Genomic DNA, 280694 nt, shown 5'->3' with positions numbered 1-280694 from the left:
TGTCCTCAGTTACACTCAATTCAAGCACAAGCACTGTCTGTCAAGTTTTTGAGCCTTTATTTTGGCATGTAGTGGCTAACTCTCAGGCAATGTACTATATACAGTACAAGCAGGGTGCTGTAAAAACAGACAGGAAGGACTAAGTATGGGTGAATTTATAGTTGATGTTTTATTGGAGTTAAGCTTGATTTTGATCACTAAGAGGCATTTTTCAAAGCAGATATTTTGGCAAGTCATAGCAGCGAAAGCATGAGTGTAATTAATAACACTAATTAGCTTAAATGGAACAGAGCAATCATTAATGTTATTGGTGACAGTCGTGCTTTATTTCCTATTAAGTCAACAATGTCTGAGGGGGGAAATGTATATTAAGCACCAGGAGCCAACATGATGCTGTATATTTCTGGTAAAGTTGATATTGGTGCTGTCACATATTTCCAATAAGAGCTGACATTTAGTTTCCTTGATTACAGCCGGATGTCTTACAGTGTCCCACCAAAGATCTAAATCACTGCATTCATGAAGCTATACTGGCAAACTCTGGCATCCTAATTGAACTGTTAATTAGTTGATTATGACAAAAAATTTCTATCTATCTATCTATCTATCTATCTATCTATCTATCTATCTATCTATGTAGGTCACTGCAGTTCTGTCTGGCTGCAGTTGCAGTCTTTGACCTCAAGGGGGTAGTATGTACATATTGTTGATATGGATGAAGCAGCTTTCTGTTCCACACTTACGAAAAGATTGATATTTTCAATATATGAGGTTTACAATGACGCTTGACAGGAGGGAAAATGGCCTTGTTGAAGAGCGCAACAATAATAAATACCATAAGCAGTGTGAATAAATAACAGGTGCACGGTTTGCAACACTGCTATGCCAATAATTCACTGTGTGGATGCATAGTGCATCGTGTTAATTCAATGTTTATGGTTAGAACGCCAAGTGTGCATCTGTTTTGTGCATGTGCAAAAAGTAGTAGGAGTCAGCCTGTGTGTGGAACCATTAATTTGCTGGTTTTCTTTGAGATATTCAACAAAAGACAGCTTAATTGTACGTTGTAACTGCACCCGCATGAAGTGACATAAGTGTTTCTTTTCAGTTTCTGCAAGTCTACTGTAGAGCTCGATCTAGCATGAATTAAATCAATATGCTTTTTTAATGTTGTTTACCAGTGAAAACAGTGTAAGAATAGGAGGAAATACTGAACATGGCCATCATGTCTCTCTTTTGTGAATCCTCCAGTGCTTTTCAAATATATTCATTCGAACCCCTTCTTAATTCTATATGCAGCAAACACCCCAAGGACAAATTTGATTAATTAAACAAGTTCAAAGAAATGAGAGCAACATGGAGAGACATAAAGCAAAAAGTCAGTGAGTTTAGATGGTCGGTCATTTGTATTAAACACAGATTTATATTTCTCCTTCAATGGCAGTCAGGAGTAGATGGACCTTTAAGATATCATGCACCCTTGCAATAGCCAAGCAGCCGGGGTGCAGCTCCTCTCCTCAAGCACTTTTTCCACCCCCATCCCCCTACTCACAGCAGAGGAATTAAAGACTTTCATAATGGAAATCATCTCTCGGTGGCCTTGGTCCACTGTGGATAATGTGTTTTCTGCTCAGAGCCTAATAAGCTCCCCCTAAGCCGGATGGCAAGTGAGTTCACCTGCTTGTGCCCTGGGCTGTGAGAACACATCTTCAGCATCATATAGAATATGATTCATACGCTGCTGCAGCTTAAAAAACAGCTCACACTTCATGTGATGCAGGCAGAGCACCTCCAGGGTGGAAGGTGGGATAGGTCAGTAGTTGAAAACTCCACCAACATCTGGCAGTGAGAAAGTTGGAACTGTAACCTGGCTCCATAAAACTTCTACCTATAACCATCTCTTCAGGGGAGGGGGCAGTAAAGGCTGGATTAAAGTGCAGTGTAGCAGGTGGGTCGGTCAGTGGAGAGTGTGGAATTTCTCCTGGTATCATCTTACAGCGAGAAGCTCTCCATCCAGGAAGCTGCACCAGGCTCTGGAACATTTCCAATCCAGAGCTTAGCCTGCAGATCTGTAGTCTCAGTACTAGCCCACGCCTGCCCTGTCAGATCTAATCTCTTGGCTGCATGCCGTGAAATGGGGCTTATTAAGAGTTTAACTGAGATCAGCCCAACCCCCGATCTGAGGCGTGCAAAGGAAAGGGGAAATCACTCACCTGAAAAATCTCAGAATCACAAGAACTGGGTGGCATAAGGGGTTGATATCAGTCACCAAAGGCTTTGCTGTACATCACTACGCGCTCTCTCCCTTCTGTCTCCGGGATGCATCATCTGTTAACTGCTAATTAGAAACCAAAGAGAGAAGATGGATTTGAAGTTTCAATTGGAACTGGTCCCAGTATGATATCTCACAGGGCTTAAAGGGACAGACTTCTGAGCCACATGCTCCCCAAACTCTTGTCTCCTCTCATTATTCTCACACTGTCTGTTTGCATTTAAGCAGTGAGATTCATGACTGCGTCCTCAGTGCAAATTATGAATTTAAAACACTGCATTACAACCATTACCACAGCTCCATTGATGATGTCCACAGCTCATCCTCCGATTGTTTTCATTCCTTAAAAAACACCTTTAAAAAATAGAATTTGTTGTAACTGCAGCAGTGGAGGGTTGGGCCTGACATTTTTCCTCCTGCAATTACTTTACTTTGTCTGTCTCCAGACTCTATATACAACCTGAATTCACAAACTGTTGAATGAAATGAGCCAAATGGAGCGAATTACACTGCAAAGAAAAGTAATGTTGCCTGAATTATGCTTTTTAGCCATGCTAGCGGCATGGCTCTCAGGATGGGATGAAGTCTCTTGTAATGCATTGGCCTGTCAGTCAGTCCACCACTTGGTCCAGATTGAAATATCTCTGCAGCTACTGGATGGATTGCCATGAAATTTGGTGTTTGACTCGCTTTTCCTCTTGCACAACCACAAGGCGTGGTTTAAGTGAAATTTGTCAACAACTAATGGATGGACTGCTGTGAAATTTGCTACACACATTCATGCCACCCCTCAGGACATTTGTCCAATACTTTGGTTAATAACCAGATACCAGCAAAACATTCCCATCACTACTTTGTATGTAGTGCTGATTCACAATATGACATGTTAACATGTTAGACAAAGATGATTAAGATGGCAAACATAATACCAGCGAGCAGTTGCTACCTGCAGCATGTTAGTCCTTGTGAGGAAGGTAGCATGGTGATGTTAGCATTTAGCTCAGAGCTGCTAGCATGCCTGTAACTTTTGAGATCAGCATAATGAAGAAAGGTTTTTTCTGGCAAGCTACTATACTGAATGTAGCCTACCTACCTACTAACATCCACTGACAACACGTTTAATTTGTTTTTCTTAGCACAAAGACAAACTTGTAGTGGAGGGAGAATTTCAGCAGGCCCTTTTCAAGACAGACATCTTTACTTGTCAGAGCAGGAAAAGTAGAAGTGTAACCAGTAACATTAACATTAATGGGTCCATTCCATTAAATGTCCCAGTAAGCCAGCCGAAAAGGGCCTATGTCCTGCTGTTTGTACGCCCACTATCCCTAAATAACATAGCACTTCATTCACTGGAGAAATGTTGCCTGTACCCACATTTCCCAACAAAATGGAACTGGAGAAACAAATCAGTAATAAATAACATAATTTCAAGGAAACTGGATTGTGCAGACATATGCAGCTCTAATATGTGCAGTTCATGCTACAGCAATAATAAAGACACACTATACATATCCCATTCAGAGATCAAGACCCCATCTCACCCAGACACACCCATCATCCAGTCTCCCCGCCCCTACCCCAGGGATCCATCTCCAAACGGACCTTTGGTTTGTGTTTACCAACCTTGGGATGAGGTACACACGTGCGTCCCCCAACGGGAAACCTCAGGAAAAAAGTGGTCGATGCATTGTGATGGTGACGGGAATGCTGATTGCGGAAAGGTTTTGAGTCAGAGGCAGAACTGACATTGAGAGGCATGTGTCAAGACAATTGGTGATGATGAGTTTGGATTTTTTTTCTCAGTCTAATTTGATTTGAATGTGACATGTGCACAGCATGATGGAAAGATAGTAGTTTTAAATTTCAGGAAAAGGGAGAATGAGGAGCAAATGGGCACATTTATTACTTTGAATCAGAACATATATTAATTATATTATATTATATTATATTATATTATATTATATTATATTATATTATATCATATTATATTATATTATATATTTGTTCATCTTTTGAAAATATGCAGTTTTTCAGGGCTTTTTTTCAACCTGGCACTAACCTCCTGCTGCACACTTGAACATTAAAACCTTCAGATAAAATTCAAGCAAAACATTCTTCTCTTAGAAAAAATGATGCCACATCTTGCCTTATTAGGATGGAAAGTAAAACACTGAACAATTGTGCTCCACTTACACAAAGCACAATGTGTTTTCAAACTTGAGATGTACTAACTTCTTTCCCATTTGTTCAAAGATTGTATTGCATTTTAGAGCAATCCCTTTCTTTCACAAGAACACGATCACGCACGGCCGTATGCACCGTGCACAAGGGTTTTTCTATGTAATTGAAAATGGGTTTGCGTTCGGTGGATGAAATTCCATCTTCCTACCTTCAGTTCCATCACCAGGATGAAGCAGATTCCGCTGTGGCTGCCATGTAAAATACATCATGACTGCCTAGAGACGGAGGCTTATTGATAACAGAACATGTTTCTTATACTTAGTATTTATGAAACACCTCCCCGAGGTTATTTCTAAGGCAGAATCTCCCCTCAGGGGTGAGGCATAACAGGAAAGACAGGACACAGACAGGCACACATGTGACAGATAGTGTCATAGATGTCATGAACTCATTATGCTGTTTGCAAATAAAATTGCACTCCATGGACAGCTCGGGCCCGAGAATGTCACTTTTTCTTCCCCTTAAGTGTACATGCATGAGCCTGAATGCACTCTGGAGAAAGATGAGACTGGGGGAGAGAGGGTATTTTAGGGATGGAGTGCTGTGTGTTAAATCCAGTGCATGCTCAGGGTACGCACCTGGTGCAAAACCATGGGACATTAAAGCACAACAGCCATGAAAGAGATGACCAGTCATTTTTTTATATGCAGCTTTTCTGTCCTCTCCAGCCAGCTGAGCCACTCAGGCGCAGAGTTTGATCAGTATGTGAAGCCTGACACGGACAAGGCACCATGCAATGAACATGAAAGGCTCAGCAAACACCCAGGCCCTGGCGCACACACACTTACTCATGCAAACATACATCCACACATATTTTTTCTTTCATGTGTCAGTCCCTCACAGCCTCTCATTCCTCTGTTTTGGTCAAAAAGGCTCAAAAACACAAAACCAGCAATTCACACACTTCAGGCCCCCCGCCGCCCTGCACTCGCTCTCAGAATCCCATTCATCTCAATAATGGAGAAGAGGAAAGTGCCAGTGCAAGATTGTCTGTGGCACCTCCACTACCTTGCATTTTTGAAGGTGCCAACCAATCTGTCTGTCTGACAAAATTCATGAAGGTGCCCCCTTTAAAGAGGAGGAGGTAGAAAGGTCATGTTTGAATAATGAATCTGTGCGGGGAATGAACTACAGCCTCGCTGTCTGTCTGAGTTTTTGCAAATTTTCCTCAGGTAGGTGAGGCAGTGACCACGGGTTCACTGTCTGTTAGAGGCACTTGAGGAAAGACAAGCTAAACTTTCTACCTGAGGGAGTGAATTGCTCAAACGAGGAACAATGGAAAGAGTCCAAAAGAAAAATCAAACACACTACAAACTTATTAAAATATCATTTATGGCTTCCTGTGCTTTACATATACTGTGTGCCAAGCAAAAGAAAAAGAGTGAGATGGTGATTATGATGATGATGATAACTGTGGTATTATGGCATTGTTCTCTGGTATTAGCAGAAGGTCAGACTCTGTCCTGACAAAAAAAGCCATTATCTTGAAGGGTGAGATGGTCCACTGGGGCTCAGGCCTCATCAGTGTAAAGGACAGAGAGGGGAGGCTGCAGACGACAGATACAGTAGACAGGCCGAGGCATCCCAAGTTGGCAATAATAACCCGTGCAGGTGGAGATAGGTGTCATTAGGAATGGGCAGGGATGTCTGGCTTCGTCCTTTCTGGCACAGACAGAGACAATCCGATTAATTCAGGGCTGTGTCAGAGGTTGTTCCTTAAAATCTTGGGTTAAAGCTGCAGTGAGATGAAAAATCTGATTCCTCTGAATTTATGGTCACATACAGGGGCGTAGCACCAAATTCTGGGCCCTGTACACTCTCAATGTCAGTGGGCCCCTATCCATGCCAGTGCACGAGGCGCGTGGGCAAAAAAAAAAAAAAAAGAAGAAAAAGACAAAAAGAGGGTATTTATTTAAAATTTAAAAAAGCATAAATAGGGTTTTAAGCTACAGCCAGATCAGATTATATTGATGAGTGGTTCTTTCATTCACCACCTGAATTGATGCATTTGGTCTACTTCTGCTCAAATACCTAAAACATTAGGCTACATCTGGTTTCTGTACTAACATTTTGATCCATGACACTCTTGCAAATTTTGATTTAAAAACATTTATTCTTGAACAGGAGAACAGGAGACAACTGCACACTCAGGATCAAATCAAATAAGCTGCATTACTTTTGTAAAGAGATGGTACAGTATAAATGAACAGAAAAATATTAAGGTTCAATGTGAAAAAAAGAAGCTGTGACTGGTTTCTGCTTTTTACATTAAAGGCCTATGTCATTTTATCAACAGAGCCTGCGATAGTACAAAATGTTGACTGTCAAATTGTTCTTCAGCTTGCAGAAAAAGAAATAAAGCCTTGCTGACATGAGATGTAAAGTGACAACTAACGTTATCTAAAGCTGCAAAAAGCTGCAAGCAGCCTGGTTGGAAACTAGCAAAGCTAAAGACTTCACATGAGCATACAACATCAGCAGCAGCTGTCTGTAGTGGACTACGTTAACTTTAATTGGATTTTGCATAACAAGCAAACTCGGTTCACCTTTTGGAAAGAAAGCAGTCAACAGCTGCCTCCCTTCATTCTGCCTTTTTTCTTTTGCCTTCCGCTCTTTCTTCTTTTGATACCCCGATTTTTGCTTTTTGGGTAGCATGCTGTCTAACCCCCAGGTCATTCAATCTGGGCTCGCTGACGTTACACTTGTAGCCGGTCGCTGTCGGGCGGACTAAACCATTTTGCGCGTCCAAGAGGGGGGGGGGGGCCCAGAATGTCCAATATGTTGGGAGGACTGTGACATAAAGTTCATTCTCTCAGTTGATGTTATAAATATATTTGAAATAAATTATGACACCAATTAATTGGAGGGCCCAATTCATTCGAAATAAAAACATCACAAAAAAAAAAAAAAAATTCAGGATTGTCATGGGCCCCTCTCCCTACTCGGGCCCTGGGTAGTCAGGTCCACTTTTCCCCCCACTACCACGCCCATGGTCACATATGTGGCCTTCTCTACCAAAATATGTACACGGTAGTTTTAAATGACAGATCTAGTTTGTTGACTTAATGAAGAGACTCTAGTCTACTAGGCAGTAGTGACTGCTTCCATTCCTCAGTTATTTAATGTTTCATTAATATTTGTTCCCAAATAAAAACAGGTTTGTGGTGGATAAAGCCTTCGAGCTGCACTCATAGATTTTTTTGGCCACCTGGAGGCAGTGCAACAAGCTATATACAAAATTCTGTAGTAGAAATCTGTTAGCAAACAACAGCTATTTACACATGCAGCAGCCATATAAAACAAAAAAAGTGGCTCTCCTGAGGAAAATGTATGGCTCTTAACCAGCTAAATGCTCCACTATGCTCACCAGCTAACCGCAAGATTAGCCTGTCGTAGCGTACATTGTGTTTATCAGAGCTTTGTGCAGTGTTGGGAAATGAGCTCAAAGACACCAATGAGCTTGATAGAAGTGAGTGGAACTGCAGAACTGGGTGGTAACACTGAGGGTCTGTCACCAAGAGTGACACCTTTTACATTACAGGTAGTCATTTGATTCATTGTTAATATAAAAATTTGGATTAGTGCAGCTTTAAAGTCACTCTGCTCCAGAAGCTTAATCTGAACTGGATGTAAAAAACCTTTGATTTAAGGCCGGGATCCTGCAAGGTAATGAAATTTCTAGGTTACACCTTTAAATCTACTAAGAGGTGCCACAGCATGGACACCCGCAGTTTTAAAAAAAAAAAATTACTTTAGATGGATGACTATTAGAAAAACTGTGGCAAGTTTTTGCACTGGCTATTTGAGCTGCTGATATCCAGTATTTCTGAATGAACTATATTTGAACTTACATCAACACTAAATTACATTACAAATATATTAAAAACCTGCAAGACAGATCCTTTCCACCACCCTCACACTGTGCTCTTGATTCAGCACTGGAACACGTCATCCATGAGTCACACAGGTCCCACGATGCCTCTAAGTTAACTATTTATCATAGCAATATGTTGGAGTTTAATAAACAGAGCACACTTGAGGGGCTAAAGTATGAAAATGGTTTAATCAGCAGTAAGCAGAGTGGTTGGCCTCCAGTGGACAAACGCGTCTGCTGAAGAGGGAGTGATTAGCTCCGTGTAAACCCACGAATTTTTAGACAGAGACAAGGGGAATGTGCATCTGTGATGATGCCTTCAGGCTCAGCCCACGACATCATCACTGTCACGCTCACTGAAGTTACATATTGTGTGCTGTCTCAGTGTTGTGTTTGATCGAGCTGAGGCACTTCTGCAGGTGAAAATAACTGCTCCCAACATGCTGCACATGCACAGTGTCCATGAAGTAGCAGGTGAAATCGCCAGCTATTTGACTCTCACTGCTTGTCTTTGCATGATCCTGTACAGAGCTATCAGGGTAATCAAGTGGAATGATGCAATTTTATGTGCAAACCTCCCCCTGCAGGAATATGAAGTGAAGGCAGGATGAAGTTCTGCTTTTAAGGCTTGACCCTGCTCCCTGGTGATACTGCATTCAGCAAGACAGGAGTACAGCTCATCCTAATTATTTCTAACTGATGGGCCAATCCATCAAGAGAGACAGTCTAAAAGAGGCAAGGGAGGAGGCGGAGGTGGAGAGAAACAGACTCAACCACTCTTCCTCTGAAGCATCTCTCCTTTCTGTGATTTTTATTCCCTGTTGTTTTTTCTTTTTTATCTTCTACCCTTTCACGTCTCTTAATGCTTTTCCTTCCTCACTTTCCTAGAGTCGTCCTGTGCTCTCCACACGCGAACGTGCCCTCTTTTGTGTTGTGCATTTGTGCAGGGGACATCGATAGCACAAATACACAGGGTTGTTGTCGTCATAGTTCATAATGCAGCAGCGAGCGATCTTCTGTCCGAATGAGTCGATGTGAATTCAGAGAACCTATTTAGCTTTATTCCTCATATGAGGATTCCATGACAAATGTCCACAGTCCAGGGACATCGGGTCATTAAATTCAGATTTACAAGATTGATATCAATACTTATCAAAACACTAACGCCCCCTTATGCCATCAATGGCCCCAGGCGCCTATTCTTCCCTCATGAAGAGAGAGACGGATAGACCTAGAGGATGGACAGGAGCGAGAGAAAGAGAAAGGGGTAGATAGAGAGAAAAAATGTCCTCAGTCACAGCAGCTGAGTGCGATTCAGCATCACGGCATTAGCTGACGTCTCCTGATAACAATGGTAAGGGATTAATCAGTATTCTGTGCGTAGCTTAGGGCTGCACTAGTCCTTTATCACAGCGGCAACTGCAGTCTTCCTCTAAAGGTAAGGTTAAAATGGAGATTACGCTTTGTTCCTGCTCACCCCCTCTAATGAACCTTATCTCCCCTCAGTACCCATCTCTTCATTCTGTCTCGCTCACACAGAATAACACACCTTCTGCCCTCTTTTCCCCTCTCTGGAGAAAAACAAAGACGAGCTCTCTGTTTTCTGTGTCTCCTTTTAAGGGCAATGGGCCAGTCACCTTGTTGTCTCCTTCATTTCCGCTTTGAGTCATTCACATTGAAGCATGGACACTTCTCTGCTGCTTAAAGGCTGTCCCGTCTGATCTCTAAACAATTTGTCAAAATCCTTAACCGTGGATCCGTTGGCTCATAACACTTTAGAATTGCTTACTGCTTTCATCCAAAAGGAAAAGTAAAAGTCACATCTGCAAACCTGAAAACAATAATGTCTGCACTTGAGAAGAAAATCAATTTAGTCAGACTAATTAAAACATCTTGTTGCAAGTCCAATACAATCCATCTCACATGCAAAGCAACAGCCAATTCACATAAGTACTGCAGCAGTTAGATATTATAGGACATTACACAGGGAAGAGGTAATGCTCTCACATTTGAATGCAAGCTGACAGTTAAACCTTAAAGCTGTTAGAAAGTATTTACACCCAGTAACCATCACTGCTGTGTATGTATATATATTCATATATATATACATATTAACGTCCCTGCTATTTAACGTCCCTGCTATTGTATCTATTTACACTGAAGAGTAAATGAGGTCATGGTCGACATATCTAACTGTTGATCAAAATGCTGTTTAATATTGATGCAATCTGTGCAGACTACATTTAACAAAAGCAACACAAGGTCTCCAATTAAAAAGGCATTATGCTAATAACGTCAGGTTTAATGGCTTCATACTGTAGTGTCAGTTGTGTAGTGTAATTGGATATTCTCACTCATTCCAAACTGCAAACTAGCAAATGGAAACACAGAATTCTCCGTGCAAACATTAGAAATAAAACAGACTCATATGTTTACAAAGAATCATAAATGAACTACATCACTTTTTGAAAGTTGTGCTACAGTTTGTGACACATCTGTGGTTCACATCCTGATTTTTTTTTATTGGATAGCACTGCAGATATTCAGTAACAACTAATTTACACATCACTACCTTTCAGAAAAGTATTATCTGAGTTTGATAGTGCAGCCAAATCTGGTAAGACACTGGAAACTGAAACTACCTAATGTTACAAACAGTGGAAGCACTTTACATGCAAAATTATAGATGGATTTTTTCTAAGATCTGATTAAGCTTTATTGTCATTGAAGTACAAGTACTGAGATACACTTTAGCATCTAACCAGAGGTGCAAAAAGCAGTAATGTGCAGAGTAATTTGTACATGTACAATGGTGTATAGAATAAGTAGAATAAAAAGTAAAGGGTATGATGAATATGCTGATATGTATACAGTATGAACAGTATTAACAGTATGAAAGATATATAAAGAGGGTTTAAGTACAAGTAATGGCAATAGTAAGACATAGAAGAAGCTGGAGGTATGATATGAATACAGTGTGTACACTATAGGCCACACAGTATAGACAGTAGTATAGATACAAACACACTGTATACCACAATTACAACCCAGTCTAGCTCTGATACATGCAAAACTAATCTGTTCACTGTCCGACTTGGTCACACAAAGACAATTCAAAATGTATAACATCACCTTTGCTCATTTGTTCCCTCTTGTCGTCACTTGGAGCTGAATCACGCGGTGCTGAGAGAACAGCAACCTTTACGCCTGAGCAGGAGGCAGAAATATGGTGATGGCACATCATGCCATTCAACCAGAAGAGCTTCAGAGTGCTGTTTGTACATGAAGGTGGCATCTTTCAGCACAGCGACTCTGCGATCCTCTCAACCATCAACAAAGAGGAACTGCAGTGAATCACACTGAATCTGCCTTTTTAGGGTTCCCTTTGAGAGGAAAAGTGGCAAAGTGAATAAGCAGAGGCACCAACATATATACAGATAAAACCACACCGCTGTATGTTAATGTGTTGTCCTTTAGTATTCTGAGATATGTAAATGCCCTCTTTCAGAACACATTATACATGTGTACTTACTGTTATTATGTGATTAGAGTGGTTTTCAAAACTACTTTGTGTTTGTATCTCTGCAGAGTGATGGACCTGGGCGAAAACACATCCACCACACCAATTTGCTATCTTGATGAGGCACTATTCAACCTGGCAAGTCAAAGGAAGAGACGTAAGAGGGGTAATTTGACAAAGTGTCCTCAAATATTAGAGAATGTTGTCATTTCCCAAATTTCTATCATTGAGCTCCACAATACAAAAACACTTTCTCGCCTTTTTGGAGGCCTTTTACAACCTTTTCATTTCTCCAAATGAGACTGCCGGTGAGGGCCGACTTAATGAATGATGTGGCAGTTTGGGACAATTTGAGCTTTTACCTGTCTGCTCTCAGAAGGCAATGGTTTCCCTTGCAAGAGTTTCATGCAGGTGTATTCATTGTTTTTCCATTCGACTGAGGAATTCTCCCCATCAGCCTGTAAACCACGTTCATGCATCTCGTGTGACAATATCAGCTGTGATGTGAATAAAGTGTGGCGGCTGAAAAGAAAGGAGAAACTAGAAGAACCGGGAGGTGAAACAGCATATATTTCTTTCTGTTTGCTTTCCCTGTGCGCTTTATAACACCAGCCGCTCATGTTACATTTACTGAACCATGTCAGCAACAATAGTGCTGTTCCAGGTGTCAACATTTTTACCTCCACCAAAAAGACTACGTTTCACTTAGGTTTGTTTGGCTGTTTGTTAGCAGGATTATGGAAAAACTACTGGCCTGAAATCTTGGTGGATGGGTGCAGCATGGGCAAAGGAAGACCCATTAACTTCTGGTATGGCCCAATGGATGACCGTTTGTCCTGTTCTCGTCAGTGCGGTATCTCATCTGGCACAAATATGAATTTGGACTTGAGGATGAACTGATTAGATATTGGTGGTCAAAGGTCAGAGGTCATGTGTGACCACACAAACGCATATTCGGCCATAATGCAAGAGTTCATATGTTGATTCTGATTAATGCTCTTAAAAACAAAATCAAAAATACTTCTCTTGCCATTATTCAACACCATAACTCAAAAGACGGGGAGATTGTGATCATATTTCACATTCTGTCTAATGCTGAATTGATGATGCTAATCTTTGGTGTCCACCTTGACACTGTGGTGGTTGTGCGGATCTTATGTGCTGCTGGGCTGCGTTTTATAATCGCTTCTTTACAGCAACGTCCTTATTTGAAGCGCTGTAGTTCACCACAGGCTCATTGGTTTAGTTGATATTGATCTTCAGGTGATTGTCTTTGCACCATGTGATGAAGCTCTCTGTCAGTCCTCTGCACTCCTCTCTAAAAATAGTCTCTAAGTGACGACCGCATGTTTCTCACTGGAAAATATTAACTGTAATCATACATGTGAAAATAGTGATAACCAATAATCCAAATGGCCAAAAAATACACTTCGTATATTTTATTAAATTAATTCAAGGTCTTCACTACATATATTTTATGAGTCTGGACAGACATTGATGTAAACTGAGCTTGAATAGGTGGGGAGAGGCAGTAATTCTAGTTTCTCAAACTAAAGTGTAGCTATGGAAACAGACAAATGTATGTCAAGTATGTGAAATACCTCCAATTTTGACGTGAATGCACAGCTGGAATGATGAGGCCTCAGCTAGGCACAACTACATTTTGACATAATTCTAATAGTTTTGGAAACTCAGTATATCCAGACATTCATATATTTAGCAGGACTTTTAACCCTAACCCAAAACAGTCTTTTAAGGCCCCTGCATGTTTGGCTGCATAAAACAATCTCATACAAAGTTATAGATGTTATAGAAATCAAAGTATCGGCCTGTGAAGGACCTCTATGTCACCACTATGTGTGAGGAACCAAAGGAAAGGTCAAAGCCTAATTTATTTATTACTTGACAAAACAGACTTTTTATAAATCGCTGAGGTCTTCTGCTAAATTCAGTGTCATGTTTCACTCAGCAGATTTAATAAAAATGAGTAAACTGCATCATTTAAGCAAATGAGGGCTATCAGGGAAAAATTGCCTTTAATAACGTTACAGCTAAAATTAACACAGAATTATTTAAAATGTTCACTTAACGAGTTAGTGTCTGTTCATGAGTCATAAAAAATCAGAAATTAGCTTTCACTGGTAAATGTTCACTGTCAGCTTGGCTCCGTTAAACGTAACAATTTGTTAACGGAGCAAAGCAAGCTAATCGCTAACGTGCCCTGAATCCACTTTGATCTCTGAGTTATGCTTTCATTACGTTTAGTCCTGAACGGGAATTAACATATATATAAATGTTACTGAATCCATCAGCATACATAATTTATATTTGCCTTTTGCAGACACTTCATGATGGTGTGTCTTCAGGTGTCTTTTCAAATTGGTCATGTTTTTTTTAAGCTCATAGTTCATCTAAGACATGTATAGAGCAGAAAAAAAATTAGCAGTAATATGTTGGTGGTAAATCTCAGAGGACGTGTCACGATGAGCGGCTTTCTCATTACACTTGGTCATTTGATAGCCTGTGCTCCTGCACTGAGTTTGATTCTTTTCTTACTCTGGCCAATCAGGAGTCTGGGGGAATACTCTTTTAAGCAACGCTCATAGCCTCTTAAGAACTCATTGGAAGCTGAAGCAGCTAAATGTCCAGTTTGGAAATCTGTAGTAGCACGGTATGTTCCCCCAGCTCCTTCTGCTCTGCTGTTGCAGTCACTGTTTATACCGACGTTAGTCTGCCATCATGATCTGCCATTTACTGTTTCAGTTGCCAACCTTTTTGTCTGTCTTCACAGGGTGTGAACGCAGTTTCCCTTTGTGCGGCTGTAGATCTCAGCCTCCCATTTGCATAAAAAAACGGCAAAAAAAAAAGTGTTACTTCAGCTTCGAGGGGCATATCTTTTGTACATGCAGCATTGTTCGCACTGAATCTCTGCAGAAATGCTCAAGCCATTTCTCTGCATGAATGCCCTTTCTAAACCAACAGGCTTTAGATGAATTCTAAATCACTCAATGTGCTTCACTCTCCACTTTCTCTCTCAGACCACTCAGATCCAGAGCTGGCATGATAAATCTGTATGCACATCTGCCAAACCATCCCTGTCTCCTCTCCACCTTCTCCCCCCCCCTGCTCTGACTCCCCCCACATCCCTCCATCTCTCAGTCCCAGACTCATTTGATTTGGGGTGTAATTGCAGGTGCGGATCTGTGGCAGGGTGTGGAGAGGAGCGATTGCTGTGCTCCACTGAGTGCTGAGGATGAGATAGAAGAGAACAGTGCCCAGGAGACTCCATGCTGCTATAGCTGGTTACCTAGACTCAAACCTAGCTCCAAGCGCACTAAGGTGCCAACGGGAAGCCGAGCTTGGCTTTGCCAGTTTAAGTCTCTCCGTCTTTGCTTCCCTCTGTCTTGTTCTGTGTCTTTCGCACTTGACTCTCTCCCTTGTGGTCGCTTCTTATTCTCTATTCACCTGTCTCTCTCATTTTCTCTCCTATTTTTTGCTTCTCTTCATCTTCTTTCAGCCTCTATTTTACAATATCTATCTATCTATCTATCTATCTATCGTATAGGTCAGAGTAAACCTAAAATACAATATTCCTCTCTGTCTTTCTCTTCCACACTCTTTCCACAAGCATGCATTTTCAATTCGATGTGGACTTAGTTCCTGCAGATTTATTCTTGCTAGGACTCGAGTTACCAATTACCACGCCAGGTGCTTTCACATTTTCGATTTCACATTCACTTGCCTAGAAAAGTAAACCCAAATATGTGTGAATGCATATTGCAGACGAGCGGCTGGGATGATTCTTTTTGTGCGCAGCCTTTGTGCACAGCCCATCAGGGGAGCAGTCGACCTCGAACGCAGGAAACAGTTTGCAGGTTTACTTAGAAAAGCAGACATGTTTTTTTTTTTTTTTTTTTTAGCGATCAGCTGCGCGGCTTCTTTCTGCTACACAAGCTGTGATGTTTGCTGTCATGATATTTTATTTTACGACAGTGGCTGGCCTCAAAACTGTAACAATCTCTGCGGTGCAAGGTAGTAATCAAGTCCCTCAAACTGCATAATTACACCAACAGCCGACTGTTTAAACCCATCGGCCTCCCGTGGTTCCATGCCAACGTATTAAACAGAGGTATAGCCTGTAATTACAGTGAAGACACAGTATAAAGAGAAGTGCCTATGGACAGAGGAAAATATTAAGCTGGTTCCCCTGTGAGTTAAGACACTAGCAATTAAGTTCCAACATGCTACAGTGTATAGCAATCAGATAGACTCGGTTATAAGGCTTAATTGCATGGCATTGACAGGCAAAGCCTTCACCAAATTGGCTCCCATAAGAAATTAACTGATGCTATGTGTGATAAAAATTCTGAGTGAGTCTATTTTGGTAGAGTGAATATACAAACTCAGCTTATCGTTCTCTGTCACGGCCTTGAGATCCACACGGAAGAGAATCAGGAGGGAGAAGATTTTAAGTCTGGGAGCAGTAGCTCTGCAGGACACTCCAGGCCTTCACAGGAAATGATTTATTCAGGAAGTAAGAGTAGCAGTGGGCCACGGGGCCTCCCCTGCCATCATTTAGGTGCATGTGCCTGCTTCATTTATCCTCCCCCTTTTATTGATTAATTCATGGCCCTGATTAAATTTTCACAAGTTGCCAATTGTCCTTCACAACGTCTGACTCCCCTGTCGATCCGGAGCCAGTGGGGACGACTGCCCTCCTGGTAATGGGAGAAAAAGACGCCGCTCCTGTGGAACATTTACTCCCTCATCACAGATGGAGCTGGTCTAAGAGTTCCCTTTTCCCTCTCTGAATATTTTACAAATTTCAGCCCATTATAATCTTTCTTTTTTGGTTACCCAGTGAGCGATTACTTAAATATTGATGATATGGTAATTCATCAATAATTGTGAGCTGCTGGGATAACAACCCACATATGGGCAAAGGAGAGTATCAATTAAGCAGTCAATCATTTTGCAGTGCACAGTGATTCTGTACTAGCTGAAGGTGTTTGGCAGCAAGTTGGGCATTAAACAAAGTGCTATATGGCAAAATGTCAGATATCCAATCTGCATAGCACTGAGATTTATCTCATTACTTGTAAGGCCTTGAAGAAGCTCTGGGAGGAAAAAATATTTGAAGGTAGATGCAAACGGCAAGATTTCTTAAACTAATTATGCAGCTAGCAGCCATATTTCCTAGCTGAGGATACAGCACGAACCTTTAAGAAAAGCTGTGATTTAAGATGAAAATTAGAGTTGGGTGGCAGCGTGTCCTTAACACACTTAATGACCATGTTCAGGACGAAAATATTGCAGAAATGTTACACGTTTGACAAAAAGTATGTTACTAACAAGGCGGAGAGAAAAAGATGAGCATTGTAAGTTAACAAAGTTTCCCCAAAGTAACAGCTGAATTATCGTTGGCGCTTTGGTTCCGTCTGCTGAACTCCTGCTATTTTTCCTTTCATGTTCCACTTTTCTCAAGGCTATGACACATAAAGCAAGAAAACCCTTCTGACTATGAGAAATCACTTTCATTTCTTTGCAATAATAGAGTCAAACCCCACAATTATTCCCACACTTCTCTACCTGATTACCTGATACGCAGCAGTGCGCATGCACACACGCGCACACACACACACATACACACGCACACACACACACAAAGAAAAGAGAGCAGCTACGCTAACTTCGCTACTGGGATAGAATTTGTATCTCTAAAGCAATAGATCAAGCTCATTCCCATAACAAGATGACACAACTCTGTGCTGCAGTATGCCCATGCGTGAGTAGAGACTGTGCACATCTCTCTCTCTTTCACTATCTGTGTGTGTGTGTGTGTGTGTGTGTGTGTGTGTGTGTGTGTGTTGAAATTATTGGGAGACCATGCTACAATAATTCTCAATATCTGGCAGTTAAACATACATAAAAGAGATTATGTTGGTAGCATTATTCAATACGTTTGATTGAAATAGACAAGATAATACATGATAAGCCGAATTCCACAAAAGGAATTGAAACACTGTTAAAAAAAAAACAACCTCACCAAAAGGTCCACTGAGTAGCTGCTCTGGAGCTTTTGATCGAATCGCCAGATATTCCTCAACAGACGGAGATGCCCAGTTGTCATGGAAACATAAATTTACATTTTTCCAAGCACTTGGAAGACTTTTCACTAACGTCAACATCGACTTGAAGTTCTACTGTGACCCTGGACAAAACAAACAAAGGCTCCATGGCAGCTGCTGGACCTTGGGGTGAGACAGACCTTGTCACCTGCTGTGTGTAAGGTGAAGAAAGACTGCCATCTTAAACCCATCTCACGACCACAGGCATCCTGGAACTCGGCCTTCATTTTGATCTCAACCAAATATCTTGACTGCATCGTGCAACGTTGTGACACTACTGCATTGACAAAAACTGTCCATCCGTCCATTTGCAACAATAGGTGTCTCCAGGACCACATTTTACCATTTTTGGCCACTTCAGGGCAAGTAACTAGCTGTAAACGGTGACATATCATCACAGTCTAAAGTTTATTTGGGAAAGATGCTAGCAAACAGCTCTCTGTTTACACCCACAGCAGATATAGAACAATATTAGCGTCCATTTAGACTCTGAGGTCCAATATTCTCATCTTTTTTAGATGTTGTGGTTGCCATGACTCGAGCTGCTTGACGCTTCACTATGTTCACTTGCTGCTGGCTGAGTTTGCTGCTGTCAGGTGCTGGGCAGGTAGCATACAGGGTGTTTTTTTTGTTTTTTTTTAAAAGCATTTTAACTTAAAAAGACCACCTGCTGAGGCTGCAAACAAAGCTGATGAAAGCCGACTGGTGGACCAGAAAACCAAAACGATATCCAAAATAGACTAAAAAGCCATGTGGAGCTGGGGGTAGTTGTAGAGTTGGGTGATACCTCTCTGCGTGTTTGCCACCATGAGTGACCCCTTTTACATTATGATCGCCATTTAAAACAGTGTTCATTCAAATCATATTGCTTAGTGCAGCTTTAATGTTGTCTTATGCATTCCTTTAGATGTGAATCTCAGTGAGATCACACGGCAAAAAACGAACAAATAAACCATCTGTGCCAATTGTAAACTCACATAGAGGAATTATGTCACCTAAACTCCAGGCAGCGGATGTTAAACATCCCCTCTCCTGTTCAGAGAAGGTACAGCATGGAAGCTGTCGGACGGGTGTTTTATAACTGAAGTGTTATCCAAACCGCAACCCTAAAATTAGTCACCACGTTCAGTTGCCATGGAGAGTATCAGACAGGGCTTTGTCTGTGTGTCAGGGAGAAGCATAAATCCCACAGCCCTGTGATAAAAGCCGCAAGATTAGAAACATGGGAATGTGCTGAATGCATCTTTTCTATCTCTATCTCTCCTTTGTTCTCTGCTCACTTTGCTGTTATGTCCTTTCTCACTCCTCTCACTGCAATTTCTTCCCTCTGACTACCTGTCTAAAGGGAGAAATCGACTCTTCTCACTGTCATTCTCATATCAGCCTGTTTTTCTGTGCCATAGTGTCCTCATGTATGAGCATTATATCAACAAACACACTTGCCTTTCCTCACTGCTCTGCCTCTCATTGCCTCTATTACACGTGCTCGCATACTTTCTTTCGTTCCTTCATTTTCCTCCCCTCCCCTTTCCATCCCTCTCAGATTAAGGGTTACATGGCGTTGCCCCTCTTGCAGGCACCATCCCACTGTAAACGAATGAGTCTGTCACAGCGCAAACAATCTGCATTCATCATGTCTTATCTGCCTGGGCCTCCATGGCAGCAGTCATGATACCCGGGCAGAGCGAGAGTGTTTGGGCCCGTGGCGCCCAGGGTCAAGGTCTACGGCTCAGGGAAATATCGCATGGGCTCAAGGCTTATTTGGCGAGCTGGCGCTGGATTTAAGCATCAGGCTGTGGAGGAGGGGGACAGGCGGTTTGCCTTATCCTTGATCCAGGATAACGTTCATTCTCTCTCTCTTTTTTTTATTTGTCCAGGGATGGTTTGCTGACCATGCATGCCCTTTTCTAGAAATGCCGACTTCAGATTCAGCTGCAGCGCACACACTAACATCTGGCAGGATAATAGAAGAACCAGAGTCTTAAACCTAAACATAAACAGGTTTAAGTGCCTTGCTTGAATGCTTATCATAATTAATTGTTGAGATGAGCGAGGAGAGAGTGCTGCTTAATCACTTTCCCCACCCTGAACTTCTCTTCCAGCTGAAGCATTCACACTGGATATGACTCACAATTCCAAGGCGAAACATTATTCCAGTGAGGCATAAGTCAAACAACACTTATATGTGGGGACTTATTGCCAGTTATCATAGTCATTACCACAGACAGAAACATGCAGGCTATTTTTGTAAACAAAAGCAGCACCATGGAGCTTGTGTTAATGGCTTCTATGATGAACATATGTTTAGACTGTCAAAAACGCCCGTCAATATCAGCGGGGTAGCTGATGGAGCTTCAGTGGAGTTAAATGCATTCAATAAAGTGTCGGGAGCTGATGTGAATCTGGAGTTCACAGCTCATGCTCTGCCTTAATGGTGCACGGTGGCCAAGAGAGAACCAACAAAATAACAGAATCACATGAAAAACACAGAGAGCAGAGACATTTTTCTCACCTTTTAATCTACAATTCATCCAGATTCAGTTTCTGGAGCTGCTCTGGCGTTAAACTCATGACTGCTTTTTGGCATCTAGCTGGCACTGATGTAAAAACACTGATGACGACTTAAAAAAGTGTTTGAGCGCAATGTTTGGAAGAGAGATTGAATGATAGCACTGGTTTGAAGGTCAGAGCTGCAGCGCTGACCGCTGACCGAGCAACAGAGTCACTGACTCCACCTGCTGCCTGGCAGACCTCTGGGCTACCCATCATTCACCCACCCGGCGGACGGCCGCACCCTGGGTGACTGGACTACACCTCCCAGCTAGCCACTCTATCACTGCAGACAGGGCTCATGGGAGCGTGGGCAGAGGGCACATTGGAGGTCGTAGTCAAGTGCACGGCCCAACTGTTCCATCTGGGGGCGACTGCGTGAGGAGAGCAGAGAGGTCAAGGGTCACATGGACATTTCGATGGACTGCCTGGATGCCCGATGCGACTCTGCAGTGATAATAAAGATGTAACATGGCAGAAAGAGCACATGACACGTGATATCTGTTGGTGTAACCATTAGAAATTGTGTGATGGATGTCTACAGCTGACCATGAACAACATGCACCAACACATATGTTTCTGTTTATGTAATTTAACCTTGAGCAGCAGTTGTGGCTGCATGCTTTCTCATTAAAATCCCATCTCTGTGCTCCTCCTTTCAGTCACCCATCACTCAAACAAAAAGGCAGATGTGTGTTGGGGAGCAGAGAAAATAAATCTCTCCATTATAGAACATCCCGCAAATCAATTTTTCATTTTTCCCCTCTTTTGCTTCTGAGTAAATTATATATAATATCCTTGAAGTGCCAAGCAGGAGTTAATTTAAGTGCACTGATTGTGCTGTGATTATTTCTTTTGTTGTGAATGTGTGTGTGTGTGTGTGTGTTTCTTTTTCATAATTCAAATTGCTGAAGGGAGGGTCATGCAACACCACACCGGGAGACTCTGGTTCCCCAGCTTGCGAGGATACGCACAAGTTAATGAGCACCTTGAACAACGTTCTTCTAAACAAATTGAGTTAACCTGCATTTTAATTAAATTTGGCCTTTGATTGACTTGTTAGTGCTGCGTTTTCATCCTGCTGCATATGCATACCTATGAGAGAGGTAGAGCTTGAAAATGCATCCTTGTGTATTTGGGCTCATTCTGCTCCCTGCTGCGACGTGAATGGATTCACTGATGGATGCAACATGAATAACAATTAATCCAGATAATAGTAATGACCACTAGAGTAACTCCCTGCACTTACAGTGGCATTTGAGTGTTTTGTATTTGCTCATTGCATTAGCATTTGTAATTAGGAAAAGCACTATGACGGACAATATCTAAAAGCAGTGGCCTTTCAACCGATTTTCATTTCCCCCTAAACAAGCTCCATCCTAAATACCATGTGCACCGTCTGTGGCTGTCGGCAGTGAAATACACTATTCTTGACTGATAGGGACACTGCTCCGCTAATGCATATTTAATTGTGTGAGCCATTACGATGCTGGAATATTTCAATTACATACATGCATTATACTTTCCTTGGAGGAACAGCTCTGTGTTTAATTTGATTCTGTATAATTACTGTAAAATGAATTTTAATTGTTATATCCAATCCTAAAATAAATTGCCATATATTTTCTGCTCCCTGCAGTGAGGTGCCTTTTCATTTGGATTTGAAACATTGCAATCAGACTTTATTTGGCTAAATTAAGAAAATGGAGTTCATCTGTGTAACTTTGTTTAAGCAAAAGCATGAAGACATAAGACTTCTATTAACCTACTTTGCAGCAGAACGTAGCCCAGTGGATGTCTAATCACTGAGGGCTGAACTCCCTCTAAACTGAGTGGGTTTGAATGTAAATATGGGACTCATAACCTTTTTTGTTTTACCAAACAAAAAAGACAGCAGTTTCAGACAAATCCTAATTGGCCATGTTGTTTCTTCATTCAGACCTTGTCAGGAGCATTATGGGTGTCACAGACGCCTGAACATCTGCCACATTTATTACAGTTGACTGCCTATTTCTCTTTTAACGCAACACTGGCACCTGGGTCTGTGCTGCTCACTATGAAATTTTTCACTATTAGAAGATGAAATATATGCACCCCTATCTCTCTCTCTCTCTCTCTGTCTCTTTCTCTATCGATAGCTTCTGCTGTCCGAGTGAATCCAGCAGGTTCCGCTGGGTAGAGATGAGCTTCCCCTATTCGAAAATCAGCAGACACAGCCGCCTCATAATTAGATTTGCTTTCTGTGTGGCGCCAGTCCCTTCAATCTAATCTATTTATGCATTCCCTCTTTCAGGCCTCATTGAGATTCTATCGCCTTGTATTTGTACCCCGCCTGTCAAAATGGCCTTCTTTTCTTCACAATTTTGGGCTCATTTCACTGGCGGAGATGGGCGATGATTGCCCGCTGGTCTCATCGCAAATGCAATGTTCTGGAACTTAAGAGGCTTCTCTTCTCTCTTTAAAAGGCTGGAGTGTGTGCGTGTGTGCGAGTGTGCATGTTTGTTTAGCAGGATGAGACATATGCTTGGCTGTGGGATGTGTTTGTGCGCTTGTGTATATGTGCTCATGTCCTTCTGTCTCTATAGTATTGATGTGGGCATCAATAAATAGTCTGTACGTGAGTGTGTGTGGCAGAGTGGGGTTGTAGTGGCGACTGGGAGGAGAATGAGAAGGTGGAGTGTTAAAGTAAGATTAACTTTATTGATCCCTGGGAAGGGAGGATTGGTTATTGTAGGAGCAAACAATAGGCTAAGGACGAAAATGCAATAAACTGAACATGAAGATGTGTGCTTCATACCAAAATAGATGTCCTCTTGGTTTAAACTAACTCTCGAATCACAGATTCGTGTAGTTCTCACAATGGTAACACTTAATGTGCAGTTTTCCACCCAAACATGTCCCCATTTTTAGCCCTGATTGCCAATGATGAACTCTAACGACTATCTAGCAAGTCTTTTCACTTCATTGTGTTATCTCAAATGAAAGCGAGACAATTGAACTTCAGCTACAAGTGACAAATAAAGGATAATGCAGAAAGCTAAACACTGTGTAGGCTATCGGTAGCACAAATACAGAGGTAAATTCGTAAAGTCAACAAACTTGATCAGCAATGTCTATCTAAGCTTAGTCTCATTTTAAGCTAACTTTTTAGTTACACAGGTGACACTGCTTTGTCTGTAAATAGTGAGTGATTTGATCACTTTGTCAAATGACAAGAACAATAGTGCATTCTTATATAGTGGCATTATCTGATTTACAGGTGGAAATAGCAGAGTTTGTGTGTGTATGTGTGTGTGTGTGTGTGGGAAGGGGGGCATGTATTACTCATGTTGTGGGGACATTAATCTGTTTACACAGCCACGTTGTGGGGGCTCGTCTTCCTTATGGGGACAAAACACAAGTCCTCATAGTAAAGGTAAGGGTTTAACAAGTATTGGTTAAAATATGATTGAAACACGACTGTGTGTGCGTGTGTGTCTCTGTGTGCCTTTTGTGCGGCTGTGTGCTTGAGTTGCTACGTACATGTCATTTGTTCACATTAAAAGGAGAGAGCCTCAAAGTAAATAGGATCCAGGAGACTTGAGGCGGTTTCGGCTGTCTCAAGTGTTTCACTCCGTGTCTGTCAGCAATGAAACCTGTCGCAGTTTGTTGCCAATCCTATCAGTGTGAATGGCAATGTCCCCAGAAGGGCATGGCAAAGCTTCAGTACATCCGAACAATAAATTACCCCGATAACAACAATGAATGCTTTTCCTGACAAGTCGCTTGCTATTTTATCATTGTCCAGCTGACACCATCTCCGGTGCCAAGCTGACATTGGTCCACATTCAAACCAAATCAGGCTTTGTGGTGAAGCCATCTGCACTGAAGGACAGGAAGAAAGAAAGAAACTGTGACTGAAGGTTATGGAATGACTACAGTGATCCACTCAACGTCTTGGGGTTTTTTTTGTTTTTGATCTTACAGATATAAAATGCTGCAAAGGTTCAACAATGCTTGTACAGGTGTATGTGTCAAACCCTCCACATTTCTTATATAAGATCATCTTAAAAAAAACAACAACAACATACTTTAGTCACTATGTGTAGGATCTGAACATTTCCAACCTTGATCTCCCTCAGTGGTAGTATCAGAAAAAAAGACAGTAATGCATACCAAGAAATAGTGACAGAATGTAACTTGCAAGCATATTTTTGGACAGAGCCAAGCCAGCTGTTGACCTCCCCCTGCTTACACTCTTTGTGCTAAGCTAAGCTAATCACCTCCTGGCTTTAGCTAGTTACTTACTGCTGCACACGTATGAGAGCTGTGTCAGTCTCTTTAAAGGGAATAAGAGTATTTCCAAAAACATTTAACTGTTCCCTTAAAGCAGACAATATGGGTTTGACTTAAAGGTTTTGTGACAAAGCTACTTGGGTCACTGTGCAAAAACTAAATGTGAGGTTTTAGCACTCAGAACTTGATGGCTACACCTTTCAGGTCATTTTAAAGATTAACTCAAATGCTTTCTGGGATACTTTAGAAAAGGAAAATTAATTAGTGACACATTTACCCCCAAAAACCCCACCAGCTAATATCAGTCTACCTTTAAATGAGGCACATATCCTCAGGAGAGCACAGGCAGTCACTGGAGAGCAGCACAAGGCTGCAGCTCAAGTGCAAAAACACATTTCTAAATGGGAAAAAAACTGTCTGAAATTGAAGTCAGGTGTTACAGCAAATGTTCACTCAACATTCCCTGTTGGTGAAAAAAAGTCCTATAGCAGCTATGCTAATTGACTGTGTTGAGTAAAAGCTAGTAAGTATGACAGCCTGTTTCTGTGATGCTTGTTTCCTGTGTGCATTCAGATCTCTTGGGCATGTAATGCAGCCACGCTTCCTGAGAGCTGCAAGCAGCAGCACTGTTCAGCTGGTGACACCATTACAGTGAGTGATGGTCTGTCTGACAGGGGCTTCTGTCACCACTTGCAGGAGGAGTCAACGAACTGAACAGTCTCACAGCGACTGAGGAGCTCTGCTTGTTGCCGGAGGGATAAACACTGTCACTGGTTGCTTTTAATTTTACTCTGTCTAGCTGAGCATTTGTCAGCTGAACCACTTGATTGTGGTCTCTGAAGCATTTTAGTCCACTATTTGACAAGCATTCACTTCCTGTTATCTAACTGTGAGGGCTTTTGTGGTGATTTCCTGGCTTCTACCTCACCCGTGCCATTATAGCTGGATGCCATGTGCTGTTCAGTTCTCACCTCCAATAAATATATGATCTCATCTGACAGTTAAATTGCGTTTGCAGACATGTTCGTGCGGGTGTGTAGCTTGTGAGTTTGCATGTCTTACTGCTGCGACAAACCCAAAGTTCATGGGAGCACCTTGAACTTACACCTCACAATACTTTGCAAATAAGATTAGAGCAATTTAATTAGGTAGAAAGGCGAAGTAATAAAGCCATTAAATTAGTCGCTGGCGCAGGGCAAGAGTGGCAAGGAATCCCACTAATTAACCTGTGTGTCTTAGACTGTTGCAGTCGAGTTGTCATAACGACGCAGGCTTGATGCTGCAATGACCCAAATGTCCTGACCTTGTCCAAAGCACTTAAATTCTCATTTAGTTGCAAAATCGGCATTAGTGTAAACATAGAAAGTGTGCAAAATCCTCTTGTTTTTTTTCCAGCTAACTTGAACGTTTGATGGGTGTAAATGGTTAAAGCAGCTCACAGGAATGATCACAGGCTCAGCTCAGCTCAGCGGATCATTTTTGCTTTCATTTTAATACTGGACTCATCAACATTTCTTTAAGTGGAAACCTCATTTAATTTGAGGTTTACAATTCTATCTGGTGTAGGGGCACAAATAATCATGGACTTGCGTGTTTATTTCACAAAGTTCTCCTTTTTTCTGCATCTCACAACCTTATAGAAAAAAAAAACCTACTTTGCTCTTTGATGCAGAATAGAAGCAAAGTTTCCTTTATTTAGTGAAGTCGCCCGTGGATCAAGCAGCCGTCATTCTTCTGAATCAGTTTCTAGTACTTGACCCACAGCCATGCCCAAAGCAGCGCGAGCAGAGTCATAAAGATGAGAGTGTAAAAATAAATACAGACACTAAATCAAAGCTGTGCCCGAAATAAAAGAAAAAAATAACATCCTGTGGCTCATCACCTCGTGAAACCTCATCTACATCTTTTCAAACAGAGAAACACTTGAAAGTCTTTTTTTTCATTCATGATGTGGCTTTGGTAAAACATAAAATGGTATTAATTACTTTACCTGTCCACATTTCCCTAATACTGCAGCTAGAGGGCAAGCTAGCATAGAAAACCACTTTACTGTATGTGCAGAGGGATGAGGGTTAAACTGGGCTACTTTCAGTGGTGCTGAAAGCCTGTATGTGAACATATCATCTTCATATGAAGGGCTTTCAGCATGCTTGCAGGGTCATAATGCACTGCACCTCGCTTCGTTGTGTATTACTTCATGGCAAGCAGAGGAGCAAAAGACGATATTTTCCTCTATTTTTAAATGATGAGAGGTGCACCCTTCAGATGATTTGACAACCCGTCCTGACGTCTTATCTTTGAGGCTTACATTCACAGACATCCACTTACACACAAAGCCCCAGCAAGAGTCAGCAAGACATAAAACATGACATCTTAAAGATTTAACACGAAGGTCTGAGCAGCACTAGATGTTTCTGTTGGTCTTTGACACGGTATCCGTTTTGGGTGGGTAGTGCTTCTGGCACGCGTTGGCTGACTGCAGCACCCATGGGACTTTGCCTAGCCCCTGGCATTGTCATTCTTCATTGATCAGAGGGGAGAGGCTAACAAGGTCTCCAGGCTACATGCTGCTCTCTGCCTGCTGTTAGAAACCTGCTCTTACTCCTCAATCTGGGCTGGGCTTTAGTGCTTTCTCACTCGAGACAACAGGCCATCTTAGATTTCCTGAAGGGAAATTACAGTTAATGACAATTTGGTTATTATTTTCATAGTTATAGTGATCTATTCTATCAGTTTTGATAACATACTCACAAAATTAATTGTGAGGGAACGCAGCAAAAAGAAGTCTGATAGGGCAAGAAACAAGAGCTGCCATGGCTCAGGGAAGCCGGCCTCATTTGGAGAACACAAAGACAAACTTTCCACAACTGTCCATTCTAAACTTTCATCACAGTACTTGTTTACAAAGATTTACTGAGCAATGAGGGACCACAGCTCAGTTTCACTGCCAAATAAAGTGGTTTAGATGATCTAGCCAAACTGTAGGCTGGTTTAAAACCTGATCACCTGATCATATGCCAACGTTGTGTTCACAGCATTATGCGCTGAAAGAGATTGTTTAGAGTGAAGGTGACGAGCGAGGCTCATTCGCCCTATCCTTTTCAGTACCGCACATTTAGCAAAGCCATTCCCATTGCAAACCGTGATCCCTTTTCTCTGTCACAGTGACAGAAACAACATAAATACAGCACAAACACTCCTATATTCAGGGAACAGACAGGGTGGACCTTGGCACTGCTTGTACTGTGCTTGCATGGCAGTAGGACCTTATTCAGTAATTAGACAAGATGAAATATGAGTTACCTGGAAACCAAAACCTACGCTTTAGGTATCTATGGGGGTAACTACTGTTAACCCTCCTGCGTTAAATACAATCCCAATTTAAGTCATTTCAGTTTCTTGCTCCGTTTCAGTCTTAACTCCAGCAAAGTGATCCCTTCTGAAGTAAAATGACCATTAGCAGAGGTACATTGCCATCATGCATTTAACCGAAGTTATGTACAGAGCATAGCTCATTAGATTGTCTCCTCACCATCAAATCCAGTGCAGTGATCTTGGCCCTCTTACCTGCAACCTGCATAGCAATCATCCCTCCCTCTGACCTACTCCGCCGACCCGCCGCTTGCCCTCTCTCTGCCTGCTTCCTCATTAGTCGCTGGCTCTCAATGAGGAAAATCCATTAGTAATCCTACTATCTCACACAGCATGAATCTGGATTTTTCCACTTTATTTTGTTTGCATTCGCTCAGTCAGTCTCTGCTTTTCTCTCTAATTTGCATGCACACAAACATAAGCACGAGGCCCACTTTTCACGCTGGTATGTTTTAATTTTTGCTGCCACTATTCTTACTCCTGGCATTCTGTTTGTGTCTCTCTGAGGCTTCATGCCATTATTCCCTCTCTTCCTCCACATGCCTGCGAAATACCCAGAGAGCACACATACACGCTCCCTCCCACGCACACCTCCTCTGGCATACCGTGCATCTGAGCCGGGTGAAATCGTGGTCAGAAGATGTCTCTGCTGCTTGGATCTAAATTGGCCAGTCCTGAACTCTGAGCTTCAGAGGATGGCCTGTGGTAACAAGCAGGAACAGGTGAAGCCCCAACAATACGCAGCGCCAATCATTCATTAAGTTTGCAGGGGAACTTTGCTGCTCACAGGATGAGGAGGAGGACTGTATAATCAGGCGAGTCGTGAATATTCAAATGTACATATGTCTCACGTGAATATTTATGTCATCCATCTAGGAAACGAGTAGAATGATTGCAGTATCAGAGTACACAGATGGCTGAGAGGCATGACTTTGGGAAGCCTCGTAATAAATTAGAACATTTTCGGCACGAGGAAAACAGACTGATTGTAAAAAATGCACTAAAAATGTAGATAAAATGAGAATTTGCAGCCTGAAGTCACCATATACATTCACTACTGGGACAGGAAACATATCACAAAGAAATGTTGCCAACTCCAATGAATGGAACCAGATGGGGTAATCATACAATTAATCTATTTGTTACCTGCATCACCCTGAAGCTACGTGATACAAACCAGACTAAATTACACCAATTAGGTTGCTGTGATAGATCTAGGTGCTCTTCATCTTCCTTCCCTAATTAGTTATTTTTGTGGTGCAATTTATCCTAATTGAAAACGTCAGGAAAATGCATTTAGCACAAACAAAGCGTAGCTAATTGTGGTACGGAACAATGGCAGGGGTGATAAATGAATTAGCTTGGATGACATGTATAGTACAGAATGTGTAAGTACGCATGTATTGTGTGTTTCCACATGCAGGACGAGTGAGGAGTGGCCTGTTGGAAATGCAACGCCATCGACTGGAACTGACCGGTTCTGCTTTTAAAGGTTTTCTTAGGTAATTCTGCACTGTATGCCCATTAATTATATTGGTGTATACTTCACATTACTGCTGACCCATTCTCTAAAGCATGCCATTGATTTTTAGATTGATTTCCAATCTTCCAGCCACTGGTTCCCATACTATATTCTTCAGTACACTATGAAACCGAAGTATTCACTGAGACTCAGACTGCAGCTTCTATGTCGACTGAAAATGACATTGCAGGGTGGATATGTCAGTTGCAACAGACTGGTTAGAGCAGTACAAAACAAACAAGAAATCAGCTAACATGCACACAATGTCTGGTTAAATGGAAACAAATGAGCAGTTCAGTCTGACTATCAGGCTAATGGTGACTGTGGTCTCCAGTGTCAACTTCAGATGGTTTTCACCACGGAATGTCAATATTTTAGCGCATAATGAGTCAGAGGATATTATAAAATGAGTCAGGAGATATTACAACCATATCCGAGCAGAGTGTACTGTCCTCACACTAACAAAGGCCAGATAAGGCTGCACAGAGGTTCATTCCAGCTGTCACTTCAGCTGTGCTAACATATCGACTATGCCTCGACCTAACCTTGTCATTCCGCCGAATGCACCCACCACAGTTGGCCCCTCTCCCATTTTACACTCTCAGGGGTTAAATGCACGTAGCCTTTATTCAATCTAGCTCTTGATCATGCAGATAATGACTTTAGGGAGCTAGTTAGGCCGAGGGACATGAGGAGGCTCTGTACACATGACAGCCAGCAGACGGGATAAAGAGACCGTTGGCCTTGCCAGGATGACAAGCTGAAGGCGTTCATATTCAGCATGCAGCCTCTTACAATATAATGTGTACCCGGCTCCAGTTCAAAGAATACGTGGATAGGATAAGACTGTGTGTTTGCACTTATGTGGATTTACAGTGAAGCAGCATGTGTTAAAAATACATGTGCTGCAGGGAGGAGATTCTTGCTGAACTCTAATTATGTCATGTGTAATATTCACAAATGCAACCACGAGCAAGGTCAACCGTCCTTTTAATGTCATAAAAAGGCAGAAATATTCAGTCATACTGTAATGTACAGCAGGGCTGCAGCTGTCCTGGAATCTGCAAACTGTACTTGTGTACAGTAGATTTAGCGCATGAATAGTAATGGAGGTCATCTCCTATAAAGTCACAACCAGGCAGAATTGTTCTGACACTCACTTGTGTTAACTCCAAAATGTCAGAGCAAATTTACTCGTTCTCTCTGTCTCCCTTTATTTCATGCCCTCTTTCTATCCAGTCCTCTCTTTCTTGCTTGCACAGGAAATTTAGCGGGATGCTCATTCTCCAGAGACAACACAATTTCCTTCTTCTTGCACTTGAGTCCCCCAGTCAACATCTCTCATTCGAAATTATAGCGAGGTAATGTCACACCTCACCCTCATTACCTGCTGTAATCATGGAGGGAGAGAAGGGGCTATAGCGTATGCATATGGCGAGAAAGTGGCTGCCAAGATGGGTGCAACACATGCAAATTAAGGCCTCGCTTTTTTTAGCTGAGTCCGAAGCCGTTTGAGGCCGCACTCTTTTCTTTACGCCGAATCTGAAATTAAGTGGAGAGCCACTTAGGTTAGAACTTGAATAGAAATGAAAGTTATGATCTCATCTTTGTATATCCTCTCTCTATGCTGTTTTTTATGTAGCAGAACCACTCAACATCAGAGCTTTTACTGCCACTTTTACATCCACTTCTGCTCCTCTACTCTCAGATTAAATGATAAGGCTGGTGATGTTCTATATTTCGCTTATTGTCAACAATGCTCCTAACAAGTATTGCTATCCTATTTGTTCCTACTGCTGATTCCTAGCAACAAATGGGCTTTGGACTGACTGCTACAGACAGGGCGGGTAAGTCGAAAAGTACCGAGACACAGATTAACACATCACTGGTTTTGGACTTTAAGGGATTTGTTGACGAGAGCAAGAATATAAAATAACCTCAGAAGAAGTTTGTTGTCACTTTGTACCTGAGGGACTCACTCGTGTATTTAATCCAAGACACAAGATGTGGTCATGCATGGTTGACATAGATACGCCACGTTCTGTGTGGGCCTGGAGAGCACAGTGACTTGTTCCCAGGGAGAAGCCCAGTTTGCTGTGCAGATGGCCACAGCTGTGACACATTGGCATACACTCTGTTCTGCTCTGGGTGACCCTCCCCTGTGCCGGCCCGGGTAAACGCTGCAGCTGTGGCGAACCGCTGCCACACACTCTCACTCTCTGATGCTCTCTCCTTCACATACACACAAGCAAACAAGCTCTTAGTCTCTAGGGAGGTAGATCTTCATCTGTGAATTCAGAGAAAAACAAACCGCCATCAGAAACTAACATATGGCCCACTTCTAATGGAACACATCTCCTGGCTCTAGCTGATACAGTAAGACAAAGGGCCCAGTTTGCGCCGTCGTTTCAGCTTTGGGTGGAATTATTTGCAGAATACAACGAGTGAGACTTTCTCACAATTTTCAGTTTTGCGCTGTTGTTTTCTCTTCTGAGAATGATATGGCGCTTGTCTGTGTCAGGTTTGAATCCCAAGGACGATTGGAAGATGAATTCAGCAGCGTAGAGAATCACAAAACTCCTTTATTTATGCATGTAGGTCGGTGAAGAACAAATTCTTATTTACAAGCATAACCTTGGAGGAGGGAATTTTCCTCCTGAGTGGGAAGGGGAGGAGATAAAAAGTGACGTTCAGGCAAACAAAAACACTCTACACTGAGGGACAATATGAGACAGTGATAAACAACAGCATAAATATCGAAATAAACACAGACTGGCAGTGAAACATGGCGGCAAAATATGAAAGCAGAAAGAATAATGAAAAGGGATTAGGCAATAAATAACAGTAAGCATGAAGAGAGGCAACACACACACACACACACACATACACACACGCACACACACACAGAACAGCAGGACACTACAATCATGAGAAACCTGTTATAGGTAAGCTTGGAAAAACACTGCCAAAGCCATGAGACCAATAGATTTTGTGTTGCAGTGCACTCAATAAAATGTGCAAATGAAGACACAGCATGATATTTAAAACCCCATTCAATATTTTTAATTATTTTTCCCTAGTCTACAAACACCACTGTTGTCAAATACTCACAGCTGAGACAGACCTCAGGCTTTGGACACTGATGCTGCCCACACCTTGTGGACCTGATCTGCTCCACATTTACAGAAAGGTGAACCAAATATCTGTCTTCTGTTGAGCTCTAAAAAAAAGTTAGAGGTGATGCAGATGAGTGTCTTGTAAAGCACATGCTGGAAACTCACATTACTGCAGGGATTTGGTCCCACTTAGCCACAAAAGCATTAGTCAGATCACTGGCATTGGGCGATTAAGGCCTGGTTCACGGTTGACAGTCCAATTCATTCCAAAGGTGCTGGAAGGGGTTGAGGTCGGGGCTCTGCAGGCCAGAGCCAAGCACCAAATGAAACTATACATTAGTGACCTGCTCTTAAAGATTTAGGTCTTCAGGAGGCACAAATAGGTTTGGGGCTGAGAGCCACTTACCGGACCGAAAGTAATGAAAGACAGACTACACAGAATAATGCCAACAGTATCATTCAAACGAGAGGAGTCACTAGCTTTCACGGACATCAGGCACACAAAAATAGCATTGAATAACACTGAGAAGTGGCTGCACCCCAACCACAAAAAAACAGTCCTATGAACTCCACTCATTAATGGTGGATTTGACACCTCATGATTTTTATTTATTTATTTATTTATTTATTTATTTTTTCATTTTTTTCACTACAATACATATCAAAGCACAGCTCATACATGAAACACCCTGGCTTTCTGTCTGGTATAGCATGCTACACAGCTGCCAGTTCACAGCTCAAATCACTGACTTCAGTCTCTCCTTAAAATGTCTCCCACTTTAAAGGACTCTGCAGAAAAAAACTCAAACAATGAATCCAAACAAAAAAAGGTTTTTAACACTGAGGTGTGAGAAAGGACATGATCCCAATTAAAAAAAAAAGTGTAAACAGTGTATTTTTTGTCATGGAAACAAGCTGATGTTCTGTACTTTTTTTTTCCAAGTAGTGGCGCTAGCATTACTGTTTTAGCAGCGCTGGTTCAACAGTGCGGTATGTAGCCTACATACTGCGTTTCATCTGGTATGAAAAATTTAGAACATGTGTTATATCACCATCAGACCCACAGAGACATAAATATCAAAGCACATTCTCTTGGTTTTGTTTCATAACACCCGTACGATTCTCTTTCTACCTCTCCCTCACTACTCTGATGCAACATATGAATGTGTCTACTGTACATGAACGTTGCAGGTCCATAGAAAACAAAGAACGATCAATGTTGAAACAATGGCGTCAGACTAAACCAGCAGTCACCCCTCCTCTTCTCCTCTTCTCCTCTCTGCCTCCTTCCGTCAACTCCTTCCACCTCCCAAATGAACAGAGATGCCTCCTAATAGATTCTGCTAACTCAAAGACCATCTCTGGTGTAGCCAAGACAACACAGCTTATGATATATTCCCTCTTGATATTAAAAACAAGTGGGATGAGCAGAGGGATTGTCTGGGCTCTCTTATCTGACTTCTGAGAGCCTTCATCTATTCCCCCTTCTTCCTCCCACCTGCCTCCCCCTGCGCTCCCTCTTGCCTCCTCTCTTCCTCCTCCCGCTCTCCTGATCGTCACAGCGATAACACGGAGTGATGAAGGGGGAGGCATGCATACTGGAAGGATAATGATGCGGGCTAACTTCAACTGCCGCCTCCCCTCTCTCCATATTCACCAAATCCCCCTGATGCTGTTCTTAGATCAGCCTATTTGTTATACACTGGGTTTTTTTTTTCTCACGTGCAAGAGATGCTCAGAGAGACAAACTCATTGTTTGACTAGTGCCAGTGTCTCTTTTCGCCACTGACAGTCCATGGGGGTACATGTGTTTGTGTGATGGCCTACATTAAGTGCAGCCAGCCTCACTGTCTGCTGCGATGTGCGTGTTTACACTGAATGTATGTGCAAATTGGCAAATTCTGCTTTTCGTTTCTTGTGAGTGAACTCCATTTGCTTCTCTGAAGGCTGAAACAACAATCAACAGCTATGTGTTAACATTTAGCGACAGCAGGGGGAGAGGGGACTTACATACATTGATGTGCAGAGGTGGGTTATGGGACAATTTGTGCCCTGCCCTGCTCTTTTGTCCTCGGTACGCCGGTGTCAGCAATGGCCATTATTGGAAACATTCTTTGCCTCTCTGCTTGCTTGGGAATATGACTGGTCTGAAGCCACATGACTGTCATACAACAAAAGGTGCCCAAGCCTGCATAGACAAACATAACAAACAAAAGCAGTGCGAGTGAAAGAACAAATATAGGACACCTCCATGCATGTAAAATAATGTCAAACCAAATAAGAGCACATTCCTGCTCCTCAGACATTACAGCTATAAAGTATAACACAGACATCTGAGACACAGACTGAGCCTTTAACACATCAAACATTAAGCGTCTTCCTACGCTCTTGGTCGGCATTTAACACAAACTGAGCTGGGTGAAACACTTTGGCTGTAAACAGGTACTGAATTTGTCATAGAAAACAAATCAGGATATTCTCCAGACATTTTAAGGAAAAGCCTATATGTATAGATTGTGATATAATGAGCCACAAAACAAACCGACATTTCATTTTCAACCTCTCCCAGATCTCACCAGCCACACTTTCTGCTCTCCTCTGGAAGTGGAAGCGTTCAGATTCCACCACCAAAGGCAAGATACCATACACCCAGCACATCTATGTGTGGGTGCTCTATTGGCTGATATGTATATGTTTTTGACCTCTTTCGTCCTTGGAACCCCCCCAGGTTAGAACAGAAAGCTAAAGACCATAAACAGGCATTACTCACACAAAGCACGTGCACATGTACAACAATAATTTGACTGAGTCAATAATGCATATGAAACAGAGCCCATGTCAACACCATTCTCTGATTGTATTAATTACATTTTGCTCTTAATCTATCATCATAATTGCATTAAAATATGCACAGGGCTTGGATTTTAATTCCATTAGTATATGTGTACACTTTTGCATGATATCTGGAGGCAGAGGGGAGCTGAATCCCAGAATGTTACTCACAACTCTGATTTGGTTTCTTTTAATTCTGAATTCCACCTGTTGTTTCATGTGTAATTTGTAGTTTTAGGCATGAGGCCCACATTTTTAACCCCTTCAACCAGATAAATCATCATTTTTGTCAAAGCTCACACTCATTCTCAGATCCATGTTTGCGTGGTGATACACACTTACTCTTTCTGGAGGTGGCGGTATCTTCAATATCCATTGCAGATAACAGATGACTTTTCATGGTGCAGATTCTCTAAAATGTAAATAAATACAGGCTAAAACGTGACTAAAAGTATGGAATAGCCCACAGCTAACTCTCTGTCTACATGAAGACATGCTACTTCCTGGTGCATCCCTTAAAGGATTATGGGAACTGTAGTTCCAAATCTCAGATCACATCTCTCTCAGGGGTGAGGAAATCCATGACTAAGTGTCTTTTATGTGCCACATTAAGGCTCAGACTTTTGAGGCCCTGTGTGCCGCTGCTTGTTTTTGGACAATGAGCTCTGACCACAACACTGCCTGTCTTAGCTGATGTCCATGCATCAGTAACAGTACTAATCACAAAAAAAAAAAAAAAAAAAATACAGTACTACACTTTGTCAAAAAGCAGCAAGAAATGATTTTTGATATTAAATGATCTAAAATGACATTTGGTCAAAGAAACACACTATTTTGAACTAGCTTCAGTCATGTGATGTTATGTTTTATAGCAAGACTTAGAAAAGCTTTTCCATGACGCGCTTCTGCTTAAATTTCAACATTGCAGGCCAAACCTGCTCTCTGTCTCCAAATAAAGCACGCACTGGACCGTATGGACTAAAAAGCTACAGACAAGAGAAGCCTTCACCACTTAACAGCATGCATGCACTTACCCTCACACACACATACACTCACATCCCAGCAGCCAGTTGTTGCTTGCTTTGCATAAACCAATAATGTAATGGAGAGAAAGCCATTCCCTGATGAACACTGTTATGAATAATTTAAAATAATACAGCTGAAAAGCCTCTCAAACTTTTAAACTCATTCCAATCACACATTCAAAAAGTCCATAAAGGAATGTAATGGCAGTCAATAGATGTAATGTTGCAGAATCATTGTACAAATAAGATAAGTTGCTTGCATTTACATGCAGTTGAATTCAATAAAAGCCAAGTCTGAGTCGGTTTGATTTTTGCTGTAATGGATTGCAGGCGAGCCTGGTAACCAGCGCAGTGGGCTCACGGCTCTGCTCTGAATGATAGGTAGTAACAGCAGAGCTAGCTTTGTTTATGCTGTTTAACTTCCCTTCACGCCTCAGGGTTGAGGTGACCGCTACAACCAAATGGGAAGGAGATCAAATAATTTTATCTTTGTACTGTGGACATCTGTGTGCTGCAAGCGCACGTAGAAAAAGATGTAGGGGAATAACTCACTGTGGTGCTGCTAAAAACAGCCAAGGCTGCTATCAAAGATGCCTCAGGGAGCTCGCAGTCAGCACTATCAAGTCGTAGGTGTGGTCTATGCCTGACCCACTGGCCACTGTTAAACGATGATGCTCTCACAAGAGCCATTGTTGAAAGAGAGACTGCAAACAGAGATATGTTGTACAGATGTTAAACAAACCAAGCCTTTTTTAATCCACATTTCAGAAGAGATTTATCCATTTTACAAACACCAGTTTTTGTGAGTGCCTCCTCTTGCAGCGCTCTGCTGATAACGACAGACATAACTATGCTACACAATATTGCTAGCTGCCATGCATAAATTATGGGTGCATCAGCATCAGCCAGAATGAAAGCTGTGCACTTTTTGAAATGAAATAAAGTGGTATCACGATCTGTCAGAAATAAAATGGGATAATGTGGGAAATCTCTGCCGTGTACCACAGAGGAATGGAAGGGTGACCTGAAGAAGGAGCCTCAGACATCAGTAACAAACTGAGTCAGCTTAGTGTTAGAGTTTGTGCCACAAAGTTCAGGAATAAATTGTGCTGTTCACCAATAATCAAGCCAAACTACATTTGTGGCTTAAACAATTAACTGAAAACAAGAAGGGCTACTCACATAAGCAATGAGAATCCCAAACGAACATGGCTAAGCTTAAAAACACCACCCAAAATGCTCTATGTATGCTCTTTTCTCTCTGCTGACAAGAAGCCACCACAGGGAAACTGTCATCCTCCTTAGTGCCTGGGCTTTGAGAGGCCACCAGAGAAGAGATGAAGCATTCCCTCAGGACGGATGACAACACTGTCAGGAGGACTACAGGTATGTTTCCAGGTGTAGGAAGAGGAATACAGTATTGTTGCCGTTTACTTTTACAGCTTTCTGCACAGTTAAAAAAAAATGAGGCAATTTAGAATCGGTAACGCTTCATTATAAGAGTACAAAACACATGATTAAGTAATGTAAAACTAATGCATGGCTCATGATGATTTAATAGGCATTCGTTTAGGATGTATGATGAATGCCTGTTGGTTACATTAATAAATAATTGTGTCACTATCAGTTTATGTGCTTCGTTAATGCTTCCTGGATCATCAATTAATGAATGTTAGCTCACAGCTAGTTCACACATGAATACCTATGCCACCAAACGGAGTGTTACTCATAAATATACTGGTGAGGTGTGTAAGTAGGAGAGAAGTCAGTGCGAGTGAAAATATAGTGAGATGAGTGTTGGCTAGTGCAGCAGACCAAGCACAGGAAAAAGGCTGAGGTGGAAAGGGAGGGCCCACCAGAGGCGGACTCCCAGCTCCATCTACAGCTCCCAGTATCTGTTACAGAGGCAGCAGAGCCCAGGGGCTGCTCACCAGTATCATAACCAATTTTCACTTGGTTTAACCTTTGCCATACCAGAAAGATTTTGACCACAACATGTTTGTCTGTTCGTATCCGCTGTGGCTGTGTTCTAGCATGAAAATAGGTTGGACAGAGTGAGAGTGTGAGACTGAAGGTGAGAGCGTGTGTCACACACTGGAAGCATGAGAGGTGGCAAGCCTGTTTGATCTGAGTCTGAAAACAGAACAGCACCTGGTCCCGTAGATGTACGAAGCCGCTTTTATCAGGCAGGAACATGTGCATGATTGTACCTGACTATCATCTACATCTGATAAGAAAAAAAAAAAAAAAACAGCTTCATTTGTGTGTGAGACCAGGTCATGATCAAATGCATGAGCCTGAAATGAACTTTTTCACTGAAAAAAAGGGAGAAGATGCATCAAATATACAGTCAGTGTACACTGTGTAATCTTGAGAGTAAAGTGAGAATCGGCTCAACAGCAGCTAAGGACACTGACACACTGCGCCATTTTCTCTCACGTCAGAGGATTTGTGGTGGCCCTCCAGAGCTTTCTACACAGTGAAGGGAATTGACAGCAGAGGACAGCAGTAGAAATAATATGTTTTCCAATGTTAACATTCGATTTTTTAAATAGATTTCTCCTAAAGAGAGGACAGAGAGGCCAAACACAAGAGAGCATTACGGCCCCCAGAGACAAAAACAGCACTTGACCAGGATGCTGAGAGGCACAGGACACAGTAACACCTGTACTGCACAGTGAGTCTGATATATTAAGGATTAACATTTTAAGATTTCATGTTTCATATCTTGTTAAGCTCTAAAAACATCAGCAGTTATGGAAACCACATAGAATAACTGCCATTGTGTTTGGGCCCTAAAACTACCCTCTGAAGTCCACCTTTAGAGCACTCCAGCAGCTTGTCATGGAGCTGCAAAGCAACTCACTGTCCAGGATCAGTGTGCTGTTATCAATGTGTAATGGTGAGGCAGACGGGATGCAGTTTTCCCTGTTCGCCATCTTGGACTATGAAGATGATTGCTCCCTCCATTGCACTCATCATGGACTCAGTGTATGATGCATTCTAAAAGCTTTGCACATGCACTTGGACTGTGTTTTGCATGTTATCTGCCTCCTGCTTTTTAAGTGTTCCTCTTAGCTTCTAACCTCACTGCAAAAAGCAAAATCTAGCAAGATAAAGTATCTTCAATCATGGCTTGTCATTTGTCCGACAAGACATATTTTCGAGCATAGTTAGAGCAATTCACTTGTTTCAAGCTTTTTTGCCCTTAATTAACTTGGTAAGATACTATCACCGCTTACTGAGATTTTGTTGGTGGTTCTGAGTAACTTAATGCTTGAAACTAGAACATCCAGAGTTCTGAAGCTGTTTGATCAACAGTACAAAACCGCTTTGTCGAGGTCAAAATGTCTTTGTAACTAGACAAATGCACTTGTTTTTAGTCTGCCTGCTCTGCTTTTAAGATAACTGTGGGTTCTTTGAGACTAGATACTTTGACTTGTTTTAAAAATGTTGGTAAGTGAAAATTTCCTGTTTGGTTGGCAGGTGATTATGCATATTTTAAGTATTATTTCTGCCATTTTAGTGCTTTTTTTCCTTGTTTTTGAGAGCTTGGTGAGTGCTCATTTTACTCTCCTGATATTGTCCTGCTTTTGACACATTTTATATCAAGAGCCTGTTATAAAATTTCAATGTGTTTATTGAGGGCTCTTACAAGGACAAACATTGAACAGTCCAGTGACATGATAAAATGATGGGAAATAAGCTGTATTTGCACTACATATATATACTACTACTTGAATTCAGGCTCTGAGTGAAGTTAAACAGTTTTCTTTGGCCAAATGCTCGTTATTATAGTGCAAGAAATGTGTTTTTTGCTTATTGCCATTCTTTCAAAAATGTTGAGTAGTAAATGTTGTCCTTGAAAATTTAACAATGATGGTCAAAACACTTCAGAAATTAGGTTCTAGAAATTATTATGTAGAATTAGAATTGTCATGTTATTTTAACAATTGAATATTCTGCTCATAAAAAATCTTAAAGCAGATGTGAAAAGTCCTGTTAGTTAAGAAATAAGAGTTAAGTATATTAAACAGCAAACAGCAAACATGATTTCAATTTGTGCAACTATGTGACTGGACTCTAGCTCAAATAATGGAACATAAATTCATGTATGAACTAACTGTGAGTTAACATTCATTCATTATGCCAGCATTCATGATTAAGGGCTGCCAGCTGACCAATGACGAGGTCACTCACATGGCAGATTGCTCACACCCACGCTCATGTCGCGTCAACAACATGCCTGAAGGTGTTTGGGATTCTGTCTCAAACAGTGCCAATAAATTTAGTCCTAAATAAATGCTTGGTCCCAGATAAAAAAAAACTCCATATCTGTGCTGGAAAAACAGGTGAGTTGATCTCATATAAAAAGACAAAGTATGTCTCTAGAGACGGTGTTCGGTTTGTCCTTTCTGAGCTTCTGTAGAATCATGGTCGTGCAACATATCAGACTCTGTGGAAGAAGACCTGTATGTATTTGATTGGTGTGACAATGTCCTCTTTGACTGCATTAAAATGCAAATGTTCCTCCTGTTTTATTTTGCTCCTGCTTTATTTTACCTCATTTCTTAGAGTGGACAGGATTGATTGAAATGTCTTTTTACTGTAAGTGCTGCAACACAGGCGCATTTGTGGGAAAGGGTCGTTGGTTAGCACTGCTAGGCCGTGTACAGGAAAGATGTTAAATAAATATGAATAAAGAAATCACTGGCTACAATTGTTTGTGTTTTTAAGTTGCGACTGCCAAAGGAAAATCACTGATGACGTGAATGTTCACCTCTGGTATTTGACGTTTCATTGATGTAGACTTTATTGCCTACTGGCTCAGCATGCTTGCCTGTGGACAGAATTTTGTTTGAAATGGAGGGAAAAATATCCATTTTCAAAAGTATCTGTATACATGTAGACTGTATGCCAAACTTTCAGGAAAATTCAAGAAGTGATGAAGTGACTGTCTCTCATTTGTGGATTTCAAATAAAACTTACACAGTTTTTATAAGTTTGGTAGGACGATGCCTTGTTTTACTTGAGGTAAGTAATGGAAAGGTAATCACGAAGCAATAAAAGATTAATTAGAAATGTAATTAAAAACGGAGCAGTTGGTGAAGTGGTCAATATGTCGATTGGTGGATATCAGAGAACTAATCCATCCATTCCATTCACACCCGCTTATCCGGGGCCGGGTCGCGGGGGCAGCAGTCTGAGCAGGGACGCCCAAACTTCCCTCTCCCCGGACACTTCCTCCAGCTCCTCCGGGGGGACCCCGAGGCGTTCCCAGGCCAGCCGAGCGACATAGTCACTCCAGCGTGTCCTGGGTCTTCCCCGGGGCCTCCTCCCGGTGGGGCATGCCTGGAACACCTCCCTAGGGAGGCGTCCAGGAGGCATCCGGAACAGATGCCCGAGCCACCTCAGCTGACTCCTCTCGATGTGGAGGAGCAGCGACTCTACTCTGAGCTCCTCCCGGGTGACAGAGCTCCTCACCCTATCTCTAAGGGAGTGCCCCGCCACCCTGCGGAGGAAACTCATTTCAGCCGCTTGTATCCGGGACCTCGTTCTTTCGGTCATGACCCAAAGTTCATGACCATAGGTGAGGGTAGGAACGTAGATTGACCGGTAAATCGAGAGCTTCGCCTTTCGGCTCAGCTCCTTCTTCACCACGACGGACCGATACAGCGACCGCATTACTGCTGCCGCTGCACCGATCCGCCTGTCAATCTCACGCTCCATTCTACCCTCACTCGTGAACAAGATCCCAAGATACTTAAACTCCTCCACTTGAGGCAGGATCTCTCCCCCAACCCGGAGGGAGCAAGCCACCTTTTTCCGGTCGAGAACCATGGCCTCGGACTTGGAGGTGCTGACTCTCATCCCAGCTGCTTCACACTCGGCTGCGAACCGTCCCAGTGCACGCTGAAGGTCCTGGCTCGATGGAGCCAACAAGACAACATCATCCGCAAAAAGCAGAGACGAAATCTGCCGGCTCCCGAACCGAACCCCCTCCGGTCCCTGGCTGCGCCTAGAAATTCTGTCCATAAAAATAATGAACAGAACCGGTGACAAAGGGCAGCCCTGGCGGAGTCCAACATGCACCGGGAACAGGTCCGACTTACTGCCGGCAATGCGGACCAAGCTCCTGCTCCGGTTGTACAGGGACTGCACAGCCCTCAACAGAGGGCCTGCAACCCCATACTCTCGGAGCACCTCCCACAGAATGACGCGAGGGACACGGTCGAATGCCTTCTCCAAGTCCACAAAACACATGTGGACTGGTTGGGCAAACTCCCATGAACCCTCAAGCACCCTGTGGAGGGTATAGAGCTGGTCCAGTGTTCCACGGCCGGGACGAAAACCGCATTGTTCCTCCTGAATCCGAGGTTCGACTATCGGCCGGATTCTCCTCTCCAGTACCCTGGAATAGACTTTCCCAGGGAGGCTGAGGAGTGTGATCCCCCGATAGTTGGAACACACCCTCCGGTCCCCCTTTTTAAACAGAGGGACCACCACCCCGGTCTGCCAGTCCAAAGGCACCGTCCCCGACTGCCATGCGATGTTGCAGAGGCGTGTCAACCAGGACAGCCCTGCAACATCCAGTGACTTGAGGTACTCAGGGCGGATCTCGTCCACCCCCGGAGCTTTGCCACCGAGGAGCTTGCAGACTACCTCAGTGACTTCAGCCCGGGTGATGGACGAATCGACCTCCAAGTCCCCAGTCTCTGCTTCCTCTGCAGAAGACATGACAGTGGGATTGAGGAGATCCTCGAAGTATTCCTTCCACCGCCCGACAATATCCCCAGTCGAGGTCAGCAGCTCCCCACCTCCACTGTAAACAGTATTAGTGGAGAGCTGCTTCCCCCTCCTGAGGCGCCGAACGGTTTGCCAGAATTTCCTCGAGGCCGACCGGTAGTCCTCCTCCATGGCCTCCCCGAACTCCTCCCAGACCCGAGTTTTTGCTTCTACAACCGCCCGAGCTGCTGCCCGCTTAGCCTGCCGGTACCCGTCAGCTGCCTCAGGAGTCCTATGAACCTAGCCCTTGAACCGCCACCTTATCGTGGTGGAGGAGTTTGAGTACCCGAATGATCCTAGAGGCTATGTTGTCCGGGGCTTAATGCCCCTGGTAGGGTCTCCCAAGGCAAACAGGTTCTAGGTGACGGGTCAGACTAAGAGCGGTTCAAAAAGCCCCTACGGATAGAAATAAAACAAGGACGTTCACGTCGCCCGGATTGGCGTTACCGGGGCCCCACCCTGGAGCCAGGCCTGGGGTTGGGGCTCGCAGGCGAGCGCCTGGTGGCCGGGTCTTTGCCCACGGGACCCGGCCGGGCTCAGCCCGAAGGAGCGACGTGGGCCCGCCTTCCCGTAGGCCCACCACCCGCAGGAAGGACCAGAAGGGGCCGGTGCTTTGTGTTTTGGGTGGCAGTCGTGGGCGGGGGCCCCGACGACCCAAACCCTGGACAACGACTCTGGCTATGGGGACATGGAATGTCACCTCGCTGGGGGGGAAGGAGCCGGAGCTAGTGCGGGAGGTTGAGCGGTACCGACTAGAGATAGTCGGACTCACCTCCACGCACAGTTCGGGCTCTGGAACCCAACTCCTTGAGAGAGGCTGGACTCTCTTCTACTCTGGAGTTGCCCGCGGTGAGAGGCGGCGAGCTGGTGTGGGCTTGCTTATAGCCCCCCAGCTCAGCCGTCATGTGTTGGAGTTCTCCCCGCTGAGCGAGAGGGTCGCTTCCCTGCGCCTTCGGGTTGGGGATAGGTCTCTCACTGTTGTTTCGGCCTATGGGCCAAACAGCAGTGCAGAGTACCCGGCCTTCTTGGAGTCCTTGGGAGGGGTACTGGAAAGTGCTCCAACCGGGGACTCCATCGTTCTGCTGGGGGACTTCAATGCCCACGTGGGTAGCGACAGTGATACCTGGAGGGGCGTGATTGGGAGGAACGGCCTCCCCGATCTGAACCCGAGTGGTGTTCTGTTGTTAGACTTCTGTGCTAGTCATAGTTTGTCAATAACGAACACCATGTTCAAGCATAAGGGTGTCCATCAGTGCACGTGGCACCAGGACACCCTAGGTCGGAGGTCAATGATCGACTTTGTAGTCGTATCATCTGACCTTCGGCGGTATGTCTTGGACACTCGGGTGAAGAGAGGGGCTGAGCTGTCAACTGATCACCACCTGGTGGTGAGTTGGATCCGCTGGCAGGGGAGGAAGCGGGACAGACTTGGCAGACCCAAACGTATTGTGAGGGTCTGTTGGGAACGTCTGACGGAACCCGCTGTCAGGGAGGTCTTCAACTCCCACCTCCGGGAGAGCTTCGACCAGATTCCGAGGGAGGTTGGAGACATTGAGTCTGAATGGACCATGTTCTCCACTTCCATTGTTGATGCAGCCGTCCATAGCTGTGGCCGTAAAGTCGCCGGTGCCTGTCGTGGCGGCAATCCCCGAACCCGGTGGTGGACACCGGAAGTAAGGGATGCCGTCAAGCTGAAGAGAACTAATCATCATCTGTTATTAACATATCCTCAAAATCTACTATTGAATATATTTAATTAGCTGTTATTTATTTATGTTACAGCTTCCTGTAAATGTTACTGTTGATTTATCATGAATGACCTACAAAAAAACCCCCACATTATTTGTTTTTTTTTTTGTTTGTTTCCAGGAAAGAAAGCTTTGTGGCCAATAAACTGTAGTTGCATTCATGTGCCTGTGAAACACTGTCATCATCATTACAAGACTTTCCACAACCTCTCCTTCACAACGTGTCAAAGAGAGCTCACATTTGGTTCTTTCTTCAATGATAGGTCGATCTGGTTGTTGAGGGGTTTAAAAATCATGTGCCACATCAGTAAAGTCTGCTCCACAACCATCTGTCATCCACCTCTTTCCAAAGCATCATCCAGCCTCATTTTGACCGGCTGCCCTGCTGTACGGTGGGCTGGTCCGCTGGGACACAATGGAGGTCGTATCTGGAAGGGACAGTACATCAGCTGGACGCTAATCGGCTGACTCACCTTCACAATGCTCCCCTCTGGGATGGGCCAGAGGACTAGCGAAGGGGAAAGGCGGAGGGAAATCAGACTGTGAGCGATTAGGTTAATGAAAGAGGGAAATGGAGTGAAAGGACAGGAAAAGGTGGCCCTAAGGCAAATAAGTTTAGAGGAGAGCTGAACCAATTGCTCTGACAGCTTTAGAGCACAGCATTGAGACACTGATTGGCAGAGAAGAAATAAGAGCCAAGACACTCTGTCACTGGGTGAAAGAATTACTTTAAATGTCCTATTTTAGAACCTCCTATTTCTATCAACTGCTGGAAGGTCAATGAAAGCAGTGCCATCACACAGAAGTCCTCTTTTTACAGCTGTCTGGTTTTACTGACTAACTGTAAGTTAACTGAAAATCTCCAATAAAGTTTCCTTTTAAAGTTCCACTTGGCAGGTTTTTAATACAGAAACACAACTGTCTCAGCCAGAACCCTGAAATGGGGCTGCAATCAAGACGCGCATCCACTGAAATGACACTGGGACACCACAGACCGTGATGATTTATGATTATTATGTCGATGTTCTCACTCTGATGTAGGCTCTGACCAGCAGGTGGAAATGCTGTGTATGCTCATAGGCGGAAGTATTCAGATCACTGAAAAAGTAGCAATACCACAGTGTAAAAATACATGTTTACATTTCAGCCTGTTTTTAATTGATAGGTTTAAAAATGTTCGAGAAATTGGCATCACAAGCATCCCCCAAAAAATGAAAACTGATTTTAGGAAATACTAAAACAGGTGGCCAGTTTATTCACTTCAAAAATAAATAAAATAACATTTTGAGGACTCAATCACAGATTACAGTAAAATGCCTGGAAACAGATCGTGTGCACTGAACAGAACATGCATCTGTATGTAAAAATCAAGTCACAATACTGAAAACCAGCCATTTCGCACTGAAGTAAAATGCTTGAGTTAAAGTACACAGTGGTTAGTTACCATGGTATATGCAGAGGAAGTGATGTTAAGGGCGAATTATCACACAAGCCATCAATGACGGCTGAAAACATCAATATATCATGACGTGAATGTGTTCTTGGATGGACATCTATGTCCATGACCTCATGTCCTGTTTCTTTATGTGTCAGCTGACAGCATGTCAGCAACACATGATCAACCTCTGGCCGCTGTCTTTATCAGAAGGTGTGCGTGATGCAGAGTTTCAAGTAAATAAAGCTTCTCTCTCTCTCTCTCTCTCTCTCACACACACACACACACACACACACACACACACACACACACACACTTTCAACCACTTTTACATAACATTCCTGGACTAATGGGGGGTGACAGTGATGATTATTGAGATTTGCACCTTTGCATGAATGTGTGAGTTTGGCCTCAGGACACGCTCCTGGTTGTGTCTTTGAAATGTGCTGTACATGTTCACAAGTTTGTTCATGCCTACATCAGGCGGTGGAGAACAAGGAATTATGCAGATGAAATTGGAGATTCTGAGTACTGGGGCGTCTTGTCAAATATTAAATAATACTGAAATCAACAGCAGTGTGGTGCACCGACACTGAATTATTCCTCAAAAAATCCTCCTGTTTCTTTCCAACCGAAGAGGACAAGGGAGAAGAATAAGAACAGGAAGCGATGACACTTATACCTTCTTTCTTCTCTCTACATTAAGTTTGAAATTCTTAGTCATTTTTTGAACAAAAGGTCCTGCTTTCAGACAGAAAACACTGAAGCTAAAGATACACGTCTGAGTCAGCATTTTGACCTGTTGATGACCCACGTAGAAGACTCAACATTGTTCTTGCAATGACGAGCTTGTAGGTCTTAGTTCTATACTGTCAGTATGATAAAGAAAGATGTATTTTGTTCTAACATAACCAGGGTTGCACATAACTTTTAGTCAGGTACTCAGTTGAGTACCAGCAGATGATGTTTAGTGCTCGCCTTGTACACTGCAGGTTTTAATATACACAATTTGAAGATGATGATGAAGATGCACCTCCCAGTTCATGATTGGCTGTCTCCACCCACAGGCCAGCAGCTGGCTTTGTGTCAGGTCACTCTGTGGTCATATTTTGCACCTGAATGTGCGTCAAGACTGAGACGACTATGTGACAGATGAGATCTGCACTTTAGATGTTAAAATCCCTTCTCACATGCTGCACTGCTCAAAGGCAGTCAAAGAGACAAGTTAATCACTTTGTTGATGTTGGAGTAACAATCTGGATTGCTTGTATTTGCTATTTGGACCAAGTCATACACAGAGGATGCTGCCAAGCATTTTTTTCCTGCTTGCTTTAAGCCCATCCATTGTCTCACAGTGGAGTCTCTGTTGAGAGAGACATGTCCTGCACCACACTTCAGTGCAGTCATCATTAGCTTCAAGCCACAGCACATCTTGGAACCACTTTAGAGAGAAGTCTTTTCTTCTGCTCGGGTTTGGTTTGACATTTCTTTGCAGGTGGTGGAATCCTGAAGTAGCCGCTTAATGTCACTCCGCACTGCAAGAACTGGGAATGATTGTAGTTCTTAGTTTGCTATTTTGATGGACTTTTTCAGCTCCTGCTCCAGAGCACACACTCTCCCAGCACAAGAGGAGCCTTGAGTGATGGACAGTACGTGTACATTGATTGGTCAAGCACAAGCCAGTGCAACACCAGTAACTGCCCTTTTTAAAAAGCTATGTAAAATATCAGCCATGCACACAACAGCTCATGAGGGTAGCATTAAAAAAATGGAGCAAAACACTGACAAAAAAACAAATCAAAAACAAAGACCGTGAAGTGTGTTGTATGTTGTGCAGAAGTGTCTTGCGACCAGCTGGCTTATGTCACTTCAGTGTTCCTATTGGCTCTTTATGGGATGTAGTTCTCAAGAAAGCTCCCCAGTGGGCATTTCCTCTCAGCAGGTCCCCAGAGTTGTTTGGTCTGAAAACGTGTTAACAGTAGATTACTTTACTGGGCCAAATGTGCTGACAAGAGCACATGTAGACCAGTGATGTGTATTGGTGACCAATGCATGTCTTCTTCTTCTCTTGAGTTTATTGCGATTGGCATCCATGAGTGCCGCATTACCGCCATCAGCTTCACAGTGTGAACCATTTACAGTGTCCAGTCGAAGTGATCTCATTCACAACATTGTCTATTCTGTAACCCAGAGCCAATTCAGCTGCTATCTGGCATGCAAAAGTACATTTTCAAACAACTGGACATTGCACATTTCTGATTTTTGTCCCGCATGTGTACCTGCATTGCAATAATGTGCATCCCTGAACACAACCCATTCTAGCTGCTTAGCCCTCATGCTTATTCATAATTTCAGACTGTAACATTATATTTTTAACTTAAACAAGAGAAAATATTTTTGGAATAAGAACTAACCTATGTCTTTGGTAAATGTCATGCTCCCTCAGGTAATGTTTGCTGGGTTTGCTGGAGAATAAACTCCCCCAGTTATGAGTAAGACAAATTAGCTAATGTTACCCTAAACTCTAATAGCATCAAGGACCAGCCACCACACACTGGGTGAAGTGCTCGCTGCGTACAGGGATTCTTTTAAACAAAACTTGTAACCCCACAAATGAATGTAGTTGATGATGTGCTCCATTCATTTTTTAAGTAACACTCAGCTATGAGTCCCAGTAGTAAGCTAGTCAGGGGGCATGTTAATGATATCTTAAGTAAGAGCAGACAAACAGGTTTTTTTTTTCGTATGGTTTTGGAAAGGCTTAAAAACAGACTCCAGTCCACCCACGCAGTCTTTAAATGCAGAGTACTGCTCTTACTGCAGCCCCATGCTTCAGCATGTGGAGCATCTAAAGCCTGTCAGTCCCGCGGTGCCCAGTCAACGATTGCTAAGGCTATGATTGGCCATTTGCTGGAGGAGGGCTTTAGCGAATGGTACACGTTTAATTGCAGTCAGCCCACAGTTTTGGAACAGTTTAACTCATCTTTTAATGTATTCATGTTACCCAGTTGAAAATCTTTCAAGCTGCCATCTGCTGCTGATGAATTCTAAAGTATTAGAACAGCCATCATTCTCTTTATGAACTGTTGGGCTCCATCTCTCTCATGGATTTCTTTCTCATTCCAAGTGAAACACTAACTAGGAGATTTAGCTGGCTTGTAAGGTGGTAAGCAGTAAGCAGCTGAAATGTATTCAGAGCATTTATTATTTAGTTAGATGTCAGGTTTGCACTTCTACTAGCTGCAAAAGCAAGTATTTGGTACTTAAAATCTCCATTTAAATTCTAGGAACTGTGTGGCTTTACTTTAAATAATACAAAAAATACCCTGCTCCTTGCAGAGTTTGTATTTTCTACATGTTGGATAAAAGCATCACTCTAGGCATCCAGAAAAGGACAATTTTGTTTGAATTCAGTGCAGGTGATGAGGTCTATTTGATTGCCAGTCCTGTCACTTTCACTGAAGCCTTAGAGCATTGTTGAGATTGCGCCTGTCACTGTGCTGGTGTTGGAAAAGCATTTATTTTGGTGATATACTCCAAGCTTTGCTCCGTATGTGCCAATTTATCTCTAGGACTGGCCCCTTCAGATTATACCGGCCTCCTCAGGACATCCCAGAATTCAGCCGTGAAAGCAAACAAAACTAAGTCTCCATTTTCTTCTCTCTGCTAATGTGTTCTGCAGTGAAACAAACAAAAAGATATCTCAGAAACACGAGGAGCCATACTCTAGCAGATGTGATGTGTATTGATTTTAAGAAAACTCTTCCTCCAGAATGTGGAGCACGTTTAAGCACCTACAGGAACAAAACCTTTGAAATCCTCTCTCCACCCACCAACATCTTCCTTCTCAGCAAGACAAAAAAAGACAGCTAAACAAGCACTACTGAAATAAAGCCCAGAGGATCTCAAACCATCTGGACTGGAAAATGTGTACAAGCTGTAAACAAATAGCCAAGGAACAAACTTCCCAATCTCTGCGAGCTTTCATCAAATGTAAAAAAATTCACCTCACACTGCAGAGCTGACCCAGCCCTGACCCAATATCCCCAACCCATTCCCAAACACTTTTCCTGTGGTCCAGGAGCAAAGTGTCTCAGCGATGGCCTTTTGATCTGTGAGGAGAGCTCGGGTGTTCACAACCCAAACAAAGTGTGTCGGGGTTGGCCTCAGAGGTTAAAGGTTCCGGCTGATGGAGAGCAGCTCGCTGCTTAACGTCAGAGATGTTGCATTTGCATCAGCTGTGGGCCCTGTGTATTTGTGCACGACGAAGAAGAGAGAAAGTGAATTATCCTTTTCTTCACCCAATGGTAAAACTGAAACAGATGAAGCCATGATAGACTTTGCTTTTCTGACTCTTTCTTCTACTCTTCTTTCCCTATTTTTCTTCCCAGGCTCCACTGAGAGGCAGCAAGTGAGCTTGGGTCACTCTACCCCCAGCAGCCTCTCAGTGCTCCTTCACAAGAGTGTGAAATATAATTGGACACCTGCACCCAAGGAGCACCAAATATAGCACTCCATGTTTACACCAGAGCTCGGAGGAGGGAGAGCAGTGCAGCGAGAGTATCACTGTTACCCTTTGTTAGACTCAGGCTTTTTCATTGCTGTCGACTGATTGCCCAGCACTGAAATACAAATCCATCCTAATTTCCTGAAAGCAAAATGGAATTTCAAGTGCTTTTTGGTGTCTTTGTAAATTCTCGAGCACGCACTAATGTTGACACAAATCTCTCAGACCAGACTACTTGCCCTGAATACGGTTTAGTGCAGCTCATTCAGGAGGAATTTCCAGTACAATGCAGGGATTAATTCCTTCAGAGGGAGAATAGTTTGCTCTTAAGTGAGAGAGCCAGCAATGGTACACTGCTTTCCGCCCACTCGCCTTATTTTTTTTCCATCCCTTCCTCCATTCTTGGTTTTAAATGATCCCTGGCTTCCCCCTTAGTGAGCCATGATTTTCAATAATCTAACTTTATCCGAGCACTGCCAGTGGAAGAGGGAAAACAGAAAGACCTCATCGTACAAGAACTGAGGCCGTGTGTGCTGAAAGCAGCAGAGCAAGGCCACGTCTGTCCACATGCCTCACTATTTACAGTTCCATCCTGATCAATGGACGCTCCAGGCAGTGAAAACCTCACTGAACCAGATCTACATTTCCACCTCTTACCCCAGGGACCTGGAGAAGGATCTTAGCACACAATTAAAATTTCTCACTTGACTGCATTCTGCAGACTGTCAATATTAGGAAAATGACTAACAGCAAAGTTTGCAGTAAACATCAAGTGAAAGGGGACTAATAACTTGTAAAAGTAACTGATGTAGGAACAAGAATAACATAGAGATGTAATCAGCCCAAACTAAGAGAGCACAGCCATGCTAGCAGCCCTGTGAGGCTGCACCTACTAAGATAAATGCTAATGTGAGAATGCTAACAATGCTAATATTTTGCAGGTATAACGTTAACCATGTTGAATTTGAAAATATGTCATATCTATGCTAATATAAGAAAATACAGCCAAGACTGGGGGGTGAATAGTTTTGCAGGTTTTTAATTGTAAACCAAAGTATTGGACAATTTAAAAATTTGATGTGATGATGGTGATTAAAGCAGTGGATCATCGGTAGGATTCATTGTCTGGGGACCACCGATGTTGAGGTGTCAAAGAAGTCAAAGAATCACCATAGCCATTAGGATATATCCACTCTGCAGCATGAATATCTGCATCAAATCACATGGCAATGCAGCCAATAGGTGCCAGGACATGTCACTAAAAACTAAGAACAATCACCTCATCGTGCCATGAGAGGAAAAGCCACCAAAGTAAGGAGACTTCATCCCGTGAGGACTGTACAAAATTTAATTTTCACACAGCCACTACAGTAGCACGTCAACAAAAAGGAGAAAAAAAAGAAAAGAAAATAGTGGTGATTTTGTAAAAACACATTTATTGTCAAGTTCTGTGCACTGAATGGTCTACAGCCTTGAATTCTGTCATAGTCTATTTCAAGTTGTTTTTCGTCACCCAGCAGAAGGTTTAGTCCTCTGGGAGAAAAGCTGGCACAGGATAGCTGCTTTCTTCTCCACAAGACACGACAAAATGAAACCGCTGCACTGAACAAAGTCGTGCCTTTCTGGCCAGAGTAAAAGTAAACGAATGCCATGTCACGAGGCGTGACACAATGCCTGCTTCTGAAGGCAGATTTCAAATCCATTTCACCGGCTTGATAAACATGATGTCACATAAAACACATGCCACAGAGTTAGCATTCCAGCACAGTTCCACAGCGACCGTGACAGAAACAAACAAAATAAAACCAAGAGAATTTCCTGAGTTGTCAGCCTTTTGTTGGGGTGAAAACTAGTTCACGATGCTGTGGGGAGGATTTTGTCAAGGAATCGAAGAACCACAACCTGTTAAGCGGAACCAGGGATCAGCAGAACTTGTCAAAGACTTGGCAACAGGACATTTTTCAAGTGATTTCCAGTCAACTCACATAGAGACAAAGGCTGAGCTACCCAGTGAATATGTGAACACTAGAAAGGGATCTTGTTCCTGAAAGATGGAGGATTTTCACTTCTATCTATCTATCTATCTATCTATCTATCTATCTATCTATCTATCTATCTATCTATCTATCCATCTATCTATCTGGGTCTGCTCGTTTTGGCAGATGCCGAAACAGAAGGAGATAATTGCCTGGTCTAACTTGTTGTCTTCATGCTGAGAGGTACTCTCATGCCTGTGTCCTGTCCTTCAGAGGATACTTGTGTGACATCAAAACCACAAGTGGTGAGTGTGGATGAAAAGAGGAGATGGAAATTATGGATTGGGGTTTCAATTGCCCAATTTCAGCACTTATATTTTTCCGACATCTGAACAGGCTTTTTTTTTTTTTTTTTTTGTGACTTGAAAGATAAAATTCCTCTGGGTATATTTCTCCTCAAAATATTACCATGTCACTTGCAATGAATACATTTTCGGTCCTTGTTGGTTTCTTTTTTCCCTCCCTTTTTAGGGTGAAATTGCTTTTTTCAAATGAGCATTTTTGTATTAACAATGGATCAAATGACTGTAACGTGAAAGGAGTCGCCTGTAGTGATGGACCCATCGAGATTTATCACCTGATGCCGCAGCTCATCTCAGCTTCATGGAACCTTTTAGCATCCTTCAGCTCATTGTTTGGTTTTCTGGCTCACAGCTTTGCTGTTGTGGTTCACTCTCACCACGATCACCAGCACTGTCTCAAGATGCCACCGGCAGCTGCTTTTAGCTAAATATCCCTAAATCAACTGGACATCCTGCTCAGCACCAAATGGCACACAGACAAAGTTAGCCACTACCTGCTTTGCTAACAAGTTGCTAACTTTATAAGGTGATAATGTGTCAGTGTTGTTGCTGTTGTCCAGCCCACCAAGTGGCCTTCAAAACCATTGCAGGTTGTTATGCACATTGTATTTTCTTGAAGGTACAGGAAATACAAACAGGAAAATAAAAGTGACCCAAAAGCTTCAGTCCATTCTGAGAATATAATGATTATTATTGGTAGCAGTAATATTTCACAGTCAATGCTAATTGAGCGTGATGATTCACAGTACAAATAATTTCAGAATTCAGCTTTCTTTAGGTCACATAAAATAACACCACGGCAGATGCGAAAACTGTATTTTCTATATCTTCAAGTGAAACTTAAGACACAGTCAGGGGGATCTGGTGTACAATAACGTCACTTTCATTTCCACTGTAACAGCTGTCAGCTGTCATAGCATCACTTGCTTCCATGCTGACTCAAGGAGTGTAAATTGAAAATTATTTCCAGGCTCCGTTTCATGCTGTTTGACCTACTTTTGTTTAAAGGGCATGTGACTTCATTGCACTGCGAAATGTGTCATCCCTCGGTACCTTCACAGCGATCTGTCTTTCTCAAACACAAAGTCAAATTAAAGGAAAAGAACCCTCGTTTTTTTTTTTTTAGCCAAATCAAATTTGAGACCACTTGATGCAACGCTCCAAGCGGGGCATTTGAAGCCACTCAAAATTATAATTCTTGGGCTCACATTTAATGGCGTGACCGCTCATACGAGCAGCGAGATAAGAGGGCAGTGGGGGCGGATCCTCGTGCCATTGTGTAATCAGGATGTGGTGATGAGAAAAGGTCATTTGTGCTAATGCAACATTTTTTATTCTATGAGAAAGACGTCAGCGCTGATAGATGATCCAAAGGTCACCCGTGTCATCACGCCCATTCTGTCCTGCGGGGTGATGCAAAACAGATCTGATGACTGCCCTCCACGCTCTTCACTCCATCAGAGAACAAGAGAGCGAACAGCTCATCTGGTGGGCGGATAGGGGCCTGGGTGGGGCTCGCTCACTCACATGATGAACAACCTTGCTTGCAACCTTACACATAATCTTAACTCACTGACAGATATTTGCAGACTTTGTGTAGGGAATCCACAGAGTTTAAGGCTCAGTTATTCCCTCGCTGACATGGAAGACATATGGGAGCAGATTCATGCTCTTTTGATCTGTATCAGCGACTTTAACAGTAATGGAAAGCCTGTGTCCTCACACCCCGACACGCTGCTTGGATAAACACACAATTCATTCTGAGCAAATGAATCATCTACTTGATATGCACAGGAGCAGTAATCATTATCTAGCTAGCTCATGAGCATTATACTCATAGCCTACCAGCAAACAAAGCTTATGAAATCACTTTTTGTCAATTAGTTCTTTGAGAAATGATCCAGAAAAAAATATTGAGAACACGATGGACGTGACGTGGGAAAGTAAGAGTGGAATTGTCTTCATTCTTATGCCTTACCAATTCATTGCTTAATCACTTTGCAAGGAAACTATACATTGAGAGCATAAGACATGACAAAGCTCTAACAAATGCCGAAGGGAACGTTTACTCCGAGAAGCAGAATTAGATGTCTCATTTAAAATGACTGAATCAACAACATAAAAATTAATATGAGACGGCAGAGAGAAAGAAAAGTGCTCAACAAACTTCAAGAAACTTTCTGTTCGGCAGAAGCGGGTCATGCTGCACCCATGAGGGAACTACATGTAAAACCACCCCGGCAGGTAATCCATCTTCTATACGAGACAGTTATTACAATACAGGAATATAAGCGTTGTGATACAAGGTGATGCTCACTGTCATAATTATTGAATTAGGTAGAAAATCAGCAGAAGTTCAGAATCTCTCTGTCTATTGTTCAACCACCTGGAAGGATGAAAGTGAAACAATGAGGCGATATGCTCTGAGGAAGTGCTCTGGATCTGTCCTCCATTAGCAATGCAGAAGTCAGTGCTGCAGCACAGCACAAGGAATCCCCTCAGAGATGAAGCAAAAGTGCAGCACCAGTGTAGTGCACATGTGGAAACGATGACCACTGTGCTGTTTATGCAGCATTTGGCTCCCATTTGTATATCCATCTAGTTGCTACAATTCAAACAAGATCTGATGTCTTCCTCCCATGACGTGCGCTCTTATCACACGACACAGATGTCTGAGCGGATGCCAGCGGGCTCAGGTCTGTGATGAGAACTTCTAGTTATGCGTGGTGGCACCCGGTGAGAGCGCCGGCTTCCGAAGGGCAGACAGATAAATTATTCAGCCTGAAAGTTTTGCATCAACACGGCTCAGATGGCAGCACATGAGAGGGATTAATTTATGCAACATCCATGAGAGGACCGGGAGATGTCTCAAAGCCATGAGCTGAGTGAGAGGTGCTCATATGTAGGAAGGGAGGCAAATTACTGCTCATAATGGAAGAATTGCTAATTGCCAAGTTACTGGAGACTGTGAAATCTTTGTAGTCGAGATGCAGGTGATGATGAAAACAAGAAAACAATGTTAGTTACTGTTTGCTCTGCTTCTACTCATATTGTTTGCTAGATTTATTGCTTTCACATCATTTTGGCCTGTGTGCAAACTTTTGAATCTTATTTAAAAACAATAACTTGAGTTTATTAAGTTGGAAAAAGATACATTGAGGTCCCTGCTAATAAATGACATAAAATCACCGCGTTGTGGCTCTTTTAGCTCCGTTACATGAAAAAATCATTTTCTTTATTCTTGAAGGCAATCAATTTTAATCATCTTAGCTGAGCTCAAATCAATTTATGCTCAACACATGTTGATGGTGAATGAATGAGGAGTGTTTTCTTTATCGATAACGTGTCAGCACTGCACACGTGGCCGTCTCATGTCGGCCTGGATGACATTGACAAAGCTGGCAGGGCTGAACAGATATTGTTTGACTGACATGGGGAGCACCGTCGGAGGAGCATTAGCAGACCATTAGCATTCCATGACATTTTCCCATCCGTCCAGAAAGCAGAGGTGGCCCTGTAAACAAAGTGCTGTTGCGGTGCATGGCAAGGAGAAAAGGGAATAGAATGTAATGTAAAATGGCATTGTTCAGTGGTTGAGATACCAGGTGCGCATTCTAATGCCGATCCACAGGCCAACCTCTGGCTGGCTGAAACGGAGGAGGGAGACGATAAGGGAGTGGACGAATGGGACATGCAGGAGGGTAATTGAAAGTGCTTGGGATTTTAAAGGCCAAATGCTACCAGAGGTTATCAGCCGCAGAAACAATCTGAATTTTATATGGGAGTAACTTATTATCCGGACAAAAAGGAGGTTTGTCACGCTTCACAGAGGGCATGCAGGATAAAGCAAGATCATAAAGGCCACAAGCAAACTTTGGAGAGCATTTAAAGCAGTGTAAAATTACTTTTAGCACGTTGTGTGCAGGAACAACATTTGGATTGTGCACTCAACACCCTTTTGAATAAATGTGCTCCAGTTACCACCAGTTGTTCCCTTCACAGTAATTGTCTGTGTAATGGAATAAACTCTATAATGTGCCGTTGATGTTGTTGATTTTTTTTTTTGCACACGCTACTGAAAAGGGCAAAACAAACCTGAAAATCAAGGTGAGAGCTGCACAATCCCTCATGTGTTTCTGACTGGCCATCACTGAGCTTCAAAATCTCAGCTCCGTGAAGGGAATTCACATTGACCAAAAAAAAAAACTGTTGAGATAAATACATGTTTTGTCATACGAGGATGATGCACACGGTCACATACGTGTGCGTCCACACACCCTGCACAAACGCACACAGGCATAGCACTCTCTAAATCGGTGGGCAGCCTTAGGAAAGCCCCAAGGCTAACGGGAGAATGACAAAATTTGCATCTCATAAAGCAATAACACTCTCCTGCTGATCCCTCAGGGTGCAGGGCTGAAAAACAACACAACTGGCAGATTCCTCCACTCCTGGTAAAAAAAACAACATCTTGCCTTTCAGGAGTATGGACACTGCTTGGCCTTGGGGAAAACTGACATATTGGAGATTAGCTCCCGCAGCAAGGCCTTGTGGTGTGGAACAGTGTAAACAGATCATGCATTACAGCATTTGTCAGTATTGCACAAACAGCAAATTGCAGCCTGGTCTTTCCACAACCTTTTAAAATTAGTACGATATCTTTATAGTTAAATAAAACTTGGGGAAATGAGAAGTTTTTGCGTTCCTCCTGTGAATTACGTGAGAAAATGAGCTCAGTCTCATGTTAGTGCATTTAGTTTGTGCAAGGTGTTTGGATTAACACCTCTAAATCTCACCTGTTTAACACAAATCTGCACACACACAGAGATATGAATGCTTCAGTTTGTGGTTTTGCAGGGAGTTGCTTGTTGTGACTATGGCTTGCACACAGCTCTTGGCTGAGCTGGGTGCAGTGACTTGAGCTGCTAGTTCAAGCCAAAGAATTAGTTTGATATTTTCACAAAAACACATTCACTTTCTTGCCCAGAGTTAGATTAGAGGTCTGATATCACACTCATGTCTGTACTGTAAATATGAAGCAGACAATTGGCTTAGCTTAGCATCAAGACTGGAAGCAGCTGGCCTGATGAAAGCAGTGTTGACCTTCTCCTTTAAATGACGCTGCTGCAGTATGTTAAAGGTAAGTTTTCTTGAAACTGTTTGCATTCAGCGTTACTCACCAAAATGCAGCATCTGTATCCATCTGTATTGAAAGCTGAATTGTTTACATCCATGCTAACTGGCATGCAGTCTTCCTCACTGGCATTGTTGGCGCATGAGTGCCACGTGTTGATCAGTGGAACAGTGTTGGCTGGAACGTGTACTATGCCCCTGCATGCATGTTCACCTGCAAGCGAGAACAAACAAAATGGGGATCCACAGTAAAAGTATTGCTTCACTGCATGATTAGTGGAAGCTACCTTCAATTCCACACATTTATTTCTATATGAGTCTGCATCATTTTTTTGACCTTGTGGTAACTTAAAATAAAGTTTGTTGGTAGTACTATATATTTACCATAACAAAGAGGTGGACTGCACAGGAGAAAAAAAAAAAAGAAGAAGCAGAAAAGTCATTTCAGGCTGTGTACAGTAGCTCTGCTCAGGCTGCCGCTCTATAAGCTTTCCTCAGTCGGGGGCCCCTGCTGGCTAACCTCTGGATGACTTTCAAGTCCCCACGTACGCCATTGTTATTCCTCTGTCTTTTCCTCAGATGTCCTTTTCTCGCCACAATCACTCACATGCTCACAACTCTGAGAGAAAAGCAAGCATGCTAGCTCCTCAGAAGAACCACAAACAGGGGAGTACTGTCAAAAGAACAATTTGCACAACACAAACGCTTTTGTTTCCAGCCCTTTGAGGGGGAGACAGGTGGTCACTGTGGGAATAACTTGGCTTTTCCTTTGAACAGCTATTGGGACAAAGGTGTCGAGCACTGGCAAGCCACACAAACAAGAGGATTTGTGTTGAAGCACTAGGCATATACAGGAATATGTGACATAATTTATTCTATCCTATCGTGTTCTACTTCATCATGTTCCTGTCTGGTACGGCACAGTGGAAAATGTATTTGACAAGGGACATAAAATATTCCTTTTCTTTATTTTTTCATTAGTTGCAGGTATGGCACAAAAAATGGGTGATAAATCCAAAGAAATACAGTGAAAAAGAAGCCTGATCATATATAAATATAGAGCACATAACAGAGAAGAGTGACAGGTCATCATTACAGGGTGTCGGCACAGAACAAGATAAATAACATCACTGAAACACAGCTTTCTCAACAGCCTTGATATTACAGCATCAAATCTCATTATTTCCAGGGGTCTTTCCGAGAGGGGCGATTTCTCGACGACGGCAGACGCCTTCATCTTGTCGTCAGCTGCACTGATGGCAGAATAACCGGACATGTAAAAACGGAGTCATGCTGCTCCCGCCTGGCCTGCGATTCCTGATCAGAGCAGGTGAAAGAGGACGAGGGGACAGAGAGAAGAGGACAGCCATGGAGAAGCAGAGCAGTGGGAGTCACTCCAGCACCAGAGACAGGAAGGTACCAAGAGGTGGCAGTTTTCCCACTGCTAAAGTTGTCACAGTGAGCAGCCTTGCCATCAAATAATGACACACTGCTTCTTCCCTGACAGAGTAAAATGAGATCTCTGAAATGTGTCTACCTCTTCCAGTTATTTAGTGAGACTGCAGTCAGCCTCCTGTCGAGAAGTCACTCACTACTGCCTAGCCACTGTGTGAAAGTGAAAGAAAGTCACCGCATTAAGATGGCAATTTTCCTCTTAAAAAACATTCAACACAGGGGTAATGCTTCAGCTTTAATTTGACAGACATTTTGTTCCTGTTTGAGTGCTTCATATGAGCACTTTTCTGTGGCTGCCAGTTGTGTCGGCGCTGGTTGTGCCTAACCACAATGCGCCCCCCCACCCCTTGGCAACAATTCTCTTTTTACTGAATCAATACCAAGAAAGCAGGGTGTGAGTACTGATAATAGGGCTGCCAGCTGTATTATATCATGCCATATAATCAATTATATTATGCTAATGAAACTGAATGGTTATTCAGGGGAGCTAAAATGGCGAGATGAATGGCACAATGTGACAAAGCCCTTCTTAGGTTGAACAGAAAATGAGAACATTTCCTCTCCGAAAGAAATGGTGGGACTGTTCCTTTTAGTGACCCTCGAAGCACTCGGTACTAAGCATTAAAATACATGGTAGGAATCATAAATAATAGCTGTAACTAAGTCGGTAAACATGGAAATTACAGCTGAATTACTTTACAAACACCTTTGAAGAAACCAGTTCAGCAGCACAGCTGAGCAGAACTTCCACTTTGTAAGGAAGATCTTTCTACTTCAGGTTTTTTAATATTATAAGGTGTGCACTGTCTCGGAATTAAGGCAATACTTTGTTCTTAATTACATTTTCTCACATAACAACTGGTCATGGTTCTACTCACATGGATAGGTTTAATCAAATTTACCAAAGAATCTGGGAAATTGTTTCAACATACTGCATGTAACAGCAATTATGTTCAATCTGCAGCCTGCACAAACTCTGACAGACCACATCCTTTAATGCTACAGTACCTCCATTTTAATGGTATTAATGTGAGCACTGGGTACATTCATGCACAGCTGCATAATTCATTTGTGTGTTCATCAATGCACAAAAAAACAACAACAAAAAAAGCAGATTTTGTAAAGAATCTGGGGTGAAATCGCACTGAAAACAGTCCTTGTTTGTTTCCTTGGTATCCAGGACCTCGCCACATCAGACAAAATGTCATTTCCTTTTTAGTTTAATTAAAACCAACATGTCCCATATATATTGCACAAAAGTAGCAAGTCAGATGTGTCATATTATCAGTACGGAAGGTGAACACTATGAAGCAAACACTATGTCTCTGCTGCAGACCGCTCCCCCACTCCCACATACCAAATGGCTGTTGCCTTTTCGATGCAATAAAGATCAACTTGTGTCGTTTGTTTTCAGCAGCGTTCGAAAGGAAAAGGCAATTTCTAGTGTATACTGCGACCGGTGCGCTGCGATGCAATAAAACTGACCCAAACACCTTATTTATAACGTGCAGTATTTGTCAAAGGTACAAGCTTTAGTTCTTTACTGTTGACTGAATTCTATGGTGCATTTTCAGGCTGTACTTTCCAGTGGCTTGATTTGATTGCATCATCTCGAAAGGTAAAGTATTTTCCATCTCATTTACATTTACTGACTGGAGGGGACAAAAACATGATACAACACCATCACAAAGTACAGCTTCAAAAATGACTGCAGGGTTAAATCAACGCCTTTCTGACACAAAGTCAACCACAAAGGAGTCGATGACGGTCAGATTTGGTGGAAAAGGCTCTGCTGTTTCAAGGAGCTCTGAAACAATCAGAGCAGCAACAAGGACGAATCCCCCCTGAATAAACACACGGCACACGAATGTTACGACTTCATTAAATTAACAGCAAAAACACAACATAATGAGGGTTTGTGGGTGGTGAAGGGTGCTGTGGCAGCAAAGTTGGCATAAAATAACATTTGCATGAGAGTAATCATGAGACGTGTCAGGTTGTAACGACCACACTGTACACCTGCATGAATATGGTTGGATGTTACTAGTCAGCTGACAGCCACACAGCCGCGTGATTAATCCAGTGACTGTGAAGCAGGAACGAAACAGCTGATGCCAATCAGGTGATGCAAGTGTGACTGCACTAACACTCTGCTCTACTTGAGAACGTAGTGTTCATCAGCAGACAGTTGCATTCGATTGCAGTGCACTTCTCACAGACACAAAATAAATAAAAACGACAGAGACCTTAAATTCTGTGTTTTCATGGACTGAATTAATAGATTCTGAGAAAGGTCCACAAAGAAGAAAAGAGGAAAAAAAAAAAAGGTACTGGCATTTTATTTTTGTAACCCTCTATTAAAATTTCTGACAGGAGTGACAAACTGAAGTGGCTGCTGTGACAAACATCTGATACTGTGTGTGTGTGGGTGTGTGTGTGTGTGTGTGTGTGTGTGTGTGTGTGTGTGTGTGTGTGTGTGTGTGTGTGCTGGTGGGGAAAAACAAATGTCTTGGGCCCAGGCACAGTGCTGTGAAAATAAACCACTTGGCACACGTGGACACATTCAGCTCCAGAACACAAACTAATCAGAAGCTACAAAGACCTCAAACCCATTTCGCTTTGTCAGTTTATGAACACTTCACACCTTCCACAGCTACAGAGGCCTCTAATCATCAAAATAAAGTCAGTAAACACTGTGGGAAAGAGAACCGTCACACAACACTGTTTACATATTCACAAACTGTTAATCCCCTCCAATTGTACTTTGAAGTAGCTTATAGGACTTTTATCAATAAATAGAGCAGAGCTGAGTATGTAAGCCACTCACCAGGCTCACTTCGCTCATACGCACAAAGGGCAGCGGCTGACACACGGTGTGCGAGTTACACAGAAATGGAAATCCAAGGATATGTTGAGAGCTGTAACACCATGGAAACAAACAATGATTCATTTTTCTGTCCGATATCAGACGCGGCTTCATGGAAAATTTCCTTCACACATGAAATTTTTGCAGATACGTATGAATTTACCCAGAATTTAATAATATACACCACCAAAGTCGGGGAAAAATCAAGTCCGCCGTAGTTTTTGAAAGGCTAATACGGATATAAATCCAACAGGCACAAAACAGATTTCACAGTATGGCAACTTAGAGGGAATATACAGGAGGAGTTTTTAAATGCAGGCCATTATCAAAAAGCAATGGTTGGACACTTTCTGGAAGTCTGCTTTGCTTTTTTTTTTTTTTTTTCCCGAGAGTTAGATATGATACCACTCACATGACTGTATGGCAAATAAAAGCCTAAGTCCAGACGCCAGTTAGCTTATCTTAGCATAGAGAATTGAAAGAGGGGGAAACAGCTAGCCTAGCTCTATCTGAAGCTAACAAAATCCCCATTCAGCGCCTCTAAAGGTTTCTAATGAGCGTGTTATATCTCTATATTAAGCTCATCGTGGCAACCCCCATTAAACTTTTCATGTTCATTTTTGGGGTTTTTGTATGAATTAAACAAACGTAAGAGAAGGTATTAATTAGGGAGCTTTAGAGGAGCTGGTGAGCAGATTTTATTACGTTCATACAGGAGTGTGTTTGCCCCTGATTTCAACCTTTAGGCTAAGCTTCCAGCAAGAAAGCCCAAAATCTGATCTATTCATTTAAAAGTTTTCATACCAAAGGTGTTTTGTCATTCAAATCCAGCTGCAATTTGTAGTCATTCGTGTACTTGGAGGTGTAGTTACTATTACATGAGGATTTTGTATTCTCATCATGAACTGAGGTGCTCAGGGCGTAAAAGGAACAATGACCAAAACATCTGAAGGAACTCATATTCATACTTAGTAACAGTGATGACTGCAGGGGCACTTTGGCACTTTTCTTTCCCGACTATACCACAGGAGGATATAGTGACTCGCTAATGGATATTTTATCTGAGCTTATATTTTTGGAAATCGTGTCAAAGTCTGTGTTAAAGTCAGGCGAACTTCATGTTCTTGATGTGTCCAAAACAACCTATGCAAGTCTGAAAGTTCTCATCATCAAAAGCACTCACAAAAAACATGTTTTAGTAAAACGTTACATCTAGTAAGACTGTAAGAAAAGAACTCCCAACAGAACTCCATTTACATTCATTGTGATCTGGGCCTCATGGGAATAGAAACATAGAAATGAAAGAAAGCAAGGAATGGAAAGCAGATAATAGTTGTGATTATGCCTCTGTAGCAACACCGTACAGAACATAATGATATTGTAAGGATGCCCTGAAATGCTCGTCATTCTGCTCTGTTTTGCGTAGCATATTTATCTTCTATACATGTATCAGTTTCTTATCACACCTATTGTACACAGCTTTATGTTCACACATGTACATGACCCGCTCAGACCAACCCAGGTTTCCACTGAAGAGGCTACATATGCTGAACAACCACAACACCAGACCCAACCTTCACCCAGTCCGCATTCATGAGGCTTTCATTTCTACTCCTGACTGGCTTCCCTTTGTGTTCTGGTTGCACTATAAATATGAATGTCACGTGTAAAAAAAAATGACCAGCTTGCTGTTAAACGTGGACTTGTTTCGGAGTGTTGAAAAGCCAGTGGGAGTAGGTCACGTATGTGCAGAGAAATATAAAATGGATTTTATATGTTGAGACCTTAAACTGTATGTTGTGCTTCCTGTACTCCAACATAAAACATTTATCATAAACCTTTGAATAGAGCTTCTTTAACATTTACAAGTTATACAGTTACCAAATTGGTTTACTTCTTAATGCTTCCGTCAGCTTTGATACTTAAGCAATGCAAAGGGAGACAACAAGAAGAGAAAGGAAGTTAAGTCATCTTCAACAGAAAAAAATAAGAAACAAGACACAAGTCCTCAAAACATTTGTCATAACCAACAATGAACGGAATTTTTCATTTTCTTATTTTCTCTTTTTTACAATACATTTTTTAAAAACCCCGCTGGTTAAGGTTATGGTCTCAGGTAGATCTTCCACAGTCAATCTTCACAGTTTGTGTAAAAGCAGAGAAACATTCTCGCTAGAGTAATAAAATATCATGACTATTATTATGGTCATTATTATCTTTTATTCTCATATTGTTCCATATAAATGGTGGAGGATAGGGGCGAGGCATATCACCCTAAATGAAGAGCCTGCAGTCCCAAAGTTCCTACTCTCCTCCCTGTACAACACAACGTTTGATTCAGCAGTTGTTCTTTTCTTTTGTTAAAAAATGCTCGCCCGTAGGGAAGGAGAATCACGGGAAGAGAGAGAGGGGTATTCATTCGACGAAGTGTCTTTATCCTCTTGTATGATCTTAAACTGTCTTTCTGCAATTTAAAAAAAAAAAAAAAAAGATCCAGAGCCTCACTTTCACTCTTTCCGCTGTTTTTTTATCCAAACTGTTCCCAAACCTGGTCTGCCAGCACTGCCTGGTCGGCTGCCCTCACATTGATCTGCGCGTAGGCATAGGCATAGGCTTAGGCGCATGCACACACACACACACACACACACGCACACACACGCACACACAGACACACAGACACACGCACACACACACACACACACAAACAGACAGACAACTGTCCCATCAGGAGTTCAGTCCGGGTGTAGCACAGCCCCCATACTCCCTCCGAACACGCATGCCCTCCCATCAGCACTTGTGGGGCAAAAGAAACATGTAGAAAATAGCCCATCAGAGGAAACATGAACAGAGATGTGTCCGATGTTGATTAACACGCAGGCTCACGACTCGGTTTGTAATCTGAAGGCACTTTGTTTCATGGCAGAAAGTAAAGTGGCTTCTGTTCCACAGGCAGACCGCTGACTGAATATTCGAGTCAGGCCTCACTCATCGGACCTTTCTCTACTCTCTGCCCGTTCCTCCTCTCCCTCCGCTCTTCCTCTCCTCAGCGCGCCTCCTCTCTGCTCCGCCTCCCCCTCGTTAAGCTCCTAAGCTCGAACTTCTCCCCGCCCTCCCGTCCAGCTGCCTACATCTCCGCTGATTCTTCTGCATTTTTTCGTTCTGCCACCATACCGTCGGTTGGCCACTAAGACTCGTGAGCACAGTGTTAAAAAGATACATAGGCAGCTACAGGGGAGAAAGCAGACAGAACAAAATGTTGCCGGAGTCCTTGTTTTTCTACAGTACAGCACCAAGCAGATAAAGAAATGCCAAGGTGTGACGTGAGGCTGGGCCAGAGTGAAAAACAAGTGTCGGTGATTGGCATCTGGTGCAAGATGATGAAGATAAAGATACACAGAGAAAGGTCTGATTCCATGTATTTGTACGCATGGAAATGTTATTTCCTCTTCAAAAAGTCAGCAGTGTCTTTATTCCGCCGCCTTCAAAGATATTTTCAGAACTTCATAAAATTGTTCTTGTGCTTTACAAACTGTCCTCCCTCGACGCTTGTGAATTCTCTCGCCAAAGTCCAGGCTTAGTCGCTGCCCACCTGTCTTTGTGCTCGTAAAGATAGCCCGAGTCCTGCACCGAGGGGTGTTTTCTGTAAAAGAGGTCTCTTTAAAAAATTAGCGCATCTTCTTTATTACTTTTTGTGTAACTTTTTTATCACTTTTTTTTTCTCTCGTTCATGAATTTCGGTCCCTCCGCGGTCCGTCAGGGGTCCCCTGCTGCTTTCAGGATGCATGAATCTTTGGTGATTTGATGCCGAGGGTATAGTTCACAGACGGTGGGTCTGAATATTCGCCTCTCAGATGACGGAGAGAAGGGTCACCTCTGACCTTCCAGGAGGGTCATCACCAAGGTGACGCATAGCAGCCATATATGGGAGGATGTGGACGGAGCCTTGGCGCTGAGATCTACATAGGAAGAAGTGAAAGAAATGAAGAAAGTAATGGTGGCTGTTGATTTATTATCCTCCAATGAACAACGCAAACATACCTCCAGGCACAAAAAGAGAACATACGGACACGCAATGAGCCAAGTTTGCTTGACGTAATAGTTCTCCATTTTGGGAAATATGCTTGTTCACTTTCTTGTGGAGATATAGACGAGAAGACTGAAGAGAAGATTTACACTTTGATTTCTGTACAAATTCAACAAACACAATATAAAGAGGTAATAAGTCAGTTTATAAGTGCTGGCAGGCAGATTTTGTTACCCTGAGACGAGCTGTTTCCCCTGCTTTAAGCTCAGGTAAGCTCACTGTCTCCAGGCTACATTACAGAGAAACATGAGAGCGTTATCGGTCTTCTCATGTAACCCTCTGCAAGAAAGCGGATAATCGTATGCCCAAAAATTTGATTACTTGTTTTTTCCCTGTTACGTCCCAAAAAAATCATGTAAGATCCATCATGTGAGACAGACCCGCGTCACTATTCACACTGCTGTGTCCTCAGCCCGGGTGACCTCTAACATTAACATGAACTCATGTTGTCACTTTGAGTCATAATGGATCCAAATGACTAATAATCTTGCAGTAATAACTAGAATACATCTCGCAGACCAAGATCACAGATTCTCTTTATGAATGCCTGATTATTTTCCACTAATGATGTGAAAATGACACTAGATTACCGTGATTCATTGATAGTATGTTAAAGGGATGTCTAAGTTTGGAGAGGCTGTGGGAATAATGTTCCTCCAGACATAAATAGCAGGAATTAAATCAAATGAACAGCGTTTACCTGCCCACAAATATCACCTTGTCAATTGCAGGCCATTTTCTGTGTCCTGTTTTTTGTTTTTACCTTCTGTTTGTCCCTGCAGCGCAATTACAGTGCTCCGCTCAGCCAGCGTGGCTATGTGATGTGATTACAACACTGTTGCTACGGCAACCGTGTTTTCCCCATGAGGCGGCCGCTCAATGCTGGCAACCGTCTAAGATTAGATCCCCTCTCGTAAATCTCAACCTTGTCCGGCGATGTAGAGCTAGAACCCGGTGCTCGGTTAAGAGGGACAGCAGAGGGGACGGAGGAGGAGGAGGAGGCTGAAAAGTGGTGCTACTGTACTCACTGGGCGGTGGGTCTCGACACTCCCCTTCCTCCAGCGTGACATCATCGATGGCGATGTCTCCCTCGATCCCTGGTCCCCGGATACCCTCCAGTACCACCTACAGAGAGAGAGAGAATCACGAGTTGTCTTATTAAATGCTCAGCCTTGACAGAGCACAAAAACAAGAAAATTAGCACTGCTGTAAGAAAAAAGTAAGCACACAATGCAATTTTGTCAAATTGCCACTTATAAAAAGTAGCAGCAGGTGGCAAGTGTTTGTTTCAGCTTTTAATGTCACAAAAGTGAAAGAACAGGGAATGCTTGTGGTGTTAGAACAGTTAGACGTGAGAGTGGGAACAGGGAAAAAACAAAAATAAAGAGACAGAAGTGCAGCTGAAACTATAATTACTTTCCCAACTGCAGCCGTAAAAATGATGGAGGATATTGCAGTTCTATATTCGCAACTCACTCGGATTTAGGCTTCCTGATGGCAAAGCGTGAGCAACATTGCTTTCCCACCAGCAAACACTGTCTATGGATCCTGTCCACTTCTCTGCTTAATATCCAGGCTTGTGAAGTGTTACATCAATATGCAGCCCCCAAGGAAACAAATACTTCACCACACAAACACAGTCAGAGAAGAAAATAGAGGGCAACAAGGGGAATGCCGCTGCGTACTGGATTGATTACATTTTTTGGTCTCACCTGGAAGGATGCTGTCGGATGGATGCTTACTTTGGCCTGCTTCCAGCGCTCACCTTGGTTACCACTTAGCGACCACACGGGGCCCTCGGAGGTGGTTTGGCCCTTTTGCTTTAGGAAGGCGTTTAGTGTTCCTGCATGAGGGAGAGAGACAGTAACACACAGAGGTCGGCGCACACACATAAACGTGATTCCAATAGATGCTCACAGTACAATATAAATTGGGAAAAAGCTCAATAATATTAGATAATCTTACACGGTGCTATAGTATGGGCTACTGCACAGCCACCCATAGTGGGGGTCTGCATTGAAACTGGATCTGGACTTTTGAGCTCCATATTCAGTTCCACCTCCTGCATTTCAAATGAATGTGTTGCTCTGCATTCGGAGCACAGCCGAGCAGTAGCAAAGGTTAAACTCAGGTCATATGAATTGATACATTTATTAAGTTGGGGTTCTGCAAGCCTTGAAAAATTATTCTCTCGCTCACATTAATCCAAATTAATTATCACTAATGGGCAATGTGTGATGAGAATTTTTGGTGAGTGTAAATACTTTCCCCGTGGAGAACAGTTCCTCGCTCAGCAAGGCTTCCTCTCTTATCTGGTGTTTTGCACAGGCGAAACTACTGGACGACACTGTTGAAGCCACCTCTATATTTGGAAATGCAATATGACAGATCCATTTCAACTGGATTCATATATAACCCTTACAATAACATAGAAATACTGGCTCTTATCGAGCCAGGATAGACTATATACCAGGTCTGAATTAAAGACTCCCCTCAGTGAGACCTCTTGTCTGGCCCTGGGCTTTGATATAAAACTGTCAGATGATGACACCGAGTGCAACCACTTTACCCTCCTCTCCAAACACACCGATTGTGTTAGTTTTCTGCACTTTGCAGGAAGACAGAGAGAGAGAGAGAGAGAGAGAGAGAGAGAGAGAGAGAGAGAGAGAGAGAGAGAGAGAGCAGCATCCAAAGACCCAAATCAGGTTAGCATTGACACCATAGTGAAGCCCAGCAGGACCACTGCTCTGAAGTCAAGTGAATTTCACACGTATGGAAAGCAGCACCTTTGCGTCAACACGACTGGCGAGCAACAACAGCAGCGACTCCGACAGCAACCTCGCTTTCTGAAGCATCTCTTAGCCTCAGCGAGGTGCCTCATTACCGTGTAGCCCCCTTCGAAAAGACACGACGCCTGTGAGGAAACGCTCTACGTCCCTGTTGATATTCTCTCATCAGCACCGTATACACTTTCCCCAACGACAGCACAATCTCCAGTGAGAGATGAGCTCGTGTGCTGAACATGACCCGTGGTTTCATCTCCCGTCGAAGTGTTCAGGATGTAGGAGGATTCTTGCTGAGCTGGCTGGCTCACATTTTCTTTGAACTCATTGCGATGTAGGTGGTTATGTCAGTGTCATCACATCCTGAGCAAAGGCATATTCTGTATATTCTTTGGAGTATTTTTTTTTTAAAGGAATACCTGTGGCAGACACTTGTGAAATTTAAAAAGATCTGAGAAGAGAAGGATGTGCGTCTGGTGAAAAGCGAGAAATAGCTCCTGGAAATTTTTCAATTATGTAGTGAGTACAAGAGAGAAGGGGGATTGAGGTGCAGTACCACCCTCCTTGCTAATGAAAGGATGACTCCATTGCTTCACAGAAGGTCAGGCTTAAAACAGACTTGCTTGGTGTGCTTTGCTGGAGACTTAATCCTATAAACAAATGCGACACGGGCTCCAAAGGCAAACTTTGATGTGCGCTTCAGTAATTAAGTGTGACCTTGTCTCAGGTATCCCCCCGCCAGCTAACTACGGAGGAGTTTCTTTGAGCCTGTGCCACTGTTCCCATCAGTGTGTAGGCGAAACTCCTTATCGACTGATTCTGGCCTTCAGCGCTACCGTGCCACAACTCGGCTGTGTGACTCACCTCAGCAGCACAGTCCCAACGAGCATCAAACTCCCAGGACTTCCAGACGGAGCTGGAACACATCTGACGGCTTTGTGAGTCACAGCTCTAAATACGAAAAAAGCCTTTAACTAAATAAAACGGCAAACTTTTCTGCGATAGGAGAAAATATACAATTTACGTGATCATGCAGTCCATTATTTGGACCATTTGTCATAAGCACTCACATCTCTGCGATGGAAAATACCACAAACCAACATTCCTGAGCAAAGGGGTGAATTTGTCTCATGGCCGGAGAGGCAGAATACTAAATGGAGCGTAGCTATGGAGGATCTGAGCTGGGTTTCAAGTCCTTGACATTTAGCCCATTCATCATAACACGCCAGAGTCTGGGCATGGGCTTCACCACAGACGGGGAGGGCAGGGAAGAGAGGGTCTGGCTGGCGATCAATTTGAGCAAATTGGAAATGTCACGGCCTACTCAACCTCTGCAGGGAGCCGGAGGAGCTCTCATCTCCCCGCTGAGTCGCCCTCCGACACCTCTATCCTTATACTCTCTCCACCTCCCTTGCCTCCGCCTCTCCAGATGTTTGGTCCGCCCCCCCACCTGGACACGTCTGCTTGGCCTTTCCACTGAGGACAGGTGAAAAGTAGCCTGGCTAAACTTCAGACCCTATGGAGTCCCGTCGTCAACTCAGTGTTACGCTTAAAGGATCAGTTCACCCAAAATATCAAATACTAATATCTTGTGAAAATGTACATTTTCCAATCAAATTGTTGTTCTGGTTACTTAAAAATCCACTGAAAGAATTCACAGTGACATTTGTGGATTGCACTGAACAACCAGGAGAGCTCACTGGGTGGAGGTCAATCGCCAAATGTGTGGAAAACAAATGTGCTGCACAAAAAGGCTCATTGATGAAGAAATAAAATTATTTCAACACTTATTTAGGCAGCAGTTTACCTCCAGCTCTTGAATTTTTATCATTAGTCCAAATAAGAGTCATTTAGCAAACCTCAAAGGGAAATAAAAAAGTTGGAGATGTGATTCGGAGTTAGCGCACTGAGAAAAGAGAGAAAGCTGAAGAGAGACAGCAGAGTGGGTTGGAGTCGGAGTAGCAGGTCTAGCAGAAGCTCAGAGCGGAGCAGGTGGAGGGTGGAGATGGCGCTGATACCACCAATGTCTCACTAGAATACTGAGGTAAATGCTGCCAAATGCTCGCTGTAAACATCTCATCAAAAGAGAGAAGAGTGCAGTTGCCAGCCTGTAGTGATTTCACAGTTTATTGAACGTCAAGTTCAAGTTTAATGAGCACAAAACCGCAACTCCCCGTCCCCTCTTTGGAGTTTATTCACTAGCTCTCCTTTTCACATTGTCTGCTGCTCAGTTTTTGTCTTCTTTTTATTTGCTGTCCGTCGACTGAAATATATTTTTATTTAACTGGATATTTATTTTTGTGGTGCCCTCTCTTTTTGTCAGGTGTCACTCTAATTTCCTTTCTCAAAGGAGCTGAAAACATATTTTATCAATCAGCTTCTTCATTAAGAGCCTCGAGGTCCCACATGAGCACAAATAATCTGTTTGAACTGTGTCGCTTATTTCACATGAAAGATTTCCGCATTTTTTTTCCCCGTGCTTTTCTCACTGGTTTGAAGTGGGTAGGCCACAGTTGAGTAGGTGATGTCATGTTCTTTCATGCACCAATCAGGCCTGAGCAATATTTGTATCAGAGTCTCCTGACAGTTGGTGGGTTGTTTGTTCACTGTCAGTCAAATCTGATCAAACCACACCAACACAGTCCTGATGAAGGAGACTGGCTGAATGTTTGACTGATAAACTCTTTGTAAAAAATAAAACTTTAACTTTGATTGCTGCTCAATTTGTCATAAATATTTTGTTGTTATTGGAAGAAACTTAAGATTTGAACTTAAGTTTTCAAAGGCTCGTCAGCCTCAAATGTCACACAAACGGTGCATCAAGGCTGCTGTGCTCGTAATCTATGTCCACACTTTGCTTTGCACGTGAACGGATCACTGAGAATGGGCTTTAAGTGTAATCTGACAGACTTTGAACCAGCCGTGATCATGGATGCCACATTACTATTGCCAAAACTGTAGAGTTGCTGGGCTTTTTTAAGGTATAAATGTCAAAGGTGATGGTCCATTACACAAGACACCTATGTTTCTACAAGAGGTGCCCGAGGTGGATAAAAGTGGGACACATCTGGTGGCTTGGGCTTTAAAAAGTGAGAACCAGTCCAAAATATGACTCAATGACACACAATGGTGCAGTGACCCAACAAACATCTGTGCTGGACAGCTGATGAGTGGTTGACCGGTTCCAAATGCACCAACGCTGGAGTCATCATGCATGATTACCACCGCAGAGGGCAGTGAGGGAGCTGCACTGGTTTGGGAGGCCTTCAAGTGGCTTGGGTCCATTAATATGTGGAGATTGAAGATAAAGAGCTCCTAAACCTTTGGGTCGCCTGAAATGCTGACAGGGTTGTGGAAGCTTTATGAGACATATTGACATATTCTTTTTTAACAAGACACAGATTAAATAGATTTGAATCACTGTGGACTTCCTATATTTGTAGCTCCCTCCATGGTCTTGAAAATAGGACAAGCGAACCAGACAAATTTGAGAAACCTTGTTAAAGCCTTTTTAATAAAGTACCGACTGACTTCTTTGCTATTATTTTAAATGGTTTCCAGAGTGCTTTAAGAGCTCAACACCAGCTTGCTGTCCAACAAACTGCTCTCATGCCTGAACAGCATCCAGCCCCAGTGATACAAAGATGACCCTGTACCCCCACCTGGAGGTGCCCCTCACCTGCCTTATGAATCTGTGCAGCGTTTAATGATAAGGAGTGAAGCTGAGACAGAGAAGTCGTCACTGCAGGACTTCAACAAATGTGTAAGCCTGCCATTTTTTTGTGCTAGAGATTCAATTTGGCTCCACACTCCCAAAGGCACAAACACACAAACAGCATGCACTCAGGGCGGGAGTGTTGTGGTCGGCTGATTGGGTCCCTGCTGAAGGAAGCCTAAGAGTCAGACGTAAGCCACAGAGTGCTCCTTCAGTTGCTCTGCCATCTTCAAATGGGCCATTCAAGGTTGTTATCTACATTCAGAGAGGAATGTAAGAGCTAATGCCCAGGATTTGTTCACACACCTCTGAAGGGGTTTGATGCAAAAAACAAGATTTCTTTTGCTTGAAACATCTGACAGCTGCACTTACAAAATTTTAGCATGAAAGCACAAAACTCCCCGTGTACCCACCACGGGGACAAGCTCTCTGGAAATGACTGAAATTCTGTTGCTTACAGGATAAAGTGCAACCGTTCTTTTTTGTCTCAGCGTGACGACTGTTTCACACGTAGGTAGCGGACAGCAAGAGTCTCAGCTCTCAATTTTTGTTTCAAAGCCAGTGTGATGTCCCACAGACGCTTGATGACGGACTCTTTTTTTTGTCGTCCGTGAAATTCGTTTGGTGTTTCCTCATTGATTGCTATTTAGTTGAGCACAGATAGGAATGCATCCCTTTCATTTAGCAGTGAATTGCCAAAGCAAAAGAGTTCCACTTGAAGTTGCTTTTGCTGCTTAAGCAACCAAACACACAGAACAGCGACAGATTCTCTGAAGAACGAGGGTAATTATTCCGTTCTTCATCAATTCGTTAGGAATTAAATCAAGATGATCTTTTCAGCAGTTGATATACAGCAGATTAAATCCAAGAGCAACACAGACATTTGTTACACAGACTGGGGACGATGAAGCCTATGAGGAACGCGTCTTACCTATGTGTTTTCCATACATGTGGTAGAAGAAGCCGAAGCAGTAGGCAGGTGGGTTGGTGATGCCGTAAGGGTTTTTAGGTGCTACGTTGAAAAAGGGACTTACAAGCCGTGCTTGGTCCCCTTCCTTTCGTGGTCTTGATGTCTCAATGTACATGTAGAAACCTTGAAACACAGGGACACATCGAAAACATTGACATACACGTATATACACAAGAGGCCATCGCAAGTAAAGATTTACCAGCAGGCTAAATCATCTTATATGATTCAGATTCTGGAAGTTGCACCTTCCTTTTCTGAATTTAAGGCTACTTTATCAGGAAGAGCACCATTCTGCTTTATTTCGTTTTGGCCTTCATTTATATCAGTTTTGTCAACATTGTACTCACCACAAGCATTCAGATGACTATATTATAAACAAGCACTTCAAAAGTAAAACTGAAGGTGACTCTACCCTGAATTGGTAATAATCCATCACTGCACATTAGTGTGCACTCACTTTAAAGGAAGGTTAGACAGTTTGGATATTTTTTTCAATTTCCCTTCCAAATACGTTTAACTAACAGGGGGTTTATTTGAAACTGATGACGATGATGATCTACCACATTCTCTGCATTAACCTGCTGACTGCTATGTTACTATTACCTATAGGACGAATAGTCAAAACCATGAAAATAAGGCCAAAGGTATAATAAACAAAAATGATCTTTGACACTAATTACTTGACAAATGTGTGTACTGTAATACTCGTGTGTGTAATGCACTGCATACAGTATATTATCTAGATAAGTCTTGTGGATATCCTCAGGACAAAAGACAAAGTCATGGCCGTGGATGTACTCTTTGAAAAATATGAGAGCTTCTATCAGGCAGTGTTCAGCATCCCACAACTACTTTCTAACTGCTTACTGATACACTAACAAATTATTTGTCATCGTAAAGACCGGGAAAAAGTGTGGCCTCCTCGTCATGCTCAGTTGCTTTTTTGGCCGGTCAGTGAGTCAGCACGATGGAAATGAAATGTTCCATATCAGAGATAAGGTGCAGGGCTTTCTACGAAGGACAGTTCTCCTTTTACTAATAGCTATAACCGGGGGAAAATCGAGGCGATAACAATGGGGTTACATTTATGCTCCCTCAGTCATGGACAGCAGAGGTGACAGCAGTGAGTCAAACAGCCCTCTGATTGTGTCTGAGCCACATAATCTGAAGCCAATCTCTGCCCTGCCACAGGCACTGAGAAGGTATGGTGAGCGGCTCCACGCCCCTCCAGCCAAATGGAATATCTCCCTCAGTTGAATCTCATATTAGATAATTATACGAAAAGAGGAATGGGGCTGGTAATGAAATGCTGGATGTTTGAAACCATTAGGTGATTAAAGTCGATGCATTATTTACTGCTTCAGCTGCTGCTGGTGCCACGGCACCATAATGGGCACTTACAGTATATTCAACCACAGATACCTCTGATGGGTTCCTACAAATCCAATTTTGGTAATTCTTTATTTATTAAATTCTTGAATATGGAATACCAGCATGAGCAACTAACATACTGACTACTAAATACTGCACAGATTTCTCTGGTGTCGGTACCAGCAGAAGGCAACAGAGACTCAGTTACAAGATTATCTTGAAAACAAATGATGAGGGCTGCTCATTGTTAGATTGTGCTGCATCAAGCCCTTGGTGACACAATGAGAACAGCTGAAATCATCCATTATGCAGTTGGGAACACTTGAGTCTTTCCAACTTATTTCAGCATTTCAAAGAACTGGAAGTTTTAGTGGGATGCTTGCAAATATTGTATAAAAGGTACAATGTGCGCGTGTGCCAATCTCCACATGTAATTTAGCGGTAACATGATAATCACAGTTTGCCTGTGCACTGGGGGGAATTCATGTATTCATGCATGGATTACATAAGAAATAACAGAGTGGTGTCCATTTAAATGTGTGCATTCAACCACCTTTTTTCCAATCCGATGAGCAGGTGCAGGGTTTTCAGGGCCGCACTGACAGCTGGCAAAAATAATCACTTACACTTACAACAACTGTCTTTTTTTTCATATTGATGCATCATTTTGCAATATGATTGTTCAGCTTTGTACATAAATCCCCAGCAGAGAAATTAAATGCACAACTCACTGGTTAGTGAGTGTTGAGGTTGGCTGTATTGTATATTAGACATATCTGCTCTCTCTACATACATATTTTTCTTCAGTATCATGGGGAGCTGAAGCCATTTCAGCATGTGCTGTCCAGCGGTACAGAGGGACACTGTGAACAGGTGTAACACCTAGACAGACACTCTCGCTCTCTCCTCCTGATGCTGTCTGGGGTTCTGACACATCATGACGGCTGTAATGTTGAATTTGCATATTCATAGAATCTTGATCTTTGAATGAGGGAGAACAATGTGGAAAACCTATATCAGACAGGAAATGTTCACAGCAGTTCATTTTTAGGTTTTAAGCCTAATACTACTATCACTACTAACGGGAAAACACACTTAGATCAACTATAAATTTTATTTATCCATTATTATTCCTATTTTCTACAATTTCAAATGATCAATTTTACAAGAGAAAAGGTTTTAAGCCTGAGATCACTGAGGAGTTTGGCAAACTTAATATTTTGCATAGTGTTTTGCTAAAGCTGCCCTCCACTCTTGATACAGTAGCATGGAGGACCGGCTCCCACACAGTGTGGAACTACTACACAGTGGATACACAGGGTTGTTTAAGCGTACTGTCACTATAAATATTGTATGCTAATAATAAGCTGCTTGGCTTTGGAAGTGATGCTAGGTTCCTGCTGTAGGTAATAAGCCAGTTGACTGAGCATGCTCCTGTTTGACTTACCCTGCTTGGAACCGCTGCGGTCACCACTGGGCCCAGTGTTGGGTGTATACTTTGTATCGCGGGTAGCAGCACTGTGCCGCGTCCAATCAAAATCATCATTCTTGTCCTGGGTGAACATGCAGATGGGCTCCTCCTCAAAGCTGCAGTGGAACTCTCCTGGAGAGCGACAGAGCAGAACAAGGCTCTTAAATTCACTTCATTATAAAAGAGCGAGGAGCTCTACACTGCCGAGGAGATACAGTACAGTATGTGTGCAGTGTGACACCCACTGTATATTTATGAGATTTCCTGGAGTGTGTGAGTGTCTCAGGGGGGTATACAACAGCAAAGTCCTAATTACACCATACGATCCAGTGAACAGAATTTCTAAATTAAGATGTGACCTCTCGCTGACTGTGGTGGAGACGTCACTGAATGCGTTTGACTTTTCCCTGAGAACTGTTTCTGAACTACACAGTTTGGTTCACTTCAGAAAGTCTCTGCAGAGAGAGTGCTGCACCCTGAAAACACCCAATGGCAGTGTGTGTGTGTGTGTGTGTGTGTGTGTGTGTGTGTGTGTGTGTGTGTGTGTGTGGGTGTGTGGGTGCATGTGTGTGCATCAGCACTGGTTATTAGAAGCTATACCATGACAGCCCACTACTGAGGCATGGAGAATTGCATTCAATAAACACACTCCCACACACACTGCTTTAGTAAATAATATTAAAATATAAATCTCATGTGAAAGAGGGTGGAAAGACTAAGTCGTGATATTTCTTTAAAGGTATTAATGGTTTTCTCTGCTCTGTTTGACACTGAACAAGCAGCATTAGGTGCATAAAAAGTGAGTCTGGTGAACTGCTAACGATTCGGAATAATTCTCCTTTTCATGATTGAAAGTAAAAATGAGTTGATTGTCCTTGGATGTTTTGTAGTGTCTCACTACTCGGACTCTGTGTAATCAGTTTTTGAAATGGACACCGCCTCCCTCCTTCTCCATCTTCTCTATAGTGGGTGTGCAGGTACTGCCGCCCCCCCCTTCTCCTCCATTGCTCTCCATGCCCCTTTGACTGCAATTTTTAAAGCAGTGGAGTGTGCAGGGAGGGAATGAAACTATAGGTTTCGTCACCCTTTAAGAAAAAAATAAAAGTAATTGTAAGTCTTGCACAAGGTTATGATGGGTCACACGTAGGGGAATGTCTAACAGTGAATATACTAATGAACAGCCGGAACTCTGCTGCGTGTGGAACTAAAGCACCCGGTTTAATGAAGGGGTAGCAGCAGGATCAGCAGTGTCAAAACCTCCATTTAATGCAACAAACAAGCAAACATGCCGCTGAGAAGTGTCCTCAAAGAGATAGTAGAAAAAGAGAATTTAGATTCAGGATGCAGGCATGTGTTCTGATAAATATTCATTGATTTATTAAAACATGGCTGGGAGCAGTTTGGAGTGGTGACCTTGAGAGGAGCAGAATCTGCAGCTTTTACTCAGGTAATGGAGGTAACATAGACTGAGGTAGAGTGTGGGTGGATGGACCGAGGGGAGGAAGAGGGCAGTGATGCTGCGAAAGAGATAGAAAGTGAGAGCAGAGGAGAGAAAGAAGTGGTGGAGTGGGAGAGCGGAGGAAGAGGCCGGGTTGCAGGCACTCTTGACTCTTCTCCTCACAGGCATGCAGATTTAAATGGAGGTCTAGCTCCCGGCGCTAGACACTAACGCCCCCATCCACTGTGAGCTAAACTAAATGTTTTCGCCTTCTGCGCCCGGGAGAGATAGGAGGATTTGAAGGAGAGGCAGAGGAAGGGGGGAGAAAGAGGAGGCGTGCAGGTAAGATAGTTTCCTTCGGGGATTTGGATAATGATGTTGGTGATTAGGATGTTTGTTATTATGTTGGCAATGTTTGTGTGAACACCCACCAAAATATATATCTATATAAATAAATAAGCCACAATACACAACAGCACACTGCAGCACAGCAAACAATGATTAGGTGTGGATTCTCAAGGCGTGCATAATGCGAATTTGTAAAGTTTCAACAATGAAATGCGTCATAAATGGGACTAAACATTAAAGAATATAAACACATACTGCACAAATGCATGCATAAGTAATGGTCACAAAGCACAGAGCGTGCAAACGTACTCAACCACAGACACAAAACAACATGCAAACACACGCCAGCCATCATGTCCTGCAGAGATTTAAAGCTCTCAACACGGCAAATAGCCAGATGCAGGTTTACTCTGAATTCCTCAAGAAAAATCTCATTTGTCATACTTTATTTAGTACAACTTAAGAACACTTAGAAGGATCTCCCAGTGCAGCGTGACATGTTGAGAGCCAGATCTCGACGGGATGTGCAGTTACTTTAAGTCTCCCCACTGTTCTCGCAGGCTGTGTTACGACAGAGCGAGCTTCCTCGCTGACGAGACATGCTAAGTGAGGCGCACATTACTTACTCAGGTGAGGGTTGATGGGAGCTGTGAAAGAGAAAGGCCAGGGACAGTCATTAGTACAGAGTATCTTGGCTGCCTGTCAATACGTGGAACACTTATTAAAAGGAAATGCGCAGAGACACACGCAGCTGCACGAACACTCAAACTGTTGCACTTTAAAAGGTATGTTTGGCTGATATAATGTTTGTAGGCTAATACAACACAAGCATGCACGCTGCAGCTGTTGCTATTAACCTTTTCGTCTTGCTGTCATCGACTGTTTAGGCACAGAGCTAATAAAAGTCTACATATATATAAAACTTGCACACTTTGCTCGGTGTTCTGCTGTCATTAAACAAAATGAAAGAGGCCCGTGGGAAGGCTGGAAATATTGTCCTGTGATATTAAAACACTGGAAGCATATTAGAGTGCGCACGCTCCATCTTCGTCAAGCTCGACTGCTTTCACAGAGTACAAACAAAAAGTAAACACACAGCTAAAGAGGAAGCAATCCAGGGGCACACAATGCAATGATTATTGAGCAGGCAGAAAGAGAGGTGTCTGGGATTTAAAGTGGAAAAGGTGACAGCAGTCATTCCGTGTCTGTTATCAAATGTAAAAGACAGAGGGATTAGGAAGACCAGCCTGACCACATTAATAAGCTTATAGCGAAACTGCTTATCATTATTGCCATTTACCGGCATTGCTGATGTTCTTGTTCAAGGTGACTTCCATTTAGAACACTAAGCCCATTTTATACTTCCATTTAGAAGCCAATAAATCATAAAAATGAGTAATTATCACAAGCAGTTGTCTGCTAATCACTTTTCTGTAACATCCTTGATTCTTTCTGTGTTTTCAACGCCGCCATTATGGAAACCTTTCCATCAAACACCTGATGACTCGAATCCAGTGAAATGCATGCAAGACTTCTTTTGCATTCTGTCCTCCTAAGCGTGGTTCAATGCTTCCCTCATTGATAATTTAAGAGGCTACCGCCGCAGCAAACACAGAAAGGTCAAGGGTATCACACGGAGTTGCAACAAGCCAGTTAGTCGGCACTTCACTTTTTGCAGAGTAAATACCATTTAACCTGTCAAGAAGATTCATGGGCATTTTCATGATCGATTGCTGACCGGCTGAATAGATGCGATACATCAGCTTTACCACAAAACTATGTTGCTGCGTGATTTATGAAACCTTGCTGTTCATGGGGGGAATTGATTTTAATCCAGCCAATTAAAGTGAGTAATAACAAATCATTCCTATAAAGGAAAACATGTACTGAAGACTGCAGAAGTGCTGCAGGGACAGAGGTATTGGCCTTTTTAAAAACAGAAATGCAAGTAGTGATTTCTGTTTACTGCTGTGTGGTTCATGGAAATGCGTGTCCACTGGCTCACTTGCAGTGTGGAGAAAAAGAAATAAGCACGCACACGCACACGCACACGCACACACACACACACACACACACACACACACACACACACACTGAGGGAAAGAGAGAGAGAGAACAAACCATTGCATTTCCAATTAAATCATATAAAACATTCAGTGAGCTGCAACGCTGCAGCTGAAGCCTCACCATGAGGGGGGCACGAGTGCGGAAAGAACAGACTGTACACCCTCAGCGCTTAAAAGCTGTAATAATCTTTTATGTTACCGATTGTGAAAATACCCGCATCCCAACACTCTGTATGCTTCCCGCCGAATCTCGACTGGACTGCACAGAGTGCCACTGGTGCAATGAAAGAGTCTGCAGAGAGGGAGGAAATCATTGGGGCTGTTGCAGAGAAAATGTTTTAAATGACAACTTACAGCCTCAGGGCTGTGAAAGGGATGGCGAGTTTTCTGACAAAACTCTATTCTTTCAGCCCACCTCCTGCTTGCAGGCTCCTTCCCTCGCAACCCCCCCCCCATTTCCTGCAACTCATCCCCTCCCCAGTCCTTCCTGCTGTTGTCGCCCCCCATCCCCGTCTTCCAAGACCCTGGTTATGAAAATATGTTTCGTTGTCAGTTTTTTTTTTTACCTGCAGCTTCCCCAGGCTGACTCATGGTGCCTTCGCCCAGATGAATGTGTCTGCTCAAGCAATGTCTCTACCCCCACTGAGGAAATCAAGCTGAGCACAGAGCAGGCCCACGGGCTACTTTACTACTGCTGTGTGCACACACACACACCCTCTAAAACACACACACACACATGCACAGATAATTCAACTTTCAATTTAGATGGCTGTACTGGATATGGGTAAACAAACAGGAAATAAAATGAAGACTGAAATCTATTGTGAACTTGACGATTTAAAAAAGTATTCTTTCAAAAATGTTACAGCTCCTGTCTTTGAGTACTTTTATTGCTCATGAAAACACGAGTGGAGCTCAAACAAACTCTCCTCGCAATGCATGTTGTTAAAGCGTAAGTGTGAAAAACCCTCAAGCAAACCGCAAAGACTTTAAAAAATATCTTTCTTAATGCTGCAGCACTCTGCTTTCCCCTCCAGCTAAAAAAGCCTCAAATAATGATGGAGGATGAAATGTAATTTTGATAGTTCTCAAGATAAACAGTCCCAGTTGATGCCGCGAAGTGAAGTTTTCGATGCAGGTCTTTGAAAACTTCTGTTATGACAGGTCATGTCCTTAACCCACGCATTAGGTGCATGTCTGACTCCCAGTTCCTACTTTTCCAACTGAGAGGACAAAACAAACTGCTGCTTGATGCATGAGTACCTTCCATCCAAATTGCCTAATTTTGACTGAAATACAAAGTGAGCTCATTGACCGCCAAAGGACAGCGGCCCGTAGAGGCTGTTCCGGATACAAACACTGACTTCATCTTGGCAGGATTCCCTGCCCACTGGCTTGCGGCTGTATTACAAAGCAGCAGACAATTCCATGGCTGCAGCCAAGCGTCCTCATAGACAACAGCAGCTCAGCTTCTTTCTTTTTTTTTTTACTGACCTCATATAATCCCCGCTGTCCAAGACTCCCATCCATCATGTTTAGGGGGTCTGGGTGGGTGCCATGACGCTCTGAGAAAGCCCTGTCACGGCTTCACAGCTCCAACCATCAGTTGGAATAATAACAGCGTGGGCAAATGTAATTCGGCAATCTTCCCTCATGTCTCCCTGACAAAAATAACACAAGCGACATCACACTATTGTGTCCTTCGATCAAATCTTTGCTCCCGAACAGAGGATGTAAGTATTCTGCACTGCTCCTGCAGTAACATACACAGACCCACGGACAGAGCCAACCCATGCCAAATAATTCACTATGTGTTATCCTGCTCTTGCATCAGAGTGCGTATGATTCCTTAACGGACTTCCACAAGGATCAGCTTAACTGTGGTTTAATAGTAAGCAGAGGATTGACACAAGAAAAATGTGCAGAAAAACAGCAAAGTGTTTTTTTTCTTTGAGAGAGTTAGATCAGAAGATTGATACCGCTGCCATGACTATCCTTTAAACATGATGCTGGGGGCAGCAGCTGGTTAGCTTAGCACAAACACTGGAAACAGGGGGAAACAGCTAGCCTGGGAGCAGTAACCTCTTCTGTGCTAAGTTTAAGATAACTGACTGGAGCCTTAGTTTAACGCATGAGTTGTATTGATCTCCAACTCCCTGCCGCAAAGTGTATTCGATAGTTGAACTATCTAACTACTACTACTCGTTTTTATGAAACATTTTTAACGATAGTACTCTGGAATAAATACACAAAAATACAGTCAGATAGCAGCTGCACAATCTCTTGTAGACTACTAAGCCTTGAAAAGTGGTTCTGTGATGAGGATGATGATGCAATTACTAAATATTTACCTCATTGCATCATCATATATTTTTCTTAGGATATTTTAAGGAAATATTGGCCACCCTCAGAAAGCCTATGTTGCAAGCTCGAGGCCCATGTATTAAAAAAGACAAACAAAAATAATACTTTCAGAGACCACCTTTCACTGAGTTCTGAGGTAAACACAGGGTTGAGACCAGGACTGAACAAAAGCTCAGCCAGGGATTACAGTGAACCACCACAGCCCGAAACGATAACACCCCAACACCTCAGCTGAGGCAGGAGACAGAACTCATCAGAAGCAGAAAGCTGTATTTAATGTAAGATTTAGTGGGTTTTTGACTTTAGGATAGACATCTTACTGTTTATGTCACTATGAGCTGCATAAAAATGGAAAATTAAGAAATAGCAGCAGTGTTATACCGTGCCACTGTGAGGGTTGACAGAAGGTTTGTACATTAAATCCTTCATCTTGGAGAAAACCAGAGAGAGAGAGGAGCGTTATGAGGAACATCAAACAGATGCCGAGTTTGTCACTGCAGCAAAATTTAAAAGAGCGTCTTTGGAGCTTGGTGACACAACCATCCTTCATCCTACAGCTGGGGACATTCTAACCGCTTTTGGGTTTTCTTGCCAACTCACAGAAAAGCTGCTACCATCGGCTTTATGTGCATCAGAAGGATCGCTTGGCCTACTGGGCAATGATGAGCAAACTTGCTTATAGAGTTTAGAGGTCTTGTGTTACAACTGCAGAGTAGAACAGCAATGAGGAGGCTAATAGTCATATTTCTTTGCTTTGCTGTTTGTTTCCATACAAACAGCTCTAGTGAAATATAGGAAGCAGCATGTACACCAATAACAATCATAATTATCATTATCATTAGAATTATTATTATTGTGCTGGGATGAAGGGCTTGTGCAGTGAGAGAGAAAAACACTATATGGACACGAACCCTGAGGCTACTGCTTCGAAATCAAAGAATAGATTACATTTATTAGTCAGAGCACTCACTTAAGCACGCAGCACTGGCAGAGCATTAAATATTTTTGAATTTCGAATGATTCTCTGTCAAAATCAGCAGGGAGAGGCGCATTGAAACAGCTGTTCGAGGCGCTCTCTCTCTCTCTCTGTCAGTGCTGACTCCAAACCTGCATGTGTTTTTGGTTGCTGGAGGAAACCAAAGCAAGGACGGGGTAATGCACAGTATTTTGTCACTTTCTGAACTACTCTCTTTGATTCAACATTTCAAGATCCAAAGGTATTATTTGTCACATGCTCACTCAATAGAAAACCTACTGGGTATTAAACAATGATTAGTAGAATATGAGAGTGAGAGTAAATAAACAAGTGCACACGTACATATGTCCCAGTTGCAAGGCAAACTACACACTAAAAATGCGCACACACACTTAAATTGTCAGTTGGTGCTGTAGCTTTCCCTTTTTTCCCTTTGTGCATTGCATGTGGGAGAATGGCATTCATCAACAGCACACGCAAAAATCAAGGCTCCTTAGCATTCATACTAACTGTTTCCAGTAGACTAATTTACAGCCTACAAACTCAAAACTTTGTAGTACCGATTCAGGGCGCAGGTAAAGAAATTGAGCTTTCCATTAGTTCAGACAGTGCACTTAAGTTGGGCTTGCATTAGCTGACTGCTGCTTTAGTCATGCTTCACAATCACTGGCCCCTTCACCAGCTGCTTGGCCATCAGCTGACTAGTAGCATCCAATCGTATTCACTCAGGTGTACAGTGCTGCCATTATAATATTACACTTCTCACTATTATTCTGCTCAGTCCAACAGCGTCTGTGGCTGCAGCTCCCTCCACAGCCTCCACCTCCTGTTCTTTTGGTGTTGATTTAACAAAGAGATAATGTTTGTGTGTGTGTGTGTTCATTAAGGGTGGATTAGTTCTCCCAGCAGAGCTGCTTCAAACAACAGAGTGTTTGCTGCAAAATTCACCTGTATAACCATTTACTTTAAAGCATCTTCGATGTAATCTGCATTCTTTGATTCTTCGATCTCTTCCAAGAAAATACTATATTATATTTATTATATGATAAATAAACCAATATTATATTGTATTCATATAACCAGAGACAGAACGAGGAATAAGGAATTATAACTACGTATCACATAATTAAGAAAGTCACACACATTCATTTCATCATTGTGCTAAATCTGTTGTGCAGACAGGTCCAGTGAGAGTGAAGGGGAAGTGATAATAGAGATGATCATGACTGCATTGCACATGTCAGTCAGGAAGTCTTATGTGATGCGTTCGCCGAGCAGAGCGGATTCTGCTCAGTCCTACATTCGGCTGCTACAGTGGCGCTAGGCTGTGCGTGGGAGAACACAGCAGCCCTAGAGTAATAATTAGTCCAGTCTCTTGTTGGGCAGCTGATTCACACATCAGCATTGGCTCACTTCTTTCCTTTCTCCTCTATTTTATTTATTTATTTATTTTACTTTGTTCCTCTGAATCTTCTTTTTTTCCTCAGTCCCAACTTGGCTGCCTCCATCTCTCCTCCTGTGCCTCCCTCTGTCTTAATTAGCCCCAATTCTCTTCACTTCACTTTGATTGGATTCAATTTGATTCAATTCAGCAGAATTCAATTCAAGGTTTAGCAGAGACCACACAAGATTACAGACTAACCTCAAACCTAACAGCAGAAAAAGTTTAACCGTCTCTCTCTCTCTCTCTTTCCTGATTCTCTTTTCAGCCATGATGAGCTGCAGTGAAACTGAATAATTCACAAGTGCAGCAGCACCACTCAGGAAGACCTCAGCAGTCAGTGATAGACAGGAAACAGTCTGGGCGGTTTGTCTCTGAAAATGCACATCTCAAGTACCTGTGCATCTGTTCACTGCCACTGCTGTGGATACCAGTGTAGCTTTTGCATTTCAGCCAGTCTGTTGTCCCACAGGCTGCAGGATGCGCCTCCATTTTCAAACTGCTTTTTCGTTCTGGAGAGAAATACATTGAGGTGTGATGTTTTCTTGCTGGGCTGACCAGGTTGGTGTGTGCCACACCGAACTGTACACATCATCTTCACGATGCCCTTCTGGCTGCTACTCTATTACGAGAGTCCTGATTCAAAATCTACACCTAAATGAAACAATATGGCAGCACATGAACACGTTATTGTCCCTCTGTTTCTCCAGTAAGACACGGCGAGCTTTTATTTTGTTAGAGGGGCCACGAGGTGCTCGGCAAGGCCGTGGACCTCTCAAAATATTTGCTATATAAAATTGAAAAAGCTATTTGTTGCATGAAAAACATCCCAGGAGACAAATCACATCCTCTGGCAAAAAGATGAGAAGGAATCCCACACAAAAAGTACATTGTTTGAGGGGAAAATGACTAAAGCAAAACATGACTCATCTTTGACCAGCTCTGTGTGGTCTTATGATCCAAACTACATGTTTGAGTCATCTGATGTCTTTGATGTCACGATGATCTGTCATGCACAGAAACAAGTCAGCGTTCGCCCCAGTCCAGGACAGACCCGGCTCGAGCAATAAAGGTCATGAGGAGATTATTAGTCAGTTGATCAGCATTCATTCAAACCGGCGAAGAAGCAAAACAAGCTGATTTCAAGCTGTCTTCTGATGACTGCATGAGTTAAGATGCAATTCAAATTATTTTAATGAGTTTACTTCTTACTGGTCCTTCCTCATACATATCATAAATAAAACATCATCATCATCATCATCATGATTGCAATGAGGTAATTCCAGAGTGAACTTTTGATATCCAATGAACACGCGTCATGATGCAGCAGAAAAAACTTGAGCTGGAGTTCATTTTAAAGCACGTCTGAGTTAGCTGAAGGATAACATTACCAGCTGTAGCCATAATTCTTCCACCTGTGCAACATCATGTGTCAGCAGAAGACTGAAATGAATATGGCCCTGCTGTCTCTCCCTTACATATTTTCCAAATGTTAAAATTGCGCAGGCAGTGCAGACTGATCACTGTCTTAAAAACAAGACATTCCTAGAGTTAGCATACAGTACTCACCGCTGTAAGTGACAATCCGGATGGTGGAGTCGCCCTCTCCGAAACGTGTGATGGGGGTGAGGCGCACCTCGTACGATTCAGGCTTTATGAGCTCAGTCAGGTTGTGCGTCATGAGCTCTCCTTTGTTGATTGTTACATCCACGGGGATCTCCTGCTCCCACCAGCGCTGCAACCCCATCTGGATTGGAGAGGAACCACAAGAGGTTCAGATTAGTCCTCAGAAGTTCTGTTTCTGTACTAACATGCACAAACACACAGGCGTTTCATACATAACTGACTTCCAAAAAAGCATTTGGACCATCAACCACAGTCTGATACTGATACTGTTTCGCTCTTGTTCAGCGCTCTATTCAGCGTCATCTTCTATGAACACCGACTGTACGTTACCTGCCAAGCACCAAATGACAGACACAGCTAAGGAATAGCTGGTGAACACAGTGAAGCACTTAGCTGCTACAGAGCCTGATATTTCCCCTAGGAGTTAGTGGAGACCGGAAACAGAGCTAAAAGGAGAGGGAATATTTGATATATAGGATGCAGCATGTCACACAGTCACCTGAACTCCTGTGTCTTTGCTCATTATAACAATCTGCAAACAGGTGCCAAGACAGCTTACATTCTTCTAACATTGGATCGTGACAATTAAATCTGTTGAGATTCTTTAAATTTCCATTTTCATCCTTAACATGTTTAAGTTGTGTGTGATTTAATGTCTTAACTAAACTAGAATACAAACCACAAGGCCCTAGAGATTTTGCATGTACTATCACCACAACAGGAGAGTGTGTACATTACAGAGGACATTCTTCAGGAGAGTCTGCTCCTGGGAACATATTGATCACATGACCACAGCAGAAGCGTATTCCCTTCACCATCAGTGCAGGATGTTCTGTCTCATTCGCCAATTAACCTTGTCTATAGGAATTTGTATGATCCTCCAGCATTAAATGCTACACAACAAAAACATTTTTTTCTGTGTAAGCTGTTGACAGCTAGCTGCTCATTAGCCACATTTACTTTCAAAGCAGCTCCCAGCCTCTGAATTCAAAGACTCCTATTAGCAAGCAGCAGAGACATTCTTGTATTTGCTGAGAGAAAAATCCCTGATAAATGTTTCACATTAAAGATATGCCTCAGTCAGCATTACTGTCCTCGCAATAGACGTGTCTTATTAGTACAGTAAGAACAACATCTTTGTGTTCTGTACATTATTGCCTTCAAGTTTTTTCTTTAATCGTACTCTACACCGCTTTGCTATCACTTTCTATAGGGCCCTTGGATTGACAGGAATTTTGTATCTCGTCTTTGCACAATGCAGAGCACGCAAGCGAGCCTGTCTTTAGGTGACTAAGCTCAGGTATCGCGCAAAAATTAGCTCATGCTTTTCATGTCTTGTGATACAATACAGCCCCTCGGAAATTCAAAGAAACAAAGTGAGGGCTTGTTGCTGCATTTGCTGGGGGCAAAAGAGAAGAGAAGTAGGGTACATTTTATCCTTGAGAATCAGTTTAAGGGGAAGAGCGGCACAAAGACAAGTTACAGCTTCTGCATCACAATTAGTGACTTTACATGCCCTTCTCAGTCAGAGGAAAAGAGGAAGTGTGTTACTAGCAGGAGAGACAGAGATAGAGTGACTGAAGGTGTGGTAGCAGTGAAGCAGAGTCAGTGTGTGTGTGTGTACAATACCAATTAAGCAATTACTTAGAGCCTCGATGATCCACAATTAAGGGGTGCAAGTTTTCATCACCATTAGTTTGCAGGTAAATAGTGTTTTGTCTGCCACTGGTAATTGCAGATGAAGCACTTGTCCCTACCTATTCTTTGAATTTTTTTTTTTTTTGCTGTCCTCTAAAGTACAGAAGGCATGGCAGTTAATTGCCATAAATTACACAGTGTTGGTCTCTAAGTATATGTATGTGTGTTTGAAGACTGAGAAAAAAGGAGGATGTATTATTGTGCTTGATATTTTCTATGAGAAAACAACCTTTCCACGCAAACCGTGACAAAAAAGTAAACCTGCTGTTTCCAGCTAGAGATACACAGATGGATTAGAAATGACACATCCTGTTTTACTCGTACTTGGCTGATTAATGTCTGTGGATTGGGTGTGAGGGGTTTGCAGATGCCAAAGGGAGGGGCTACCTGTCTGTGGCAGCAGCGATAGGCAGCTGCAAGAATAAGTTATTTATACACATGACAAACTACATCATACATTATACCTTAGCAGTGGTGCTAATGCACATGTGTGCATTGAAACAACTTATGCTGATCCATCAATTTGATTTTGTATCCACACACATTATCCGGATAAGGAAAATCACATGTTAATGCAAGCAGTAAAGGAATTGTGGTCCGATTGTGACGGGATCTGCCTGACCACACGTGGAGATGGTCTGGCTCACACTGTGTTCAGATCTTAGGCAGGTGTGAAGGCAATATATACAACATACTTGTATCTATGCACAACATGACACACACATATTGGTTTTAGCTAACATAAAATATAGGTTGTTTATATTTAGACAGCGAGCAAGCGAGAAGGTTGACAGAGACACCTATACTTAGCAATTTGATGTCTGTTCTGTGCTACGAAAGCATCAAAAGGTGTCTTATTCAACAGAACTGCGTGAAAAATACAGGTGGGAAATGAATGATATACAGTAGGAAATAACTGTGTGCAAGACGGTGTGCTTTGCACTCATCTGTGGACCTGTGATCTGCTGTTTACAAGGCAAATAATTTATCTCGTCACAGAGTAGCCTACATGCCAGTACAGCAACACGCTGGGACAAACTGACACTGTATAATACTTGCTGAATTTATAAGACGGAACGATAAATAAAGAAAGTTTATAAAGTTTCCCCCGAACTCAACATGTCACCAAACTCAGTGGAGGTTTTGCTCTGGAGGATCCAAACTTATTGAGGATAATGACAATGAAAAAAAAAAACAAAAACAAAAAAAAAACCCCAGGTTAAACACAAAGGCAAGATCAGATTGTTAATTATCCGGATAATTTATGTACAGGTTAATACAAAGTGTAAATGGAGTGTAATTGGCCATAAGCTGTTTTTGCATGTGGCTACCAGTGTGTAGAACATCTAACACACCTGTCAAAGAATATTTTTTTTTCAGGTGTTAGAAAGAGAAAATATTTGCACACTTTATTTTATCTTTAGTGGAGGAAATTAAACATACCTACAAACCAACCTACATATACAGCAGTCTTGTCGTACCTACAACATTCCCAACCAAGGTTATCTCCTCTGAAAATCAGCCACAAAACACATGAAATCTCACCCACGTGCATTTTCTGGCTTTTGTATTGCTGCGCATTTGCTTTATTTTGATTTCCTCCTACATCTGAACCCATTCCACATCATTAAATCTAGTTATGTCCCCTTTATGGAGCATAGCATTCAGGCGGAGCGCTGATGCTGCACTAGTTGACTTGCACCAGCTGCATCATTCATTTTCTATAAATGCTCAATTCTTTGAAGCATCTGGAACTGAAATTCACTGGTTGTCATTAGTTTGTATTATATATTCCGTATTCACAGATTTACATTGTAGAAAACTGTAGCTAAAACATAAATTTGAGACCTTTATGAAATGTGGATCAAATATTTGTCGGTGGCCTAGTTAAGCTCTGACAAAACAAGCACTGCGTGGGTCTACATGTTCACTTTACATCTAATATTTGGGTGTCATTACTTTCTAAAATGAATAGAATAAAATGCAATTAATTGATCAATATTCTTAGAACTCTCGTGTAATAGAAAGCCCGGTGCAGGTCTCAGAAAAAAATCTTTTCAAATGGATTTGATGGCAGATTGTAACAGGAGTGCCCTGTTAATTTACTTTGAGAATGAGAACGTCTTGGGGTTTGTGTCCTACCTCATTATTGTTCCCAAGTTCCCACAGCACGCCACATTCTTTGCATATGTTAAGGTGGTTGTATAATACTGTGAGCATAAATAAAAGTATTAAAATATATATGTGTGTAGCTGTGCATCACTTCGGAGACGTGTGCCCAATTTAAAGACATTCAATTAGCAAGTGAATGTCTAACAGGGGACTGGTGTGTGTGTTTGTGTGTGTGTGTGTGTGTTTGTGTGTGTGTGTGTGTGTGTGTCCCAAAGCTCCAGGCAGACAGAGGCCTTAAAGGAACTGTGCTTCAATGTGCAAATCAAATCAAACTTGAGATGTTGATTGAGAAAAACATTCAACTTTTCAGACATTTTGAATCATACACATATTTACTGGCTTATGGATTTTGCACCTTTGTTTTGATTCCCATTAATGTTCACTGAATCACAGCGTCTGCGCTCAATTAAGGATTCTGTTTACATCCCATTACTTTTCATTCTCCACGTTTTCCCCACAGAGGCAGAGTGCTATATTGATTTAATTTCTTTTGATTGTGGCAGCAGTTCATGCGGTTTTTACGGCAACTTTAAAAGACAACAGGATTGATCAAAGCAATTGCAGGAGCCAAAGGAAACACGGGAGTAATCACGCTGATGGTGTAATGTTTGACGTGCGTTGATCTACTGTAGATTGCCGGCATGTAATTAGTATGGGTCCTATTGATCTGCTTGTGCACCCTGACTTGACAGATCAATTGGAAAGACAAAAGAGGAGGGGGAGGAGGAGAAGAGGAAGGAAGAGAGTGAAGAAGCAGTTCCAAGATGGCACGATGGAGATTGAAAGTTATCCTATAGGGGCTGGAGATGGGCAAACAAGCCCTTGGACAGCAGAGAAGGCTTTGAAGTAGCTGGGTATCAAAACAAGGGCAGATGTCACACCTTCTCATTGCATCCCTGACAGGAGCGGTGATTTGTGTTTTGTGATTCTCGTCCATGCATGCCTTTCAGCGAGAGCTTCATTCCCACTTCCCCTTCAGCCAGACTGTCTCTCACGAGGGCACTGGACGATAACACAAAGCAATCCATTACAGAGGCATGAGGTCCACCAGCTCTAAGTATTAATTCAGAAGCAGCGAGAGAAAATGATAATTCCAAGGGAATGGCAGGGGAGCTGCTGCTGGATCTATAAATAGATCGAGGTGGTGTAGTCCACGTGCCGAAGCCTTTCTTTACTGCACCACTCTTCCACAGTCTGTCCGGAGGTATCTCTGAATTTATTTATTTACAAAAGGAGCCTTTCCTCCTACTCATTTATCTCCTCTTCTCTCTCATTCCTTGTTCGCTGCCTTGACTTTGATTTTTGACTCTCTCTGGTTTCAACTCGTCCTCAACAGAAGACTTCTGAAAAGATCTTATTATCAGTCTAAATCAATACTCAAAGCTCAGATTCAGTCAATCACAGAGGGTACACTGTATACTACAGTAAATCCTGTGAAAAAGTCTGTGAATTTTCCCTACAGCAAAGAATCTCTTTCATCTATGACAGGGAGGATAGGTTGTTATGCCTCGCAGGAAGGAAATAATGGTCACAAAATGTACCCTCTCGAGATATCAAGGCAAGCAGGTGGAAAGAAATTAATTTGCCCAAACAATGATTGTCTGCATAAATACACTGGGGAAGTGTTGTTCTCTTTTCAATAAACAAATGCAGAAAAGGTTGAAATGTTAATGCGACTTCTGAATTGCTGCGGGTTCGTTCAAGCACAGATGCAGACGTAATAATCTGCTTAAAAAAAAAAAAAAAAAAAAAAACTGCATGCAGGACCAGCTGAAAATAGGAAAAGCAAATGTATATTCCTGGCAAGTTTTCAGACAAACGCCTGGCAAGCGCAAACACGGGGCCCTGCAAGCACAACATCATTTATTACCAAACAGACCAACTGAGATAGTTGACAGGAAAATCATTGGGCTACACAAATATAACTGGTTTAGAATGTGTTTTCAAGCTTCAATTCCTTGAGGGTGTAGTGTGAAACAAACATGAAATTATATTATTCATTGCAAACACATCTGTCAGGGTATGCTCGCTAATTCTGAGCAGAACTGAGATGGATTTAGCATTGCAGCATGTTCTTCTTCTTTTTTTTTTTAAATATATGGTGGGGTTTTTTTCTCCCAAATGGCTGCTCGGCGCTGCAGTGCAAAAGCAACGTTAACTTGATATCCGTGGAGCTAGTTCACCGTTTCTAACTTTATGTAAATTGAAGGTGGTGCCACACCTGCTGCTGTAAATAAAGAGCAAAAAGACGAAATGTGCTCCACAGTGCCATGGGGAGAAAGAGAGATGGAGGGAGGGAGAGAGATAGGTATACATAGATTGCCAAAGAGAGAAAATGTAACCACGCCATCCATCAATGCTGCAAGCCTGTCATCTGTGGAGTTTACTTGAGAAGCAGGGAAAACAGGAGCAACGCTTGCTCTTTCTCTCTGCGGGGTTCCCTTCCACTCCTCTGACTGAGCTTCTGATGGAGAGCGAAAAACAGAAGCAATTCGTGGAAACCACAGAACTCATTGAAACGACTGCCCCTGACAGGTTCTTAGTCATCCTGCCTGGCCCTCAGAGGCTCATTCACATCCTCAAAAACTGCAGAATCAGACAGACAATGAATCGAAGGCGCAAGATTTGGTGCTCTCGAATGGAGGACAAGCTGTGCAAACACTTCTATCATATGCTTAAAGTGGCAATAAAAAAGGCTTTTGTCGTCCCATGGCACAAAATGACTTTAATTCATTTGAGAAGGGTTGAAAAGAGGCTGACCAATGCCAGTGAGTCAGTTGCTGTATCAGGAGCCAACTTTTCAGGATTTAAACACTCACGTTAACAAAACGGTAACAAAAGAGCTCTGTGGGACTGAATAACACGTCTGAGTTGAGCGATGCATCAATTGGTTAAACAGAGAAGAAAATAAATTGGACAACTCTCAGTCATCCCACCTGTCTGATGCCTAGTCTGTAGGCGACGATTCGGTCCACAGCGTTGGGGTTCATCTGGGTCCACTGGAGCTTGAAGCCATAGACTCTGGGCCTGTTCTGCCACAGAGGGCTGTAGGTGTCATAGTAGAACTCTGGAGGGTAGGCCTTGCCTGGAGAGAAAGCACATCAAAATACATTTAAAATGAAAGACCACAACATTTACAGACTATATGGTGGAATTTAAGGGTGCCTGCAACTCAGGCCTACCAGACGATATTAAAGAATACTATTATTAAAAATTGAATGATCCAAATCGATCCTAGCCCCGATGACATCATCAGGGTTATGGCGTTAAAGGCGGTGACAGAGCCCAGCAGGTGTGCTTTCATACACAACGTTATGCAGCGTGTTCATTCTGTGGCAGCTGATCATAACTGGTCAAAACACATTTGTTTGAACAATTATTTCAAGCTAAATGGAGCTATTTGTGGCATTTGCCATAAAATTTGGCGGACGATAATCTGGTGCAGATTGAATTTATCGTCCCATAAGGAACACCACCATAGGCCAAAATTCATTAGTCACATATTAAGTTATAGCAATTATTTGATTTGTTCATTCATAGGTGTTCAAGGATGAAAAAGCTGTTATTTGCTGGTAAACTGTCTGTCTGAAGTGATAATAACAATCAAGTATAACAATCAATTAAAACTCATTGAGGTGTTACAGGGCTAAGCTCCAGATCTCCACTAACTCTGGAACAGCACCCGCAGATAGATATACAATAGCTTTTACAGGCTGAGTAGTACCTGCCACTATGAGTGTCCTGATCTTGATATGTAAAATCGATGAAGTGTCTTTGTGTTATTGGTGAAAACCTCGTTGAATGAAGAACATACTGAGCAGACATAAACATCTTTTCTAAACAGCAGCAGTTGAGCGTGTTTAGCAACATTAACGCTTTCACCTTGGAGCTGGATTATCTCGAACACGCTTAGACAAACGTGTCAGACTTGACATGCACAACACACTAAGCCGCACCGTGGAATCTTTCTGTAAGTGAAGAACTAAAAATAATACTCAACACAAAGACAAAATTGTGCTGCTGTGAAGACTTACAGCCCCATGAGAGCACTGCCAATGTCTCACAGTATCTCCAGCATGGCACCAGCATGGCATGAACTATATGGCAGGTTTGGAAAAAAAATGCTGCTCTTAAAGCATTTGGTTGGTTTTACAGTGAGTAAGTGTGAATGTAATTGGTAAACAAATGGCAAAAAGTATTTGTTTTTATTCTGACGTGTCAGTGCATATTACGGGTCTATAACCACTTAGTGAAGTAGAAGTGAACTGTAACTGCGTGCTTGCACCTTGCTGACTGCAGCACACAGCGCAGGCCTCCTTTTATACTGGAACACAAACGTAAATGTTTCATTTGTTAACACAGTGAGACTTCTTTAAAGCCAAAAAGAGACGAATAGCTGAATTAGCATGACACAGATGCACAGTGTCTTTCATCCTCACTATATTCGTTTGTTCTATTTTTATCCCCTCTGTATGATATTCCTTGTTGCTCCTATGACGAAATTTTTCCTCAAGGATCATTAAAGTTTCATATTCTCCTGCGTGATATGGAGTTCTTTGTGGCGTTGAATCAAAGCGTGCACCAGATTGTAGCATGTATGAACGTGACTACATCTAAAAGTGTTCTACTCATGCAATGGCAGATCAACCCAGAGTGCCAGATACCTGTACACTAAAATCACCTCCTCCGTAAAAATAATTTCATGTAGCTGGATCCGGACTTCCACAGAGATCCTCTCAAAGCTTTGCTTTCAGTAACGCTGTTTGCTTTGTTGGAATCTGTGAGGATTTATTTTTCTACAGCGATTGTGGCATGAACTGAATGAATCTTTCAAGCTTTCAGCTTTCCAGTCACAGTCTGCAAGCCGATTTTTAAAGTAGGAGCTCCCAGAACATTGTATTTTAATCAAGATCTAGGAACAAGCTTACAGGACGACCTTCCTGGCAGAGAATAGTAATTCACCCTCTGTCCCTCTGCTATTTGGGCTTGTTAGTGAAAGATGACAATGCCCAAGGTAGATGAGGTTTAATAGCAATGGAAAAGACAGTAGATGAGCCATTGTTAGCCCAAACAAAAGCAGCATTGGGATTTGATGTGGAACTGCAGCAAGTATGTATGTCAGCAACTGGATAAACCTGTCAAGTTAGTTTATGTTATTGATGAATTATAAGGGCGTTTTTTTTCCTAAACAGTTTGAGTGGCCCCCGGGGTCCCTCCCTGTGGGCTCCTCAGTGTGAGCAGATCCTTGAACCATTTTGTTTCCTTCAATTTGATTCTACATATGACACTCAGGGGAGGAAATAAACTGAGAGTTACTGAAGGTCATAAGTTCAAAGGATTATATGCCTGGTTTTAATTCCCTGCTAACAGTAGGCTAATGGCTCTCAATCTGCAGATGGATTCAAATATTATCATTATTGAAATGATTAGAAACAAGGATAGGATGTGTCAAACCAGCATTTCAGGCTGACACATTCTGAAGGGAAATCAATTCATCTGACACGTGTGCAATTGACCAATAACAAACCGTCTACACAGGGCTGATACTGGAGGGAAATGGGAGCTGGAGGATAGAAAAATGAGCAAGCATAACTCATCAAGGCTTATTAGCTTTGTTGCAGCATCCAATTTTATTTGAGCATAAATTGCTCCACAAAAAGGGAACAGTTTGCAGACAGTTATGAGACTGGAATCAATGGTGCAAATGTGTCTTTTGACACAGCAAACGCACTGTGCTGTTAGTTAGCAAGCTGTTTAAGCTTGCAAAACTCAGAGTGTAAGAGTACTTTTCCACTCTCACTCACCTTGCCAGCCACGACCACCTGCCCACTCACCTGATCCTCACCTGATTCTCATTACCAGTCAGCCCAGTATTTAAGCTGCTCTCCAACACTCACTCGTTGCCAGATTGTTCTTCGCATCGTGCAAGCGTTCATTATCAAACTGATCTCTCTTTGGACCCGCCTGCCTTGTCTTGCCCTGCATTTCCTGGATTTTTGTTTGCCTGTGATTGTTTGGTTGCCTTCACCAAACATTTCAAGTGACTTTGAATCTGTCTAAAACGACTGAACTGAGCGAGTTTCCTCTGCTTCTTTGTTGCTTTGCCGCATCAATATATTGAGAGACTATAGCTCTAAACATTGAACTACATCGCTGCTTCTCTGTCTCTGCCAAGCCTGAGATTAAAGTCAGTAAAAGCTATCTTACTGGTGGTTGTACTACATTTGGGTCCTAAGCACACTCACTACAGAGAGGTCACTCTGAGCCATGTTCTGATGTGACCAGGCCTGAATGCTGGTCATATTCCATATTTTTCTTGTTAGCAAATCCCATGAAAAGACCAAAATCATCTATGAACTGATCCTATGACAGCCTATTCCTCTGTGCCATAATCCCCCAACTATAACACAGACTGAGACACTTTCTTCACTACAGTACTTCCCCACAAAACACTATTCAGTCGTGTTCGAGCAACATTTGCAAAACACTGCAGTTTATTGTTCAGCAGATTATTATAAAGAGATCTCTGTCTTCAATAGCAATGAATGAGTTTAAGGCTGAGTGCCACAGATGGAATTACGAGGTCATTAGTATTGAGATATGGTCAAACACATTATTGGTTTCGGTCGTTCCATTAGATTTGTTGAAAATAAGACAAATATAGAATATCATCCTTTAAGGACAATTCATATGAAATTAGAAGAAGTGCAGGAGGAATCTAGTGGAGTGCTCATGCAGCTGTATAATCATGTAACATTAGCTGTAACTGATGTGAGATGCCAAGAGTATGCATTGTCTTGAGATGAAATCTATACCCCAACGAGGAAAACAATATCAGGCAAAGACTGCTGAATAGACAGAGGAAAGCATAATCAATAGCTCAAATTTTCTTTGAGTGCATTGTACAAGTAAGCCGTAAACACATGCAGTTCAGATATAATCATTCAAAGTTGGTGAGGTGCCTTTGTGGGTGAAAAAAGCCCACAATTAGCAGGTTCTTTCAGACTTTGACTGGTTTGATCAATTTTCATAATCGTCCATGAAAAGAAGTCAAAATCAACACAGAGGGCATTTTGTTCTGAATTCAGGAAAATAAATCAGGTTAATGATGTTTTGGGCAGCCTATTGCAAATCACTTGGCTTTAACATGGATGAAGCTATTTAAAATACAATATTGTAATCTGAGGGAAAGGAACACTCATTCATCAGCCAGATAAAATCATTCAGAGAGAGAGGGGAAAAAAAACAAGCAAAAGCAAGAAAAAGACTGCTAATAAGTAAACAGTGGAGTTCATCTGTAAATGTTTTTTATGTTGCGGTAAGAAATACATCTCATAAGGTTAACATGATGAAGGCTTCAGCAGTTTACCGCAAGTCGAACCTTTTCTAACTGAAGAAACTATTACACAGACTGCCTCTATGGCTCACTGAGATGTTAATGCAACCCCAAACAAATAAACACTTTTTCTAACAAAAAAAAAAAAGACAAATACTGTTTGCAGTCGACTTGGCAATGTGTCTTTGTATAGAGCCAGCTGTGTTTACAGCATACAGTACAGTAAATGTTACATAAGCCAGCCTGGCAGAGAGAGTCAGTGTGGTTCATGCAGTTCATGCTGTAGAGTAAGGCTGGTACAGAAATGAAGAGGCTGCAATTTGCAGCAGAGCAAAGGCAGGAATGGATTATTAAAGTTGTCTTTAAAGATTCCCACATGGACTTGGCGTTAGGAACACATGACAAAGAGAAATGTATTCATAAAAGCATTCATTTGTGCCTTTAGACGTCATAAAACCAATACATTCACTGAGCCTCAGTGTTTAGTATGAACCTATTACATCAATTGTGTCTCTTAAGTTTGAAAAAAATCTTTTAAAAGTACATTTCTTAGACCACACTTACGGCAAAGAATTGCTGTCTTTTATTCAAATACACAATGTAATGTAATGAAGCAAAGTGGCCTTCACTCCATTACGTTATGTGTGGTGAAGCACATTACCTAACCCACTTACACCGCTTGAAACAGATAACCCTGGGTGGGAGACATCAAACATAAAGTACAGAAGGCTTAATTGATTTTTCAAAATCCTGTTTATAACAGCAGAACCAATGCAATGACTAATAACAGCTCAGTAAAACCCTTCAGGCAAGAAGTTGACCTTGTTTGCAGACTTCCTTATAATATTTTAAGGATTTATGAACATGATTTCTTCTTCAGGAAAACACTTTGCCCCACCATATGGAAAGCATTGCTGTATGGTGCGGAGCTGATGTGTGGTGTAGGCTTTTGTGGCAGGAACGACGCTTACATATGGATGCACAGCTGGCCGAGACAAAGCCAACACCACCGCACGAACAGCTAACTGACTGTAGGGAAAATACATTAGAGACATTAGAGGACTCAGTGGTAATTGCCTGGTTGAGTCCTCCTGGGATGGAGGCAGAATTCTCCCTGTGTTTCTTTTTCTCTCTTTACGGGCAGTAGCACTGAAGTCACAACTATTCAGCTTATTCTCCCTCAACTTCCTCCATCCTCACCACGTGAACTTCAAAAAACAAAGAAACTCAGAGTCTAGTGATTGATCATATTAGGTGGGACTGAATTGTGTTTGTCTTGACCCACTGACTTCTGATTCTAGCCTTTTTGGCCAGTGTAAATAGGAGGCTGCTCTGGAGTGACTCACCCGTACTGTAATAATATAAAAGAAGCAAAACCACAAAAATAGGTCAGAATAGATTGTGCCCTTCCTTCAAACCTGACAGACTTCCAGTCTCATCACAGATAACATTATTCATATGCTGCCTTTTCACTCTGCTCCGCGTAATGTCAGTCGTTAATACCTACAGGATCCATCAATGTCAGTAGTGTCTCTCTTATCATCCACCATTTACTGTGGGGTGGAGTTCACTGCAAGTGAACTGGGCACAGGCTGTGAAGGCAGCGAGCGGAGTTACTGAAAAAAACATGACGAGGCACAAATGTTCACCGGAGACCAACACTGATAAGCTTTACAACCCCCTGAGAGAGGAACGTACAGGTTTGAAGGTAAAATCAATTCAGGTTTTTTTTTTTCTTTAACTTGAAGATATGAAAAAGATAAAGACAAAAATAGCACACGCACATAAATCCCATCAAATGTTAGTACTCTAGCTCAAAAAAGGCCCAAGAGGCCTATTTACAACACACCTCAAAGAGCCAAACAAACATACAAAAAAACAAATCAAGGCGACAAAAACGTTACTCAAAGAAGACGTTGGATTAAATAAAACATCTCAAAATAGATTCTAGAAGGGAAAAGAGATATGAGGTGGTGGGAGTGTGTGTCACACTAAAATAAATACGCTTTCCTCCTAAAGCATATGCAGATATCTCATTGCAGCCAACTTTGGGCACCGTGTTCCACAATGTGATTGCTGCATCATTAGGGACAATGGCTACAATAAAAAGGGAAACTGGGACCATACAAGCACATCATTATGTAGAATCTGAATTCATTTTGTGAGCAAACTTGCCAAAACACAGACAATGAATATCTGAACATTGTCCCAGATAATTTTTTTTTTTTTTGTGGTAATTCATGACAGACTGCCAAGAACAGGAATTAAACATGGGAGAAATGAGAAACATTGTTGGCCTTTTCTTTGTGCATTTCAGAATTCCAGCAAAACTGCAGCATGCATAGTCTGGCAGACCAGTCACTGTAGACTAGTGTGGACTAGATCTGCTTCCATTAGTTGTTTCTTTGTAAATTTCAGTCTTGCAGTGAATTAAAAGCCTTTAAAGGGACACTCCACTGCTTTTACACATTAAGTCAGGGTTAGTCCTCCAATTAAAGCAGTTGTATAATGTCTGGCTCTAGACAGGGTTTAAAAATAACCCTGATGATGTCATTGGGGTTATCGCAGCTTGGGGTTGAAAATGTTAAAAGAAAGCCTGCATTCCAAACAGAAATGGGCATTTAGGAGATAGACAGGGTCTATAGTGAGACACTATAGCCACTGGGTTGCATTCTGGGCTCTGTAGGACCAAGGATTTTAGGGGTGTACCCCATAAAGTCCCCCAAACTGTGCAAAGCGCAACACTAAGTTGATGGACGAAATGTTTAAATGTCATGTCTTGTATCCTGTGACCTGTTTTTCACACTACCACTGCACACATTTCCAGCCTGAGGACAGGATGTACAGAAAATGCATAAATCACTGACTGCATCAGACTGGAATGAAATCAAAGGAGAAAAGCTGCATGAAGACTCAAAGACAGTAAAATATATATATATATTCTTTCCTTATTCTAACTTTCTCAACCCTTCACAGGAGCATGATTTCAGCATTTTCTAAAAACTCAGAGTTCCCATGACACAGAGCCTGAGCCAAAGCTCAGTGGTACACATTACACCCCTCCGAGGGGTCTCTCCCGTGGCACAATTTAATGGCCAACTTGGCCATTACAGCCCAGTCACCGTCTCCACAGATGTCCCAATGGCTTGGCACATGGCCATTCATGCACATGCACACACACTCTCCCCTGGCTCAATAATGTTTGAGGCAACAGTATTTATATAAGCCACAGAATGGCCTGATGCCTGACTTTGGCGAGTTTGCATGTGTCTGTCGGCATGGTAACATGTATGTTCGGCATGTTATGTTGACAGGAGCTCTAAGTTTAATCGAGCAACTGTGGCTTCAGGCAAAAACTGACTGATATGTTTATTACACATCAACACAGCCCAGTAGGAATTCAGGGAGAAGACGGTGAGGGAATATCAGGCGTCTACCTGTCTTCACTCTGTAAAGTGAGCAAACCAAGATACCTTACTGCGTGAGCCGTAACAAATATTTCATGAGCTTCATCTCACAAGTGGGCTTGCAAGTCAGAGAGAAGCTGATATGCACTTTCTCTGCAGTAGATTATTTATTTCAGCTACGCTATAGAATAGTGTTGATCTCATATTGGGGTTATTGAGTTTCAGGATAAAATAAGAGAAATCTTGAAGAATAAGAGCTGGAGTTAAGGGACTGGGACATGCCAGATTTCATGGATGATGGGAGGAACCAAGTGGATTTTCTGCACCATGCTCTTGCACTCAGGGGGTTACTAAAAGAGCCTCCATACCTTTGGCAACCACTGAGTCCAGATGGTGGGAATCTGGAGCACTGAGCGGGAGGAATGGAGCGAAGGCAGGAGAGAGAGGGAAGGAGGGATGGAGGATGAAAGGGAAGTAAGGGGAGTGGAGGTAGGAAGAGGGAGCAATAGCGGGCAAACCCCGGCTCTGTTGAGAAAAACAAATGGCTGGCGGGGACTATGTGCTTCTGTCTCTCTGCTCTACCTGTTTCACCAGGGAGGACTGATTTATGACACACACAAGGAGAGGGAGGGTGTCCATCCCTCTCCGGTTTGCCTGGAGAGAGGGAGGACAGTAGAGAGACATTTAAAATGATAAAGATGGAGAATGAGGAAAAGAAAACATGGCAAAAGAGAGCAAGAAACAGCGAGAGAGGAGGCAGAAAAATCGGTGCAGAAAGGTACGATTAGAAGACAGCAATAGATGGAGAGAAATAGACGGCATCAAAGAGGAGAGCAACCTAAGTGGCAGAGGATCAAAGTGACAAATGCTCCTCCCGTGACCCTGCAGCTCCTGCCTCTAATGGGAGGTCTAGGAGATTGAAACCTTGGACAGAGTTCCTGCGGTCGCTCAGCGCAACCAAACTAATTTGGTCCTGTCATAACATCCAACTAGGAGATGGACACTTACAGCTCTTGATGGAAAAAAGAGAGAGGGAGGCAATCTCTGAAAAAAAGCAGCGAGGAGGTAAGTGCGTATTATCTGAAGAACAGGTTTACTATGTGAGACAGAGAAGAAGCCGTCATGATTGACGAGTCCCATTCAGACTGACGATCTGAGAATTTTTCCCTTCTTCTTTTAAATTAATTGTCTATCATTCACAGAGACATCCGCACACATAAAACACAGTGTGACAAGACCGCTCCATGTTTGAGGAGGTAATTTCAGCTGTCTGAAAAATTCTCAGCGAAGACTCTAATTATGAACTGGAGCGCACACTGAAGATGTTGGAGACATGTAGATGTGTGGTGGCAAAATGGCTGCGATCGAATGCGGCTCCAAGGTGAAAGAAACACTGTTTGTTCATTTTATGTAACCAATATGTGCATGAGAGTGACATGGATGGTACATAACTTCGAATAACTGACCAGCAACTGTCCAGAGGCCTGCGTGGGACTGTCGGATATCTGACCATTGCCACCAAAACCCTGCGTGTATATCCATGGCAATGCTGATGAACGTGCTGGGGTTCAGTCTAGCTCACAGTAGGGCTGTCAAAATTGCCCAAAAGTTACATTATAATACTCCTAAAAATACTCACATAGGTTCACCCCATTTGAATATTTATTTTTGCACATTATGTCTATAAGAGTGAAAGCCAATACGAGAGGCATGCTATTTCAATATTATTTCAACATAAATGTCTTTTAAAACATCTACATGCCTACACATTACAAAATAAACAAATAAAATAATCTGCCATCACTGGCAGGTCTGTAAAGCTAACCACATGTTCAAGTGGTGCACATAAGGCTGTAGTAAGAGCTACACTATGCATTTAAAGAGTTTAGAGGGTGGGGGCTCTCCAAAATGAAAAAAACAAGCGTCAACACAGCGAGGCGTCACCTATTGGTTTGTGGACTACCTTTTTGAATAGATGGCTGTAGCCAGAAGTGACCATATTTGGATGAGAGGGTGGAGATGCGTGGATTGAACTGTATGTCTGCATGTGTTGAACTGGCTAACTCCTCTACCTACAGCAATAACTTTAACTTCCATGGCCAAGATGTACTTACTACACTATTTAGTGGGGTTATAGGTTACGCTAAAAAAGCATCATTCACAATAGCACATCTGCTGTGTGGAAGCTGCCTGTATGCCACTGTTTAGGCTACTGTGTGCAGGTCTGTCCTGCTGTTTGAGGTGGAGATATGAGTACTTTACACTCCAGGAACATTGTCTCTCTTTATCAGACTCTTTATGCAAAACGGCCTTACTTTCACCAAACCCATCAATTAGTCCTCATCCTTAAGGCTTTTTCTCTGTGACATTGAAAATCAAACAGACTTTGAAAATACGAACAAGCATCAATCTAACCTTGGTCTTGCTAAGAAGCCAAACAAGGTTACATTAGAATGAAATACGGGTCTTTTTCCGTATTCCTCCTCGTCATACGGCCGTAGTGTCGGAGACTGCAATACAATGATCATCAACCAGTGGTTTCCTGCCAGACTGGGGGGTTTGGGGTTGTATTCTGTGTGGTATAATGGGCTTGGGCGAGTGGACAGATGTTGGCTGGTTTACCATGAACTGGGCTGGTTTTAAAATGAATTGAAAAAATATAGTATATTAAAAATATATTAGTAACTTGCATTGCTTAGTTATGAAAACATCCAGTGACTCAGCTTTGATATGACATGGAGTTACTATCATTACCACCCACTGTGGCTTGCCCTACATCACACATGAACTGTAGTGTTTTTGCAAATCTGTATTTTCATTGTAACAGAAAACTCCATTTGCAACATTATAACGTCATTATTTGTTTGGCTTTTTGATAGCATCGAATTGCTTGTACTCTCTCCCTTTCCATGCATGAGTGTATGCATGTGGGGGGTAGACTTTAAGTTGGCACACCATTAAGGCTTGCTGCAGTTTACCATGTTAGATAAAACCCATTACTTTTGTATTTGAGCTGTCCCTTTATTTTTTCTTTATTTTTATGTCAGAGGGCAGAAATGGAAAACAGTTTTACTGCTGTTCTAGCGCACTTGTGAACACTTGAATTATTCATTTATTATAATGTCATATTAAAAAATTGGAACCACAATACTGTTGCTATTGTTTATAGAGAGTATCTGGACATTTTTCAGTTTGGGCAGATTTTGAGCAATTATTGGGCTGGAAACCAACCTGATAACACTGTCAACTGTTGAGGACTTTTAGCCTCAGTCTTTTAGCATGATACCCCTTTGCAGGGTTGTTGTTTTAAAAGTGGTCAGCTTGAAACATTTAAGTGCTCTAATGAGTAGCTGCTTTAGTCTACCTTTGTCTGGACTCAAGAAAATACTGATTTCAAGTGACAAATCTTCTCCCTTAATCGCTGTAAACGGCATGTGTTGTGAGAATAGAAAGGTCAGTGAACAGTCAATTCCTAGCTGTATAATAACATGAAAAAGGACAGACACTCTTTACCTGTGACCTGGAAGGTGCATTTGCCTGCTCCGGCCTCATTGATGACGTTACAGGTGTACTCCCCCCAGCCATCTCGATTCAGGCTGCGGATGGTATACTCCGTCTCATCTCTTTGGGCGTCGAAGGCTCCGGCGTGGAGCAGCCGGTTTGATAGAAGCCACTCGAATCGCAGTACACGTGAAGGGTGGGCTCGCAGCACCCTGCATGTCATCACCACAGGCCTCCCCAGGCCCTGACGCATCTCCATGTAGACCGGCTCCACCGTCGGAGGGTCTGAGTGGGAGACAAATGGGCTCAGATAAGTTCAGCTGACATTTGACAGGGACAGGAAAGTGTGTCAAGGATGTTAGTGCAGTGGAAATATATTAAAAAAAAGACTTGGATAAAGAGGGCAAAGGAATGAAAAAGAGAATGAGTGGGAGGAAGGTGCTCAGACATCCATACAAGACAGACACTATTCAGGTGAGGGCAGTCTCAGACTCTGACCTCCAGAGATATTTACAGAGAAAAAATATCCTGAAGACAGAAGAGACAGTCAGAATACTAAGTCTACAAGAGTTTGGTATGAGATTAATGAGTATATTTAAAAATCTAGACAAGGACAGGCTAAGAAAGTGTGAAAAGAAAAGGAAAATGGCTTTGAGCAATGTACCGAAGCTCACTGAAGACTCAGAAGCACATAACTGGAAAGAAAATGACAGATATTTGAGTGACAGCAAACATATACGGAGTTTAAATCATGTACAGATACTGAGAGGAAGAGAAACACTTTAGACGACAGTCTAATATAGTAACATGAATTGGAGAGGTGAGCAGGGAGAAAAAGAGTGAGCTTTAAGCATTATTGTAAGTAAACTTTAAATAATAAGCACTGCAAAGTCAATAAATGAAATATGAGTGAAAACAATTGCAGGGACCGCAGCAACAGGGTGCAGGAAGATCAATTTCACAGAAAAACTAGAACAACGTTCTGAATGAAATCAGTCACGCTTCATGGAAAATTGGTAACAGGATGATGAAGTGCACCTCAAGCTTTCAAAATGGAAAATTAATAACTTATTTGAGTATCTGACAGGCTTCACCTCTTCCTATGAAGACAACCTGCCAGTGAATTATTTAGCCAAAGCATCTGTGAGGGGCTTAACATGACCTCGGCGTAACCTGGACCCTCCCCCTGCAGTGTGTGTGATTCTAGATTTTGGCCTCTGTTAAATGTGTGTTAGATTATGTGCACGCTGACAAAACGTGTGTGTTGGTTTTTGTGAAGACAGAATGTGTGTAAGTGCTTGTGCGTGCGAGCACTGAAATGGTTATGAATAATGTCCCCATCTTAAGCATCTTTGCTCTTGACATGCTCATACTGGTGCTTGACAAAAGTCATTGGTGGGGCTTGAAAAACAACAGAGAATGCTGAGGAGAAGAGACAGAATGACACGGAGCCCCTTAATTGCCTGAAATTTGCATAATTCCTGACAGAATAAAGGAAAGGCGGGTAGCTGTCGCCAGGGCTGGGGATGTTACTTTTTAAAATGTAATATGTTACAGATCACCGATTACCTGATTGAAACTGTAATCTGCAACATAATCTTCTACATTATTCACACACGATAATATAATCTAATTACTGAGCCTTCCAAACTTGATAGGATATGCAATTAAATGAACAGTTTATTAAAATTTACAGCATGAATTTCATAACGCTATTAATGTCATTATCTACAACCTTAATCAGCCATTTTTTTTTTTTTAAAGATGTAGAAGATGCAAAAAGCTTACCAGCTTAATCTCTTTAAGGAATCTAATAAATACTTGCTTTTCTTCCAGAATATTTTTACTGAGTTCTTAAAGCAGCTAACTTTGATTTATTTTTCTACGCACATAACTGAGTTAACCTCAGCCCAGCCTGTAGAGCAGGGCCACAGAGACGCAGTGAGAAACGTGGGCTGTAAACATCACACTGTATGCTAAATGATACACCAGCATACAACGATCCAAAGCGGGATTTTACTTCCTTGCCCTCGATGCTAATCATCACACACGCAAAACCTGGAATTCACGCAGCAGCTGCTATGGTTAATGTCATGCCATCAGAGCACATAATGCCTGGCTGAAATGCGAAAAAGAAAAAATCAACACACATGACACATGGGATGAGAGAAAAAGTAAACACAAGTTTGGACTGAAGAGAAAAAGAAAAAAAAAAGTTTGAATCCTTCACCTGATGTTGCTCACAAGGTGGAGAGCAAAGTGGCTTTCATCCCCGCTAAATGAAACAGCAATCAGTTCCCTCCTTCAAATGAGCCTTGCCTGGGCTTTTACCCAAACCCAGTGCCTTATCTCTGACTCTAAAAGAAGGGTCTGAATCTCTACTTATCACATTAAAATTGTAGGTTTGTGTGCAGCGGTGAATCACAGCCCAGCTCCGCAGCCTCCCTGAGTGGCACTAGACCAAATTGCAGTAAGTGCATTTCCATTGACACAGAAAGACAAATGAAGACAGGGTTTGGGGTCTGCAGCAAATGAAAAAAAAAAGAAAAAAAAACCCCTCTCTTATATAACCAAAACATCCTTTAAACAAGGGCACATGCCTCATCTCCCCCCTGTGCATGTCCTGTGAAACAGCTGCCCAGCGAACATGAGGAGAAAGGAGCTAAAAGGTCCTGTGTGATATTCCCTGAGCAGTGCTCTCCATGGTTAGTGTAGCAACGAGGGCTGCGAGGGCTCAGAGTTGCTGTAAGTCACAGGCTGTGGGAAAACTGCGAGCGCTGGCCGAGATGTAATCCATCATCAGTCACCGGTGGATACCTTGACAGTAATGTGGTAAAAAACAACATTTAGGGGCACAGAGGCCTTTTCCCAGTGGTTCACATGGACCACCATCTAAAGGGAAGTGGACAGCACAAAGACATGGGTATACATGAGGGAAATATGCATGTGTGTTTTTGAGTATGTGTGGGAAGCTGTGGTGAATCTGTGTGCACTTTCATTGCTGAAACAGCGCCTGGCTGGTTTATAATAAACTCCAGCTTCAGTCAAAATGGGTTTCATTTTTCTTCCATGTGCTATGGGTGAGCGCATCAAGAGTAGGACATGCTACTCCTGTGGGCAAGCCTGCAAGAGAAGATTGTACTGTACAATCATGTGCAAAAAGAAGTTTGTATATGACTGCATTCCCTCTATACGGATGGATGTTCTCATTCGGTTTTGCACCTATAGCAGCAGAAAGTTTCCCTCATGGTTCACTGGACGGTGGTGGAGGCAGAAGAGCCTCTGACCTCTTGCTTAAGTAAAAATAGCGATACAACAATATAACAATACTAAAAGTAAGGATTCAAAATCCTACTTAAATACAGCTACAGAACTATTATCAGTAAAATATACTTGAAGTACTCAGTGCAGCACAGAATATTGATATTTCATTACCAAAAATTCTCATATAAAAGCTGGTATTCAAATAGTGGCCTGTAAGAACAAATAAAGGTTTGTGGCAGGTTGGGAAATTAACTGTTGCCTCTTACAAGAGCTCACATGGTAAATGTAGTTTAATGTAAATATCTGTAGCATTAACTCCGTCAACAAAACCCAACACTTTTTTTCTCAACACGTTTTTTTCACATTCAAAGCCTTTTAAAGGAAGGCTTTAAGACTTTCAATGTGAGTATTCTGGAGGAAGTGTTGACTTTAATTCCAAGTAACCTAACATAGTTCAGAGAAAAAGACAAAGTGGAGAGCCTGATATGACTCATGAACTGATGAAATTAGTGCTGTGGAAGAAGAGTCTGACTTGAGTTTGCATTAACTGGGGAACAGAGGAAATGAGAAATAAGGGCTTGTCTCTAATACAACATAATGAAGGGATTGCACTGCCTCCAATGGGTCAAAATATTAATGGACGTGTGTGTGGGGAGGCAGAGGGAAAAGAAAAAAAAAATCTGATACACAAATATCTATTCAGTTTTTGAACTTTGGATTAAATCTTTGCTTTGATGTGAAATATCAGATCATTTAACCTCTGTGGGCCTCATACACTTATTTAAATAAAATCATCTGAGAAGATTAGAGGAAAATCACTCTCTGCTGGAATGGCTAATAACTCATAGACTTTGAGAATATAAAAAGTGGCCTCAGCTGCTTTTTGCAATGTCAATTTTCATGTCAAAAAGGTTAAGATTCAATTTCATATTTTACGGTGTGCTGTGTACTGACAATACAGACACCTCAAAAGTACCAGAGCAAATGCACTTAGTTACTTTCCACCGCTGCAGGACGGCTGCTGTCACATCGGCGCTCCTTGTTGACACATCCATTTATTTAACGTCTGTTGACACATGCGGATGAACATGTGACATGCCAGAGCTCCATTCAGAAATATGTCACGTTTTTCACACAACAGACATCAGCAGCTGCACGTGGGAGTATAAAAGAAACAAAGGCTTTGTCTTAGGATGGAAGCAAAAGGCCTGCTGTGGGAGAATAACCTTTGTAGCACAACATGCTTCGCTATCAAGTCTTGATAGAGGAAATAACATTCATTAGGAATTCAAACAGATATATACAGAATATGAAATGATAACCCTGATTCAGCTGACTTCTAATGAGTCCCTGTGTTGAATAATGTAGGGAAACGCTGCTCTGCATCAACACGCCCTCTTTCCCCTCACGCTACAGCCGCTGCAATCAAACAAAGATCTTAAACACCGTCCGCATTACCATATTGTTATTAAAACTTAGGGCTAATTTATGAACTTAAATATAAACTTAATGATAATCAATGGAGAGTCTTCATTGCAAGGAACGGCCTGGTGATCCGCTAATGGGTTTCACTCAGTCATTGACCAAGTTATGAATTATTCTGTCTAAGCTCTGTGCAGGCTTCTGTTTACAACCTACATATTCCCTGACCTTTTCTGGTGTGGATTTGATACGGCTGATCAATTCAATATTGTTCCATAAAAAGAGGTTATTAAAATTTCATCCCCAAATGCGGTGTGTGAGCCCTGCTGTAATGCAAAAGATTAATTTGCTGGCGTTAGGCTAATGTGAATCGCTCTAATATGATTCACATTAGAGTGGGCCTCAGGGGCCAGCATTGCAGGCCTTCTTGACGCAGAAAGGAAAATTAATTAAAAACAATAATTGTGTAATTCTGCCCATTACTTCGGCCCAGACGGCAGCTCTTTATCCTGGTGTCTTTTTGATGTATGTAAGATAGCGAGTTGCTCGCTCAGGGGGACAATCGCATGCTTGCATCAGGCAGGTGTCATGGATGATGTGAGGAGGAACAGAAGGGAAGCCTGGATAAAAGATTCCTGTGCATCTGGGCTGAAGTAGAGCTTGATAACTCTCACTCTGACAGACAGTAGTATCTAGGACAGGAGACCACTCTATACCTCCTTCTTCCATCTATTTCTCTGCGTTTCTTCTCTCCCTCTCTCTAGCCCCTGGATCATGCCAAGTCAGTTTGACTAAGAACATTAGGGTGTCACAGCTTGGGATTTGGCGTTTGCAATTCTATTAGAGCAACGACTCTAAAGGCATACGTCTTCCATTCCCTCTACCTCTCCTCCTGGCGTTGCCTCTGCCAGCCAGCAGATGCAGGTTTTTACATATCAAAGCTGTTGACTTGCCAGAGTCGTTCCTTCACGCTTCTAATGCTCTTTGCTTCAGAGGACTGTACCTCGGTCCCTTGATCAAGTTACTAAACGCGGCTTTGCACATGGCTCACCACCAAAGGCGGGTGGCTCACGCTGGGACCTGGAAATGCAGGCGAGAAAAGCATCTCAGAGGGATTGGCTTGTGCTTACACACCATGAGACAGGCCAAGAGAAAGAGGGGAGGGGGCATACCGACAGTCGCACTGAGCAAACAACAAAAGCAGCGTTGGATTGTGTTAATAAAGTCAATTCTCAAGCTCAGAAAGACGAGCAAAGGTCCGTGTATTTGGCAAACGCAACGCAGTCAACAGTGTGCATTGATGTGTACACACGGTGGACACATTCCCCAGTACACTCAAATTGTTTCTAAGCACTAACAACTCGAGTACGGATTGTTTGTGCTCTTTAAACTTGGTCTTTGATGCTAACTATTAATAAGTAACAACAGTCTGATGAGGAGAAGAACTGGCTCTGAAGTGAAAACATGGCAGAATGATTGATTTATCAACACCAAAGCCCTAATAACTCTCTTCATTATGAGTTCTGCTTTGAAGATGGTGAACAGATGAAAGTGCTGTATGACATCAAGAACGGTAGCGCATGAGATGGGCTTTATTAAAATGACTCCACATAATGAGAAATAATTGTATTCATTCAGAATACTTGCGTTGAAAGGAAGAGAATTATCAGGAGTGAACTGACGTGCCTCAGTAGGTGTCTTGTGCTACGCGTGTCATCTTTTGTTGCCGGAGAAGGAATAGATTTAATGGCATGTGTCTTTCACCTGAGGCCATCAAGTCTCAGTGTCCTGCTGAGGCATGTCTTCTCCATCTGAGTGTCACTAACAACAATCACTTGCTGTAAGTGACCGCTGTCCACTGGCACTGAGACAGAGTGGGTGAGGGGAGGGCAGCAGTGTGTGATAGAGGGAGACCGTTCCTGGACCAGTTTTGACCAAAAGCGCCTGTGATGTTGACCTCCACTCTGACAGGGTCATAGTTATACGTTTGCATCTTGACTATACAGGTAAAGGATTGTTTTCAGGTTTTACTGTATGATTCTGGATTTAACCGGACAAGTATGAATATAAATAATGAATATATAATGATTATAAAACCCTGGGCTTTGGAATTTTAGTATTCATTGTACATTCAGCGGATAGTTAAGGCCACCTGAATTTATAGCCTGAAGGTCCTTTTTCTGCCTCTCCTCCTGCGTGATCATCAGTTATACCAGACAACCGGGCTGTTTCTGATCAGAACAGTTTTTCTTTCACCTGTTTTTATTCTTATTTTCACCATCTTTTCTCTCTTCTCATCGCTACGATTACTCCTGATCAAATCTGATATTTTTTTCTGACTTTGTAGGAGACATCTTGACTTCCCTCCGCCTCTATATGTCTTCTCTTACCCCAGAGTCACTAACGTTTGCAACTCGCCTGTGATCGACGTGGTAACAGATGCTTTGTGGCTGTGTTTCAGTGCTACAGCACAGCATCTTGTCTTATCTGTATTTCATGTCCACATTCCCCTGAAATGTGGAACGTTCTCCTTCGTCACAGAATTTGGAGGAAAAGTCACATACAAAGACAAAAAAAACAGCTCTTTTCTTGACCGTATGCATTTCAGGAACATGGAAGTGTTCCACCTCTGTTATTTGTATTGATTAATTAATGATTATTTTAACTATCAATGCCCATCAAGTGACTGGTGTTGGAAATTAGCTTTGGCTATATACATGTGCAACTGCCACTGTTTTTCTGTACTTGTCCCTTACACATAAACCTAAAAATGAAACAAAACTTTTGTAGATTAACATCTGCTGCTTGTGACCCACATCTTCAAACCAGTTTTGAATGTAACTTACCACACGAAGGACTGACAGAGAGAGAAAATGACACACTTTCTTCTACAGCAGTCTGACAAACATCCACTTCTATTTACATTGATGCTAATGAGATCAGCTGTCTGCCCACACAGTGCCGGGATCAGCTGGTCATGTTATTGTTATAATAGTCATAGTCAGACTGTTTTATTTAATGTGTTTTGTTATGCATACATTACAATATGCTATCAGGAGTTCTATTAGTTCTATAGTTTTTTAACAATCAAACATACATTATATTACATGGCTGGGTGACAAGAAGTGTTTTATGTTGATATATCAGATTCAAAATCATGTGGTGATTGTTTGTGAACAATGGAAATAATGTTAATAATTTAATATTCTGCATCATCATACAATAAGGCATTGGAGCTCTTGAAAAATGTCACCACACAAACAGCTATTGCAACCGGATAGTGTGGAGGACATAAAAGAACTCTTTGTGCAGCAGAAATGTATGTATGTGCTGCAAACGCATGTAGATAAATAACTCATTGTGAAAAGATAAAACCAGAGTAATTAAATATTAAACACCGATGTTAACAGTAAATAAATCCAAGCATCTCATGTGCACTCAAAAGGATTTCATGCGTCATAGACGTGAGCTGCTGTCTTATAAACAGATCCAGCACCTAAAGACAGCAAAGCAGAGAAAAGAGCCATAAGTGAGAAACTTATGAGACAACATGCCCGGTGGACACTGACACATCGGCTAGAATGGCAGCTTATTATTTCCAGCAGGCCTGATGGTGCTGAGGCAGGACTGTAGTAACACTGTATGTCTTTTATCATGATGTCTTCACGGTGACAAAAATAAACAATCCACTCTGTATATTTGTGTTTCATGCCTAACATCACGCAGTAATGACACATTCTAAATTACATATACTTCTTGGATAGTTTTATGTACTCTATGAAATATCCAAGGTTTTCATTACATGAAAAAGACTCAAAAAGGCTTGAGGACATGTTATGCTCTTAATCTTCTATGAGAACTCTCAACTAAATCCAAAAAAGTTTTGTAGTTAAGGCAGACCCTGTTTAACCGTCGTCTTTTTTTTTTTTTTAAACTTGTCAAGATTTGTAGATGAAGCTGCAGCGCATGATGTGTCTGCAAGTGCGGGGGGGTGGGGGGTGGGGGGGTATTTTCATAATTGCTGCGTAATTGTCGCTGTTGAAAAAGCTTCGGGACAGTTTGTGCTTATTTGCTTTTTTCCTACTCTAATTGTGCTGCCCTGAGAAAAACGGAGCACAGAATACAGCATGTGCCCCTGCTGCTTTCCAAATGGTAGGCAAGATCACCGTGACCTATTGCTGCTTGTGGCAGCAAACTGCTCTCTGCTGAGAGGGAGCAGAGGGCAGAGCATCATCATCCATTCCTCTACTCTTTTTATGCAGCTGAGGCTGGGGCAGTATGTACAGTACATAAGCGTTAATATTTCATGTGGACTACTGTACATGTGGTAGATACTCGAATATAACAGAGACAATTCATTTCTAACACACCACAACCTCTTTGCAAGAGGCAGCTGATCCACCGAGTGTTGCTAATTAATGAAGGGCATCTTAGAGTCTAAATCCTTTGTTTACTTTTTAGTCTCCGCATTGGTGCGTAGCAAAGCCACTAACCTTTGATACGGGGCTGTCATCACTGCATAATCATAATCAATTCAGCCAAAAATTGAACACAGTCTTCTTCAAAGCACATCAAAACTTCATTAATTCTCTTAACACAGCACAGTGGGTAACAGCTAAGCCGAAACGTGAATGCCATAGCAAAGAGCACAATAAAACTTTTAAAACTCTTGAAAAAATGAGGGCAGAATTATGCGCTAATCCTTGTTGGCTAGAACAGAATGGGGGCTGCTGTTGTTCCTCATCAATCAAAATATTGGTAGTTGGTGAGTGAAGTTCAGCTTGAATCAAAACCCTGGTTGAGCTGTGGCCACAATTCTGATTTAATGTTCGCACTTCAAAACTTGTTGGATATTTTTCTGCAGTCTTATGTTTAGCAGGTCCAGTGTGGAGGCAATCAGCACAGAGTGTGACTGCCATTCATGTCAGAGTAGTTTAAGAGTGACACACTGCTGCACAGGTTCTTTCTGGATTTGGTAAATTGAGATGGAAGAATGTATGGATTAACTAAGTAGGCCAGCAGGAAAACAATGGGACTGTGGCTATGAGATTCAGTTTTTTTATATCCTATAATCACATGCCAGAGAATGGTAGCATCCTACATGGATCGCTTTCATTTCCTTCCTATCCATCTTCCGGTCTTTTCTCGCCGGAGAGAAGCATCCCCAGCCATTGAATGAGCGACAACGCTTTGAATCCCTGTCGTTCATTCGAAATATTCCATTCAAATCTCCATAAATGAATACAAAATGAATACTAGTGGGAATAAATTAGCCGCTCGCTAATTAGCCGTTGAGCCATCTTTGAATGTCACATCTTAAGGAGTGGAAGGGGTTCCTCAATGAGCTGCAGTGACAGGGGGTCTTAGGCCTGGGGATATGGCACGCCGTCTTTGGGTCTTCTCTGACACACACACACACACACACACACACACACGCACTCACACACAGACACACTCACACACTCACACACAGAAATGCACAGACAGAGCTTAATAAGTGCGGACATCAGTATCTCGAGCTTTGTGCCTCTGTTAATATTAGTTCTGCTCAGTTCACACTGAGCAGATAAAGTCCACCCCTCAGTGTAAGAGGTGGAGTCGGAGCGGTCTCCTCTTAGACCTGGCTGAGGGTACCAGGGGATTGGACTAATTTTACAGCCTTCAAAAGGAAATTGGATGGGCGTGGGAGGAAAGAAATGGGAGAATGTTCAATTTTAGTCACACTGGACTAGAACACATAAAGATTAATTACCCTGCATACATAGAAAGTACATCACAGAGACAATTATGCACCATACATAGATACTATGTCAGTGCTAATTCTACCACAACACTGCAACATGTATATATATACAAACATGGACAGATACATAGACATGTGTCTACTCACATTGTACGATCAGCTCCACCACGGCCTCCCGAGGCTTTACGTTGAAGCCATTATACTGGCTGGTCTGGCAGCGGTACGAGCCCGTCATCTCCCTGGACACATTAACAATACGCAGCACACCGTCGTAGCTCTCCATCTGCATGCTGCCATCCGGCATCGGTGCCTCCTTGTCAGCCCGCGACCACAGGATGATGGGCTTGGGTTTCCCTGAAACAAGGCACTCCAGCTCCACTGTGTCACCCTCGCGGGCCACCAGGGGGGACTTGCCCCGAGGGACTGTCAGGTTGGGGGGAACTAAGAAAGAGAAAAACAGAGGAGGGACTGATATGGGGCTCTAGAAAGTCAGCAGGCGGGGTAAGAGGAAATGGTCGACTCGAGGGGAAAAGTGGCGTGAAAAGTATGGGGGGAAGCGAATGAACATCCAAGTTGCAATGGCAATGAAGCTGAGTCTCAACCACACACACAGCTTATATGGAAGGGCCATGCGGATATTAGCAGCAGCAATGGCTAACAGCTGGGACCAGACAATCTGAGCATGTACTTTAAGTAAAACCATCATGGAAGGCAGCAGTGAGGAAGTTAAATGCAATCAAGCAATGGCAAACAACAAACAATGCAATGAAGAGCTGACAAGCAAATGCACTGCGTGACCTTAACAGTCAAAGAAAATGACCCCTTTACACCTTGCATTAAAATGTGCCTTGTATCCAGATGGTTCTAGTTTGAACTGGATCACATTTACATTTGGTATTAATATGTCTCCAGTGAGATCTGATTGAGATCAGATGGCTAAGCTATTGTATGGACTTCTGACTGCTATTTGAAGCAGGGGAAGAAGCCATCTTGAACAACTGGAATGCCGAAGACAAAAGCAGATGAGAATGCTGTTTTATGCAGCTGCTTTGATTTCAGGGATAGTGATGGCGACTTTTACGGTGTCAGACCTACGTATGTTCCATCAAACTTCTGATTTTATTCACAGAAGAATGCAACCAGTGTTATCCAGTTATTGGTGTTATTTACACCCACATAGTTGTTTTATGTGGACTGAAAATGCAATTCCATTTATACTCGTGTTCGTCAGAATATGTGCCCAGCCACCTACGGAGGTGGTTTGGATGATTGGATCCGTCCTCAATGTGTCTTGGGTGCATTTACACCTGTACTTTTGTGTGGTCAACCAGTATCTGATTACAACCCGATCACCCAAAACACATTTTAATGCAAGGTGTAAAGGAGGTCAATTAGCAACAATAGCTTCTTTTGAGTTTCCAAGTACTAAGGAGCCACAGGAACTAAACTCCAGAAATACACCAGGAACTAAAACTCCGCTTTGCGAATCCCTATTTGCTTTTGCACTGCATCTGAAGAACTGTGAAGATTAGACTAGTCTAATGACAAATAACATGTTAATTCTTTTTTCTTCTCTTTGGACAAAGTCAGTCTTGCTGCCTCCCCTTGCTTCCAGTCCGTATGCTAAGCTAAGCTAACTGTCTGTCCTGGCTGGAGCTACATATTCATCTGAAATTCCTTGATGCATTCGCCGTGTTAACTTGATGGTTGTTCCATCCCTATCTATCTTGTTTGCACACACTCTTTCTTCACCTTGCTCTTTGAGACTAGTTGGAAACTTGGCAATCTAAATTTGTTTTTAATACCCATAAATCATACATCTGACCCTCATCCTTATACTCATACTAGTGGCACCCTCTCTTATTGTGCAAATGAAGCTGTACAGATGTTGTAGCAGATGTTGCTTTATGTTGCTGTAAGGCCCCCAGGCCATCAAAAAGTCCTCCCCAAAGAGCAGGGACTGTTTTGTCACTCCAGTTGAAATGGAGGTAAGGTTCCTGAAATAGTTCTTGGGTTCCTGCAAATGTTCTTCCAGTGGAAAAGTCACTGAATAACAATGCAACAGAATCCAACTGATAATCGTACTAGAAACAAACTCCATCTACATCTGCTAACGCAACTATATTGCATTACCCTTCTACAGATACCATCACCATTGCCAGCACTGCCATTACAATCATCAGCATCACAGCATTATCATCATCATTGTACCATTTTCTTCATCACTGCCATTACTTCCTTATCACAATACTATTCTTCAGGATGACTTTCACCACCCATCTCTACAACATTCATAAGTCTTAGCACCATCACTTGCTTCATTATCATCAGTCTCCACAGCTTTTTACATGTCTGCACTCCTCCTCATGCAGCTACTCAATCTCAGCACAGCGTCATATAATTCAGAGCATTTACAACAGAACCCTCCCAAAGGTGATATAGCGTTATTGCTGGCCATGTTACGAAATATGACCCAATAAATATTTTGCCTTTGTTTAATGGACATTTTAAAGCCAGGCTGAAAGTGAACAATGAATAATAAAACAAGTGCAAAGTGCCAAATTGCTGGACACATTTGCAGGTTTCCTTGAGTGTGTCTGTGTGTGTGTATGTGGTCTATGTTTGGAAAGCAGGAAAACTAGCAGGTTGGATCAGGCACTCTGGTTCCTCATCAAGCATGCTGGCCAAGTAAATTTGTTTAATTAGTAAACCTGGCAAATTGCACCGGCTCCTAGAGTGCTGCGTGTGTATTTGTGTGTTCATGTATTTTGTGTGAGTCCAAACTATCAGCAGACTCCAAGACTATTTTGTAGCACTGCTCCCAAAAATAGTTTACAGCCAGCAAGTTGAGAAGTGAAAATCTTCCCAGCAATGATGAAACCATGTCATGCTTCCCTGATGATTTTCGAATCACTGTCATTCTGCCCAAACAATGCTGCAGCTGGAATGAAGTCAAGCCACATTCAAGTTTCATGGTGATGAAATCACTTGAAATCTCCAGAAAACGAAGCAGTCCAGCTGTATTTCTTTTGACCCCATTTTTGTCTGGGTGAGAGGTAACAATCCCACGGCCATCTCAATTCTGTGGCTATTTCTTTTGTCCTTTAAGTGAGTCAAGTAGGATATGTAAAACTAGATGCAAGCTGCAGTTGTCGTCAAACTGGTAGAAACAAGGAATAACTCAACTGATTCTAAGGTTTGGCTCAACCCAATTCTCACTTAAAAATGAAACAAACGTATCTCATTGATGACTCCAGGGTATGCACTGAGAACAAGAATTTCCAGTAAGATCTACAAATTGGAAAAAGACATGAATCGGGCAGTGTCACAGAATCCTCGTCATTGAACTTTATTTAAGGAAACATTTCCTAGAGCTTTCCAATGAACCTAAAATCTGTGATAAGCCTACTCGGGGGCAGAAGAAACACAGTGTGAACATAACACCAACCAACACCTCACAAGTTCATATGCCAAACTTGTTATTGGCCTATTTACACATCCAGCAGATACAGAGCAACATCAGCATTCATTTGGCATTGTGTTTCTGGCTATCAGCACAATATTCATTCTCCTTTTAGCTCTATTTAGGTATTCACCAATTCCTGAAGGTCACCAGCTTGTTTCCATCTTTGCCCGTCTGCCATTTAGTGATGGGCAGGTGCAGCGTGGGTGGGTTTATCCAAACATTTTCATTAACATAGCTGCCTGCTGTTTCCATAAACAATGCTGGGAGTGAACTATTACAGTAAAGTTGTGGGCCCTAAAACCAAAACCATGAGCTGAAAGACGCTAAAATGCTACACAGAGCTGAGAGGAACTGTAGTTGGGTGATAATTACTTGTGATTTCGCCATTATAAGGGAAACCCTTTCACAAACATAGTCATTGATTATGGCAGCTTTAAACCAATTCTACTGAAATACTGCACTACTTAATCATTTTATTGTGACAGATGGAAATTCCTAACGCACCTTTTCAACCATTGCAACCCACGCGAAAAGCTGCAAATCAGCAAGTTCAACATCTACAACCTTTAATGTACTGGAAATACTGCATAAACATGTCAGTGTCATTCACATGAGATAATGAAGACTGTTCTGTCACAGATAAGTCTTAGCAATGCTGTTTGGCACCAAAGGAGCAGCAAAAGAGATCTCTGCAGAGACAATAACAGTGGATACTCATTTCATACTCATGATTTGCTGATTGGTATTCACACAATGTCTCAATTGAGGCAACCAGGTGTCAAGAGCAGACATATTCCTTTCCACATCATATTTTCTCCACTTTTCCGGATGTTTCCTTCCTTCCTCCAAACAGTGAAATGATGAATTGACAGCAGCGGTATAGGAGGAGAGCAGCAAGCATTCATTAGCGAGGTGTATTCACTGAGTTACCATCATTACACCTGGCCTCTCCACAGCGCAGATTAAGCAGGCAATTACAGATGTCTGCTTATTGGGTTTGGCACCACAAATACTGACTATCAGCTGCCCTTGTCTTTGTCCGCACCATCATGGAAATGCAAACAGACATACATGCACACAGACACTAGCTCATCACTCTCTCTTGCTTACTCTCCATCTCATTCCTCCTCCTGCTCTCTCTTTCCAAGCGAACACCCTGCCTCTGTGTGTGAGACTGACCACTGAGCTGCTCAGCGTGGCAGAGAGCCCGCTACTGGTCTTCACTGTACTCTCATTGTGCCAAAGCCATCCAAATGCCAGTGATGCCTGCAGGGCATGCCCGCTGTGTGCGTATGCTTGTATAGTGTGTGCTTACGTGGTTTTATGTCTCTGCTTGTGCATGTGTGTATAGCTGAGTGTTTTCGGTTCTCGCCCACGGGTGACACCATGCTGTGATCCTGCCTCAGTTCCTCAATGGGATGCTTCTCATTGTTGTTGCTGACTGAAAATACTGCATCCACGCGTGTGTGTGTGTGTGTGTGTGTGTGTGTGTGTGTGTGTGTGTGTGTGTCTGTGCACTTTGTGGGCTTAAATTAGGGACAGGACCTGCTTGTTTGGCCTCTGTAGTGCTGCACATCTCTAGGGCCTCAGTTGGAATGATCCTCCCAGTGTAGAGGCTGATTGCTGGAGCTTTTTGGTGCAATGTGAGCTGACTGCAAAACATGGAAATATCTGGCACTTGCACTTTCTTATAGCAACGGGAGTCAGAGTGGTGCACACGGATGTTTTTGAGAATAAACAACATTCCCGCTGCCCCCTTTTCAGGTAAGTGCTGTGACATCACTCCCTATCACCATGGCAACATAGCGCTCTCACTATTACTGCAACCCCTGCAGAGTGTGTATCTGTATGTGTGAGAGTGTGTATTTAGGTAGCTTGAGGCAAATGAGCTGGTCACAATGTGACAGGACTCTCTACTCGTCTGAGTCCTGGACCTCTAGTGACAGGGAAAGTCCCAGAAGTTCAGCGTAGACATGTTTGTGAATCTGTGTGTGTTTGTGTGTGCGAGAGAGAGAAAGCAGAATCCATACCCTGAGGTGCTGGAAAAATGTAATAAATATCCAGAGCTATGCTAAAATTGGCATAATGCATTGATAGACTGCAATGATACATATTGATAAACTACGGTGTGTGTTTTGAGTTCTAGACTGTAGACTGTCTTTATTGTAATTTCAACCACATATGGCAAGCACACAGAGAAATAAAACAGTTTTCTCCAGGCAAAGCATAAAAAATGACAATACAGACCCACAAAAGACTACATAAAGTGCGTGAAGTACCATGTACAAACAGTGCAAGAATGTGCAGAAAGACTAAGACAGTTTACTAGTTGTGGAGGGATGTCAGTCCTGTCACTCAGTATTGAGGTGTCTGATAGCTTGGCATAACAATCTGTTCCACAGTATAGCAGTGAAGGCCCAAACGCATTGGTACAAGTGCTCAGATAAGAACACTGGTTGCTGAAGTCCATGCACCATAAAAAAATAGAGAGGGTTCAGCTATGACACAAAAATAGCACCATTCAGGTTTTGAAGCTACTTTGTGCTACTTACGCGCTGCCATCTTGGATCAGATGGTCTCAGGGGAAATCTCAGGAGAATGGCTGTTTGCAATCAATCACACAAACCTCCTCATGAATTCATGTGGTTTTCAATATCAAAGTTTTCATGGGTTGCAGCTGGATTTGTGGCCACACTGCGCGCTGTAATGTTGCCTTATGTGTCTTAACAGTTACCCAACCGGGCAGAGTAAAAAGAATTCCCACTGTCCAGTTTAGAAACGCATAAATACTCACCTCCAGTACCACCACTTTTTCCATTGCTAAGAAGTGAGCAACTCCCCCGAAAGGACCAAAGTTTATGTACATTGCTCAAGGGGCACTGCCAGTAGTTAATGAGGGAGGGAAGCATGTTTCTTATTCATGTTTCCCTCCTTGATTTTCCCAGCTGGACAGAAAGGTGATTTCCCAGATGGCCACCTCCATAAAGCATGACTTCAGGTGGTGCAGCTGAGGCTATATGCAGGCACACTGGGCATAATGTGCTGAGTTACCTAGTCTTATTAACATATTTTATGGACTTGGCACAAAGTGAAAACTGGTCACCGAACGACTGCAACTGCCACTGCAGGTCCACCCCACATCCCCATAAATGTATATGTTTGTCTTTACAAGCAACAGTAATCTTTTACTCCGACAGTTTCAGCATCTACAGTCTTCCACAGAAATATCACAGGTGTTGTGCTGACATATGCTGCCAGGTGGTTATATGCCCATCATTCTAGAAGTGCCATGACTGTGGCATCCACTGGTGTCATATGGCAGATTTCCCAGGACAGCATCACAGCTTTGGGACAGCTGTTAAGCCCCTTCATCCCAGTTCACAGCTCACGGCTTGTTTCCAGACCTCTATTGGCTTGTTAATCAGGTGCTGGTATCTACCGCTCTTGGAAGTCATTATTTTAGCCCAGTCAACAGTTAATTTTGCATTTTAGTTCAGAGATATTTAATTGCAGGTTTTTAGGTTTGACTGCACAGTATTCAATAAAATACACATATTTTGTCATTAACAACTTCAGTGAATGAATGGGGCAATCTTTAATTTGTAGAGGGATTTCAGAAGTCATGTTGCATTTCAGGCACAAATGGTACCTAGCTTACCGTTTGCTACCCCGAACAGCGGTTGTCCAATCATATCATAGCAAGCACAACTAGACACTGCAGGTCTGCCAAACTTTGGATTTATCAGTGTGTTGAAGCACAGGTCTGTAGCAAGAGCTATACACTGCACTTAAAGAGTTTGGAGTAATAGTGCAAATAACAGATTAAACTGTTTGTCTGGTCTACTGTAAACTGCACTCTGGTTGGCATGTTAACATATTTGGCTTACCACCTACAGTACTAACCCTGCGTTACTTCAAAAATGTCATTCAATAATTACATTCATCTGTGGGGTTATGGATTACATTAAGACAATGAGTGTGTTTAGGCTAATGTTAGAGCCTCTTAAAGAGATTTGGGGAAGTTTACACTATAGCAATTATTGCTAAACATGCAGACTTAGCCTCAACCATTTAGTGTGATATCACGGATGTAGCTATCAAGTTCATATTTAAGACCCCTTTTACAGGATTCTGGTTTTAAAGCGAGTCAACTTGAAACACAGAAAAGTCAACTGGAGATGGTGTTTTCAACCAACTAAAGGGGCTAATGTTGGCTTAATTACAGTTGTTAGATCAGCCGGTAATCAACAGTTCCAGGTATAAATGTCTGCCATTGTCCACCACTGTTTGAAATCAAGGACCAATTGTTTGAGAAAATACTAATTTTGAGGGGCAAATCTGCTTGTTACTGTAAACTGTATGCCAAGCTTGACAGGCGCGACAACAGTAACTAAGACAGGGCTCAGCCAATTATCCACTGAAAAACCAGATGAATTCTTTTCATTTATTCTATTCATTTGAAATTGACCTACATATGATTGAACTTTCAACAAAGTGAAAAGCAGACACATTGAAAAAGTTACACTGCTCACAAGATATTTTTTTTTTTTTAGATTTTTCAATGTGTATTTAGTTGTTGGACCAGCTGGATTTCCTGCTGTACAAATACAATACAAAAGAAAAACCGATGAAAGAGAATGGACATGTGATCAAAAACTAGACCTGCACTCTGTGAAAACTCCACATGTCCAAATATGAAGGATAAAAGCAGCAAACAAACTGTTTCCACCCACAGTGACCAAACAGCAGTTGAACCTTTGCACCCTGTAGGTGAGTCAGGATGCAGACCAGGTTTCTCTTTATTGAGGTCAGTGAATTTGCTGCTGAAACAAGAATATCAGTCCAGTCAACAGCCAGCGGTCATGCCGCCTGTGCTGGAGTCACATGTGGCACAGTCAGTTCAGATGATGGCAGCTCGTGACGAATCAGAGTCAAACAGACAATGGGATGGTTGAAAAGAGGATAGACAGAGACGAGTAAGCCTGCCGCGAGCTTCGGATGACTTGGATTCAATTTGGGAAAAAAAAGAGCTTGTACATTGTTTATTAAACCAGCTCATTTTTAATCAACTGAGCACTTAATTGATTTGCTTAATTCATTAACTGCAGTGATTCTTGAGATTGACAGAAACACTGGGTGGTGCCAGTGTTTCAGGTGTGAGCGGGATACTAACCGAGGGACTCATCATGGGAGGATTTATCTCCCTCACAAGAAGACAGAGGTGACTTTCAATCCTAATACTTACTTTGTGATCATCAATCAGAGTGACGATGAGCTCCTGATGTGTGCTGATGCTAAGCTGTATCAACAGAGGCTATTCTCTCCACAGCGGTTTAAAGGACAGTAACTTTTGTGGCAGAATCCAGTGCTGTTAGTAATTATAATGCAGTGAGTGCAATAAGCGTGTATCAGCTTTGTGAATCAGTGGCTTTAAATGTCAAGAATCCATCCGTAATTACGCAGCATGCTATTAAAATTCTATCTCTAAAATGGTCCCTGTGGTAATTCCATGGGCGGATCCAGGGGGGCGGACCTGAGATGAAATCTGATTGGCCCCTGAAGTTCTCCTGTTTGCTCCAGAGCACTACGTTGGCTGAATATTGAAATGCTACAGTATGAGAATACTTCTGCAGTTGCCTAATTTAGACCCAGAACCACTGCGTAACGCCACGCCCTGCTAGTATGGGCACTTCATGGCCCCTGATGTAGCACAATCCTGACGTGGCCCTGGGTAGTTCCAAACTGAAGCCAAATAACATTTCAGAGTCACCACCGTAAAATGTCAATAATTATATCTAATGATAATCCAGCAAGACACACTCAACTACACACATATTTAACACACAGGCTCATGAGAGGATTAATCAGCTGCTTCCTGTTAGAAGTTTATGGGATGTTTTATGTTTTACACTAATGCTCGTAACCCTTTCAGCTGTTCCTGTGTCTCCTGGTTCTTAATCCTGACAGTATCCAAAGGGGAGGTCTGTGTCCTTGTTTCCGGACCACGCTCATAAATAAACATTAGCGCTGCAATCTTTGGGAGCGGCGATGAGAAGAGAGGCTGCTTATTTAATGAGTGTGGCATGATAGTAAACATTAGTGCTGTTTTGCAAAAGGGAGAAATCATGAAGGCTGTTGAAATCAGTGGTCATCAAAAGTTGAAAGAATGGAAGATAATAAATATTCTCTTTTATAAAGACGTGCTGCGGGCTGGGGCTAAGCCTGGGTTTGGAATCTGGAACTGGAGCCAACACTGGAACGACCAGCAAGCGCCATAGTGTTCAGACTAGAGACACTTTAGGCTCAATCGCTTTCCAACCACTTCCCCAGCACGAAGCCCTGCCAGACCTGCAGCATAATCTCCTCTAAACGCTTTTATTAAGACTTCTAATTGCAGCTCGGGCTTTCTCCCTACAGGAGAACAGGCAGAGGAACAAAAACAGGGCTTATTCACCCCAAAACAGGCTGCAGGCGTATGGCAAGGCAAAGGCACACGCCGCTTTAATACACAGCAGCTATACTGTGCCGCTCAGCGAAGACACTTCTGATTCATGGCATAAGCCTGACTGAAAGAAATACCACACATAGCAGGCATTCTCCAGGAAAACAGCCCAGTCACATCCAGGTAAAGCAGCAGGAATTGTAACTGGCAGAAGCAAAATTCAATATATTATTTCCTATGACAGGAACAGCTCGATGACAATGCAACACTTTCATAATATTTCATACCCACACATCTGACTGGAACAATGAAAGCTTAAGAAGCAATCACATCTAAGCCTTAAGGAAACCTTTCATTTCAAGTGATCACAATAGAGTCAGTCATTTCCTCGGTTATTTCCTCAGTCAGACAACAGTATTTTCTTCCCTACACATTAAAGGATCTGTGTTAATGCATTGGCATCGCCCAGGCACTCCAAAAGAAGAGACTGCACTACTTAAAAGATAATGAGGAAACAATCTTGGCAGGTGCGATTGATCCCACTGTTTTATGGCGCAGGGATTATCAAAGGATTATCTAACAATAATTATGCACCCAAGGTCGACACACTGCTTTCATGTTCACGCTGTGAGTGGCAGTGAGGCGTGTGTGTGATAGAAAAAACAAGAAAGTGAGAGGAGGTAAGGGTGCTTGAGTGCGCAAATGTGCCGGTCGATGTGAGTGCATGTGTGTGTGTACGAGTATAAAAAGGGGAAATAAAGTTCGCTATGAACCCAATCGCAAGTCGCAAAATATAACTCAACCCAAAAGCCACTTATCAGTACCGAACACATGCCAGTAAATTCAAAGCGAAAAACAGATAGCCCCTGCGCCTGCAGCACCACCAACCCATGGGAATCCCCCACATGGAAGATCTGGAAAACTGGGACGAGCGAAAGGCGAGCAGGAGACCCCCGATTGAGTCACGCTCGTCTGAGAAGTTGATGGCCGATGAAGTAATGTGTGGTGACACCGGAGCATTACCTCACATTTGCTGCTCATTGATTGACCTCACTCTGCAGATTACAGATAAAGACGAGGAGAGTTATCGCTTTGTCTCTCTCACCATTGCGATTCACCGTTATTGCAGGACCTGCGTGAATTGAGTAAGTACAAAACGTATTGTTAACTGTAATAAATGTGCTGTGCAGCAATCTTCTAAAAGTCAGGCTCTCTTTTGTTGCCTGTGAAGCTGTTCCAGGCTTCTTTCTTATAAAATCTGACAGCGACAGGGCTGATTGATGTTAAAAATCTAAAACAATAGAAAGAAAAGTACATGTTTGACAGCAGATTTGGTCTTTTAAAGAGTGAAAACTCATTTTATTATCTAAGCACCTACGTCTTGCCTTCTTTTGAAACGACTGATGTACAACAGAGCAGCAGAGTATCTCAAAGACACAATGAGCGGCTGCTGTAACGCTGCTCTGTTTCTAGGAGACATGCCATGATTGAAAGTACAATGATGCACCTCAGTAGACACGGTGGACTGGTCTGTTGTGTTATTAACATGCTGCACACATGTATGAAAACGTTAGTCAGAACAGTGGTGGAAGCAGCCAATTAGATGGGAGGACGATGGATGTTTAGTCTCTGATTAGTTGGACTGATGGGAGTCAGCTTTGGTTCACAGGTGTCCAACTGAACAGTCATGGCTACACAGTTGTGTTGTTGCTGTAATACGATTGTCTGCAGAAACTAGAAGTTACAGTCGGAGAAACGGGTTGTTGAACATTTTTCATCCTGGGACAGATTATTGGAATTTAGTCAAGCAGTGAAAAACACTCTAAAGAGGACATACAATGTGGAGACGGTCCTGGAAGAGGGCTTAAAGGGTCAGTTCACCCAAATCTTTCAAGTTCTCTCTCACGCACATACACACGCACTTACCACACACACAAATCCAGCAGAAAGTTTTGCTTTCATCTGCTTAAGTTTTGATATTCTGAGTTTTTGAGGCCTTTGAGACTTACACTGCACCTGCAGCACAATGCGGTGAATTGAGTTTTCACATTTGAAGTAATAGGGAAGTATTTTCTGACATAGGTTAAAAAGAAAAAAAGAAACTGTAAGCACCTCTGACAAAATTTGGTTCACCTTCATCGTGTCGGGGTGCAGAATTCTCAGCAGCAGATGTGTGAAGTATTCGGGCTGATAAAATCAAAAGTGTCTGCATTGCTTTGTACCACGAGAAGGAAGTGTGAAAGCATGTGTTTCACAGATCTTTGTGAACTGACCATTTAAAGGAAAACTTACTTTTCTTACAACCTGTGGCCAAATGTACAAAACTGTGTATATTTAAGTATAGATATCTGCGCACGCAGGAAACATGCATTGGATTTATAAAAACCCACATACCTATGTATGTTCCCACGTGCTTGTTTCTCAAACATCTTAATCATCCTGAAAATGTGCACACATGCACAAGCCCTCTGACCATCCCCACAAGTGACTGTAAATGCAAACACACCCCCAACTGCCTGGTTTGCATATAAAGATGCATTTAGCATGTCGGTTATTCTTACTCCCCAGCTGGATTATAATCATTTCATATCTCTATAAAGATCATGTATTTATTTGTTAAACTATACAACGACCATGAACATTATAATTATCATAATGCATTATAATGTGTATTATGACATCACATATAATGCATATGAGACAGACTGCGTGTACGGTTCGGATGGTGTGAAAGATGTGTAGCAGTAAGTGCGTTCTCACCGCCTGTGGCTTTTTATACATTTTATATAAGGTCTCATTTCACATTATTTCTTTGTGTTACATACCAGCTGCTTAAATCTGGAGCAGCTCTACTAAAGGCAGATTTTCCGCATTTAATTGCACTCTATCAGTCTCCTACCTAAAACAATACCAAGCTGAACATGAGCAAGTTATTTTTACACCTGTCAGTTGTAAACGCTCATTAGACAGTCAACAGTAATTTCACCTACTGTACTTAACAGTCGTGGAAACATGGAGGATGATATCAGAACTGATACTGGGATTAACAGTAAACAGTAATACAGTAAGACTCTGACGTTAAAAAAGAGTCTTCCTGTAAAAGGTCGAGGACCCCAAGCCCCACATTCCAAGAAACCTCTTTTTTGTCCTTAATTTCTCTCACGTTCCTCTAAATCATGTGTGTATGACTGAAGCAGCTATAAGATGTCTGTGTGTGTGTGATGTGCTCGGGGGGGTGTGTAGATGGGTCACTGACACAAAGGGGTGTGAGGCTCACCAGTAGTGGAAGAGATGTTGACGTCAATGCTGATCTCGGGGATGCCTCCTCCCTTCAGCGCGGCCACGCAGGTGTACGTGCCGAAGTCTGTGAACTTCAGGTCTATGATGTCCAGGTTGGTGGTCCCGGGGGAGATGTCGGGGTCCGTCTGGGTGATGACCATCCGCTCTGAGCTCCGCAGGGCACGGCCATTCTTCAACCAGCTAAAAGTCAGCTCCTCTGGCGGGGTCGCCTCCACCTGCGCCATTCAGCACGTTGTTATTTGTGCTGCACTGATTAGCAGCTATGACTTGTTATTTCATGCATATACACGTATGTGTGTCTACCTGACAAGAGATCTTGACTTCACGTCCAATCTGGATGTTGTCGTCATTGTGGTAGGGGTCAGGTGTGATCCAGAATCGGCCCTTTTTCAAAGCTGTGAAGAGATAATCCATTTGGTGAGAACTAGAATTACACTTGCACTCTGCACTTGTTCCTTCTGCAAGCCTGCAACATGCCGCTGGAACAAACACTCACGGCAGGTTATGGCTCTGCTTGTCATATTGATGCGATTTCTGAGATGTAATCCCAACGACAGGTTTTTATGGATTTTTTAGATAGATTTTTCCAGTGTTCTTACGTTTCTCAATGTCCACACTTTGGGCTGTAAATTGCTGTTATGCATCTCCACTTAACGTACTGGAAATGTGACCGTGTCACACGTAGCAGCTCAGCCTCTGCACACTTCACACACTGTTCAAATGCACAGAAAGGCCGAAATGTGTCACAACCAGCTAACATGCCTGATCTGAGTGTAGCAAAATACAATTCCTGCTCATCTAGATGTCTCACTTTAGTATCAGGATAGTGAAACCATAAAGGCGTCATTAAACCGATAGACATGGACTTGACAACTGTGCCAACGTGTTTGTCTAAAACAACAACTGAAAGTTTAGCTGTTGATGCTGAAGAAGGGTCAAACAGTGAGCTTAACAGATAAGGCAGAATCATATGTTTGTTTTGAAGTCTAAAGCTTTGAAGCGACATTAATATTGATAGGTACGGACTGAAGAATCCTACAGCATTCAAGCAGGTTCATACACACTCACACAAAACCCACACACAAACACACACACTGTGAAATTTGAGAAATACCTAACAAAATATCCACCATTTCTAATCCAATTTGGTTTGCAAACTCCATTTTCAAAGCACAGCTCCTCTGAATGGGAAAGAGAAGATGATTTCATTATAATGCATGCTGTATTGGTTCCAAACCCTGCGCCGACTGTTCAATTCATCTCCTCAGCAAAAAAAAAAAAAAAAAATTGAAAAAAAAAAAAAAAAAAGCTGACGGCACCATGGAAATCTTTTCATCTAGCAATTCCCAAGTGACATTATCATATTCAGTTTGGTAAAGGGACAACGAAAACAAAACCTGCGTGTCAGATTTAAACACAGGAAATTGAATGTGCAAAACACTGTGATGCCTGCCGAGCTGCACACTGAGGGGAGAGACGAGTGACACGCGCCTCCTTGACATGATCTTCCTCCTCGCGCTTGAAATCAGTGTCGGCAGGCAGAGAATCCTGTGTCTGACGCGTGTCTGATACAAATATTACAATCACGTCAACGGTCTCACAAATTCATACAAACATCGCTGGGAATTTGCATTCGTTCCCGTAATTCCATTTTTCTTATTCTGCGAGGCACGGCCTATCAATGATGTTGTGTATAATTCAATAGTGCTGGCATGGAAAAGTGTGGCAATTAGCAGGAAATTGCGTGCAGCATATATCTGTGACCTTTATGGATATGAACATAATACAAAGCATTACCTGCAACCCACGTTCATTTCCCATTTGGGCTCCGCTGTACATCACAGCGTACCTCAACTACATACATGCCGAGATTCAATTTCCTTAAAGCCAACACACGCAGTATATAAGGTTAATGAGACAATACCGAGTCCATGGTGGAAGCCACTAAGTAAGCATACAGTATCTATCTAACAGAGACGTCCTTCGATCATGCATGTCAGGCAGCGAAAACACCCCGAGGCGCACTTGTAGTTATATCTTGACAGTTTGAAAAGGCTTTTGTGTCTCTGCGACATGCTCAGCAGAGTTGGTAGCTGCTTTTTAAGAAAGCATTATCTCTCACGCACACACACGCGCGTATTTCCACACATCTGCGTGAGGCATTGTGCTGTCACAGGTGATAGCGGATAAACATTTGGATTAACTGCCTCTTCCTCTTTTTACATTCCTCCGGCTCGAGTACATTCTCCTCTCAACTTAAGGAACTCTAACAGAGCCGAGCACTTACAACAACAATCCCCGACCCGGCCCTGCTTCACCGCTAAGGCCAGGTTTAATCTTCTTCATGAAGTTGTCTGTCAGACCAACAAACACAAGTCATTCTCCTCAGCTGCTCTTCATAGTTATTTCCTTCTGTGGTAAATGTTGTGAATAGCCACACAGGGAGTGTGAGCCAGCTAAACGTATAACTGTCAGCGCTCTGGAAAAACATGCCGGTCGCTGAAGGCTGAATAAATAGTTCTCCGCAGCACTTAGAGTTTTTCTTCGATGACAGGTACTGTATGTATGTGTGAATGGTGTACGGGCCTGCCTCATTACAGAATCCCCCACTAGCGAGTGCATGATTACAATGGTTCAAAGCAACTACTGTATGTATAAAGCATTAATATGGATGACTGGTCGGCCTACTTTTAGAAGAAACTGGTCAGCAGCTTTTAACAACTGAGCTGAAGAGTCTCAATTAAGACGAAGTGAGACAAAGAAACAAGGCTGAAACACTGGGCTTCTAAAATCAGCAGATAACGTTCGCAATTTGATTTAGTTTCGTTCCGCACAGTTTGGGAGCTCCTCTCATTAAGTCAACTGAATTTACAATACATACATGCAAAGGGGCATTTCTACAAGCAAGTTTTCTGTGTAGGCCCCTTTATCAGCTATCCACCCACCACCACCACTGATACATCTCAACCTTCTTCTAAACTACGCTTCTCAAGCCGGTAGTAAATACAGCATACATTTGCTCATTAGGGAGGCAGCTGCTCCAAGTAGGCATGAATTTTAAATTTGCTTCAGAGGCAAATATTAACCTGCAGTTCATGGAACAACACGCCAACGTTACCTGCAGAAAACACTAAGTTGGGCTGATGATTTTGGACCTTCTCGGCTGAATGAGATGCCCCACGGCCCATGCGATCCAGCCACAATACAATGTGGACTGTGTGCACTTGGGACGGAATGGGTGGGCACGCCGTCACAGCGAGTGAGAGAAGCTGGACTCAGATGTGTTACATCATTCGCCCTTTTCTTTTGTCCCTTTCATACTCTTTGGAATCCACTTCATCACCTTAAATCTAACTGATGACTGACCGGTCAAGTTGAGACCGCAGTGAAAGGGGCGAAAAGAACAGCGCATTGTTTTTCTCAGGCTGCATCAGGAGTATTAAGGTAAGTTGTCCTTAATAACCTCAGCTGGTAGAAATTAAGCTTTGCTGTGTCTGCTGTGAACCTTTCATTGCTCCCATTTATGAACTGTGTATTATTTAACTATAGAAATTGAAAGAACATTAATGAATACATGGACCTTCATACATGCCTTCATTATAAATACTGCTTAACAGATGCACAGCTCACAGGGCTGCTGGTATTTGCGGCTCTGGTTTACGTATGAAATGCTCCAAAAGGTACTAACACATAAAAGTCAGACCACGTCATAAAAAAGAAATGAAGTATTCTCCGTCTACTTGCATATTTATGATTAACAAGTCCTGGACTGATTGCTGACATAAGAGAAGAGGAGATTACAGTCCACCCTGACCTGCCTGCTCATGCTCCACTTTTTAATATCTATGATAATACCAGCACACCAAGGAGACTTGCTATATTATCATAGTGATCAGAACATGTCACCACCAAGCATCAGAGCTAACATCAATTTCATTTTCATTAAACCAAACATCACAGCGTCTCAACCACCTCTTTCCCTCCCTGTGTTTAATGTTGTGATGCTCTCATCGCTGGCACACAGACTGAGATCTAGACTCCACAGATCTTAACTACTAGTTAAACCTGAGCAGAGATGTCTGATTAGATCTCGGTGGTCACCTTTTCGTTCCCTACATTTCCCAGACTCGGGGTGACTCAGCCTTCCCTCGCTTCCGCTCGGAGCTGCAGTGCACGTCAAAATAGCCACTGCCGCATATGTGCACTCATGCATATTTCAGAATTGGTTCCCTCCCCGCCTCCTCCACATTCAAACCTCCTTTCCTGCAATTTTATCTGACCATAAATATTGAATAGCAAGTAGGCATTCCTGTAAATCGACTACATTGGTGTACGCGAGAGATAAGTGAGCATTACTTCCCCTGGTTGTAGTAAATTTTGCTGGACAGCTGCAGCGACTAAAATGGTGCTTGTTCCCTCATGCATGGGAGAGAATCTCAAACCGAGGGTATTCTAAAAGGGACTGTGGTGAGTGTGTGAGGTGAGAAGTGCAGTGTTGGGAGTGTTGTGATGGCGCGCTGTCACTCTTCCTTCCCCATTCCTGATAACCAATTCATGGCAAAAGTCATATGAATCTTTAAGGAGGGCTCTGCTTGGAAACAGAACTTTCCCATTTACTCTGGAGGGAAACACTGTCTCTGACTATTGTTACACAGCCTCCACAACATCATTAATATCTTACAAGGGTACGTGTGTATACAGTAGGAATTAGTGCATCTGTATGCAACGCTGTATGTACAGTAGGGGGGACACAATATCAGAGACACGTGTGCACTGCAGTACAGTAGGCCTGTAATAAACATTAATGTACGTTTCTGAGGATGACAACTGAGACAATTTGACCTTTACTTCCACAGTCCACAACAAACACTTCATAATGACTGTAACACATTCAAATATTTTAAGATACACTAAAATAAATAAATAATTTCCTCAAATTTTATTTCAAACACTGAACACACACCAGCAGTAGTAAACATGGACAGCGATGCTGTGGATAACTTTTAGCAGGAATTTGGGGCCAGCTGGAAGTGCCGTTAGCAGCTAATTAAGGCTGTGGCTAAATCAGAACTGTTAATTACATGGCAAACTCACAGGTTTGACCTATAACATGCAGCGTCTTGAGCATCATCTGTGATGTGAGAACGTCAGATTTTCATACAGTCAAAGAAATACAAATATGAATAACAAATGAAATCCTACGGCACCACAAACCTCTTGAAAGCACTGTCAGTCACAGCGGTGCCCACGATAGATGGCAGCAGAGGAAACGGAGCTTGCATCTGGTTCAAACCTAATTTATACGACTTCACTAACATTCAGGAGCTGAGAGCATTAGGGCAGCGAATGGAAAGACGTGGCTCAGCCCTCTGTCTCCATCACACGTCTCTATTTCCACTGCGGTTAATTTTGTACTTAAGTGACTTTGAGAGAAGACTAGGTTTGTGAAAGTTATCCTGCCTTGCTGTATCTGCAATGACACAGGTATAAAAAGTGCAGTGATTCACCTGACAAAATGAGTTATGGCTCATCAATGTTTTAGAGGTTAGCCCCACTGCTAGCTTTGCCTTGTGTTACCTGCTCTTCTCTGGAGCTTTACTGTCAGTGCTCAAGTCATCCTCTTACATGTGCAGTCGGGTTTATGGTGCCACGGGCAGATATGATACAACTGCATGTTTAACAGCGAGTCAACAGGAGAGGGACAGGTCACACACGACACACACACGCGTGAGGCGCATGAGTGCACAGGCAGAATTTGGGTCGGATCTGTGGTATTACAGCGGTGAGCTGAAACCTCAGAGTCTTGTATCGTTTTCTGATATGCATTGGTTAGCCTTTACACCCCTGCATCCGAGCAACTGATGTATGGTTGAAAGCTCTGGAAAAAGGTCAAGAGCTGAGCTTTCATGCTAACCTTTATGAAGCACAATGTTCCATTTTTGCTCATTAGGCGCCAGCTCAAGCAAGGAATCATCAGCACAATAAGCAAAATATAATCACACATCTCAGGCACCGGTGTAGAAAATCCAGCGTTATTTTGAAAAACACTGCCAGTATCACAGGCGCTGGGGCATAAAACACAAGTCAACCTATGCACAAACAAATTCTGAATGAATTATTGATGGATTTTGGAAGCTGGTTTCCTTTTATCAGCATCAGAGCTTCCTGTCATTGAACCTTGACTGTTGCAACACGCACAAGGAGTAAAACAACCAGTGTAGGGACACTTACAGGAGCTACTTTCTTCAAGGTAATATCAAGAGAAGAAAACCAGGTTCTGCTTGCGCTTACATTTGCATTACATGGCTCCTGTATCCTACATGTATTTTACCTGACAGAATGCATGCAGTTGACTGGTGATCCAGTGGATTTTTAAGGCATTCCTTTCGATTGTTACCCTACATTTTACTTTATAGTTCCCGTGTTCCTTTTCAACCACAAACTGTGGAGATTGTGCCTGCAGCAAGCCTGTATGATTCTCCATAGCTTTAATAGCCTGTGGGAATAATGGGTGGCCTGTACATGAAAAGCGCAGATAATCACACAAAGAGAAAAGCCCTGGTTGAGGCCTTCTTCTACAGAGAGCTCATGTCACACGGCAGGATTACAATACCACCTCTGGGGAGCTTCTTAGCAGGGCAAAAGTACACACAGCCCTCACATACTGACTATGACATGCACGTACGTAGGCTCATAATGACAAAGACACAATGGCACCACTTATGTGCGCACACAAATGCAGTGACACTGCAAGAGAAAAGATGTTTGAATATGCCCCCCCCCCCCCCCCAGCTCTCTCCAGTGCATTCTCCCTGCCTTTGTCTGGCAGAGAAGAAAGACGTGTCTCACGCCGCTCTCACTCTGAATCATTATCCTCCTGTCTGCCCATCAGTCCATCTCATTTTTCAGTCAGGCCTGTCTGTCTTTCTCTCAGCAGGCATCGCACTGTGCTCTCCATTCTGTCTTGCAGAGAATATCAGCATGTGAAGCCGTACTCATCTCTCAGAGCCAGATGGATGTCTCTCTAACTGCCACTCTCCTCTGCCTCATCTGCTCCACTCAAGGTTAAACAGAAAAAAGGACAACGGGCATTAGCACGGTTCAAAACACAAGGCATTCGCACGCACATCCGTGCCGCCATCCAAAACACCTTTAATTTTCCTATTATCACTCCATGCATCTTCACATTAGCCCCATGCTTCAGCACCTTTACAATATCATGACCACTCACACATATCCATCTTTGGTGGGGAATGGGTCCTAAATGCTGCTCTCAACCTTCAGGCTGACCTCCAGCTTTAATTTATGTTGAAAAACATTCACATGCACACACAGGCGCTGAATGCACAAACAAAACAGGCACGTGCGGATATACAGGCACACTCGTATACATATAAATACATACACGCACACATGCACACACACACACACACAGACAGACAGTCCTTAGGGCCGCAGCCCAAGAGACTGGCCTGTCAGTGCCAGTTCTGGCCATCCAGTCATTAAATCTGGCATTCATGAATGGAAATATATTCAGCTTTGGACCAGAATTTATTCCAAAGCAAATTTGATAAGGGTCATTCACATGTTGATTCACATGCTGACAGCCAGGTTTTTACAAGGCATGTCATGATTGTTTTCTCCCCACCAAACAGTCTAAATATAAACAGCGGGGAGCTCACACTGAAAAAGATTGCATTTTTGCTTCTCTATAAATAACAGCAAGCTTCCAATCAAAGTTACAAAATGTGGATGCAGCGAGTGTGTCTGACTTTGTGTTTACACTTGAGTGTGTGCACGCTTGTGGGTGCGCGGAGTTGGTCGCGCCTACGTTAGCAGGTCGGAGTGATGGATGTCTTCAGTGTAAAAGCGTCACACCTGAATTTGTCAGGAACTCCTGGAGGAATGGTTGAGAAAATCCGACGACAACACAGCGGCGTTTGATTTTGAGTCTTTTTGATAGCTACTGCAATGCTCATTTCTCGACATCACACAGAGGGAAAACACATTGCTTTAGCAAAAAGACGGGAAGCACATGCACGAGTCAGATCGTCTGCGCAGGGAGACACGAAAACAGGCCAGCTGCCCATTTCAACACCATCTACAGACAGTTCTGTCTCAATTCACCAACTCTCCATTTGAGAGCTGCCGACTCATATTTGATGCCCAACAGAAGAAAGGAGGAAACAACTAGCTTTGCATTGTCGCAGCAGATATATCCCAAACTGGTGCGTTTGCGGAGGACAGAATGGACTTAAGTGGTCAGGGGAAAGCAGGGTATTGACCTGCATTTGAAGACGTGTTGCGGGTCCTTAATCCATAAAAGGATCTTGTCAGCAGGGTGATGGGATGCCAGTAGCCTGCTGGGCTAGCTGTGGAGACGGCCAAGCCCTGGAAGGCAGTCTGGCTGGTGGGACAGTATGGCCAGAGAAACTACCATCTGCTGGGGAGAGATGTGTGTTTTCACACACACTGCCCCCTTTGGCAACAGCAGTTTGAGAGGGCTTCTCAAGGACTGGAGAGCAGGGTGAACAAGCTGAGATGAGGCCACAGGGTGACCCTACAAATCACTCAAAATGAACCCGGTGCACAACCAAACCCATTGGTATTTCATGTACAGAGAATATCAGTGTGTGCTACATACACATGCACAGACAGATGAGTGCATACACTTGCAAACTCTTCATGGCCACACATAAACATATGGAACAGCAACCGGCAGAGCATTTCTATTCTCTTGATTCTGACCAAAGACTGTTTGTGTTGTACAGTCGGAATGTTGTGAAAATTAAAAGCATAAGAATATATGTGAAAATGTAATATTGTATCTTCTCTCTTTTTGTTGCCTCTCTTTCTTGCACTCACACACACACACACACACACACACACACACACACACACACACACACACACACACACACACACACACACACACAGACAGACAGACACACACGCACAGAATGAGGAGCCACTAAAGGTCTGCCTGTGCTCTAGCCTCGAGCCTGGCTTATCCTCTTTCAATTTTCCTTTTCTCCTCACTTCAAAGTACTGAATGTTTTGTCAAACACAATTAAAAGAAATACAATATTTGTCTGGAAATATGACAATAATTTTAATTAAAAATCTGGCCAACTGGAGAAGCAGCAACATGTGAGATGTAGGAGAGAATTTCTGCACAGTTACATTATAATTTAGCCACAATGAAACAACATCAGGAAAGAGATCCAGTACATTCATTTCATTTACTGTATATGTTGCATTATACTGATTGAAATGCCAAAGATATGTTCGGGGTACACTGTCTGTAAACTAAAGAGGATGTTAATTCTTTAGTAAAGAGAGACAGTAAAGTGTCTCACAAATCTGGGTCATAAATCTTTATCAAAGAAAAACAATTTAAAGGTATTTTTTAAACTCCATTGACTCTCCACAAACTGCAAAACACGTCAGAGTACTTCCCAAGTATTAGTTTAGTCATGCCTCAGAAGTCTGGCTGCTTTCTTTACACTGTCTTTTTATGTTGGGCTTCGACAAAAATAACAGAACATGCGGAGAAGTTAAAATCAAAGCTGAAAAACATCACTTTGTTTCTAAATACACATATCTGAAGAAATCCATGGTGATGGAAATTTCCTGCTAATGGCTGAAATATAGCACATCCCAATCCCAACCCACCCACCCTCCCACCCAGCCCTCTTAATATGGAGAGATGCTGTACGCTTATTTTCATGCAGCATGCCACTCGGGAACAGTGGTGAGGAGGGATCAGTTGAGCAAACAATGGAGAAAAAGGCTGCATCTCCGACATGGTTTGGTTTGGAAAAGCTGGCTGCCAAGAACAATACAATTAATATGTAGACTATGTATGCATACTGACATGTAAACAATTTCATAACTGTGAGTATGTCGGGCATATAGCATATAGTTCCACCCTGTTTTTCATGGCTGCTGCACTGCTTAATATTCAGCAGGTTATTAGGGGGACAGATCAAATCCATGATATATTTCCATAAACAATGCCGTCTGCTGAAGTAAGGCTATACCTCCCCACCCTTGCATTTGCGTCAGTGACAGCTCATCAGCCTCGGGAGAGCAATCCTGATGCCATGCTGAGATGTGTGATAACACGCTGAAGCCTGTCCCAGAATTTATAGCTTGTATAGCATCGACAGCGCCTGGTCCAAATTCATTTTGACAGCAGTGGTGTTTGTTGGAGTTTCCCATCAAACGGTGATGTCATTCACGTCTGCCTTCCTTTGTAATTGCGTTTACTTTGATCACCAATTCTGTCAATGTCCAAGCAAAATTGATAGTCATTTAAGTATGTCGATCCAAAATTTGCACTGTTGATTAGATGTCATCTATACCCCCTCACTCTGTTTTTAAGTGACTACTAAACAAATAACTATTGATCTCACAACTGCACTGACATGACTGACTGTCCATCAATCTCACGAGAACGTTCCCAATATATTTTCTGTTTTTACTGATCCTTCATTTGCTTTGTCACGTATTGATTGATGAGATCATTTCAGCATCCCCGCATTTAGTTTTAGCGCGCCTTTGCTTTCATCCCAAATTCACACTTCAAGATGAGTCACTTGTCAGTTAATTTATTTAGCCCCCCTCCCCTGTCTGATTGCCTTTTCTTTAAACATCTAAAGTAAATTACTGAGTCGCACAGACACCGGCGATGGCTTTTAGGCTTTAGGACAATATCCAGTGCTACAGCGTTTATCATGAAGATCAAGCAAGAAGGATGTGATGACTCATGTATGCAGAAACTTAACCAACAGACACATCCTTAAACAAATGAGTTAGCGGTTATTTGATTAGGGCAAAGTTAGGGAAACAATGTGCCGACTTGGACTTCGGTATCTGGAATGATGGAGCCAAACAGCAGCAGCCTGCTACTGAACTGAATTCTTGTTTCTCATGCAGCTCTGCACTAATGGCTATGGACTCAGCATGGCATTTAGTGAAGCAGAATAATACATAATCTGTCCTGTTTAACTTTTAGCGTACAGACAATGCTTTGCAGCCTTAAATGGGACACTTCAAAGTGTTTGCATTTGAATATCATATCTAAGGAAGATGTTGAGTTTCTTTCTTTCTGATATTTGATCCCATATGAGAACCACTGTCAGCTCCAGACGTATGGCACGTCAGTAAGAGCGAGATATTTATTGCAGCGATTGCCTGCATTGAGCGTGCTCTGACGTATTTGCTGCCATGGTACACCTGACACCTTCTCTTTGATGTAAGCCTCTCGATTCTTAAGTCCTCAGCTATATGGGCACTTTCACACAACAGAGAAGGGGTTTATCTGTCAGGGGGGCCATCAGAAATGATTTGTTGATGATTTGATTTTCATCCCAGGGAGCATATGGCTGCATAAATAAATGCTCCCAAACAGGCTGAGCACTGAGGCGACCTGATGATGGAGCTGTGGCATAATCTCTGAGATGAAAGGAGAAAACTCTTTGAAAAACTTTCTGAGCCAATCTGCTAAACTCAGATTCAAATGTGTCCCATTTTGTGCATGTGTGATGTTCTCTGCAAAGTTAAAATTCACATTTGGATCATCCCATGAATGCTGTTTTGTTTGTCAGGCTTCCACTAATTAATGCGTCTTTTCATTCACCTGCAAGAGTTTCCTACAGATTCACAGTCAGGGTGTTGGAATCGTCTGTTATGTCACCGATGAAAGCCGAGTCACACACCACCTTTAATCCTCCAGCTTAGTAATAGCACTCAATTTAAGAGTATGAAAGTCGATTTCCCCATGCATCATGTCGCATCTGTGCAGGTTGCATATCAAAACAGCTTTTCTTTGTAGATGGTAAAATTGCCTGTCTTGAGTATTAACCTTCAAAGCATTTTTTGGCCTTTTACTGTACACATCACGTGCCTGGTGATAGGTTCACTTCACCTACTACGCATCCACATTGACAGAGAACTGTGAATACGACAAGCATGCAAAAAATGGTGATTTGATAACAGTTATTTCTGTAATGAGCTACAGCAAGATCAGATGCTCTTCTACCTCTGGTGCCACTCAGGTGACAAGCAGCTTGGAAAAATAATCTCCCTGATAATTGGCCAAACAGGCAGCAGTGGCCCTCAGCCTGCTGCTCTTGATAAATAGGTGTTAAGCACTCTTTCTATCCGTGCATTTTAATTGATTTTTTACATTTGCCTAAATGTGAAGTTATATAAATAAATTCTAGAAACAAACACACTGTAAAATGGTCACAAAGTTAAATCAAAGTACTTAAGTGAAAAAGATATAAAAACATCTGCATACACCCTTTACCTCCCTTTAATTGTCTACATGTCTACATCTAAAACATGAAATAATCGTATCAATAAATAAAGAATACAAAATGAAGGGTCAGTGTTAGCAGCAGCAGCTAGGTGGTTCATTTGGCGTTACCTCGGCAACATTCTGATTGTATAAATGTTCTCAGAGAGAAACACTTCCTGTCTGGTTGTTACAGCTGACAGGAGCTAGCTAGCTAGCCGAAAGTTGCTGAGTTTGATAAAATGATGACAATCACTGTCATGTCACGGCAGAATAATGACTTTTAATAATTTTCTACATTATTTCACAATTTATTTGTTATTTAATATATTTGACTTTATTAATATGCTAATTTAGTCTCCTTTATTTATGTAATACTGAACTCTCATGCAGTCATGCCTTCTCACCTCGCACCACGATGGTGGTGGACTTCTTGGCCGGGTTTCCCACGTTGTTGCTGGCCACGCAGCTGTAGACCCCCGCCTCATCTGAGGTGATGGCTGGAAGTGTGAGCGTACCCCCCTTCACCACGCTCCTTTGTGGCAAGCTGTCATTACTGCTCACCCAGGTGAGAGTCGGCGGCGGCTCTCCACCTGTGGTGATGCACACCAAAGACACCGTCTGGCCAGGATTCACCACGATAGGATCCTCCACCAGCAGCTTGATGGACGGGGAGGCTGTGGAGGAAGAGCGTGCAGAGTCTCAGAAAGACTGTCATGACAGTTACAGGATAGGTCAGTTGAAAGACGGCGCACCACTTTTTCTGTCTGTCTCCATGTCTGTCCTACATTTATTAAAACACTGAAAGGAAGAATTTTTAAGCTGAGGGTCCAAGGAAGTTGAAATCATCAGGAAACATGTTGATTCTTTTTGTTTAGGCTGGTTTATTCACACATGTGGTCAGTGTGAACGAAGCAGAACTCAGAAGCAGACTTCATTCATATTAGATATGGTGTAGGTGCAGATAAAGTACTGATGTCTGTGTGTGTTTGTGGGGGGATGGATGTTTAGAAATCTATGTGAGCAGGAATGAGTGTGTGTCTGTGTGAATGTTTATGTCTGTGTGTAGTTCCATGTGAATTGGGACATTCCAGACCCTTTGTGGGATAAAACACAGAAATCTGTACAGTTGTGCAATAACACAAAGCTCCATTCTTTATCCTTAAATGGAAACCCAGAGTGCTACCAGATGTTGAGGTGCTCACTCCCAGTAAGCCTTCGAATCCTTGAAGCTCATCCCAAACACATGAAACGGATGGATGGAATGGATGAATGGAAATGGATTTAGCCTTGAGCACAGTACCAACTTATAAAATTCTCTGTATAAAGCATATAGTCGGGGTTTCACAGAATAGTCGACTATCACAGCCACTAGTGAACACTGTGCATCGTTGTACATTATTCGTTTTAGATTGTGGTTTTAGCACGGTACAGTAATAAAGCAGTGCAATGCATCTACAGCGGATGTGCAGCTGGTGGCGCTGTGAGGCGCTGATGACAAGTCAAAGCTGTCATGTGCAGTGTGGGGCGCTGCAGCAGCAGACAGGCAGCAAGCACAAGAGGCAGGAAGAAACATGGCTGTACATCCCAGTGCTCGGCTACAATCAACAGCCTGGATTTACTTTATAGAGCAGACATAGTTTGAACAATCGTTTTTTACATTATGCCATGTTAAATAAACACAGTTTAAGGTATTTAGAGAAGGAAAGACTCCTACTATCCCGAAACCAGCCGCACTGCTGCTACAGTCAAACAGTATCTCCAGTTTGTACAAGCTGGCTGGAGGTTTAGTCCAATCAGATCCAGGATCATTTAAACACAGTTAATTGAGCACTATGCTATTCCACCTACGCCAAGGTCAATTAGTTAACCCTTTACTGCTATATTTGAGACCTTTTTGATGAAAATATATCTCCTGCTCTTAATTGACTGCTCAGCTGCTTTTTGGGAGTAGTTGATGACTACTAATATTCAGCAGTCGTGAATGCCGTACTATAAAGACTATTTAAAAGTTGGATTTAGATGGACCGATTATGATAATAGACAAAACATTTTAAATGTGATTATGTCAGGTCAGCAGGTCATGCAGAAAAGTCAAGAGTCTTAAGAATACCTGTCTTATTGGTGAGTCTGAAGATAACACTGCGGTCGGGGATCCCACACACATTTCTGACAGAGGCGATGCAGCTGTAGTTTGCGTAGTCCTGAGGACGGAGGTTCTTCAGCTTCAAAATCTTTGTTTCCCCCTGCAGCTCAGACCAAACCAACACTGGTATGCAAATGTGTGCAAAAATATCAACATAATCAAGTAAAAGAAATGCAAAAAAGTAGGTACTAGGAAGGAGATGACAAAGGCCAAACAGCTCCAAAGAAAGGTCAAAGAGATGAATATTCATACAGTTTTAATGAAGGCAAAAATGAAAAGCAAAGGTGGCCGAGTTCAAGAATATTACTGTAAAATGCACGAAAAAAGATGGTGGTATTTTTCAAGGAAAATAATGTGTCAATTTGTTCAATACCAATCAGCAGACTACTCTTCACTCAAAGGCCCTGCAGTATTTTCACCATTCAGCTCCAGGGATATGAAGGGCCCGGGAGGGGATCCCTCCAGAGGAATCTCACTGAGAACGTGTGTTTGCTTCCAGCCGGCCCGTCAACCATGAGCCCCGCCCACAAGGCTACGATGAGGATGTGAACGTTTGATCGGCCTGACTCCAGTGTGTGGGCGTTGGGTTGGAGGTGGCAGATTGAAACATGAGTCAGCCACACGCTGCGCCAGTCTACGCAACATGACAATCAACCCCGTCTATCAAACCTTTTCATATCCAGTGAGGCTCGTGAATGACTTAATTTTATTAGATTAGCCACACACACCCAACACTCCACTTCCTTTCTCTCTGTCACCTCCTCTGCTTGGGAGCAGATATCAGGAGATGAGGTCCACAGTATTCAGAGTGCACGCTTTACTCACAGCAGGGGGGGGCAGATTGGAAGGAAAATCTATTTAGAAAATGCAAGGGGCAGAGAAAGGAATGGAAAGGACAAACACATTAAAATGAATTGGACTCGGGGATTGATGGCTATATTGATGGAAAGACTGAACACTAAAGTATACAAGAGCCTCAGGAACGGGACTTATGGCTGCTGGTAAAGGGCAAAGAAATCTTGGAGAAGTGCACCGTCACTGTCAGGTGAAAATCATTTCTTGGACCACTTTATTTGAAGGGGTGTGCATAAGGGTGACATGACCCCGTCATAACCATGACATGACAACTGTCATAAAAATCCCTCCCTGGTCAGTCTTCAGTCTTATGCACACCCCTTCAAATAAAGTGTTACTGTATTTCTCCAGATTTATGTCTTATGAAGGATTGAATGCTCGACTTTGGGAGCAAAAACCAACTCGATGAATATAAAGTGCATGGTGGTAAAGATGGAAAGGAGGGCATTCTCATGCTAGCAGCAGGGAGATGCGTTGACTACACGGGGGCCGAGAATAGGAGTGAGATAGCTCAACAAAAGAGCTGTGGAAAAATGCCATTCCGAATATAAATGTGATGCGTGCATCAGTGGGGTGATGAGCAATATGTTGCTAACAGGGAATTTAAATGGTTAGCTCCTCAATATCTAGACAACATGCTCAAACAGAACATCGCACTGCAAGAAAACACCATAAATATCAAAACACAGAACTACGATAAAGAGGGGAAGACAATCTGACGAGAGATGAGATATGGCTCCATTATACCTTTGATAATTGTGCTATTCTCTGGCACTTTGCAGGGAAAATTATGTAGAGAGAGGTGGAGGAGAAGGTAACAGGCAGCAGAGAGGACAGGGTTTCTACAATAAAAGCACAGCTCTGGGCCTCACTTAATGATGAACGTGTTCTGCGTGCTTGAGTTTGACGTGCCACCACTGCATTTCTATAGTATCAGTGGGAATATAAAAAACATTTGGCATACTGAAAGGGGTGCCGGAGAATGAAGCCGGAATGAAGAATAATGGAGTGAGGAAGGTAAAGAGACGAACTTAATTCGCAAATCTGCCGGGCCAAAATGAAGGCCTGACTGCATTCTAATGGACTCAACTTGAGCCCGTAGGCTCGATTTTGGTCAGTTATGAATTTGTAACTCAATTGTCTGAGTATGTTTCAGGCAAGTTCAGACATATTGTTGAAAAATAATGTTATTAGTCATTTCTATGAGCAAATTACTAGGAGTTTAGTCAGGATTTATTTGGGGTTGGACTCACACAAAGCTAATCTCTGGGTTTGGGTTGCGCTCAAATTTCCAGACCCAATTAAAGCTTTAATAGAGGGCAGGATGAAGAAGGGAGGGAAGGAGAAAAGAGGTATGAAGAGCAGGACGGAGAAGGAAAGAGTGTCTGATGAGGCCCAGTTATGCAGCTTCTTCAGCCTCCTTTGCCCACGCCATTAGTTCCCAGTCATCTTTCTTCATTTGGCCAAACATCAATTTCACTTCCTTTTTCCCCTCTCTCTCTCTCTCTCTTTCTCTCTCTCTCTCTCTCTCTCTCTGTGTCTTAAGCCTCTTTTCCTCTCTCGCGTGTCTTTTTCTCTTTCTCGTAGATTTCCATTCCCTCTGCCGCCCAATTCAACATAGAAAATCCCTCACTAGTGACAGAACAATCTGAATCAGGTCTTTGTTGGCAGCACAAGATCCTGTTTTTAGAACAAAAGCTTCTCAATTTCCAAATTGTAAAGAAAATCCAACTGATTGTGCAGAGAACTCGATCTTTCTGTGTCGGCAGTTTCTCATATATGCCCGTAACTACGTGAAACTGGGTAAGTGAGACTCATGTTGCTCCTCATTGGGCTAATGAGTGCAACTTTTACTGTCCCACAGCACAGCAAGGGGTGGTATTCGAGTTTGGGGTGGGGACTGTGAAACAAAAAACTCTTCCTGTACATAAAGGCAAGTGAAATAGCACCATTATTATTACAGTATTTCATGTTGCAATATGTCACCTTTGCAACAAGATGCCGTGTTGATTCATTAATTAGCATCTGTGGCTTACTCATCTCTGTTGTGCAAATGCAGGAAGACAGCGTGTTGTTTTTACACTTCTTACTCATTGTCATCAGTGGTTGAAGGTCATCATTTACATACTTGCAGCGTCTGTTTAAGGCCTGATCATCCTCCATATACTGAATTATAGTGCATTAATGTTGATTACTTGTAATAATAATAATAAAACTATCAAACATGATAAGACCAATCAAACACAATCTTTTTGTTTTTGCACAAATGCTCTGCTCTCTCAATCTATTGTAACTGAAACGTTAGCAAAAAAAAAATTGTCTTTACAAACGGAAATTAGCAATCATAGATTCAAACAACCATTGTAATGCACACACCCTCTCACAGTGAGAGAGCATTGTCTCATCAGAAACTGCTCTGTTTCTACAAATGATAGCCCCCCCCTCCTGGGGTGCCACAACTGGTCATGAAAGCATCTCTTAATATGAGAGAGCACTGTCTGAAAGAGCTTCAGCAAATTTAGCTCCTGATAAACACATCTTTTGCTATGCTTTCAGGAAGCTGATAATGGCTGTTTCACAATGGTTGTATCAGCCTATTTGTCCTTTCTTTGTAGTGCGCGGAGGGGGGGTTAAAGGTGCGTGTCTTCATGATGGAACAACATAAAGCACCAACACAACAAAAGTCCTCAACTGCCATATTCCACTGATAACAGCCAGAAGTCTTTACTCTGATAAAATCTTTCTTTTGCATCTGCTATTCTCTCTGATTTGATCCTTTCATCCACATCATGTTGCCTCTGTCTTACCTGAGTGAAAAACGGCTCATAGATCTCCACTCCCTTGTCCGAGCCCTGCGTCAGGACCTCTCGCCCGCGATGCCAGCTGTAGCGGACGGGCGGGTTGGAATTGGCCACACAGCGCAGAAACACAGTCCTCTCATAGTAGAACTGTTCCTTAGCTTCTCCTATACTCTGGTGCACCGTCACCACCGGGTCATCAAGGTCTGCGAGAGGGAGCACAAACAGGAAGGGGGACGCCATCAATAAACACTTTTCCGTGAGCTGTTCAATTGACGAATGAGTCGAAGACATCTCGGATCAATCGATCACCACAGACCACATTTCACGCAGAAATATGTTTTGGCCTAGCTGTGGCAAAAGTTAGAAACATATCAGTGATCACAAATACAATCTCCCTTTGACGGTCCTTACTGTGGTTAAAGATCTGACCGGAAGGGTCAGAAATCTCATTGCATTAGGAGGACCACCTATCAGCATGCACACAGGGGTTGATGTGTGAAAGGAGGTGAGAAGACCTCTGCTTGAACCACTTAAGTCAATAGGATGCAGCCCAAGGGCACATTGACTTCCCAGTCAATGAGCGAGCCCTATGTGTTCCAAGTTGCACTCCATTGAGAGCTTCAAACATGAGCGAGGATGACAAATACTGTGCACAGAATGATGTTTGATGTCCGTCACTTCAAAGAATAATGTTTGGCTGGCCTCCGCTCCGATTTAGGCACTCTGATTTGACACATCTGTTACTCTACCCCATTTCCCAGCAGATCTGAAGGAAGTTTTACTCCAACGCGAGACAGTTGGTTATTGGAGAAAGCGCTTGTGGTTGATTAAATGGATTCAAAGTTAATCATCTTACCCGGCTATCGCATTAAGCCTTGGCAAATGGTGTTCATCATAGCTGTGGTGTCTTTTAGCATGCTAATACTCCCCTTTTAGATTATGTCCATTTGCACGCTCAAAGAACGTGGGGAGCTCGCTGCTTCCCTTTCATCTTCGTCCGAGATGCAATCAGTTTTTAGCGCGAGCAAAAAGGCAATTTAAAGGGAGAGGATGAGAGGAGCTAATGCAAGTTATCCCTCACGCCAAAATTCTAACTGATAAAGGCTGACCTTTATCATCGTATTAATGAGAGAGTTAGTGTGTCAGCGAGTGATCAACAAGGTGGATGATTGAGTGATTGAGAGAGCCAGTGTGTGACTATGTGAGTGAGAGAGTGCATGCAGCCGACAGTAAATGAATAACCAAATCTTTAACAATTATAAGCCCCCATAGAAAAACTACACACGCCTTAGGTATTATTAATGGATGAATTCATCGCTTTTAATCCAGTAGCGGTGGCCCACCCCTGGATTTGCTGAGGATCAGGTCCTAATCAAGGTGCCTGTGGGCCACAGTGCACAGCATCCAGCCTCAATGCACCGGCCAGAGAATGCTGATTCTTCAGTTTCATTAAAGACATGTTCTGCCCTACAGCCCCTTAATCAAAATCTAGCAGCGGTCAATACTTCATCCAGGATCCATTACAGTGTCTCAGGTAAGAGCAATTACCTTTGGGGGGTTGGGGAAAAACAGGGGAGGGGGTGACAACGCTCTGGAGAAGACAGAGCGATTGCGGTGCCATTTTAGAGGAGCAGATTGCTCTAAGTAAATACACTGATTCATTATAGAGGGGGGGGGGGGGAGTATGAATCCTACATCTTATCTCTGGCTCTACCCAGCTTCTCCCTCATCTGTTTCCTGCTTCTAACAGTCAATTTACCAACTGTGGCAGAAATGGAGTGATTCATTGACAGCCCTATCTACCTTGGGATAACACGTGTCTTTGAACGTCAGACCCGATAGGAGGCTGTCTTCTTTTTTTCCCCCCTTGTGGTGACAAGAGTGCGAGGGTGTGTTTCTGTATGTTTGTGCATTAGGTAAGGAGCTATTAATAGGGCCGGAATGATATGCAGAGAGGAAGTGTGTGCTAGGAGCGCAGAGATAAATATGGAAATATGGAAATGTACGCACTGGATTAAAATTTGAAAAAATTCCACCTCCACCATCACTCTTTCTCCCGTAAGGATGGTGTGTTCGTGTGTGTGTGCGTGTCACTCTTGTGCAATTAGCTTCTGAAGTCACGCTTGACTGATTGTGAAGCTTAAATCCCAGAGCCCAGAGGAAAACTGCGGTGTACAGGCCGCCTGCGCCAGAGTTGTTAGGGTTTGTAATTGCAGGTTTATGGGTTCACAGGCCGGTAAATCTGCCCATGTACAGCTAAACGCTCCAGCGAGCTAACCTTAGCATCACTCCTGCTCACTTCCACCAACCAGAACAAGTCTCAAAGCTCTGGGTTTCTCTGATATTAAGACACGAGGCGGCATGACACACGAATGTGCAAACACCGGGCGTATTGCGTGCGTGAGTCAGAGGAGCTTTCACAAGACAAGCAGAAGCAAAAAAAGGGTATAACACTCGGCTCATCACCAATCTCTTTATCTCCTCAAGTGAGAGCAGTTTGAACAAAACCTGAAGATGCTGATGTTCCCGTTTGAGAAGCAGAAAGCTACTTTACAGGCCTACCAAAACATTTGTTGGACAAAATAGGCACAAGTGAGTTGTTTGGATAAAAGAGAAGATGAAGATTAAAGAAGGTGCTTCATTATCACATCAAACCTTCGCTGCCTCCTTTCATGTCCCCCCCCCCCCCCAAAAAAAAGCACACCTGCACGAAAAATTCACACACATTACCTCCTCCACCTACCTACACCCAAGACACACACACATGCACGCTAACATCCTTGTACAGACCCACACACACCTCTTTTGGGCTGTCTCTCGGGTGTTAATCTAATGCCAGTTTTTTTCTATTTCTTTCACGGCTTTGATGTCTTTCACTCTGTCCGCCTGATCTGCCGAAGTCACCCGGGAAGAGAACACCTATCAGGCTCCCAGGCTGTCAGCCATGAGCGACAGAGGCCTGCGAATAATTTCACCTAATCACTGTCCCAGCTTGATTACCAGCGGGAGCCGCTGACCTGAATGACATTTCAGCAATGTCTTTCATGAGTAAAAACAGCCTTGTTATGTCAAAGATAAGCAATTTGCTTTTATTTCGTGCCAAGGGACAGAGAGACACAGCGGGAGGGGGAGAAGGGGCCGTGGTTGGAGAGGAACAGACAAAAGGAGGAAGAGGAGGGTCGAGAGCATGTAGAAACTCCTAATTTGCTCCTATTGAGATTCAGGGTTAATGAGGTGATGATACTGTATAGCAGATGTCTCCTGCATTTATTCCAAATAAGGGTGACTTGTCGTGGATTTTTGGGGGAAAAATATGGGCATCAGGCATAAGCGATTAGAGGAGTTATTACTTGGCAGCCTGCCCTGCGAAGGACCTCACCTTCAAGCCTCTTTATTAGGACCTGGACTTAAAAAGCAAATCCTAATAAGAGGTGAATTTATTTTCTGGCTCTTTAGACATTCTCCAACCAGATCAAATGTCCGCCAAAGGCTCATGAAAATAGTGGAGTCTGTGTGATTTTTTAAAAATATCACTGGTAGCTGCTTTTAAATAAAAGCCACACATAAATAAATACATTTCCATAACGGGCAGTGAGGATTAAACAGGAGATTCAGTGCCTGAGATATTGGCACTGCTGATGCACAACGTGCACGACCGATGTACTGTAAGAGGAAATTGCAAACAATATGCAACATCAGTACACAATGTGTAAACACACTACATCAAATAAGACAGCACGAATAAAACATGATATGGATATAATGCTGAATGGTGCGCTTTGATGCATTTCATTTATGTGGGTCGAAAGGTTAATAAGCCATATTGGTGATATATGACATCCATCTCATGCGGAGGCCTCTGATGGAATATGTGAATCCAGCATGTAATTTACTGTCAGAACATTTCTTTTCCCTCCATCTCTCAACCCCCTGGCAACAGTGACCTCTATCTCATGGCTACACTCCACAATAACTAGCTGCTGCTAGCTGCATCTATTTGGTGTCAGTTTTTGCATTACACTAAAATGCGATCGTGGTGGCGGATGGATGTGTTTTGAGGGTGGGCGAGGGCACGACGCATCCATTTCTGCAGTAAGTCCACTCTGATGATGACGTCTGTGTAACAGAGATATCTCAGTAAACTGAATATCATTCTCCCAGACATGAGATATGAGCCGAGCGGCTTCATGTGCAGTCGGAGGGATGAAAGGAGGGAGAGGAAAGAATTGAGGAGGAAGAGGCTCATTCAGTCGGTGTATGGTATCTGAATGTGGCAGAGTAACACATTTTTATGCTGAGAAACACATAAACAGTGTCTGGACACATACAATAGGAGAGCTAAGTGCATCTCACCACATGATCAAAATGCCAATGAACATATCACTGAGGGACTGTTTCTCAGGCTGGAGCAGTGACCTCCTGCAGTCTCTGCTGTTTGCCTATGAACCTCACAGAAACAACAACTCTCTTGAAAAAGTCCCACACGACTTGTTTTCCATAAGTCTGGCTAGCTGTTTCCCCCTGTTCTCAGTCTTTGTGCTAAGCTAAGCTCAGCAGGTGCTGGCTGTGGCTTCATATTCACCATACAAGCATGAGAGTGCTATTGATCTTCTTCTCTAACTCTCTGCAAGGAAGCAAAGAAGTGTACTCTCCAGAATTTTAAACCTTTAGTCTGACTGGGACATGGAATTTCTGATGGTCATTTCTGGTGGGTGACTGTGTGTCAGTGTTATTAACGGTATATCCTGTGTTTTATTCAGGATACTGAAAGTATTATATATATATTATGCTATACAGTATATCTCACACACCTATGGGTGTTATTCCACACTCTACATCTATTTTAACATAACAGGCATTATTTCATATGAAGTTTTACATTTGACACACTCAAGCAAAACCTCTAACTGTTCACATGTAAATGAAATCTGGACGGTGTATAAAACCACTATATTAAGGCACCTCAGCTAAAAAGTAATCCTTAACTATACTTCAGGTAATTAAAAAAAACTTGGAAATAGGTCTGTATATACATATGTAAGTACAGTATGTATACAGTATGTAAATATAAACATATTTTGATATGTTTCGATAATGTGGCTTTATACACAACTGCACATGTTTGCTGAACCAAATGATGCCTCAGCTATAGATTTATAAATAAATGGATGAGCAACAACTTCTCGAAGTTATTTGAGGACAAAACTGAAATCCTACTGGTTGGCCCTAAAACAAAAATGGAAATGCTGTTAAATAATGTGGGAAAATTAACTCTCTGGATTAACTCTGAGGCTACAGGCCTTGGTGTTCTCCTAGATTCAGATCAAAGCTTAAAGTTTCACATGAACAAGGTGACGAAAAACTGATTCACACCTTCATTTCAAGATGACTCGATTACTGTAGAACCGAGAGGAGAGAGCACACCGGCTTCCTGCAGCATTTAGAATTGATTTGAAGGTCCCCGTCCTTGTATACAAAGCCCTTAATGGGCTAGAACTAAGCTACATTGCGAATACCCTTGTTCACTATTTGCCCTCAGGGATGCAGCCTTTGTCAAATACACCTCAAAGGTCTGGAACACAACTACCTACAGACATCAGGGAAGCAGCTGAATGCTTTCAACAGAAAATGATGATGACAAATGATTTTGTGGATTCTATGTGCGCTATTTTTAACTTTATTTTATCACTGCTTTTCAGTGGGTTTTGTTCTCTATCTTATTTTCCATTAATTTACTATCCCTGTTTTTATGCTCACTTTATGTTTTTGTTTTATGAGAAGCACTCGGTGCAATGTCTTTACAACAGAGACATTTGTTTGTCTCTGTTGTAAAGCACTTTAAGCTGCTTTTCTTGTATGACAGGTGCTGTACAAATAAAGTTTATTATTAGCAGTGTTATTATAATGATAACTATTCAGCTGAGAAGATGAGTCATCCTTGGAAATGTGGATATATGAACATTAAATGATTTGGCAAAGACAGATTTTTGCATTTAGAGGTTATAGCTACAGAGCCTATGTCTACAATCCTGTAATTACTAATATTACACGCATTTAAGGCCCTTACTGCGTGTTTTTTTAATAACATTGATGAAAAATATAGTACTCAAAACGAAAACAATAAAAGAGAGATAACAATGTGCAAACATTGTTCACATGCTTTTGGAAATGCACCTAATTAGCCACTTCTGTAATGAACTGCATGTCACTGGCATTTACCATTTCTTAAAAAAACAAAAAAATAAAAAAATAACAAATGAATCAGTGTTTTTGTTGTGGTTGCATCAATAGAACAATAATGAATATCCAAAGCCTTGTGCCACATTAATAAAAACATTACAGGTTTATTAAGCTAGGCAGCTCTGTGTGAGAGTGTGTCTCGGGTACAGCTCATTACGACTCATAACTCCAAATCCAGGCTTTAATATTTGAAGTTTGGAATTGAAAGTTAATCAGTGGGTCAGTTGCGAGGGATTTTAATACACTGTAAAAGGGGCAGACATTTGAGACCGGGGATTTTGTAAAGGCTGCTCTTCTGTCTCTGCCAGGAACACAGCGAGGGGGGAGTTTGGACAAGTTGGGTTAAGGTTTGTAAAGGGCAACACACCACCCTGCCATGGCTGCTGTTTGGCATGCCTCTGTGGTGCTGTGTAACGAGTCCTGAATTATTCATTAAGCATTTCCACATTCCTGCTTTAACTTGAACTTAAATTTCTTCTGGGGGAGGGTGGAGAAAGCTTCTTTCCTCTCTCTTTCCCTATAAAATCTTCTTTACTTGACTTCCCCACCCCCTTACACACATACACACACAGTCTCCTTCTTCCTCTCTCTCTTTCTTGAGCCATCATAGGATGTGCATTGAGCATTAAGGTAATGGCAGCTAACTCCCTCTCTGAGGCCACAGTCATCAGGCCTGGTTAAGTGTAATTACTGCCAATTAAAGTAGCAATGCAGAATAGAGTCAATGGAGCGATAGTGAACGATAGAGCATGCTGGAGAGTAGCCTGTAAATGGATATAGAGGACAATGGTCTTGTTAGTATTGCAAGAAGATACTCTAATGTATAGTAAAGTGGGCTTGTGCCCTCGAGCTCCTCTGCTAATGTGTAAAAAACAAAAATGATTTACATAACATGCAGTATGGATCTAAAAAGCCATTTTATTTGTACTATAAACAAACCTCCAGAGCTTAAATATAGACGTTTGATTGCTCCTTTTCCCTTGAAGTCAAAACTATGCAAATAGATGATATTTAAGCTCAAAGAGTGGCTGATGTTACCCTCTAGCTAGATGAAGTCATCCTGCTCTTTAACTGTGCTGTTTAAACTGTTGCTTTAAGAGCTGGAACAGCCCACTTAGGACTGCTGCACCTCCATCTTCCTCTGTGACAGTGCTTTTCCAATTATGCTGTCTGTGGAGGAACACTGGGTGTCTGTAGATGTGTGGACAAAACCAGTGTGTGTGCGAGTGTGCACGTGGACAATGTGTGTGATAAATGGAGGGGCAGACGTCAGCAGCCTCACAGCAGAGCCTGCAACCCCTCACTTCCTCCCAGTGATGGAGATGAGGAAATAATGAGGCCCAATTCGGCTGTGTGTGTGTGTGTGTTTGTCTGTGTGTGTTAGGGGTTGAGGAGTAATGAATCTCCTCTTCATCCTCTCCCTTAGACGGTGGTGTCTGCCTCAGCCCATCTTCTCTCTAATTCATCTCCCTAGAAAACAAACAGGCCACAGAGCACTGATCTAAACAACAACGCCTAGAAAGCCGCCATTCTAGTTGGAGGCAAAGCACCAGTGACATGATGGAGTCCTTTTCTGGTTTCAGCCTAATGGCCATCTCCTTTGTTTGGTTTGGACAGAGCAGCCAAGGTTGGGAGATCCTTCCTTAATGATGATTTGAAAGCATTTTGTGCAGGAACAAGTGTATCTTAATAGCTTAAGAGGGATGTGTTGAATACTGATGTTGCATTGTATCGAGGAAAATAACAAGATATCATTCATTATTGAGCAGCCTCGTTCTCGACAGCAGGCTGGCTTCCAGGTGGCTGATGCTCATCTGACTGCTGACGTAATGTCTGATGTACAAGCACATGCTTATAATTGGCATTTAAACATCCTGACAAACATTGAATCCCCAACAGTAACCTTGTACTGTAGCAGCAGGTGAGGACGTCACATCCAACCGACAGACCTCACATATTTCTATGTGTCCCTGCCCTTCTGGCCATTACGTCAACTTAAATACTTTCTTTAATGGATATCCAATTGGCTCACACTTTACAATGATCTCTCATTGCGTTACGTCCTGTTTCCTCAGAGATTACATACATATTACATCAAGGGAGAAACGAGGACATTTTACAGTGTCTTGAACGCACGCCTCCAGCGTTCTCTATGATACATTTCATACCACTATTACAGACTTCTTTAGCTTCATCGCATATCAACCTCCCAAAAAAAAAAAAACAGTAAACAACCATTTCTTGTCTCCTTGGTCTTCTTTAGTAATAGCACACAAACCAAAGCTCTCCATGATATTTGTTTAAACAATATCTTTCAGCTGATTTTGCCTCAGACCGTTTCAAAACTTCTATCCTCCTGAGACGTCTTCAAACAACAGTGTATCATTCACAGGCAGTTAGTAAATACTTTCTTTCTGCTCATTAAGTGTCTGTTTTTATAAATGAGTACAGCCCGACATCAGCGTCATCATTATTCTTCACCACTCATAATGCACAGTCAGATCTTGTAATTGGGATATTGTTGTCCGTATCCAAATCACTGGTGAAAGCAGATAAATAATAACTAGCTGTCAAGACATCATCTCTGGCCTTTACTCGCCCCGAGAGAAAAGGCTAAAAAACAACAAACAGATAAGAACGAAATTTGGCACGAGATCATCACATTAGCATACACAACACAAACACGCTGTAGTACGTTTTAGGCTCCTGATGGGGAGAAAAACAGAGGCGAGAGATGAGGCTGACTCCACTACTCTGATTAAGGGCCCCTCCCCAGAGCAAGTCCTTGAAAGAGTAATGGGCAGTCGTGAACTGGCTTTACCTCCATTAACCAAACCAGCAAACATTTACATAATGTACACATAATGTGCTGATTCATTCTGTCCTGATTCAAACAAGGCTCAGATAACTCTCCGTGGCTGTATCGCACCATTCATCACACCGGGTCATTTACATCCAAAAGCACTTAAGAGCAGCTGTGCATATATCTTTGTCTACATACATTATGGGATCTCTTCAGAAGATTGTATAATACATCATCGCGTATCAGCACATCACTCTGAGATACCGAGATGCATCCCTCAGCCTTTGTGGCACAATGCTCTGTTTTCAGTCCCAAAATTGATGATGAAGACGTCGTGTGAGGTTTTGTGTTGCTTGAATTCAGTTTTAAACAGCATGGAATAACTTCTATACGGTTGGCATAATATTTATTGTATTTTTCACACTCATTTCGCTGTGTTTTTTTGCATTTTCCCCAAGGTGAGTTAACCATTTTCTAAACCTCTCCCTCAAACAGGGGTGATCAATCATAGCCTAGTAACAGTAATTACATACAGCAGGTCCATCACGCTTTGGCTCTCTCCTCATATCAGAGCAGTGTGAAAAGGGCTGTAGTGAGAGCTATTTTTAAAGAGTTTGGAGGGTGGTGTATTTTCTAAGCCACTCCAAAACCAAAAATACAAGAGCAAACGCATGAGGAATGATTCAAACAGTGTGTTTTTGTGCTTTAACCTTAAGCCTGGCTAACTGACTTCATATCTACAGTAGTAAACTAACTGAATATCACTCCCAAGGCCAAGGAGCTTACCTTTAGCTAACAACATTAGTTTGCGGGGTTAAAAGTTATGTGTAAGAAAAACCTTGTTCACAATTAGCACATCCACTGTCCATTAGCTGGTCTCGACACTGCAGCAACCCCGGCAACCTTACAAATGCAGGGTTACGTTTGCACATCGGTTAGTCCTCATCCTAAAAATACAAAAAGAATCTAAGCTAAAAGTCTGATCTCACATTTTTCTGTATCATAAGTACAATACAAGAAGTATTTAGCTCTATACACTTACACAAGACCAATGCTATTTTCATCTACATGTCCCCTGCATGCACCATCAGGTAGTGAGGACGCCCAGTTTTTGGTTGGGACATGTTTCTCTCTTCAGAGACATTTTCAACTGATGAAATAAACTAAACAGCTCGCACACTGCAGGGCTTCAGTGCCCATTATTTATTTCCTTAGATATGCACATGATACAGTCACATGATAGAATGATGTGACCTGAGTCTCTAATGTGACATGGAAATAGCAGTCACTGCAAAAACAAATATTATATATACAGTATATCAGTATATATACAAAAGACACTCAGAGGACGACATTCAAAAGGGCGTTTCTAACCACAATCAAGCCTGTCGGCCATCTTCAAGCACAGGCATACACTAAAGAGGCCCCTCATAGACTAACTCATGTAGCTAACATTAGCTCAAATAGTTACAGCTGATAAAATCTGCCGGTGACAGTTGCATTTTAAGCCTCTGTCTGTAATCAAGGAGCAATCAATGGACCATCTGTTCTTTGATTCATGAAACTATCAAAATAAAAGCTTTATGTGACTAGAAGATGGCCCACCAAACAACTGCGTCTTCCTTAAAACTCAGTCGTAACTCAACCTACTGAACCTGCCTCGAGCACCTGCCTCATCCAACTGAACCCACTAATCAATAGGCTCCCCCGAGATCACCATCCCACATACTTCCCTCTGCATATATCCAAATATATTACTTCAAATGAGCCTCTCCTGGGCACAGCGCAGATAGCAGTAATGAAAGCATGTAGGAATTAATAGGACCTGCTTAAGCCTCAGTCAAAACTTGATTTTTATCACCCCATTCTGTTTGTGTGAGTCAGTGTTTTCTCCAAAAACCCTCTGCTTTCTCTTACTCTGCGCACACATTTACTCTGGCTCCTTGCAGCAGGGCGGCACGAATTGGACACCTGATGAGATAGGAAGCGCCAGTTACACTGACCGACTGGATAAAGCAAAGCCAGCATGGCCACTGAACAAACACCATCAGCTGCTGTTTGGTCTTTGAGCTCCTTCATGAACTCCATCGATAGAAGGCAAACATAAAGCAGACACACTTCCCCAAGTCAGCCTCACACCACATGCTGCTGCACAGCGTTGCACAGCTGAGGAGGCGTATGCCAAGACAAGTTAAGCCTTTGACATGTGTATGTGAGTCAGGACCTCACCAGTGGAGAGTGTGTTCATGCATAAGCATGTGCTTGAACCCAATGGGCAGCGTCTATTTTTGTTTCCCCTCGCACGCTTTAGCACACAAAGAAATGGACACACACGTTCACACATCTCGAATCTCGATGAATGCCGCCGTTGCCAAAAGATGATTCAAGCTCAGGCTCTTGCCCATGTGCTGACAAGCACACACAAACACACAGCATCCTCATTAAAATTCGCTGGCTTCTGCACCAGCAGTGTGGAGTAAGGGCTGTGTAAGTCCTTCCAGAGATAACACAGAGAAAGCAGACTATTGTCTTATTTTAATCCTTCTTTTGAAGGAATGTAGCGAGAAATATCAGGGAGGAGTGAAGATGTGTGTGTGTGAAAGCTTCACTAAGATGATATCCACAGTCCAGTGGGTTGTTTCTCACAATATATGCACCACCCACCTGATTCTTACTATTTCACAGCTACTGACAAACTGGCACTGGCTGACTGGGCAGACAACATTAATATCATCTGCCCAACATTAGCATATGGACAAACAGTACAAAGTGCCTTTTCTTTGCTGTGAACACTGGAAAACTTGGCTGAATGTCTTTTTTCTCCACACTCCATCTCTGTGTTCTCAATTTATTCAGGTTTGCCAGGCTTGTTCAGGCCATTTTAAAGTGAGTTTTAAAGTGGTCCTTTATCACAACCCCTACAGTAAATGCTGACCTGGACGGGGCTGTTTTAAGGTCCAGCAATTTGTTTTCCATTTCTCCATCAGCTGAAATCATTCTGTTTCGCTCTCTAGTTCAATTTGACCACCTCTATATTAGGCAGCAGTGTTCAGCTTGAAGATTGCCTTGTTTATCAGTGAGAAGTGGGTTCATTCAGAACATTAACATTTGGGTTGCAACCAACGATTACCTTCAGCATCGATTAACCTGTCGATTATTTGTTCAATGAAATGATTTGAATTAATTGAGCATTTGGTGCACAAAATGGCAGAAAATAAATGCCCATCGCAGTTTCACAGAGTCCAATGTGGTGCCTTCAAAATCCATCTTTTGCCCAGCAAACACATTCATTTAAAATAATTTCAAATGTAGAAAAGCTGCAAATCCTCACACATGTGCCTGCAAATGTGCAGACAAGGAACATCCTTCATTGCTAAATGAAGATGTAATGACTCTTTGTTTGAGACCTTTTCAGAACCAGTAGCAAGTTTGAAAAGCAGTATGAAGTCATTCACAACAACTGTACGTAGGAAGTGTTTCATGCCTTCGAACTCTTTCACGAACAGTTGGTTTTTTGGTCGGTGGACAATTTCCCCTGGTTGCCTCCTTGCCAAATCCTTTTCAGATATATTGCGCTGGTGATGGTCAATGAACTCTGAGCCTTCAATAAGCTGCCCATGCAGAGCTCTTAAGTGCTCCTCGATCAGTCACTCAATGAAACATCAGATGCTGCGGCAAAATTAATGCAGCTGAAATTAAATAAAAACACTGAAAAGACTCCCCTGTAGGAGAAAGAAGTGAGCATCTTAAGCTTAAAATCGATCAGTGTAGGAGTTGGGCAAGGTTCTTTATTAACTTTGCAGAGGACCATCCCCACAGACCGAACTGCCGACAAACACAACTGAAGTGTCAGCAGGTATAAATGTGCTTAGATGGACTTCTGAGCTTTGTAAATACGTTAGCTTTGAGCTGACTATATAGCTAATATCAGCTCCTCTGGGCTGCAGAGGTCAGTTATTACCATTAATTATCCCTTCTGTTTTCATCTGCTCCTCACAGTCAACTTGGCAGAAAACTTTTACTATCTGTCCGTTCGTCTGTCTACATTTAGCGTGTCTTATTTCCTTCATTTAATATCCATCAAAGGCAGTCAAGCAGGCTGTGGCTGCCTTTATGAGGAAGGGGAGGGGGTTTCAGAAACATACTTTGATCTAATAAAGGTGCACCTATGAATAATATCTCTAGTGTTTAGTGGAAAATTGAAAACAAGACCCTTGATTCCAGGAAGCAGAGCAAATAAATGATCTAAAAGAAAAACCAAGGAAGAGACTGTAGAAAGATCATTCAGGCTTTAAGCCTCTTAATGTAAAACATGCTGCCACGCTGCATCGGGTTATGTAAAGCATCTTCTCTTTGCAGTAATGTTGAAGTCCATTATATCAGCCAACATTATTTCTTCCTCTTTCCTCATGTACACAGAGTCACATGAACAGAGACATATACGAGATGCCTCTTAACGAGACAGGAAACATAATTCAAGGTGTTGTTGTTGGGAGGTCCGGCTTTATAACACCAGCTTTAATACTAATTAAAAATTGCAGCTGCAAACCACTAAAAATAGCACGTACTGCAGGGGCCAGTCACTTAAATTCACCCTCGGGGGACAGTTGTAACGTTGCTCAGGAGGAGTGATGTGCTTTTGCTGGGTGTGCAACATAATACAGTGCTAGCTAATGAAGTACACACACACTGTGCTACAAGGCCAGATGCAAGGACATCAACAATCTGAAATGCTACTATGCAAAAAATATCTGCTTAATACTAATCTTGCTTTCATTTATGAAATTAATTTGGTATTTGAAGGTTTTTTTCTGCATGTTTTCATTGCGCCTCATTCGTTGATGCATTTGCATGGAGAATATAAAGATTGCCTATTGATTATATAACTGTATTACATTGCATTATATTACTTACATTGCTATATAACAAGACTTTATTACTACATTAGCATTGTTGTATTTCATATGCTGTATCCAGGTATTCCTTTCCATCCATATTATATATATTTAACAGCACTGCATTATTAAAATATAGTGTGTGTATATTACCTATACATGCACATATATAACAAGACCAATATATTTTATTATGTGCATAATAATATGTGTATTATGAACCAATAAAGTATAAGACAACTACAACATTGAAAGAGAGAAAGATGATGAGGATTTCAGATTTGAGTTTGAGGAATCCAGGATTTTATAACCATGAGGCAGTTTGTGAGGGTGGAGTGAGTGGCAGCATCAACAATATAACAGTGATACAGGTACACTGACATTATATACAGTCTGGATTTCTGGATTTCTTCTGCACAAATATTTGCACGATTCACTTACATGGACTAAGAGGTTTGAAAGTATTGTTATTAAATATGCTTTCTTGCTTTCTGCAATTTCTTCAGCATCTTTTTGCTGCTGTAACAAGGGGGATCAATCAATAAATCAAACTGTGCTTCGTCATTCACCAAACACTCAATCATTAGTTTGCCTCTAACAGCATGAAAACTCGAACTGATGCCTTCAAAATGCCAGATGATGAAGCTCCTCGCTCTCCGATTATCCTCTGGTCTGTCTCCGGTGTGCTATCTGGCTTCATTTCCGCCTCTGCTCCCCCAGCTCTTTAGAGCAGCCAAGGTGAAATGGTGCACAAAGGGAACAAGGTTCTGACTGTCAGCTGCTGAGACACATTCAGCCTCTGCTCTGCTGCTCCACTAAGGCCTTCCACAAGCTTTCTAAACAAGTTTCAATTCCACAACCTCTACCCGTGTCAGTCCAAATAAACAGATACAAGGATGTGGCTCACACACCGAGGGGCAAGAATAAGCCAGAGACAGGAAAGAAAATATCGGCAGAGGAGAAGAGAGCAGAGCAGAGCCTGTGACTGCCTGAGTGCTACTCACACACCTGCAGAGAGAGGCCAGTGTTACCACTCAAAAATGCATCAAATGATTGTAGGTTTTACAGGAAAGGTGTCATGGACTGGAGAGGGCTCAAGTGCATCTTATTTAGTGCAAACATGTTCTGCTCCGCTACCTCTTTCTTTCTTCTGTGACTATAAATTGGATGGCTGGCAACAAATTAAGGGCAGAAAGGTCATTGGTTTTCACAGATCTATTTTTACTTGCAGTTTGGCATAAAAAAGGAAGCAGGGATTCAGCGCCACTGAGAGAGGGCAAACTGAAGTGAAAAATTCAGGACGGGGCTTAAAAATCTTTCAAAGGCACAGATCACGTGATTTTAAATTAATCTCAGCAGAACTTTTGGAAGCTGAAACAGAAAGTTTATCCGCCCTGAATACAGCTGATTACTAAACACCTACATATTACTCACTGGACATAAACGCCCCCTTGTTGGAGGCTGTCTGAGGGTCTGACTGTGATGAAAGGGCATCAACACCCCCGTCTCGCCACTGTTCGACCACTCAAGAGGTGAAATAGGACAATCAATGGCGAATCAATAAAAACAATAACACTAAATCACTGTTTGCTTTGATGAATGCTAATGAACCTTCACCGTTTGCTGTAGAGATACTGTAAAGATAGAGAGGGTGCACTTATAGTTGATGCCTGTGTCAGGATAATAAAAGCTTTTTAGCTTAATTAACATTCTCAGGAGAGTGCGGGGATCTCTTTGGATGCTCTACATCAGAATAACTACATTCACTTACAGTAGAAATATAGAGTGTTGCTAAATTGGGCTGTAAGGTTTCATGTTGTTACACACTGATCAGCGCTAATCGTCTGTGCTGCAGCTGTCTGTGTTCACAGTTTTCTGTTTACAGTCCTCTGTATGGAGGACATTTTAATAATTTTGGACAAATTTAGAAAGTAATATTTGGGTGCTTCTTTCATTTCACGTGATAATATCTTTCCCAGGGCTGTAAATTGATTCAATACGAAAGCATATATACTGTTTTCAGTTTAAAAGCTAACTGTGCTGCCAGCTGCACCGTTGCTTTACTGTACTGCTCAGAGACTTTGTTACATAATCGAAACTGTGAATAGAAAACTTTTCAGGGTCATGGCTGTTCATAATGTGTCTTATGAGAGAATTAGGCAGCAGATAAAGCAGCACTGTGGCTAGGTATTGGCACAGCAACACAGATGCAGACTCTGATTGTCGCTACTTTAACATTTTCGGTCCGCCTCACTTGGATGTCTTTGTAAACCAGGAAGAAATACATAATAGCAAAAAGAAAAATATCCTTGATGCATCATTTCCAGCTTTGAGCCATGTATATCACACTTACAGTAGACGTCCACCCTGATGGACTTGATGGCGGGCGATCCAAGGCCGTTCTCAGCCTTGCAGTAGTAGCGACCTCCCTGGGTCCTCTGGATCTTTGCAATGTGCAACGTCTCGTTGAACACACTGGAGTCCTGGAAGCGGTCTGACACACTGCCGGCTGTCTTAGTCCATCGGATCTGGAAGAACAAAGTGCAGAAATGGCTACACTTAGAGATTTGATTTCAAGTGTTCGAGTCTTCTGCAACAGTACACATACAATAGAGTAAGGTGTCCAACACGCTTCAGGTAGGAAGTACATATACAGTATAAATCAAGAAAATAGTGAAAACAACAGCAACAGACATGCTGTTTTGTTTTTGTTGTTACTAATTATTTCCACTCATTTCAAGTTATCCGTTTCTTTTGGCCGCTGTAAAGCTACTGTCAGAAAAAATCATCCTGCAAAATTAAAGCAAACTGAAGGCCTTCCAGAAAATGGAGGGATTACGCCCTCTGAGTGACTGGAAGGCTTTTAATGTGAAATGCCTTTGCAGGAAGTGTTGGCTTCATTGGCAGTAGTGGCAGGATCAGAAAATATGCTTCTTGCGAAAACATAATTAAATATAGCTATAAAACAGGAAATTAGAAGTGAAGCCGTGTCTAATATGAGCCTGTTTCAAATAATGGTCTGTTTCTCTCTGTAGTTGAGGTAAATAAAGGCAGCTGTTTGAGAATTTGATTAAAAAGCAGATAAAAATCAAGTTATTGCTTGCTTCACTATACTGTCTTGTTTTTGACAAGATTCTGTATTTAATGCAATGTGCAGACAACTGATGAAGAGCATCCTGTTTTTTGTGAAATGTTGCAGAACAAGGGAGGACTTTGGAGCTAAAAATCTTCCTCTAGCTTCCCTCTTTCCTCTGTTCCATACAAGACTGACCTCTCAGCATGGCCCTCTCAGCATGGGTACCTTTCACTAACTGATGAGACCCAGTTAGCCCATGGCATTGAGGTGTAATGAAAGGTGAAATAGTGTTACTCTCCAACATGAGGTTGTAATTGACTCTCCATCATCTCCCTCTCCTGTCCTCATTAAAGCATACAGCATGAACAGGTACTGTGACAACTCTGGCCTGGGGGCCACACAGCCACAACTACGGAGCATAAAGCTCCGTTCAGTTCCTCATCCTAAGTAAGCCACAGATGGACTGTCTCTGCCTGCAGAGCCTCACATATCTATGTCTAGCCAGGGAAGGCTGTGAATTAGAATCCAATATCTCCACACTGTATGGTGTGGCATCAACTTGGATACTGATAACATCCCATTTTAAAGAGATTGCATCAGATGGAACAGGGATATCAGCGCATGGAGGGATGGGGATGGGGTGCTATCTTGGGAGATTGCTGCTGTGCCGCTCCAGCTGTGGGCTTTTCACCCATGACGACTCCAGCCTGAGGTTACTACAGCTTGAAGTTTGGTCATTTTCCAAACAGACCGAAGAAGGCAAATGAAAGGGTGGGTGGCCCAAAACCTGATAATGGCGTCCTGTTCCAGAGGCTTTCTTTGGGGCCCACGGCTAAAGGATGACAAGGACAGGAACTCACACACAGCAAAAGTTTATCAGAGGAGTTTCAGATTCTCTGTCTAGCTTGGGGTGGTACTGTTCAGAGTGGCAGAAATAAATTAGCTACCCTGAAACTCAAAGACTGTGTGTGTATGCTGTGTTTCTCCCTTTCACTAACCTCTTTCTTTGAAAAAAAAAAAAAAAAAGGACAAAGTCCGCAGCCAGACTGTGCTTCTCTCCCATCCCTTTCTACAGCTTTTAAGTCGACATATAACCATTAAAAATAAACGCCTCTAAATTAATACACTGCAAATAAAAGGCTTCACTCGGCCTGTTCCAAATGCATCAGGAGACACTGAGAGAAAGCTCTCCATTAAAAAAAGCCCAAACTCAGCAAGTGATCGATGCTAAAGCCCGACTGTTAGAAAATCTGGGGCCCTATTATAACAGTTGGGGACATCATGAGTTCAGCAAAACAAGCCCTAAAGTTAAATAAGTTATGATTATAAATTAGATGGAGCAAAGTTTTTGAATTTTGTGTCACTCCTACAGCGCTCTGGATCCCCTCATGCAAATACAAACCAAGCTGGCTTATGGCGACCTCAGCAGAATTCAATATTCTCCCAGCTTATACCCCCAGTCATTTCCTTTGCCTTTTGTGTAAAGAGCTTTGAGTTTCAGGAAAGCGCAATATCAATAAGTGCATTGTTAGAGTGACACTAAGAAGTGGGTATTCAAATAACTCTTCACATTTTCAAAAGGAAAGTGCTCCTGTTTGTTTCACGGGGGCAGCAGACCACATTATTGGTGGGCTTTCAACTCTCCCTGTACCCTGAGGCTATTTTCATTCCTCCACTTCTTTGACTTTTTACATCTGAGCACCTCTACCCACAGGGGGAGTCCTGAAGTATGCCTGGTGAGAACAGTTTGACCCTCTTCACTCTCCTTAGCGCAATGCAAATACTCTTGATCTGAGAGGAGCTGGCGGATTTGAGCAATATGATAATTGCTCCTCCTAGCCCACTGACAGCCTGGCTGAGGTTTTTTGGCTATTTTTGCAGCTCTTTTCTCATTCCTCAGCTGAAACTCATGAGGTGCCTGCAAGTATACACTGGGGAATAAGTCAAACTGCCCGAGATGTACCGCCCAGCCGCTGTTTTATGGCACACATTTATTATTCCTGTCTATCCCTTGCAATTGCTTGCATATATTATTACCATGAAATGTAAATGAGGTCTGAGATTTCATGTTACACCTCACGTAGCTTGGAAAAAAAAAAGGCGTTGCGCATTCACATTTTGCATGCTCTATTTTTAAAAGAAGCATCAAAAACATGACACCACTTAGTTCCACAGGGAAAAGCAAAGTCAACACAATAATAACACCAAATCAGACATCCCAATAGAAAGATCAACACTTGCTCCCAAGGAGAGTAGAGGCTCGGCTAGATTAGTATCCGACTGAAAATCCCAGCAGTGCTCGAGACCACACATGCTGCTATGTCATGGAAAGAGCTAATTAAAATGCACCCAGTGTCTGTTGTTATGCAGGGATCATATGCTGGAGCACGCGTCTTCGGTGAATCTCCCATAATGCCTGCTGTGACGTTTCGCTCTCCCTAACTACAGACTGGTTTCTAATTGCTTGCCATCTTTTCTTTTAGGCACTGATGGTGGGTCTGTGCCGCTCAGTGGTGCAGCCAAGTGTGGCTGAGCATGACAATCAAGCGATCAGAAGAAGCAACAGGGGGTCCAAATCACAAATTGCAAGTGCACAGACTCTACAGGTCTATATTAGAACATACTGACCCTTGTGAAAACTGGATGACAGTGTGAAAATACGCCGCAGTGAAGTCTTTGATATTGAAATTAAAAGGCACAAATCAGAATCAAACAGGAAAGGCACACTGACAAGGAAAAACATTAAATTCATCTGGTTTTATTTGTGCTGGTGTTGAACTATAAACTACGTTTGCGAGCCGCAGTGAAACGACTGCGTGCATTGGACAGGGTGTGGTTCATGGGTAAACTCTGAGATGGCGCCTTTTCTGATACAGCAGTCCGTATGACAAGCAGTGCAATAAAAAAAAAAAAAAAAAAATAGAAGGTTAAATCATGTTCAAAGCACCATCTGCTAAAGACACCAGCACTGTAGGGTAACTGTCATGGGAGCATCCAAAACAGATCACATACTCCAATTGGTCTGTATAAAGCAAAAAGTCCCAGGGCCTGAGGTCAGCTTATTTGTACTCGCTGACCCGTGGCGCTGTGAGTTGAATCTGGCCAGCCAATAACTGAAACAGAAAAAAGGTGTTTGCAATGTGGTGTTGCTGGCTGCTGGAGCCTGGTACTCAAACAAAGTAGTGTGGACATAATGGATGGAGGCCAGGGCAGGGGAGACGGGGGCAGATGGCTTCATCATCAGGGACTCTTTGATGTCTATTCACAGCATCAAAGACAGTGAACGACGCTGGAGAACAGTGGCCATGAAAGTATGAACAGATAAAGCTGTACATGAATGTATGTGGTGCTGTGATACAGAGACAAAGAGGCAGCGATAACAAAGAGAACTGCTTTATGGGTCTTTATATTTAATGGAGGCAGGGATGAATCTAACATTTATTTTCAGTACCACTTATTCACTCATTTTCCATTTAACCATTCAATTATATCTATAAAATGTCAAGAAAATTGGGAAAAATCCAGAAACACCAGCACTGATTGAACTTCTGTGGATGAAACAGAGAAAAACAGCAAATCTTCACATTTGAGAGACTGTAACCAGCTGATGTTTGCCTGATTAATCAGGCAATAAACCTGACTCAGTTAAGAAAACTGTGGTAGATAAACTTCGTGTTCGTTGACTAATCATTAATCAACTAATCATCCCAGCACTAGACAGAGGGAGACTCCTCCATGGACAGTAGGGAAAGACTATTTCAAACATATTGCGTGTCTTGTGCTTTTCAACAGAGCCAGTTCAGAGATACAGAGAAAATGAGAAAGTGAGGAAAAAACAGAGGGGATTCTCGAGTCTTTAGATTTGATAGAGGTGTGGCTGCGACAGATTATTTTCAGTGCCAATCGATCAATTCATTTTCCACCTACTCGATCAATCCTTTAATCTCTAACATGTCCGAAGAACGTGAAGAATGCTCAACAAGTTAATCTGCTTGATTCATCTGACTCACAGACGCTCACGTTCTCCACAAGATGAACTGAACCAATTTTGGTGATGCTCTGACTTCATCAAGTCAAGAAGATTTTTCAAATGGACATAAACTTTCAGTATTTTCATTTGATTAACGACCACACTCATCAGCCTAAGCTCTACTTTGTGTTTCGTGCTTATCAGCATGCTAACATGCTAAACTACACTAAGGAACACAGCAAACTTTACCGCTAAACATCAGCGTGTTAGTATTGTCACTGTGATGCTAATGGTTTTTGCTTTAATCTCGAAGCACCACAGTGCCTAAGTAAAGCCTCACAGAGCTGCTCGCATGCTGGTAGATAAATGGCATTTAAGATTAATTACCAAAATTGTTGTTGAGTATGTCTCTGTTTGGGTGCTTTTTTTTTTTTTTAGAAACTCACAGAGGGAGGCAAGAAAATGTTCATGGTAGTAGAGCTCAAAAGCAGAGAGTGAGGGGAAAGCACTGGTCACAACTAAGATTTTCTGTCTTATCCTCTCCTTAGAGAGCGAAGTTCCACAAATCTTTCCAGTGACCTCTAGCCCCGTGTATCTATGAGAATTTGACTTCATTGCCCCCAGAGCTTGCCAGATGCCAACAGTCCCACTCTTCCTGCACAGCTCATAGCAACACCTTGAAATGCCAAACCCATGAGGCACGGCGAAAAAGCACACATTATACGGTGAGCTGGTGACTGACAGGAACATCTATTTATTTGACAATTAAATGGGAAGGCAGACAAGTGTTGCGAGCTGCCACGTGTGTGCGTGTGAGAGAGAGAGATTGGATGCATGTATGGTTTTATTATTAGAAAGCCTCTGTTTTTCCTCCGAGGTGGGTGGGCGGATGTGCACGGGGTTGACAGAGAGGCCCACTGTGAGGAAGCTGCTGCCTGGTTGGACACAATCCAGAGACTCCATCACTGGGAAGGCCTGAGGGGTGTCTATGTAATTTAAGAAGTGTGCATATTGATAGACACGAGAGGAATTAAACGGTGGCGAAATTGCCAACCGTGGCCCCATTTACTCCATGGTTGGTCCTTTGTGGTGCTGATGTTGTACTTGGCCCAGCACCCCTCAGTCTATGTGTTATCATGGGAGCGAGTAGTATCTGAAAATAAGGGAAAGAGACTGAAATCTGGACACTAATGGTGAAAAAAGCAATTTTGTGATTTGCTAATGCAGAACTAATTGAAGCCATTTACAGTGATCGAGTGGTGTGACTTGCCCCCCTGTGATGTTGTGGCGCAGATGGAGAGTGTGGTTGGCGTTACTGCTGGTACGGAGGTTGTTCGAGGAAACTGAATGATTCCACAGATAAGAGGAACTACTTTCCCATTAATCTGAGGTGTAGATCACAGGCGGTGCAGGGGCGGGTTCATGGGGCTACAAATGTTTTCAGCGAATCCTCAAAATCTTTCACTGTTCATCACGCATGCCATTTTTCACACTCATCCCAGATCACAGCTGCGTAGGAACTGATGTTTGTTGAGTGATGTGGCCTGACCAAAGGAGTTCTGGCTGGGAGTGTTTCCAGTGGACAGCTTTTATGTCCTGAAGTGAAGTAACACAGAGGAGGTGAGTTAACTCCGTTGCAATTGTGTCGCAAAAGCTTCAAAAAAAGTGTTTGAACCTACATGAATGTGCAGAGTGATTCTAAAACATAAAACTCTGCTAGAAAGCAAATCCTGGACACCAAACTGTCACAGAAAGTTGAACAACACTCCCTCATCATGATGACAGTGATGATACTGAAGTGCTGAAGTCGCCGCAGGCAGCAGTCCTCCTGCTCGACCTCAGTCCATCCTGCAGACCGTCTGACTTGCAAGTCCTCCTATTTCAAACATTTGGTGTGGTGCGCTCGGTGCATTAGCACCATTTGGTTTGAAGGTTTTAAATTTTGATCTTAAATGAAGGTGTGAGCCGTTAGAGAGCTAATTTGTATTCATTGCTCAAACCTGTCATTTTAACATCGACGTAAATGCCAGAAGCGACAGATGGAGGACAACAGAGGAACCAAAGTGTCAGTAACAGATTAGGTATTAAGAATGTTCTGTGAGAAAACACAGACAAACGGTTCTCTTCTCTGACATCTGGAAATTGTGTAGCATTGGTGTTTAACATAGGTAGAGTTGTACTCATCACACTGGAGACATTTGTTCCAAAGATACTTAGTTTACACCATTTATTAACACCCCCCTTTTAAAGAAATGGATCAGGTGTTGAGTTTTAATGTATGGGTCAGTAAAACATGGACATCAGGCCCTCAGGTGAGCTCTGCTGTCACGATGAAATGTCCAGCTATAGAAGATAGATGAAAATATCTTTTTGAAATCTGTACTTTGTGATACACGTCCTATTTTTTGGAGTTTGTGCATGCACTGCAAGGAAACAGAGACCTTGGGCAAATACACACATAACATCAATGTCCCCACTAATGGTAAAACCAAATCTATGTCCATGCCATTAACACAAACAGGACACATTTAAAGTGCCATACAGCCTCTGCTAAGTGTACTGATTACTCCCCACCCACCCCCACATATGGTCTTGAAAGATGAAGAAACTCATTAAAATGTGGAACTTTGGGGGCGAGGGGAGAACATGTTCTGAGGATTAATATTTCATTCTAATGAAAAGACGAGCTGTTATGGCTGTATGTTTCCGATGAGGTCGCATACCCTTGTGTTTTTCAACGAACATCACAAAACCAGCCTTAGGTCCGCTGCCACCCCAGATAACCTCCTCGGCTTCCGAAACCACTCAGAATGAGTGTGCGCTGCCCCCCGGGTCCCGTGCCGCTACCGGAGGGGGACAAAGCTGACACATCCCAAAGTCCGGAGAGAGACAGCCGAGACCCGCCGTGCCAGGGGATCTGCGTGAGTCTCATAATGACTCTGTTTCAAAGGAGATCCTGCCTCTCCTGCCACAGCCATGCAGAGCTTTTGATCTCCCACTCTTCTCCCACCCCCCCCCATCCCCTCCCCTCCCTCTGCTCTGTTTTTCAGAAATCCTAATTAAGAGGAAAGACAGAGATGATGAGTGTGAAGTTGCCCCCCCGACGACAGAAGGAGATGAACGGTGTGTCTGAACCTCTCGCTAATTTAAGAGGCCTCACCTTTTCAATTGAAATATAAAAATCAATACGCTCTTTTGCTTTGGCATCCAGAGGGGAAGTGTACAAAGTAATGGCCCTGTCTATCGATCAAGGGGGAATTATATTAATTAATGTAAATGGGCTCAGTCCTGTCCAGAGCTAGTGCCGAATTCTGTGCAATTTGTGTTAGCCGGCAAATTGGAAACAACATTCGATAAATGTTCGAAAGGTTAGTGTGTGCAAATCCTGCCAAGATTAATATGAAGAGAAAATGTGACGGTCGGGCAGTCTGTGGCAGAGCTGACATTTATACCTGCGCAGATCGAGCTTGCTGGCGTTTTGTCCGACGGGATCTTGTTTCTGCTTTTTCCCCTCATTTTTATCAACATGTTTTCTATCTATGAGAAAAGCAATCAGCAGAAAGCACAACAAAACCAAATCAAAAGCTTGTTTTCTTCTGAAAAAGGTGGAAGGTTTTTTAATTAGTTCAGATCACAACCGTAAATAGAGTGTGTGTGTGTGTGTGTGTGTGTGTGTGTGTGTGTGTGTGTGTGTGTGTGTGTGTGTGTGTTGGGCTGCCGAGGACTCGTGTGCATTCGTATGACCTGAGTCTTTTCACTGCGGCCTGCTTCTCACTCCTTACAGTTGTTTTTTGGCAGATGTGTTCGGCTGCTTTGTTTCTGAATTCTCATTAGACTTGGAAGCTTTCATGATCAACATGCAGGTGCACAATGCAACCTAAACCATCAATAATTGAAGGATTAAACTTTTAAGCTGGTTTTAGTGCAGAGGAACATGGTGTGCCACTCAATGACGCTAATACAAAGGAGAGCGAATCACAGCATCTTGTCCTGTGATTCCCTTGCACAGCTATTGTCGTGCATGCGAGGTGGCGAGTTCCTCACCTGTGGTCGAGGATGCCCCGTCACCAGACAGGTGAGCTCCAGGGTCTCTCCCTCTCTGATGGTGTAGACTCTCTCCGTGTGCCTCTCCTCCTCAACATTACAGGCGTGCCCTGAGTGTATAATGCGGACAGTCGGAGGGGCTGCAGAGGGGGGAAAAAAAAAAAAAAAAAAAGCACAAAGCGTGTTAGCATTCTGGTCATTTCTGATGGAATGAGTAGTTTAGCACAACAGATGGTGTATTGATTAAGAGGTTGTCTCGCTGAACACAGGAACTGTGGGCACGTTTGTGCCGCACACCACAAACCAGAGGTATTTGAACAAGAAGAAAAGATTTGAGACTTATTTTGCTTTAAAAGCATTCACTTTGGTTTAGCTTTTCAAACGCTGCCAGTATATCAAATACAAAGTCAAGGAAAGGTACTTTGGTAAAGTGATTCGCTGCCTTACAATGTTATGTAGTTTTTGTCACGAGTAACTTGTGAGAGTAGCACTTTCACAGACATCTGCTACTGTGTGCTGTCATACACTGTTAAAAAAATGTCATCTTCAGCACCTGTTATTCATCTCAAGTGTGATTTATTTCAGTAAGTTGCATTACAGTAGTTATTGCACAAGTTGAACAAATAAAAGTACTGTATATACCTATGCATGCATGCATGTTGTAGCATGTGCTGACCCTGTGGATAGGGAGAGACCTATTTATTTACAGAGGTGGACTGGACTAGAAATATTACAGGAATATAAGGAGAATTATTATCATAACATTACCATACCAAGTATACACGCTAAAGGCTGTATTTATGAGAGTTTGACCTCTCTGGGCCTGCCAGATACTCTTATATGTAGAGTATATAGACTACATTATAGTATAAAATGAAGTATTTAGAATATTTTGTTCTGGGCCGGATGTTAACTTTTTTGCACACTGCTCTGGTGTTACAGAGGCTGAAATTTTAAAGCACGGGCCACAGCAATGTAGGCTGAGTATAAAATATCTTGTATAATCTCTGAACACCACCACATGTAGTTCAGTTCATCAGAAAAACTAGAATCCAAAGATTCAAGTCGAATAGCAGAACATGACAGACTTTTGTGCTGCTTTTGGATGTTCTGAAAGAACATTACACGTTGATACACTGGACAAGCTGGATTTTCTTTTTATACAATGTGTGACTTGAAAAGTAAATGAGTAAAATGTGGATATTTAATTGAAAACACATTTATGAAACCTGACAAAAATGTTTTACCTTTAGTGTTGTAATCGTCATTTCTTAATGGATAAAGTCTTCATTTATTTCCAAAAATATGAAGTTTAAGTTTGTTTTAATTGTTTTAAATACAGAAATATCACTGTTACCTTCAACCTAATATGAAGTATTTTGGTATGGAAATCCACATTTTTAGTCTGGCATTTGTAACAAAACAAATCGCTTGAAAATCGGTTGAAAGTTCAGCGAGTTCTGATGATTAGAATTGCAGACAGACTTTAATGACAGGCTTCCTGCCTCAGCATGCATTAGGAGATGTGACTTCCCTGTACCAATGAGGCGGACGTTCCCTGGGAATGCATGGCAAAGCTGTACAGCACAGGTGCTTCAGCACCACGGACAGCACCATGGATTCATCAGCACGCAGCACAGTGAGGCTTCTGATACCTCAGAGCCATGAACAGGCAAACAAGACTATCATATCCCACTCACCAACCTCTCTGCCTCTGCACTCTCTGTGCTACTATGGGATGGATGGCAGGGTAATAAGAAGGATGCATTTTGGTCATTTTGCTGACAAGGAGGATGGTTTCCCCCTCAAATCACCTATTGTACGTTAGCATAAAAAGAACTGAAAATTCACTCTACTTATTCGCCCCACAAAGTAATGGCAGGACATTCCTGCTACTTTGCAACCTAAGCATGCCCGAGCATTTTTGATTGGCTCTTAAAGGCACAATTCATAGTTTAAACAAAGAGGTCATCCCACCCCAAAAAACAAAGCACCAGGAAACAAACCGGTCATGCTCAGATTTACACGGGTCTTTTTTAACACAGTGGCAATAAATCTAAATGATGCTTTTAATGATGCCATTAAGCTGCAGTGTTTGTAATAATGATAAAATGGGTCTACATTTCCTATAACAATAGCAGGAATGACATCTTCCATTCATGCACATGAATGTACATGAAATTTGTGCATTTGTTGTGACCAAAAACTACAGATTGGTCCTTAAAGGGGTGTTCTTACACTGAAAGGTGTCAATATTGGTGTTGATATTCGGCCTCATGAACCTGTGCAGTACTTGCAGACCTTTTCCTGATGCACCTTGTCCCCAGTCACACTATCTTGAAAAATTACAGTTTGGAGAAAATAGATTGGGTAGTTATGGCAGAAGTGGTAACCGATCAGCATCACTCCACCGTGATTCAAGGTGACACTCAATTTGCATCCTAACCAAATTAGCCGGTGTGAGCAGCAAGAAATCAAATGCAAGTGTCAAGCAGATGACCAACTGTGAACAACTGATGCTGAGCCGCAAAACAAGTTTCTCTCACTGTCTCTCCTTTTTGTCCTCTCTTATCAGACTGAATGACTCAGTGTAATGACATGCCAGAAGGCTTCATTCCATCTTATACATGTACAGGTATGCACACTGTGAAAAAGAAGAGAAAGACAATGATCTAAAATTAATCTAAAGATGACCCCGACATAATTTTTCAAAATGCCAATATTAATCCAAAACCTCCTCGGCTGTCATCAGACCATATGGAGAGCGGGTGTCTATGTTGTTAAATTGGTGGAAATCTCATTTTGGAACAGAACTCATCATTTAGCAGATTCATTTTAGCACATAATCCAAATGTAATACAATTAGGGGTATAAAAATGCCAGAAACTGTGATATGGGCAAATTAAACTCAGCATTCAGCAGCACAGACACACTGCAGTAGAAGTTCAGGACAGACAAACTCTGAGCTGTCGGTCCACAGCTGTAATCACTGCACCGGGGTCTCTCTTCACCATTAACTGACAGTAAGGACATTTCAGTCTGTCCACGACCCAAGATACATTGACCACAAGTGGTGGGGGTTAAACAGAAGGGAGGAACGAGTCATTTTAGGTAAACTGGCCAAAAACGTTCACTTCCACTGAGCTGTGAAAGCTCAGTTGCATGTAACCGACCCCTGACAATACTAGCATCTGTTAAGCATTTATTCCTCTCCAACTTACATGATTAGTGAAGAGGTTTGGGATGAGATGATTTAGAGAGCGGATACGGGATGTGATTAGGAGGAGGAGTACAAATTGGTGGAGAAAAAAAAAAAAAAAAAAAAAAAATCAACCAGAAATCACAAGGAGCTACAGACTGTAGTGCGCCTTTCATGTTGGAGGAGCAGCTTCCTGTGTGGGCCTCTCTCGGCAGACTCAGCCCCGGCAGCAGACTCTACCTCTATCCAGGCTGCGATGCTAATGAGCGCAGCGACACTCCTCCCTATCGCTGCACTGGGAGTCTCAGCCAGAGTGTACTCTTAGCCACGCGCTAACCGCTCGTCCCTCCCTGTTTCCAAGCATGCTGTTTGTCTCATTCAGCTCGTCCTGTCTGTCGAAATGCTAGGCAGATTGGTGCGCGCCGATGCTAACTGGCTACTCAAAACGCCTCGTTGGAGCGGTCTTGCTCTTGCCCTTCGTCGTCTTCTTCTCTCCATTTGGAGATGAATACACTGGTGGTGAATTCCATAGGGGGGGATAAGGGCTTGAGAAATAGGCTCAGTGTAAGAGAGCTTCACGCAAGGCTGCCACTTGAAACAAAAAAAAGGCTTAGAAACAAGACCCCAGGGCACTAGCCGAATAAAGTACTAATGCCATTTACTCCAATGAGCCAGTATCTCCGCTGCATACTATCAGTCCTGGGGGAAAGTAGGGAAACACCCGTAATTAATGATCTTCAACTGCTATAGCTGCTAGTGCGGCTACACACACACGCACACACATATAAACACACACTTGTTCTTTGCACAGACAACACAAAGCTCACAGCGACAAACGCAAATAACCCTCTCTTAAGCGTACATAATGAGCCCATAATGTTCTCGAAGTCGCACAATATCCTTCTATAGCCAAGACCTGCTCTCTCAGCTCACTTGGCCCAAAGCATGAACTGAAATCGCTGTCATTACTACATAATTCCCTGTTTGTTTAGTTTTCATGAAAGCCGTTTGATATTCTACTGACTGTAACTACTATTCCGAAAAGACATCTAGGAATGGTTAATGAGACATTAATGCACTGGGACTTGGGGTTGCAGAAAGTGAAATGTTGACGTGCTGACAGGTTTGAGATAAAAGATGTCCTGGTGGAGAGGGTTGGGGTAGTAGACAAAGCTTTGAACTCACCACAACAGGCCAGACACAGCTAGTTAAATCCCTTAAGATCTGAACCACATCGAGTTCATTATGTGGACTACAGAATTCTGTCTCATTCGCTGGAAATGTCTACATTTTTCAGCCAGTGCATCAAACACATAGCTTATGTTTGACTGTGTGGCTTTAATTTAACATATCCTCCAGTAATGGAAGTATTCAGATCCTTTGCATAAATTACAGAAACTGCAGAAGTGCTCTGCTATAGGTGCTTTTCTAATCATACAGGTACCCTGTGGAGCTTTCTTGTAAACAAACAAAAATTATGTTCACATTTACTCGTACACGATGCAAACAAAACGGGGACCCACTGGTCAAAACATTGCTCCCCAGCCAAAAACTCCATGGAGTGCCTTTAAGCAAAAGCACAGTAGTATGTCAGTAGTCAGCTAAATGTACTTAAAGTATCCACATAGTGGTAGTGCTCACTATGTAGAATGGCCTTATTACGAGTGTTCAAACAAACAGCATATATTATTACTGGATTATTATTACTAATGCTTTAATGTGGAGGCAGAATTGGTTCAAACTGAGATAATTTGAACCATTTCATTTAATGCTGGGTAGTTTTAAATTAACACAATGCATCATATATCATAATATGATCATATGTTTTGCATGTAAAAAATGATCTGTCATATAATGTAGTGGAGTAAGAAGCACAATATTTCCTTCTGAAATGTAGTGAAATAACAGTGTAAAGCATAATAATGGAAATGCTAAAGTACAAATAACTGCCAGACCTTTACAGAAAAGTTTGCATTTACCTTTGCAAATACGGATCTTTATGATTTATGGGCTGGGATGCACAGCAAAATGCTCTGTTACTCATCAGAGGCACCCTTCAACATTCTTTAAAATTCTATTAAGAAAGTAGCATGAACATGCTTAAGGCCAATTAAATAATAATCAGTTTTTTCTGAAGCACACTGCCATCCCTCCGGAGCAAAAGCACAAGATGTTAAATGAGTGGTCATGTGTCATGTTGAGCAGCAGAGCAGAGGTCATACGGGAGCAATGAGCTGAAAAAAAAAACAAAAAACCCCACAATTCTGCTGGTGGCACATTTGGATGTTAATTAGACACTTTTTTTTCTGATCTTGTTTTTTTCCTTGCCAGTTGGGGAATTGGCATTGGCATAAGAAGCACATCTGCCACTCGCACTGATGTGAGCAGTGCAAAACAGTGCAGGGGGGAAAAAAAAATCAATGTTAAATGTTGAGTGGATCTTTGCAGTCAAACTAATGCAGAATAACTCTGAAATCACTGGTTTACTTGCTCTACAAGCACTTGTGATTAAATGGCGTTGTTGCAAATGTTAAGCAAATGCTGCCATGTGAACCTGTGGGTTAAGATAGGAAATTTGCATAAATGTGCATCTCAGACTGAAGTGTCACTCCCCAGCACTTCCCCACCCACCCAACCATCTGCAGCCACATGCACATAGTCAAACTCTCTCTCTCTCTCTCTCTCTCTCTCTCTCTCTCACACACACACACACACACACACACACACAGCTACCTGATACAAGTTTAAAGGAAAAAAAAAAAAAAGGAAGCAGAAGAGCTGCAGGCTAGGAGCAGGAATCTCAGATGCGCCTCTCTTTTTCATTTCCATAACAGTGACATCATTTCCCCCTCTGCAGATACACAACAGGGAGAGAAAAGGTAAGAGCGGGGAGCAGAACAAGCGACTGCCTCTGAACATACAACGGTGCACGTTAGATTGTTAGTTTAGCTCTCTCTCTTCATCTTTAGTCCTTACATGCATGCATATGTATGTCAAGTTGTGTCTGAGGATGCATTATGTCACCGTGTGTAGAATGAGCGTCTCCCAGTGGAGCGCCTAGCCTTCCTTGGCCTCAGTTGCGGGAGATGGAGACAGCTTTATCCACTACCGCCAATGGAGATTAAATTGGATTTGGCTAAAAGCAGCCTTGTCACCACGGTTCTGGAGTGCCCGAGTGGCAGAGGGGGTTCTTGGCAATGGTAGAGACTCTAAATTTGACAAACAAATGAATGTGAAAAAAACTCCAACAGCTGGGGCTCGTTGTCGCTGTGGGCTTAATGTCCTCAGACCAACCCCTGAGGACCACTAACAATATCCTACTAGTTTTCTGGCTCCGTAATCACCTTCTCAGAATGGGAGAGCCAGATAGTGGAAAACAGGAGAGAGTGAGAAGCAGAAGGAGAAGAAAACATTGGCAATATGCAATTTAACAATTTAAAAAATAATAGTTTTTGTTATCAGACCGAACTCATTATGGATTCTGTGCCAGGACCACTGAAAATAAACTTCAAGCTGGTTATGAAGGGACTGTGAGGAAAAAGTCAATTTCAGCTATATGATAAAACTGCACAATGCCGGCACAAAAAAAGCTTAATAATAACACAGAAATTAGTTCAGCATTATTAAGCCGTTCAAAAAAGGCCAACACAGTCACATTAGATGTTGTCCATGTCCCCAAAAATAATGGGTTTTGAAAGAATGTTGGTCACCCACCCACCTCCATCACCACCTTCACATACGATTGCTGCATTTGACAGGTGATAACGAACACACATTTAACCTGTGACAGTCAAAACTTCTGTCCCATGCTGTCAGGTGGGAACACCAGACAACACTTTCAAACACAGCATTGCTTAATCAAAGAATTATAGCAGATCTTGCAGAGATAAAAGATTAAAAGTCAATGTCAAAATGGTTACTGCATGAGAGTCACCCTGGTTTAACTCACTGAGACTCTTTCTGTCTTTTGTTTATTAAATGTTAAACTCTGTAAATGTTCATGGAAAACATGTTAAAACATAGAGTTAACAGCAGCCCAAATGCAGAGGATGCATGTAACTGACATCATGTCATGTCAGTTCCACAGCAATACCTATTTAAAGGTTGCTAACAATAGCTAACATTAGCAACCACAAGCTAACTGGTCATACCAGACCAAGTCAGGCTGTAGAGGCAACACCCTTAATTCAATTAAAAAGAGCAAGGACACATTGTAAATATCTTTAAATAAGCTTTTTTTTTTTTGGCCTACTCAGGGGCAGTGGAACAAGCTTTAAACAAAACATTAATAAAACACAAAGCTGTTTGGCAAATGTGCTAGCAATTCTCCTTTAAGATCTGTTTGTCTCCAGCAACCCAGTTCCCCAGGGAATCAACCAAAAGCAGTAAGGCTGGGGAAGTTAGTTGTCACAGACAGCAAGAATAAAAAGGTAGAAAAAGAAATAGACAATAAAAAGGATACAAAATAAAATTAACTATATGTATGTATATTTTACAAAAGGAGAATAAAAAAAGGCACCAAAGTAATGAGCTGTAGGACTCCCTGTAGAGCTGACATGTCTGTCATGATGAGTGACTCCATTAGACTACAAACAGTAATTTGATCCACTGTTGATTTAAAAATATTGATAAGTGCAGCTTTATGATCTAGAGTAGCATAATGTATGACCTTACCAAAATCTATTATAAGGTTAAAGTAATCCTATAGTAAATCTATACTAACCATATAATATGTATTATAGAACTAGACTTCAGACCACAGCCGAACAGAGCCCCCATATCAAATCTGAACATGAGTTTTGGTTAAAGCAGTATTGGCTGTGTCCTCTCAGGTGATGCAGAACACTGGCATTGGTTGTCTCAGTTTGAATTCAATGGATTTTAACTTGGAGACAGGGTAAACATGGCCCACCGCCAAAGGCAGCACACAACGAAATTCTATTATTTTTTACACTTTCCCTGATGCCTTACACCTTAGAAAATGCAAGTTTACAATACGCCCGGCCCTCCCTCCTGTATAAATGAGAAGCAACTCATCCATGGGGTCATCCATGTGTGTAAGGCCTTGAAATGGTTTGCCAGCAGCACATGCATATTATTACATCAGGGGTTGTCAGAGCGTATTGATTACACACTGTAATGCACTCGCATGCCCTCCTCGGCCTACACTGTTATTGTAAATGAGACTCTGTATAGATCCGGCTTCGCACTATCAGCACAGATCATCTATCACACAGTGTGTACCCTGGGCTGGAAAACACAGACGCTCACAGGGTGCTTATATTACAGCATCACAGAAAACACAACATGTTTATCCAGCTCAGCAGAAAAAGACAGTCATCATTATTAAGATCAAGAGAGACACGTCAGGTGGTCTTCTTGTTGCATAAGGAGACAGACTCAAGCTTACTGTCATAAATTGGGTACTTGAGATGAGATGGCTCATTAACATGGCAGACGGGTTCGCTTGTCCGATCATTCGACGGACACGGAAACAGCAGAAGAGCACAAAACAAACTGTGCACAGAGGTGGCTCTAAGAGGTGCTATTTATAGAAAACAGACACACACAATGATAAATACACACGCCGACACACACACACACCTTGTTACACAAAAATTAGGCCAGTGTGAATCTGCCAAAGCCCTGCTGTGATGGAGAGTAGAGAGAGATGACTGTGGAGGGTGAAGGTGGGGAGATTTTAGAGGACAGCTTCATCTTCGCTCCCACATGTCGGCACTGCAGGCACAGCAGGGGTCATGGAGCTTCACTGCATACAGCTGCATCTATTATGTTCACGCAAGCTTCATGAAATGACACAAAAACGAGCCTGGTTTCATCTGATGTATTAAACCAGTTAGTAGATACCAAAGGTGTGAAGTTAACAGAAGAGAATATCAGGGAAAGCGCTGCGAGATGCACTTTGGAGTTTGGCTTGAAGCGGCGCTGTGGCGGCACTGTCTCTGTCCATGGTGCTGATGTATGCAGCAGTTGTTATTTTATCCGTGCAGAGCGAGGCACTGCAAACACACAGCTACGCCTGCTGCCTACACACAATGTAAGCAACAAATCAAGCAAACAGGCCGAAGTTACCTAATGCACGCTGGAGGTTTATTCTACCTCAGCACATGCATAAATATAACTCAGCGCACGAAATCCGCCATCTCGGATTCACTGTTACCAGCACTTTGAGCATATAAACTTAGAGAGTTTAATTCTCAGTGTTTTCGGAATTAGTTCTGCTATGAGACGCTGTACTGCAAGCTTCAGAGTTGTGCTTAAACAATTATTCAATTAATGTGTTTGTCAGTCATCAGAAAATTAATCAGCACATCACTTAACCCTGATAAAGTAATTACTGAGCAAAAATGTCAAACATTTACTTCTCAAATGCGAAGATTTGGTGGTTTGTTGGTTGTAATTTGTTTGAACTTGGAATGCGTTGAGTTAAAGACTAAATAAGGAATTTATTAATAGAGATAATAATCTTCTAAATGAATCGATGATGATAATAACTGTTAGCTGCATAGCCTGCATAACCTGAAGCCACTTGTTACCCACCTCTCTGCCATTCATGCACAGTCCCAGTATAGTCCGGTGAGATGCTGGAGATGCTGTGCCTCAAACTATGAGGAAATAACTGTCGTCTTGTAGAATATTATTCAACTCTTTCTCCAGCAGTGCAAGAAAAAAAAAAAAAAGAAACTTCCTGCCACAAACAGGAAAAGCACAGGTGTAACTAATAATGTTAATTAGGTTCTGTTCCAAGTGAGCCAGCACAATACCAGGGGCTGGAATGAGCTGCTTTATTGTTACTAATTACAGCTGTGGCTGCTATGACACAGCCACAGCTGTGGAAAAAGGTATACAGTAGCATTAATCTTTATGCTTTTCCACTATAATATCACGTAGCGATACGAACTTGCAGTTGGCACTTTATGCTACAATGCTGAACAGGGGTTGAATGATGACAGAGAATAACATAAAATCTGCAAAATCAGGCACAAACAAATGCTCACACACACATTAACCTGTTACATTTTCCAGCGGAAACAGAAAGCTTGAGTTGTACTAAAACTGCACTATCATCTGATCGAATGCCCATGTCAGCTTAAGGCGGAGGCATGTGTTATAGGCCCATTAAACTCAACAAGACCAGAGAACACTGAGCACGTCCTTGACTCGTGTAAGCCAGTACAGGTTTATGAGGAATAAACTTTTAGGCCTTTACGAGTACATGCTGATAAATTCACAATCTCATTAAAGAAAGACCTCGACAGTTAAGAAGTGCCTGCTAGCTCATGGTGTTATTAAGAAAGGTCAGCAGGTGGAGGTGTTTTTGCCTACCAACAGTGCAACACAGTCAACACTCGCTGACGGATGAGTGAGTATCACAGCATGGCAGCCAGAGTATCACAGTGTTACAGTTAAAGTAAGCCTTTGTGGGGTTTTTGCTATCCCATTCTACCAGTCTCTCCATTCACGGTGCCACATTGGCATAGTGGGCCTGTTGTGGCAGTTTGATTTCCCTAAACAACACTAATCGGACATCTGTAGGGAAGGATAAAGCCCAGATTGGCTGTAACCATGCAGCAGTTCTCTGTCGATAGGCCTAACTCTGGCCAACACTCACACGATTGGCTGACGCAGGGCAGCAGCTATTCTTTATGGTTGGCTAGCGGCGAGCCAGCAACAGCTCACTGAGGATAGAGTATCTGGCAAGCCTCTGAAGATTGGGTGCTTCCCGCCAAGAAACTGTCTGATGATTGGCTGTGGCGACTCCAGAGTGAACTGATTGTCCTATCAGTGCCCACAGCGCAGGCTGGCTGACAGTGTTGCCTGCTGGCTGGCTTTGCAATATGCAGCTATCCATAACACCTCCAGGGGGCATATGTCCATGTCTTTGAGCATGTGTGTGTGTGAGTGTGTGTGACTGTATACCATCCATAATGTTTCCACTGGGGAGGTGCACGGTTAAACCCTGCCAGCAGGTTCTAACACCTCATTATTCTAAGCCAGGCAGGAAATGGGTTTTAGGGATCTCTCACTGAGCTATGCTCTTGGAATTGAGGGCTACAGGTCTCTCAGTATCAGCGGCACAATGCCTGTTTAGCTCAAGTTAACCACACTGCAGCACCAAAAATCAAAACCAGTTGACTAGCTATGTACCACAATATCACAAAACACAAACTGTTACAGTCTTGTGCAAATTAATTTGGGTCTGAGGGTTTTTGAGATTTAATGAATTTGAATTTTTCCACTGAGTCTTGTTAGCTGAAGGGTGCTTATTCAATGTGATGTTAAATACAGCTCAGCAAAATGATGAAGATGAAAAATAGCAGCGCCTAAAGCCTCATTAGGGGATTTTCTACATTTGGGTGAAAAACTTAAGTAAGTTAGCTTATATACACTGACTGAGGCATTTAAAGGAGGAGGCAAAAGAGGCGGCAGAGGAGAAGAAGATTAAGAGCCAGAAGAAGAAGAAAAGCTACATGTTAGCCAAAAGGAAAGAAAAAAAATGCATACATCATGATATTATTCTTCCACTACACATATGTATGCATTCTGAATTAAAAAGTGAGTTTAAATCAAAAAGAAAATTTTCAAAAAAAGACAATCGGTATGTTTAAGCAACAATAACTCATGATGGGAGGAGCCACTCCATTAAAGCACATGATGATAAAAGATATCACAAGAGCAGACCTCTTGATCTATCATTCAACGAACGCCTTTCCTGCTGTGCCCATGTTTCCCCTTCACCTCCAGCACTCACCTCATAACATGGCATGCCAAAAATTTCAAAACTAACCCAGAAGGTGGTTAAAAACATCCTCCCGAGCCTGGTCAGACAGAGAAAACCTCTGTGCTGTGTAATGTGATATGATAAGCTGTGTGCCAACGGTGATCACCTTAAACGGCATCTGCACCACCCATTAGCCTGGGTGTGACTGATGTAAAGAGAAGTCACGTGAGCCATGCAAACAGTGACACACTCCATGTGATCCCAGCTCACCCTGTACAGGTTTACAGCTTTGCGCCTGCATACAGAGGACTTACACACTGTATTGTCTTGTTATTGACAGAGGACGTTTACTAGAGTCTGCAGCCACAGCCAGGCTGGAGTTTGCAATCTTAGCTGAGCGTGTTAGCATGCCAACATCTGCTCATAGCACCACACACAAAGTACAGCTAACACTATTGGGAATATCTTTAGTTTTACTGGTATTTAATCGTAAAACAAATGATCACTAAGGGCAACTGGAAGCAATATGAAAAGACCCTCTAATCATCTCTAAATCTCATGTATTTTGAGTGGAAATCCAGCATATTTTCCCTACTTATGTTCATCAGCCTCAGGATATTTACGCAAAATGTATATCTTTATATAATGAGCGCATTACTGTAATACTTAAGTTTCAGTGCTGATGTCTACAGGACATAATGACCACAAAACAAGCTTTTCTGTCCGTGGAAGACATGCTTCTTTAAACTTGGGTTGAGGGGAGTTTATTTGTAAAATCTCTGATGATTTTAGTGGAAGTTTTCTACAAGTTAAAGTAATTATATAATCTACACTGAAATGCAGACAGGACGGGTTTAGATCAGTGGCTGTAGCCTGGAGGTGGGGAAATGGGCAAACCACTTCTCTAACATCAACAGCTCCAGACGGGCAGGGGAATCGTGCGTGGGCAAAGTGGATGACTCACATTTGTCCCTCCTTTAACATCATTTTTGAGGTACCCTTGAGCAAGGGATATAATGGGTTTGTGGCAGCGAATAAAAAGACTGGACTGGGACGCAAGAGTAATGATGATGTGGACTTTTGCTCTCTGAAAATCGAAATAATATCTCGAAATATAAGGTGAATAAACTGCAGCCAGCCACAGTTTGAAAAAACTGAAGTTAAGAAGTTCTCTCTTTTACTACATCCCCCTTTCACCCTCGATTCCTCTCAGCACAAAGACCTTTTAAAGTATAATTTTCAAATCCACCTCATAAAGCTCTTGACACCTCATCCATCAAACGCAATTATTCCCTGAATGGACTGTGCAACTGGATTGTGGCTTAATCAATTGCATTACTACAATAACACACCTGATTTAATTTACTATTTGCGTGGCTCTTACAAGTGTGGTAATTCACACCAATTAAGACGGTGTTCATATTCAATATATTTGTTCCTGTTTGTCTGAATGTCAATTAGTATGAGCAAGATGTTTACGTTCTCAGATTGACTCCAGTGTGGAGAACAAAGACACAGAGGGAGGCAGGCAGAGAGCTACGTTTAGACTGCAACGACTTTGTTGGAGAAAAGACAAATAAATCCATTACTGAGTTATTAATGCTATAAAAAACAACTTGTTACCCGCAGACATTCAAATAGATGTGAAATTAGTCAGCTAGTGGGGAAATATCTGGCTTATTTGAAGACTCACTTGTGAAAACACATAATGAGCTGGATTACGGGGGATGCTCGGAAATGAGTGCTGTATACGGCACGGTTAATTGTTATTTTGACATGCAGTCAGATGCCGAGCGAAAGGAGTGGAGGGCAGAGCATCTGTGTCGGGTAGGATGACCAGTTGTAGGAGGAGAAGGAGCGAGAGTGAGTAATGCGTTTCACAGGGTGGTTATCGTGGCAGCGGACTTCCTGGCACACTCCCACTGAACACCAGTGCAGCGATTCGAAATGTTAAGCACATTGTTTAATAGTCCATTACGTAAATTGATATTGCTCATTGACTGTTGTCCTTGGCTGCCCACGCAGTGTCAGAGAAACAGAAAGAGATGTACTCCAGCGCAGTGGAGGGCTAATAGGGTAAGCCATCGCTGCTGTTTGGTGTTCAGGAACAATGTGCCAAAACTTCCCATCTGCTCCACTTCCTCCCACCACTCAAACCCACCTCCATACACTGTCGAAGTCACAGTGAACTGAGAAACATATTTGCAACTAAGAATACGTTGTAGTAACATATTCACCATGAACTACTTGCTTATTAGCATGCATACTAGTAGCATATCAGTGCTTTATTAGTCAATATAAAGCACTTAATAATGGCTTATACTTCATAACCATATTCTACAACTGCTAGGCCATCAAGAGAGTTTTCCCTCAATAACCTCCTAAGTGCTGTTTAACTCTTAATAACCCTAACCCACAGAATAAAGCATTCAGTGCTTTATGATGACTAATAAAGAGCCAAAATGGTACTAATATGCTAATATGGAGAATATGTGCACCTCAATATAAGGTGTTACGAGTTGTCTTTGGTATCAATTAATATAATTAGAATTTTTCGAGAATTGCCCATTGTAATTTTACAGAGCTCAATGTGATGTCATTCGTACATTGGAGAAGCTGGAATCAGAGAACGTTTTGCATTTTTGCTTGAAAAAGGACTCAAATGATTGTGTTGCTCTATCAATAGATCAACCAAGCTCTAATCTAATATTATATATTCTATACATGGTTTTTACTGTTCCACCTCTCTTAAAATACATATGAACAGTTGACTTACAGACATAAAGTACAAACTGAACACTGTTTTCTACTGATTTTGAAATGCGTGCAAGATTATAGTCGAGGTTTAAGTTCAGTACAGTTCAACAAATAATATTTAGACTATACTATCGACTACATACCACACTTTGACCCCAGCAAGTGATGCTTTTCTGAAGCTTCTCCCCCAGTTAACAAAGTGCAGATGTTTGGAGAGAAACGAAAAGTCTTTGTGGGGAGCACTAGACTGACATCCAATTGAATAAGATCTACTTCCCCCTGCAGTTGGAGAGGCATTAGGAATAAAGCTCAACCGAACGGATGGGTCATACATCATTGAGCATTACTCGTGCTGTGCCTGTGCTTCTAAAACACAAATTGGATTACCTGTGCACCCACGCGGATCACCTGAATTGGACAGGCACAGACACACAGGCAAAACACACACATGCACACAGAGGCACGTATAGGTGTGCATGTGCAAAAGGCATGATGCAAACATTGTAAACTGTACAAATCTATAGGCTTTTACTGGGCTTGCAGTTAAGGGAGTTCACACACACAGGCCCTGCAGTTCATCTCTCTTTAAGACACACACATACACACATACACACACACACACACACACACACAGTGCAATTTTTGTTCGCCGATAATAAATGCCACATTATTGTGATGTACGGCGGAGGACCACATCATATAAAGGTTGCCGTGATAGAATCTGCGTTGGAAGCTGCCGGCCTTGACATGCGAAATCAGATCCTAAAACTGTTTATGGCGCTATGAAGGCAGACAGCATCCCTCTCCCCTTGTAAACAATCCACTGGAAGCTGATGATTTATTAGCGAGGCATCCAATGAATCTGAATACTCATCTCTCTAAACAACCCATTTCTGGATTTGGAGTTTTTAGAAGGCTGTTTTTTGTTAATCACAGTCTGGTGGCCAAGGCCCCGTCTTTCCGGCTGAGATCATCACTGATGCAGCAGCAGCAGCAGCAGCAGCAGCAGAGCTTCAATAATGAATCCAGGACTTTACAGCCAGTCACTAATTGAGCCATTATTATTATTTGAAACAACACATTTTAAATGGAGCCGCACAGCAACACTGTAGGTCAAAGGCAGTGTAAACTAAAAAGCTCTTTGTGGAAGCTAAAGGGTTGTAAATGCCACAGTGGCTGTTAAGTTTAACGGGAAATGGGGTGTTTGTTAAGAGATGCACTTCTAGTACTTGTAGTGCTGAAGTTGTTAGTGATCAAGCTCTTAAGTACCAATAGTTGGATCAAAAAGTAAGTTTGTTCTGATACAGAGAGCTGAAAAACTTGCATTTTGGCATCATAAAATACACATTTCCTGGCTCGAACAAAAAACATTGAAGTGTGGGGAGTCACAGCACAGCAGCTCCAAACCAAAGAGCTGGAGCAGCGCCCTCAGCAAGCAGGAAGTGTATATTAATCTTGATTTTTACTACAAGATAAAAACCAAAAATTCATGTAACCACTTCAAGAAGCGTCAATGTGAAAATATGGTACGAGCAAGAGTGTGAGGGTAAAAAAGCAAACTACAGAGCCAACAAGTAATTATGAAATCACAGTATTAAAACTTAAAACTAGAGGATTTCAGTCAGCATGAGGTTTACTTCTTTCTGTTAATCTCTTTCCTTTTCTCTGCCCAAACAACGTCATTTTCCACAGCCCTTCATTAGAATCATCAGAAGAATTATTAAGCCATTTATCATTTATCAAAAGAGCTACAGAGCAATTGTTGTTTAAAAGCTACACAACCACTGCACCTCGATGCCTGCACATCTTTAACAGGAACACGGCTTTGTTTGTTTCAAACGGTGTACCTGTTATTTTTGGAGTAAAACTTTGAGACAGGCGCAGATCTCATGAGCGGACCCCCTGCTGCTTAAACAGGCCATCTGAAATCTGATGCTAAGCGAACCCACAGCATCCTCTTGGTCACTGTAATCCCCCAAGAATAAGATTATCTCTGTGAGGAAACAGTGGAGCAGGGCGGGGAGGGCAGTCCCATCAGCTGTGTGTCTAAGACAGAGCCCAGTGAACACCTACTGCTAATCTCTGTACACAGACGCACCCTGACAGCCTGCATATAAACTCAGCCCTGACTGAGCTTCAACATCAGTCCCAGGTGAGACGAGTGAAGCCTCTGAAGCCACATTAGCACCTTCTGCAAAAATGGACCTCAGAACAACGGTTTCTCTGCTCCTGCTGCTTCTGGGCCTCTGCAACGCTCACGACAGCAATGTAAGAAATAACCCATGTGTAGAGCAGCTTGTATGCAGTGAATGTAATGAATGAAAACACCATCAGTGTCTATCTTTGTATGAGTATCAGTACCGTAAAATGAAGCAGAGTGGTTCATTTTTTCCATTTGTTTTCACAGGCTCACGGTGCTGATAATGGTAAGTGACTAAACCGAGGTGCAGCTATTTGCTAAGTCAGAAAAAACATGTGTATGACTTCTGCTTTGTCTCCATTGATTAGAGATCTCAGCGGATAAGTCTGACATGGAGGACATGACCACGGCTATTCTGAGGATGAACAACGGTCAGCGTTCAATCATGATGTTATGAGGACAATGAGGGAGCTTTAGTTTCTCACATCAATGCAGATACTCTAAATTCCTTAAAAGAAACCACATCTACTGTAAACAGTATTTGTTTTTTGTTTTTTTGTTTTTGCTCTGATTTGACTAATGTTTTCCTCCAACAGCATCACGTGACTTTCTGCTGGAAGGAGACTTGCTGATTCCAAGAACCAGGAATGCTATGAAGTGCACTAATAAGGCGTATTCCTGTCTGTGGCCCAAGTCTGCTAACGGGAAAGTGGAAATCCCTTTCCGCATAAGCCAGAAATACGGTAGGCTTAACTTTTTACGACATGACTGCAACTGGACTCTGCATATTCCCGTTTCTCTCTGAATCTACGATGTCACTGATGAAATACTTTCATCGTAGACGACACCGAGAGGACTGCCATTTTAAAGGCCATGAAGGGCTTTGAATCCAAAACCTGCATTCGCTTCATTCCACGTGCAACTCAGAGAGCGTACTTAAGCATTGAACCAAGATACGGGTGAGTCGATGACTAGAGAAAATTAAGAGTAAAAACACTTGAATCTATCCATCTTTGTGCCAGGTGGATCAGGTTTTGCACACTGGACACCATCCTGAGCTCCAGTTTAGGCAACTGAATGTGTTTAAGCTAGAATGTCCTCTGATGGACAACGTTCTCCACACAAACTTTCTGAGCTGCCCATCTGATGCGACTCACTGGCATGATGGAGTACCGAGCACAGGCCTGTAAGCCTCCGTTTGAAGTGACATTACTTGATCAAAAGTCAGCTCAGTTTTTTTTTTGTTTTGTTTTTTGGTGTTTTTTTTCCCTTCATACCACAGCTGCACTGCATACTGAGGCGACAGTAACATTTCATTCAAATACAGTAACATTAGTGAAGCTGGTTAAATCAGTTTGACAGCAGAACAGCTCTGCTTCTGAGGCTTTCTTTGGCTTTTTTTTCCCCATAAAACTTTGTGTAGTATTTAGTTTAACTGTGCAGAGGAGTGTCAGTACAAAGAGACAGAGACAACATGACTACAAAGAGATACAAAAGACAAGAAGAAGAGATGCAAAACAGCTACAAAGAGACGCAATATGACTACAAATGGACACAGAACAACTACAGAAACTAAATGACCACAAAGAGACATTTAACAACTACAGAACTAAAGAAGCAAATGAAACATTACTATAACAACACATCTGTGTCATTTGCAGTCATGTTGCATCTCTTTCAGTCTGGGGATGCTGCTGCTATGAAGGAGTGGTGGAGGCTCGTGGTCTCATAAAGCATCCATTCGCGCAGGTTAAGGCTGCAGCACGATTCTTGCTTTTAGTTACAGCGAGAAGATTCATTGTTTAAACGCAGCCCTGTTCCCTTTGGTCGATTAAATGCTACCCAAACATTTGTCAGTCCTCTCTGCGACCTCTCTACCTTGAAACAGCAAGCAATCAGAGTTGACCATCAGCTCGCAACAGGAGCTTTAGGAGCAAGAACAAAACAAAAGAACAGTAAACTGCAAGTTTGGATTCACACCAGCTGTTTGATGCATCTGCAGTTCGGTCAGCTCCCAGCTATGCTAACAGTGAGGACAAAAAACATCATTAGAAAGCTAAGACACACAAGGTGGCTGATACTGTAAATGATATTAATTTATTAATCAGTTGTCAAGTTGCATTTTAATGATCTCTCTCTGTCTTTTGCTGCGTATTCTATTAGCTGTTTCTCTTTACTGGGGCGTATCGGAGACAAGCAGGTGGTGTCACTGCAGCGCTTTGGCTGCATACGTCAGGGCGTCATCCAGCACGAACTGCTGCACTCGATGGGTTTCTACCACGAACACACCCGCAGCGATCGCGACCAGTATATCAAAATCGACTGGGACAATGTCAACAACTGTAAGAATCTCACAGCGCCCTTGATGCTATATTTCTTAGTCTGTGAGCTATTTATTGATTATTTCATCGTCACCAGATTTCATCTTCAACTTCAAAAAGAAGGAATCGGATGCTCTCAACACTCCGTATGACTACTCTTCAGTACTGCACTACGGAAGGTAAGGCAGGACAGAAAACCAAATCAAAGAGCTCAAAGCTGAATCTCTATTCTAGAAACTCTTTTCTCAGTGATTCTTTGTCTCATTTCTGTAGAACTGCCTTTGCAAAGACTGGAACGGTAACCATAACTCCCATCCCTGACCCCACGGTTCCCATCGGGCAGAGGGAAGGCCTGTCCGACCTCGACGTTGTCAAAATCAACAAACTCTACAAGTGCTAGAGTTACATCAGCTCGAGGATTACTGCAGCGTGTTTTGATTGTGATGCTTGACATTCATGTAACAGTATGATAATAAAATGGTGAATTCGCTAATCTTTTGTCGTTTACTTGACAGAACAGTATCTGCAGCAGGTGCATGTTTACATGGTGGGGAGGGTGTAATGAAAGACACTTCTGAGTTGCATTCTGGGTCAATCCTGACCATTCATTTTCTAATCTGTCTCTTGCAAGCCCCCTGACTGATTCACTCAGTCTTACGTCCAGAGGCAATGCTTGACTCATTTCTACAGATACAGGATAGATGACATCAACAAAGATCCTGTCTAATCTCCTCATTACAAAAGTCTTCATTTATTAGAAACTTTTTATATATGCCATAAAATCCTGTCACAAATAAAACTTAAAAACTAACTGTATTTTTTTTCCCTATTTCCCCAAATTACTTTCAGTATGAAAACAAAATTGGGAAATGTTGGATGAAGACAAAGAGATGAATTTAATTAGATACAAAAAAGACTGAAGGGCAAATATGTGGCAATATCTTTATAATTGAGTTCATTTCCATTTCTGCTCATAGTAATTAAGTTTGGGATTTGTACACTAGTGAAGAGTACAGTGTTTTATCAGAGTGAATCAATACTGCAGTGCATTCAGCGAGCCTAACTTTGCCGGGCTTCCTCTCTGCAGAGTGGCGTCGACGTGGTAGAACAGGAAATAAACCTTCTCCCTCTACTCCTGGACCCTGCAGAGACATCACTTTTTCACTTGGCCGTATCCCACACCCTTGAATGTGTGTCGTTTTATTTTTTTCACCCTTTGAAATCCTACACAGCGCAATTCTTCTCTGTTCAGCCCAGTAAGAGAGAGAGACAGAGAGAGAGAGAGAGAGAGAGCAGTGTTGGGTGAGAAAGGAGTGGCGGGGGAGTGTCAGGGTGAGATAAGGGAGAAGAATGCCTGGGAGAGAGAACAGATTCCTATTAAGCAAATTTCCCTCCTCCCATGATGTATGAATGCGCTTGCAATCATGACAGCGTTGCATGTATTTCTCCAGTGCTCTGGCTTAAATGCAGCTAAAGAGGCCATGGCACAAGCTGTGCTCGGAGAAAGCCAGTGAATCTGTATAGTTCAGATGGACACAGGCCCTTTAATGTTTCATAAAGTAGTTTCAGTTCATATCAATCGTTCTGCACATGAAATATTTAAAACCTACTTGTTTATTGAAATATTTAACGCTCCGGGCTTTGTTCATGCTCCAAGAAGCTGCAAGAGACTCTCGGCCGGCTATAAATTAAAGCATTTCTGCAAATCCTGATGAAAATAAGATTACCAATGAGAGCCTGGGATCCCATGACTGAAGTACACAAGCAGGCCACCACTGGAACACGCTGTGGCTGAGAAATCAGTGAACGTTCAATGAAACTGGGGCCCAATGAGATTCATCTCTCTGAACTGGGAGGCTGACGTAAGCTGAAACACTTCGAATGGAATATTTGATCTTTCCTTTGATTGCTCACAAGTGTGCCTCTTTTGGTTTTGGTGTTACTGAAGCCTCTTAAAACATAAACATGTGAAATGGAAGCCTGATCTACGGTGTGCGCCGTCGCAGACTATTTAGTATTACCGGCTGTTATTTGATAACAGCTTTAAAGCATTGTCTGTGAGGCTCTTACAGATGCTCTTTGACCGTACTTTAAAGGGCAGTGTGTATATGACCAGCAGGGTCTCCTGAAGGATGTCTGTTCTAATGAGAGCAGGCCGAGCGGAGCCAAATGCAGTCTGATCTGTGATGTCACTGGTAATATGCTGGCAGGCCATAACCGCTGGCTGGCTGAGCGGCTCTTACCGCCGCGTTATTAACACAGATCAGTGTACCTGCCTCTCTTCAAACACGATAAGCTTCAACACACAGCTCTCCTCAGTTCACTGCGAGAGCTGCCTAATACCCGCCAAAAGGAAATTAAAATGTTCTCTCTGAGTGGTGCTACCATCTAAGCCGGCCCAGCCTTGGATAGTTTTTGGTGAGCACGGTACAGCAGGCTTTTGACCTTCCTGGAAAACATCCCTTTAAACGACTAACTGAAACTGGGTGTGAGGGCTTTAAGGGACATTTTCTCAGGTCTGGTTTAAAATAATACTCACACTGTCAACACTTGTCTTTTCAATGCTGGCCATAAGAGGTCAACAGGCCTCTTTCTGTATGAAAATGTATTCTGAAGTACATCTGATGTTAATAAGAGGTCCTGCTTAGTCAAATTAACCATTAACCTTTGCTGCAGCCTCATCAAAAAGTGCACTCCTCAGAGTCATAGCTCAGAGTCAAATCTGAACACTCCTTGAGGATCTCCAAAGTTCATTGTGAATATATGTCCAGTTAGGAATCACAGAAAAGATGCTGCTGAAAGCTCCAGAACTTGCCTGAGAAATTTTCTTCTGTATCAAAATACTTGACAGTCAATATCAACTCAATTTCAAATTGCATTTAAAAAAAAAAAAACAACCTTTAAATAAAAACACCTGCCTGTATTGCACAACTGATGCAAACTGAGGTATTACCTCCACCTATTCTCTATCTATCTCTATCTCTGTCTATGGCATGTGTGTCTAAGACATGGAGTAACTCTGCTAAAAGCCTGTAAACAGAGTTACAGTCTTTTGGTAAAAAATTCCTTCTTTTGTAACAATCACCTTTGCAGCAGCTCAGCAAAGAAACATCGTCTTAAGGAAGGTTGAAAAAGAACTTTTGAACTAAAAAGACAAACTTTGCAAAAGACTCGCTTCATTTTTTTTTTTTTTTTTTTTTTTTTACATGCCCCTGACTGCCGAAGACCCACTGAAGCAACCGAGCTGTGGAATGCATTTTTGCACTCTGATCTCATCACGGCCAATATGGAGAGAAGGAATGAGAACGCCATCCAGTCAGTCTGTGAATGTACAACTCTGATTCTTACACAGCCACCTGGGATTGTACACACGGACATGTGAGCGTTGTTTACGGCATCCTTGAGGACATAATGATCTGAATAAATAACATATGGTCGCTCCCTCCTGAATATGATTAAATGGCCTGATAACAAACAGGACTAAAACAACAGAAGCAGTTGTTTGTGCAGATCATTTGATTTTGCAATCTGTGAGGGCTCCCACCTTCAAAGCCTGTCCTGGGTCACAAGCAAGTCAGCTGTTAAGTGCCCCTTTTGAGAGAGATGAAAGCAGCGCTCACAAAAACAAGCAAATTTAGTTAAGGACACAATCAAAAGAAATAACAGATTGGCATACAAATCCAGGGAGTCTTTGTTGTTGCCCTGCAGGACCCAGCGGAAACGATTAGCAGGCTGAGAGATCGAAGGCAGGCAAACTCTAACATGTGCTATTGTTGAAGCTTTCATGAAGTTTCACTTAGCTTCTCTTCTGCAGATCTGAGGAGCCCGAGGAGCCATATACAAACTTCTAAGATGTCTGAACCTAGAATAGCACACTGACAAGTTACTGTCTGTTGTCACTGCATTCTCAAATCTCATAAATATTTCATGCATTGTGTTCCCTGATACTGAGATTGCGGCTGACATTACTTTCAATATTTCATTATTCATAGACGTTTGAGAAGACAGTGAGATGAGGCGATAAGAAGAGATTCGGACTAGAGATGGAAACGGAAAAATATGGGCGACTGAGCTCTATAAACCTATGTTTTCTTTACAGGCCATGTGCTGTTTCTGTACGACGGCAGCCTGTGTGCGTCAAAGAGAAATGATGTTTTAAAAAGGCCTTTGTAAATGTGTAAATCAGACCGAGGCATTAGTCTACAATCCCTCTGAGCTGTGTTAGTAGAGCGGCACCACATCTCTGTTTGTCAGCGCTGAGGAATTGCAGCTGTCGAAAATGATGCGGTCCCATTAGTGACGGAATCCAAGCTGAGACGGAGCCAGACAGAAAGCCGCTGTGGGGACAAGATGATAACAAGGTACTCATTGGAGATGTGAGGGATGGTGTTTGTGCATCACTCTCTGCGTGCGTCTGATGAGAACGGGGCAAGAGGAGGAGACGGAGGGGTTAAGATAAAGAGAGAGAGAAGGCCTGGAGAATGAGAAAGAGAGGGGGGGGAAAGGATTGGGGGGGCTGAGGCAAGACAAATCGAGAGAAAAACAATGAGACTGGGGAGCAAGAGGGAGTGACTGGGACAGTAATCAGGGGAAGGTAACACTGAAACAGACAAATCAAAGCAGAGAGTGAAGCAAGTGAGTTGGCAAAAGATGGTGACAGAGCAGGACACAGAGGCCCAGTAGCCAGTTCCCTGAGAGGCTGGCAGGTTTATTCACAGGGACTTACTGAGCTCTCACCCCGCCGACTGTTTCACCGCTGAGGTAAGCTATAGACAAGGACATTAGGCAGGAAGTAATGTTGGCCGATCCTTTCTATTTTCATATTGTCCTATCGGGATTACTAGAGATCTCGAAGGGGAGTGTGGGGGGAGTTATATCACAGCACGCCAGTGAAATGCCAGCATGGGCCACTTGGTCTTAATGTCAAAGAAAAACCATAACATTGTGTATTTGAGGATATTATGGCCTTTGCCCATATGCCAAAGGTGATCTTAAGGACATTACACAGCCTACGTGCAAGCTATGTAAAAGATGTGTGTGGTGTGTCTGTGCTCGGTGTAACAACATCACAGCTTCAGGTTCTTCTGAACATCATTATCTTATCTTTAGTGTCACAATCCAAATCATGTCCATAACCTTAAAGCTGCAGTAGGTAAGATGGAGGAGAGCAGACTTAGTCTGAAAATTTGGCGGGGCGGTTGACAGATGTCAGACACTACCTCAGACGCTCCCCTGGCTCTGATTGGTTGTTTTGTGTCGGGCTTGGTAGATTCTTGCAAATTGCAGTAGGAGCAGTAGGTGGGACCAATGGAGCCGTTTTTTTTCCCACAGATTACATGTTTCATGCACTGCTGTTTGGGCATAGGGAGAGTTTTAGCAAATATCACAAAGAATTTACTTTTATACAAGTTACCTACTGCAGCTTTAACTACTCTTATGGATTGCAGAGTGAAGTTCTGGTGAGCAGGCATATAGAGAACAGAGATGCAGCGTGTCAAATCCATGGAAAAGAGATGGCAAGCATTATCAGGGCTCAGAGGACGGACTTGCCCTCCACCACAAACATCTCTGAATGCACAGTAGGGCACAGATTCTACACATTATTTCCTAACATATTAGTTATGACAAGAAAAAAACACTTGTTGATCAGCCTTTCAGCATCATTATACGATGCAACAGTCGGCACAAGCCTAGTAGGAAGCTAAAAGCTAAACAGCTAGCTGCGTAGCTATTAACACTGGTATATTAATCAAATGGCAATGTGATGGTAGGAGTTGTATATTATCTTCTCCATCTGCTGTGTTAACAGTTAACAGGACGAAGCACCAGGAAAGACTGAGATTGAGATTCGCCATGTTGTTAAGATGTGAAATGATTCAGCATAACCCTCCAAGTCTCAACTCGGTACAAATTAATGCAGTGTTTACTGTACTTAACAGCAGGGCCACATCAACTTGCTACAAGGTACCGGGGCCTTTTATACAAGACAGGGCTTCAAGATCGGGTAAACATGTACAAGCCACCTTAAGGCCCTCAACATTCAAAGTTTCAATTTTGCCTCAAGACTAATTTTGAATTAATCAAATTACAACAGAGAAAATTTCACGATACTTACACCAAAAGGGCTTACAGTTGTTTACAGTGACAAAACATACAGTAACATCACATTTCTACAGAAGTGCTTGAATGCTTTTATTCAACTCTGCATGTGCATCAGCAGAGACGATGCTGTCATGTGTCATGCACAGGTGCTAAGCAGTGCATGTTCTCTCAGTCCTGAATGCTAAATCCAAGTTGGTGCTTGTGCTGTGCGCACGAGTGTCTACTGTATGTGAGCGGTGTATCTGTGCATTTGAACGTGCATACTAAAGGTGGGATTGTATAATTACTGCTATAGAAATATAATTACAACCTTGAAATGTGGCAATTATATGTGGTAATTACACAGGTTGCATGAGTCTGACTTCTATGAGCAGCGGAGTGGATGACAGCTTCCGATCCCCATGAAGTCTTGCAAGGCCGTTCATTCCATGTTATATTAATAGCACCTCTCTTGCTTTCATAGGCAGGCTGCCTTGTCTTACTGCTTCAGCTAATTATCATGGCATTAGGCTGTACTTCACTCTCTTTGTCCTTGGTGGACTTGCCAATAAACCCAGGTGGATTGTGATCGTCCGACAGCTGTTTCTGATTTTCAGTTGATTATGCATCCCCAGCATTTTTTTTTTTTTTTCGAGTGTGCTTAATTAAGTTTTTGGTGATGGCTCCCAAATCACTTTTAAGCCAATAAATTGGATCGTCATTTGCAGTCAAACTGTGGTTTAATCATAGCACAGTTTTGTCATGAGCGTGGATGAAAAATCTAATAAAACGGACAAACAGACAACGATGAGATGACAAAATGATGAAGCAATTTCCGACAGCATTCGTGAGTGATCCCCAAAGGTAGGACGTTTACTTGTAAGTGTTGCACAACCACAAATGTGCTTTTACAATTCCAGTGCTCCCAGATATAGCCAATATGGGGAAATTAGCTTCTTTTTAAAATCTAAATGTTTCTTTTTTCTTTGTTTACAACATAATGTTCCTAGGAGGACATATTATCCCTGCAGAGATGTGTTGCACATTTAAGATATTTTTAACTTAGTATACTAGTGTATCGCCCAATTAAAGCCATAATTAATGCAGCAGCGTTGTGCTTCCAGGAAAATGTGAAACTTCACGCATATGACAAACAAACCGCCGGGATTAAGCTCCTCAAAAAAAGGGGCTGAACCACCAAAAAACAAAGGTCAAAAGTCTCTGATTGTGCTTTAGAAATGTCATCTCTATGAAGTTCACTTTGATGGCATGTTCGCGGGCTCTCCTCTGATTGTGTTTCTCCACAGATCCTCTTGCCCCCAATGTACTTCCGTCATCCTGCCCCGCATGATTGGGAAATGTAATTTCTTCTCGTTGAATGAATGGGTTGGAGGGCACATGATCGTCCGCTCGGGCGATGCATGTCTCTGTCTTGGAGCGAAACACAATGTCCACAAGGACATGCTAAATTAGCAGAAAAGGTCAAACAGTGCGCTGCAGAGACGGAGGCTGTTTGTCAGTTTCTCTGTGGGTGTCCAGAGAGCGTTTCTGGATACTGTAGGCAACTGAAACAATCACATTTTCATGGACAGGAGAAATAAGATTTTCTTTTCTTTCATGAACAGTGCCTGTCTGTTTTAGCTCATATCGCACACATGGATCCATCCATTCAGGCAGATCTGAATTATGATCTCATTCCACTTGAAAATATAAGTTCTCATTCAGAACAAAGCAGAAGCTTCTCATGTCTGGCCTCTTCCTCTGGCCGCATCATGCTTTTATATCAACTGGGGAAACTATACTTTTGAAAAGGAAAAAAAATCCATTTAAGCTGCGTTTGAAACTCCAAAGTGGTTGGTAGTAATGTGCTTATAAGTTGTTAGCAAATCACTGATAAATCCAAAATAAGAAAGGTCTCTGCACCAGCAAAGGAAATGACAGCAGTGGGCAGTGTTGTGGGTACGCCCTAATGCTATCAGTTCACTGCGTCTGACACAAACTGGAACAAAGGACCAGATAGTTCTTCCAGCAACCCTTGACAGCAGAAAGGGCAGTAGCAGTAAATGGAAGCAGGCAGGCATGTTAGCCTGTAGTCTACACACAATGTGGGGGTACAGTTGATGATCTGTCAAGGCTGTGGCAGCTCCTGCAGCAACGTGTGCTGAAAAATGGCAACGATGGTGCTGGTGCACTACAACAGTGCAAGGGCTCATTAGCCTTTTCTTCAGTTCACCAGTTCTGATTATGAATCCTTTCATTTCTTCAAGTGTGTTTGTGTTTTTACTGCCAGAGAGAGTTTGCATATGTGCACACACGACACCATACGAGGAGCCTCCTCGCTGCTTTCACAGGAAGGATGTTTGCTGAAACCAGGTGGATGCTCCTTCTGTTGTTTGCCTCATTCTGTTCAAGCACCTTCCATTGGCAGTCACGTGCCTCATGTCGGATTGCTAAAATGGGTTCACGGTTCACATATTATCGTTTGATGTTTAGGTTCCCAGATTGTGTGAGAAAAAGCATCTTTTATCTGAGCAGTGGTCTCTGATAGTTGTTTTGAGAGGGCAGTCATTCCACACCAGTTAGTACAAGAAACTAATCGAAATCAGAGTATTTTCTCCTTCTCATAACTAACTTGACATGTTGTAAGCCAGTCTGATACCTCGATGCGATGAGGGGATCATTAGACCATGAAATTGAGCAATGTTACCTTGCCTTGTAGAAAGATTTGGAGGGAGACAAAGGAGGAAAATAAAGAGATGTACAGAGAGAAAAAAAGAGAGCAAGAAAGTGTTGTTGCTGTCAAGTCGTCCAAATGAAACAACAAAAACACGGACAAGAGTCTTTATTCCTACAGCCGCTGGAGGGCTTTGTCACCTGACCATTAACATGCATCGTTTTGGAGCCTCTGCTGATTGTACTGTTTTTCTTCGAGGGACAGTCTCGCGTTTCTGTTCCATGCTGATAAACTGTCAGGACCTTGGCCTTGGCTAATGTCAGTAAGACTTTTAGTTTCAACACTCCTCCCACATCATTCCTAATGCCACAGTTGTTCTTTTCTTTAGCTGTGATCATTCACGTCTTTTCTCGGCAAGAGTTTACTCAACCAGCTGCTTAAGACATTACTTCACGCTCATCAGTAAAATAAGTGTTGGGTTCATCCCATTTGGAGCTAACTATTAAAACCCACACACTGCCCGAGGAAGCCGTCATTTTGGGAAATATGTTTACTTGCTTTCGTGCCGAGAGTTAGATGAGAGGACTGATAGCACTCATGTCTGTATGCCAAGTGTCGAGACAGAGCTGGGTGTCAATTAGTTTAAATCCTAATTGACATCCAGAATTAGCATAAAGGCTGGAAGCAGGGGGACACCACTAGACTGTTTCTTGGTCAGGAGCAGCAACTTTTTGGAGTGTTGACTCCGGAAAGTCTCAGCTTTTCGAGATAGCAAGCCAAATAACCTCCTGCGTCATTCTTACATTTCATCATTTTTGTGCACATTAAACAAATGTGAGATACAGTGACATTAATTAGTGAGCTTTAGGGGAGCTGGTTGGCAGATTTTATTACCTTTGGACAGAGCCAGGTGAGCCATTTCTTGGTTATATCTTCATATTTGGCTTAAAGACATAAGAGTGGTATGAATCGTCTCATCTGTCTCATCTCACAGCAAGAAAGCCAATGAGTGCATTTTTGAAAATGTTGAACTATTTTCTTTGATACTTGCCCGATCAAACGTGTAAAGAACAATCGTCTGAAAAGCCCAAGCTTGATCAATCTGAATTACACTGGTCATACAGCACCCAATACCAAAGTACTGGGAGCTGTTAGCAAACCCAGAGGACGAACATTAAGTCAGAATGGACACTGAGTGAAAATGTATTTCAATTTGGTAGTTTCTCAAATCTCACATTCAATCTCTGCATGACTGAAAAATGAATGAAAACAAATGACTGCCAAAAGGGCAAGAAGCCAATCTTACAACTGTCAGTAGCGTGTTATTATGCTAGCAGTGGTAGCCGTAATGTTATGTGTGATTAGATGTGATAAATGTGCAGAAAACCATTAGCATGGCTCTTCAATCGCACTCATCGTCAGCCTCCGAAGAGAGAGCTTTGTATCCTCCACTCCACTGGGCTAAAAGCTACATGCACAAGCATAGCAACAGTATCCAGGGCTTGAATGAGGCCTGTGTCACAAACACTGACAGCCCTTTCAATCTGAACATGACGGAAAATGTTTCGCTGTACACCACCATGCCGGCCTGAGCAGCATAATAAACTCCCAACCAGACATACAGCGTAGTGCACTTCTCTGTCTAACATACTGCAGAGTAAAAGCTGCAACTTTTTGGAAGTGGTTGTGTGAGGGGTGTATAAGGTAATAAAAAACAGTGTTGCTCCATGGAGTGTAAAATGGGAGGGTTTGGCAGTGTGCAGAAAGGGAGGACAGCAGGGGAGAGGAGAAGGAGTGCAGGTCGCTGGGGTAATTTAGCTCTGATCGCAGTGCATTGTCGTGACGCCCGGGGAGGGAAGCCCATGCATCACACTGTAGCTGTGTCCAGGGTGCACTCTTATGATTGATCACCTCACACCCCGCTTTAATTTAAAGTCAATGGCATCTATAGATACCTGTCAGAGCGGAGCAACCTGTAATGTCTCCTCACAGGCCAGGACCCTCAGTTCTCTGACTGAGGAGCCGCTGAAGACCGAGCAGAGTTTTAGCAGCCCGGGAACAAAAGGAAGAGAAAGGGAGCAAACCCGGTAATCGCTCATCCAGCTGTTGTATTTCTGGCAGCTGTGACAGAAAATGTAAGGTGTTCACTGGTGATTTGAGCCAAGACGGATTGCAGGAGGTGAGACCCAACGCAAATATAACTGATGGTAAATCTAATTTTTTTTTTTTTTTTACCCAAGATCCAATTTCTGATGACATTATGTAATTCAGGCTTTGGTTTTAACCTTTAGAGGATGGGAACCAAACCGGCCAGAGTTAGCAAACTGAAACATCTCTCACAATATGCTTCCTCTGCTCTTGAGAGTACTTTTGTCGCTCTAAGCCAGCTCTGGCTTAAATTGCTTTTTGTGTACTTTATTTTCCGCCTTAATCTCAATATCAGTGGGAGAGGCAGAGAGACATATAGGGGTATTACAGATGACAAATGAGATAAGTGTAAAATAGTTCCCTCTATGTACCTGGCAAGTCTGCAACTTTCTGTATTACAAATGACAGCAGGCCTTGCAGGGACATAAGATCACACCCATTAAATGATTCATATCCTTCAGCAATTACATTTTATTTTTGGCAGCGAACTTATGGGCCATCTAAATCATTGAAATAAGAACAAGGAGGTGATGCTGTCTGCCAAATTACATCCCTAGATTTATGATCAGAAAATCGAACATGCCTTTCTCCTGTATCCCAATCATTCATAAGCAAGTGAAAACAGCATCACAATAAGAATGTTTTAAAATCAATTAAGTTTGTGATCGAGATGTTGCAAGAGAAATTTTCTCCCACTAATGTCAGCACTTTACCGGACTATCCCCGCCTCGTATAAACAGGTTCTGTCTTGTGGCTTCCAACTATCACTATCATTAAAGCAGACCCTCCGGGGCCCTGCTGGCAAAAACATATTCTGATTCGCTGTCCCTGTCCTCCACTCTTGCATTCATAATGCAGGACCTTGCCCCGGAGGGCATGACAGGCACCTACAGGGCTTCAGGAAGCAAGTAGCCTGGAGCAGGAAAGATATGAATACTTGACACATCTTCAGGTTTAAGACCATGTACTATGGGCATACCTATCCACAAACACATACACTTGGGACACTTGCATTGTATAGACCTGATGTGTAGGATCTGCGGATTTTACTGTGAATGCATGCATATGGACACATGTGTTTAAAGAGGCCCACATGGTGCCAGCTGCAGTGCAAACCTGTGTCTGGCTCTGTGTTAGGACAGTTCATGAATGAAGCAGAAGCTGCACCTGTATGATAAGGTTTTATAGGTTTTCTCTACACTTGGTCTCCTAATTTTTATAGAGCAATTACATTAAAGTTACTGATCCCAGTACCGCTTTGGCATGTGGAGTTTGGCTTGTTTGCGCTCTTATTAGGAGTTCAAAAACATCTGTTTGGCTTGCGACACTCAGCAGACACTCTGGTCTGGAGCGTTGTAGCTTGCCACAGCTTTTGAGGTGGGGGGAGGTGGTTATTTAGGAAATATATGCTCATCAGTCATGTGCAATATCAGTGTATACTAAACTGCAATATCAGTATTTCCTATATGCAGTAATGTGAACTCCACAATTGCCATGTATTACTTATTATATTGTTTACTGACTTGCACTAACCTCTTTGCTGCTGTCAGTTCAACTAAAGAGCCATTCCTTCTTCACAGACTATTTCATTTCCATTCTTTTGTGTGTGTGTGTGTGTGTGTGTGTGTGTGTCCTGAGGAGGCAAAAATATCCAACAATTCATAAAAAAGCAGGAAAGAGCACAACAAAATCTGACAGTTTTTCCCCTTCTTTCCTATCCAAACAACCCATCTAAACTGTGATGATTTCCAGATGCTTTTTTATAGAAAAAGTTGCTGAAAAAAAAATTATTCATTCAATTCTATCATTTTCTAATCCACCCATGACATACTCTATTTATCTGGAGAAAAAAGTGTGGTCTCTCAGTGAGAAACAAAATCTTTTCTGTTTGAAGCATACAGACAGCCATCACATGTTCAGCTTGAGCAAACTAAAACAGACTACACCCACTGCAGGGGAGGAGCATATGTCCGTTTTGTTCATTTCACGCACAGTAAACTGTGTCTGATTGTGCCATGTCACCCTGTTGCTCTAAATCTGTGTCTGCACGTGCATACCTGTGCATGTGTGCGGGTGGTATGGGCAGGCGAGCGTGTATCTGCCGTAGAGAATCACATTTTTGGATTCACTCCATTTCACACTGTAATTGAGATAAGTGCCTTTGCCCTCATAATCCATTCAGAAAACACGGAGGGGAGTAAATCAATGTCCAGTCATAAAGCTTACAGGGTCAAAGGAGAGGTCTGGCGCTGCACGGTGTTAGTCAAAGTGTGTAGTTTCATGGCAAGCTCGAGCGCCTCGCAGCCACCAGACCCATCGGATGACTTTTCCCGCTTCGATTAAAGTTTACTGTTTTTGAACAGGTGGAGCATATGAGGAAGTGACACTGCATAATTACAACATGGCTTTCTGTCAAGTTGATCTGCATGATTTGAATGATCAGATGTCCACTGAAGTGCCTTAGTATCACCCAACCATATTTGAGTCATGTGAATGAGATGACTGTATAATCTGCCACCCTTGGTCAAGCCCTGTTTTCAAAATTGGTCTGCTGAGAGAAAATGGCTAAGAATTAAGTCATTTGTCAATAAATAAACACATAATTCTTGATTAGCTCTAACCATCTTGCCGTTAAAATGACTCATTTGGGATTGGCACCCGGGATCTCTGGCACGCAGTGGAGGATATGAGATGAAAAGCAGCCTTGGAAATTTGACCGGAACATCACACCCGCACCCAAGATACTACACCCAGTGATCATAATCACTTTGCACAAGTGACAAGAGCTGGCCACCAGTTCACAGGCAAACAGGATCCACCAGAAAAACTGCTATTCCCAGAGGACAAGCCCCTCCCCGCAAGGAAAACCTCTGTTTCATCAATTAGGCATGTGGCCCACATTGCCACATGCACAATAAAGTTTTCGAACTGATCAGCCAACTAAGTAACCAACACAATGACTCATAATCGCTCCTGTGTGCAGTGAAACCATTGTGAGACTGAAGTGAAACTAAACCAATTAACGAGACTTTCAAACTGCGGTTAATGCAGCATTTTTGCATATTTCATGTGCATTAAAGCAAACCAACTCCAACACTAAACCAAAGAAATGACAACTTCGCCTCACAATGAGAGGCTTCTAATTACACTGTCAGCAAATTGCACATCGTTTCTTACACTGCAGTGGGCCGCGACACACAGTACCACGCTGTGACATGCAGAGACATAAAAGCCAACCATGTAAAGATATCTCAAGCCTTGCCACGATGAACCATTCAAAGCTGCCATCTTGACAGGAGCTCTTCCAGTGGGAGAATTTTACAGTCAGCTTAGTTTGCAGATCATAAAGGCTTTTATTGCCTCATGTGTTGCGGTTCATCGCCATGCACAGAGCTAAATGTGTTCCTATTTGCATGTGCATTACACGTCAAGATTGAGAGTGCCCAAGCCAAACCATCCCTGCTATGTGCTTAACGGCCCACTCCATGCCACAGGCATGACAGAGCTTCTCTAATAGTCAGTGCTTAGTCAAAGTAGGGATCCCTGAAATGTGAAAATCAATCATGGATGACAGCTCATTTGGGCTATCTACCAGGGGAAGGCAGAGTAAGGGAATAGAAGGGTAGAAATTCCAATTACACAGTTGATGACCATTTGCTCCATGGATATGTGTAACCTCTGGCTGATGTTGTTGACGCCTCCATCCACTTGTATAATGAGCATGCTGTAGGAGTAACTTATTCAACAGAGATCAAAAATCAGTGGAAGAATACTGTAAAGTGAGCATTGCTTTGTAAAGAAGATCCAGGTGCTTCTGTGGAGCCGTCAGGAGGGTAAGAGACGAGATCACAGGCCGACACTGTCTCACTGTCACACTGTGACAGGCAAATTATCCCATATAGCTGGTTGAACTTGGCTGCCTTTAGCTGATTAGAATAATTAGAGAACAGCATGCTATACTGTCAAATACCTGTCCAAAGCAATATGCTGTATAGAGTCAATTTTTAGTACACAGTGTTCGAGACAAAAGTTCAACTTTAAATGCCAGCAACAAATCAAAAGATGAGATCACCATGCCCCAGACTGACAGCAGTTTACATGACCCATTTAACCTTCTTGCAAGCCATGCAAACCCCACAATCTGTTCATTGGCCCTGCTGTCACCCATGGACGGAGATCCACGGCGGTCTGCCATGGAGTCAAACTGCTCAAAACTAATATAATTTTCGTCTGGGCAATCTAATAAAACACAAGGGCCATTTTCTCTCTTTTCTGTCCCTCCTGCCCTCTTTCCATATATCCTGGCGGGACTGCTATGATTCATGAGAGATGCGGTGGCGGCTCTCAGTATGCGATGAGCGAAAGGCACCTTGGGGAATTTTATGATCCATGACGAAGCGTCCAGGATCATTTTGGATGTATGCATGTGTCACTGCATATTAATAATGGCCTCTGTCTCATGAAAGCACCAGCACACCTTCAAAGGAGATAATTTAATCTTCTCCCCGCTGAGCCTCCTCTCCTCTCCACGCTTGCTAATACTTTGCCTCCGAATCCCAGTCAAAGGAGCCATCGCTTACATTGTGCACCTTGGCTTTAGGATAATAAAAAGAAGAAACAGGAAAAGGTAGAGGAAGTCAAGACAACCAGGAGGAGGCAATAAGCCCCAGATTCAGAACACTGCTGAGGAAGATAAACACAGAGCTGGTGGAGAAGCCTTTCTTCTCTTTACATATGTAAATTGAGTGGTCATATAATGTTACAGAGGAGCTAGTTGTTGAGGAAATTGACTTGTCACCTTTCTGGGTTATCTGTACTGCTGAGAATCATGTGCAGCCACAAAAATTCCCTCATTAAAAATTACCATCCTGCAGTGTTCTGTTTTTTTTCCCTCATATGTCCCCATTTTTGCACTATAAGCCTGCAAACAAGCAAAAGAACAAGGCAGGGCGCTCTTAAGTGAGCTCCATGTGCCCTTTATCTTGCAGAAAGATTTCATTCTCTTTAAAGAGCTGGCGCCCCGCGGTGAAGCCAACAAATGAGGAGAGCATTGTTGGATCCCGGACTTGTTTACGGGACGGCATGGCGAGCATCGTCAAAGCCAGAGCTGATACTCATTATTCAGTGGCTGCACGGCACGCCGAAAGCTACCGGGCTCGGTAAGACTCAACCACAAAGCCTCACTTTTGATATATAACACTAGGTGATCTAATAATTGCCTGTAAAATCAAAGTTGATATGTAACAACCTCAAATGTCCTCCTGTTTTATTGTCGTGCATGTTGTGGTGAGAACCAGTTAACCTCCATCAAGTGAAACCCATCGTAAAAGACCTTCCATTATGTAAATAGATGCACTAACATATTCCCTGTATACCAATAAGGCATTCACAGCACATGGCAGCCACGCATTAGCATGCATGATAACATACGGCTGTCAACAATAGGGTAATGTCAGCTGATGATGTAAGTGCATTAAGAAAACCTATGAAAGGAACCACTAATAGTCCATCTAGAAAGTATCTATGCAGAGAAAAAAGCAAAGTCAACGTCAAATATCAAATACGACATGGCACAGAATTGCAAATGAATGCAAATCTGGGCTAAATCCTTTCAAATGCTGCAAAAAACACTTAGCATATTAACACAAGAGCTTGATCTCTTGATCTTGACGGGTGTTGACTTAAATAAGTTTTAAAAGCTTTGCACTACTGAAACCATTGCCTTTGTGTGCTCCTGAATGCCAGTGATTACTAACATCTGCCTACTTTTTCAAATTGAGGATATGGTCCATTAATTCTTCTTTATCTTTCTGCAGCATTTGTAGTTCAGCTTTTATCGAGAGCGCCAATACATCTGGGCTGGGGGTACCACATATCTGAGGAGAGCAGCACTTAAAACAAATGTGAGGAACAAAACAGACACTATTATATGTTAGGGGTTTCTGGCAAAGGCGTCCGCGTTGCATTGTGACAGCTCAGATTACAAGGCTAAAAACAAGCTGAGAAAATATGAAGAAAGCCAATATTAGGCAAAGACTTACAAGCAGCCTCCCACAACACAGTTCCATTATCATGAACAGAGGCAGTAATCTACATATATTCAATGAGGCCTGGAAAAAACAATAAGCTGTAGTAAATCTGATTTATCCTAACCCTCTGTAAAAGGGAAATGCCTAATGGAGGTGTGTGGTGGATTCAGCGTTTCATGGCCTTCATCAGCCAGAGGTGTCACTGCAGTGCAGGAAAGGATCAGGAAATGCAGACTGTTACAGGAGTTCAGTGACGGATCATTTCTGACACACCACTTTTATTCCTTTGTTTGTTTCTTCAGGGGAAACTGCTGCGAGTCAGTTATAGACACAGTCAGAGCTATACTCAAGACCAGTGTGCATTAGGGAGCCAGAGTCACACCATGAGGGCTGGGGAAGCATGAGGAACGAGCCTCTTTGGTGTCCTGCGCTTCATGTGAGTGAATACGTTAATCATGGACTGTGAGCCAATATAATCCTATTGACTAATACCTATCCACGCTTCAGGTGCTTCACAATGCCTCAGCAAGACCAATTAAAAGATCTTACTGAAGAGCGCATATAACCCTGATTTAATAATCCCTGCATTGTTATCGGCACATTCTTGAGTGGATTTTGAGATTTAAATTAGCATTTTTAAGGGGCATACATACATGAGATTCTCCTCCTCACGATGCAACCCTGATTCAATAAAAGCTAGGTCGCTGTGTAAAACATAAATAAACCTCACTGGATCAGACAAAACTGATATTTCCATCAAAATATTTTATCCACATTCATGGATTAAATGCATTTTGCAGTCCTGTTGTAATTGCAAAGTTCCGTGTCAAGCTAACTCTCTCTGAAAGCTCAGACGTCTAGACGTCAGCAGAGCTGTGTGTGACCATGCATTTTATGTCAGAAGTTAATGAGTGTTAGCATGTCATCAGACAGGCCAGGGAGCGATTCCCACAGCTGTTCCCCTTTTGACTTTTCAATGACGTTATCATCATGGCTGACTCCCACTTCCGTTGTGGCACATAACCTCGTAACATGTACAACAAGCCGCTTAATGGCAAAATAAATGAGTCAGAGGCCTTCTCCCTCTTGCCTTCCGTGCTTGTGTGTGTGTGTGTGAGAGAGAGAGAGAAGAGCAGGGGAGTAAAACATAAACAGGAATAGAAAGCACACCCGTGCTAGTGTGATCCTCTCTATGTATGTGTGAATGAACTGCACGGTCCAGAGAGTGCTCTTTAATTCACTCACATCCCTCTCAGTGAACCACGTCTGCAGCAATGACAAAATCCCCCGCTGTCTTTAAGGTTTCTCTCTGTCGCCACACTCTCACCTCCCCTCAAGAACGTGGAGGAGGTGAGAGGGAGAAAGCCTAAGCTGTCGTCACAGTTTAGATCAGTGTCCTGCCTCCACCCCCGCTGCCTCCCTTTGCCCTCCACCCAAACCTCCAGCAGCGCATTATGCAACTTCAAAAACAAGGTCACAAAAATATCCAGAGAGGAATCAGAGAAGATAAACAGGACAGGAAGGAATGGGAAGGAAAACCCTCTTCCTCCTCCCTCTCTATCTGCTTGCGTCCACTGCAGTGTGTGATTCAGCGGGAGGTCAGACCGCTGGAATGAGAGCGCCTGCAGCATCTAACACATACAAACGCCTGCAGACGCACATTTAGACACATGCACAAACACAACGTTGACACATTCACGTCGGACACTGGCAGCCCCAGAGATCATGATAGTTTCAGCGAGACATGGTCCATTACGTCCTTGTGTGTGTGTGTGCGTGTGTGTGTGTGTGTGTGTGTATGTGTGTGTGTTTGTATTTAAGCTGCATGCTGTGAGGTGTACCACTGTGAGGACTAATACTCACCCGCGGTTAAGATCAAATTTCCTAAACAAGGCATCCTCTTAAATAAGAAACCTTATTTTGACCCCCTCTTTGTCATGCATTATTAATAAGGCTTCTTGTTAAAAAAAAAAAAAAAAAAGAGCCCTGGTGAGCGAGAGAGACGTCACGCATTACTTTTGCACTGCACTGGGGATTATCATCTACTGCAATGGAGAAGAAAGACGCATATGACTAACAGCCAGCAATCCTAAAAAATATTATTGTGAAGTCCATACTGCTTTGTAAGGGAATAAATGATAATTGGAGCAGAAGGTAAATATTGCAATGCCCCATTAGTTAAGGAAATGTAAAAGTATAGAGCCTTCAACTAGGCTAACAGTTCTGTGATACTCCACTTAGTCATGGCAGTGCTTTGAGCTAAATGCTAACATTAGAAGGCTAACATGCTCAAAAAGACGCTGATATTAAGCAGGTGTTGTTGTTTTTACATTTGCTGTAGCTGCTCGTCGTATTCCCAAACAGCCAAGACATCATTAATCAAATCCAGACTGTGCAGAACTCACCACTATGCCAGGGTTTAGGTACATCTCCACCCATCGGGGATAATTTAACACACTTTTGAGCACCTGCCCCTGAGCTGTTACGAGGTCCATGAGAGAACACTCGGTTTCCCCAATCTCCCCCAAAATAATTGTCACTCGAAAAATGAACTGTTTTTAACTGGCATAACTGTGGCGAGCAGTGTGTGTGCATCCCCAGCTGTATGTCTCCCTATGACTGCCACGCATGTGTACGGTCATGTCATTCCATGTTAATGGGCTTTCCTCTGATGCTACAGCGGAGTAGAGAGACGGAGGCTGTGATGGAGAGAACAGGGAACCATTTGATGTTTGCCAGTTGAAAGAATAAGCCTTACTTTGGGTTGCGCCTTCCACAGAGGCATGCTGGGATTGAAAGAGCGCTTGCCCAGGGCTAAAGGGGATTTTTGGTGGGCGTCACACATCCAATTACCTCGGTAGCATCACAGAAATCCACGGGGAATGCACACACAAACAGACAGATGCACACATTCACGCGTGCGCGCGGGCACCCACGCACACATCAACATGTAAGACACCCACTAAGGAGGCTCTCACTGCAGAGGGGGTGCAGCCAAATTTCACGATTCTGCTGGATCTGTTGCTACGGAATTCATGAATATTATCAGCATGTGTTGATGTTAGGATATAAATATGGATAGCAATATGGAAACACCACCCAGGTTCCACCTCTTTGGAGAGCATTATTAATGCATTCAGAGAAGCCATTACTGGATTTGCATGGGCTCTTCTGATGAGCCAAGAGGACCCGCGGATCCACTAATATGTTGAGGTTTATTGGTGCATTTCAAAGCTGTTTTGAAGTTCTCTGTTCTGTGGCAAAAGCTGGGATTTCTAGCTGTTTAATATCCCCGCCAACAAACTTTAATATCGCCATGGCCCCACATCAGCACACCAAACACGTAGACGCACCAAACCAAACTCATTTAAAACACAACATCCTGGAATTAATGCATTCAGGGTTTCTTTTTGTTTTTTTAACGTCTACCTGCACAGGTTGATAACTTTAATATTTCTTCTTTCCTTAAAACTGGGGCCCAAAGGCCAATGGGAAATCACACTTCACCAGACATTACTATGATATTGATTTTGTGATATATTTCTAATTATGCAAGAATTGTCATTTCTTCTAATAACGTGATGAAACGGCCTGCAGCACCACTTCTCCATTATTAAAGCTGATAAATCGCTGATATCTGTGTTAAATCACCTGGAATATGGTCACAGATTAAGTTTTAGAAGTCGCTTTCAAAACAATTTGGGATGCTACGCAAAATTTCATTCTTTCAAATTTGCGTCTAAACCCAGAACACAGCACTACATTATACAAGCAACATGCATGCACTGAGTAAATACTGGTGTTCATCTTTAGATCCCAAGGACTGGCACAGCGGTCCCCAAACAATCAACTAAAGATCGACTATTGACCTGCAATTACACATAATCAACCTTACCCTTAACTGAACTTGGAGGATAAAGTCAATGCTGAGTCTGGTACTTAGCTCAAGAAAAAGTTGCTTCTCGGGAAAGCTTTTCTGCTCAGCACAGACACCTTTGATTAAAACTCAAGAATAGATGGACATAAATTCTGCTCCAAGATATATTTTAGCAACCTTCTCAAGGTAATCACATCAATGAAAGGTCACTGGAGAGGTCAAGCCAGCCCATTCCTTATTATTAAGAGGCCTTAAGTGCTCAGAGATGATGCCGCTCTTTGAGGCATTTGGTACACACCCAGAACTGAAGGAGTAATAATATTGTGTGCAAGGGAAAAGGCAATGTAAGGGCACAGGGAAATAAAATGGAGGGAAATGTGGGGGAAGCAGAAATAATGAAAAAGGGCAGGAGGTCAGTTCAAGCTGTGAATGTGGCATTTGAGGAGGTCTCCTTCAGGCTTCAATCATCTTCAGATGAAACGCATCTAACTGACACGAAAGAGCAGTAAAAAAGGATTCGAAGCGTGTCTCTCTGAACGCTCATGTGCAGGCACGTGACTTCCTCGTTCTTTGGGGCACACTGCAGGAGTTTGATGCTATAGACATTATGATCGCACCATTCTCACTCGGGCATACCCAGTCTTAACACATGCACACACACTCGTTGTATCACTAGTAGTCATCGTCATACGACAAGATGTGATCAACTGAAAATGCATTCGAGAAAAGCATCAGATTTCCCACCAGAACGCACCCTGCATATAATCCAATTTCACCATGCAACAGCAAGTTTGAATTAATCAGCAATTTGACTTGTGCTTTAATATGCAGTCTTAATTTGGTAACGCTCATGTTACTGTAAATATGTCATTGTCGTGATTTGATTTGCCTATTACAATATAAACATTTCCACGCAAAAAAAAATAAAATAAAAGGGACTGGCTCAAAGAAAAAGAAACCCGTGCGGTGAATAGCTGATGCGAGCTTTTGTTGGGGCCAGGGGAGAGCAAACCAAATCAAGTGAGAATTTCATTGAAGGCGCAAACGCGTGGGCTGATTCTTCCGCTCTTTGTGGCGAGGGAGAAGCTCTCCAAAAGGAAGCATGCCTCACGCTGTGCAGACGCGTATAGGCCGGCTCATGAGCAGGACTGGATGGCTAAAACTGAAGGGCAAAGCATGAATTCATAAGACAATGCACCAGACTGTGGGGAGACTCGGCAGCCCAGCAAGAGTTAACTCGCTTTTCTCAGATTCTGGACTCATTTGTCTGTATTGTTCTGAGCAGCTGATGCGTGGCTATAAAGTAACTCCTGTATAGCTACCGTGTACAAATATAACTCTAGGTAAAACAACTAGGAAAAGCAAAGCTTTTGCTGCAGCAGCCCGAGCGAAGACGAGGAGGGAGATGGCAGACAGTCAGAACTGGGCGAGAACTGCAACATCTGCATTAAATCTCGCTCTGAGATTTCTTTCACCACTTAGTGAAATCTCAGTGGAGGAGCGCTTTGCCTTATCCAGATAACTCTGCTTGCTTTGCCATAGGAAGCCATTAACTGACAGTACACGGCTTGAGGTTAGCCCCATGGGTTTAACAGCCTCTGGGATATACAGTGTCTGGCGGAGAGATGAAGAGAGAGCATGACGCTAAAGAGATTAGCTACTACATTGTGATTTTCTGTTAGAAGAATAAGGTTTTTACAGACTATTGAGGGATACACAGAAAAGTCAAATAATCCAAAAAAAAGGGCTCAACAGACGGTTAGATATCCCTATAAAAAGGGTTGGAGGTTTAGTAAGTGTAAACGCGCGCGTAATGACTGCATCGCATGTTTGCAGGCACTTTGAGGCACGTTCAGCGTGTGTGATGAGCCTCGCTCAGACGGGCTGATGTGTGAGCACGGTGATAAATCACATTGCTAAATTAATATCTCAGCAAAGCATTGCCCTAGATAGAGGGAGAAAAAAAGCACACGCGCACACAGAAAACACATACACATGCTCCCACAAACACACCCACACACACACACAAACTGCATGTTCATCTGTCTTGAGATTCACAGCGCCTCTGCAGAGCCACGGCACAACTCCACAGTCTCCGTCTCCTTTTGCCAGTAGGGGAATGACTAGATTTGAGAGAGGAGGGGGAAAATAATACGCCATGGATACTTGAGGTTTTTTTTAAGTTGCATTTGCATGGATGGGCAGGGTCGGGGGGTATGGATATGATGGCAGTCTTATGCAGGGGTGTCTCTGTGTGTGGCTCCCCTGCTGTCTGGCGCTGATTGGAAGCTAGAGACTACTGAAGGCGTCACTGTCAACACATTTTCTCTGCCACTGTTCCTGCTTGTCAGAGAAGCTTAAGCATTACTTGCTACAAAGATAAGGAGGCCCCTTCCTGCAGTTGCCTCACAGCACTGAAATGGTGGTTATTTTTGAAGAGACATATTCAGCCTCTACCCCCGCCCGCCGAACCCCCTCCGATCACCCAAGCCCCCGCCCGGCCTCGCACCCCCCCCCCCGCCCCCAACAGCAATCTCATCTGCTCTCGTGCACAATTGTAAGGCTGCTGCGAGGAGCTTGCGTTTCTGCAATCACTTCACATTTGTTTCAGCGATTGATTTCCTGGCATGTGAGGGGAAGGAGAGAATGAACGAGTGGGTAGGCACCGAGGGAGGGAGGGAGGGGAGGAGCGAGCAGAGGGAGGCAACAGGGAAGTCAGAGGATGTGCAATGCCAGGCTCACATACTGTCACCATGACAACAGACATCACTTCACAGGAGCAGCACTTAGGATGCCTGTGTGGGCTGAAGTGACATAGTTGAAGGTTGGCATTAGCCTCTTGTGGGTGCCACAACGCACCAGTCCTCTCCTGACTTGCTTTTTTTTTTTTTTTGCTTTATTTCCTCCACAGTACTGCTAAAAGGTGCCCTGTTGCACTTATCAGCTACCTATTGGGACTGCTGAGTGATTTGTACTTCATGTGTGTAAATGCGGGTGCTGCCAGTTTGGTTTAACAAAGACAATCCAACTGACTGAAGTGTGTAAGGGAAGACTGAAGGAGACATTCATATTCAATGAGGCCCTTTCATCAGTTGCGTCACTTTGAAGCTGGCTAGCATGTATAATTCTCTGTGATTTGAAGTGATGCCAATCATGGAAATGATAACTTGAGAAACGGAAACACACCGCAGACACTAAAAAGGCTCCATCTTAGCAGATAATCCTGCTGTTCATTAAGAAAATCTGTAACACTTTAGGAGGATGCACAATTGATGTTTTGAAATGCAAAACCAATGCATGACTCATCAAGACCTAATGCATGTATTAATGGGTTATATAATACTCGCTTGATATTAATAAAAGATCAAGTTTATGTCATGATTTGCAAATCAACAATTTGCGAAATGAATTTCAACACACAGCTAAGTCATACACTAATTAACATGGGATTATATTAGCTAGAAACCAGGTAAAAGGACATGAGCTACACTCACTCTCAGCCTCTCTACAAGCATAAATGCACCCGGTTCTTCTCTTTATGTACGAATTATATACCTGGATAAAGGGATTTTGGTCTGCTCTTATCAGCATGCAGCATGTACTGTCGTGTGCCTCGCTCTCTGCATCATGTTTATCCATTCACGGACAGTATATAGTATTTATGAGCTGGCCAAATTATAACGCACGTACGAGGCATGATGGCATAATGAAAGCATGAATGTCTGTGACATCCCGTGAGTGGCGTTTCAGCAAACAAACAGCTAATATTTGATGAGATGTTCATGAACGCCTGACTTAACGGGGAGTTAATGGTTGTAAATTGAGTAGAAAATGTAAAACTATGAAACTGAAACACAAAGCATAGCTGTGGCTCAGATGAGGGAAACATGCTTAAGGTTTATATTCTATTGTTTTAGTTGCAATTACATTTTTTTTTTTTTTGCCAAAATTTTTACCTCAGTGATTTAGTCTTGGAGTGGCCACAAAGGTGGGTATGTTTGAAGTCTCCCCAAATATTTACGGTATAAAACTTGCAATGATCAGACATGTGGTGGTTTTGAATTTAAAGGTTCCATATTGCAGAAAATGAGATTTCCATATCTTCTTTGATTGTAAAGTATTAAAACGCTCAATCCGGACTTCCGTAAGGTTCTGATGTCACCGTCCTCAGCCATGCCCCCCAGCACAAAACACCAGTAGGCCTGTGAGAGCTGATTAATCAGAGCGGACTGGGCATTTTGGGAGGGGGGCCTTAAAGACACAGGCACTACAACAGAGTGTTTTCAAAGGGGAGTGAATAGAGATGCCGCAAAAATGGATGGTAGGCGAAAAATATTATCTTTTTTGGACATTAAATCATGCAAACATTTTCTAGCAGACGCCCAAAATAAAAGCATATACCTGAAAATGAGCATGATAGGGGGCCTTTAATGCCAAGCAGCAGCACTACATCACCTGTTCATTTTGTTAGTTTCAAACTGCAACCAGAAACTAACTTGAAAAATCAGATTCAGTGTGTCATGTCAGAATCAGCGTAAACTCTCGGTGGATGTAAATCTCCATCTGTTGAATATGACGTACATGTTATTATGCTAATGTTGTGGCTGCAAATAATAATCCTGTGTGAGCAGCTGATGTTACCAACTTTTTTTTTTAAAGCATATGCTCTTCTTTTTTTATTTATTACAACAGCATTCAGTGTAGAGCAGACAGGAAATGACAGAGATGGAGAGATGTGGGGGATAACACATTCTACAAAGATCCCTGGCTGGACCTCAACCCCTTTACCAACGGGGTCAGTCCTTACTAACATTCATCCTTTAAGCATAGCAACAGTCTTTATGATGGTCGAATTTAGCCAGTCCTATCATCTTAAGGAAAAGCATTACGCTACTGTACTGTTCGCTGTTGTTGCTACAAAAGATGAGGACAACAACAAGACACAATGTAAATGATTTTTATGAACTTATGTTAATTTCTCTCATGAAAATGGCAACAGAGACTCCCCAATGGGAGTTATATCCCAAGGATCTAATTTTGTCATGAGTCATGCTACAGCTGCACCAGCACTATTGAGCAGTTTGGCTTCTTAAAGCAAGATGCGCAGCTTTAATCTATTGCGGCTGGACAATGTGTCTGTCAACATGAGGAAATTAACACGATTAAAAGGAATGAAAACACTACAGATAAAAAGCCTTCTTGCTGTACAAGGTAATATTAGCAGGACCGAGGTTGACATTTAAGATTTAAATCTTGTTTCTAATGATCCGGATGATGAACGGCCACTTCATTAGAATGTCAGGAGACAAAGGGAAAAATATCAGTTATGGTTCGGTGCCGGCCTTCTCTGCAGGTTAGAGGCCACACCAGACTTCATTACAAGCGCAGAATTACTTCTGATTCTAAATAAACCGGGGCAAGAGGCTGGTCTAATCATGCACCAGAACGGGACTTAATGAATGAATGACTACAAGATCATTAGCAGAAGCTTTCTGTCCTCAGCACTGTACAGAGCAGGACAAGTAGCTCAGGGTTTGGGGATGTGGGCTTAACAGTTGAAGCAGCCAGCCAGGTTACAATAAGCTTCTTTGGTCCGCGGTGGGGATTTGGCCTTGAATGATCCAGAGGTAAATTGTGTTCCTGAACTCATCCAAATCCTCACAGTAGAAGGAAGAAAGTATTACAGCTGTTCATGATGTGTGCACAGTATCCAAAGCTACATTATACTTTTTTGGGGGGTTTGAACACAGTCATGAAAAATATTACACTCTGTGAACATTCACAGTCATTCCCAATGTAAAGCATATGCCATTCATCCCAGCTGTGCACGACTCGGTCTTTGCTGTGAACTATGCATCTGAAAAAAAGCAACAGAATCGTTTCTTTTTGGTGCAGGGGGGCGGCGCGGTAGCTGACAATGCTGTTAAAATCCCAACTACAACCCCAAAGCTTACGGCTCCATCTTTCATTTTGCCTACTGCCAAAGTACACACACCATCTACATCTCTGAAAATAGCTAAAGGGGGCAGAGAGAGGGCAAAACTGAGAGTGGCATCCTTCCAGTGGAGAGCGTCGCCCCGCAACACACCCACCCACACACACATAGCCACGTAGTGTTTCCATCACTTTTGGGGACATTACACAGAACATTACATTTAAATGTGCCTCTCAAGTCCTCCAACATTATGGATGTGCTGTAATGAATTGGGGGGGTAACCCTTTAATTTGAACTCCAAAACTCAACATGCTAAAAAACAGCTGCTTCACCTTGATCTCATTGTATTGGAGTATTAAAGTAACACTGTTAACACAGCAGGAGTGCTTCAGACTTTAAGTTCAAACATTGTCTCCATGGTGTATATTCAGTGCCAGTCTCTGAGGACTCGGCCCAAAGAGAACTGACATTCGGTATGATTAAGTTGGTGCTATCTGAAGCTCCACCCAAGGGTATGTAGTAATCCCCAGTGTGCACCTCACACTGTTCTACTGCAACGCATTACTTCTTGTGCGCTGTACCCAGATGCATATCCTCATTTGCCTCTGATTGAAGCGCATATACTGTAGACGTCCATCCGATGTTGTGTTCCCTGGGGTAATGGGAGGGAGAGACAGGTAGTGAAGAGAGACAGGCAGGGAGATGGGGACTGAGAGTGGGAGGGAGGAGAAGAGATAGAGTTATCCGTGGTCTCATTACGGTGGGAAATGTGAGGGTCCCGATCCAAGGGAATGATGAAGGACTCTGTGGAGGAGGCCTCTGAGAACCAACAAAGACGGCTTTAGTTTCACTGGCAGAATGCATTTGCATAGCTTAGAAGCCAAAGCGTCTGAACCGGGGCTCATGAAAAGAAACCCCAGCAATTGGTTGGACTTCAATGCAAACGAGAGTGAGCGAGAGACAGAAAGAGAGAGAGAGAGAGAGAGAGAGAGAGAGAGAGAGAGAGAGAGAGAGGGAGGGAGGCAGAAGTGGGATGGGAGAAAAAGCAGTAGGAACTTTTTCTCTTCACAAAACGAGATCGGGAACATCTGCACATCCCATGGAGGTTGTCGCTGACTGACTTTGATGCAAAGAGAACATACTGAAGGCGGTACATCTCCAGATAAAGTAACAAGCAAAAAACACTTCCATGCTATCACAAGAGTCATGTTCCATTGAAGCCATTTGATATTATTATTTTGTGTAGTTTGGTCGTGAGCAATATTAGAGATAAGTGCCATTTGGGAAACATTTAGGAAGTTTAGAGGTGCTTCCATTTGTTGTGATGGAAGAGAAGCTACTGGCCTATCGGAGCTCTGGAGAGCAACACGGAGATGAGCAGAGGTTGAGATGATAGAGCAATCTCCTGGAGAAGGGTAGGTGTGTGTGTGTGTGTGTGTGTGTGGGGTGAGGAGAAAAGAGAGACACACACCGAGGGGGAATGAGGAGGGAAAAAAAAGATAAGGAGAGCAGGAGAGAGAAAGAGTGGAGCAGATGTTGTACTTTAGTGGTGTCTCTCTTTTTCCCCCTGTGGCCTGGAGTCATGGAGGGATGACTAACCTTCATCAATCCTCTTTAATGACTCTGGCAGCACCACTTAACGCACTAGTACGTGATTTCTTCATTACTACATCATGATTCCGCCATTTAATCGGCCGCGATGACGTATAGCGATGCTCAGGGATAAAAATACTCGGCAAAAGTCTCACATTCGAAAACCATCCCATTCATCTTCTATCGGTTCCATTTGGAAAAAACTGGAAAAGCGTGATAACCGACGCTTTGGGTAAAACACTGCATATGATATGACCAGAGCAAAGAATTCAAGCCTTGCCCTCTATAAAACCTGCTGTGAAACTCTCCCACTTCAAAGTTACTGCCACCATTATGTGTTCTCCTCTCACAGCCCTCATTTCATTCAGTCACACACCCACTGCTTTTCACCTGTGGTGCACACACCGCCCCCCCCGCCCACTGTCATGTGTCAAAACCTTCAGTGAATACAATGGGAGGCAATGCAACACGCATGCTAATGTTTTGCCACTATTAATAATAAATGTTGACTTTTGAACCCTGCCACAGATTTTTTATTCAGACCACCTCCCTGCAGACGTACAGCACACTTTAAACATCTATCTATCCGTCTATCTGAGCCTGTTTCTTGTTGCAGTACCAGAATGTAGCAGCAGGAAAGCAGCACAGAATCAAATCCTTCCTAAAGCACACATACCGTACAAGAGGTGAAACACTGTAGTGATGGGAAATAACAAAGGGGGGGGTTGGGGGGGTTGGGGGCTGTGCTCAAGGGAATTTTCAGCCTGTGCAACATACAGGCACAAACACAAGACGGTTAAATCCTCAAACAATTCCATCTGCTACATCTCCCTGTCTCTTCTGCTGCTGCTACAGGCCTACTAATCCACACATACCTCTATAGCAACGCCACATAGAGCGTTATGGGATATTATTCCTTCTAATGAGCTTGCATCTTCATCTGCACGTACGCGCTGTAGCACGGGCAGCCCGCTCACACTGAGAATCCGCAGCTTTGATCTGACATTCATGGGATTGTTTTTAATGGTTAGCATCATGCCCGTCTCTCCTGAATATGTGTGTATCTTAGAGAGACCACTTCAGCGGATAAGGATATCGACAATGATTTCTGAGACGTCAGTGCTTGATGAGAGGTTGTGCCCTCGGGCTTAATGCGTAACTGGAGGAATTCACTCACTCCAAACAACAGCGCCTACGTACAAATCTTCCATCGGCCGGACAGCGCTAAGAGGTTTGAAGATTAGGTGAAATTGGAAAGTGCATGCTGCGTGCGGTAATTTTAGACACTTTACTGTAAAATACCTCTGCAGTTGGTGTTGGGAAAAACATTTTGATATGTGCACATATATGAGAAGTCATGCTCCAGCTGCCTTGACTTGTGCTGTGATTTATTATCTTACTCACCCCCCCCCCTCCCTTGAGAGCAAAAGAATAGATAAAATCCTGGCGCATCATTGGTCAGGTGCAACACCATGACTGTTCCTGTCATGCTCACAGTAACCTCTCATTGCTACATCACCTCTCACACACACACACACACACACACACACACACACACACGCCATGTCGACAAAAGATCTTTTTTTAGTGCTTGGCAATGGCCTCTGAAACACACCACCCCACATCTCTACTTAACCCCGCGTTCTCCTCGCACAACCTCTGCTTTGGTCAGAGCCACTGTCACTGCCGACAGGTCAGGGCCGTGCACTTCAAGATTTCCTCTGTGTCCCAATGTGAGTGCACATGAATCATTATTTCCCCCACAGTGCTGCTGCTGCCGCTTCTGCGAGGATGGCGATTCACATGAGACATCATCTGTGCCACTGGTTGCACAAGCAGGCAGAGTAAGAGACAGAAATGTGTGCTTGTTGTTAAGTGTAGGAGTGTGTGCATGGGTGGGAGAGACAGAGAGAGATTCAGACAGACAGACGTAAGGACCACACATGATAATAATTCATGACTGCATACTAAATGCCACTGCTCAGATACAGGTTACAGCCGTTATAGTGACATTCAAAAACACATTTGGCCTAATGTAAGACAAGTGCCACGTCGACCTTTTAAATGATAATTAGCAAATGACACGTCTGAGAGGCCACATGCTTCCAGATCAAAACGACCAGGTTCCAGCGCAACAATCTGTGACTATAATACTGAGCGTATTCTGCTCACAGAGCATCATGAGTGATGGATTGGATGAGAAAAGCGGCTGTGCATGATTGGCTACACACGCGATTTGCTGTATAACCTCAGGGTTTGCTGAGAACATTCGGAGGCTCTCACTCAAACGTGACATTCAGACCTGATTTGTCACCCGTACAGGAGTTTTTTTTTTTTTTCCTCTCTCTCTTTCTCTCTTAAATAGGACCTTGTGAGTCTAAAGGGAACAAGTGGCGATTTATGAGCGACCAGTGTTTTACAAGGTCATGATCACGTTTGGTTTCAGCGGGAAGCAAACTGCATACACTCACCGTACACTCCTTGGCAACGGATGCCCTCCACGATCAGCGCCACCAGCCCCAAAACACAGATAATTAGATCCATCCTTTCACGTTAATCTCTGCATATCCAGCTCTCAATGGCAAGAAGTCCTTTCCGGGGCGGTGAAACTGAGGCGCATAAGACACAGCACAGCTCCGATCCACGCGTCGATTAATTCAGTCTCTGTATTCGCTGCGAAGGTATTTATGGCCGCAGGAGGCGAACACTCAGGTGGTGATGGATTTGATGTCCACTGCCATGTAGTGAAAACGCGCAGCGCTCGCGACACGGAGGCGTCGCGCGGAGGATGCGGGGAAGCAGACGGGCGCGGGGAGTGGGCTGCAGAGAGCCCGGCCTTACGACAAACAGCAACCTCTCCTCGACTCCAGGTAGGTGCGCTCCACTGAAACCGTGTGTCCCTGGACTTTAGCGAAGACCCCCGCGGCGCCAAAACGACGGGGGACAAGGATGCTGTCGACTACAGGCAGACGGAGCCTCGGCACCCACGGACATAGCTCCTCAATTCCAGCTGTGGTTCAGGGGATGCTGCCGCTGCGTTGACTGCATGCTGTCAAACGGAGCCATCACCTCTGCTTCACGCGCACACACAAAATAGACCCACACAGTTAAATTCTCACTGTTTTCACCTTCCGGGCTGGGAAGTCGTCAAGCTGCCGCTGTGCAGGCTCGTGCGCTCTCACAGTCACATCACGACTGCACCTCGACGCCGCGCGCTCGACTCATCTCTCCCGGTGGCAATGACAAGGGGAGGGTCCAGCCGGGTGAGGAGCAGCGGATGGTTCCTCTACAGCTCCTCGGCGATGCCCGCTGTTGTCTCGAGCATTATGAGACCACTTTCTGATGAATTCACGCGACGGTGGGAGCCGGATGTGCCCGCCGTGGAGCCAGTTGAGCATCAGTCACGTTGCGCAATACGTGCTACGGAGACCGAGCGGCACCGCAACCGGTCTGTGGCTACGTCAAGAGGTGCGTGGCTTCCAGCGCTCATCTGTATGGGAGTCTTCGCTCAGCGTCAGGAAAGGCATGAGAGGCGCAGCTGCTGGATGCTGGGAGAGAGAGAGGGAGAGAGATGGGACCATTGGAATTCAGGAGATCGAGCTTTGACAGACCTTTGCAATCAACACCAAACAGAGTCTATACTGCTGTCTGCTCGTTTCACTGTGCTTCCTCTATCAGACAGGCAGGATCAGATGCTGTCCGCCATGTAGCATACATCTGCTACATCACATTTCTTTAGTTTGACACAGTGAGATGTCTATGTCAGTATATCCAAGCGCGCGCGCGCGCACACACACACACACACACACACACACACACACACACACACACACACACACACGCCGCTGCTGCTGCTGCCGCCACAGGCCTACATGTTTCTGGCAACTTTTTAGCAATACATAACTTTTAAAGTTTTAAAGAGGTACAGCTAAGTGGTTCCCAAATGGGGTCCCAGTGTGCCCTCAAGGGTCCTGATGGCAGTTCCAAGGGGCTCCTGCAAATTGAGAAAATCCCTCCAATGTTGCCATAGTTAGGGACGAGAAACATCCCAATTAAAAACGTGCAAGAAGGTCTGTTCTGACCACGGGTCTCACCTCACCATTGTCCTCCAAATACTGACTTATGGTCTTCTGGACATTTTCAAAGCCACTGCATGTCCTGCTGAAGTGTTTGGTAATAACAATACTGGCAGGATCTAAAAGTTGCATCTGTTTCCTAGCAACACAGTTTCGATTTAACGGTTTTAATTAGCATAACATTTTCTCCAATGGAGAGGCACGTGGAATATTTTTGGGATACATGGGGATAAATGTCAAGAGTGACACTTCGATTCCTGATCAGACACACAGCATCAAACGGCAAAAAAGATTAGATTCATCACCAAATGAGGTTTCCCTGTGATGACAAATAATGCAGTTTGGTGGAAGTCATTGCTAATTGAGTATAATCATCATACATTTAAAAAAAGGCACAAGGTTACAAGTGACCCTATTGTTTTCTGGTGTTTTGTCCAGAGTCAGCTCACAGCAGAAATGCTGTGCTGTGGCAGCCCCTTCCTCAGAGGCAGCTGGGGATGAGCTGGGGCGGTGTTTGCTGGAGCTCCAGCGGGTGGTTTGGCGCCCTCTACAGGATTCCATTCAATGAATCCTTAATCCCGCAGCCACTGGGGCTTATACCCAGTTTGTGACCAGGCTATAATTTTGATTGCACACACTGTTTAAAACCGAAATAAAGATAACATCATGATTATTTCATTGCCTCACGAGGTTTCCATCATTGTTATTCAGCTGAGCTGTCAATATCTGATCCTTAGACCAGGATCGCCAAGTGGAGCAGAGGAGTAAAATGAATTTAGTGGGGTTAATATTTGATATAGGCTATTCCAAATTTAATTTAGGGATCTAAATGATTCATCTTGTCCATCCCTTTTATACCGTCATTAGTGCGGTGCCCTTGACTGCCGGAGTAGTGCAGCAGTGAAGATAGCAACTGTCATTTTGAAAACGTTTCAGATCATATTTTCTGCCAATAACTGGCTTTGTTTTATCTCAAGGTGTGTGAAGGTGAGAGCTCCATCGTTTTTATCATCTCTTTAATTCAGGGTGTTTAACCGTCTCCATCTCTCTGTCTTTCCTCTCCCTTTTTGTGGGAGTATGTGTGTCTGTTTGGTTTCTTTGTCAGAAAAGTGGTCCTTTCATTGAAAAACAGAAAATAAAAATATCTGCTCAACACACCATTTAATATTGAGGATACACATGAGGATGGATTTTCTGGTGAAAAGAAAAAAAAAAAACTTGCCATCTGAAGTCTGGACATGATTCTAAACCAGTTGAATGTCCTGACAGGACTAGAAATGTGTGTGTTTTGTCATATAGTGATGTGCGTGTATTATCGCTTATGCCCCCACCTGCTTGCTGCTTAGCATTATGTTTATTAGTGTACCTCTGCATCACCCATCCAATATGGAGTGGAGCAGGAGACCACCGGGGAAGCTTAGAGTTTAACTCCCCATCTGTCTATTGTGGATAAGTCTGCTCTCAGCCTCCCCCCCATCTCCTTCCCTGTGGAATATAAACCAACCCTTTTTTATTCAAGATGTCTAATGCTACTACACCACACTGACATCGGAGGGAATGTGATTATGAAGCCCATTGTGAGTGCAGTGTCTCCATGTAGCATCGTGTGGGGGTTTATAAATATAATATGTGCCTCACTACTATTGTAGTTGGAGCTGTATGACATTTCACTAAATGTATTCAGTTGTACAGCACATGAGGTGTTGGATATGGTATGAAACAAGACAATTTGGCATTTGGGGAAGGCCTCTGTGGGCTTCGCGTTCATCGTCAAGCGCAGCAGACCTAGATGATGTCAAACACAAGGCCAGGGTCAGCCAGACAGGAGTGTGTATCCACGAGTGTGTGAGAAAGAACATGAGAGGGTTATGGCTTTGGTACTCTGACAATATTCTGCTCTGGTTGGCATCACACATGAGCAAATCTCAAATGGAACAACATGTATTCTTCCATCTCGCTGCCTTAAAAGTCATATAGCAGCCAGTGGCCACCTGTGGAAACTGTTCCACTGATGACTGCAGCTCAAAGCTTGTCAAGCAATGCTGGCTTTTTTTTTTTTTTTTGGTCCGGTTGCTGTTCATTTAAATTGTCAGCATCACTGTCTGAATGTGGCATTTGAAGCGAATGATTACTTTAAACTTCTATCTGGTGAACAAGAGAGATGTCACTCGGCACCCTGAGGGAATTGTGAGATAGAAATGACATGGGCCCGAGCTTTTGGATTTAAAACACTTTTAAAGCTTCCAACAAACTGCAATTACCTTTTTCCTCTGAACCACCTGAAGAATCTTTAAACATGCCTTTGAAATCTGCAACATCCATGGTACAAGCAGCCGTGGCGGAGTGGGAAATGCTTTTTGGGCCGTCACTCAAAAATTGCACATGGCCGACTTCCTGCCAACCCTGCATGCATATTAGCTACAGTACACACAGTCGCAGGACACAGCCAAGCATGCCCCCCTGTGTGCCACCGTTGACGAATGTTTCACTTAGAAAATAGGTCACCTCTGAGCTGGCAGAAAGAATTTAGAAGGGCCAAAATTTAAAAGTGGGCAGATGATTTAGTTTCCCCGTGTCATGATTCGTTTACAGTGCGGTAATGCCTTGCATGTGGCTTATCCGAGACCAGCTGGAGGCAGAGAGATGGAGGGTAAAAATGCATCCAACAAGAACACTCATGACTCCCTTTCCAGGCTGCAGTCTAAAAAGATGAAGTGCAACCCTTATTCCAATAAAAATTTGAACACAGATGCACACTTTCTCTGCCGGTTCATGAAAGCAACAAATAGCTTCCTTGGATGTTAATAGAGTCTAGACCAAATCTGTTCTTTATGCCCTTCCACATGAAAGCTGACTCCATTTAGAGTCACTGTTTTGAGGTGTCTGTTAAGGAAAGCATCTTCGGCACACTCTTTTAACATGGACTAGTGTATGATCTCGTGCTGAGAGGCAGGCCTCAGCCTGACAATGAAATCAAAAGGCAGTTCTGACAGGCATGACGCGCGTTTGTATTCTACAAATGTTCCCAAAGACACCCCCCTGTTTTTCCCTGGGTAGCGGCACTTTGACACACTCAGTATTCACGGCAGCAGGAAGCCTGTCGGCAGTATTTACACACATAACTGGGGTGAAAAGAGGTAGATTTCACAATGAGGTGCAGCGGTTCGTGGCAGCTGGTATCAAGATGCCATCAGAATCCAGAAACCGCAGGCCTTTGTGATGGTCCCCACTGAGGTATCAGGGTTGGTCTCCACAGAGGTTGAACTGTCAACGAATTCACTGAAGTGGTGAAGTTACCTGCACATCTGAAGCTTTGTAAAACTTGTCACCACTGTGCGAAAAGCTCACCACGGCAGCCAGAACACGTTCGTAAATCAAAAAGATTGAACTTTTTTCTTGTGCTGTGCTCACAAGGACTTTTCCTTTAACGCTACAATCTGATTAAAATCAATGTATTCATGTCTATATTGTAATTAAAAAAACCTTTTATGACTGTCTCTACACTGCAGATGTCCATTTCTAACACGAGAGAGCTTCCTATTGGCCTATTGATCAGCTGTGCTCCCAAGTGATTGGACTCAGATTGATTTCATCATGGCTGTTTTGGTGAGCCAGCTCACAGTTAACATGGCAGGCTCGTTAAGTGGTGTGATCCCACTTTACCCATTAAATGGCCCATCACACACAGACAACTGTTTCATTTTAGGTTATGGAGTTTTACATCAAATGAATCTGGAGATGAAATTGTAAAGGAAAACACGCTGCTTGAACACAATCTGCTCAGTTCTTGTTAATATTAAGTAATTAACTTCTCATTATGTCAATATATTTCTGTAATACTATTAAATTCTCCAATTTAGGATACTGTTTACAAAGTGTTCCTGAGCCCATGCAGTAATATACTTCATACAATCATGTGTTCGCAAAGTGGTGAACCTTGCTCCATCCTTGCTTGTAAATGACTCATCACATTCTGTTTTATTTATGTTTTACACAGCGTCACGCTTTTCTTGGAATCGGGGCTGTAATATTGAGGAAATATTTCAAAATTAGTTGTATCAGCCAAGTTTGTTTAAGCACACAAGGTATTTAACTCCAGTTTCCAGTGGCTCTCAATCTACTTTCAAGAACAATGCTGAGATACCCATATACACATTTTTTGTTGTAACATCAATGTGTCTTTTTGTATTGAGAAAAAGGCCTTGAAAGAGATAAAAAAAAAAAAAAAAAAACCTCATTATAAGGAAAAATTGAGCGGATTTGTTTTTCTCATGGCTGTTTTTCCCACTGCTGCACTAATCACAAATACTATGATCTAAGCAAGCACAATCAGGTTCCCAATTTAAACCCCTTCAACTGCATAGAAAATGTGATTCCCAGTTTAGTATGCAGCGCTACTTGGCTGTGTGTCTGAGAATGTAATTATCTCTCTGTAAAGAAGGTAAAGTGAAGCCCATGTTAGCTTTCGTGTCCTTGGCTGCGCCGGGGCAGGAAAATAAATCTTCAGAACAGATCTCATTCTGGGTACATTCATTACACAGTACACATTGCACTCGACAGACAGTAAATTACATTACCAGCTCCACTTAAAATTGCAGGTAAAGAGTGACCGAGAGGAAATCCTTATTCAGAAGTAAACTTTAAGTGTTAGTTTGTATCTCGGCAGGCCTTGGATCAGCACTAAATTACACACCAGTCCAACCTCTACTGCTCGAAGGGCCACTAGTAATCACTATTTGTACCTGTGTGAGCTCACAAACAGCCGTACATAATTGGGTGTTTTGTAAAAAAGATCCCATTGCGGTGTAATTATTTTCTTTATCTGCGGCAGATCCTGTGTCTGATTTCGCGAGAAAGCCTCATTGTGAATCGGAGCTCCTTCTGGAACCATAGTACGGCCAAGGGCAATAGCAGAAAGCAATGAAGTATGGGTAAAGCGCCATGTGTGAATGAAATACAAATGCCACTCCATTCAGCAGGACAGAGTTTGCCGTAGATATATACACCCAAATGAAAAAGGGCCACAATCACTTTAGGCTGAGATGCGAGCAAACAAATTAATTATTTATGAACAATGAATATTGCATATTGCTCTCAAAATTGTTGTTGCCTCTCCTTCATAAGCCAGCGGATTTGATTTGCAGGGCTGGATATTCACTTCCATGGAAGCTGAATTCTAATCACTTTTTCTGCGTCAGCACACAGAGACGGGAGAAGCAGCCAACATGCAGCCGATATTTGTGACACAGAACACTAAAGTATTTATAATGTTTTTTGTTTTTTTTAAAGATACCCATGTTAAATTAATTACATTTAATTTTCTTGACATGCAACATAAACATGGTCCCTCCATTGGACACTGAAAGAGTTTTTCCACCTTGCACCCAGCCGATAAACAACGTTTCTCCGGTGGCATCACATCATGTTGTGTCCCTTATTTTCACCAACATTGCCTTCTGATGTGCCCACTTTAAAAAGTAATCGAGTGGTCAAACAAAGCTTGAAACCGCCGCTGTGTAACCATTGGCTTTTCTATTTTGCACTGCGGTTCAGATGTAGGGTAATAATGGCTCTGCCATCTGCTCACCCGGTTGTCCTTTAAATTGTCTTCTTTCGCTATTGGCTTAAAACAAAACAAACCCCCCCCCCCCCCCAAAAAAAAAAAAACAAAAAAAAAACCTGAGTGCACAATGCTGTTTATGCCTGGCACACATTCTCCTCTCTCTCTGGGCATAAATGTACCACCATCAACAAAAGATCATTTTGAAAATATGTGCAAACAACTGAATTTTTAGAGGCTGATTTCACCTGTTTTTATACACTTTCACAGAGGCCAATTGCATTCAATGACTGATTCATCAAAAATGTGCAGCGTCAACACAAACATAAAGACACAATCATTTCCTGTATGTAAATAATACGCTCATGTACTTATGCCCTACATTGCCAATGATTTATCTTCCCATCCATCCCTCAATCTCCTGTACCTGCTCAAGGACGGGGGCTGCAGCCTTTCCCAGTAAGCATTCGACAAAAAGGAAGGGGCCACTCGGAAAAGGTCAGCAGTCTATCACAGTGTTAACACACATAGACAGACAGCCACATTCACACCTACATGCAATTTATTGTTTCCACTTCACCTACCCTGAATGTGTCTGGACTGTGGGAGGAGAAGTGAGCGCAGAGAGGAGAACATGTGTACTCCACACAGACAGACTCCATCTGGCCGGGGCAGGTTCAAATCCAGGCCCGCTGATTATCCCATCTATCATTTTATGCTCATTTGAATGGAAGCAAACAAACATATGAGTCACACAGCTATGCTTCCAACTGGCTCCACATCTTGTCTCCTGACAGCTCTAGCTCTGAGAGGTAGCTAATAGTTCAGATAAACTGATTTTTTTTTGGCTAGTATGAGACAGCGCGGCAAGCTGTGAACACAACGCTGCCATATATTTCGCCATGTAAAGTTAATACGGCGAACTTTTTTAGCAGTTACCAGTATTCCCATTCATTTGCATCTGATGAATGTAAGCCTAATATTCAATCTCTTTTTTAGAAAAGATATGCAGCTCTTTGGTTCCTCAAGTATGTTCATCAACTGGATGCTAACTGTTTGCCACTTGGTGCTGGGTCGGTATCGTACAGTGGGTTTATCAGAGCTTGTGCTGACAACAGCTACTGAAAATGCTCAAAAATATTAACATTGCAAACCACTGTGACCACTTTCACATTAGAAACAGCATTTTCATCCATTGTCGAAACATATTTAACATTTCATAATATAAGTTAAAGGAACATTTTAAAACAAATTGCCGTATTTGTCTTATATCTACCCGAACAAAGAGAGAGTGGCTCTGGGATCAATAGGAGCTTATACACACTAACATACTCTGCTTGTCTGGACTTCACATCAGTCAAACTTTGCTGCAGGAAAGGTGTGACAGCAGCAGCCAAAATACATCCAGGAAGACACAGCCGGGGGGAATGATCTCTTTGTAATGTGTCATGAGATTTTAGAGATGAGACACTGCTTACTTACTGCTCACTGATGGATATGTATTTGACCAGATTTTTTCTTTTTTTTTTTTACATGAAAAGCTTTGCCGTCTGTGGACTTTGGCCGTCAGTGTCGACGGTCAAAGAAAACCTTTGTTCATTGCACACGCTGTCATCATGAATACGATGAGGCTCAGCAGCTCAGTGATGGTTGGCCAAAGCCTTGTGACATTAATTTTAGTTTGGGTAACTTCCAATAGATGAGTAATAATAATATATGAATACAAATACCACACATATCTGATACAACTACACTTATTGTCATACTTTTTTTATGCTATCTGAATGTCTGGCAGAGTTTGTTGCACTTTCAAGATCCATCTTATCCAACCTTCAGTAAAGTGGGCTACTGGGAGAGTGATATGAGCCTGCTTTAATGTGCTCTGCCAACATTTCAAATATTCATGATGTTGTAAGTGTCACAGTAACAGAGAACCAGTTTACCAAGGTTGTTGAAACCCCATCACAAGGCATCCTCTCTTAGACCTGGTATGAAAATCTAAACTCCACCCAAAGCGACACCTGGGATGTGATCTGTTTTTGGTGCGCAGCTGACAAAAAAAAAAACGGAGGTAATATTTAATTCAGCAACAAACGCTGAATACGAGCTGCTCATTCAGCTTGTATTCCCTGTGTTCTGCGTCTGCTGTGGCTCTCCTCACTCTGTCCAAGCAACTGAGACGTAATTTTCATGATAATAGACTTTCGCGTAATCAGAAGATGAATTCTCGCTTCCCTGTAGATTTTGTGAGCTCTCAAACTGGAAATCTTCCCGCTGAGCTCATTATGAAATTAGATGCAATCTATTCTGAGATGCTAATGCAAATTGCATCTGAGATAAAGCTAGCGTCGCTTTTCCCGTCCCCTCATTTGGATGTGTGTTTTTAGCGTGCATACAACACTCGACATGGATGCTAAAATTGTGGGAGGATCATTGGGATGGAAGACTTCAATCATCTCTGTCATTTCAGTGTAATCATGTACTTATTTCCTATCATAACTCATCACATTTTCCGGCTGTCATTTAATTGCTGGGCAGGCATCCAACACCGTAGACTTATATGTTGCTAATAGATGTAAAATGAGTACAGAAACCAGTGGCTGCATAAAAGGGATATAAACGCAGAAGTTGTAACAGTATAGGTTTTGGCAGTTTGACAGTTTTTGCCATAATCAAGTGTGACGACTCAAACACTGATTACTTTGATTCTTTGATCCCTTTTAACATGAGAATCGCAAATAGGACGACGTGTACAGAAGACTGAAATATCTGAGCAGAGGACATGTAAATTCATCAAATGGCCTTCTAGTGCGTGTGTGTGTGTGTGTGTGTGTGTGTGTGTGTGTGTGTGTGTGTATACAGTATATTGTATGTCTTCATGTGTGCACATGCACACACGCAAGCTAGTGTATTTTTCCTGCGTCAGTGTGTGTAGGATCAGAGGGAGAGACTGGGGTGGTGTTTTGGGGGAGGGGGGTGGCTGGGGTATGTGATGGTGTGTCTCTGGAGAGCACAGCCAAGCAGAACTGTGATATGTGGAGGGAGGCCTAATTATGGTGTGACGCAGGTTCAATGTGCTGCCCTCAGCACTGCTGACCGAACACTTCTAATGGGACATGCAGGTGCCAAAGAACATGGGAAAACGCAAGGAGGGCTGCTTAATAAATAGATAATCACATCAGCCCCCACCCCCCACCCCCCTTCCCTCCCCTCCTCTTTCTCTTCTCTAAAGCCTGCTCAGGCTGGGCTTCATTAAAGAGCAGTAGCAGTATTACTCTCGCTACAGGAAGCTGACCGCATTGACACCTGAATGTGTTTTACTCTTGCAAGGCTTCGCTGATTGTTCTGTTGTTCATCATAAATGATTCTCAAAACAGTGTGGTGCAGGAGATGTTCGGGGGATGTGAGTGCGCCCCTGGATGAGAGAATGGGTAAAGGAGGCAGTCTGCAGTGAATTACACTCACCGTCTGCATACAAATCGGCGAGCCGGCGACGAGAGACAGAGAGGCCGACAACAGATTTAACATCTCAGTGAGCGGGTGAGGATGGTGCAAGCTGGCAGCTCCCATCTTCTCTCTCTCCTCTTTCCACGCCCTGTCTTCACTCAGCCAGCCTCCCTGGTGATGATGGTGGTGGCTGCGGAGGAGCTGCGGCGGCGGCGGCAGCAGCAGCGGGCCAGCTGGCGTCCCGTTGGAGGGGCACGTTGGGATGGCAGCCAGCACGAACTGTCAGAGGCCTGCCAGGGCTGCCGAGGAGCCGGGCACTCTCCGTTCTGTTCAGCATGATGCAGTAACAGGGAACAAACACACACACACACACACACACACACACACACACACACACACACACACACACACACACACAGCAGATTTGTATCACTACACAGCACATATGAGAATCTTCAGTGATTATTAAATTCCCTATCCCACAACCAAGCCTGAGAATTAAACCAGGGTTTAGGAACAGGAACAGTTCAAAGCAAGATCAGCTCAATAGCACTGCGATGATCAGTAGATTCACTTGTTTTGGCAAATGTAAGTTGTGCACTGCTTTCATGCAGTTTTACATGATGAACGGTTCAGATTCATACACAACCGAGGCCACAGCACGACCTCTTTTTCAACAACAAATTACACTGATCCATTTTTTGGTGCGATTCATCCTAACTGATACCCAATTCTAACTTTTAAATTCTTGGGCTGCAGTTTTCATTGAGTTTGCGATTGCAATCTGTGCGCATTAAGCATCTGATTTGGTAAGACAGCGGCTCATTACGGAGTCAGCTCCTGGCACTGAGGCTCCGAGACGAACTCATGGAAGGAGAGCTCATGGGCGCAGTTCAGAGGTGGGATTTCTGGGAGCTCGGCAAATAGGCGAGTGTTGCACGCTTCAATCATATTTTCAAAAAGCATTTACTGCAACACAGATTGACATGGATGTCCTTCTGTCTGTCTGTCAAGTGTCCTGTTTTCAATCTGCTCCTGTCTGTCTGCATCCACCGATGTCTATCTGTCAGTCTGTCTCTCCGCTCATTAACAGGGTTGTGTGTAGTGAGGCTCAGCGGACATTACATGCGCCATCTATTTGCCAGATGTTATTGCTTACACGGTGGCGATTTCATAAGGTGCTGTGACAATTTCATTAACTTGGGGGAAATCAGACTCTTTCCCAGAGACGGAGAAAATGGAGAGGCAAAGGAGGGGTTCAGGATCTGAGACGCTGTTACATTAGCAAGATGGGGGAGGGATACATCACCAAGGAATTATTGAGCACAATAGACACGGCGGAGCCATTCTCCTCTATTTTAATGAGATATGTTCGGCTCATGCTACCTGTGGTCCTGTAGGTAAATGAAAACGCACCAGGATGGCATGCTGAATTGTTACCGACAAGAGCCTTCATCAGCTATGTGGCTGATTTTCCCATTGGCCCCACTATGGATTCAAATCTGGAGGAGACGTCGGATCAAATCAGACATATCCAATTTCAGGAGCGCATTGTGCTCTCAGAGTTAGCAGCTCACTGTAGGGCTTGGAGAGGAGAAAAATCGTGCTGGAGCTCCACGGTCACATGGTTAATGGGGTTTCATTGAAAGCACAAGACGAGGGGTGATAGCCCTCCCTGATCACATTAGTCACATATCGATCAAGCCCCTCTGTCTGCTTGCTAAAGGTGAACATGCAAGACGTAATCCTGTTAGCAGCTCTTTCCCCAACCACTCGCCCAGATGGAGAGGTATCTGCGATAAGGTTATCTGCTCACATCTAAGGTTTCCCTGGAAGAGCTGTTTACAAGCTGCCTTTGTTCATGCTGCATCTGATTTTACAATATGCCCCCTTTTTTCTGGAGGATCAGAAATGCAAAAATAAGTTGTTGTCTCTGTGTCTTTATCACTTTTCGAGGCTGTATCTTATCTATGCACACACCTACTGTACACATACCGCATATGCGGTATAAAATGTACATACAGAGAGAGTTCCCGACAGCAGGGTGTGATTGCGAAAACAGATGAAGAGATGAGGGGATTCATCAAAAAGCAAGACGCTTAAACTCAGTGGCCAGTGATGCATAATTCATCGCTGATCAAATTTGACAAGTTCTTATCTTCCTGTTTGGGGTTTGTTGTGGAACAATGCTTTGTCGTTTCCTTTTTTTTTTCACGGCTGCATTGTCTCTGGATGCTGCAAGAGTGTGAGAAGTCTCATTTCCATTTTTGCAGTCGGGCCACATTAGCATACATTCCTCCATGCGGAAGTGAGGCGGGGTGGGGGGAGGCAACTGGGGTCCTCATCAGATAGGATTAAAGAAGAGAGTCCGCTGGAGCAGAGCAGATTTAGGGAGAGACAGGCAGAGAGAGCGAGGAGGGGAGAGGTGTGCAGAGGGATGGAGAGGAAAGGACAGAGGAATAGCTGGACCATGAAACACGAGTCTTCGACCTCGCACATGGCTCCTCTGCAGTACATCTGAACCAGTTATTAGATGGTGTTCGAGTCTCTTAGTCAAAGCCATGTCTGCTCAGGCTGATTTTTCTTCATTGCTAACATCAGTACCTCAAAAGTCCATTCCTCCACCCAGCGTCGCCCTATCACATTGGTTCACACCAGACCTTGAAGCATAAAGGGTACAGTTCGTGATACTGTGCTGGCGCATTCACAGTTGTTCTTATTACAATGTTGTTTTCCTTGTACGTAAGGCACATTACATTATCAGGATATGTTCGCTGCAATCAAAACATCTCAATGACGATGCCAGACGCAGATATTTTCAGAGGCAATGTGCTGTACAGTGGCAGACAGATGAGCTTTCTCACTCAGGATGACTGATTCAGATGCTCGCACTCACCTGGGTTTGAACCAGGGGCCCCAAGATGAACAGCTACCGATTTAAAGGAGAAGTCGGAGCTTTTATTTCCCCGGTGTCTGCCATTGTGGCAGTTCAGTCAAATTTTGTCAGTTACTAAAGTTCTGCCCTTTTTCTCTTACCCATGGGGACCCTGCACAAGTCAATCAGAAGCTAAAGCGATTAATGCATTCCTCATACAGCGTGACATTTATCTAAGGCCTTCAACTCCAAGCAGTGTTCATAGGTGGCTGTTCCACGTGAAACTCAGTTAAAGCTAACTCAGGGATCCTGCTTCATAAGACATGTCTTTTTTTAATGTGTCGTTGTTTATTTGTTGTATTTATCATTAATTCATAGTGTGCTTCCTGTCAAACTGCTCATTATGTAGTATGTATGATTCAGCTGTAGTTCTCTAATTCTGTAGAAATTTCTTTAGGAACTGCCAACCAATCTTTAGTCTAAAATATTCCCTCATACAGTGACGATATGAAAACCTTTACGTCGGATTATATCGTGCCAATAAGAGTTAAATGAACACTGTATCGACTGCACCTGTTGGAGAGAGATAAAGAGGGTTGGGGCAGCGGGTGGAGGAGATGCAGGAACTCCCTGTCCCGTCTCCTTGCTGTTACAAAACAATCAGATATTGTGTTCATTGGTGATTATTGATGGACTATTTCTGACGACTGGGTTGAGTTATAGACCTATGTTCTTATCAGGCTGCTTATTTTCAGATAACTGATTCAGTCTTACTCTCTGGATATACTGTGCCGTGGTTACTTTACCTCTATGAGATTTCTTTACAAGTGAATCCCATCGCTGCCTTTTTAACACTGGCTTTTCAGACAACTGCGGCTGTAACAGCACATGGGCCGCATGGCGTCATGTGGTTGTACATGATGGCTTTAACACTGGCTTTTCAGACCTTAGTTGATACAGCAGAATACATCATGGTCCCATGTTAACATGTCTCCTCTCTTCTATGATCCTTTGTTAAATGCGAAAAAGGAGACAGGCACCCAGAGGCCTAATTTCCACACATGCCCTTCTCACTTTATGGATAAATAACATAAATAATTCTTTATTTATTATCATTATTCATTGAGTTAATAGGTAACTTTTTTAAGGATTGTGGGCTTTTCAGTATACTAACATGATCATGGAAAGCATGTTCAGCAATTTAATCAATTCTTTGTTAGATGATATAAATATATAGACACAGAAAGAAAATTACACATTCCTTGTATGTACTGTGTTCTTGTATTTATCATTTATCAGCCTGTAAAAGTCTCATGTTAGCTCATTAAATATGATGGATTTCACATTTTCTTTTTCAGAATAATAAAGTCTAATGAATATTTATTTGATATGAATAACTAAGATTTATTAAGGATTATATATACAGAAATTAGACTGTGATCTGAGAGGTTCTGGGGTAACTGATCGAGTAAAACAACTATTTATTTAAAAGTGTTCAAGTTAAACTCAAGATGAATTCAAATCAATCCATGATGCTAGGGTTCATTCCTAGAAGGTGAATTCCTTAAAAAAAAAAAAACAAAGAAAAAAAAAAGCATCATAACTGGTGAAAAAGAGCAGCTACTTTTCAGTGAAGTCCCCCTTTAAAGGTCCAGTGTGAAGGATTTAGTGACATCTAGTGGTGAGGTTGCAGATTGCAACCAAATGAAAACCCCTCACCTCACCCTTCCCTATGACGGCTGCTCAAAACGCTCTCTGGAGCCATGATGAGCATGGTGGCTCATTCTGCTTCCAGAGAGCAGAGATATCGGTGTGTTATTTGGCAGTGAGTAAAACCAGTGATGTTGTGTGATAAGCTTCACTTAAATAGCGGGACTGAGAGGGTTAATGTCTCATTTAACATAAGAAAAAAACATGCTATTGTTGGTTTCTGCTGCTCCTTGAGCCCACTTTCCTTCTGCAGCAGCATGAACAGACTGAAAAGAGGAACGATACAAATGGGTGACTGATGGCCAAAGCCTTTGAGTTTGTTCTAATCGTACTGAGGAACCAGCAGTGGCTGAGGGGCAGGTGGGGAATCCAGCGCATTGAACGCCCTTGCAAAAAAGCTTGGATGACACTCAATATTTCTTTTCACATCCAACAAACACAGAGTGTACAAAGAGTTCCTATAAATTGCCCTCCGTTTTACCCGGCGTTTCAAAGATTTTTATATTTCCAGAAACTCTCCGTCCGTTTCATCTAAAACCATCCATCTTGGGGGAGAAAAAAAAAGTTTTAACTGAAGAAATACAGAAGCTCACATAAATTCCCTCCATCTGGCTATTTGATAGAAACAGCAATATTTTGTTTACTCTGCGATATCAAATGGCGACAGGCGATAATTCTGCGGTGACTGAAGGCAGCCAGCTCATCTGAGTGATGAATATTGTATTCGTGTCAAATACTTTTCCAGCGGTGATTCATTGCCATATTTATGAGGTCAGCTGTAACAACACATGGGCCGCATGGCGTCATGTGGCTGTACATGATGTTGTGCTCGGCCTGCCACCCGTTCAGCACACTCATGGCTCCGTTTCCTGTCAGTCCTAACCTTCACCATCACTCATCAGTGTGGCTCTGCGCTCTCTCTCTGTCCCTCGCTCTCTCCTAGGGGCTCACACACATCCCTCCATGATTAATTTACCATCCCATTCCTCCGCTCCAAATGGATAAGTTGAGCACATCCATTATGGACCTGTGTGTGTGTGTGTGTGTGAGCGTGTGATGTTTTTTGTTTGCTGTACCTAGATCAGACATGGCTATCAGAAGTCAGTTGAGTTTGAGTGCGTGTGAAGAATTTTGATTGAAAAATTATTGTTGCACTCAGAAAATCTGTTCTGCAGTGTTACAAATTACAAATACTACTCTACACTACCATAAATTTAGTGTCCTTTGACTAATCGATCTAAAAACCTGTGGTTTTAACACACAAAACAGACAAGTTCTTATTTTAAGATAAGATTAAAATTAACTTAGTGCAAACTCATCGCCTTTGAAAAAATATTTCAGCACTCATAAAAGAAGCTGAATTGACGTTCTATGCTTTCACAGGCAGACAATAGCACTACATGTATTGTACCGTACATCTTCTTCACTGGCCCTTGCTGAATATTTCTGTCTGTGACTGCACAATGTGCTGAATATGGTTCGACTTTAGAAGAGGTGGTGGACAGTCTGAAAGAGACTGCGACCTTGTTAAAGTTAAGCTACACTTTCTGGCACAAAAAAGTATTGGTCGGTATAATACACTGGAGCTATAATAGTGTCGCAGCCACAAGCAAAGACTTACCCTGTGGCCAAGGACTCTCCATCTTTGCCAGGTGAGATAATCCCATGGAGGGTATTCATCAGATTGAAAGAGACAAGACTTCACTCTGTCTTTCCATCACAGCATCTCTAGCTGAGAGCATCGCTTCTATCCGGAGCCGGGGGCGAGGAAGTCTGTTCAACTTTGAAGTAAACTCGGCTCTGGCAAAGGGATCTAAATTAACACTGCTTGGTGAGGTGCGGGGCATATGGATTTGAATGGGGATTTATGATGAAGCCATCAGCGCGGGAGCTTTACGCGGGACAGTTCGCATCTCAGCCGTCACAGCCAGTTGAAAACTTATGTCTTGTGGCATCAGCTCTTAGAAACACTGGGGAAATCCCAGTGGTATGGAGCTCTACGACGAGCAAGGCTTCGTCTTGGCAGGGAGGGTTTAGGTTTAGTGACCGGCACTTTTAATGCAGTGACAGCAGCAATATAATGAGTCCTGAAGATTGCTGATTCCTCTTTAATGCGCCCCACACAGGAAATCACCAAAACTCTAGCTGCTCATTATCCACGTGGACGGATATAAAACTCTCAACGTTGATATGAGTCGTAGGTGTGTTGGAACGGACGCAGACATGCATACACACACACACACACACACACACTCGCGCACAAATACACCTCACTCCTCTACCCACTCTTTTCCATCTTATATATTTCCAGCATGACTGAGCTTACCGCATTCCCCTACAGAGCCCTTCTCCAAACTTGCAGAGTGCTTGAGCAAACACTGTGTACCGGCCCAATTAAAACTCCTGTGGCGTGGGCGAGGGGGTATGGCAGCATGGGATGGATAGATGGGGCATAACGACCCGTTTGGGTAATGACCATCTTTTCCCTCTCCCTCCCTCTCCTTATACACACCTCCCCTTCATCTCCTCCCTTCTTTTGTATTTCCGTCTCCCCTCTTCCTCCTCACGCCTTTCTCTCTTCCTCTCCATGTTGATTGTCTGTCACTCCCTCTGTGCTCCTGGGAGCAGCTAATTGCACCTCTTGCACTCCCCCGCCTCCCCCTCGTGTCACAGGATGCCGATTGTGGTGGGTACTCACTTTAAGCGATCAATGGCGCGAGTTGCTAAACAGCCCCGTGCGGAGCTGACTGCCGGGATGGCGGCTGTGGTCGATGCAAGGCGCTTTCTGCGGCCTGGTGTTTATGCATTTCAGAGGGGTTTTCGCAAATGCATCACACGCCGCACATCACCTTCAGCTGAAGTGTGCTGTTAGGCAAAGAGTAAAGCAATACCCTCCCAAACGGTAATGAAGTAAACCGAAACGGGGGAAAAAAGGCTGAAATAAGTTGATAGTATGAATCAAAGCCATATCGACCCAAGGGGAGATACAAACACGTATTTCCTTCCCAGTCTGCAAGAGGCTTAAATTGAAAGTTTAAACCTTTTCACTCGTATGAAAGGATGATGTCTTCTCTTATGTGTCGCTGTCAGGTGTCATCGCGGCTCCCGTTGACAGCGGTGCTGCACCCTTCAGAATAAACAGTGAGTTGGCATAAAGGAATAATGACAGAATGTGACAAATAATCACTCACAAGTTGTCAATCATCCACACCCAGAGGTTGTTTGTTGTGACACAAATAGCAGCAGTAAACTTAGTCACAGGGAAGATGACATTTGCAAAGGTTTGGGTTACGTCCTCAGCATGCAAGGAGCTGTTTTTATTCCAACAGCCTGCGACACCAGCTCTCCAGTGTGTGTTAAAAATGGTGGAATACTCTCTCACAGGATTGAGGCCACGTTGCACACAAAAGGAAGCGGATCAGCGATAACGATGTCTCGTTATCATTTACTCGCTCTTGCATTTTGTGCAGACACATTCAACTGCCTGCAAACAAACACTCCCAATGATTGCATTTACAAAAGTGCATTCTATTTTGTATCCTGTGAGTCTTTATTTGGCAAAATGTCTGCTTCGAGACTCCTCCTGGCGCACCGGTGAAAACAGAAGGGATCTTTTTGGAGTTAAACACATTGCATGTTGTGAAAGAGCTGTCACAAATGATCTGCTAATGTGATTACAGAGTAATACCCCAGAGCGCTGAATGTGAATGTTAAAGGAGGAAGCGAGGAGGAAGAGCTTTTTTAAAGTGGGAAACTGTTTGGCAAAAAGCTTTGACACTGCCAAAAAAAACAAATGAGAGCAGGGTGAGAGTAAACGTCTTTCAGTATTGAGTGATTTGCTTACATTACTTTCTTTAAAACCCCAGTATAGACACGCACCTCTACCTCTCCCTCTGCTCACTCTCTCACTGCAATCCTACTGTTAAAGCTGACATTATCAATGCTTAATTACGCTTTAGGTTTCTCATCAGTTTCAAATTTAATCAAGGAGAAAATTAATATTTCAAAATCATATTTTCTGAGCAATATTCAACTTGATTCAGGACTGCTAATGAGAGAGGCGTAGATACACGAGACAGGCTGTACTCTTTAATTATCCCCTTCTTGCCTTCTCTCTGCGTTACACAGGATCACTTCAGTGGCCACTTTCTTTTGACCGGAGCACCGAGCTCAGTTCGTTTGTATTTTCACTCAAGTGCCAGATGAGCTCATAATATATATTTTTGTCATCGGTTCTTGGCCATATCTTTTTTTGTTAGAGCCTAATGAGAGCAGTGCTGCTTGTATTATGTGCTGTTCAAAAAGGAATCAGAAACTGGAATCTGATTGGTTAAACTAAATGAGAAAAATGTGAAGGATGCATCAAATACTGGCATTGAATTCTAAAATATAAACAGACATGAAGTTGTGTATCAGAGCAACCTGCAGAACCGTGAGCGTATTCAGTTATTTAGAGGTTTTTGTATCATGTCACGTGGACTGAGAAAAGTTGATAATTAATACATTCGTGGAATTAAAAGGCAGAAGGACAGACATCAGGAAGTTGGACATAATCGAGATGTGTCTGCCTGATCCATGTGAACCGCATGCAGATCAAGCTAAATATACAGGCATTTAAATCACGGTTCTGATCATCCATTAATGACACAAACCCTTAGGCTGGGTGCACGAGGTTAAAAAAAATGGTCATGTACAAACTATGAATATATATGAGAGGGCAGCAGGGTGTCGCAGAGGGCAGAAGTAGAACCATTAACCCGAGTGTGCTGGTTCAAGCACCTGAGTTTTCAACCATCCACCCAGCAGAAATGCAAAGTATTCAAAGCATTGTTGTTGGAGCTGTAATTTGGCTTAAAACTGTGCTTAATGGCCAATTATGGTTCATTTTGCAATGTGAGTCTTTTTAAAGTTTTCATTTCTATGAATTTTGATAACATCCTTAGCAAAGTAATAGAAATGCACATACCCAATCAGGGTGTGTGCCAAGACTGATTTAAGGAAGAGGATCAGGTATCACACAGACGCACAGTTTCTCACTTTAAATTAGGGAACTAGAGCGCACTGTTATTGGATCTGGAATCAATTTAGGCATATTCTAAATTGAGGTATTATATCAGTGCCTTTCTATAAAGTAATTATTAAGATCTCTTAAATTTGTAAAAACATCCAATAAGGCAACAAGCGCAAGAGCTCAGATAATCAGAGTTCGGTCAGATTATCTAAACCACTTAATTTGGAGGTAAAAACAAAGGTGAGTGCACCCAAAATGTTGGTCGCAACCTCTCACTGCACAGGAAAACTGCTACTGCGAACCAGAAATTGGTCTTTAAATTGGATACTTGCAACAGGCAATTTGGGCTGTAATTCCACCATTTACCTTTCTTCTTTTCCAAAATAATTTTGGTTGACCTGGTGCTCTCTTCAAAACCTGTTTGATCATCTCGACCCAACTTCATTTCAATGTTCCCAGAACTCAGCAATTAACTCGGTGAGCACGTTATTATTACCGACAGGAACCAAAGTTACAAAAATAGAACTGAAATGCGCCTTTGAAGACAGCCCATCATAAAAAGAGCCTTATCTGATTACTTCTGCTGTAACTATTGTAGTGATCATAATTGTACCTACCTTTATATAATTAACTTTCCCCTAACAGGAACACCGACTTCATTTGCTTCAACCTTTGCAACCATGTAATTTTGTAGTTTCCTCCTGATAATTTCTTCGATGAACTATTGGAAGTTTCACTCAAACAATAAATTAACCAAATCTGGCTCTCAGAAGGTCCCCTTCTACTAATGAGCAGAACAAAAAAATGCATGTAACTGCTCTTTGTGCCCTGTCAGCAGTACAAATGAGCTAAATGGGCAACTACTAGGGGGTCACCTTGAGAGGGTTCACTGACATGGGAGTTTGTGTCCTTTCTAATAGGTACGAGTCTTGAATATGTATTTTTTTTCTTGCAGACAATGACATTCACAAAATCCCGTTTGCCTTGCCAGCTCCACACTACTGTCATTTTTTTTTTTTTTTTACAGAGGACATTTACAGACGTTCTGTACAGTAACAAGTCACAAACAATGGGCAGGATTTGACTAAAATTCAAAACTTGGGAATCAAGAACTTCCTTTAACAGGTAATCAGTGTCAATTATTTCAGACCCACACACACTCAAAATCATCTACATGTCACCACAGTTTTAGCAGAGAGGCAGGTGATTCAGGCCTGGTGTAATTCCTAACTCTGTCCTCTCCTGTTAATTATATAATGCTTCACTTCTGCTAGCATCACACACTTGATGAACGCAGTCCTGAGAGATTACTTCTCCAGAGCAGCAGACAGGCTGGATTACCTAGACAAATTAATGGCTCTATAATTTGATTTTCCCGGGATTGCAATGCCTAAGCGACTCCAGCAGAGAGGAACGGTCTGAATCAGCCCTGCTGCGCTGTGACATTAGCTAATCACATCTGCATGCTAAAGAGACCGCTGGGCCACAGGGAAACAAAAGGCTCCACAGAGGTAGGAAATGGGAACAATTTCCTCCAGAAAGTGATCTGCAAGGAGGACCAGCAGGATTCTTGGCTCAAAAGTACAGCTCTGGGTTCAACTGAACAAGGTCTACGCTGAAGGATGCAGGAGCCAAGGTATAGTGGTAAATCTGTTACAAATGGAAGCAGCAGAGTGCACTCTTGGTGGCCACTTGTCCCTGTCAGAGTGCCTGTTGCGCCTGACATCCCCTTGCAAACATTTGTCAAGTGTTTCTGGCGTGAACCATTAACTCCATTTGAGGGCCATGTATGTACCGCATACTCACAAGAAAGCAAATCCTGAGCTGAACTGACACCAATTCTCTGCCTTGTAGCCATGAATTCAAGCTGTTCACCTTACTTTACAGATACATAGTTCACAGCACTGGTGCATCAATTTCCCAAAATAAAAGCATAAGCTTCACAAAATAAAAGCAGTATATATGCACCTCATATGACCCACACTGTTGGACAGACTGTTGCAAGCTTGTGGAAACAATGACATTGCAAAGAACTTATGTTGTGTTTTGCTTGTTCACAGTGCTAATAAAAGTTGTAATGGCAGCTCTACCACTTGCACAAGTCCCAATGGCATGTAATTAAACTGTCTCATCAGGGACTCCGAGGCCTAATGAGCGTCTCACATTTCAACAAGTAAACTGCTGCTGCGGAACAGTTGTGGGCTCAGGCAACCGTTCCCAATCCATTCTCGGGGGTAATTCTCTCTGAATGAAAGTTTTGCAATTTACTTGCAAATAATTTGGCTTCTCCGAACCCCAATTCATTTCTTTGTATGCGTGCGTTCTGTATGACTGATAGTAGGGCTCTGAGTGACTGACACTGAGTGACGGCCAATCAGGGAGGCAGCCCTGCCGGTCCAGGAAGTCCCATCTGTGCTGACAGTGCAGATTCAATCGGCTCCTGCACAGGGCTGGTTTGCACACCACCCACGCACCGATGCACTCGGAGACGATGGCGTATCAACACCTAAAACGGGCTAGTCTTGCAAAATGTTTGTGTTTCTTATGTAACAACAACAGTATCTTGTGTAAGCATTTAGTATAGCCATTCTTACTGAAGTGTGCAAAAAGCTTTAATTCCCATAGCAACGGAAATGATTTGGAAGCATGAGGCTATATTCATCTCTGTGAACATGGTGCTGTAAGTGTTATTATGCAAGCATAAAATTTCAGCTTCATACAGGCACCAAACCATCAGGGGCTGGATTCCAAAATTCATGTGGCTCTTCTTTGTTCTTCTTTGGCTCATGTGTATTCATGGCTAATTAAATGCAAATAACTTCTTTTAGTAACAGCCTTCATGCATGCACACTACACATTAAAAGATGACTCATCATTAGCGTCATTATCTTTTTTCTAAATCATTAGAGCCGTGTGGTTTTATGATAGCTGTTTACATACAAATCTTGGGTTTTAAATTTATGAGACCCGCTTTAAATGGACGCACTTTTTCAGATTTTATTTCCAAACCAGTCCAACATTATTTCAACGATTCTCAGCAAGGTAATTCAAGGTCCTCTGTACAACATCCAAGCAACATTTTCATACTGAAAAACCTCCTTTGCAGACACATGAATAGGATGGGGAAATCACAAAAGCGGGATCTCACCTAAGTCTGTCTTATCTGTCAGTGGGACGGCCAATAACAATGAAAAAAGCACAGGTGTTATCCTTGAGACCTCCATCAGTCAGTGCTCAGCAAGCCTCTTCATCCTGGCACACAGTCTGCTCTGGGGAGACCTCTGGTGACATTCTCCCTCTTCTGTGGTTCACAACACTGAATTGTGGCCATTTGATCCCTGCATACTCCCTAAGGCACCAAATGGCTCTGGCATTTGCAGACAACGAGGCAACGGGATGCACCGTGCCACACTGTAGTAAGGAGGGTCAGGATGTCTGGACGGAGCAGGGACGCCACTGCAAACCTCCTAAATACTCCAGACACGACAGAGAGGAAGAGAAGAAGTGACGGGAGTGCAGCTGAAGCTGCCTCCAGAGCTCCAGCGGACATGAAAGGAAAGAGCGTCACTCAGGGGCTTTGGTTGGAAAACGCTCATAGATAAGAGCAGCGAGAGAGTGCATGCAATAGTTTGTGGGCTTGGTACTGGCAGCCTGTCCATGTGCATGCTATTTGTTTTCGGGAATCAATTCACATGGAGGACTGTGTCTGAAACAAGAGTTGAGATTTTCTGATGTGCAAAAAAAAAAACCTACTAAGTCAAAAAAAAAAAAAAAAAAAAAAAACTAAGTACGCTGTAAAAACAGCATAAAATCACCGTATTTAGTTGCTGTGGCAAATGTTTTGGTTACCAGCTGCCTCTTTAGCATTCATTTGAATTTATTTTCTTTATGTCTGCAGATCAATGTCATACACTGTCCGTTATGCTAATGTCTGATCATTTCATGCCAGTGATATCTAGCTGCAAAAAGCTCCACTATGTTCACCAGCTAGTTGCTAACAGTGTCCGCCTGCTGTTTGGTGCTTACAAGATAGCATACAACTGCCTGCTGCAGCTAAAAGGGATGTCAATGAGAGCAGTGAGAGTGAACCCAAAATCAGGGGTTGTAAAACCAAAATTCATCTGAAAAATCTGTTTACTATGTATTTTATTACAATTTAGAGGTAGTCACTTGTATTTTGCTTAATCTGCTTCAAACCTCCACTTAATCTGCTTTAAACCTCTACATTTCAGAGGTAAATATTAAGCTTTTACTCCACTACATTTATTTTACAGCTTGTTACTTTTTACTTTGCAGATTAACATTTTACACACAAGAAAACCGGATCAGCCTGTAAAGTATAACATGTATAATGTACCCAACAGTATTAAGTGATTTAAATTATCTCAACCTCAATCAACTACAACATTAAAATGCCTTCATGTTTATGCATCAACCATGATCATCCAATAATGTAATACATACATAACAATACATACTTGCTATCAACTACATTTTGCCACGAATACTTCAGTACATTTACACAAGTAGAATTTGGAACAGAGGACTTCTACTTATGAGGCATTTTCACAGTCTGATATTGCTACCTTCATATTAGTAAAGGAATTGAGTACTTTATTTGATTAGCATTTAGCAGTAAAAATGGTCTTTTCTCTATTCCACTGAAGAAACCCTCATGTGACCAATGTAATGTAAAAACTGTTCAATTGACAGCAAGTATAAGACTAGAATTGATTGTTCCTTCTTCTTCGTCAATCATTGTTTCTTATAATAAGCTAAAGCCACAACTTTCCATATTCTCCCACTTCCCTCTATTATCCGATCAGATTAAAAGCTAATGGGCAACTCCCTCCTGGTTCACACCGTTCTTATCGAGTAGCTAATACTACCGCTTGCCTCCCTTGGCCACATGGGACTCAGCTGCCAATTAGCATAGCCTTTATAAACCCAATTAGCTGCACCTGTAGCACACTGCCTCTAGATCTTACTCTGATGCCAACACACAACCACCAATTTCCACACCAACGGCGGCATTTAGATGGGTGGGCTATGTTGCTCGCTAATGGGCTCACTCCCATAATCAACATTAAAAGGTAGACTGTATTCAAAATCACATTCTGTGTCATCACATCAACTTGTTATGTCTCTGCCGATTCCACTCAGAACAGAACTTCTTCAATAACAACATGGTGTACTGCTACGATCAAACTAGCAACCCAAATGCGCTATTACAGCTAACACAGAACAGTGTAGTCTTCACTGTCTTAGCTCTCCAAGGAAGGAAAGACGGCGCTGACGACAACACAGATCTTTGCTGGTCTCGAGAGCAATAAAATGCTTCTTAAGACATATCCTTATGAAGTAGAGTCTCGCAGTTTTAAATCAGCCTACTGCTACGTCTGACTCTTTGCAGACACATCGTCTTGAGGTGAAACTACCACTGAGACTGATATTAAAGCTCAGCTTGGACACAATTATAAAACTCTGTGACTCTTCAGGATTTATGGCATCGGTACAGAACATTAGCATTGGCCTTGTTCTGAATTTTGACCCCAAAAGACAAGGAGTAGTAGTATATGCAGCGGCAACTCTAACACCTTTTATGTAAAAAAAAAAAAAAAAAGGGGGGGGGGGGGTAGCATAAGAACATATTATTCTTGCTAAGCTTCCAGGAGAATTGGTCTGTCCAAAATGCATTACTGCATCATCTCACAGAAAGCATTGTGATGAATATCTTTCCAATATGTGAGGGAAAAGAGAATTTCTATTAGCAAGCTGTTCAGATAACATAGCAGGGAAAAAAAAAAAAAAACTCGTCCAGCTGGCTGAGTACAGCTCCAGTGTCTTCAGTGTCTCCTGCTCGATCTTTCTCTCTCTCCTCTGAGGTATACTGCTCAATCAGCCTCCATTAGTAAATTAGATGTTATCTTCCCTGACTGGATCGATAAATTATCACATAACAAGATGTTGGACCTGGATTTACATTACTGGTCCTGACAGCATGTAACAAACTAATTATTTCTGAAGGAGCCATTACTGTGTGTGTGACAATGTGGGAAATGGGGTGGAGACATTTCTATGACTTGCGAATGCCCACAGAGCTAATACACAGAAATCAAAAGCAATGACACAGTCATATTAAAACCAAGCTACAAATAGACATAGAGCTCACACAGGAAGGCCAAGGGCGCCAATACTAAAAAAAAAAAAAAAAAAAAAAAGACATCTTCATTAGAACACATCATCCAAGATTCCCTCGCTCTTCTCCCTTGAACTGTTTTATAGGCTTAATAAAAGCAGGATATAAAAGAGCATTTTACTCCATTTCATTGCATGTTTTATTACATAGGCCTATTGATTTTCTAAAAGTGTTTTTTGTTTCTAATATGCTTCAGTGAATATCCTCATGTATTTTCATTTGGGTTTAAATGTACATCCAGGGTGTTGTTTTTTTATGTAAAGTTGAATATAGAAAGCGATAGCTGTTGAAATGTCATTTAAGGTAAGGTAATGGCAAATGTTTGCACCTGTGAGAGTGAAAGAAAAAAAAGGGAAACCATGGCAACAGTTAACATGTTCCCTATGAATGACGTGTGAAGAATCTATTACATTAGTTTTGTTGTCAAAGTTATATGTTGTGTTGTTATGCAACTGCAAGCGCGATTTTCAAGGATGTTCTGACAGCCGAGCTCAGATAGTCGCCCATTAAAGCGCACTGTACTGCTGAGCTGCTGGATGTTGGAGGGATATCTAGTGCAGAAGACAAACAAATTTGGTCGTTGGTGCGACTAAAAAGGTAAAATGTTAGTTCTGCAAAGAAATTAAAAGATGTCTCAAATAGCATTTGTTAAAACAATATTTCAGTTAGTTTTCTTTATCAGGCAAAGAGAAAATGGCATAAAACCACACTGGAATCATCTTGAAAGAGGTTGTAGTCATAAAAGAGGAACAAAATCTGTTCACAGGGAGTACTACTGCATGAATTTTGGGGGAAAAAAATTGTAGAAAGCCTTTTGTGGCTCCAGAGGGAGCTGTGTGAAGTCTGATAAACCACCTCAAGCTGGAGAATACAAGCCTGAAAATGAAAAAAGTCTGGAGGTCGAAAGGAGTGACCCTAGTGCCAAAAAAAAAATACTTTAGTACAGTACTTCAAGAATATTTAAACATCGCAAAGTATGCTTCCAGTACATTTATATAACTGTGTACTAACTTCAAATAGATCAAAAGGATACTTTAAATGATTATACTACAGTAAAATATATATTTCGAAAAATTTAAGTTCAATATAATAATAATAAATATTAAATAAAAGGATTTTTCTGCTGAGCAGTCATTACATATTCCCTTTGGGCTCATGCCAATATTTCCTTACTGGCCAATAACAATGATGTTCCCGATGTCATCATACATATCGACTCCAAAGCTTCCAACCCCTGACTTTGTGACATATAAACACATAAAAGAACGCTCAAAAACAACCTCCTGCAGGGCTGCACTACTGGAGGCAGTCAAATGCCTCAGAGATCTCTACAAATCTCACACTGCATTGCATTAATATGTATGGTTCGACAGCAGTAAAGACAAAACATTCTTGGATCCAGTTAGCACCCAAGTCATGCTGGGCAGGGGCCAGGTGTGCACCCAGGGCACACTGCTCGATGTAAGTGGCAGGTCAGCATCTTCTCAGCGTGGATAGTGACTGCTTATGGAGCAGTAAGGAGACTGACATGCAGGCAAGGTGAGAACAGGGAGTGTGGTGGAAAGATTGAGGAGGAAAGAGGGCTTCAAAGATCTGTGGCAGTGGGTCTTTGTTTGACTGCCAGAGGCTGGAGGGGGAGAAAAATGGGAGTGCTCTATTAGAGGGGAAGAAAAGAAAACCTGTAAGCAAAAGGAATAAAGTATCTGTCCTTATAAAGTCAAAGAGTAGGAGAAGGACACAGAAGACAGAGACAGAGAGAGAGATGGGCTAGAGGAAGGGATTGAAAAATGCCAGAGAGAGGTAAAGGGGGGGGGGGGGGGGACGCCAGAGAGTCTGAGGCAGAGAGTAAAGAATGTGGGATTGGCTGGTTGGGTAAAGGGAGCTTTGGTCCCTATAAAGTCACATTACTGCAGGCTCATAACACAGGGAAGCTGCTGCCTCCACAGATATGAGCAGTGGCTTTGGTGCATGAATAATTCAGCTGGCAAGAAGGACACAGGGATCCGTGGATACAGTGGCATATGGATGGGCCTTTGCTAAGGCCCCGAGAGACATAACGCACAGCGGGAAGGAGCACAAGTTAATCCACGTCACCATAAGATCTGACCTTACGCACCTACGAAATCAGAGCTAGTTGAAGAAGCAGCTGCAACGTTGGAAAAGACCATCCATCCTTGTACCCTTTTTTCTTGCACTCTTCATTGTGTCTAGGCCTCATTAGGCAGTGCGAAACGTGCATCATGTTTTACAAGAGGTTTGTTAGCATGGAAATGCATGCAAAGCCCCACTGTGGGACAGACGCTTTTATTAATCCGGTGAGGAGAGAGTTAATGTGAAAGTTCCTCGGCATGCATTAGATAGCGGCTGTACTAATGGGAGGCAGGCTGCTAGGAACCTGGCCGACAGGGATTAGATAGAGAAGTGATCACAGGGAAGACTTCATCAGAAATGCTGAGGCACTAGGCAGCTCATTACTACTGTAGCAGCACAGCCTCAGCCCAGTGGTCCTGCTCTGCTCTCTGCAGCAGCACCACACACACACACACACACACACACACACAGACTGGAAATATGGTATTGACGCAAACATACACACATACACAACAGACGACTCCCATACAATTACTGTAAACCTACAGTTCATACATGAAAACACACATGTAGGCATTTGTTACGAGCAGCGCGTTACGCCTGTGCGTACGCTGGACTGCAGACTCTTGCCCTATGATCCCTGCAGCACTGAAGCTACAACATGTGCTCAGATACAAACAAGCACTGGAAAAGATCTAAAGCACACAGACCATCGTCACAATGCAGACTTCAAACACACACACATAATTTATATTTCATGCGGTTACACTGTGAATCTGAACAAAAGGAATTACACTGTTTTCCTAAAACATCAAAACACATTTTCAACGAGGTTGAACGGCACCGAGACCCTCTGAGGATAACAAACATAAAAACACCTTTTTTTTGCGAGTGATTTTGAAACTCCTTTTGAAACTATGGCTTCTTGTTAGAAGGGCAGTGTTATCAAGCTCTCTGCCTTGCTCTAGTGGCTAGTGATGGCTTCTACCTCTGGCAGTTCTGGTTCCATCCATTGCTTTAGCAGAAACACTGGATTGAATTGGAGTTACATCAGCCTCCCATACAGCACCCACCTAAGTATTTACAGCATTCTTCAGCAGACTTTTCCCATCTACCTGGAAAATCTTTGTCTTTAAAGCAAGAATTTCTATGTGTGGATGGCGGTGTTTTGGATACACTTACACAAACGTACGTTTGTCCGTGAACCAGCCGTCACCCACACACTGTCAAGGTGGCTACAACTTGAAAAGAAACTTGGTAACCCGTACGTATAGTACAGGTTACCGAGAAAACTACGAGCGAACAAACATCGTCTTTTCCTTCCAGGCAGAACCAGAGACAGCAGGGTATGATTGCATCTGTTTTACATAAACACCTTTTCCTTGTAAAATGATCATTTCTTTGCATTCTGTGACCGAAGACAGCGTGAAGACAACAGGATGTTTATCATTGAAAGCCCCACATTGAGCAAACACTTTCGTCTGCTCCGGATGACAACAGGTTCATCATGGCAATTGCTCACCTCCTGCTCAAAAGAAGAAATGACTGCCAAAGAGAAGTGATAGCGGGGGTTGTGTGCCGTGCGAGTGGGTTCACAAGAGACAGCTTAGCACTGATGTGGCAGAGGGGGATTGGCATAGACAGTATGCAACAGAGAAGAGAAGAAGATTCTTTTTCTGCTGTTGTGTTGACAAGACTTTCATATTCAGCCATGCTTCTCCATTAGGGAGGCCAATAAGACCAAATGTGTTAGCATTTTTTTTTTTTTCTAAACACAAACACACAGAAAGCCACACCAAACAGACAGCAGACATTAGCCGTCATGTTTGTCACAACGTGGCCCGACAGACTGTGGGCATAAAATGATGACAGTTCGTAAGATGCCAGATCCAGACTGAGAAGTCAGTCGCAGTTTGTGTGAAAAATAAAGACAGATGGTTCAAAAGAGTGAGAAAAATGTTGACTTTAGACAAACAGCAGCAGAAATAGCCAACCATCCTCCACTGGAACAAAAAGTCCACATCGGCTTCTCCTTGGATGCTTGAGGACATTCAGAGTCCCAAGTGCAAATGTACACCTTCCCAAATGTATATGTCAGCACAGAGTTCTACCAAGAGCACTTTTAGCCATGTGGCATGACTCAAGGGACGGCAATGAATGTCTGTCTGTCTGTCTGTCTGTCTGTCTGTCCGTCCACCACTTCGGTCCATATAGAAATATCTCAGTTGGATGGATGGCCATGAATCCCTTTGGTTGATATTTGTGGTTCAGAGTAAAATATCCTGATGACTCGCCAGGAAATTTGCTGGATATATTCAAAGTCAAAAAACAGATGAATTCAAACGGCTTTGATGATCATTTGACTTTTCAACTAGTGCCGCTAGCAGGTCAGAGTCTTCACTGAAATTGTAATAACTTGGATCCCCTGACCTTTCATCGACTGCCATCATCAGGTCAAAGTTTCAATTGAACAAATATTTTCCTATGTGACTAATTACTTGCAAAACTACTGCAGTCTCCACCAGCCTAAGCCGTGCTATGTGTTTAGTACTAATAGGAAAAAGTTTGGATGCTAGCATGCTAAAGTAAGATGGTGTAGTATTAATCTAATACTACACTCTGCATGCAACTAAAATGTCTTTTTTTTTTAAGCTTTACAGTAAAGCTGGGCAATCTAATTTGCAGTGACAATGATGATAAGGTTTGGACATTTTTACTTGATATGGGTGGATCTAACAGTCTAACACACAGCAGAAATAAAAGCGACAACAGCCAGTCAGCTTTTGACTTGCATGTCACATCCATTAGTAGCACACAACCATTTCCTACTGCAGAGAATTGTTTGAGCTACCGGTGAAGAAAGTGAATGAGAGCATAGATGTCTTCTGGAAATGAGGAAAAATAATGAGTGGAACTGAGGGGCACACAGTGACATTTGCTTCTCTGCCTCTGTTCTGTCTGTCACTGCCTGTTTGCATGAGGGCAGGGCTGAGCTGTGGACAGTCCGCAGAGGGGAAGAGCCCACAGTGGAGGACCAAAACCCACTTTGGGATTTATTTCACTGGAGTCAACAACAATGCTCATTATCCATAAGCAGTACTGGACAAGTTACTTTCAAAATGTAATATATTACCAGTTACTTTCATCTGAACGTAACACCATTAGAATACCTTAGGATGGCTTTTGACAGGAACTTGGCTGAGACGCTTTATCTGATGCGTTTCTCCTCCTCGCATGGCTCGCACAACAGGCTCCCATTTTAATCTTCACAGCTGCTTGCACCATCTCTGTGGAGGCTCACATTTCAGCTGTGTGTGACGGGTGTAACTACGACCTGAGGCCTTTATTTACATTTCAAGTACTTTTTTCCCAACAACGTGCTTGTAAACGAAAGGTTTATGCACAATAAAAAGGCACTGAATAAATACATTTATCTACATTTTGCAACCAAGGCGGAGCAGAGTGCACTGCTCTCTGGAAAGAGACAGGCGTGCACACACACACACACACACACACACACACACACACACACACACACACACACACACACACACACACACACACACTCGCATGCACACACACCTCTTTTGCAACAAGTTTGCTCAAAGCTGGAGTTGTGGCAATATGACCAGCATTTCCCATCATGCCATGCTGGGCTGAGTAGTTGGTTAAGTTTGATGTTTTGTATTTCAAACGGACTGTTTTGGGATACACCACCTCATTCTTATAGCCTCATGTACACTTGACAGACCGACCTCTTTATGTTTGCTAAGCTGCGACTGGACGAGAGTGTCCAGCGTGTCCTGTGAATGCCTCTGGCACACTTGCTGATTTTCACTCCATAAACGGGCAGGCTGTGCGGATATAAACGACCAGTTTGATGTGCATAAGAGCACAGATGTCGGCGTCTTTGTTCTGCTGCAGCCTGCTGCGGTCGTGCATGATTTAATCCAGTTAACGGCAGTCGATCTGGCACGCGTAACTAGACTCTGACAACGCGTGTCACTCAAATTAGAGACTGTGGATGAAAAACATACCTGTCACCCTCAGATGGCTGTAAAGGGAGCTGATCAGCTGAACGCAAAAAGTGAATGAGAGATGCTGATAAGAACAGACACAAATCTTTACTCTGCCTTCCTGGCGTTATTGGTGTAATTGCTATGAAATTGTATTTTTTCTGTGCATTGAGAAGCGTCTACCGGCTGATGAATGTTTAGCGAAAATGAAACTGACAAGCTAAATATGGGTTTGTGTTATTTTGGAAGATTCTGTGCGAGTGCGTTCCTGCCAATTAAAGGGAAGAAAGCAGCACAGAAAATTGATGCATCATTCGTGTGACCTGCTGACCTGGACCGGGAAGGCTGACTGTGCATGGAACAAAAACGCCGTGAATACTGTTTCCAAAGTGGTCAACGATGCACCCCCTGTTGCGTCGCTCTTCATGGTGAGTCACTCAAATGCCGAACAGACGCAGGTGGGGAGCTGCTCCAGGAAAATACCACCTTGATGGTGTAAACTGTGCCTTGTGCAATGGAACAGATTAAAATAGAACCCAGAGCCACAGAGTGTCAATGAAAGATTAAATGAAACTAACAAAAAAAAAAACTTGAGTCCTGCTTCTCAAGATGCACTCAGTATAGCTTCCTGCTAGTTGTTGCAGGCATGACAGCATCATTTTCATCTTTGGTTAAGATGCTTTTTTAAATAGCTCCTTACATTTAAGAAGCGGCATAAGATCACTGCAGCTCAGACCTGTTTAAGCTTTGTTTCTTTCAGCAGCATCTACAAATCCAACCCAGCCTGAACATACTGCAAGGAACTCATTTTCTTCAATTAATTAACTTGCTAAATTATTTTGACTGTGGGGTTGTGATCATCTTTAAACTATATTAAAAAGTAATTTGAGAAAAGAAGAAAATTTGTTCCGGAGTCTGATTATGAGGTAATTGTACTTGGAGATCCCACACCTTGATAGAAGGCAGACATGAGAAGAAAGTATCACTACAAAGATCACACTGCGAATTGGAAAATGAGTTCACGGAGGCAAGTATTAAGTTTACACATCTCACGTTCTCCTCTAAAAACAAGTCACATATTTCTATTTTCTCGTGTGTTGTCATTGTTTGTTCCATTCCACATCAGCGCTGTAAAGCCAAAGGGATGTCCTGGTGGCGTGACCATGTTAAATAAAAACCTGAGCGCTAGGCCCAGAGAGGTGGCCTGCTGTCAGCGCCTTCTGCTTGACATGCAGACGGCGAAGGGAGGGAAGAAACTGGGGAAATTTAGCCGAAGCGATCCTCGATCACAAATTCAGTGAATCATTAATGTATCATATTGCAGTCAACACTGCTTTCCATTTCAATTCATTCTTATTTAGACACCTCGTTTCATGAGAAAATAATCACAAAAATAACCAAAAACAGAAATAATCATATTCATAACCGTCGGAGTGAGGCAGATTGAGGGGGGATCTGCGTTACTTTATTGGCAGAGCCCAAATGAAGCGTCTGCTTTCACCTTGTGTGGCTTTACACTTAATCACTTCTTTGCCTTACTTGTGTGCAGCCTTATTTAAAATCTCTACCTGTACAATAGAAAAACCTAAAACTGAGAACATGCTTGAGGGAAGGAGCCCATGTAAACAGTGGTCAAAAATAATGTCATTTATGAGACACTGGTATTATAATGTCAGTAAAATTTTAGCTCTGGAGATTTTTGGAAGCATTGTGCTCCTAAATTAACAAAACATCTGAGATCGGAGGTTCCCACACGCCATTACTGCCACGGCTACACCGCTTTTCTGCACTGACACCCTCACGGCACTAAGTCTTCCAAGACGTCGCTTGTCCGTTAAATGTTGGCCAGAGCACACATAAATGCAGACTCATGTGCACACTCAGGGAATGATGCACAGTGAAGTGACAGAGGGACAATGTCACTGTTTGCAGCTGTTCAAACATGTCATCTACTCTCTTGTTGGGAGCTTCCCATGTAATTACACAGCTGTCACACTGTAATCACTCTAATCTCTGGTGAATCACGAGGAAATAGCATGGGCCACTCACTCATTAAGACGCATGCCTCCTCTTCATCTGCCATGTGTTTGTTTTATAAACCTGGACCGATAATCTCCTTGTCTGTGATGGGATTAAAAACAAAAAAGTCATCACTAGCATTGTGGAAAAAAAAAAGCTAATGTAAACACAGCCACTGCCAGCGACAGCTTGTACGAGATCACACACATGGAAAAAAAAACAAAAACAAACGCTCGAATCGGGATCAGCGATTCCATGCAAGATGTCTGACGGGGATTGTTAATCTCGTGAATTAACCTGTGGTCAGGTTGAGTTAGTGCGGTGTCCACTTCCTGACGGCCGAGAGACTTTGCACAGTTGGAGCGTGAAAGAAGTGAGCTGTCAAGTCGTGTCGATTACATGCCAGCTGATGTGACAAGTTCAAAGGGAAGGCATAAAAATGAAAATGATTGCTGTCGTATGGGTCAGTATTAAATAACTCCCAGTCTGATACTCACATGTGCCCAAAATAAAAATAAATTCCAAATAAATATTATGGTGTCTTTAAAGCCCCCACACACTCCCATGGTCTCACACACACATATGCCCACTTGCACACACACATACAGGTGTTTTTAATTAGTTTTTTGAATAGACTTTTTCTCTGGACTGTGCTTAATTGGCATCTCACTTCCCTTATTACAATAAAGTGGGACACTTTTGTCATACTTATTAGTACAGAGTATGGTGATATCATGTATAGCGCCACGCAACTCAAATCCGCACCGAGTGTGTGAAACCTACTAACGAGGACACACGGAATCATTGATGCAAAGCGCCTCAAACTGGACCCACTACCATTCATCAGGACTGAAGCCTGCACTTCCAGTTCAACCTTGTGATGATCTACCACTTTAAAAATGTCATTATTTCCTGCTCGAGGGTTTAGCGTACACTCGTTTCTACCAGCATGTTTTCATTCATCCACTCAGTGACATCTACACGGACATGGCTCACCTCATGAAGCTTCCCAAGCAGGGCACACCTCACAGGGATAACGGAAAGAGTCCACCCCATGAAGATGGTCCATCTATGCGTCCGTGTCTACCGCCGACATAGTCAACACAGTCTGCGTCTGAGCCGAGTCGTCAATCGTGCCGAAGCCTCAGGAAACCCCTCAGTTATTTCCATTCTCACCATCTGGATGGAGAGTGGCTACTTCCTGCCTGACTCTTAACTGCCGACTAATGAGCAGGAAACTGGCCTGATCAGAGTTGAGTACAAAGAGACTGAGATGAATTAATTGCGAATACTTTTTGAGGATTGTTTTTGGTCTGACCATAAACTGAACGGTGCTGCTGTGGGAAATCCTAAATCTTGTGTGTATTTTGTGCTTTCTGAAGGTTATTTTGCAAGGTTTTTGAGCTGATGCATCCTTTTTATGTGGTTTGATTTCCACTGATTTACATGTCAGAAGTGATTCTGACTGTCAAACCGCTAAAACCTAGAGGCAAGAAAAGTAACAGCAGCAGCAGTTTATAACTACAGATGGGCCAATATACTCCAAAGTAATTAAAAAAAGGAAACAATTAACAGCTGCTGTAATTTTGAATCTTGCTCTACCTGCAGATAATTACAGATATTACAGCTGCAGCTCTATTTGAAAGACGCTCTTTTTGTGAGTGCACAGTATGTTTAAGGTTGTGCATTTTAAACACACAAAATGTGACTGGAGCAGACAGTGTGTTGTGCTGAACACTGGAATGAGTAAATAAGTACAATTAATAAATAAGGAATAAGAAGCTCATACTCTGGGTGTCCCATCTTTCGTTACGTTGGAGAGGAGGGTGCTAAGACACAACTCTTAGCAATACACGATGTGATATCTTTCCATCGACTACTGGTTAAAAGCAAAAACGCATCTTCAAACTAGTATGGGTGAGAACACAAAAATAACTTTAATGCTGCTTAGTATGTATTGAGTTTGCGGATGGACTCTGTGCCAGTGGCAATCCAGAGAATGAAGATACTTTTGATGGTCTTACTCCAGGAATTTTTTGCAGAAGAGAGGATTAAATGATGGTGAGGTTTTAAGGCCACACACCTCCAGGGCCTCAAAGAAGTTAATCAAATGTTTCAGGGAAGTTTATTTATATGTGCTGGTGCGATGTATGCGTTTGGAATGGCAATGCCGTCACTCTAAACAACCCATGGCTGCATGAGTGCAACTTACTTTTTACAGCTGGTATTCCCCATACATTTGTATAATTTCACTCCTCGCCACAGAAAAAAAGCATACTCTTCAAAGGGGGTTGTACAAATTGATTGGGTAAGAGCTCTTTCTATTCCCCCACCACAGCAATGTGAACACCAGCGCTATGCATCAGAAATAGACATTCTTTTCAGAAGTATGGAGGGAGAAAGTGGGGGCGGGGGGGGTAGAGGAGAGAGAAAAAAAACCCTGCATGTATTCAAACTGGAGGCCACGCTGAATTGATGGGCACCAGCCGTGGAGCTTTTCTGCAGGGAAATCATTTGCATAATGGGAAAGTGGTTGGAGTTGGAGCTGAGAGCTCTCCTCTTGTGGGGACAGTCAGTGAAGTGGAAGGAGAGCGCTCCTATCAGACAGGAGACAAATACCAAGGTGCACCGAGAGAGAGAGATGTGTGCTTGTGATATGCTCTTGTGCTTCCTGTCACCTGCCTATTTCATCTGCAAAACAATTTACCAACAATCTCACAGACGCCCACAGCCAATATGCACTTGCTTTTGAAAAGACTGCGGCAGAATTGCTCCGTCTTCATTCCGCTAATGAATCTTACACAATAGTTTCCGGTCAACTTGCTATGATAAAAAGAAGGCCGGCTGATTCGGAAAATTGAAATTCAGCCAAATTTAATTCTTGAACGCCGCATCTGCGGAAAGCAAAGCAAGCTTAAGCCTCAATCGAACAAGCAGCCTCACTCTATTATACCGTAAAACTCTGCTCGCACTTCATGCTCGTTCAACCGTAGCTCCACATAGTGATCCCTAGCCGTTCCTGCTTTAATAAATACAAGAGAGCCCGAATTTAGAAACAGTGCACTGCTATATTATATGGCTAATATTTGTGCACATACATTAGAGTGCTTATGAAAAATAGCTTGAAAGACACGGTGGATACGGAGGACAAAAGCATATAGACTGCAGCCCGGAAAATATGTCTTGCTGCATGATTTATAGGTCTTTGCCTGTTTTATGCAGTCTTATGATGTATGTGCGCACTTACCAGAAAGGAGGTATGTAGTGTAGGCTAGGAATTGAGGATTGAAGTGAATGATGCTTCAGTCATACATTTTTCAAAGGTTTTGAGGGTGCTTGCTGTTGCCTGGAAAGAATATCAACAACAGCTTTGTGGATGCAGGGAGGAAAACAGAAGAGGAGCATACGCCTCCTGGAACTACAGAAAGTTAAAAAAAAAAAAAAAAACTGCTGCTCATAATATTTCTTGGCATGTGACACATCTGCAATCCAACATGTCCACTACTTGACTTGTGTAATACCTTGTCTCACAGGCAAAACTTGAGTGATACTGCATCCTGAATCAGCTGATTCTTAACCTGCGTCTCACCTGACTATCTGTATATAATGAATTTACTACTACAGTTATGCTATCGGATACCATGTACGTATGAGATGCTGACATAATGCTTGTTCTTACCTTGATGACAAGCATATCCCCTCAGCATGCAACGTGCTGTTGTTGCACAGTGGCTGGGTACATTTAATGCTACTGAATAGTTTGCATTCTCTCAAGTCTTTACAGAGGCCACCACTGCAGCTTCTTAACTGCTCTCTGGTGTTAGCGAATGACTTGCTGTCAATTACAAAAAAAAAGGGGGGGGGGGGGCGAGCTGAGTTCATTTGACCTGAGCGCTCCAGTTTGTTTCCTAATGCCTGTTTTAATCAGCAGGTGCCTGGTTCTCCACCGTTAATCAACGCAATTAGTTTCAACCAAAAGTCCCGACCGCTCACAAATAAATGGGCTATGTATGCTGGGTTAACGTGCTGAATGTAACAGTATGTTGCACTTAATTTTCTGCCTTCCTCTGGATATCAGGTGAACTCACATTAAGGACAAAGTAGAATATGTGACTCTTCTCAAATGGCTTTGATGTTCACAGCTCAGGATATAAGTTTTGGGTATGTAGATATTGTATACAGTATTTGGATTTTTGGCCTTGCTATTAGACAGGATGCCGATGTTCATCTCAGCGGAGTCAAATGTCAGTCAGTGACTCATAAATGGTTTGTTAATAGTTTTTGGACAACAATGGAGGTCTATGGCACAGAGGAACAAACGTTTTAGTTTTCTTTTCATGGGATTTGGTGACAGTAACAAAAATAGACACCAGATCACCAGATCACCAGACTTATCTTTTAACAAAATAAAGAAATGTCACAACATTTCTGAATGTTAAAAATCTTGATAAGCTCCAGCTCACTGGCTCCGCTGCTGCGTGTGACTGCAGGGATTGGAGCTTTTTTCACATTCCAAACACACGTTGTGAGTCGAGTGATTCAGCACATCTTTTCATTTTCGAAAATAAAAAATGTGTTGGTGTTTTCTTCCCTTGGCCTTGTGTGTATGTGTGTGCATGAGTGTTAAATACTGATGTTCAATTAATGTTCATGTACAGAGCAGAAAGAAATGTCACTTATTGCATATAATAGAGGCTTGTCAATCAGCATTAAAAACGAATGTGGACTTAAAAAAATAAATTAAAAGATATATATATATATATATATATATATATAGCTTTCCTGCAACAGCCTTTCTGTCACTTTTTTAAATCATATACATTGTAATATTCTAACCTCCCTAAAGCATTATCTTTACATGAAGCATTAAGATAAAATAGACAAACAGAACAGTATAAAAGTATTAAAATAAAAATAAACAGACGAGTAGCAGTACTTTAAATTCTATTCTCTGACACACAGGAAGCCAGTTAGAACTAAACTAACTGCTACTAACTAAACTTATCTAACTAATGGATATTACAGCATGGATGAGTGTCTCTAGGTTGAGATGAGCCCTAAGTTTCATCCTCCCTTCCTGTGCAACAAAGACAATTTTGGTAGTTATGTCTGCGTTTAGCCCGAGAAAATTCAGGCACATCCAATTATTTATTTGCTCAATTCTCTTGCAGAGTCTATTGGACTGTAGTCGCACAGAGACAGAACAAGGGAAATTTGGGGGTCGTCTGCATGTAAATGTTAAATGGAAGAGGTCCAAGGAGGATAAGTTAATTGTAACATTACTCGTTTCAGACAAGTCTCTCTAGTGAATGCAAACACAAATAAAATGAGCAGAACGGATCAACCCTCCAGCATCAGCCAAGTCCTGGTAAGAGGGCAAACAAGTCAACCATCCAAAACCAACATTGTGACAGTCACAGAGTGTTACTGGGAGGAGAAACTGTAATTAATTGTAATTGGCTACACTGTTTGTTACTAAGACAAGTAATCACGTTACTAGGTTCATTTCCTTTCACCTTTTTTTTTACGCTCAACTTGCACTTAAAAAAAAAAATTGTGGCAGACGAAAATGTGACGTACAGCTGCATGAAAAACTCTGGGTGCTCCTGTTCAAAATGTATGTTATTGTGAGAAATTAAGCAGATCTCTAAAAGCCATAAAGTTAAAGATGAAACATTCTCTTCAACATTTTAAGCAAGATTAGTGTTTTATTTTTCGTAAAAAAAAGGAAAGGGGCACGTTGCAAAGTTTGGGCAGCCCAAGAGATTTGAGCTCTCAGATAACTTTTACCAAGGACTCTGACCTTAATTAGCTTGATAGTGCTATGGCTTGATCACAATCACTGTTAGGAAAGGCCAGGTGATGCAAATTTCAAAGCTTTATAAATACTCTGACTCCTCAAACCTTGTCCCAACAATCAGCAGCCGTGGGCTCCTCTAAGCAGCTGCCTTGCACACTGAAAATTAAAATAATTGATGCCCAGGAGAAAGCTATAAAAAGATAGCTAAGTGTTTTCATGTAGCCATTTCTTCAGTTTGTAATGTCATTAAGAAATGGAAGTTAGCAGGAATGGTGGAGGCCAATCTGAGGTCTGGAAGACGAAGAAAATGTTTGGAGAAAACTGCTCGTAGGATTGCTGGAAAGGCAAATCAAGCCCTCCCGTTTGACTGTCATCAGGAGTTTGCAAAGGAACTAAACAAGCCTAAAGCATTTTAGGAACAAGTCCTGCGTTCTAATGACGTCAAAATAGAAGTTTTTGGCCACGATGAGCAACAGTATGTTTGGAGAAAAAGGTCCACAATTACATGAAAAGCACACCTCTCCAACTCTTAAGCACAGGGACGGATCGATTATGCTTTGGCCTTGTGTTGCAGCCAGTGGCATGGAGAACATTTCACTGATAGAGGGAAGAATGGATTCAATTAAATACCAACAAATGGTGGAAGCAAACATCACACCGTCTGTAAAAAGACAAAAAAAAAAGCTGAAGATAAAAAGAGGAAGGCTTCTACAACAGGGCAATGATCCGAAACACACCTCCAAATCCACTGTGGACTACCTTGAGAGGTGCAAGCTGAAGGATTTGCAGTGGCCTTCACAGTCCCTGGACCAAAACATCATTGAAAATCTGTGGACAGACCTCAAAAGAGTAGTGCATGCCTGTTGAAAGGAAAACTGAGGTTTGACTGGTGCTCGTGTTATTACATCATCTCCTTGCACGATCTTATTCTGGAGAATAAGTGCTACCAACTGTTTTTCTCAAAGTGCCAAACTCTTAATATTCACATAATGGTAAAGGATGGAAACATAAATTCATTTGTATTTTATTTTGCCAGATTTTGGGGAAAATCAGTTAAAATGCACTGCATTTAGATCGAAACCTGGCTATGGTAACACAACACTCAGCAATGTTTTACTACCCACGACTGTTGGAGACTCCGTAATATCATGGATTTGGCAGCTGTGGCTCAGCGGGTAGAGCGGGTCATCCATTGATCACATGCCGTTCAATCCCCAGCTCCTCTTGGCCACATGCTGAAGTGTCCTTGGGCAAGACATGTGCATACATAAATTCAGCCTTTTGCATTGGTGTTCTTTTAAATGCTGATTCACTTGTCAGCTTGCACCTGTGGCCAACGAAGTCTTTTCAAAACCAATGAAAACTGTGTCAGCAGCTGAAATTTGGCAATTGCAGCCCGTTCACAAAGACGATGCTGTGAGGAAAGTTCAAACTTTCGGTCTTGATTAAGATTTTTTGTCTCCCTTCCCATCTTTCCCCCATGGAGGCGAGCCAGGTAGGGATTTTGTGTCTTTATCAAGCACACATCAGCAGGGCAGTTTCCTGACACACAAGCTTCTTAAAAGGCCATACTGATTGAGAAAAATCCAAAGCATTTGATAAATAACGGTAAAACTGTCAATGTCAAAAGCACTTTGGACTTGAGGGACAAAAAAAGCATTTCCTTTCATCACTCACACTTCCATCCTGTTCACTGACACTCCCTCATGTTCACTATGGAGGGGGGATACTGTATATATTCTGATACATGACCATAGCAACGGTACAGTGGATACGTATTAATTCACCACTTACTTTTCTCAACAGCCACATCAGAGATTTGGAGTCTAATGATTTCTGCTGCAGCAGAATAATAGGATCTTTCTTCACGCCACCCTTTGAAGTCAAAGAGCCAGATCGTCAGGGTAAAGACTGCCACTTATGATGTGCCTTAGGTACAAATGAGAGGCATTAGTTTGCTGGACCCTCGCATGAATATCAATCGCTTGCTGTTCGGACTGGCCTTAGCGGCGCCAGTCACTTCCTATTTTCCCTCACGGACAGAGTATTTTCATTCAAAGTATCCAAGGTTTTTGAGTCTGTATTTTTTTTGGTAACAAGGACAGTTATCTAATAGTAGCAGACGAGTGTGAGATGACAGTTAAGTAACTGAAATGATGACACAATCTATAAAGGCCTACCAGACTTGTAAAGCGGTTCCCTTCACTTTGATTGCCTTTGTTTGATTGTCTAACGAATGCCATCTTTGGATGACTCCAACCTTGACTTGTCCACAGTTTCTGATACCGCAGAACTTTTTCTGTACACTGAACGTAAGTACAGTGAGTCAGAGCGCTCATGACTGGTCTGAGCGTTGCCTCTAAAGCACCCAGTGTAGCAACAGTGACAGATGATTTCTGTTTTGTGCATTCTTTAAAGAAATACTTTGACAGCTCGATTCCTCACTTTTGTTATTGATTGTTTGCTGTTTCTTTTGTTTCCCCTTGGCATTGTAACAAGTCTTACAAATATGAAAACCCCATTATCAGTGAAATATCCCAGTCGCAGCAAGAGAAATAAGACGAATCAAAATGAGTAGCACCTTAAGGTTGTCTGTTTTTTGATGTAGCATTTCTCAAGCTAGCTGGTCTGACTCACAGGAAGGTTTTTATGTGCTTCCAATCACATTTTTACAGCCAGACTGTTGGAAGGTCTTTGTATTATGTTCACTGTTAAGGGGAAGTGATGTAATTGCTGACACTTTGAACGTGCTATCATTGCATCATGAGTTATTATGTTAGTAAATGACTATTTTAAACACAGTATTTAAGATGTAGTTTTCATTTCATGTATATTTACTGGCTGACTGATTACTTGATTGGGTTTTTTTTATGTGGTTGAAATCCCTAATCACATGCATTCCTAATTCAACAGCGATGCACTCAAGGAGAATAATTTTTTATTTGCGATATATTACAGCTCTGGACAGGTTTTACTGTAGTGTCCCCCAGATTGTTGACAGTCACGCTGAAGGGAACAGCATGGTGTGTGACTTCTTTGATATGTCACCTTGACATGAGCGGCGTGTCTGCAAGCATCACAAAATGACAGAAACATAAAAATTCACCAGCTAGTCTGCTGTTTTGTACACAGCTGGTCTCAATAATACTAAGCGTTATGATCTTAAATGCTATAAATGACACAACAGAAAAGCTATCACAGGATAAGCCATTATATATCACACTGTCAATGAGGCAAATGTCTATTGATCATCACCCCAGACACAGAACAGTTAACTTTTTATGACTGTGATGATTCCAAAGCACTCTAGATACCACTTTATCCTCTACTTCCTGAGAGCTTTTCTATCTGGAACGCCCAATCCAAAGTACTCTCATAATACAGCATAAAGTTCTTCAGACTGTTTCAAGCCTGCGTATCAACACTTGTGTCAAAACCAAAAAAACAATGTGCCGAGTCCGTATAACGCCTCATACATCATCTCTCCACATGACAGTGTGCAGTGGAGCGTTTAACCCTATAACCAGACGCAAGCACAGAGTGTATACCCGCACAGAGAGTATCTGAAATGTATTGTTCCGTCACTGACAGCAGTCCAAGGATGAGGCTTCTGCACTCGAGTAGAGCCAAACCTTGAGCCTTTACATTACATGAAGTATGTTATTATATGCTTGCCTTGTTGTACTGCACATTAAAACAAAACTAAGGAATACATCAATTTTGTTGTTCGGACAAAACTTAAAAAAACCACAGCTCTTCATAATGAACTACTACAACTCAACAGCCTAAAACTGATCAGCACATGCATGCACTGTTGATTTCTAGGACTGTGTGTTGCAGGCAATAGCGATGATACTAATGTTTGTTGAGATTACTGTCACATGCACATTGGTCATTTTGCTTGCCGCCTCCAAAGGCGGGTCATAGAGCACAGTCTCATGGAGAGGTGCACCCACAGAGCTCACAGGGACTCACATGGGCTTCGACCCAGCTGTCCCTACTCACCGCGCGATTCCATACAACGTCTTTTTCAAACTTTTGGTTCTTCCCCATCACTAATTCTGGTCTCATTACATGCTGTTAAGCAGAAAGAGACAGCAAAAGGCAGATGGGATAAGATGTAACAGTCATGAGGTGGGTTTGAACAGATGATGCCGGGGGCTTGAGCCTGCTACTGCACCTGGACAACCTACAGTGCCATCACAACCAACTGCTGATGGCAAGCTAAACGATCGGGCTGGTCCACAGAAATGTTTATCCATATATTTTCCCGTTCTGTTCTACAGCAGGGCAATGCCTGTAATGGAATTTGTATTCTTGAGTCCCATCTGGTTTTATAAATCGAGTAACAGATAGTTGCTCTGGCATTAAAACTATTGCAAACTAGTGGTAATGTTTTTTTTCTGATAACGTTATTCCACATCCATATTATTTCTTGTGGTCTGGTAATGGAGACTGAATAGAAACATGTGCTCCCTCCCTGCTTCCCTCCTTCAACATTTCAGTCCACTAGCATTAATTTAATGCTTCGTCTATCTAATATTGTAATCCTATAAAGTTTTCTGCTATTGTAACTTTGTCCATCACCACCTCTGAGTCATGAAGCACAGACCAACAGGTTTATATTCCCACAGACTCAAACTCCATCAGACTCCGCTGACTTTTTTTTTTTTTTCACTTATACAACTGCAAACTTTGTGCCAATGTGTGTGTGTGTGTGTGTGTGTGTGTGTGTGTGTGTGTGTGTGTGTGTGTGTGTGTGTGTGTGTGTGTGTGCGCACGCACATGTGTGTGGGTGAGGAGGTGAAAAGAGCAGGCAGGTTCAGGTTCAGCGTGTTGTGAATGATGCCTGATTCAATCCCCAGAGACGTGAAAGGGTACAGTCTTATGTGTGCAACTGCATAGACAAGAAAACGCACACATAAACATACAACACATTCTCTGGCAGCGCTTCCTGTCCCTTGAGAGGCGGCTACATGAGAATAAGTGAGTGTGAGTGCTTGCGTGTGTGTGTTTGTCTGGATGTTGGGAGGTTAAGGCTGAAATGGAGGTATTCGACAGAAACCAAGCCAGAGCGCAAACTGAAAACTAGTTCAGCTATAAACAGGATACAGTTGCAAATTACTATATAAGAGAGCTAGGCACTCCTTGTTTTCCAGCTGGATGAATTAACTGGAATCGGTCTCTTTTATATGGAAAATAGGCTGCAAATTACCACCTGAGATGAGCTTTGAGCCAGTGAGCCAGAATGCAGCCTGCCGACTTTTAATATGCATTAGATAACCTGATTTTGACATTTTATTAATAGGGAAACTGTCAGCACAGGGATACGGAATTCTTTATTTAATCACTGTTACATTACTATGGTGATTGTATATCAAATGAAAAAAAATGACACAATAATCAAATTTTTATGACGATGGCATATTAATGTATGTCAGATAGAAAGATGCTATAATTGTGGCCCGTGTATATTCTGCCAGTGGGTTTGTGTGTGGCTGTGCCGACCTTGAGGGAATCGATGGCACAACATTGATATTCCTTTAGCAGAAATAGAGCTGCACAACAAATAAAGGCGCACAATTGCCTCAACAACAGAAACGTATACCTCTCTGCTAATTTAAATCAATAACGCTTGAGTTGGTGCAAAAACACCTCAAAAATGTGAGTGACTTGATCCCCCCAGAGGATTGAAGAACGCATTTTCACACAACACGTTTTCTAATAAATCTATGATTCACAAAAAGAAAAAAAAAGAAAAGAAATCGCTGCACATTGTATCTCTACTCACCATCCAAAACAGCAGTCTGGTTTACTAAACACATAGTAAATGGCTCTCTGAGGCAGTGCAGGATTTATGTTGGAAAATTAGCATTGCTTTGGTAACAACCCGAGCAGTCATCATCAACCAAAACAAAGCCTGCGAGGACAAACGGTGAGTGACAGCTCCATTATGAGGATATTAGTTTAAGGACAACATTGAGAAAGACCTGCCCACTGTTTTGGTGAGACATTTGATGTAAGACGGAGACAAAAACCTCCTACTACACACCCAAACGACAACTAACCTCCTCCTCAGAAAGACTGGAGGAGGCTGGAATGTGCCAACCTAATTACCGTGCATTGGTACTTTCTGTACTTCGTGAGTACACATGTGCATCATGTCACTGAATTTAAGCCTTACAATATTTCATAACATGTTCAAAAAGGTGCTATTGCCTATTACTTTTGTATTCACTGATTAATCAGCGTTACCAAACCTTTCTCTTCATGTATAATATTTGTGAAAGCCACTGGGCTGCTGGCACCAGGCACTGCAGTCGAGCCACAATCTGTGGGTGGGAGATTGAAATTAGGCCCAGCTCACTTTTTACTTATCCTTTGATTGATCCATTAGAACTCGCTACACAAGAGAAAAACAAACAGCATTTCATTCATTATATCTCATTAATCGTGTATGCTAATATCTAGGCTTTGCTTAAAAATTTCAATCATCACATATCATGTCCTGCAGCCAGCAAGAATAGTTGAATCACCCAATCAGTCTCTGCTGCACTCAAGAAAGCAAGCTGCCGACGACAAAATAAAAAATGTAGTTTCCTACTTTAACCGAAAGAAAGAAAGAATAGTAGATGCCGACAGTAGTGCAGAACAGAGAGCAAACAGGTTTGTTGGTTATGACGTCTATGGCTTTACTTTGCAGTGGTACAGAGATAGCTAAAGGCTTTCAGGAGAACTAAACACTTGGACTTCAACTGCAGAGAAGAACACAAAATTGGAGAAATCACTTTCTGTCCAAAGGCTTTTAATAGAAAGCACTCCTGCACTGCCAAATTAAGTGGTAGGTTTAAATAAGAATAATAATAATAATAAAACCACCATGGACACTCTTTGGCACTTACATATGTCATTTGTTCAACTTCAAGTTCGCTACCTGAACTTTTCCATCAGCTATTCTCTGACATTTCAATCGAGCACTACGTGTTTTTCTCCACTATGGTATTGACGCAGGTGGTATCCGAAGGTAAATTCTATAAATGCTTTTTGTCAGTTCAGAGAGAGGCTGTTGGCTTTTCTGTCTGATTGTGAGCAAGGTTGCACATTTAAGGCTGAAGAATGCTTTGATAGCATGACTACCACAAGGCTAGACAACAGGCTTTGTGCTCCGTCGCACCTGCAACCACGTCCACCAGTGACATCACAGTGCATTGACACACCCTGGAGTACGTTTCTGCATCACTACAGCAAAGTTTCACTGCTGCAGAGTATTTGAAAACGTGTCAAGTAATAAAAGCTCAGTGAAGAATTAGAGCTTCAGACGATGATTTCAATTTGACGGAAAATGGGAAATTGACCATCACTGTGCAATTTGAGCTAGTCTGCCTTCACCACAGTTAAGAGGTTTAGAAAATAAATTTCAGTCCAACACATACTGGGTTTGGGTTGATTTCTCTAATGTATTTTCTGTCTGAATTTTGTATACTGAGCGAAACAGGATTATCCTGTGGTGTCACATTGTGAAACTCACAGGTGAGTGTTCCTTGATAATCACGCAAATTAAGAAAATTATGTTGAGGATTGAGAACCGCAAAGTGTGAGATGACTAGCTAATCTCTTTAGAAGTACACACACACACACACACACACACACATAAGTTAGGTTTCCATCTTTTTTGAGAACATTACATAGACTTCCATTCATTTCCTGGAGATTTACTCTAACCACAACCACTACTTGCCAAACCCTAAGCCAAGTCCTCACCCTAAAAGTGAATGATTTACGTGACGGGGACTTGCATTTTGTCCCCAAAAGGAAGGTGAGTCCCAACAATGTGATTGTGTAAACAGATTTATGTCCCCACGACATGAATAATGCATGTCCACACACAGGCTGGCAAAAGCAAAGTGACGCTGCAAATTTAAGTAGGGTTTAAGATGTTGAGCCTGACGAAAGTTCATACTTTAGACTTTCTTGATTTACTTGTTCTGAGATCACAGGGGAGAAGAGATAAGAGAATGTGTTTTTGGCCCCTCTGCAGAAAAGTTATTCTTTACAGCTAGTTGTTTTGTTACGGAGCTCCTAAAGTGCCACGAAGAAATAAAAAACTAAATCGTGCACTCGAGATACTAAAACGTGCACGCATTTTAGCTAAATTGTGCGTTTGAGATACTAAAACGTGTGCTTGACATACAGTCATTTCCCACACTTTGACTTGTCCGTCCATACGGCTCTCCGTAGTAACCACTTCAGATGTTCACAGTCACAAACAAACTCATTATGCACTGAGCTACCGTCATGCAGATAGGTTGTTTGCATATTTAGTTGTCCTTTTCCAGAATCGTTTTAGTATCTTAAGCACACGATTTAGCTAAAACGTGCACACGTTTTGGTATCTCGTGCGCACGATATAGTTGTTTTGTTTTTTTTTCTTCGTGGCACTTTAGGGGCTCCGTATTTTGTTGTTAAATATTCTTTGAAATCAGCTTGCGGGCATTCAATTGCAACAACACATGTGATTAGGATTCAGGTGCTTCTGTCTCTGCTCCTCCCACACACACACACACACACACACACACACACACACACACACACACACACACACACACACAGCCCTTGTTCTCTCCTTGTTTCCAATTCAAATGGGAGTTGTACGGAGAGTCACTGCCAGAAGAAAAGGCTTCATTAATGCTTTGGGTTGAAGACACTCTCCTGATATCAATAATCAATCATGAAACCCCATGGCACGATCTAGTCAGTTAAGCACTGGTACAAATCAATACCATGATGAAGCGACTTGTCCCTCGGGCACACCCTACTGCTTAGTCTGCTCTGTGGAGACTTTCCTCAGCCGGACATTAATCCCACTGTGCTGGACGCTGCTCAGCTGGTCATTTTCTTCAAACTACTTCCACATCTTACTTGAGTGCATGCTGCCGACTACTCGCAGTGGTTGTTGGCGCTAGCATCCAGCGACCTCTTCAGCGCGGCAAACGGCTCGTTCCAAATAAAACCACTGACAGAGGATAAATGTGGAGGCGACAGACAATATACTGTAATGTTGCTAGTCTACAGTTCACATTCAGTTCAGCTGAGGCTTACGGCTGTCACACCATATTTCACACTTTTTTCCAACACTGTACACCACTTCCAAGCGTGCTCACGTGTTTATGTGCACACAGCGGGTTGATGCTGTTGTTGACTCGTTGCATATATTATAAAGAACAAACAGAAGGGCATTTGTCCTACAAATGTGACGCCTATTTGAAGTTCTTCAGTTTCAAAAGGGTGAACAGTGATACTCCCTGTGTGCTGTTGCTCATAGTACACACACAGCTGCATGTAACATGTGACTGTGTGTGCGTACTCGTACTTGCTACATAGTGAGGACTGGAACAAGTTTTGAACCAACAGTTGGAAAGGAAGCAGGACAAGTATGTGTGTGTTTGTGTGTGTTTAGGTGGTGTGTGGTGTTTTAGGGGAAGAGGGAGCTACACAAGGTCATTATCTTCACAGTGGTCCAGCAGTGTGATGCGGCTCAGGTACACACAAATTAGGTTTGACCTTCATGTTTAGCAGGCAGCAGGGGTCTGTGTGTGAAAGGGCTGCACAATATTGAAAGAAAAAAAAAGACATTGCTTTTTTTTCTGCACTATATATTGAAAAAATACAAGAAGTTTCATCAGATACATCATGCAGTGTGTTATTCATGTACTTATATCACAATTTTCATCATTTGGGTACTTTTAAAGTCTTCTTTTGACAAAAGAAACCCACCTTCCTATTTCTACCCGCACTTGGTTCAGCCCTCTGTCACCCCTTCAGAAATCAGCATGGACTCCTCCACTTGCGGTTTCATGTATGTGACTCTGATATGGACAAGTGGAGAGAGAACAGGTGGAGAGGTATTTCAAAAAAAACAATACATTTGTTTTACATGCGTACAAGTGGTTCTCTACATGAGAAGACAAGAAAACGTATGTGTGTGCGCATGAGTGTGTTCTTCCCTGCACATCAGAGCTCTGCACTGTTGCCACTGCAGCAACTTTGAACTCTTCAGCCCTTTAGCTCAGGGACAGAGGCAGTGATTTCATGTAAATACTAACAACAACAAATGAAGCTCATACAAGAAAAAGCTAAATATGCAAAGAGCCACAAATGTGTCTCTTGATACAGGGATATGATGATCCTTGATAAACCAGAAAATGACAACATACAGCGGATACCGTCATTTGTACTAATGCGCTCCACCTCAGATAACAATCCTAACATCTCCTGAACATGTCTTCAGCCTTTTGTTAGCATCTTTCTATACATGATGGTGCTACTGTGTGTGTTAGCTACAACACTGCAACAGATATGATGTCTTCTAATGGGTGATAGTAATGTATGGGGTGACATTGTGTGACATAAACCACAGCTTATTATGGTCTCAGAGAACCAGGGTTGAGCATTATGCCTTTTTAAAGCGTCTTGCGACCTCTGAACAGAGAAATAAGTGTTGTCCTTGAGTGCTTTGTAACCTGATTGGGGCCATCTTGAGCGTGTACATAGTGTTATTCTTCCATGTCCTCCATGTAAACAAAATTTTCCTTTGTACCTTCAGATTTTGTCTTAATGAGCAGCTGGAGTTTAACTCTGGCATCCATGTCACACCTACATTCCTTAACTAGGAGATGTAGGCGGCGACTTTTTGGGGGGTCAGGTCCAACACTTGCTCAATCTGGAGACGAGAGCAGCAGAGGACAGGTAGCTACACAATGTGCTCTCGCTGGTAATCATCTCCTTAAGTGCTAACCGGGACTCCACTGATTTACAGTGTGGCTCAATGAGCTCCGCTCGCCACTCATGAACTCGACACAATACAGTACGGCAGCTGTTAAGACAACCATCCCCGTCTCTCTTCTAGTTCAACAAGAGCTATTCATTAATTTATTTATCCGGGCACTCACAGTAGCAAGGCCATGGAGATACAGCGGAGGGAGCTTTTTAATCAAGCCCCAGCTCCCAACCGGCTGACTGATGTGCAGCGACGCGTGTTTGTTTATCCAGGGCACAGCTGCCAGAGGGCAAGGTGACGAGGGAATTTCTCTCTCTCTCCCTGTTGCGGTCTCCCTACACATTGAGAACAGTTCTGCGAGAGAGAGAAAAAGGCAAGGAGGATCTTGAACTTTTTCTAACAAGATCTAAAGCACTGGGTGTAATTAGAAGCTGTCTGGAATGAGGACAATTAAGTGCGGTTTTGGTGTCCCCCAGGGTTCTCTCAATGGGCTGAATTAGAAAACGGGCGCAAAAAGATTGATGAGTTCAATGTTTTCCAAATGAGCAGCCTTATACACATAATTACACCACGGAAATGAATGGATCATCACGATACAAACTCAGGCGAGGGTATGCTAATTGCTCATCAAATGGGAAGGCTGCGGTGTCAGCTACACAACTGCAGCATTTCACAGTAAAAAAAAGAAGGGCTGGGGAGGGGGCTCTGCTGCTCAGATTAATGTGATCCATCTTCCTTTTGTCTATGTTCATTATTCTACATTCACGCTGTAACCCCAGTTATCTAGTCCTGCACTCCGTGCCAGTCAGATGCACAAGGACGATGCGGTACTTCTTACAGTGCTGTAACATGCCTGCCATTAAATACTGCTTCTGTGCTATACAGGATTAGTGGATGGTGAAAAAAGTGGAAACATCAGTGTAACCCTCTTTCATTCCTGCTTCCTTCTGTGGCCATTTTCAGAAAATGGATGCAAAAAAAACTGAGTAGATTTGCCGATGCTTGCCAATATTTTGATGCTTCTCACTCTTGCTTTCATAGTGTACATTCGGCTTAACTTTCCCCAGGGCTTGCAGTGACACGGTCAGATGGTGCAGGGTAGGACATTTTGTCACCGACTAGACATCAGTAAGTAATATTTAGTGGAGTGATCTTGGGGATAATGACATGACTAATTTGAATAAATCCCCTCTCTATGGTATGGGGGTCATAATTATCATCAGAGGTTATAGGACTTCAGAAACAGCTGCCGGAGAGCATGTTAAGTTGATGGAAGGAGTCCAAATGAAACTTGGTTTAAAATGTGAAGACATTAGACCTTTGATCATGCTATTCTGATTTTCTTTTTCAATATCCACAGTTTTTTCTTTATTATTTGAAGTGTGTAGCTTACACAGTGAAATATCCTATCATCTTGGCCTTGGTCCTCACTTGACCCAATGTAATTTTCATGAGGAATGAGATTTCATTTTCTACAACTGCATTTTCAAAAAAAACTTCTCAGCATTTGAATTCAGAACAACTCTTCTAAATGACCCATCAGCGCAGTCATCGGTGCGCTCCAGGTTCAAATCTTCAAATCATCAGTCCAGACACTATCACCCACTGCAGAGTCGACTCAACTAATTTTAACTGCCCATCAGACCTTTGATATCCTCATGCTAAGCCTGAGGTGTCACTGTTACAGGGGACATGTCAGCAACGGTCTACTTATCAAATCCCCAGGAATGGATGGCAAATCCCTTTTACCCTGACCTTATCTGATATCTATCCTGCAAGCCTTTCAGCACACTCATCCTGCATTGCATTAGACCATATGGCCTTCGGCTTACTGGGCTGGCGTGTATCCTTCCTTCCTTCCTCCCACATCCCCACATGAATAAGTGAGTGTCCAGGAAGGGTTGTCTAGATCTCTTTAGATATCCTCTGGGATGCCTGGTTTTGCCTTGTGGAATGCAGTCCACTTAGGTATGCTAGCAAAGGCAGGATTCACACAGGTCTGTATGAAAAAGTTCATGCAGATTTGACTACATATTTAATTAGTTTTTGTATGGTTCAAGAGATATGCCAAGGCACTGAAACACATGAACTGAAGTTACAAAGAGCTGTGTTTAAATGTGTGGGTTTAAAAAGGAAGACGATTTTGAATGTTACAACAAAATGGCTTCTAATGTGTTTACTGTGCTGGCTCAACGTGTCAATAAAGAGAAAAGATTAAAAAAAAAAGAAAAAAAGAAAAAAAAAAAAGACTCAATAGTCCTGGGAGGGAATGCCTGGACATGTTTTGATGCCAGCACAAAGGCAGGCGTTTCAAAGAGATCCATGAAAGGCACAAGTAGAAAGGCACATCTGTGAGTGAAGACATAAGGATGCTTCGAAACATTCTTCTAAATTAAGGTCACAGCCTGAATCGGTGATGCTATGGATCACTTGATGCGAACATTTTGAATGCGAGGCAGTGCTGCTCCGCCGTAAACATATCGACAGGCATAAGGGAGCAGAAATCATGTCATGTCATTCAGAGAAGCCATGAACTATGCAGTTGTTAGCAGTGCCAGAGGGCAGTGAAAGCATCATGAGGACAGGACAAGCACGATAGGCTGAGGATCCAACTAGATGGAGGGCTTACATCAGGTGGTCGGATTAAATACTCAAACACACAAGAGATGAGGGTTCAAAGTCAAGCACAAAATGTTGGCATGCTGCGAGTAATTTATGGTCTTTTCTCCTAAATATCATATATATTTCATCATTTTTGTTAAGACTGGCTACATGGAATTTGAACCTGTAGCCTTTGACACAATCTTGGTAATTCGTTCCAAACCACCTCACATTCAAGGCAAAATGGCCATGGGGACTTTTCCAAGTGGGAAATTAGTCTAAAGGTTGAAACACACACACACACACACACCCACAGATATACATGTGGGTGTGTGTGTGTGTGTGTGGCCAATGCTGTTAGAAATGCTACATGACACTTGGGTGCATACTACCTTTCATACACTGCGCTGACAATGACAGACTGATTATGGTATGCAGAAATTTTGACAGACCTTAACAAATTTAAATTATGTTGCCTACAGATGCCTGTCAGAAAAACAAGTGATTTATGTGTTTAGTATGCATAAACACAGGGGGGAGAGTGGGAAGTGTTATGTACCATTCCATGTGGAAAATCTCTGCTTTATCTTGAGTATTTACAAATACAGCCCATGAAATTTGGTCTACGTGTGTTCATATTGGGGGTGGAGTTGTCTGAGGGTGAGTTCATTAATTGACTAGTCAATCAACGGGAAATTCTTTAGAAACTAGGGCTGCAACTAAATTCTTTTCATTATCAATAAATGTATTATCAGTCACATCTTCAAATTGGCTGTTTTGTCTAAGCAACAGGTCAAAACCCAAACACACCATTTCACCAGTTTACCAAACCATTTAATAGACCAATCAATTCATTGAGAAAATGAACGGCAGATTAACTGATAGTAAGTCTGATGGTGAGTTTCAGGCCCTAGTTGCTGGTAATCACAGTCAGCCAGAAAGAGAAACACGGACCACTTTTAATTTTTAATTTCTTTAAAGCAAGACTGTGTAACTTTTCCCGAGCAGTGGGATCATTCTAAATCTAGAGTCAGAGATGCACAAGTGGAGTCATGAAGTCAGTGAACTGATCCAGTTAAGCCCATTATCAAGCAATATCTAAAGCCTGCTATCATTAGCTAACATTAGCCACTAATGCTCACACTGTACCAGACCAAGTGAGCAAAACCATGAAATGTACTTAGCTTAGCAATGGTGTGTTTCATCACTTATGAATTCAACTTTTCTGGCACTTATGTATTCATTTCGTCATTTAATTATTCATTTAATGTTGTTGTTTTACGTGTAAAAAGGTTAACACGGAAATGCTCTTTGTCACTTAGAGCAGTGAACTCATTGCGGAAGTGCAGGAAGTCAAGGAGAATAGTTTCTCTAAGGTGAAAATATGAACACACGCGGCCCCAGGAGTCCTCCCTGACTTTTCTCCCAGCTGCCACATTCAGATGGTAGCCTTCAGATTGTATTTAGATATAACTAGAATTCAATTAATTAGTTGAATGTGCTCTTTGTGTGGGCTCATACGCATATGTGTGGGAGAGACAGAGATGGAGCGAAAAGGACAAAAACAGTGGAGAGGAGTTGTATTGGAGTTAATGGGTTGTTAATGGAAATATTTGCCAGTCAGGACCATGGACAGCACCACAGAGAAACTGCAGCCAAACTTAAAGCGAGAGCATAATCCCGACGCTTATGAAGGAAACTGCAACCAAATTAAATGCACACAGGGGCTGGTGAAAGCACGTCGGAGGTTTGCAGAGTATCATTTGCAAGTGTATTTGTGCATGTCAGACACGCAGCTTTTTGAAGACCTTCAGCAAATCACCCCGAAATCCATTCAATGCAGGATTTCAACAAAGAGGGTTGTGACTAATAGTTTGGACACATGTACTCCAGCTTGTGACAACTGAGCTCCAGTGTTAATTATGTCTGGGTTTAAGGATCAAATGAATAAACATGAGCGTTGTTTAATTATGGCCTTCAGTGAAGGAAATTCCTTACATTGGGGAGGACATAAGCTGTCAAAAGGAGGATAATCTCTCACACCTGCAGGATGACACATACTCTAAGTCCCTTTAACAAATATGTCCGACGTAAATCTCTTCACTTTAAATAGGGTGCAGTCGTACAATTTCCTGAGTGGGGATGGCAGGGGAATGAAAGAGCAGGACAAAAGTATATAGACAAAGAGGCACATAAACAAGACGCAAACAGGCAGAGAGTGAACTGTGTGCCACTTCCTAACCTCCATGCTCAGAAGGTTGCGCACTGGTCGGGTTAACCTACCGGCAGCCTCAAGGCAGCTCTTCAACTCAACGCCCAAATGCTGGTGTCTGCCTCCGAGCTTATCAGGCTTTCCCAGATGGTGATTTGAGCGCATGGAGGGAGCGAGAGGCGCACTGAAAGGGAAAGGGGAGTGGAGAGGAGTGGAGGTGAGTTTACGAAGATGAAACAGACTCTACACTCGGGGTCAAAAAAATATGTGACTTTTATTTTTCTTCGCTGCTGTGCTCCTTTTTTCCAAGATACCTTTGGATTAATTTCTGCCGGAACGAGCACAGTTCGTTTGATAAGCAGTCTGAAAGCTCAGTAAGAGAGAAACAGGAGGTGCCGTTAAGGTGGAGGTTCATTAAAGAAAACAAAAATTAGTCCCTACAAGCTTTTGCGTAAACACTTCAACACAAGTCAAGGACAAGATATTGTGCATTCACTGAAGTGTTCTAATCAAATATTTCACTCTACGCTGTCAATGTACTCATTTATTCCCAGTCCGCTGCTTTTTCTCAAAACTAATATGTTCTATATCAGGGATAATCACAAGACCAGCAGCAATTACTTTTCATCTCTCAACATCCAAACGTCATTCTTAAACTAGTTCTTACCCAAGTGTTTAAAATGTGCCATTACATAATGCACCAACGTGATTTGTTTACAGGATGTAAAACATGTTTTGGCCTTGCTTATGACAGCAAAACAGCAAGCGTCATCGTGATCTAAGAGGGCTGAAGTGTTCCGTTACCAAATGCGGTGATACAGGATGCATCCATGCAAACTCGAGAGCTAATTGACTGTAATGTCATTTTATCTGCTTCAGCAGGTTATTGACAGCAACATCCCAGAAGCCTGTTCATCCTTCTGTCAACTCGTCAGCATGGGAGAAGCCATTATCATCTCATTATGGCTCACGCTTTCATATAATCCTGACATTTCCTCCTTCTCTCTCTCTCTCTCTCTCTCTCTCTCTCTCTCTCAGCTTTGAGAGCTGCGACGCATGGCTGTATTGTAGTGGCAACAGTGCAATGTTGTGTGCGTGTGTGTGAGTGTGAATGGGGGGTGGGTGTTAGAGGATGAGAATGAGAGGTAATAAAAGTTTTAATTTCCTGGAGCCACTCAATAGACAGTCCTTATCCATCTGCTACTACCCTCCAACAACCTTGCAGCCTTTGAATCTCCACATTCTTGCACTTCAGCAGAAAAAATAAATTAAGAAATAAAAATTTCCTGCTTAAAAACAACGTGTTGCTGAATCCACACCAACAATTTGAAAACAGTCTCGAGTGTCGGCAGAGTTGTTTGTGGGCAGCATAGCCTTGAATGACGCCCAGTTATTATTGAAATAACCACTGTGCAGCCTGAGAAGGAAAGGTCACCGACAGACATGAGGAATGAGAGGTGTGTTGTGGCGATGGAAAGAACTCCGAGTGGCGTGTCCGGGATTAATCTTGTCTTCCCAGAGCTACCTGGGGAATGAGAACATGCTTCACGCTGAGAGAAGAAAAAAACCACAAGGAAAACAACAACTGAGTGAGTGTTTGGGCGTCGAGAGAAAAAAAGAAAAAATATATATATATTAATGTATCTGCCCACACCGAGTTTGCTGTTTGCCCATGTGATGCAGCGATCACATGCTCTTTTAAAGGTGTGCGGGGTCTACCGACGACCTTCTCTCTGAACCGTGTTTCTTTTCATCTGCCGTTTCCAGCGACCCTCTGCTGTGCCCCTTATTAATCTTCCCTGGAAAAAAAACAGTGGTTTCAACCGAGCGCCAGGTGCAGAGGGATATCAGAGCAATCGATGTGAGGAGCTTCTGTAAAGGAAGCAGCAGCAGGCCCCGGTGATGTGGGCGAAGGTGAGAATCTCAGTATGAATCCTACAATTTATCCTGTGCAGCGCTGCAGAGAACAGAGGGAAAGTTCCATGTTTCCACTTCAGCAGCTATCAATAGCTCGCTGGCTGTCTCCCACAGCACTGCCTTATGATTGCAGCTGTTACAGGACGGTTAGGTGTTGTCAGGTGAAACGGAAGCATACGCAGATCAATGAGCACTAGTGCAGATAAGAAACGTACTGTACTTTCTTTAAAACCTGTAATTTGCATAGTGTGACATTTATTCGGTATCTGGAGAGATCTTAAAAGGAGCCATACGCAAGATTGTAGTTTGAAACATTCAAAAATTAAATAAAAATTACAGAATAAGAGGACGTA

At 42.6% G+C, this 280694-nt stretch overlaps 2 protein-coding genes across 5 annotated transcripts; one reads left to right on the top strand and one right to left on the bottom strand.

Annotated features, from left to right (window-relative positions):
- Positions 1 to 64318: 64318 nt before the first annotated feature.
- LOC143335976 (MAM domain-containing glycosylphosphatidylinositol anchor protein 2) lies at positions 64319 to 223533 on the bottom strand. 4 transcript variants are annotated; one of them, XM_076755712.1, is made up of 18 exons: positions 222502 to 223533; positions 172534 to 172673; positions 163797 to 163971; positions 147512 to 147708; positions 143817 to 143955; positions 142111 to 142380; positions 129703 to 129794; positions 129377 to 129614; positions 116339 to 116659; positions 105775 to 106047; positions 94455 to 94603; positions 87592 to 87769; positions 79802 to 79822; positions 77366 to 77521; positions 74509 to 74670; positions 68792 to 68922; positions 68108 to 68204; positions 64319 to 66951 (listed from the first exon to the last, which is right to left on the bottom strand). In XM_076755712.1, exons 1-18 carry the CDS (start codon positions 222572 to 222574, stop codon positions 66863 to 66865), a joined length of 2901 nt encoding a protein of 966 aa, XP_076611827.1. In that variant the 5' UTR covers positions 222575 to 223533; the 3' UTR covers positions 64319 to 66862. The 4 variants fall into 4 exon arrangements, with proteins under 4 accessions (XP_076611827.1, XP_076611829.1, XP_076611828.1 ...); XM_076755714.1 differs by having other exon boundaries at positions 116339 to 116632; XM_076755713.1 differs by having other exon boundaries at positions 143817 to 143949.
- LOC143336138 (low choriolytic enzyme-like) lies at positions 189746 to 192166 on the top strand. The gene is made up of 6 exons (XM_076756072.1): positions 189746 to 189803; positions 189969 to 190115; positions 190214 to 190331; positions 191536 to 191714; positions 191791 to 191872; positions 191967 to 192166. Exons 1-6 carry the CDS (start codon positions 189764 to 189766, stop codon positions 192091 to 192093), a joined length of 693 nt encoding a protein of 230 aa, XP_076612187.1. The 5' UTR covers positions 189746 to 189763; the 3' UTR covers positions 192094 to 192166.
- Positions 223534 to 280694: the final 57161 nt, after the last annotated feature.

This window comes from Chaetodon auriga, chromosome 18 (genome assembly GCF_051107435.1).
Source record: "Chaetodon auriga isolate fChaAug3 chromosome 18, fChaAug3.hap1, whole genome shotgun sequence".
Taxonomy (NCBI): Eukaryota; Metazoa; Chordata; class Actinopteri; order Chaetodontiformes; family Chaetodontidae; genus Chaetodon; species Chaetodon auriga.
Note: the sequence above shows the minus strand (reverse complement) of the source record. Positions and strands in the feature narration are given on the sequence as shown.

Bases quoted from the DNA above. Each gene is read 5' to 3' on its own strand.
- LOC143336138 (XM_076756072.1), top strand. From the start codon at position 189,764: ATGGAGGACATGACCACGGCTATTCTGAGGATGAACAACG. The intron at 190,332-191,535 runs GTGAGTCGATGA...GTATTCTATTAG, and splicing joins AGCATTGAACCAAGATACGG to CTGTTTCTCTTTACTGGGGC. The intron at 191,715-191,790 runs GTAAGAATCTCA...CATCGTCACCAG, and splicing joins CTGGGACAATGTCAACAACT to ATTTCATCTTCAACTTCAAA.
- LOC143335976 (XM_076755712.1), bottom strand. From the start codon at position 222,574: ATGGATCTAATTATCTGTGTTTTGGGGCTGGTGGCGCTGATCGTGGAG. The intron at 147,709-163,796 runs GTAAGTGTGATA...TCCCTCTCGCAG, and splicing joins CATCAGGGTGGACGTCTACT to ACCTTGATGACCCGGTGGTG. The intron at 116,660-129,376 runs GTGAGCCTCACA...GCCCCATATCAG, and splicing joins CAACATCTCTTCCACTACTG to TCCCTCCTCTGTTTTTCTCT.